General features: G+C 41.7%; 6 protein-coding genes and 1 pseudogene across 12 annotated transcripts; 5 read left to right on the forward strand and 2 right to left on the reverse strand.

Annotated features, from left to right (window-relative positions):
• The first annotated feature begins 980 nt into the window (after positions 1-980).
• On the forward strand, positions 981-47,239 carry LOC139397936 (ubiquitin protein ligase E3 component n-recognin 3). 5 transcript variants are annotated; one of them, XM_071144265.1, is made up of 40 exons: positions 981-1,614; positions 2,609-2,748; positions 2,912-3,064; positions 3,283-3,444; positions 3,611-3,651; positions 3,743-3,809; positions 3,919-4,049; positions 4,191-4,419; positions 4,532-4,711; positions 5,447-5,580; positions 5,710-5,796; positions 5,887-5,952; positions 6,038-6,127; positions 9,897-10,025; positions 10,125-10,177; positions 14,621-14,754; positions 14,882-14,967; positions 15,395-15,536; positions 16,455-16,551; positions 18,003-18,147; positions 18,301-18,405; positions 18,781-18,957; positions 19,230-19,262; positions 22,745-23,190; positions 24,482-24,570; positions 27,105-27,254; positions 28,152-28,285; positions 29,131-29,241; positions 29,376-29,588; positions 29,894-30,030; positions 31,998-32,083; positions 34,735-34,837; positions 39,451-39,551; positions 41,270-41,394; positions 42,403-42,510; positions 42,762-42,887; positions 43,010-43,189; positions 44,299-44,508; positions 44,721-44,860; positions 45,015-47,239. In XM_071144265.1, exons 1-40 carry the CDS (start codon positions 1,184-1,186, stop codon positions 45,130-45,132), a joined length of 5,589 nt encoding a protein of 1,862 aa, XP_071000366.1. In that variant the 5' UTR covers positions 981-1,183; the 3' UTR covers positions 45,133-47,239. The 5 variants fall into 5 exon arrangements, with proteins under 5 accessions (XP_071000366.1, XP_071000367.1, XP_071000369.1 ...); XM_071144266.1 differs by having other exon boundaries at positions 29,376-29,576; XM_071144268.1 differs by lacking the exon at positions 19,230-19,262.
• Positions 47,240-49,006: 1,767 nt separating this feature from the next.
• LOC139397992 (myosin IIIB) lies at positions 49,007-168,125 on the forward strand. 3 transcript variants are annotated; one of them, XM_071144271.1, is made up of 38 exons: positions 49,080-49,101; positions 49,368-49,410; positions 56,500-56,683; positions 56,877-56,897; positions 58,664-58,798; positions 59,405-59,509; positions 59,772-59,871; positions 60,620-60,696; positions 61,392-61,537; positions 70,482-70,547; positions 77,581-77,736; positions 81,278-81,362; positions 81,469-81,585; positions 81,688-81,792; positions 81,965-82,048; positions 82,250-82,452; positions 82,555-82,653; positions 82,773-82,887; positions 84,573-84,699; positions 84,867-85,077; positions 85,910-86,057; positions 88,012-88,165; positions 90,394-90,482; positions 90,640-90,769; positions 107,621-107,700; positions 117,967-117,987; positions 118,912-118,989; positions 119,278-119,483; positions 121,340-121,451; positions 121,581-121,743; positions 121,975-122,055; positions 130,056-130,152; positions 133,391-133,430; positions 134,289-134,409; positions 154,236-154,336; positions 154,707-154,753; positions 155,136-155,290; positions 167,539-167,660. In XM_071144271.1, exons 1-37 carry the CDS (start codon positions 49,095-49,097, stop codon positions 155,266-155,268), a joined length of 3,987 nt encoding a protein of 1,328 aa, XP_071000372.1. In that variant the 5' UTR covers positions 49,080-49,094; the 3' UTR covers positions 155,269-155,290; positions 167,539-167,660. The 3 variants fall into 3 exon arrangements, with proteins under 3 accessions (XP_071000374.1, XP_071000373.1, XP_071000372.1); XM_071144272.1 differs by lacking the exon at positions 56,877-56,897 and having other exon boundaries at positions 49,040-49,101; positions 167,539-168,125; XM_071144273.1 differs by lacking the exons at positions 56,877-56,897; positions 117,967-117,987 and having other exon boundaries at positions 49,007-49,101; positions 167,539-168,125.
• Positions 168,126-172,449: 4,324 nt separating this feature from the next.
• Positions 172,450-174,198, forward strand: LOC139406023 (transcription factor Sp5-like). The gene is made up of 2 exons (XM_071148486.1): positions 172,450-172,593; positions 173,014-174,198. The coding sequence occupies exons 1-2, from the start codon at positions 172,543-172,545 to the stop codon at positions 174,085-174,087; spliced, it is 1,125 nt and encodes a 374-aa protein (XP_071004587.1). The 5' UTR covers positions 172,450-172,542; the 3' UTR covers positions 174,088-174,198.
• An 11,132-nt stretch (positions 174,199-185,330) lies between these two features.
• Positions 185,331-199,146, forward strand: LOC139406024 (glutamate decarboxylase 1-like). Its single transcript, XM_071148488.1, has 16 exons — positions 185,331-185,498; positions 187,278-187,340; positions 189,718-189,858; positions 190,572-190,814; positions 190,986-191,076; positions 193,615-193,727; positions 195,565-195,680; positions 195,941-196,020; positions 196,111-196,165; positions 196,675-196,791; positions 196,957-197,021; positions 197,122-197,200; positions 197,395-197,544; positions 197,868-197,975; positions 198,342-198,431; positions 198,545-199,146. The coding sequence occupies exons 1-16, from the start codon at positions 185,423-185,425 to the stop codon at positions 198,716-198,718; spliced, it is 1,761 nt and encodes a 586-aa protein (XP_071004589.1). The 5' UTR covers positions 185,331-185,422; the 3' UTR covers positions 198,719-199,146.
• Positions 199,147-215,802: 16,656 nt separating this feature from the next.
• LOC139398035 (Golgi reassembly-stacking protein 2-like) lies at positions 215,803-219,983 on the forward strand. The gene is given in 11 exon segments (XM_071144284.1): positions 215,803-215,954; positions 216,446-216,526; positions 216,754-216,957; positions 218,387-218,473; positions 218,579-218,709; positions 218,797-218,929; positions 219,059-219,182; positions 219,288-219,374; positions 219,469-219,588; positions 219,698-219,726; positions 219,729-219,983. Coding segments are annotated over 11 exon segments (1,134 nt in total). The 5' UTR covers positions 215,803-215,891; the 3' UTR covers positions 219,804-219,983.
• A 2,386-nt stretch (positions 219,984-222,369) lies between these two features.
• On the reverse strand, positions 222,370-254,504 carry LOC139398026 (serine/threonine-protein kinase tousled-like 1-B). The gene is made up of 23 exons (XM_071144279.1): positions 254,468-254,504; positions 254,220-254,332; positions 232,478-232,608; positions 232,221-232,292; positions 230,691-230,729; positions 230,348-230,423; positions 230,192-230,235; positions 229,846-229,941; positions 229,567-229,653; positions 229,377-229,469; positions 228,579-228,689; positions 228,301-228,437; positions 227,902-228,090; positions 227,710-227,776; positions 227,235-227,332; positions 226,826-226,907; positions 226,647-226,738; positions 226,259-226,348; positions 225,992-226,161; positions 225,743-225,878; positions 224,620-224,731; positions 224,426-224,533; positions 222,370-224,142 (listed from the first exon to the last, which is right to left on the reverse strand). The coding sequence occupies exons 2-23, from the start codon at positions 254,326-254,328 to the stop codon at positions 223,972-223,974; spliced, it is 2,310 nt and encodes a 769-aa protein (XP_071000380.1). The 5' UTR covers positions 254,329-254,332; positions 254,468-254,504; the 3' UTR covers positions 222,370-223,971.
• An 8,784-nt stretch (positions 254,505-263,288) lies between these two features.
• Positions 263,289-267,617, reverse strand: LOC139385700 (tRNA N(3)-cytidine methyltransferase METTL8, mitochondrial-like; annotated as a pseudogene).
• Between the last annotated feature and the right edge of the window lie 8,744 nt (positions 267,618-276,361).

Genomic DNA, 276,361 nt, shown 5'->3' on the forward strand with positions numbered 1-276,361 from the left:
TAAAATCTCCGCCAACTATAATCTGACTGGATGGATATTTTCTCAGAAGACTTAAGAATTTCCTCTAGAAGTAAAATATTTTGAGGACTAGAACAGTATACATTAAAAAACACAAATAATCTGTCCATGTGGTTGATGACCGCTACTAGCCAATGACCATTGGTGTCCACTTGAGTAAACAAACATTTCCCTTTGAAATTGTGTGCTAAAATTGCAACCCCAGCTCAATGATTAGTCCCGTGGGCCAAAAAAATGTCACTGCCCCACTGATACAAAAAAAAAATGTCCTCTTTGCATGAATGTGTTTCTTGAACGAATACAAGATATGCGTTGCAGTCCTTACAAAACAAAAAAAAGTCTCTCTCTTCAACAGGTTTCGTATCCCCCTTTGCATTGATTGACAAACGTCAAGTCCATATAAACAGAATAGAAAGAAAAATCCTATGCAATTTCGCACATTTTTTTCTATTGTGTTTACTATAAACCACGTTTTGTTACATTTAAGTACATTTGAGCGGGGTTAAGGTTACTCGGAACAAGCTAAAATCTCGTCTGCACTCGGTAGCTGCTGCCTGTAAATGGAATCCCATGAGTTGTATTTTATACCTTCTGTTGATCAAGTTTGAGCTAGACTTTTAGCAACAAAAGCTGCAACTCACAGCACACCCATCGTCAGAGCTACGGGGAGCATGTACAGAGACAGAGTAACACTTCCGCATTAGTGGGGTCTCAATGAAAACAATCCGAAGTGAAACGGACGCTACGAAAAACTACCACTATGAACATCGAGTTTTTGCAATACAAAATATGCATGACATTTTCGTATTCTATACTTAGTCCACTAGTTACTGCCACCATAAAGAGTGTATTGTTATTGGAAGCACTGGAATATTCTCTTGTAGGATTACTGTAATCGTGGGTTCTGACATTGTCATTGTCATCAGCTGCATACGGGACGGCAGTAGCCGAGACTACGACACAGTTAGTCACTTGCCAAACTTGGTGCTGATTGGCAATGAAGTCGCAGGCCAATGTGGTTGATTGACTCCTGTGGAACCAACTGAACACTATAGACGCTGAATACAAATCAACACAATGGTATTATCGAAATGTATCGCGAGAAATCACGAGAACGTACCAACAAGACAACAAAAATAAATTTGTGGAAAACAAGCAGTGAATTATGGCGGCGTCGCTGGTACGCCGGGACAAGAAATCTACTGCTGCCCATTTAAAGGCAGATCTTAATTGGACTGACAACAGCTCTGGTGTCCGACAACTTCAAGAGCTACTTGATTCTGTTCTTAATCCAGAAAAGCCAGCGGCAGACACAGAAGCCCTTGACTGGTGTAAATGTCTAATAGCAGGAGGAGAAGGTTTCGAAGAGTTCTGCAAAACGGTCCGGTCCTATGACAACGCTACTTTATGTGGCTTGGTTTGGACAGCCAATTTTGTGGCATACCGCTGTCGGACCTGTGGCATATCTCCTTGCATGTCACTTTGTGCAGAATGTTTTAATAACGGCGATCACACAGGCCATGATTTCAACATGTTCAGGAGCCAGGCTGGTGGGGCCTGTGACTGTGGAGACAGTAATGTCATGCGAGAGACTGGGTAAGTCTTTAGGAGCGGTAGCTGGCTGATAGCTAGTTGTCTAACTGGATTGTAAGTAACCATTTCTAATTAATTGACGAGGCTTAATACGTGGCATTATTAGCTACGTTGGCTAACTAACTAGGCTGTTAATGATGATGGCTAACTTGCGGGCTAACAGCTAGCTAGCAAAGTTCTACGTGGGAGTGTCAATTTGTAAAATATGTAACAGTGCGGGTTTGAAATGTACCTGTCTTTTTATGATTGTACTGACATGTATGTGGCGGCAGGGTAGCCTAGTGGTTAGAGCGTTGGACTAGTAACAGAAAGGTTGCAAGTTCAAATCCCTGAGCTGACAAGGTACAAATCTGTCGTTCTGCCCCTGAACAGGCAGTTAACCCACTGTTCCTAGGCCGTCATTGAAATTAAGAAGTTGTTCTTAGTTAAGTAAAGGTTAATAAAATAAAAATGTTGTCACTGAGCATGCCATTGTTGCACTCACTATTAGCTTTAGCTACACAACGTAAGAAAAAGTGCTGTCTTTATGGGGCACTAGTTATAGTAATTTGGCTAACTAACAGAACATCAGAGGATCAATCGCTCTGAACCAGACAGCTGTTTTTCCTGTTGTAGATAACTCCCGCAGTGAAATTTTATACTCCTGTAATGTAAATACTGTACTATTGTTCTGATACAAGGGTTCTAGGATAATTACACATTTTCCAAGCAGAATAATTTAATCACTTCATGTGACATGTAATTTCCTCTTTGATCCTTACTCCCCAACAATTCTGAGTTTACTTTTCTGCTGTTATTTTGTTTGATGGCATAACAGTTTGTTCAAGGCAGCCAGATATACTAGTAGCCTATATTAAAATTCAAATTTTGCACTTTCAAAGGAAGATAAAATATACTGCTAGTGTTCATTAGATAGGTTGCTGAGTAATTGTTCCCAAATACTTAAATTTATTTTGGGTACTTCTAAAATCAAGATATGTGTGGTGTTCTTTCTCAGATTTTGCAATCGGCATCGGTTAAGAACCGGGGAGAATGTCCCCTCAGTCCCCAGAGACTTACTACTGATGTCAGAGATGGTCCTACCCCGCTTCATCATCTGTATCATACAGTACCTAAGGGATGGATACACTGAACCAGGTGAGAAAAACAGCACGTCTCTGTCTACAGGATACTCTATTTTTTGTATTTAACTAGGCAAGAAATCGTGTTCTTTTACAACTTTATCTTATGTAGGTAATTCTGCTTGTTTTCATGAGCCTATCTGACACACTTCATAACTTTTATCTTATCTTGCACTCAGACACATCAACTGAGAGGGACCTACAGAAGGTCCTACAGCAGCTGGAACCCCAGATCTCCTTCTTAGAAGAACTTACGAAAATGGGTGGGGCAATGAGAACTGTACTGACAAAGATCCTAACGAATCAGCAAATATTCAAGGACCTGAGCATGGGTAAATATGTCTGTTTCCACTCTCTCATTCAGCCTTTGGTTGAATGTTATTCTGACCATATGTGGGAAAAATTATCAAAAGGATAGTTACTAGTATTGCGGAGCTCTATACTGAAGTTGGGCTACTAATGCTTTAATACTTCACATATGGCATTGGTGTGATGCCAATGAATGTCTAATTAGTTTAATAAATATGCCATGTGTACATTTGCCCTGTAGGTCAAGAGGAGAATGTATATGCAAAAAAGAACTACGAGAAGTACCTGTCAGCGCTGAAGAACTCAGGCCTGGTGTCTGTGGAGGAGAAGGCCCAGTCTGGGGCTGCAGAGCCAACTCGCGGGGCTGAGGCAGGGGCTGGCGCAGGGGCGTTGGGTTTACTGGGTAAGACCTCATCCCCTCTTTAGGAGTTGGAGCTCAAAATAAGTCAAAAATAACATTTTATTTATTTATTATAGAAACCTAATGTAAGTAATGTTTCTCAATAACTCATTAAACAAGGGAATAATCAGCTAATAGCTGCTTTCTGCCTCTGCTCTGTTTTCCTTAGGAGCTGAAGCACCAGCCAGCCCTGATGAGTCCAATAAAGAGGTATGTGAATACAGTATCAGAATAGTTAGTCTCGCTTCTCAGTATTGAAATATAGATGGTTGTTATATTACTTCCTATTGTCTTTTTAAAGGAGGATCAAGATGGGGGGCAATCGGTTGGACAGAGAAAGAGAGTTAAACTTAGTAGCACTGCCAAAGGTAATTCACATAACCTGCATAACATTCTATGTAATGATGAATAATGCACGGGTATTTCATGTGAAAGTCAGCATTACCATGAGACCAGTCAATTGTGTTATTTTCTTAGATCCATCCATTATGGACTCTCTGAAACACAAATGTTTTCTGGAGGAGTTGCTGTTTTGGACAATAAAGTATGAGTTTCCTCAGAAGATGGTTACTTTTCTACTGAACATGCTGCCAGATCAAGACTACAAGGTATGTTTAATTAGGTTAAGTGTAGTGCATAGATTTTCTAATTCCTACGGTTTATGGTGTATTGGCACTGCTGCATTCTTGCCTAGAGAAGCTGTTACAACAGCAAATGCATACGATAACCTGCTTATCATCCTTTTGTAGATCACCTTCACGAAAACATTTGTTCAACATTATGCATTCATTATGAAGACACTGATGAAAAGCCAGGAGTCAGATACCATGTCCAACCGCATCGTACATATCAGTGTACAGCTGTTCAGCAATGAGGAGCTAGCACGTCACGTCACCGAGGAGTGTCAACTCCTAGACATCATGGTCACTGTCCTCCTCTACATGATGGAGAGTTGCCTTATCAAAAGTGAACTTCAAGGTGAGCTATGTTTGAATGGCCATACTGATGATTGGGTTGTTTCATTCATGAATCTAGTGTGCTTCTCACTCTACTGAGCCTAGTGTCCTCTCCCTCTTCTCCTTATTTTCAGATGAAGAGAACAGCCGCCATGTTGTGGTCAACTGCAGCGAGCCTCTGCTGAAGAACAACACTTACTGGCCTTTAGTTAGCGATTTTATTAATATTCTCTCACACCAAAGTGTAGCAAAAAAATTCCTGGAGGACCACTCACTGCTCATGCTGTGGATGAGCTTTGTGTCCTTCTTTCAAGGTAATTCCTTGTGTATTTAAGAATATGAATAGCAGTGGTGATGATTGTGTTTTTCCTCAGTCATTGTCCCAGGTAGAGTAGCTGGTGTGATTTGAAGTGTATTCGTTAGTATGACTCGCATAGATATCACCTGTCTCTGTTAATATCTGCTTAGTCATATGATGCAATGTTATCCCTCTGAGATTCTCTTCCATTGGTTAGTCACTGCTTTTTAGTTGTTCCCTATTTGCTGTAGCTAAGTAAGCATTTTAAGGTGCGCATGTGACAAATAACATCTGATTTTGATTTAAAACGGATGTTATGTCACATCCAACTTAACTTTTCCACTGCCTGACCAAATGAGAATAATGGTGCATGTCTCTATTAGTATTATAGTCTGTGCAGCACTCCTGCCATGTGTCCACCAAAACCCTAAAAATAACCCCTAGCCTCAGATACTGTGGACTGGAGTATCCGCTTACCAAGGAAAGGTGCATAGAGCAGAGTGCCTCTGTTATTTTATGCGTGTAGACTGCTCTGCCCTTAAGTACATTCTTACAGATTTATCTGGGTGTCAACGAAGATGTTTGACAGGTTCACCTGCCTTTTTGTCCTTTGTGTCCCTTAAGCGGCTTTCAGTGAACGAGACCACTAATAATGCTTCATGTTTCGTGATGACTTAGTGAATGAAACCACTGTAATAATGCTTCGTGTTACGTGATGACTAACCATGAAAGCGCTCCTCTGGTCCTGTAGGTATGAACTTGAATAAGCGGGAGTTGAGTGAGCACGTGGAGTTCGAGTCCCAGACGTACTATGCAGCTTTTGCAGCAGAGTTGGAGGCCTGCGCACAACCAATGTGGGGTCTCCTCACACACTGCAAAGTCAAAGTGAGTCCAATAACCCTTGTTTAATTATTATTAAAACATTTTATCAGTGTGGATCAAGTTGACGTTCCAGTATTATGCACAGAAACCGTTAGGAAAATGATTACACTATGAATAATTGTTTATTTGCAGGAGACACAGGAATACACCAAGACGGTGGTGCGTTACTGCTTGGAGACTCTGCAGATCTGGTTTGATGCCATTGGCTTTGTGGATGAGGTAACTCAGCAAATATTCACAACAGTCAGGATGCATTTGTAAATCAACATTTTCCTTTAGTGTTTATATCTGGTCTCTGTTTCTCTGTAGCCTGCTCCAAATCAAGTGACCTTTCACCTGCCACTGCACCGTTACTACGCCATGTTCCTAAGCAAGGTGTGGCAGATCTACAACCCTTTAAGTTCTGTTTCTGGTGCTTTAAGCCCTCTTTGTAGTGAGTTGACTGTCTATTGTCTCCTAGGCAGTGAAGTGCCAGGGGCTTGACCTGGACAGTCTTCTCCCACACCAAGAGATGCTCATGAAGATTATGGTCCATCCACTCCAGATTCAGGTATTGCACCGGTACAGGCCATTACACATTTCTTTGCAATGTCTTGACAATGGCTCAAATATCAGAACTGGTTGTGTGGTGAATAACGTCACACAATGTCTGAAAAGGAAAGGCTGACTCGTACCCGAACAGTTCTTAGTGTCTTATAAATATGATAAGGAGAAGTTGACTGGCTATTTAAGGGGTTCCTGTGTGACTACTCTGGAGATTACCTTAATGTGTTGTCGTGATGTGACTACCATTAATGTGATGACTGCTATTCATCGAATAATTACCTCCTACGTTTAATTATTACTCAAATCAATCATGAAACAATTAATTAGTCATTTGGGGCTCCACGGGCAAAGTTTATTTAATCAGTTACCGTTTCCTGAATTAGCTCAAGAATATATTGATATCATACCAGTCATCAATTAATAATTTCCTCATATCAGTCTCTGAATGTCACATAATCCTTGGACATCTACACAAACCTTAGCCTAAGTGATGAATCAGCGATACACAAATCGTCTTAGTAAATAAATTATTAACTTAACAATCATAGAATTGCATGAACATACATACACGGTATAGGTTATATTGATTACTAACATAATGCATATGAAAAGTTCCTAGTGGACTAACCCGATATGACTGCTTGTTACACAGTGGAAAGGGGGTTGGGAAAGATTATGAGCGGGAGAGACAAAGAGCGTGGATGTATCGTACATACATGTGGTAGCTATGCTAATGGAAATATGAATACTTTGCACATGAACGACCGCTCATTCGAAAATAATTGCAATACATATACAGTTGAAGTTTACATACACTTAGGTTGGAGTCATTTAACTCATTTTTCAACCAATCCACAAATTTCTTGTTAACAGACTATAATTTTGGCAAGTCGTTTAGGACATCTACTTTGTGCATGACACAAGTAATTTTTCCAACAATTGTTTATACATATAATTCATTCTCACAATTCCAGTGGGTCAGAGGTTTACATGCACTAAGTTGACTGTGCCTTAAACAGCTTGGAAAATTCCAGAAAATGTCATGGCTTTAGAAGCTTCTGATAGGCTAATTGACATGATTTGAGTCAATTGGAGGTGCACCTGTGGATGTATTTCAAGACCTACCCCCAAACTCAGTGCATCTTTGCTTGACATCATGGGAAAATCAAAATAAATCAGCCAAGATCTCAGAAAAGTAATTGTAGACCTCCACAAGTCTGGTTCATCCTTGAGAGCAATTTCCAAATGCCTGAAGGAACCACATTCATCTGTACAAACAATAGTATGCAAGTATAAACACCATGGAACCACGCAACCGTCATACCGATCAGGAAGGAGACGCATTCTGTCTCCTAGAGATGAATGTACTTTGGTGCGAAAAGTGCAAATCAATCCCAGAACAACAGCAAAGGACCTTGTGAAGATGCTGGAGGAAATCGGTACAAAAGTATCTATATCCACAGTAAAAACGAGTCCTATATCGACATAACCTGAAAGGCCACTCAGCAAGGAAGAAGCCACTGCTCCAAAACCGCCGTAAAAAAGCCAGACTATGGTTTGCAACTGCACATGGACACAAAGATCATTATTTTTGGAGAAATGTCCTCTGGTCTGATGAAACAAAAATATAACTGTTTGGCCATAATGGCCATCGTTATAAAAAAAGGGGAAGGCTTGCAAGCCGAAGAACACCATCCCAACCGCGAAGCACGTGGGTGACAGCATCATGTTGTGGGGGTGCTTTGGTGCACCAGTCCCTCCTGCAGTTCACGAAATAGCTGACATCATGAGGAGAGGAAAAGTATGTAAATATATTGGACAACATCTCAAGACATCAGTCAGGAAGTTAAAGCTTGGTCGCAAATGGGTCTTCCAGATGGACAATGACCCCAAGCATACTTCCAAAGTTGTGGCAAAATGGCTTAAAGGACAACAAAGTCAAGGTATTGGAGTGGCCATCAATCAAGTCCTGACCTCAATCCTATAGAAAATTTGTGAGCAAAACTAAAAAAGCGTGTGCGAGCAAGGAGGCCTAGAAAGGAGGAATGGGCCAAAATTCACCCAACTTATTGTGGGAAGCTAACCTAAACGTTTGACCCAAGTTAAACAATTTAAAAGGCAATGCTACCAAATACTAATTGAGTGTATGTACATTTCTGACCCACTGGGAATGTGATGAAATAAATAAAAGCTAAAATTATTCTGACATTTCACATTCTTAAAATAAAGTGGTGATCCTAACTGATCTAAGACAGGGAATTTTTACTAGGATTAAATGTTTAAATGTGTTCGGCTAAGGTGTATGTAAACTTCCGACTTTATTTACGTATGGATGTTTCTGTTGAACTCGATCCGTCTATGGGAAGTGGTTAAATGTAAGTCTCTGTCTGTCCACCAAAGGTCACGATGTCCTTTTGTTGTAGGCTTGTTTCTTAGATTGGGTACATCAGGTGTGTACCAAGTGGTGTTCAGAGGGATCTGTATTTCCCAATGTTCATTAGAATAGGTACCTATGATGGTGAGAGGAATTTGTCCTTCTGTCTTCTTGGTCAATTGTCCTAGACTACGTTACATGCAGAGCTGCAGACTGCATGTTTTAATCTAGTCTTCACCTTTGTCACTCGTCGAGAGTTTCAGAGGGTCTTACTATTTTCTGGTATTTATGATTCGGTGAAGTCACACCCCCCCCCCCCCCCCCTCTGGCTATCTTTGATCCTCACCAAGGAGAGAGTGCGCTGTAGAGCTGATCCACTGTAACCTGATTGTTTGGCTCCTCACAGGAGAGTCATGACAGTGTGTTCAATGTACTGTGCACAGCAGGGATGGGAAACTTTGGGAGTGGGGGCCACAATCTGTGGCTCGAGAGTCCACATACCCACACACATTACCATGCATGTAGTCAGTCGGCCCTAGCTTTTTGGGGTCCCTAAGTGAAATTCTGTTGGACACCTACGACCTTGCGAGCAAAACATTTTAGCGGCTCCCCTCTTGACAACGGAGAACACATTTTCACATTTTCTCCAAAACATTTTTTAAATAAGTTTTTGTTCATTTCCTGCAATTTTGCCATGGAGCATAGAGAACATGTAGCATTTATAAAGTAAGTTTGCTGCAATTCTACACATTTTGCCATGGGGCGGATAGAAACATTTGCTGGGCTGTCCACACCACTCTCTGTAGCGCCATGCAATCGAGGGCAGTGCAGTTGCCATACCAAGCAGTGATGCAGCCAGTCAAGATGCTGTCAATGGTGCAGCTGTAGAAATTTGAGGGCCCATTCAAAATCTTTTCATTCTCCTTCTTCACGACATGTGTACACCATGTTAAGTCCTTAGTGATTTGGACACTGAGGAACTTGAAGCTCTCGACCCGCTCCACTGGGAAGGGTTTGAGGGAGAGGTTGTTGTCCTGTCAGCTGTCTCATTGTCGCTGGTGATCAGGCCTAACACTGTCGTCAGCTAACTTGATTGTATTGGAGTCGCGCGTGGTCACGCATTTGTGGATTAACAGGGACTACAGAATGGAACTAAGCACACCCCTGTGTGGCCCCAGTGTCAAGGGTCAGCGTGGCGGAGGTGGTGTTGCCTACCCTCACCACCTAGGGTCGGCCCATCAGGAAGTCCCGGATCCAGTTGCAGAGGGAGGTGTCCAGTCCCGAGGGGACTATGGTGTTGAGCGCTTAGCTGTAGTCACATTCTCAAAAGGCCGCCAGATGCCCATCCCTTGAATGCAGTATGTAATTAGCATTTTATGTTCCTCGTGTTTTCTCGTAGGCGAGCCTGTCAGAGATTCACAGTAACATGTGGGTAAGAAATGGTCTCCAGATCAAAGGACAGGCTATGACCTACGTGCAGTCTCACTTCTGCAACTCCATGATCGATCCAGACATCTTTCTGCTCCAGGTAAAGACTACTTACCTACTCCTGGTGATCACAACATTATGGACTGTTATGAATGCCATATACTCCATTGTATAATTTTTCTTCCCAATCTGTCGACAGGTGTGTGCGTCAAGGCTTGATCCCGACTACTTCATCTCTTCAGTGTTCGAGAGGTATAGTCTGAGCTGTTGAAAAAGTCCTTGCAATTTGTCATTTTTCGCTGAACTTGATTGACCTTGTTTATCATCACCCATTGACAACTCCAGTTTTGAAAGTAACAAAACAGAATTTAATAGCAGTAACTAGGGCTTTGGCGGTCATGACATTTTGTCAGACGGTTATTGTCATGCAAGTTCAAATCAAACTTCATTTGTCACATGCGCCGAACTTGTCTACAACAAGTGTAGACTTTACCGTGAAATGCTTACTTACAAGCCCTTAACCAACAGTGCAGTTCAAGAAGAAAATATTTACCAAGTAGGCTAAAATAAAAATGTATAATAAAAAGTAACACAATAACGAGGCTATATACAGGGGGCACCGGTACCGAGTCAGTGTGCAGGGCCACAGGCTCATCGAGGTAATCTCTACATGTCGGTGGGTGCTAAGTGACTATGCATAGGTAACAAACAAACAGCGAGTAGCAGCAATGTACGGGAGGAGGGAGGGGGTGTATGTAAATTGTCCAGTGGTGATTTTTATGAATCGTTTAGCAGTCTAATGGCTTGGGGGTAGAAGCTGTTGAGGAGCCTTTTGGTCCTAGACTTGGCGTTCCAATACCGCTTGCCGTGCGGTAGCAGAGAAAACGATCTGGGTGACTGGAGTCTCTGGACATTTTTGGGCCTTGTCTCTGACACCGCCTATTATATACAGTTGAAGTCTGAAGTTTACATACAGCGTAGCCAAATACATTTCAACTCAGTTTTTCACAATTCCTGACATTTAATCCTAGTAAAAATTCCCTGTCTTAGGTCAGTTAGGATCACCACTTTATTTTAAGAATGTGAAATGTCAGAATAATAGAGTGATTTATTTCAGCTTTTATTTCTTTCATCACATTCCCAGTGGGTCAGAAGTCTACATACACTCAATTAGTATTTGGTAGCATTGCCTTTAAATTGTTTAACTTGGGTCAAACGTTTAGGGTAGCTTCCCACAATAAGTTGGGTGAATTTTGGCCCATTCCTCCTGAAAGAGCTGGTGTAACTGAGTCAGGTTTCTAGGCCTCCTTATTTGCAGTTCTGCCCACAAATTGTCTGAAGGATTGAGGTCAGGGCTTTGATGGCCACTCCAATACCTTGACTTTGTTGTCCTTAAGCCATTTTGACCCAACTTTGGAAGTATGCCTGGGGTCACTGTCCATTTGGAAGACCCATTTGCGACCAAGCTTTAACTTCCTGACTGATGCCTGGAGATGTTGCTTCAATATATCCAAATAATTTTCCACCCTCATGATGCCATCTACTTTGTGAAGTGCACCAGTTCCTCCTGCAGCAGAGCACCCCCACAACATGATGCTGCCACCCCGTGCTTCGTGGTTGGGATGGTGTTCGGCTTGCAAGCATCCTCCTTTTTCCTCCAACCATAACGATGGTCATTATGGCCAAACAGTTATATTTTTGTTTCACCAGACCAGAGGACATTTCTCCAAAAAGTACGATCTTTGTCCCCATGTGCAGTTGCAAACCGTAGTTTGGCTTTTTTATGGCGGTTTTGGAGCATTGGCTTCTTCCTTGCTGAGTGGCCTTTCAGGTTATATCACTATAGGACTTGTTTTACTGTGGATATAGATACTTTTGTACCTGTTTCCTCCAGGATCTTCACAAGGTCCTTTGCTGTTGTTCTGGGAGTGATTTGCACTTTTCGCACCAAAATATGTTCATCTCTAGGAGACAGAACGAATCTCCTTCCTGATCGGTATGACTGCTGCGTGGTCCCATTGTGTTTATACTTGCGTACTATTGTTTGTACAGATGAGCGTGGAACCTTCAAGCGTTTGGAAATTGCTCCCAAGGATGAACAATTTCTTTTGAGGTCTTGGCTGATTTCCTTTTTGGTTTTCCCATGATGTCAAGCAAAGAAGCACTGAGTTTGAAGGTAGGCCTTGAACTACATCCACAGGTACACCTCCAATTCACTCAAATGTTGTCAATTAGTCTATCAGAAGCTTCTAAAGCCATGACATCATTTCTGGAATGTTCCAACTGTTTAAAGGCACAGTCAACTTAACGTATGTAAACTTCTGACCCACTGGAATTGTAATACAGTGAAATAATCTGTCTAAACAATTGTTGGAAAAATGACTTGTCACGCACAAAGTAGATGTTCTAACTGATTTGTGAAAACTATAGTTTGTTAACAAGACATTTGTGGAGTGGTCGTTTGCACTACCCTCTAGCGCCTTACAGTCAGATGCTGAGCAGTTGCCATACCAGGCGGTGATGCAACTGGTCGGGATGCTCTCAATGGTGCATCATGACCAGTTGAATGGTACTTGACCGTTAATTAGCATCTCCAAGCTGCTGATACACGCCTTCAGAACGTCTAAATCTATTTAATATACACCATCACAATAAATCCATTATTTATTTTAGGCAGGTCTAAAGAAACATTGTGATATGAATAAAATATATTTCAGAATAACCGAATGAGTCGGCCTACTGTATGTTATCTGGCTATGTGCCATGCAATAGGCTGTAAGCTAGTTCCTTTAGCTGACAAGATAATACTTATAAGTCCTGTGCCATTATTTTGTTTATATTGTAAGAATAATATAATTGAATTTAGCTGAATAAAATAGAAAGGATATTTTTTCCATTCAGGAGTGAGTGTTAATTTGAAGTGGCTATGTTGAATGTAAAAGTGATCATTTGAAACATACGCTAGATTTTTGATTTTGGAAAATTTTGTTGTGAATGATACAAACCTTAATGTCTTAAATCAAAACATATATGGGTTGCATGATGCAGAATGGCCCATTTATCAAATGGGTAGGAGCAGGGAGAAGAATAGGTTATCCGTATGTACTCGAATGGAGGCCACTTTCCTGCAGTTTAAATCATACCAGGTAGGCCTAAATATAGTAGCTGCTGGGATCCTTTTTTTTTAGTGGCAACCATCAACTTTCACACGATTGCACATAGACATGACTGGGCTTATAAGAACATGTATTTCGCTTCATGCATCAACCACTGTTTAAGGAGTATGCAGCCTGCATTCTGCTCAAACTCTTGTATGCCATGGGATCTCCAACCATGTTCCTGCAGCTACCCAGTGCTTATTTTGTGAAGCGAAGGGAAATCTGTTTGGGAACAGCAATAGTAACATATTTTCACAACACAGCAATTCAACTGTTGATGGCCCCTATCTATGTATGCTCCAGAAAGGGGAGGAGATGGAAACGCACGGTTTTGAGATTCTGTTGTTTAAGGTGATGTCAGCCAATTACTTGGATATTCAAAATCAAATACAAATTCACTATAATTGTAGGGTAACATGTTGACTGGACCGCTCGCGCGTCTGCCATCGCCTACATGTTGATTTAGTTATTTTACCTGAAAGGCACAAGGTCCTCTACTCTGACGATTAATCCACAGATAAAAGGGTAAAATGATTTTGCTTCTAGTAGTCTCTCCTCCTTCAGGCTTCTTCTTTGGACTTTATATGACGGTTGGTGCATTACCGCCACCAACCGGACTGGAGTATGGACCTCAGTTCATCTTTCAATCACCCACGTGGGTTTATGTTCCAAAATACCAATGAGTTGGGACTTATAGCCCGTCAAGCATCGCAAATAGAACCAAGTTCTATTTTAGCACCTGGCTACGCAGACGCTCACAAGCATTTTGGGTGCTGTGATTTGAATAACATGTATGTGTACATTTTATTTTGCAACACGTGACGCAAGCAGTGTGGTCAGCATGTAACTCTATAAGCTGCCCTGCCCAATCAATGAACCAACGGCATTGCCTAGGCCGATATGTTCTCTCCCAACGTTTGGGGTGTAGCATAAGGTGACCAGTCCATCCAGTGTGTGTATTATAATAAAACAGTCCACACTCAATGGCGATTTACTAGAATTAGTTTAATTTTGGACTATAGGCTAGACCAGACATCTTGGGCTTTGTATTGTATAACGGCACAATTATTTTAATTCAGTTTTAATTTTTTCCAGCTTGGGCTCATAGCTTATGTCTGTGGGTGTTCTACATGAAATGCCTTTTAATGCTTTGAATTAATCATCAGCTGTCCTTTTCGTTGTTTGTCTTTGAAACAACATCCACAATGACCATGTTTTCAACCTGTTGTGAACTTCTTCCTTCAAGTTATCAGTGAGGTACAAAAAAAATGTAGCTTAACGGTGAGATTTAAAAAGCATGATACTGTTTTGATGGTGAATGTTTGCAATTTTCGATTGTATTTGCATAGAGATTTGTTAGAGACAATAGAGCCCTGAACACCAGGTCGTTAGCAAGTTGGGTACTACCAACTCATGTCCAGAGTGTATACGAGGAGATGGTCGTGTCACGGGGAATTTGACTGCGCTCATGACTACCTGTGTGGTGGGAATACGGTCACCGCAACAGCTCTATCAGTAACATGTATTTCATATACAGATTCAAAGTGGTGGACCTCTTGACCATGGCCTCTGTGCACCAGAATGCAGTACTGGACGGTGAGCAGGAGAGGCCAATGCTGGAGGGAGCCTTGACATTTCTCGTAATCTTGTCCAGTCTTCGCATTCACTTGGGTAGGTGCAGATGCATTCAGGGGAGAATAAAATTGTACATGAACAACAATTTGAATATGTTTTATCATCCTGACTATATTGGCGTTATCCGTAGATGCATGAATGAATATTTCTCCCTCATTGATAGGCATGGCAGATGATGAGATTCTCAGAGCCGAGATGGTCTCCCAACTGTGTATGAACGACCGCACCCACAGTTCACTGTTGGACCTCGTATCCTCACTGCCTTATCAGCCTCTAATTCACAGTAGAATTAATTGAATATCCTAACCCGTGGTCAGTATTTTCTCTTTGATACTCATTTGAGTTTGTAGCTGGATTTTTAGTCTCCAGATTTTGTAGTGTCAGTGGTAAAATTTTCTGAAGAACCTTGTTTGTTCCCTTGCTAGAATGTGTAATTACTCACCAAAGGCAATGTGTTGTCCCTGTTCTACAAATTGGAAAAAGCACCAATAACACCTTGTTTTCACCATACCTTCCCCTTGTTATTACATGTGAATCTGATTGTGACTGGTTTAATCGATGTAAAGTTGCATCTTTTAACACACAGCCAACAGTCTTTGCATTTTACATTTTTGGGGTCACATTTATTATGCTGCACATTTGCCTAGGTGCATACTTTCCTTAAGTGAATATTCAGATTCCTGAGAATCCCAACCCCAAGAGTGGAATCGTCCCAGGAAGCTGCAGCTTTGAGGAGATGCTGTCTGCCGTGGCTGACTTCAAAGCCCCTGTGTTTGAACCTGGGGGTTCCATGCAGCAGGGCATGTACACACCTAAAGGTAAGTTGTCCATTTTTATCTCATGGCCTGGTGTGAATTCACTAGCTACAGAATGGAAGCAAATAGGAACTTAACAGGGAGGGACCTCCCGGAGTTTGTCCAATGAACTCGTTGTCCTTTTTTTCTTTTTTTTCTTTTTGCAAAACATTTTACTATGGTGCAAAAGTTTTGCTACGGTGTGTGACTAATGCTGTCCAAATGCTTTGTTGGATCAGCACCAAGCGTATTGCTTTCCATTTGAACATAATCACAGGTGCTTTTTCACCAGTCTGCCTTGAGAGGGCACTCATGCACCACAGTTGACTATAGTTCTACCCGTACAGAACTAGTAACTTGCACAATTCACAAGACTAAATCAAAACGAGGTCAGTCTAAAAGTCTTCGTTATTGTGATGCCCTTCAGGCAGTTACATCTATACGCTTTGTCTCCCCTGTTACCAAATATAGGGCATTGCCTGCAGAGAACGGTGTATTTGTTTAAGTCAATGGCTCTTATAAAGAATTGCGTTTTATGATATCAGGATTTGTCTCATTACGTGTCCTATCTTAATATCAGCCATGTGACTTTGTTGTCTTTTGAGCCATTTTGGCCCAATGTCCAGTTTTAAATGGGTATTTCTAATGGAGACCTCACCTCCTATACGATCTGTTTTATGAGGCCATTTTCTGCTGATATGATTCTTCTGTTGGCTGGTAACAATCAGAACAGCGTTTAGTTTTGTCATTGGAGGCATCAGATTGTCTTTGCAACTCCACAGTCACTGTCATTTCACATTCCACTTGGGTGGCAGCCTAACACCACTTTCTCATAGCTCAGTAGAAAAAAAAAAGAAGAATGAATTGTATGTCGGCGATTTTATAAAAAAATAAAAAATTTTTTTAGCAGGTGTTCCTAAAGGATTTCTTTCTGTTTTCTAGAGGAGGTGTGGGAGAAGGAGTTTGACCCCATCATGGTGGTTCTCAGAACAGTCTACCGTCGTGATGTCCAGTCAGCAATGGACAGATACTCAGCATTGTAAGTTAATGGTCACTAAGCTCATCTCTTCCACCTGGAAGTGAATGGTTTATTTCATTTTTTCAATGCATGTGAGTAGTTAGGGTTTTGACGGGTTATTTATGAATACATATGTATTTTAACAGTACATTTAGTGTCTTTTTATATAGTTCTGGTTCGTTCAGTTCCACAGTTGGGATGGTAATGTTTCAACAGCCATGCCAAACTGAGTGGGTGGATGTCATGCCCTGCTGAATGTTAGAGGGTCGCTGTTCCCATCTGGCCTTGAAGAGAGTGGTTAGGCAAACAGTGAAGAGGGGGTTTAGGTCAACAATGAAGAGTGGTTAGACCAACATAGGGAGGGGGTTTAGGCCAACATAGTGAAGGGAGGACAGATGGTGGTTTAGGCAAACAATGAAGAGTGGTTAGACCAACATGGTGAAGGGAGGAAAGATGGTGGTTAGACCAACATGGTGAAGAGAGGAAAGATGGTGGTTAGACCAACATGGTGAAGGGAGGAAAGATGGTGGTTAGACCAACATGGTGAAGGGAGGAAAGATGGTGGTTAGGCCAACATGGTGAAGGGAGGAAAGATGGTGGTTAGGCCAACATAATGAAAAGTGGGGTTAGGCCAACATGGTGATGGGGTTGGTTCCAATTAGTTCTCTGTCGAGTAAAATCAATATTTCAAGGCAAACTGTAATAGAATTGAGGAAATCCTTCCCCTGTTAGATTTAGGTTGGACGTCTCCGAAGACAAATGTGATGGTTGGGGTGAAGGAGATAGTGTTAGGTTAATTTCCTGAAGATCTCTTTAAGATGTGAACTAACTGAATGTACAGAAGTGTCCTCCTGGCAGCATTTCTTCATTTGAAATAGCAGTTAAAGGGCAAGCAAAGCATACATGGGTAATGGATTTAAGGGCTTTTGTTCCTCTAGGATTTCTTCAAAACCAAATGTAGGCTATAGTGAACAAAGGCAATTTAGATATCCAAGCAATTCTATCAATGTTGAACAAGAAATACCTGTTTTTCATTTCTGTTTTGGTATTTTTCGATTATAATTTCCTCACGTTGAAAGAAACTATTCTGGTATGGAATGTAGTACACCTGATGTCATGACCACACGATAGCTTATTTCCCTTTTCAGGCATATTGCAGTTGCTATTTCCCCAACTCAGTCTGTGACATCAGGCTTATGTTACTGGTTCACACTGTTTGAATATGATGGATTGCCTGTCAGCCAGGCAACGTTTTATATAACCACAATCCTGTCATGGCTAATACTGTGACACTTTCAGCCGATTGGCTGTTCCATTGCGTAGACTGAAAGATTTTGTGTGGTAAATTACTCTAGAGGATTTAGTGTCACATTATTACCTATCCATTCAACATCACAAATGCATATCTATTGAATGTGATTTTCAATTGACTGTATTACTGCATGGAATTGACCTGATTTTGTTGTACCCAGCTTGAAACAGTCTGGGATGCACACGACAGGGAATCCATGGCCACCGTACAAAGAGAGGACTCCTCTGCACCCATGTTACAAAGGCCTGGACAGGCTGTTGCACTGCAAGACTCTTCACATTGTCATCTTCACTCTGCTTTACAAGGTGACCCTTCCAACTGCTCTCTTCATTCATATTACTCATGGCTTATTTTGTCATGCAAAAAAAACACCTGTCATTCAAAATGTAATTGTTTGATATAACTGATGGTGAGATTGCACTATGATATGAATTAGGCAGAACTATGTTTTGTTTTAGATCTGGCTGGATCACTCCAACATGTCTGAGCATGTTCTGTGCATGGTGCTCTACCTGATTGAGCTGGGCTTGGACAACCAGGTTCAAGAGGACAAGGAGGATGAGGTAAGATGTATACTGGCTTGATCACTATCTGAAATTTAGCCACTCGAAGACAACATACAAAAAAAAAGACATTGTTGGTAACATGTTGAGACATAGCCTTATTGACATAGCCTTGTTCTGGGCAATGATCTACCTATATGGTACTCTAAATACCCCAATTCATGTTAAGTTCAAAAGACTACTAGATAAAACATAGTTCACACTGTTTTTAAAACCAATGAAGGTTCAGAACTTTAAAACCAATTATCTCAATAATTTTTTTGCAGATAGTCCCCTTTTATAGTCCCAAGCTCTCAACGTGTTATTTAGTTAAAGTTTTATTAAGGGACCATCAAGGTGTTCTTCACATTAATCTGTCTCATGTACTGTGACTAGGAGCCTTGCATTGAGGAGCACTGCCATGACAGCTGGTTCCCAGGCACCAACCTCCTGTCCAACCTGCACCATGTCATCAACTACGTGAGGGTGAGGGTGCCTGAGACTGCCCCCGAGGTGAAGAGGGAGAAAGATCCCCCTCCCAGCACCAGCGCTGAGGCATCCAACTTCGGTCAGGTCAGATAAACCTCTGTCTCTACCCTGCCTGCACACCGGGTGGTACTGACACTACTTATGTATTCATACTACATTTCATGTTCAGTGGGCTCAGAATTGCTTGCCTCCGGGTAGATAAGGTATAATGTTCATTCAATACGTTTGGTATATTGGTTATTTTTGTATTATGTAGCCTGTCATATCCTCTTCCTGATGCGGAGAGGTTGCTCTTTGGCGGGTCATGTTTGAGAAGCATTTTACGTATGTTGGTTTGCCGTACTTTTGCTCCACAGAATTCCAGGCATCTGACAGGGAATTGGAGAGAGGTAGCTGTTTGCATTGGAGTGTTTGTTTGGTCATATTAAGAAGAGGAAGACCTGGTTGATTTCCTCAGGGCCTTGGAGTGTGTTCTGTTCTGACCGTTGTGTGAAAAACCTCATGTCTACGTTATGCTCTCCTCTGTTATATTTGTGTGTCTTATGATTTTTAGTCATTGAGGTTGCACTCTGCCTTGGTTTGTTTAGTGCTCTGATGGGGTTTCCCTCTTGACTGCTGAAACTACACTGAACAAAAATATAAATGCAACATGTAAAGTGTTGGTCCCATGTTTCATGAGCTGAAATAAAAGATCCTACAAATGTTCAGTCATGTGAAATCCATAGATTGGGGCCTAATGAATTTATTTCAACTGACTGATTTCCTTACATGAACTGTAACTCAGCAAAATCAATTTTTATATTTTTGTTCAGTATCATGTGAGTCTGGGTAAATGCTCTTTAACTGCACGTGACTTTGATTGGTGGCGCTCCGACTGGGCTGTATGATGTAGGTTTATTTAACAGTGCTCCGGTCCTTTGTCTGGGTTAATCACAAGCGTTTAAAAAAATAATAATTTTAAAGTTAGGGGATTACATTTTCTCTAAGCATATGAACTAGCACTCTGAGCTTCTCTTGAAAGGTTGTTGTTGCCCTCCTACGGCCTCCTCCACGTCTCCTGATGTACTGGCCTGTCTCCTGGTAGCGCCTCCATGCTCTGGACACTACGCTGACAGGCACAGCAAACCTTCTTGCCACAGCTCGCATTGATGTGCCATCCTGGATGAGCTGCACTACCTGAGCCACTCGTGTGGGTTGTAGATTCCGTCTCATGCTACCACTAGAGTGAAAGCACCGCCAGCATTCAAAAGTGACCAAAACATTAGCCAGGAAGCATAGGAACTGAGAAGTGGTCTGTGGTCACCACCTGCAGAACCACTCCTTTATTGGGGGTGTCTTGCTATTTGCCTATAATTTCCACCTGTTGTCTATTCCATTTGCACAACAGCATGTGAAATTTATTGTCAATCAGTGTTGCTTCCGAAGTGGACAGTTTGATTTCACAGAAGTGTGATTGACTTGGAGTTACATTGTGTTGTTTAAGTGTTCCCTTTATTTTTTGGAGCAGTGTATATTATTTTAATTTAAAAAATGAATTTTTTATTTTTTAGATTAAGGCTGTAACGTAACAATGTGGAAAATTCAAGGAATCTGAATGCTTTATGTACAGTACCAGTCAAACGTTTTAGAACACCTACTCATTCAAGGGTTTTCTTTATTTGTACTTGTTTCTACATTGTAGAATACTAGTGAAGAAATCAAAACTATGAAATAACACATGGAATCCTCTAGGAACCAAAAAAGTGTTAAACATATCAAAATATATTTTATTGAAGAGTCTCAAAAGTAGCCACCCTTTGCCTTGACAGCTTTGCACACTCTTGGCATTCTCTCAACCAGCTTTACCTGGAATACTTTTCCAACAGTCTTGAAGGACTTCCCACATGCTTAGCACTTGTTGGCTGCTTTTCCTTCACCATCTCAATTGGGTTGAGGTCGGGTGATTATGTAGGCCAGGTCATCTGATGCAGCACTCCATCACTCTCCTTCTTGGTCATGTAGCCCTTTCACAGCCTGGAGGTGTGTTGGGTCATTGTCCTGTTGGAAAACAAATGATAGTCCCGCTATGTGCAAACGAGATGGGATAGCGTATCGCTGCAGAATGCTGTGGTGTCCATGCTGGTTAAGTGTGCATCAGCAAAGCACCATCACACCTCCATGCTTCACGGTGGGAACCACACATGCGGCGATCACCTGTTAACCTACTCTGCGTCTCATAAAGACAGGGGTTGGAACCAAAAATCTCAAATTTGGACAGACCATTGATCAGACCAAAGGACAGATTTCCACCGGTCTGATGTCCATTGCTCGTGTTTCTTGGCCCAAGCAAGTCTCTTCTTATTCGTGTCCTTGGTGACCATGAAGGCATAATTCATGCAGTCTCCTCTGAACAGTTGATGTCTGTTATTTGAAATCTGTGAAGCATTTATTTGGGCTGCCATTTCTGTGGCTGGTAGCCCCAATGAACTTCTCCTCTGTAGCAGAGGTAACTCTTGGTCTTCCTTTCCTGTGGCGGTCCTCATGAGAGCCAGTTTCATCATGGCGCTTGATGGTTTTTGCGACTGCACTTGAAGAAACTTTAAAAGTTCTTGAAATTTTCCACATTTACTGACCTTCACGTCTTAAAATAATGATGGACTGTCGTTTCTCTTCGCTTATTTGAGCTATTCTTGCCATAATATGGACTTGGTCTTTTACCAAATAGGGCTATCTTCTGTATACCAACCCTATCTTGTCACAATACAACTGATTGGCTCAAATGCATTAAGAAGGAAAGAAATTCCACAAATTGACCTTTTTTTTTTAACAAGGCACTCCTGTTATTTGAAATGCAATCCTCATGAAGCTGGTTGGGAGAATGCCAAGAGTGTTTGAAAGCTGTCATCAAGGCAAAGGGTGGCTGCTTTGAAGAATCTCAGATATGAAATAGATTTTGATTTGTGTGACACTTAAAAAAAAAAAAAAAATGTTTAGTTTACTACATGATTCCATATGTGATGTCTTTACTATTATTCTACAATGTAGAAAATAGTAAAGCAATTTACATTAAATGTTTAATTAGTGTCAACTTTTGTGTGTGTAATTAAATAATTATGACCATCTTGTCATCTTAGTACCCCCCTCCCCCAACATCTTATTCAAATAATTTGACAGTGTGTAGCACAATACCAAAGACTTTAGAAGGGAGGAACTACCTTATTCCATAAGCTGGGATCCACATTGCAGCTGTTGCAAGTGCTCATTTTTCACTGGCTGTACGCTGGTCACAAAAATCATGCGTGATAGGCAGCTTAAACTTCAATTCAATCATTATTGGGTTAAAATATGCTCATAAATTTTATATACAGCCATCCACAATCCGTACGGTGCAAAATTAGAAAGCAGCAGTGTGATTCACATAATTACGCCATGTACATGTCAATAATAAGTGATATCTGTATCACCAGTAGGCTACACCACTGCTGTCGTCCTTATCTCCAATCGGTTATTCAACTTGGATGTATAATCTTAGTTGCACCATAGGTCTTCCAATCTTGGACTTTTGCCTTCAAAAGCCTATTCCTGTTCTTTTCCCGTGATCCATCAAAATGCATTTGGTGTGTCATCATAGTGGTCGCTGACTTGTGGTCACTTGCTCAGGCAGGAAACAAACTTAACTTTAAAAAAAATAAACAATTTAAACATCCTTTCTGAATTCAAAAGTAATGCTAGAACTAATCTAGTTCTTCAAAAGTATCTAATCCGATTACAGTATTTCTGCTGGTTATGTAACGGCTTACATCATCTGCATGTATTTAGTGAGTGCCATTTATTTGAACTGCAGGTTTGGGAAAGTGTGTGTCAGAGATCTCGTGTTTTTCTGCTGTTGTAGAACGTCCGGGAGGCGCAGGTGTTCAGCCTGGTGGCGGAGCGCAGGAGGAAGTTCCAGGAGATCATCAACCGCAGCAGCACCGAGGCCAGCCAGGTGGTGAGGCCCAAGAGCAGCTCTACACGCTGGGTCCCGCCCGGCACGCCTCCCCAGCTGGTCACAGAGATCCTGGAGATCCGCGAGAGCATGCTCTCCCTGCTCATCAAGCTGCACCAGAAGCTGTCGGCCAAGCAGAACTCTCTGTCGGCCACTTGGCTGGAGGATATGGAAACCAACAGCCACGCCCACGGGGATGGCATCACCGCCATCGAGCGCATCCTCACCAAGGCGGCCACGCGCAGCCGCCAGAGCAAGCGCAGCATCCAGGAGATCTGTGGGAAGGTCTCTCCTCCCGTCGCTCCCAAGAAGAACAGCCCCACTGACAAGAAGACCATGGACAAGGACGAGAGGTTTGTTACAGGCTCCTGTCCTGTTTGCAAAACCATGAACACCAACTTATCTGTACCACTTTTAAATTAATACAATTTTAAAAGGTTATTAGCCTTTGAAATGAGACCATCTTTTGAAGTTATTCAAAGGGCTTCTGCAGAGGGAATTTGTATTCTGTAAATCCCCCTTCACCCCACTGTGGAGTCTTTTGAAATGAAGATGAAGCCGGATTTGGCAGTTCTGCTCACATTCACCGGCCACAACATCCTTATTCTATTCACACCCCTAAAGATAATGGAATGGGCTATATATTTTTGGGTTGACTAGACCTGCAGACAAAGACAAAGGTAGCATCTCTCGCTCGCGGTGGTGCCAGGGCGACTGTGGGACAGCCAATGGCAGAGGAAAGCGGAATGGGATGCCGCACATTTCTCAGGCGGGCCGTCTGTGCCCCTGAAGCTGTCAGTGGGAATTACTGAGCTGTGGCACTCCTGTCACCATTTGTTTATGTCCTCTTATTAGGGGTCTCTATTTACATTCAACCCTGCTCTCTGGAAGTCTGCACAGACTGCACCCACCCTGCACCCAGTCACATACTGTAACCTCATTCAAATCAGACGCTTACTTTGTATGTATTGTGTCCAAATACTACAAAGTTCATCTTACACTTTATACCACGGGTGTTCAACTTTGACCCTACGAGATCCGGAGCCTGCTTGTTTTCTTTTCTACCTGATAACTAATTACACCCGTCAGGTGTCCCAGGTCTAAATCAGTCCCTGATTTTATCGGGGAACAATGGAAAAAGGTAGTGGAACTGGCTTCGAGGTTCCAGAGTTGAGTTTGAGGGCTTTATAGTATCCCTTTGTGCTAGCGTCTGAGGGGGAAAATGAGCATCTGTGACGGTCAGACAGTCACTCTGGAAATGAGAATGCACTGGTGGGTGAGTAGTGGTGATTTAATGGCTAGTCATTGAGAGAAGGGCTTTCAGTGTTATATAAAACCAAGCGTTTCCACTTACCCACAGAAGCTGTTGCTATAGAGATGGGTTAACCCCTTCAGTGTGTAGAGAATAGGCATTACTCCTGCATCAAAATAATGGAAGTCTGGGCCATATGCCTCGGCACTCTATTTTAAGTACATTTTGATTTGAATAGCGCGATAGGATGTTTATTTGTTTTTGTGTGGTGGTTTCAGACTTTCCACGCTATGCAACACTTTGACAGTTACATAAAATGGTTTGACTGATGTATCATGATGACAATTTTCTATGTAGTCTTCTATGCTAAGTTGAGTTTACTGGTCTTTCAGGCGTCAGAGGGCTCGAGAGAGACAGCAGAAGCTACTGGCTGAGTTTGCCTCCAGACAGAAGAGTTTCATGGAAACGGCCATGGATGTCGGTAAGGAGTGACCCCACAGGATACACAGGAAAGTTGATTATTCAGAACCTTTCCAAGCTTTTAGATGTACTAATATATTGTCAGATTTGTTACATGGTGTGCTATTATATTCTAGCACTTGGATACAGGGCCTGGTTCTCTATAACTTTAAAGTGGACTCTACTATTGTTGAGGACGTACACGTGCACACGTTCCATTATAGTCCTTGAAGGAAAGTTACAAAAAAAAAATATATATATAATATATATATATATATATATATATATATATATATATATATATATATATATATATATATATATATATATATATATATATATATATATATATATATATATATATATATATATATATATATATATACACACAGCTTTGCTTTTATTTATTTTTCAATGTGGCAAGGTGACACTGGCCACAGCCCTCAGGCCTCCCTGGTTTCCCCAGGCCTGTTAGGAGCAATGAGAGTAAAGCACTCCTCTGAGACTGGAGCCGTGCTGGTTGAGGGCACTGCGGATCAAAGCGCTAATAGTGGGATGGACTCACAGGGACCACCCTGACACAGTGTGATTAGTGGATGAATAATGGTCTCTGATCAGAGGGAGCACTTAGGCAGGGCTACGGATGGGCCTCCGGCTGAGCAGGCTAGGACGCCTTGTGTGCAGGGCTACATCCCAAATGGCACCCTTTCCCCAATATAGTGCACTAATTTCTACCAGAGTCCTATGGGTCCCGGTCAAAAGTAGTGCACTATAAACTAAATAGGGTGCCATTTGGGAATTACCTCTAATCTCCCTCAGGCTAACTGTTGGCTGGCTGGCTGGCTACAAGTTTCACATACACAACATCCACCTCACATACCTCTACTGTATTGGCACAACTAGGGGCAGACAGAGAGATGATCATTAACTTCATTGTGTTTTTTCTGATTTTGTCAAAAGATGTAACACAACTAAATGTATTGGCTGTATGGTTTAACAATATACATGGAGAATGTGCACTGCCATTGAAGAAATCTACCACAGCTAAGACTTGTGTTTTGAGTTAGTACTTTCACTATGTTTCTGATTCTTTTTTGTAGGTGTCCCGGCTGACATTAACCCACATGTATTGAAAGGATTTAGCTTGTGTTTGTATCTTATCAGTATAAAGAATGATCTTGACTTCTCATGGGCTACATTTGTTTCACAGATTAAAATCAAAGGTCCCAGATAATATAAATATTTGCACTGGAATTTTTACCAGACAAATTTGTCCAACAGTAAGAGGATCTGTTCAAGCATTAATCTCCCGGTGCTGCTTTTAAATAGAGTTAGCTGTACCGACAATCACGCTACAATATTGACTAGGAGTGTGTGTGTGTGTGTGTGTGTGTGTGTGTGTGTGTGTGTGTGTGTGTGTGTGTGTGTGTGTGTGTGTGTGTGTGTGTGTGTGTGTGTGTGTGTGTGTGTGTGTGTGTGTGTGTGTGTGTGTGTGTGTGAGAAATAGCATAGCAACTTAGCAAGGCAGTAGTCCTGCATAGCATCACGGGTGTCCTTGTCTCCCAGCCCTTCTCCAGCTCTGTGTGTGTGCTGTGTATACTGAGGGCCTGAGGCCTGAGCTGTTCCATTGACATCTAATGCAAACTGTTTATTTCCCCTGGAACACGCTGACCTCTCCTGAGATCATATTGCACCCTGAAGCAATAAATCAATTCCAACACGGGTTGACATTTCTACGCAAACTTTACTGTTCAAATTGAACACGGTCTTTAACATTTTAAAACTAATTTCACATCAGTAATTAATCTCTAGCGCCATGCCAATCCCTTGGACAGAAGAAGCAGAGAGCTGAAGTGTGGTTATTGGAAGCATTGATGCTAGGCACAGTGATGTTTGTATTCCTTTCCAGTACAGTGAGTGGTGCTCTAATGCACACATTAGGTGGAGTGGTAATGTGCGTACTAATGCAGTGACAAGGTTGTCTGAAAGCCTCCTGTTCTTTTGTCAATGCCTACCCTCTTTACCCACCCTCTCTCATCCTGTATTTGGGAAAAATACATGCTTTTTCACCAAAGTGGAAACGTCAAGACCCGTGTTTGCTTCACTCTAATAGAACTAGTCATTGATTTGCTCGGAGTTAGCGAAGAACAAGGTAATTGAGCATGGTATTATTTCTAGGCAGGAATGTGAGCGTATCTGCCGGTGACCACCTCTAATGGAATTTTATTATCACCCGGTTTTAGCCGGCCCCAAAAACTGCAGAGTTTCACACCACATTACCTTCCTAAAGTTTTTAATATTTTTTAAAAATTTTGCAGATTGCTTGCCAATATCTGCCCTGCGCTCCAAACGTTTTATTCCAATGTGTCTTCTCGCTGTTAGTTTAATGTCAATTGATCAGAAAAGCTGTTAAGAATGCAAAATTTCTATCCAGCTCCAACATATTATATATATTAACATATGATACATCTCCAGCATTTCTGATGAAGCTTTTGAATGTGGTATTAATCAAGTGTTTTTATTAAAGACCCAAGAGTAACCCTTTGTGCCTGTCAGAATCCCCGGACGCTGAAGCAGCCATGGACCTGGGTGCCACGGAGGTGATGGAGTCTGAGGTCCTCTATGACTGTGTGATCTGTGGCCAGAGTGGCCCTTCCACTGAGGACCGGCCCACTGGCCTGGTGGTTCTCCTTCAGGCATCGTCAGGTACTACGGCACTGTATCCCCCCCCTCAGTGTGTCACACATCTGAATTAATGGCCAACACCGTTTGCCTTTTGTCTTACCACTGTCCTGATTTTGTTGTTCAATTTCAACCACCTACAAAATGAACTAGCAATACGGAGTCAAATTTAAAGGTAGTGTATTTCATTGATATGAAAATCTACTTCCCCCTTAGCACAGCCCTTGCCTGTTTAAAGATACACCGTTATTCATGGCAGCTTAGCACCAGCATATTGGAAAATCACATTTTAATAGGCAGGTTAGCTGTTGTTTTAATTGGCTCATTTATCATTCATGTTGATCCCTGGCCGAGTTTTCATACTGCCTTTCTATGCCGTGCTGCCGGACAGGATCATTCACTGTCATGAAAATAGACGGCATGATTGATTAGCAATTAGTTGCGGTTTGGGAACGCTCGTTGCCTCAAGATCAAAAGAACACCTTATATGATCTGCCACCTGCTATTTCATATTACGCCTCTCAAAAGACAATGTAAACACTAAGTTAATTATCTGTCAGATCTTTATTGTCCTTTTCATAGATGGGAAGCCTTAATCATTTGCAGCAGAAATATAAAAAAAATCCCAGACTGCCACTGATTTACTGAGTGGATGTTCGGGAGATTAGCTGTCATTATCAACTGACGTATCAGTCACTATCCTCTGTTCCTGATGTGGGAAGAGGAAAACATCTGCGTTTGACTACAGGCACTCCTAAAACGTGACGTGTTCTCCAAGCAATCATTGCCCTTGATTGTTTTATATAAATGTTATGGTGATCTATAAATGGGAATCTGAGAGCTCATTACTCATGCTAATACATTTATAATAAAGCTCATTGTCACTCACTGCGAGCCCCCATGCTCTGATGTTTGTTTCAGTGCTGGGACACCGATGCAAGAGTGACGAGACGAAGAAACTGCCTACCACTGACGATGAGCACATCTACCCAGCGGACACGTGCGGGGCGGCTCACGACGTCAGACTCGCTCTCATGCAACGCTTCTTCAAAGATGTAGGTGTCTTGACTGGGAAAAACCCAGTCACTTAAACACACACTCTCTCTACCTCGCACTCTCTTTCCTTCCTTTAAAAAAAAAAAAAGTCCTCTACTTCTCCCTTGTGTCCTTGGCTTGGATCTAGCTAGTAAAGGCTCAACTGTAACACAGGGAAGCGTTTCAATGTAAGCACTGCCGTTTTTCTGAAGTCTTTCTCTAAGCCTATTTTATGCACATAAAGGGTGGATTCCCATCATGCATGTTGAACCTTTTTCCTCCTGAGCTGGGTTCAGGTGATTCAGCAGCCCAACCCCCAGCCAAGTGTTCCAGCCTGCCAGTCTGTCAGCAGCTCCAGACTCCAGCAGCCAGAAAACCGAGAGAATCAGACATGGAAGATTAAGACCTCCTGACAGAGCTTCTCCTCCCTCACTCCTCCTCTACCCATCTCTGGGAGTGCTGAGGCAGTTAGTCGGCGTGACAAAGAAACACTGCCACGGTCTTCGGGTGTTAGCTGCACTGCTGTTCTGTCATTTCTTGTCTCTTTCTCCAGAAAAGGCTCCTCCTGGCTTTTTCGCACATAAAAATGCTGCTGTAGAAATGTCGTTAAATCAACTTCTTGTATATATTTCTGTCAAAGGAGGCTGCTGAGGGGAGGACGGCTCATAATAATGTCCGGAACGGCGTGTGTGGAAACCATGTGTTTGATATATTTGATACCATTCAACTCATTCCGCTCTAGCAATTACCACGAGCTCGTCCTCCCCAATTAAGGTGCCACCAACCCCCTGTGGTTTCCATTCTACCGTTATGGAACTTAAGAGACTCTTGTTTGTTTTGAGCTGTTCTCTTGTCTGTTTCGCAGAGTTCCTGTCTGCAGTCGGTCTCAATAGGCTGGGAGGGGGGTGTGTATGTGCAGACCTGTGGACACACCCTGCACATAGACTGCCACAAGTCCTACATGGTGTCTCTGCGGGTAAGAGTGTCCTTATGAAAGTATGGATTAACATAAGGGTCATAACAGGACAGTCCAACCTGCCCTGTTTCCTGTAATAATCACGCATAGTTACAGAAACTTTTTAAATTTTTTATTTAATTTGTTTTACCCAGAATGACCAGGTGCTGCAGGGCTTCTCTGTGGATAAGGGCGAGTTCACCTGCCCGCTGTGCAGACAGTTTGCCAACAGTGTGCTGCCTTGCCGCCCGGGCCGGAGCACCGAGGTGGTCAGCTGGCACATGCCCACCAACAAGAAGACCGCTGTGCTGGTGAAGGAGGTGGAGGACCTGCAGGAGCAGCTGGGGCTTTTCCCAGTAAGCACCACTGTAAGGCAGAGAGATATACACCGCTTCACCCAACTCTATCCCATTGACCCCGATCACTCCACCTTAACACTTCCTGACAAATGAGACTGACGCCAACAGTATTGTAGCTGTTTTGGTGTTACTCCAGTTTGGCCTCAATACATATTTCACCTGTCATCTCCTGCCAAACGTTTGCTCTGGTTTGTTTCATGTACTCTCCCAATGATTTGCATACATGTAGGTGGCCATTATGTCAATATTACCATAGTCAACAACATTTCAAAATGGAGATCCTGCTTAGTCACTTTGCAACCTTTCCCTTCCAGACGGAGTCCAACCTGAGTAAAGAGATGGAGTCGGTCATCAAGGACATCAAGAACACCACCCAGAGGAAGTACATGGACTATGGCAAGAACCCTGGTTCCCCTGACAACGACTTCCTCTTCATGTACTCTGTGGCCAGGTGAGGGACACGACACAGTCAAAATGTCACCACAGACTCCTCTGAGATGCTTCAAAATAATGAAACCAAAGAGAAACTCCATTTATCACAGTCATATGGATAATTTTCCATTTCCAGCTCCATGAGACTAAGTGAAAGTGCACCTGGTAACTTATGGTGTGAGTCGTGCAGGCCAGGGAGATGAGCAATGGCCTGTGTTCCCGTTGCTAGTGACCCCTATGCGTGCTCCAATCAGACAGGGAGGTCCTCCTACTGCTCTCTGTTATGCAGCCAACTGACTCTGACTTTAAAACACTGGCTGCCTGGCCTGTCTGCTCCTCTCCTTTTGTGCTCTGGAAGCCAGCTCCCTGCCTTGCATTACAATGACTGGGCACAGAAAGAGAACTGCAACATTTCCTCAGTTTAGCCTAGCTGTATTTCTGTTTTGTTGCTTTTATCCATTGAGCGCACTTCTTCGCTTGAGGAGGGCCGCTTGAAAAGGCTTTTGTATCTGTAGTGTACAGTTGGAGCTTATTGAATTGTAGTCTTTGTAACTGCACCGGATATATAGATTACTTGGTGTTTTTTTTTAAGTTGCTCGGTAGCTGTGAAGGCTTTTTTGATTGGCTTTATTCATACCTCTGATTGTACTGCAGTGTGGTTGCTGGAGGTGTCGCTGGAAATTCCTCTAAGCAACATTGGCAGCTTTGTCAGTTGACGCTGCAGTAAAATGGTATTGACTGTTTGGTTCCACCATCCTTTATTACCTCTGACTGTATGGGTTTATTGCTCTGCCTCTCCGACTGATTTTCGAGCTCTTTTTCTCCAGAGTACTTATTCACAGTTTTGTCCCTTCCTGTGTTGGAGCCCAAATCTTTCTTCTTTGGACACGCTCCTCTAAATGACGTTAAATGACGCATTTATCATGGTCTGAAATTGATAATGCGTTACAGGGACTAGAGAATGGAACCGTCATTTCTATTCTCTCACCATAGGCAAAGGGTTGTGGGATGCCCTTGGCCCCTCCCAGTCTCCTCCCCCTCCCCATGCCCCTCTCCCCCTCACCTGTTTTCTCTCAACCTGTGCCCTGCAGAGAGAAGTCCTTGCTCCCTGTGTCTGGGTGCCTGTTGGCTTTCACAATTTCAGTGAACAGCGCAAATTGCCTGAGCAGTGGAAAATTCCTCTGTCGGAAGGGCGCTCTTATCAGTAGCAGCCAGATGAAGCTCGGCATGGCTGCATTATCTATGTGAAATTGCTTTTTCTCCCAGGAAGCCCGAGGATTTGCCCCCGCCTCCCCAGCCTATGGGAGGAAACGTCCAGTGCCAGGATCAAAACAACCCCTGTTCAGTCTAATTTATGCGACACCTATCTGCTTTCAATATCAATTTTTTTTCTCTTAATGGTCTTCATTTTTTTTCTTTATTTGGTTGCAGAAATTGAAATATTAAATGAAATGCTTTTGGATATGCATGGGAAATTCACAGCTGAGATTATACAAGGGAAACTGGATGGAACAGCTTTTATGCCAATGGACTAGCTATTTAAATTCTTTGTTATTGATATGAAATAGCTGGTACAAACACAACAGCTAATGTCTGCTACGTCTTCTATATCTGATGTTTCTTATAAAACGGGTGAATAGAGGGAAAGCCAGTAGTAAGTAACCTCACCAGATATTGGTGATAATTTCGCTAGTTGAGCCCTCCCGTCTTAGGTCGCTACGAGCCCTCCCGTCTTAGGTCGCTACGAGCCCTCCCGTCTTAGGTCGCTACGAGCCCTCCCGTCTTAGGTCGCTACTGCAATAGCAGGTAGATGACATGAAGGAACGTTAATAGTCCACTGTCCTGTTTCTGAATTGGGGGGAAAACTCCTGTCAGACTGCCTGAGCTAAAAAAATGGCTGTGAAAATGCCCCAAAATCTTCCTCTTGTCCTACTAAGCTCTAGCAGTTGACTGTGTGTGTGTGCTTAGTAATGGTTGCTTCCTCAGGACAAACCTGGAGCTGGAGCTGGTGCACCGTGGCGGTAACCTGTGTTCTGGAGGAGCCAGTGCTGCAGCCAAGCGCTCCTGTCTCAGTGAGTACAATACACCACTCCCCTCGCCTTGCTTCTCACTAGATTAACATGCATGAAGCCTCCTTCCGTCAACTCCGTGCTATATGAAGTGTGTTGCCCTCTACTTGACCACTAAGCTATTGTGTACATCTGAAGTTGACCTTGTGTAAAGCCATTGACCCATGTTTCATACACCAACCGTTTTGAAGTATTTTTTTTTTTAGATTCAAAGAGATGAATTAGTATGAAGCATTTTAGTCTTTGTTCTTTTACGATAAGGACCGTTGGAATTTAGGCTGATTATGGGGACTTGAGGGAATCGGAGGTGGTGGGAAGCCTTGTCCCAACGTCCCTTGTGTAATACAGTGTCTGAGGTGAGATTGAAGCCGCTCGTCCGTGTAACCGTTGGACCATTGGTAAAGATTGTCGATTTAGCAGTGGTAGGGAAGTAGACATGCTATCCCAAGTGAGCTGTTGCCGACGCTTTCTGCCGTCAGGGTAAATGAAGCAGACAAACGTGTCAAGTGCTGTTTTAGTTGATTGTGTGGCAAGGGTGTCCACTCTGGGGTGGACTGGAAATGAAGACCGAGTGATGTTGCCATCTTGAGCGGTGACTCTGCCCGCTGTGACAACAATGCCGAAGACCAAGCCTCCGACATTGGTGGTCGATTGGAGGACGACACACACACTTATGCTCAGAGGTGCAGACGAAGATGCGAGGCTCTGATTTTTGGATGGTCGACTCGAGATGCCCAAGGTGTTTTTCCTTGATTCTACTTAGTCTGTCATTTGAACTTGACCTTTTTTAATGTGTTAAACATTATGTTCTATCAGAGCTGAGCCTGGGGATGAGTGCAGTCCCTTTTCCTTCTCTGTTTAATTAGTCTGTTTAGTGCTGATAAATTCGGGCTGCTCTCTGCTCTAGTGAGACGCCTGTCACCCTTGAGTGGGGCAAAAGAGATTTCACACTAGAGGACTGCCGTTTTCTGAGCTACATTACTTGTGTAGCCACGCCGGCGGCCACATTTACTCAGTTGCAGTACATTAGTGCTGCCTCTTCGTAGGGAATGGGACATGGAAGAGGGTACAGGGGACATGCGCTAACTACTACAACCCAAATGGGTTCCTAAGCCCATATCCCACAAGGCACTTTTATCGTTTAGCTGGTGAGGATGTCATGGGCTGGAGAGTGGAGCCGGCAGTCTCTCGTGTTAAATCAACTGTGGAGAGTCCACCTTCAAATGGCTCGCCTCTGGTATAGCTGCCATTTTTGAATTAGGCCAGTCTCGTGAAGTGGTCTTAACAGTGAAGATGGCCTTCAACGTCCAATACAATACTGTTATGGTAGGTGTCTGCCTATCACGATGAGATGTGTCCAAGATAATTTCTCATTTGAAGTGTTTGTCCGCAGGGGGGTGGGTGTAAAAGTAATCTAATCCCAACATAAGTCACACAGCCATTGCAAATCTATATCGGAGGGATAACAAGTGCGGGGGGTAAAGATCATAGCAAATAGCATGAGCTTTAATAGAAAGCAGAGCCAGATCAATATCTGACGGCAAACTGAATACCTCTCTATTGTTGCTGTCAGACCGTGTGGCTGTGGGGGGGGGTACAGAACATCGCAGCAGACTGGGAGAGGAGAACAGGCACATACCAGGCAGGGGCTGACTGATGGAAGAGGTGTTAGCCATGCGAGCAGCAATTGAAGCCTGGTCCCCTGCCAGCTTGAAGGGCATTGACTGGCGATCCTTCCTACCACAGTGTCACTCTTCACATATCTTCATCCTCTAGTGGAGGGACTCTAACCCCATCTGACAGACGGAGGGACTGAAGCAGAGTCGCTCACCTCCTTCGACCTCTGTGTCGTATCCTGCTGCAGCCATGTGTCAGCTGTGGAGGGCAGTGTTGCTCTAGTTTTTGACAGCCGTGTGAGCCAACTCACCCGAAGGTCCACATTGCAGCACTGGAATTCAATGTTTTGCTGCATTACAGCTCTGTCATAACTATCAGAAGAATAAGAAGGGAAAAAAATATATATATATGTTGGGCTACAGGTCATTTGGATGTAAAGAACTGTATTAGTATTTCAGACCACTTGGTGGTTCTTCGTGAGAGAAAGTAGCCAACATGATCGCAGGTCTCTGTCAGGTGTAATTTGAATGTATTTTTGTTATTTTATTTTTTTCAAATTTCAAATAGACATTTAACTCTGGTTCTAATGAGCACTACCTTAGTGGGCCATTAAGGAGAAGTAGATGTAATGATTTTTTTTGGTGTTAATATTAAAGGAGGACATTGTTCCAGGAAGAGATGACATTTGATTGTGTGTGAGAGCGAGAGAAAGGTGTGTCGCTCTTCATGTTCCATTAGTTCCACAGTGAACAGGTGTGACTCCTGAGCAGAGAGGATAGCTGGGAGCGGAGTAGTGCCGTCTATCCATCTGGCCTGCTTTGTCCCAGCCGCTACCCAGCCAAACCATTACGCTCAGTGCAATCAGTTCAAGTCAACTGCATCTGTCATTTTGATACACTCACAGCTTGGTGTGCCAGTAGGCACTGGCCAGTGGACATGCAGGTGGCCAGCTACAGTTAGCCGTCCCATATCTGCTCCAGTGTTTTGATCTGACTGACCATTTTTAAATCCATGTTTTTTTTCCTTCTGTCTTTCAGATCAGCTTTTCCATGTGCTTGCCATGCACATGCGTCTGTACAGCATTGATTCTGCGTACAATCCCTGGACCAGGTTGACCCAGGTGGCTCAGAGAAGAGACGAGTGAGTGACGGCCATCCTAAAGCTACACTACACAGACATTCGGTACTCTACTCTCCTCGCCCTGCAGGTCCACTACACACACTGAACCCCCCCCCCCGAGTCGTGCAGATCCACCTGACATCCCTACACCCCTCTCCTAAGTCCAGTTTACCCTAACAGTCCATTCAACACATACGCAACACACGCACCCTTCCTGTAATCACAGTGCCACTCTCCCCTCACGCTAAACACCACCATCCCCCCTGGCCCTTGCAGCTTTTACTCTAGACAAAGAGGAGCCAAAAACCGAGAAGGCACCATGCGTGGTTGCCATAGATACCAATAATTGCTGCATCTGGCAAATTACCGGGTGCTCGTTAGAGAGCGAAACGACCCCGTCACGATCACTGCACCGAGAAACAAACCGCACCACACATTTCAGCCCTCCGCTGCCCAGCCTCATCTTTTACAGGTTCAGAGAAACAGAGAAATGTAACAAAGCAAAGTCTCCCCTTTATTCATGCTCTCGCTACAGAGCTTGTTTTTGTTGGTCAGACGTGCTCTGTCTTGAACAGTTTGGCTTCCCAGGTTCAGTCTTGAGAGCTATTAGCATCCCAGTCGCATAACACTTAGCACTATTAGGTGACCTAACGACCTCTCTCCCTCCCTGTTAGCAGTGGAAGACAGCTTTTACACCTGTTACTATTTAAATGCTCCGAGCCAGGCAGGAGTCTCGGAGGAGCAATTTCGTGTTCAAAAATCCCTTAGAGATTCGGAAGGCAACTATGTCATTGACACCCTCCCAGTCGTGTTGCTCTATTTAACTAGGACGGAGAACGTCGATGCCCGTGCCTGCCTAGTCTGACTAAAACACAATCTGTTTTTCATAACCGCTCTCTGATGCCCATTTTATGTGGGATGCCTTACATTTAAATAAGTCTCGTTTTCAAAAAACGACATTGCTCATCTGATTTTATTCGTCATCTGGATTTGACTGAAATGTGCAACATATATTTATGTTCACTGTAGGCAAGTCTTTGTTTGAATTTGACGGAGTGAAAAGCAGATTGCTGTGTCATAAAGGTTTTTTTTCTATTGCACGCTAGAATTAACCGCAGAGTGCCTTCAAAATGGAATGCATTATTGTGTAAGTGCACCTCCCTTCATTCGATGTCCCCGGAGGTCTTGAGTGGAGATGGAGGCTCTCTATGGGCTGCCATTTTTAAATGGAGGTGGCAATCAACAACAATATGTGGCTCGGGTTGCGTTGTGGAAGTGGGTCACGGGGTATAAGGAAAAATGCTTTCCTTTCTCCCGCTGCATTAAAGTGGGGGACTCCTCGAGGGCATTTGGAAGTGTGACGTCATTGCAAGTTAAGTGCACAGCATATTAAGGTCAGCCACGGGAGGTTGGTGGCATCTTAATTGGGGTGGACGGGCTCGTGGTGAAGGCTGGAGCGGAATTTGTGGAATGGTATCAAACGCATGGTTTCTGTGTGTTTGATTTGCGCCATTCCAGCCATCATTATTATTATTATTATTTATTATTATTATTATTATTATTATTATTATTATTATTATTAGCTGTTCTGCCCTCAGCAGCCTCCACTGAGGGCAGCGTATACAGTATATTCAAGGGAGGACTTTGTTCTTGGCCCTGAGAAGATAAAGGCAATGGGCATCTACAGTGGGCTCAAATATTGGGACAGTGACACTTTTTTTTTTTGTTTTGGCTCTATCCTCTTTGAAATGATACAATGACTGAGGTTAAAGTGCAGACTGTCAGCCTTAATTTGAGGGTATTTTCATCCATATCGGGTGAACCGTTTAGAAGTTACAGCATTTTTTGTGTGTATATATATATATAGTCCCCCCATTTGAGGGACAAATTTAAATTAGTAAAAAGTTAACTGTTTGGTCCCATATTCATAGCACACAATGACTACCTCAAGCTTGTGACTCTACAAATTTGTCTTCTCACCATTACAACATGATATTTGTGATTCTAACTTTCTCACTCATCATTATTCAGGATTATCTGTAGTCACGACAACATCCACGTTAATGTAGAAGTGTTATTAAAGATGAGTCTGCACGTTAACCTCAATAGTCGTTTATCATTTCAAATCCAAAGTGCTGGAGTACAGAGCCCCAAAAAACAGCCATAAATGTCACTGTCCCAATTTATTTTGCAGCTCAATGCATTTTAGCGTGCACATTCTCTCTAACATGCACCTACCAGTAGTTATTGGGAATAATCCGGGTGGAAATTTACAGAATTGAATGGGTAAACCCAGCTAGGGGTCCACTTAAACAGCGATGGCTAAAGAATATATTCTGTTGAACTGGCAAACTGATCTGATGTCTCTGCTCTTTCTATTGGTTAGTCCCATCCGGTCTTGTCCATGTCCTCTTTTCTTTCTTTTTTTTTGCCCCTCCTTTCTCTTTTACTTGTTGCTGCTCTTTGGAAGTTTTTCACGTACAGTTTATAATACAGTTCTTTGACAGGTGGTGGGGCGAATAGAAGGAATTTGAGTGATTTTTGCTCTCAGCCATTTAAAATGTATATTATGGTAGATCAATACGTTTTCAATTGTTCTAGGCTAATGGAGAATTCAAGATGAACAAGTTACAGGTGTTCAATATAGTAAACAATCATTCTGATTTACTTTAGTAGGATGGATTAGAGAAGTACCTGATACCAGGAGTGGTCTTCCTGAACGAAGCACACTAATCAGCTTGGGGGCGTCTTGCACATACCGGAACCTGCATGCAGTTACTAAAATAGCTCTTATCTTTTGATTAGAAGCTATTTCTGTTCAGTCACTCAGCATCGCTGTTTCTAGCTTCCTACCTGAGGGACAGACTGAGGTGTATTCCCATTGGTTGGAGATGTCTTTGAGCCAAGGTTTGAGGTGCGTTCAGAAAGAGTAACACAGCACAACGTTTTGAATGGACATTTTAATAACTGTTCAAAGGAGTCTCCCACAATTGTATTCCAATTTAAACTGGAAGGTGCATTCCCCCTCCTAATTCATCCCGTCCCGTTTTCAGACCCCTTCACTTTATCCACATTTTGTTAGGTTACAGCCGTATACTAAAATGGATAAATCATTTTTTTCCCCCTCATCGATCTACAGACAATTTTCCATAAATACAAAGCAAAAGCAGCTTTTTAGAAATGTTTGAAAATGTATATTAAAAAAAAAGGAAATCAGTGAAATAAGTATTCAGACCCTTTAGTTTGTTGAAGCACCTTTGGCAGTGATTACAGCCTCGAGCCTTCTTGGGTATGACACTACAAGCTTGGCACACATGTATTTGGGGAGATTCTCCCATTCTCTGCAGATCCTCTCAAGCTCTGTCAGGTTGGATGGGAAGCGTCGCTTCACAGCTATTTTCAGGTCTCTCCAGAGATGTTAGATCGAGTTCAAGCCACTCAAGGACATTCAGAGACTTGTCCCAAAGCCACTCCTGTATTGTCTTGGCTGTGTGCTTAGGGTCGTTGTCCTGTTGGAAGGTGAACCTTCACCCCAGTCTGAGTTCCTGAGCACTCTGGAGCAGGTTTTCATCAAGGATCTATCTGTACTTTGCTCTGTTCATCTTTCCCTCGATCCTGACTAGTCTCCCAGTCCCTGCCAATGCTGCCACCACCATTATTCACCGTAGTGATGGTGCCAGGTTTCCTCTACGTGACGCTTGGCATTCAAGCCAAAGAGTTCAATCTTGGTTTCATCAGATCAGTGTCTTGTTTCTCATGGTGAGAGTCTTTAGGTGCCTTTTGACAAACTCCAAGTGGGCTGTCATGTGTCTTTTTACTGAGGAGTGACTTCCATCTGGCCACTCTACTATAAAGACCTGATTTGTGGAGTGCTGTGGAGATGGTTCTCCCATCTGAGGAACTTTGGAGCACTGACAGAGTTACCATCGGGTTCTTGGTCACATCCCTTGCCAGTTTGTCCAGGTGGCCAGCTCTAGGAAGAGTCTGGTGGTTCAAAACTTAATCCATTTAAGAATGATGGAAGCCACTGTGTTCTTGGGGACCTTCAATGCTGCAGACATTTTCTGGTTCCCTTCCCCAGACACAATCCTGTCTCGGAGCTCTACGGACAAAGCCTTCGACCTCATCACTTGGTTTTTGCTCTGACGTACACTGTCAACTGTGGGACCTTACATAGACAGATGTATGCCTTTCCATATCATGTAAAATAAATTGAATTTACCACAGGTGGACTCCAATCAAGTTGTAGAAACATCTCAGGGATGATCAATGAAAACAGGATGCATCTGAGCTCAATTTTGAGTCTCACACAAGTATTCAGACCCTTTACTATAAGTAAGGTATTTCTGTTTTTTAAATGTTTTAAATAAATTTGCATACATTTCTAAACCTGTTTTCGCTTTGTATTGTGTGTAGATTGGGGATTTTCTTTCCTTTTTAATCCGTTTTAGAATAAGGCTGTAACGTAACAAAATGTGGAAAGTCAAGGGGTCTGAATGCTTTCCTTATGCACTGTATGTGTACCTACCTGGTATTTCTTGTTTCAATGAATACTTAACTCTTATCTTAATGCGAATGTACTGTATGTTTTTCAATCCGTCTTAGTGTTACCTCAGGTGTGTGTTTCTCTACAGCTGCCTGGATGACGAGAGGCCAGAGGTCCCCATGCTGTTCAGAGACTGCCCATCCCTGCTCATCATCTTTGTGTTGACCATGCCACAGCCACTACGCAAAGGTGCTGTCACCAACTATCCATAATTTTTTTATAAAAAAAAAATATATATATATATTTTAAATCAGACAAGGGATGTGAGGGGAAGGGGAGTTAACAGACGGAGGTTCCTCATCGGCTGGGTCAGAATGACAGACCTAATCATGACTGAATGTAGGGAGGGTTCTTATCTGTTCTTCCGTTCCCTCTATTTTTGGCTGTAAGGAGCAGAGTGACATCGCCCTGTTTATGGAGGCTGTGCACCCTTCACATGCCCTTCATCTCCAGCTGAGTGCTTCCTGTTTGATCTCCTCCAGGCTCAGCCCTGTGCCTGAGGGGAGGGCCACTACATTGGAGCCCTAATTGCAGCAATCATAGAGCCTACTTAATGGGTGCCATACCATACAAAGCTGTGCTGTGCTGAACTGCTTGAATCCATGGACACTGAGGCGGTATGAGGCCTAAAGATCTATCCTAGCATCAAAATGGGGGAGAAATGTAGAATACTCTGAAATATAGGCTATACTCAACTCTGGTAAACAATATACAGTACAATACAATTGTACATGGTGAGTGAAAAAGAGCCTGAGATGGTATTGGTTATTGGTGAGTTGATATAGCTGTGACAGTTTGCTGTTTTTTCTCCAGAGAAAGCCATTTCACAGCTGTTAGACCTCTTCTCCCTATTGACTGATTAACACTCCGTGTCTTATGCACTTTTAGATTGACTTTGTGTCGTCTTCAATTCCACATTGATTAAGCCAAATACGCATCATTACGGCCCTCCTTGTGACATGGAGAATGGAATTTTTAACACATCACTATGCGAGATGGGTGTGGATGAAGTATTTTTATTATATCCGTGGCATGGAGACAGAGGTCAGGACATGTCTGGGTTTTAGTCTCATTTAGAGTGGATAGGAGGGAGAGGCGGGGGGCTTCCTAACAGCCTGTATGTCCTTCATGGCGGTAAAGGTTGTGTTTTTGGGGGGTTTAATATGCTGACAAGCAACACAATGGCCAGCCCAGTGGACCTGTCACCACCACCACTTTCCTAAGGAGGGGGAATTGTTTTTCTGTCGGTTCAAATCCAAGACCTGCTCCAAATCGCAGCTCCCACCTGGCGGGCCCGGTGCCCCCTGCTAATTACAAATCTATTTGACGAGCCTTTATAAACACCGGAGCGTTCCTCTGGAGACCGAACCCAACCTATTGACTTGTCTTCTAGCCCAATAAAAAGGTTTCATCTCCTTTGAAGGCAACCTGATTGTCTGGGCTCTTACAGATCATTCTAGGCCTCCTTTAAGTAATTCCTTGTACCGTTGAACATAGATAAAACTGCTTTCTATTTAACAAGGTGTTCGAAGTAGTCATTGGGAAGAGATACTGTACTGTATGCCTGTATTAATGTATTGTTCCACATAGTAATTTGTCTGTGGAGAACACATCTAGGCTGTTGTGATTTCCTGTTTTTGCTGATTGCTAGGATGCTCTCTCCATGCCCATAATTATTGTAAAAGAAAAATGCAAATGAAGGGCGGTATTTGCATATTCTTCCAAAACGATTAACTTTGTTGCCATCACATTCCTGTTTTTATGATATGCAGAGTTTCATCCATGAGTGGTTCTTCGAATGAGAATGGCAACGACTTTAATTATGAATCCATGATTCTTCTCAAAACAATGAAAGTCGAGTATCCCAACACTAAACATGGGTGTGTCTCCTCTCTCTGTCCCTGCAGAACACTTCATCTGTCTGGTGAGGATGCTGTACAACCTGCAGTACACCCAGGCTCTGGCATCTCTCTCAGCCAAGTTCAGCCCCGAGGAGAGGCAGGCCTGGAGCACGTCTGGAGCTCTCAAGAAGGTAATGGACATATCACCCACCCTCCTCACCTTGTACTCTACCAAGTTCCCTTAGGAAAGTTCCCTTGATTGAGAAGCCAATGCATGCGGTGTCTCTATACTTTCTACCTGTTATTCCCAGGAACTGTTTACAGCTGTAGCAAATGAGTGTGAATGCAAATAAAGATTAAGCCCTGGCCAAGTTAATTTAAGCAGTTTGGGCTGTAGATGTATCGATCATCATTATCAAGGAGAGAGAGATTACCGGAGAGGGCTGACATTAATTGGCTTTTCATCTTCAGTCTATTAAATCTGTATTAGCAAGTGACTGGTTGGAATGTAAATGGGCAAACAGTAAAATGCCCACCCTTTTTAGTGTTTTCTATCTATTGGGGCGCTGCTGAATATCTTCCCCCACTCCGTCACGAACAATGCAGCACTTACTCGCTCACGAGCTGTCATTTAAGACTCCTCGGAAATCCTCATTGTTAACACGGGCCATATTTGGTGGGATGTCGTTGTATTTAAATTGCAGTTGATAAAAAGATGCCAAAGTCTCAACTGAGATCCCGAGCCCAGAGGCAGGAAATCCTGACTCCAAATTCCTCCAGCTATAAATCTAGGACTGAGAACGCCAGGCTAGATAAGACTGGCTGCTGGTTTATATTCTCCCACCGTCAACTTGATAAATGCTAGCAGCTTTACTCCATATAGAATATTAGTCAAACCAGTTTAATTTTATCAGAACACACATTCAGTAATGTCTTGGCGCTTATCAACGGTGAAATAATTTATTGCATGAAAATGTGTCCTCGGCTTATTCTGCATAAGATATTATACAGTGCTGCACATTTTTGAGGGGGGAATATGCACACTGCAGCACATCTCAAATACTTGACAATTGACTGCTTGAATATCATATGAAACGGTTCCAGCGGCACAAGCTGAATTGTTTCAAAGTAGTGTCATTCTATAGTGCTGTGCACTCTGTCACCTCTCCTCCACTACTTTTGGACTTTCTCTCACACAGAATGCTTTCGATGCCGAGAAGTCCTATGACGCTCTTCTCAGCCATGTCATCGGTGAGCTGTCCAAGGTGAAGACTGTGTATGATGTGAACACTGAAGTGCCGTCTATGGTAAGCCATATAGCGTTTGGGGTTTCAAAACAAAGCTGCCGAACTCTGTGCTTGGCTAGCTCCATCTCTCCTGGTAATCATCCCCCCCCCCCAGGTTTTCTCCTCTTTTCTCTTACATGATAAATTGGCCATTACCCAGAACAACAATGCTTTGATATCTGTGCTCTCTGAAGGAGATGTATATCACCCCATTATCAGCCAGCTGTTGAAAGGTTATTGATGAGTCATTACTCCTGTGCTTCCTTCCCCAGCTGAGCTCCAGTGTGTGGTCCCCACACTCCATAGAGTACAGCCTCCAGCAGTTCTGCCTGCCCTACCTCCGCCTCTCCTGTCTCCTGCAGCACCACCTCTATGGGGACAAACTGTTAGGTTGCCCGGTACGGTTACTGTTACTGTTCCACATCTTTGGCTGTCTGTCTGTCTACCTACCTACCTGCCTGCACCGTAGCAGCTCCAACCCCACGGCTTTAACTCACACTGACCATTTGTTCTATTTCAGGAGGTAGAGGAATTCTCAGGCCTCGCCGGCTGTCTAGGGCTCCTGGCCCCAGCCCTTCAACCATCCAACCCCATCTACAGTGCCTCGTGTCTTGACTGGACGGTCAACGCTTTCGACCTGATGACTCAATGGTGCTCTGAGGTCACGGGGCTCTCTGACACTCAGGCAAAGAAATCAATAGTAGGTTTGAGGCTGAGCACTTAACGCCACCAATTGTTGTGCTCCATTATAACGTCTCCAAAGCACCAATGGTGGTGTCATTTTGTTTTTCAGTATTGTGTTACAAGAGTATTGACACCATGTGTGAGCCATGGCATTTCAGACCCTTTATTTTAGCCAGTGCTGTGTGTCTGTCTACTGTATATTCAGTGCTGCGTGTAGCACCTCTACTGTATATTCAGTGCTGCGTGTAGCACCTCTACTGTATATTCAGTGCTGCGTATAGCACCTCTACTGTATATTCAGTGCTGCGTATAGCACCTCTACTGTATATTCAGTGCTGCGTATAGCACCTCTACTGTATATTCAGTGCTGCGTATAGCACCTCTACTGTATATTCAGTGCTGCGTATAGCACCTCTACTGTATATTCAGTGCTGCGTATAGCCCTTGCGAGAGTGATGTTTTTCTCACCCTGCCTTTGTCACTCGGCACTGACCTTTGCTGCCTTACATCACAAGATGAAACCTCACATCGCTTCACACTGCCATTCTGGATTGTTTCCACATACCTTTCAACCCACAACATTACACCCTGGAGTTGAAGTGTGTGGCATTTAGGAACTCTTGACAAGTTATTCAGTAGAAGGCTTAAAACTTACTTTAATTTCCTATATTCTTAAATCCCTTTTAGTAACAAGTGGAGAGAGACAATGCCCTCCCTAACTGAAATGAATGTACAGTAGCCTAAGTGTTTCTTGGGGGTGATGCTTAAAGGAGCAGGATGAAAGGGCTATGTCATATTTTCTTCAATGTCTGAAGGTTGCCGAGGCAAACCTGATGAGTCCGCTGATTAAGACTCTATTGACAGGTTAGAGAGAGCAGAAGAGCACATGGCTAAATGAAAGGGACTTCAGAGTCAGCTCTTGAGGAATTGGTTTTGTTCTGAAGTGTTGAGGCAGCTGAAGGGTAGGCCTACCATGGACAAGGCACAATAGTGAGCACCAGCTCCTATGCCATCCAAGCTGTTACAATGGATTGCCTAGGTCACAAAGTTGCAGTTCAACATTGGAATGTTTTGACAAACATATTTTTTTTATTTTTTTATTTTTTTTATTTTTTCTCCATCCAGACCTTGCTTGTCCAGGATCCACAGTGGGCGTCTCCCCACCTCCTCCACTTACCTGACCACTACAACATCATCTTCCAGTACTACCACAAGAAGGCCTGCACTGCCTGCAAAAAGGTGCCAAAGGACCCAGCACTCTGCCTCGTCTGTGGCACCTTTGTGTGCCTCAAAGGGCTGTGCTGCAAGCAGCAGGGGATCTGTGAATGTGTTTTGGTGAGTGGCCCTGCTTTTTCGAAGGCCATATTAGACTATATCTGGAAAAAACAGCATGATTTTCATACCGTGTTTAAAAAGATGTCTTATTCATTGGGTGGCCCGACTTGCTTAATTTTTAGGTCATTGATGGATATTATTACTTGCTTGCTTGGTTGGTGCTGCTGTGTGTGCAGTGACTAGGTGAAGAGATTGTTCATGTCTGTCTTTAGCACTCTCAACACTGTGGCGCAGCAACAGGCATCTTCCTATTGATCAACGCCTCTGTCATCATCATCATCCGAGGGCATCGCTTCTGCCTGTGGGGCTCTGTTTACCTGGATGCCCATGGAGAGGAGGACCGCGATCTACGGTACGAACACACTCCATAGACACAATGCCACACACTTCTTCAGTTTCATATCTCACACAATGATCTTGTCAGGTTCTCACATGAACGGTTGATGTGGTGGGGACCATGCTGATGATTGAAATGATTTGCTTACATTTTTACAATCTTTTTGCAGTCGTGGCAAGCCCCTGTTTCTGTGTGTGGAGAGGTATAGAGTACTGCAGCAACAGTGGGTTTCGCACACCTTTGATCACATTAACAAGCGCTGGGGACCTCACTACAACGGACTGTAAGGTTACCTGAACCCACACCCTGATGGAAAATAATCTCTTTGGCTTATGTGTCTGCCTCTGTTAAACATATAGGAATCTTATCATGTGATATAAGCAAATATGCAGTGAGTGTGTCACTGCCACAGCCTTGGAATATGTGGAGTTTGGTGTACAATCATGCCTCAAGACTAAGTGTGTCTGTGTGTGTGTCTGTGTGTGTGTCTGTGTGTGTGTGTGTGTTTTATTTAAGTGAATTTTAACAGGGAGAAACCTGAAAGCACAACTTTGCCCAGTTAGTTTGGAAGATGTTTTGAAGGCAGGCAGTTTTTTTTCTCACAAAAACATACTCAGATTCGGCTAAATATTTGTACACTGATTGGCTTACAGGTTGAGTTCGAACTACTCGATATTTGGAGTATATAGGATGACAGATTTGCCCCTGGTAAGGTTAATGATTATCATCTTTGTCACCATGTACAAATTGATGCATATCCCTCGTTTTTTGACTTCGTACTGCTGGCATGAGTTTAAAGCTCTTGATGAGTATACCAATTGCAAATTGTGTGCTCAGTGTGTGTGTTGGGACATTCTGGTAGGTGACACAAGTCCACTCATCAACAAAGAGTTTATTGCAGTTAAGCAAAGGCAATTAAAAAAAAAGAATCATCCTCAGGTATAATTTCTTTGCTGCAGTTTAAAATACCTTTTTAATATTTTTAATAAATGTTGCTGCTCATTGTTCAAATAAGTAATTTTACCTTTGTAAAGATTATTTTTGTTTTCTTTTTCTAAGAAATTAAGGTTTTGTTTTTGGTAGATGGCTGATAACAGGTTGTTGATTCTAGCTCACTGCAAGGTTGAGGGAGACAGTCATCTCTATTGGTCTTTGCAGTCCTGCCTTTCACTACGCCTCCGGCCCGGGTCCCTGAGGAAACTCAATGCCCACTCACCAGTCTGGCCACAGTAGAGTACATAGAAAAGACTGTTGTGGAGTATATCTGTCCAATGTAATTGGCATGCTTTTCCTAAAATCTCCATTGCTCAGAATGTCATGTGCAATGGGATTTTGCTATAGTTAAATGGAAATATTTTTATTTCAAAGTTATTGTACTGATATGGCTTGGGAATCATTTCATCCTTTGTGCTGGTGAAGAATTCTGCAGTTTTAGAGTACAGTTTCATTTATTTTTTTGGGGCCTGATTTTCACATTTCCTTTTAGTCTCTCTGTAAAGTTATGGTACATGTATATGGGCTCATAATGCAAGATCCCATCTTTAAATAACCATAGGTAAAGACAAGTAATTGGGAAATTGTTGATGATAATAGATGTAATTGTAGGTGGTTTTGCAAAGTATAATAGCGTTAACCTTAACAAATTTGTCATTCATGTAATCCACACTTGTGGTCCAATTATATCATTTTCTATACTTTCAAATAACAGTTTATTTGTATGCTTTTGATTGCCAAAAGTTATAATTACAGTATATTTATAAGGACAACTATTTCCCCATGCCTACATTTCTCCAAGTTTAAATGATTATCTTGGGTCATGGATGCATTCCAATGTTAGACATCAGACTTCAACCATAATACACAATGTATGCATGACATTGTTTTTTTCAGTCACACTTTTTGAGTTTTGTGTCTTAAATGCTTTGTAATTTCAACTATGTCGCCAACTGGATGAGTAGATGGCCTACTTATCCACTTGTGCGTGCAAGATCACTTTTAGTGAAAAACAGCACATTCAAATCCTTGGGTGATTTTATTCTGGTGAAAGTATTTTGTGAATTGCTGGTCCACATCGTGCTCGAAGGAGGAATCTTTTAGGAAATATTTATTTCCATCCACGCATGCTGCTTATCTGTCTACTCTGAGTTTCCCTTCCCTCTCTTTTTTTTCCAGTCCCCTACTTTGTAGCCTACATGACTGCAACAAAATATCCAGAAAGTGATGGGTGTACGTTCTAATTGAAAGTTCTTTGTTCTCCTGTATGAATGAAAATCAGAAGGTATACAGTACATTACTGTAGGTGCTGATTCAGGCTTTCTGAGTTGGATCAGAAGGTGTGACTTGGACATTTATTGCAAAATGTAACATATGTTAATAAAATATAAACACACAGAATCGTTTATCTTCATTCTCCATGCTGATGTCATTTAGATTCGATATGGAACAAATGTATATCCTATTTTTTTTTTTATTCTCCGGTGGGTTTGTGTTGTCGTTCCATTCAGATGATTAACATAATTGGCCTGCAGCAAAGCCCCTTGTGCTTCCTTTGTCTACTCAGGCCATTAACTATGATTTCTCAGGACCTCAAGTTGAAATTGAGGTTAGCTCCATGGTAACCCTTAAAGATGGACTATGCAAAAAATCACTCAATTTACTGTTCGAAATTAGGAAAACTAGTTTGTGACAAAACAAGCAAGTACAGTGTAGAGAATCATTGTACCATCGCAACAGCTCTGAAATATATTGTCCCATAACCAAAATGATTGTGTTTTCAGCTGTTTGAAGCTGGTGCACACAATTTAAAGTAAGAAAAGAAGAATCGTTAAGAACGGTAAGCATAGAAAATGGTGCACATAACACATCTACTGCTTCTTAGACTTGCTTTCATTGAGTGACTGATCTAGAACTAGCATTTCTATGTGAATTTGTTCAGGTTGCCCAAAAAACGTTCAATATTGCCTCAGCACTAACATGTACATCCTGCTCTTACAGTCGAGCTGGGAGAATAAACTAAACTGTCCAAAATGGAAAAGAATAATACATAAATATTCAGCCACGATTTGGGGCTGAATATAATTATTTTCCATTTGGACAGTTTAGTTTCTTCTCACAGCTCAACTGCATGGTTGACTGTAAGAGCAGGATGTACATGTTAGTGCTAAGGCAATATTGTAACTTTTTTGATATTCTTTCTCCCAACAAAGTTCTGCTCTGGTCATATGGTGAAAACTAATTTGTATTTCATTTTTGTGAAACGTATTGTTAGTGCTGACAATGTTTCCATGTACATGATCACATACGCCTACTACATCACAAAATGTCAAAGAACATACTGTAATCGAAATTAAACACATTACATCATTGATTCAGATTTTTCTACTTGTCACAGTGAATTTTGTCTCTGGGCATTGCAGAAATGTGCAGATAGAACAGATCATTGTTCTGGGACTGGGAGCACTATGGATCATTTACTCAATGGCTGCTTCGACTGAATATGATTTAATGTACAACTTGAAATAATTAAGAATTTGTTCTTAACTGACTTGCCTAGTTTTAAAAAAAGCAACTTAGCCTATACTTTCAGTCTCCATGGCCTGTGGAACACATCTGTGAGAATTAAAGAGAAACTCAGTTTTAAATTAGAGAAAAACAACTAGACAGAGTCCTATTCACAATGCATCATTGCAAGCCAATGAGGGTATTACATGCCAAATAGAAACTATGAATGACAGCAACAGATTATATTGTGCACTGGATGAAAACTGGGTTGAAGTTTCAAAGACAAAAGGCCTCTCAACGTACTGTACAAAGCCTCTATGTCATGGCATCATCTCTAATTAGTGGAATTTGTCAGACATGCAGATGATGCCAGCAGGGAATCCTAAGAGTTGTTAAATAGTTAGCTAAACCAAGGCCTTTTTCTAAAATGGAGCTTTTCTCGCACGCTCTGACCACACGAGCACTAAAACACCCGCCACAGGCATCCCTACATTTGAGGAACTTGTTGGTTCCGTGCTTTGGTAAGATCTTATTTATACCTCTTTTTTTTTTTGTAAAGCATTTTGTATGTGCTATATTACATTAGCCTAAGTAAGACACACAGAATGAAGCAATAGCATGCAGAGCAAGTAGGTTAGGGTATATTATTTCCTCTCAATTGCTTATCAAGTTCCTGTTAATAATTAAACCCTTGACGGGTGATTGTGGTTAGTGAGAAAACCGAGAAAATCAGTTCGGATATGTCGCTATGGACGGTAAGGTACAGAGAAAGTGTATTAATTGGATGATGCTTGTCTACATTATGTTAAAAACGTTTGTCATAGTGTAGTTACAAACGTCGAGATGTCGTTCATTATCTCCGCATTCCTGAGATGGGGATGCCTGTGTTTGAACTGGCCATGTCATGTGTCGCAAATTTATCAAATTGAAAGGAAAATGTGTTGTTAGTTTTTTTTATGCCTGTCAAGATGTAAGTTCTCATTTGTTTAAGAGTCTTTTCTACCATGTAAAACATTTTCAGGGTTCGGGTTCACAAATGGAAATACAGACGCAGCAAAGACAGGGTAAGGCTTTAATAAAAAATATATTCAAAATACATGACTGCAATATTTTGAAAATAAATGTAAATAGTCTGAAAGGAAATCAAGTTGTTATTTTTTTCTTTAAGCAGCAGTACCAAAAACAAACATATGACTACAGTACCTAGCAAAGAATAAATTGGCTGACATGAAGATTACAGAGGCTTTAAAGGCCCATTGCAGTCAAAAACGCGATTTGCTTACGTGTTAAATACACTGAGTGTACAAAACATTAGGAACACCTGCTCTTTACATGACAGACTCACCAGGTGAATCCAGTTGAAAACTATGATCCTTTATAGATGTAACCTGTTAAATCCACTTCAACCAGCATTGATGAAGGGGAGGAGACAGGTTAAAGAAGGATTTTTAAGCCTTGAGACAATTGAGACATGGATTGTGTATGTGTGCCATTCAGAGGGTGAATGGGCAAGACAAAAGATTGAAGTGCCTTTGAACGGGGTATGGTAGTAGGTGCCAGGCGCACCGGTTTGTGTCAAGAACTGCGACGCTGCTGTGTTTTTCATGCTCAACAGTTACCCACGTGTCTCAACAATGGTCCACCACCCAAAGGGCATCCAACCAACTTGACACACAACTGTGGGAAGCATTGGTGTCAACACGGGCCAGCATTCCTGTGGAAAGCGTTTGACACCTTGTAGAGTCCATGCTCCGATGAATTGAGGCTGTTCGGAGGGCAAAAGGTGGTGTAACTCAATAGTAGGAAGGTGTTCCTAATGTTTTGTACACTCAGTGTTTATTTCCACACTATGAAGTTGGAATAATACTGTGAAAATGATAATGCCCTTTTAGTGTAAGAGCTGTTCGAAAGTGCGCCTGAAATTTCAGCCTATTTAGGTGGGATGGAGTTTTGGCCTGCCTGGTGACATCACCAGGTGGTAAATTAGTCAATAGACCAATAAGAAAGAGAGGTACAAACATCTCTGCCAATAACAGCAACTTTTTGGTTTTCCCTTCCCCACTCAGACCACTCCCAGGCGGTCCTAGCACAATTTTGAGAAATTGCTGTTTGCTAAGAAGCTGTTTTTGTTAGGCTTGGCTACTGCCTTTTACAAACTCATGTCGCATTTTAACCTAAATTATAAAATACAGCACACATGGCATACATGTACAGTATTGACGATAGGGTGTGTCGTTTTTACTCAATGCTCAGGATACATGGAAACACTGAGGAAAATCACCTCAAGGCAAAAGAGTTTTTCCACCTACACGGCAGGATATGGTGAGAGACCAGATCAGATACTCAGTTCTTCCCACTTTGGCTTTCACCACTACATATCATACAGTTAGCCTTAGCCTCCTACTGTACAACCATCCTGAAGTCTCGCCAGTTAACATTCTGTTTCGCTACACGAAACGAGAGTGCAGCGTTCAGGATGGTCATGGATCAGGCTATCATACAGTGAGTGTCCTGTAGTATGATATTAGTGTTACAGCAGTACCTAGTGTGCCTATGGCAGCACAGAAGTACTTACCTGTAAATGATGAGGTTTGAATAGTGGGATGCAACACATTTCATCTCCACCACTGTAATCTCTCCATGACTGTGGTCACTGGTCAGACAGGGTTATTGCAAGGACATGACGATTCAAGTTTGACATGTTGATGAAGGTTTACAGTGCTGTGAAGCCCATTCATATCCCCTTAACAGGGATTAAAGTTGGGAAGAACTGAGTATTTTTGCAACAGACCATGTAAAACTTACCAGTCAGCTTGGGATATAGAGTGTGTGTGAGTTAGATTCTCCTCTTACACCTTGCACTCTGGTTCCAGTCCAGTGTGGAAGGTAATCTGTGTTAGTAACTGGTCACATGACCTGTAACTGCCACCATGTCCACATATCACCTGTTTGGTTGTGCCTATGAAGAATCATAGTGATTTTGTGAACCATGCTAAATATACCTATACGGTATATGTACAGTAGCTGATGAAACACATTGTCGAGCTAGTGGGAAATACATTGCATGTTGTGTTGTCACATCTACTGGCTCCAATATTGAGTGTAGAGGTCGACCGATTAATCGGAATGGCCGATTTAATTAGGGCCGATTTCAAGTTTTCATAACAATCGGAAATCGGTATTTTTGGGCGCCGATGTCCGATTATTGTTTTTATTTTTTGTTTTTTTGCAACCGCACAGTTAACTAGTCCAACGCTCTAACCATTGCACTCCACCAGTAGCCTGCCTGTTACGCGAATGTAGTAGAAGCCATGGTAAATTGCTAGCTAGCATTAAACTTGTCGTATAAAAAACAATCAATCATAATCACTAGTTATGACTACTGATCCAGTTTAGCAGGCAATATTAACCAGTTGAAATTGTGTCATTTCTCTTGCAATATTAACCACGCAGAGTCAGGGTATATGCAACAGTTTGGGCTGCCTGGCTCATTGCTAATTATTAATTATTACGTAATTATGACATACATTGAAGGTTGTGCAATGTAACAAGAATATTTAGACTTAGGGATGCCACCCGTTAGATAAAATACCGAACGGTTCCGTATTTCACTGAAATAATAAACGTTTTGTTTTCGAAATGATAGTTTCCGGATTCGATCATATTAATGACCAAAGGCTCGTATTTCTGTGTGTTATTATGTTATAATTAAGTCTTATTTGATAGAGCAGTCTGACTGAGCAGCAGCAGACCCGTAATCATTCATTCAAACAGCACTTTCATGCGTTTTGCCAGCAGCTCTTCGCAAGCACAGTGCTGTTTATGACTTCAAGCCTATCAGCCTAATGGCTGGTATAACCAATGCGAAATGGCTAGCTAGTTAGCTGGGTGTGCGCTGATACTGTTTCAAACGTCACTCGCTTTTAGATTTGGAGTAGTTATTCCCCTTGCGCTGCAAGGGCCGCGGCTTTTGTGGAGCGATGGGTAACAATGCTTCGAGTGTGGCTGTTGTCTATGTGTTCCTGGTTCGAGCCCAGGTAGGGGCAAGGAGGGGGACGGAAGCTATACTGTTACACTGGCAATACTATAGTGCCTATAAGAACATCCAATAGTCAAAGCTATATGAAATACAAATGGTATAGAGAGAAATAGACATATAAATACTATATTAACTACAACCTAAAACCTCTTACCTTTGAATATTGAAGTCTCATGTTAAAAGGAACCACCAACTTTCATATGTTCTCATGTTCTGAGCAAGGAACTCAACTGTTAGCTTTTTTACATGGCACACATTTTTACATGGCACACATTTTTACATGGCACGTATTACTTTCTTCTCTAACACTTTGTTTTTGCATTATTTAAACCAAGTTGAACATGTTTCATTATTTATTTGAGGCTAAATTGATTTTATTGATGTTTTATATTAAGTTAAAATAAGTGTTAATTCAGTATTGTTGTAATTGTCATTATTACAAATAACAAATAAAATAAAAATTGTCCGATTAATCGGCATCGGCTTTTTTGGTCCTGCAATAATCGGTATCGGTATCGGCGTGGAAAAATCATAATCGGTCGACCTCTAATTGAGTGCATTGTAAACTCCTGGCGAATGCTTTTGGCTTTATCCTTCAATGATGCCGAGTGCACATAAATATGTAATACATTTATAATGTTTTATATACATGAATATGTTGGCTGGGGTATCCAACTGCATTTTATGCATGCATTGAGAGCATTGCATTCTTTACGACTTATTTTTTTTCTCCCACATGATGTTGACACAGTGTCGTAGACAATGAGTAACCAGAGCCTTGCCATCAGGCAGTTCTGGTGTCCTGTTCTGCGAGAGCGCTATTTTGTTGTCTCCCAGACATTGGTTTATCTCACATCCGTTTGGGAAAACGGTTGTAGGAACATTTTCTCTCTCATTGCTGTGGTGATAAGATATACAGTATTTTGCTGTTAATACACAATAGTCTCAGGGGTCGGGAATATATCAATCTCTCGATTTTGGGTTTATATGAAAACAGATCACGTTTGTTGTTAATGTATGAATTGTTTGCATGGGTTAGATTCAACAACGTCAGTTCAATTTCAAATCTGATCTATTCACGGTATACTGACAGTTATCTGTATGAAATGGAAGCTGTTGAGGCAGCGGTTATCTTTTGTGTTCAGTCTGTGTGATCGTCTTTTATCTCTGTGTTCCCCCTGGGCTTTGTACTCATAGCAACATGGCTGCTGGTGTTTGTTGCTCATGTGAAATAAGTCTCGTCCTTGCTGCTAACCATTCAACAAATGAGTACAATGCATTGCAACACACTGCAATGTAGCCTATGCAATTTAAGTACCACTAAGACATTACAGAACTGCACATTAAATCTAGTATTTTAGCCATTTAGAATTTTAATGAAGATCAAGAGTTGTCTGAATCCAAAGTCAAGTATTTTATCAAGAGTATGTCAGTGAGGTAGAGTTAATTTACTGATTGGAGACATGTGTGGGTCACATGACCTCGTAACTATCCAGAACTTCCTGGTTACCTGTGTGCAACCTGAGAGGCTTCATATCTACCTCGTTTATGACTGGATACATCTGGCACCTGAATATTTAAAACTAGATCACATTGCTGATTACTACTGGATGAATTATTGATCGCTGCTGATTAGCATGATTTGGTCAGGGACATGTGGGCTAGGGTAGACACAGAGACAGACTTTTAGCAGAACGTGATAGGGAAACAACTGTCACAAACGAGGTATGCATGGGCTATTGAAGCTTTTTTTTTTACCTGAAAATATTTTTGAGAGTTCAGTTTGAGATTCAGAGTGGTATACCGTACTGTACGTATGTTATGTAATGTTTGAGGTGAAAGGAGATGTGAGATTTCTGATTAAGGATGGATGATGTTCTATTGACATGTTCTCTTTTGTGTTTATCTCAGCGTTCTTGTTATGCTACCAGTGCTTATTGTCAGTGTGATGTTTGACATTCAAAAGGAGACGTTAGAGACGTGTAAAGGGTTATGTGTAGCGTTGTATTTCATTTCATTCATAGTGTGTGTCTTTAGTGATCTGAAGTTTATATGTAAAATCTGATCTAAGTTCATGCTGTTTTCCTTTTAACAAATGATTTTCAAAAATATATATTTCAGCCACCAATTGAGTATTTTCATGAGAACAACACCAGCTGGACTGGCAATAGGTTACTAATGCAGATCCGAGACTTGAGCTTAGTTTTGAAGCACCAGGAGAAAGTTGATATACTAGACTGGGTGTCTGATGCTTCCAGCCACTTTGGTCACACAGCTGCTCTCTAGCAATATGAGCCTACTGTTGTTACAAAAGCCTGGCATAGATGGCTAGGCAACAAGGGAACCACAATGTATTCAATGCACTGAGACTCAAAGATGCTTGGAAACAAAAATGTTTCCATTCGTTTTGAGTAATCAATGGCTCAAAAATAGCTTTTTTGACCCTGTTGATGCACAAGGCATGTGTGATTTACTGTATTTGAACGCGACTGAGCAGGTAGATTAGTTTCTGGATGATCGGTGATGATAGCGTTGTTTTTTTTTACTGAAGTCGGACAGTTGGGGAAATGATTAGGCGGTCTCGCCTAATGTTACACTTTCAAAGAAGCCTATTGTCTCCCGCTTGTCCATGCCATGTTTGGTTTCTTTGAGGATGGACAAATTGAAGGACTTCAGCCACCACTTTGCTCTGCATGTTTATACATCTCCTCAAATGACTGTTATATCCATCTAGTGTCAAGCCATCACTCACCCTGCTCCTATGCCAATTCATAAATCTATCCACGCTGGTGCAGTGACAGAGAGGCCTGGTGGTCCAAATATCGTTATTTTTTTTTCACGTGAACCGCTACTCAAAATAAATGCTCCCTGTCTCCCTCAGGGTCAGTCAACCTCTGTGATACATTGCACTTTATGTGACAAACTGAAGGGATGGGAGAACTGAACTCCCCTCACTGAGAGTATCAATCATTCAGGGAATACGGAATACATACATATGTAAATGCGTTTTCCTGATCGGTCACATCGTACAACTGCTCACTCAGGTGTGTGTTTTGACACCTCTTGCTTTGCACCATTAACCCATTATATCTGTCATGTTGGTTATGCCCCCACTGTATACACCCCAGAGTGATTTATTACAGGCCTAGCCCCTTGGATTTGATAATAGGGATTTATCCTTCATTTATGACGCTATGGGGTGGTTTCCTAGACACAGATTAAGATTAAGAATCTCCATTGAAAATGCTTTTTAGTCCAGGATTAGGCTTAGTCTGTGTCCGGGGAAACTGCCCCTCATTATGCAGTTACTTAGTATGATTTGAGCTTGACCTGTCATCGGATAAAGACACCAAAGTCAGATTGAAAATGATACAACAAAGAAAAAAAAATAGAAATTGTTTTAGAAAACTCTTTCAGTTTGATTATGTGTGGAGCCTTTGGGGGCGGGGTTGGTTCTGTGGTAGACACAAGCACCAGTCAAGTTAATCTCAGGCCAATCCAATTGATTCTGAAGAGATTGTAGTGTTCTTAGTGGCGTGTTCTTCGGCATAGATTGGGTCCCTGTTGTGCGCGTCCCGGTGCAATGCTGCTTGTTACATGTCCTCCCGGGGATAAGCGAGCGTCATCTGTGTGGGTCTTGTTTTACTATGAAACACCTTAGTCGTTTGTGTGCACTGCCCAAGGCTTAATGAGTCAGCAGAAAATAACAGTCCCGATGTAAGTACCGTCGTATGGTTTGTATTTTGCTTTCTCTTCATCAGTTTTAAATCTGTTAAGCGCCTCCCATGGCCAAATAGATGTGTCATTGAGCACAGTCAGTGGTGAAGTAATCTACTGTATGACATAGCAAGCTGTTAGGATCTATGCTGTTGATATATCGCTAGTGAGAAAGTGTGTTTTGGTGGAGCGTTACATGCACATCAGAGTGGTTAAAGCCATATGCGTGATGTTTTGAAGCTAAGCTTAAAGCTATGGTGACACATTGCCTGCCATCTTTCCTTGATTAGCAAAGCTTCCCCTAGAGAGGAGGAAAGTGTTGTCAGGGATGCATATTTAGTTCCAATGTGTGTACATGAATGAAGCATTTCTCTTGGATCTCTATTATTCAATGTAGGAGATCGTTGTATGGACTATACCCTTACAAGGCCAGTATGATCGGTCTGGAGAGCCTGGCGGATCCATCGGGTGACTGGGACATTGCGGAGACCATCGGTAAAGGAACCTATGGTAAAGTCTACAGAGTGAACAACAGGAAGGATGGGAGTCAGGCAGCAGTCAAAGTCCTGGACCCAATCAATGTAAGTAATTGCAAAAGACATACAATCAATGCATGTGCCACCTTGTGCATGGAGCATAATTGCTATGGATCTAACAAGTTTAGGTGCTCTCCCGCCTAGAATTGTCAACCCTGACCTGTGACAACACTAAACCAAACAAATGAATAAAGGAAATCATCTCTGTTTTTCTTTACTATTGTTTGGCTTGTCTCAGTATACCAGGCATACAAACAGAGTAAGTTTCTTTGCTTATTTCCCTGTACCTGCCTACCCCTCCTCCTGTACCTGTCCCTGTGTTTACTGTTCCCTAGTAGATTCCCCAACTATAGTGGCGTGTCAAGGGGGTGGCCCAGGCTGGCCACACCCCTCCACTGAAATTTGATTGGCCACCCCGGTGGCCCCCCAGAAATTCTGAGATCTCATAGGCCGTCTGTGAATACATTGACTGACAGCAAGACTCCTCAATCTCACCAGAGAAAGCATCCGAGCGAGCGAAACAGCCCTATGTCTTAGTATGTGTAGCCCATGTATCTGATGCTGTCTGGACATGCCATACTCTTTTTGGCCAGACAAAATAAGATACATGGCCTACATATACTAAGACAGAGAGGCGATGTTTGCCTCACTCCGATGCTTTCTCTGGTGAAATAGATTCAGCCTCTTGTGAATTATGCCCCTTCCGAATTATGCCGCTTGTGAATTAGCCTCTTGCGAAAATTATGAAACACGGATAGACACGAAGGAGAAATTTCTACCTTTCTTTCTCTTTTTATTGTAAAACATTTTGGGGATGCCGCCACTCTTTTGGCTGAATGTCATTAAACTTATGGTGTTTGTAATAGAGTTTACCTTTCCATTCAAATGGTGGGTGCACAGTGCCCTGTTCAGATGCTGGACCTATTTTGGAGTGGACAAAAGTACGCAAGTAACCTACTTTGAAGTGATTTTGTTTGACAGTCAGATGAAAACTTCATGGCTCTTTGTGTTCATGACAAACGAAAAGGTAATACATTTGTACAGTGAAATTCCATGTCTTTACTATAAAGCACATTAAACATTTTCATAGGAGGTCCTGTAGAAAGAATTGAGACCCCCCCCCCCCCCAAATGACCCTGTATAATTCGCACACACCTTCCATGCAGACACTGTATCAATACTTTTGGAATTGATTTATGATTCATTTTAACAGGGAAATGCACCAAACCTAAGCTGAAGCATTACAGCTGTTGAACCATCATAATTATATTGTAAAAACCAATTTGATCGATTAAGGTTCAAAATGTTATGGCCCCCTGTAAACTGAGTCTGTGGCCCACCTTGGCCACCCCCATTCAGAATGTTCTAGACACGCCACTTCCCACCTGTTTCCTTTTTCACTCCATTTCTACACCCGCTTTCCACGGTCGTCCTAACCAGTCGCTGTGTCCACCTTCCCCATTATGCATGTGCCGCTCGCTACCTTAGTGATGTGCAGTTAGTTGCCAGACCTGTCTGTGGTGCAGATGCCTGGGGCCATGGGCCCTGCAGTTGCGCCATGTTGTGTGTTTGTGAGATTCAGGGCTGAGTGCTTGTTTATGATTGTGTCGGTGCTCCAATCCCTCTTGCGACTCTCTTTGCTAACCCCCTGCTGCAGCTCCCTGCCTGGCCGGTTATGAAGATGCAGCTGCTTCCATGCTCATTCCTCTCCTTGATTAGACCGCTGACAGTATATTTCACACATCCAGGAGGAGGAATTCTGTCTCTGTGACGCTTTCTCTTCCACTGAGATTTAAACTGATTTAGAAGAAGCTCAGCTGGTACTTCTGACCAAGAACTAGTTTCCCCTGTGTTTAATGGTTCCGGGCTCTGATTGAAGGTGTTTTAGCTTCCTTATAATCTCATTTCAACATCCTTTTTTTTTATGTCAGAAGTGTCAATACAGTTTGTTGTGTGACTTATGACAAATATCCTCCTTCAAAATGGTGTGTTGTCGCTGATGTAAATGTGTCCTCTTTGACAAAGGATGTTGATGAGGAGATTGAGGCCGAGTACAACATCCTGAGGACCTTGTCCAACCACCCCAACGTGGTCAAGTTCTACGGCATGTTCTACAAGTCAGATGACCTCTCAGGCGGACAGCTCTGGTTGGTTCTAGAGGTGAGATCCCCTGGGTTATTCTGTCTCGCTTATGAAGTAAGACTTTGCCCAGCTTTATACAGTCCTGTCAAATACTGTATATCTATAACATCTCTGCATCTTCAGCACTACACATATGGAGTTAATCATTAAAGTGCTCATACTGTATGACTTTTCACAGGAGGAAATATAACCCAGTGGTGTTTGCATGTCAAACATTACAGTCTGCTTGTGCTCAATATAAGTAGCTGCACTTTATCTCTCTCCTGTGTTACATCTCCTCCACTATGATCACGTAGTCTTACAGCTGTTGTCTGTTTGAGAAGTAGAAGGATCACAAACAGTAGGTTTGCTTTATATCACGGCAGTGAAATCCATCGCAGAGCTGAGAGGAGGTCACCCTCCTACACTGGGAAAAATCGCATGTTTTAAAAGCTCTGGAAGAAAGAGCCGTGACACCAGTCTAGTTGTGTATGTGTGGGAGGGATGGCTCTTGTGTAATGAATCATAATCTAGAGTAGTGAGTAATGGAGGAGCCACTGTTCTCTCTGTCTCTCTCACTCACTCTGTCTCTCTCACTCACTCTCTGTCTCTCTCTCTCTCTCTCTCTCTCTCTCTCTCACACAGCTGTGCAACGGGGGCTCAGTCACCGATCTCATCAAAGGCCTGCTCATGCGGGGCCAGCGACTGCTGGAGCCCGTTATCGCATACATCTTATACGGCGCCCTCTTGGTGAGATGGCCAACTGCAAAACGCCTAATGACGGAAGGGGGTGGCATCCACACACAGTGGGCAGGGGATTGACTCAGGTGGTGGCGGGGTGTGGGAGTAATAGATTTCCATCCCTTTAAACACCAGGGGGAGCTCTTTGATATGCATGGCAGTAGACAGCTTTATTTGAAACACATTCAAATTGTACTAATCACAAACCGTTGATAATGGGGTTACTGATGCTTATTAAGCCCCCCTTTGCTTTCCTCCTCACGCCTGCCAGGGTCTCCAGCATTTACACAACAACCGGATTATCCATCGTGACGTCAAAGGAAACAACATCCTTCTGACCACCGAGGGAGGGGTCAAACTTGTTGACTTTGGTAATGGCTTTTGTTATCCTGTTGTGGGTGCACTTTGGCTAATTGATGGCTTGTAGAAAGAGATACATGCATATTAAAGGGAGGCTCTGGGAAGTTGTTTGTTGGCTCTGTTTCTTCTGTCTGGGTCTTTGTTTAACAGATGACTTATCATTAATAGTTGGAAGTTAATCCATGTTTTTTTTGTCCACAAAAAAGCCTGTGATATTATTGGTAAAGAGTATAAGATGAATACGAGCATGTGGAGATCAATGCTTCGATGCAGTCCACATCTTGCTTCCCCCCCTACCCTATGTAACATCTTGGTATTTCATGGACCATAGCTTAACCTAAGGCTATTATTGCTAATTTAAATTGCATTATTTGATCCTTTGCATATAAAAAAGAAAGCTGTTCTAGCAAATGACTCTGAGTTGCCCCGGGCATGTTTATGTCCTTGTGTGTTGGGAATGAAGTGGACTCCTGCTGATAAAAATCTGTCCCACTTAATTTGAAATTATTATTGCCAATTTATGTTGGTATGGCAGGTTGCCCCACCAAATGATATGCCATATTGCTATTGATTGATTCACACACACTTTCCCTCTGTAATTCACAATCATGTAATATGCACATTACAGCATATTAAACAACTGTGAATATGTAATTATTACAGGCTGTAATGTGGTATAACACAAACAATCTTATTTTGCACCAAACACCGATGCTCTGAGAATGAGGTGATTTATTAATTAGCTTGTATTCTATCCAGGTGTCTCTGCTCAGCTGACGAGTGCACGTTTGAGGAGAAACACATCCGTTGGCACTCCCTTTTGGATGGCACCTGAGGTTAGCCTTTTTTTTTACATGCCCAACTAAACCACTTTGCTTGCAATTACATGAGAACACTAAGCACCAAAATATCCTACATGATGACACCATTGAGTTGCATTAGATGTGCTATGTGGACTGTAGAGCGAGATAGACGAGTGACTATGTACTCTGCTGAGGCTGTTTAATATGTAACACCCCCTTGTCATTGTGCATTCCCCTCCACGCGCCCTGCTCTTGAGGTCGCCCCAAGGTTAATAGCTGGGAGTCTGCTGCCCCAGCTTACTGTTTGGCAGAAATGAGGCATGATGATTGGGCTGGTAGGAGGGGTCCTCAGGGGCAATTAGAATAAAGGAGGCTGTTCATTTTGGACTCAGTAATGATTTTTGACGGTGAGAGAAGGGAGGCGCGATACTAGTTGCAACGCACATTATCTGATGAATGAATTTAACTGTACCCTTTTTAAATCAACATTACAATGTGTTTTTCAAACACAGGCAATTATAAAATGACTTTATCGTCTCCTGCACTGTTGCCCAAAACTCATCGGATTTCAGCTCCACAAAAATGAAAGTGGCCGTAATGAAGTCCGTACCTCGCTGTTGTAAAGACATTATCGTCATATCATCATGGACAGTAAGAAACATGGCAGCAACTTGCATGAGAAGTGTCCACCTGCTTGTGTCATGCTTGTCCTGCCTGTGTCGTCCCAGGTCATCGCCTGTGAGCAGCAGTATGACTCCACGTATGACGCCCGCTGTGACGTGTGGTCACTGGGCATCACAGCCATAGAGCTGGCTGATGGAGACCCCCCGTTGTCTGAGATGCACCCCGTCAAAGCCCTCTTCAAGATCCCACGGTAAGGCACTAGAGGGCTCCCTCTGCACATGGCTGGCTGGGGCAGACCAGACACGCAGCAGCAGTTGCGCTCTCGTAAGAAGCTTTTGATTTTGGATGGAGGACAATGGTAAACTGAATTTAAGAGGGGATCGTCACAGAGCCCTTTCTCTGAAAAATTATGAAATGCCAAATGTGTCAAGAAATTGAAAAGATTCTTAATGTAATTTTGTGTGGTCATGAAATGCAGGATAGACCTGGTATAAATGAATTAAATCAGGGAAATAATTAGCCTTCTACAATCCGTGTTTCCAAGCTACAAGGCTAGATTGTAAACTCAATTGAAAATTGCAGAATGATAAACTGATCAGAACTGATCAAGAGTTAATGGAACAACATTTGGCCTTACCCTTAAATATGTTATTTAATCTAAAAACTCTCCTCTGATGTGTTCACAATTTCTGATGAATGATTATTTAAAAGCTCTGATGGTACAAGTGGCTGACCTTTTACTATTGGCACAATCATGCAATTATCTCTCAGTTTGGTGAGGATGTGCCCTTCTGATTGCAATTTGCATTAGTGATTAGCTCCATTCACATTGAGATGAGGCTGTCACCAGCCACCCATCACGGTGTTATCTCCACCCCACCAAACCTGATGAGAAACAAGCATGCATCGTGTTGCTGTAGTAGTTATGGGAACCACAGCAGTGGTTTATCACACCAAACTCGAAGTGAAAGGTAAAACAGGTCACAGCAATTACAGGCTCAGAGGAAGCTGTCCTGGTCAAACGAACGCTCCCGAATCACAGAGCCTGGAATAACACTGTACTGGGTCTGTGGGGAAGCATGCATTCAGTCATCTGATTTGATAGGATGGAACCTTTTCAGTGGGATGTACACCTAAATTCTGTATTGTGCTGAGTTGGTGATTGGCCTGTTTTGGTAGAAGGATGAAAACAGCAGACAGCATCTAAAGTAGATGCAGCTATTGATACAGTACCAGAGCAGGTTTTGCATTCTGTGTGAATGACTTGAATTGCCCTTAGATGACATTCCCTAGAGGTCGTGATAAACAATGGAAGGGCATGTACAGTTCTCTTCTGTTATCATTCATCCATTTTTCTTTTATCACCTTTTAATGAAATAATTTGACTTTATGAGAGATTTGGAATATGAATATAGTTAGACACGTGCAGCAATCTACCATTGTTAAGACTGGGGATTCTTTTTCAAAATCAAAATAGATATTTGGCCCTGGCCCATAAATCTTTTGAATTAGGACCTTTGGCTGGGCGGCGCCAGGATAAATCACAGTGCGGGCACACTGAACCGTGAAATGATTCTGTTAACATGTCATCTGTCTCAAATATATTTTCCCATCAATGCAACAAGGCAGTCAAACTAATAAGGGAAGGTTGTCTGACAGTGTCTGTCTGTTGTATGTGCGTTCTATTTGAAACAGAGGACATGTGTTACAAAAAGGTGTACCTGTGTGTTACACTTTTATTCTGCACTTTGAGCACAGAAATGATAGTGATACGCAATATATTGCTTTAATGATTGTATTGAGGTAGATTTAATGATTGTATTGAGGTAGATTTAATGATTGTATTGAGGTAGATTTAATGATTGTAATGAGGCAAAGTTAATGATTGTAATGAGGTAGACTTAATTATTGTAATGAGGTAGATTTAATGATTGTGATGCGGTAGATTTAATTATTGTAAAATTAGGTTGATTTAATGATTGTAATGAGGTATATTTCATTATTGTAAAATTAGGTGGATTTAATTATTGTAATGAGGTTGATTTTAATGATTGTAATGAGGTCGATTTAATGATTGTAATGAGGTCGATTTAATGATTGTAATGAGATCGATTTAATAATTGTAATGAAGTAGATTAAATTGTTGTTTCCTGTGAGTATTACAATCATGCTTTAGTTGATCTTTAAATTGCCATAATCAGTGGCTTCTCCTGATAGAGTATTGTCCTTGGGAATAATAGGTTTTATAAAAAATCCCACGGACACAAAAACATGCTATATTTAAGCAATAATGCTCGAGGGGGTGTGGTGTATATGGCCAATATACCACGGCTAAGGGCTGTTCTCATGCATGACGCAACGCAGAGTGCCTGGATACAGCCCTTAGCTGTGGTATGTTGGCCACATACCACAAACCCCCAAGGTGCCTTATTGCTTTTATAAACTGGTTACCAACGTAATTAGAGCAGTAAAAATAAATGTTTTGTCATACCCGTGGTATAAAATAAAGCCAATCAGCATTCAGGGCTCGAACCACTCAGTTTATAATTCCTTATGACATAAGATTGTATGTCTTTGCACACATTCTTGTATTTCCATCTCACAATCCACTCAATGGCACACTGTATTTATTAATCTGCTGTGTAAATCCAAAAATTATTTCTATGAGTAGGACATTACCATGACAAACATGGTCTATATTGGGTATAAGCATTATGAAAACACAACAGATGTTTTTTGAAATATTGCAATAACTGCATATTCAGTGTCACCATCTAAATCTAGTTGATGCTTCTGTCTGGCTTCACCTACAGTTGAAGTCGGAAGTTTACTTACACTTAGTTTGGAGTCATTAAAACTCATTTTTCAACCAATCAACACATTTCTTGTTAACAAACTATAGTTTTGGCAAGTCGGTTAGGACATCTACTTTGTGCATGACAAAAGTAATTTTTGTTCGCAGACAGATTATTTCACTGTATCAAAATTCCAGTGGGTCAGAAGTTTACATACACTATGTTGACTGTGCCTTTAAACAGCTTGATAAATTCCAGAAAATTATGTCATGGCTTTAGAAGCTTCTGATAGGCAAATGTACATAATTTGAGTCAATTGGAGGTGTACCTGTGGATGTATTTAAAGGCCTACCTTCAAAATCAGTGCCTCTTTGCTTGACATCATGGGAAAATCAAAAGAAATCAGGCAAGACATCAGAAAAAAAATTGTAGACCTCAAGTCTGGTTCATCCTTGGGAGCAATTTCCAAACGCGTGAAGGTACCACGCTCATTTGTACAAACAATAGTACGCAAGTATAAACACCATGGGACCACTCAGCCGTCATACCGCTCAGGAAGGAGACGCATTCTGTCTCCTAGAGATGAACGTGCTTTGGTGTGAAAAGTGAAAATCAATCCCAGAACAACAGCAAAGGACCTTGTGAAGATGCTGGAGGAAACAGGTACAAAAGTATCTATATCCACAGTAAAACAAGTCCTATATCGACATAACCTGAAAGGGCGCTCAGCAAGGAAGAAGCCATTGCTCCAAAACTGCACATGGGGAAAAATATATTTTTGGAGAAGTGTCCACTGGTCTGATGAAGCAAAAATAGAACTGTTTGGCCATAATGACCATCGTTATGTTTGGAGGAAAAAGGGGGAGGCTTGCAACCCGAAGAACACCATCCCAACCGCGAAGCACGGGGGTGGCAGCATCATGTTGTGGGGGTGCTTTGCTGCAGGAGGAACTGGTGCACTTCACAAAATAGATGGCATCATGAGGTAGGAAAATTGTGAATATATTGAAGCAACAGCTCAAGATATCAGTTAAAGTTAAAGCTTGGTCGCAAATGTGTCTTTCAAATGGACAATGACCCCAAGCATACTTCTAAAGTTGTCAAATTGGCTTAAGGACAACAAAGTCAAGGTATTGGAGTGGCCATCACAAAGCCCTGACCTCATTCCAATAGAAAATGTGTGGGCAGAACTGAAAAAGCGTGTACGAGCAAGGAGGCCTAGAAACCTGACTCAGTTACACCAGCTCTTTCAGGAGGAATGGGCAAAAATTCACCCAACTTATTGTGGGAAGCTTGTGGGAGGCTACCCTAAACGTTTGACCCAAGTTAAGCAATTTAAAGGCAATGCTACAGAATACTAATTGAGTGTATGTAAACTTCTGACCCAATGTGATGAAAGAAAAAAAAGCTGAAATAAATCATTCTCTCTACTATTATTCTGACATTTCACATTCTTAAAATAAAGTGGTGATCCTAACTTACCTTAAACAGGGAATTATTACTAGGATTTAATGTCAGGAATTGTGAAAAACTGAGTTTAAATGTAATTGGCTATGGTGTATGTAAACTTCCGACTTCAACTGTATATCCTTTTGTGATGTAGCTGGCAGTATGTGTACCCTGGGTTGAGATCTGAGAGGGTTCTGGTGTTTTTGGCTGGCTCAGGACTATGCCCTTCGCTGTACTACATTATCTCCATGTCATACAGCAGATGGAGTGGCCTTAGGGTGTGGACTCACTGTGTAGATAAAACAACAGCACCATTAACGTAGCCAGGCCTCTGGGGCCATTGACACTGGGGCTGAGCACAGGCAGGACTACTGCAAGCCACGTGATAGAGCTTTAGATTTGTGGTGGGAACTTGCACAGATGGTATCCCTTTCACAGCGAACCAGTGTGAAGTGATGAGATGAGTTCAGATCGCTGTCAGGGAAGCTGCTCTGCTCCTCCACTCCATTCATACCTGCTGCTTGCTCTTTTCCACAGATAGCATCACATAGAAAGAATTGTATTGATTCCAACACCATTGTAAATCACTATTAACAGTAAAGTAAGGCCAGCCCGGGAGCCAATCTGTTGTAGATAGATCTCCAAGAGCCAATCACAGATCCTCCTCTACGGGAAACAGATTATATGGCCTACAGCATATCATGAGGAGAAGATTGGATGTGATTTTGCCTGCTTTATAGTATGTCATATATGTGGGGCCCATGGTTATCATGAATGTGGCTAATGGAGCATGTAAAAGGGTAAAGCTGTAAAACAGTTAACTGCAGAATTAATTACGGAAACTTGAGACGATGCTCTCAGATATTCAATATGTGGAAAGGTTAATTGCTTGAGCCAATATTCTCCATGCTGTATTTGCCAAACCCAGAGTAAAGTCCCATGTAAAGTCATAGGGAGATGTGTACGTAAAACGCCTGTGAAGGTTAAAGGGAATTGGCAAAGAAGTCCAATGCTGTGTTTATTCGCCCAGATCCCAGTGGATATTAGCAAAATACAGTGAACTCCGAAAGTATTGGGACAGTAAAATTGTTTGTTGTTGTTTTGGCTTTGTAATCCAGTACTTTGGATTTGAGATGATACAATGACTATGAGGTTAAAGTGCGGACTGTCAGCTTTAATTTGAAGGTATTTTCATCCGTATCTCACGAACCGTTTAGAGATTACAGCACTTACAGCATACAACAAAAAATCTGTCACTATCCCAATTCTTTTGGAGCTCACTGTATGTAACTGGGCTTGTGTCTGTCTGAAGGGAGATGTGAAGTGAGGAAGATAATGTGTGTAAATGATGGGTTGTCAGAGCCAACAAAGGCTAATGAAATCATAGGGCAACCAGTGTTCTGGCAAGAAGCAACACCCCAGCCAAAAGCCACAGGTAATGTAAAGGTTACAGAGCAGAACAGTCAAGACTGAAAGACATCGCTACCATTTTTACTGTTTTCTTTTACCAATACTGTTCATCCATTTTGGAATGTATTTGATAAGGGTCCGATTTTGAAATTGACACCTGACCATCAGCAGCACAGTATGCAGGCCTTGGTTCAATGTTAAATGTAAACTTAAGTCTTAGGAGAATGTAAACTGTGATTCTTGTATTGTAATCTTGACATTCAGCCCTGGTAACGTTTTGGTGATTTTTATGCACATGAAACGCTGGGGTTAGGGTTGGGGTTAAGATTTATGCTTACTTTTCTATAAACTGTGAGTCTTTGAGATTGAGACACGTTCATTTCAAAGTAAACTCACACAGCTTTTGGTATGTACTTTTCACAACAATTGTTTGGCATTTTGTATGTGGAAGATTACTATTGGCTATATGTCAACTGGTCAATCCATCATAGTCTCTAAAGCCTTGTTCACATTGGCAGTTTGAAGTGAATTATATCCAATTTCTTTGCATATCCGATTCGAATCTGTTCTTTTTCCTGCGGGAAGAGTTCGAACATCTTATCCTTTGAGGCTTTAAAAGTGTTCTTACATTATGATTCTGAACATTCAAAGAAACTGGGAAATGTCCATGGCAGGCATTGTTGTTACGTTAGCTTGCTACATAATCTCTTGAGTGATAGGAAGCACGAGCACCACCACTAATCAGCCTGCACCACTAATCAGCCTGCACCACTGCTCACACCCGTCATTACAACTAGCATAGCTATGTCAACAAATGACTGCTGTCTGAACACTCATAAATCCGTTTTGGTCACGTCACTTGTAACTTGCTGTTTGGACAGTCAATAATCCAAAACGGATTTGAAAAACAAACTTGATTTGAGCATTAAGGCCTGCAGTGTGGACAAAGTTTTAGAATATTGCTGGATACTGTTTGTCTGTGGGACCTTTTTATGACAAACGATCAGTGGTCATTTTTCAAATGTCTTGTAATGATGAGTCACGCTATGGTTTATAAACTAATGTAGTTACTTTGCCACAATTATTTTTCAACATTGTGTGGTCATTTGTTCTGGAAACTCCTCACGGGTTGTTCTGAGAAATGTAACAGTAATAGAACACAGGCTGGAAAGGTTTCTGACCTAGTTATGTTATATATATTTTTCAAATAATATTGGATTGTTTGTGATTATCCAACAGCTATCTTAGAGAAAATGTATTGCACTGACTACTTGTTTTCCCTCGTTCAATATCCTATTGTTTTTAACATAATCTAATACACATCTGCCCGTTTCGACCTCTGAGGTGATAGGACATTGGGGGTGTGACATTGGTTGTGTTTAGAATGCCTCTGTCTGTCTGTTATGCAGTTATTCCATGCAGGCACACTGATGTACCCTCACAGTCTATCCTGTAGAGAAAAAATGTTGCAGCACTTTTCCGTGTTCATTCATGTGTGCTCAACAGAGCTGCCGGTGCTCTCTGATGATAGATGAGCTGCAGTTTGAGCGGTTGGCCCACAGAAGAAGTCTTTCTCGTGTTTCCCGTAGTGCTGCTCTTTAGGCCCTCAAAGTTCAAACACTGCCAGATAGTGTCTTTATTTGATGATGCACTGTGCGTACTCTGGGTTCCCCAACTGGCGGCCATCCTATAAACAAATAAAACCAGGGTGGTTTTATTTGGCCCCCAAATGTATTTATATTTCTTTATGGGGGGGGGGGGGGGAGTTGAATCTACATAAAGTTCTTCATACACAAGTTGTCATGCAGTCAATATGCTGTTCTGATATCAGCTCCAAGTGATTTCAATTTTGTAAATCTGTTGAATCTACATAAAGTTCTTCATACACGAGTTGTCATGCAGTCAATATGCTGTTCTGATATCAGCTCCAAGTGATTTCAATTTTGTAAATCTGTTGAATCTACATAAAGTTCTTCATACACGAGTTGTCATGCAGTCAATATGCTGTTCTGATATCAGCTCCAAGTGATTTCAATTTTGTAAATCTGTTCCCCAGTATGCCCACACGAAATAGTGAGACACGTGATTGTATACAAATATAAGCAATGTTTGAAATGATTATGTTTTAGTCAAATATTATATCTGTTTGGGCTTCTTGCGATCAATTTGTAGTCTACAAATGATTTGTATTCATGTTCCGGCCCCCCGAACATCCGCTCAAGACAAAATCAGCCTGTGGCTGAATCTAGTTGATTATCCCTGCTATGCAGGGAAAAACTATATCTACTGTATGACATTGGCTGTCAGGATTCATGGAAATTATCTGACTGTTTTTTATATCTATTAGGTAAATGGGAAGAATTATGAGCTCTGCATACAAAGTATCATATTCACGAGCATGCTTTTTTGTCTTTTTCCTGAGCTTAGTAGCAGACTTAGGGCTTCAAAAGTGGAGCTGAGAACCACTGATTTTGACTCAATCCACTTTGACACACGTTTGACAGCACAAGGAGTGCCCCGACCTACATTTAAATAAGCCAATTGTGTTTACAAAATGAGTCAGTGCTCCCATATATACTGGAAAGAAAAATGCCTGATTTTTCTAAGCACAATGAGGGTACTTGACAGTGTTATCACCAATGTGCTGGTGTATTGACTTTGTAATATATAAGCAGTGCAGTGGTACAACATCAAGGCAAGAGCATTGCTGCAGGCTCATATTATATTTTGCATTGAAGCAGTCCATTACTAGGCTTTGATCTGCACTTCAGAAAGGACTGTCTGTCTGACTCTGAGTCTCTATCACAGACGTGCGTGACTTAGTGCTGGGAATAATGACACATTTCCTCATTTAATAGGCTCCCATATGTGTGTAGCATAAAGCTTTGTTATTGATAATGTTTTCTTATCATATAAATTAGAACCATTTGTTCTTGGTTGTTTTTTGCATGCCTTAGATGTACAAAGCTGGCTGCATTTTAGAAATGAGTTGATGATACTTTGAAAATTCAGTTTGAAAGCTTAAGTGTACAAAAGCACCCTATCCAAATGGACAGTATGAGCAAAATCCTAACTTTAATCACTATCTTCCCCATTACATTATTTCTTTATTTTCTTTGATGAGCATGTTTTGAACATGAAGAATGGCAACGCCCTGTTGTTGAGCCTTGGTACTGCCATGGCTCCGTCCCGATTTCATCCACTGAACTAGTCTTGAGGTGCTTGCCTCGTTATAGATGGTCTCTTTAAATGCTGCTGACAGAGGTATTACTGGCTCCCATAATTTTGGCTCCTGCTGGCAGATGCTTCCTGTCAGACAGTTGAGGAGCTGTTATCATTTTTCACTGACTATACTCAGCACTCAAATTATACCCAACCATTCTGACGCTCCAGTCTCATGAGAACTATTGTGTTTAGGCCGACAACAACACCATCAGTAACTTAAACATTTCAGTTCAATGTAAAAAATAAAAAAATTAAAATCAATAAAAAACTGCATATCCAGGAATGATGATTTTTTGTGTTGTGTGTTCGTTTCAGAAACCCTTCCCCTACGTTACGCAACCCAGAGGAGTGGTGCAGAAGCTTCAGTCACTTCATTGCCCAGTGAGTAACCTGCTCTTTCTATGACAATGAAGTTGCTTCCTGCTGAAATTAATGTCTTCCTCTACATTTACTTACACAGTAATGAAGTTGTTGGGTCTAATCCAGTGGGAGAATTTATCTATACATGTTTATTTGTGTTTATTTAGTCTTTGAAGGGATTGCAACCAACTGGCTCTAATGCAGTTGGTTAATGGTGATGACAACAAAATATATTCACTGTTACTTTTTAAACAACACAAGCCTATTTGAATGGGTTTCAATGGCGAGAACTTAATCTTTTCCCATTTGGCCAAGGGGGCAGAATGCACTGGTTACGCATTTGGTTCTGGGCATCCTTTGATCACTGGAAATGGAAAGGACTAGAAATTGATCTTTTTTTTTAAGATAGATTGTATCAACCCTTTTCTCTTCCTCGCATTTTCTCGGTTTTCATTTGCGTAAATCTGTCACAGGAAAAAACTCATTCTACTGACTTATCAGTTATATCTTTAGGACAAGATAAGTAATCAGTCCCTCCAGTGTGGAAAACAAATCATGTCAACATTGGCCCATAATAGTCTCGCTGAATATACAACCTTAATATCTAGCATGCAGTGCAAGTAAATGAGAGAGAAAAAATCTATTTCTTCTGGGGTTATTTGTGGGTGGGGGGGGATTGGGTTATTATTAGTGGTGGAATAGATTGAAAGGCAGTGGTTATTAATTCATTATTAATAATGGAAACATCAAACAGTACAGCTGTGAACCCATAACCATTAGGGGTAATAGACTAATTTATTCGTGTTAGTCGTGCATTTATCATAGCACCAGGTCTGTCAGAGATGGATTAGAAGGTGTAGCTGAGTCCAATGTAGAGTTGTATGACCTGTACACTCCTGCGTTGTAATATTGTTAAAGCTTTGCTTGGAATGGATCCCCTGGCATAAGGCCTGTCATGCAGGCCTTTTTGTTTCATAATGCATGTAGGAAAGCCCTGCTTTAAGATGTTGTACCTTTTTGTTTGGCTTGTTATTTAATCATTTGATGAAGCTTGGAGAGCTGAGGAGATGGTTCAAGGCCCACATGAACAGTAACAAATAGCTGGTGTTGTTGTGTTACAGGTACCCTAGAGTAGCTGATTTCTCATTTTACAGTGCATTCAGAAAGTATTCATACCCCTTGACCTATTACACATTTTGTGGTGTTACAGCCTGAATCCAAAATGGATGAAATATATTTTTTCTCTCATCCATAATGACAAAGTGAAAGCGTGTTTTATAAACATTTGCAAATGTATTGAAAATTAAATAGAGATATCTAATTTGCATAAGTGTTCACACCCCTGAGTCAATACTTTGTAGAAACACATTTGGCAGCGATTACAGCTGTGAGTCATTCTGGGTAAGTCTCTAAGAGCTTTCCACCCCGGGATTGTGCAACATTTTCCCATTATTCTTTTCAAAATTCTTCAAGCTCTGTCAAATTGGTTGTTGATCATTGCTAGACAACCATTTTCATGTCTTGCCATAGATTTTCACATACATTTAAGTCAAAACTGTAACTTGGCCACTCAGGAACATTCACTGTCTTCTTGGTAAGCAACTCCAGTGTAGATTTGGCCTGTTGTTTTAAGTTATTGTCCTGCTGAAAGGTGAATTCATCTCCCAGTGTCTAGTAAAAAGCTTTTCCTCTAGGATTTTGCCTGTACTTAGCACTATTCCATTAGCGATTACAAGCATACCGAGAACATGATGCAGCAACCACTATGCTTGCAAATATGGAGAGTGGTACTTAGTAATGTGTTGTATTGGATTTGCCCCAAACATAACACTTTGTATTCAGGACAAACAGTGAATTGCTTAGGCTTTTTTTTATTTTTACAGTATTTATTTAGTGCCTTGTTGCAAACAGTATGCATATATTTTAATATTTTTCTTCTGTACAGGCTAACTTCTTTTCACTCTGTCATTTAGATTAGTATTGTGGATTAACTGCAATGTTGTTGATCCATCCTCTGTTTTCTCCTATCACAGCCATTAAACTCTGTAAGTGTTTTAAAGTCACCATTGGCCTCATGGAGAAATCCCTGAGTTGTTTCCTTCCTCTCCAACAACTGAGTGTAATTAATAACTTCACCATGCTCAAAGGGATTTAAAAAATATTTTTACCCCTCCATAGGTGCCCTTCTTTGCGAGGCATTAGAAAACCTCCCTGGTCTTTGTGGTTGAATCTGTGTTGGAAATTCACTGCTCAACTGAGGGACCTTACAGATAATTGTATGTGTGGGGTATAGAGATGAGATAGTCATTCAAAAATCCATGCAAATATTGTGACTTGTCAAGCATATTTTTACTCCTGAACTTTTTTAGGCTTGCCATAACAAAGGGTTGGAATACTTGTTAACTTAAGACATTTCTGCTTTTCATTTTTAATTAATTTGTAGTTTTGACTTTAATTTGACAAAAGCTGGATCCCTTCTAGCCATGACCTAAGAGAGGGTTGAGGAAGAGGCTTGAAGTGCTGGGCATCTTGTTATGACATGCATTATCTGAATTAGCTATGTCTACATAATTATACCGACGATGAGCGGCTTCTATGGAGGAACTTTGAATGTCCTTTGAGCTAGCTTGCTAACACTCTTGTGTGTGCAGAGCAGCACCAGAATTGAAAACACCTCTTACCTTTTTGTAGTTAATAAATTGGGACTCTTAATAACTAGACCGATAGTATTCTTAAGGGATAGCCACCTTTTTAAAAATGTTCACCTAAAATTACATACCAAATCTAACTGCCTGTAGCTCAGGCCCTGATGCAAGGATATGGTACCATTTGAAAGGAAACACTTAGAAGGTTGTGGAAATGGGAATATAATGTAGGAGAATATAATACAATAGATCTGGTAGAAGAAAATACAAATAAAAAAACAACCGTTTCTTTTCTACCACCATCTTTGAAATGCAAGAGAAAGGTCCCAGTTCTAGCCATCACTCTGCTTGTAATTCCGATGGTGTCCACAAGATGGCAGCAGTATATGTGCAAAGTTTCAGATGGATAACTTGAAGTATAAGCGAACTACATGACATTTAGTGTGAAGTCACCCAGGTACATTTGGGCAAATCGTGAAGGAGACAATTGAATTCATATTACATTTTTCTGAAAGAATATCGTCAAATCTGTATACTTGAACTTTGATTTAGCTTTCCAGTATTAGTAGCCATATTATAAGTTCAAGATTTGCAAAACAACCAGTTTTCATAAATTCATAACTGAATATTCGTTTAAAAAAAAATTAGTAGCTACATTTTGCGACTGATACATGGTTTCCGGATACTTCCGTGAAGCCCAACTCATTGGCTATCTAGCTAGCTTCGTTTGACTCCGATTGGTGCTTATTTGACAAAGTTAGAGTTGTCCACGTCATCGGTGTGCCATGAAGGCATCGCTCTCTGACCAAATATGGCGTCCTATAGGATATACTACACCCTTAATGATATAGTGAAGTCTGGTTACATTCTAGGATCTCTGGGGAATACATACGGACGTGATTTGTCTGGTTGAAACAACATTTAGGGTTAGATTTTCAGAGATTCCTTTCTTTGCAAATTGAACGAGTGGAAATACAAAATCGATTGTGCATGCTACATAGACCTTTCTTGGATATGAAAAAGGATTTTATCTAACAAAACGGCACTTCATGTCATCTCTGGGACCCTTAGGTTGATAAATCAGAGGAAAATTTCAGAATATAAGTACACATTTCACCTTCAGAGGTGAATTTATCAAACCTATCGCGGTAAAAAAAAAAAGTGTTTTGTTAGGAGCTCTACACAAACAATAGCATGGCATTTCTTGCAGTAAAAGCTACTGTAAATTGGACAGTGCAGTTATGTTAACAAGAATTTAAGCTTTCAGCCGATAAAAGACACTTATCTGTACCGACATTTGTTGTTTCTCTAAAATCTGCGATGGTGACACAAGGCGCTGCATGATTTACAACTGTCCCGTTGAGGGGACGCCGATCCCTAATATTCTTAACTAGCATTGAAAAAGTTAACCCATTCTTCTCTAGCTAATTTGAAATATATTTTCCTATCTTCTGAATTGCGCTTGTAATGTCAGTACAGAGGCCTATGCTTCTGAGGGGGAGGGGCAGGTAGCCTAAACACACACACACACACTGGCAAAGATTTTCAGCTTGCAGGCAGACACTGGAATACGTTTCTGAGTGACAGAGTGAGTGAGGGCTTTGTTGCCTGGAATGTAAAATAATATTATTAACCGGTTCCCATGCTTTTAAAATAATGTTTCTGTTCCGGAACAGTATGGATCACTTTCTTTATAGATATTTTGGTACTTTTTACCCCTTCATCATATCCAATTGGTAGTTACAGTCTTGTCCCATCACTGCAACTCCCGTACCGACTCGGGAGAGGCGAAGGTCGAGAGCCATGCGTCATCTGAAACACAACCCCGCCAAGCCGCACTGCTTCTTGACACACTGCTCGCTTAACCCGGAAGCCAGCCACACCAATGTGTCGGAGGAAACCCCGACCGAAGTCAGCATGCATGAGCTCGGCCGCCACAAGGAGTCGCTAGTGCATGACATCCCAGCCGGCCAAACCCTCCCCTAACCCGAACGATGTTGGGCCAATTGTGCGCCGCCTCATCTGTCTCCCAGTCGCGGCAGGCTGCGACACAGCCCGGGATCGAACCTGGATCTGTAGTGAGGCCTTTAGACCACTGCGCCACTCGGGAGGCTAAGTACGAATTACTTTCATTCCCGTTTCTGTTTCCGTTTCTGTTTCTTGTAAAATTACATAGGTTTTTGGTTCTGTTCCCTGAACAGGTTCCCTTCCCTGAACACAATTTTTTTTGAAAAAGTCAAGAGGTGTGAATACTTTTTGTTTATTGTAAAGATCCTCATTGTTTTCCTTTTTGCCTTCTTTATTGAGAATGCTGACGTCTTTATTGCTTCTCTTAAAAAACTCAGAGAACATTCTTGGAGAACACAGCTCATACAACCTTTACTTGATTCGTCCCAAAAAATGATGGCGATTTTATTTGTCCTCGCCATGTTTTCTGAGCAAAAAAATTAAGAAAGGGGGATGGGGGACATAAAACACTGTAAAAACACCAGCAAATCAGCTCCAAGTGATTTACATTTTGGAAACCTGTTCCAGATTGTAAGCAAGGTTTGATGTTATTATGTTTTAGTGAAATATTATATCTGTTTGGGCTTTCCGTCAATTTACGGTCTACAAATTATTTGTAATGATTTTCCGGCCCACTGACCATCCGCTCAAGAAAACATCGGCCCGCTGCTGTAAATAGTCGATGATCCCTGTCTTATAGTAATGCATCCTCTTCTATTTGACCATTTTCCATATTCAGATACAGATTTTATTGGGTGCTTTTTTAAATATTTTGCTCTCTCTCATGAGTATAAGGTAATGGATTGTATGATATCAGAAATAATCTCCTCAAAAAAAGCCCACCAGGCTACAATGTGTGGAACATGGACAATGTTATCAGGCCTGGCAGGCTGTTTGTGAGAACTCTCCAGCTCTCAGCCAGACCAGTGTGTGTGCGGGTGGGGTAGGTAACTACTGTCATTGCTCTCGATAATAAATGCATCACCAGTGTCTGTCCCTGTGCAGCCAAAAGAGCTGCCTTTTATAACAAAGTGGCCTGATGTTTAGCATCCTGGCTGCACAGCTCAGCTAATGGCTGCAGTCTCTGCTTAATGTCCTGACACTAATTAATTCTATGAATGAATTTCCAGAGCATAAAAACTGATAGAAAGAGCAAGCAGAATTTCAGCCTAGATTAGGTAGAAGGAGTCAGATTGGTATTATTCTCTTATCTCTCGCCTGCCTGCATTGTTGTGTTGCAGTACACCAAAACATATTCAGGCATTTAAGTGTTTAGATTAGGTACGGAATGATGGATATTCTGAATGGAAGGGATAGATACAGTGTGATGACTAATGGTAACGTCTTTTCAGAATAACTTTGTTTTAAAAAAAACATACATTTCAAATTGAGTGCTAGGCAGCTGGTTTAAATACCCTCACCATTTGAAACGGTATCACACCATGTCCATGGACTACACATTTTACAAAATATCTTACTTATGATATAAAGTTATTTGAACAACAATGTATTGCCTCTGGTTTGAAAATATTTCATATTGATTATATCATAATGTGAAGGCAGTAGAATTAGTGACATCCCAGCTAACCAAAATTGGTTCTGTGAAAGTTCCCAGAACATTCGTTATGTTGCTGCAAATGTTATTTTCACAACACAAAAACTGTCCAGTTGTGCTGATGATTATACAATGTTTGTATAAAACATACGCCTGATGTTCCCAGAATGTTGCTCTCACATTTTGTTGCAGCAGTATGTTCTAAAACATTACTCGTACATTGTGTTATTACATTACCTGGAACCCTAATGAGAACGTTTGGGAAATGTTCTGTGGCAGTTGTTACAGATGTTGTGCACAACATTTTAGTGAATGTTAAGAGAACATTCCAAGGATATTTTATTTAAAAAAAATTGAGAATGATTTTTTAAAATTTGTATCAAAAACAATGTTTTGGGGATGTTATCATCCTAATGTTAGATAAAACCCTAACTAGAACTTAATGGGAATATTAGCTAATGTTCTGGGAATGTTCCCGATTTGCTGGGATATGAACACTATGACAAAAAGTGGGCTCTGAGTAAACACTGCAAGGAGCAGATAGGAGCGATCCAGAAACAGACCTGTTTGCACTGGGGGCCATGGTGATGACCAGACCATGTGGTGCTCACAGAGGGGACACATTGGTCAGTCACCCAGACACAGAAGCACTGATGAGAAGCTCCATAGAAGCACCCTACTGAACACACTTGTGTCAGAGATAATCCAGAAAAATCCGCTTTGTAAAATGTTCAGGTATTAGTGAACAGTAAATTAGTGAACAGAGGGTTTAAACCCCAAAAAAGGTTGTACTTTGACTTTTTTGAAATATATTATGATGTTGTAATTGTGTTATTTCGCTACACAGGTGTCTGATAAAGGATTTTGAGACTCGTCCGTCTGTGACCCACCTCTTGGAACACCCCTTCATTAAGCAGGCCCATGGCAAAGAAATGGCTCTCGGTCAACAGCTGTCCACACTAATCTGCGAGCAACAAGACCTGGGCTGCAAACTCAAGACCAAGTAAGTGTATCGTCTACTCAGAGAAATGCTAACATTCTCACTTAAATAATTCTGAAACAATCCCCTCTGCAGATCTCATTGATGTATCTCTCTGAGATGACATCTGTTAAATCTATCAATCAAATGATGTTATATATATTGCTGATTAATTACACAGGTGTCTGATGAAGGACAATGCTATGGAGCAAGACAGAGTGACCTGGATGAAATGCTGAGATGAGATGTGTTTTCTCACCAGTGGGTGGCAGGGTTTCATTTCCTTCAACTGTTGTGTCCAAACTAGTGTAACAGATATACTACGTGACCAAAAGTATGTGGACACCTGCGTCGAACATCTCGTTTCAAAATCATGGGCATTAATATGGAGTTGGTCCCCCCTTTGCTGCTATAACAGCCTCTACTCTTCTGAGAAGGCTTTCCACTAGATGTTGGAACATTGCTGCGGGGACTTGCTTCCATTCAGCCACAAGAGTATTAGTGAGGTCGGGCACTGATGTTGGGCGGTTAAGCATGGCTCGCAGTCGGCGTTCCAATTCATCCCATAGGTGTTCGATGGGTTTGAGTTCAGGGCTCTGTGCAGGCCAGTCAAGTTCTTCCACACCGATCTTGACATACCAGTTCTGTATGAACCTTGCTGGGTGCATGGGGGCATTGTCATGCTGAAACAGGAAAATGACTTCCCCAAACTGTTTCCTCATAGTTGAAAGCACAGAATCGTCTAGAATGTCATTGTATGCTGTAGCGTTAAGATTTCCCTTCACTGGAACTAAGGGGCCTAGCCTGAACCATGAAAAACAACCCCAGACCATTATTCCTCCACCACCAAACTTGACAGTTGGCACTATGCATTCAGGCAGATAGCATTCTCCTGGCATCCGCCAAATCCAGATTCGTCCGTCAGATTGCTAGATGGTGAAGTGTGATTCATCACGCCAGAGAACGCATTTCCACTGCTCCAGAGTCCAATGGCGGCGAGCTTTACACCACTGCAGCCAACTCTTGGCATTGCACATGGTGATCTTAGGCTTGTGTGCGGCTGCTTGACCATGGAAGCCCATTTTCTGAAGCACCCGACGAACAGTTATTGCCCTGACATTGCTTCCAGAGGCAGTTTGTAACTTGGTAGTGAGTGTTGCGCTGTGTGCTTCAGCACCCTGCAGTTCTGGGAGCTTGTGTGACCTACCACTTCGCGCCTGATCCGTTGTTGCTCCTAGACGTTTCCACTTCACAATAGCAGCACTTACAGTCGACCAGGGCAGCTCTATCAGGGCAGAAATTTTATGAACTGACGTTGAAAGTCACTGAATTCTTCAGTAAGGCCATTATACTGCCAATATTTGTCTATGGAGATTGCATGGCTGTGTGCTCAATTTTATACACCTGTCCTCAATGGGTGTGGCTGAAATATCCGAGTCCACTAGTTTGAAAGGGTGTCCACATACTTTTGTATATATAGTGTATGATGTGTAGCCGAAGTTATGAAAATGATGTGATTAAAGAGAAGTTAGTGGAGTGGAACTAATTTGATATGAGTGATTGTGCTGACTCAAAGTTAGATTAAGAAAAGCTTTTTATCCCAATGGATCTTTTAACAGTGTGACAACGAGGAGCATTTAGAACAGAGCAGCCCTCCACCCATATGATTAAACCAATGAGGGAATAAAACACTTTAGTCTCCGATTGATTTACTTGTGGAAAATGCTAACTGTTCAACCTTGCAGGTCGCATTATCACTGAATTAAGAATTTTGAATGATTTATAACTGGTATGCCATGAGCTTTTATTCAAAATCTGTTGTTTGTGATTGCAAAACTAATCTGTTTACCTTGTTATTTCCCCAATGATCTGTTTGTGGAATATTTTTCCATGTCCCTAAAGAAAAGAGCTAAGTGCACATGCCATTGAATGAGAGAGAGTCTTGATTCCATGTCAGGTGTGTGTGTTTACTCCAGTGTGTGTGTGTGGTGAGATGGGGATCTTATGTCCCTGTCCACAGTGAAAGTGCATAATGAGATTAGAGGCTTGAAGGAAAATGAACTGTGCTTTCCCAGTTTTAGTCACTGGTGCCAAAGATCAGCCAAAGATCAGCACAGTGCACAGACAGGAGACAGGCAGATTTAAGTAGGTGGAATGGTTTTACAACATGCATCATGCTCCGAAGTAAGAGAAGGTACAAGCTGAGGGCCTTTAATATTTTTCAGAAGGGATGTCTCTGGAGAAGAACGTGTTGAGGATTCCATACTACACAGTGCTCCATTGGCAGTTGTGACATTATGTTTCCCTGTTGAACTTCTGTAGGATTTCTACTCAGAATATTTGTGTTTATTATGGATCCAAGGCAGCAGCTACTCTTCCTGGGGTCCAGCAACATTAAGGCAGTCCTACAATTTAAAAAGCATTACAATACATTCATAACAGATCTCACAACACACTAAGTGTGTGCCCTCAGACCCCTACTCCACTACCACATATCTACAACACAAAATCCATGTGTATGTGTGTGTATGTTATCGTGTGTGTGTATGCATGTGTCTGTGCCTATGCTGTGATATGTAATCTTCCAAAATGGGAAATCATTGTTCACTCGTAGGATGGATTTACTATTATGTTATTCACTTCATATACACTGAGTGTACAAAACATTATGAACACCTTCCTAATATTGAGTTGCATCCCTTTTACCCTCAGAACAGCCTGATTCTTGATACACACGGGAAACTGTTGAGCGTGATAAACCCAGCAGCGTTGCAGTTCTTGAAACACTCAAACTGATGTGCCTGGCACCTACTACCATACCCCGTTCAAAGGCACTTAAATCTTTTGTCTTGTCATCCTCTGAATGACACACATACACAATCCATGTCTCAACTGTCTCAAAGCTTAAAAATACTTATTTAACCCGTCTCCTCCCCTTCATCTACACTGATTGAAGTGGATTTAACAAGTGACATCAATAAGGGATCATAGCTTTCACCTGGATTCACCTGGTCAGTCTATGTCATGGAAATGTTTTGTACACTCAGTGTATCTATTATTTATTATCATAGAATAGATACACTCTGTGACTCAGATGTTGGTCCATTTCATTGTTCATGTTAGGTTTGGTATCTGAACTTGACTGGAATTTCTGGGTGCAATATTTAAGTGGTGATAACTGTTATTTTAGAGCTTGATGTTCTTGACAAAAGTGCTGATTAATCTATTCGCTTACATGTGCACACACACACACACACACACACACCAACAAACAAACATCACCGCAATAGGCCCTTGGGGGTTTGCATAATCCCAATGAGGCAGTTGCCTCCATGCTGACCTCTGACCGGTAGGCCCCATTGTAGAGTGATGGGTCAAACGGAGATGAAGAGCAATCACAGCCTGTGATAATGGTGGAGATCTCCCTGGGGAACACCCTTATGGGCCAACTGGCAACCCATCTAGATGAATTGATTTTATATCCAGATTAGTATTAGTAATGTATCTGTATTCTTTCGTCACTGTAATGCTTTCTAACCCAGTATTATCTCCTTTACTCCAACAGGCATGAAAGAATCAATACTCGTAAAACACTCATAATAGAGACAAGTCCCGATGATGATCTGGTGAACCTGGAGTTTTTAGATGAGGTAAGATTTCATACTTTGACTTCGTTGTTGTTGGACTAGAGGATGGTATGTGAATAATGTAGGTATTGTACACAGTACCCACTGTATGTGTTCTTCTTCTCCGCAGGAGACCATCATCAAACACCTCTCGAAGAGATATGACGAGCTGCAGATATACACATACGTTGGAGACATCCTCATCGCTCTCAATCCTTTTCAAACTCTAAGCATCTACTCGCCACAGGTTTGTTTGCTACGGCAGTGCCATTGTGTGCCATAATTCCTCTTCACACCTCTGTAAAGACAGAACGGTATTGATATTCTAATGTGGGGTGTCTGTTCACAGTTCTCTAAGCTCTACCATGGGGTGAAGCGAGCAGACAATCCTCCCCACATCTTTGCTACTGCTGATGCAGCATACCAGGGCATGGTGACCTTCTGCAAAGACCAGGTACTTGAGGGGGGGTACACTTTGTGTGAGGAAGTCCTATTTAGTGATATGCCGGTTCATATGGATAATGTTATCATTGGCATTAAACAAAAACATTTTCTTGTTTAGAGATCTAGTGATGTGCTTGTTAAAAACATCCCGATGACAAAGTTGTTGTGTCCCTATATTTCAGTGCATCATCATCAGTGGAGAGAGTGGAGCTGGGAAGACAGAGAGTGCCCATCTGATTGTCCAGCATCTCACCTTTCTGGGAAAGGTACTGCTTGTTTACTAAAAAATCTGGTGCTGTCAGTCCATCATCATGTTCATAAATATTGAACCTCAGTGGAATTCATTATTGAATGGACAGACTGGACACTGATTGATTCAGTCCTACACATCTAGTTTGTGTTGTCTCTGGAGGGAGTTATGCCCCCACCCCCCCAAAATGTTTTTTTTTTTTTGACTGTGATCCCAGGCAAACAATCGGACGCTGCGGGAGAAGATCCTTCAGGTGAATCCCCTGGTGGAGGCGTTTGGCAACGCGTGCACGGCCATTAACGACAACTCCAGTCGCTTTGGGAAGTACCTGGAGATGAAGTTTACCCCCACCGGGGCTGTCATGGGGGCCAAGATCTCAGAGTACCTGCTGGAGAAGTCCAGGGTCATCAAACAGGCCACGTAAGAATGGAAAGATGTGCTAGGGATATTATTCATCACAACTGTTATCCTCAATTGAAGTTAACTGGCTAGATGGCTAACTGTTTCTCTTTATGCTCTTAGGGGAGAGAAAAACTTCCACATATTCTACTACATCTATGCCGGTCTGTATCACCAAGAGAAGCTGAAGAAGTACAGATTACCTGACAAGAAACCCCCCAGGTTAGCATTTCATCACTTTACTTGGCTTTGATTACTTAGCACCTCAAGCCAGACTGAATATAGTGAGTTATCACTTGACTAATGCAGAAACTGGCACTGAAAACTGTGTTTCTGTCTAGATATATTGAAAATCAACATGGCAAAGTGATGCAGGACATTGTCTCCAGTAAACTGTACAAGGAGCAGTTTGATGCCATTCAGGACTGTTTCCGCATCATTGGCTTCACTGACGAGGTAGGTACAGTTTCTCTGTTCGTTTAAAAGCAAATGTGTGAACATTATTTTTATTTGCCTTGTCTGAGAACATACAGTACCAGTCAAAAGTTTGGACACACCTACTCATTCAAGGGTCTTTATTTATTTTTTATATTTTCTACATTGTAGAATAATAGTGAAGACATCAAAACTATGAAATAACACAAATGGAATCATGTAGTAACCCAAAAAGTGTTAAACGCATCAAAATATATTTTAGATTTTTCAAAGGAGCCACCCTTTGCCTTGATGACAGCTTTGCACAATCTTGGCATTTTCTCAACCAGCTTCACCTGGAATGCTTCTCCAACATTCTTGAAGTAGTTCCTACATATGTTGAGCACTGCTTTTCCTTCACTCTGCGGTCCAACTCATCCCAAACCATCTCAATTGGGTTGAGGTCAGGTGATTGTGGAGGCCAGGTCATCTGATGCAGCACTCCATCACTCTCCTTTCTGGTCAAATAGGCCTTACACAGCCTGGAGGTGTGTTGGGACATTGTCCTGTTGAAAAACAAATGTTAGTCCCACTAAGCGCAAACCAGATGGGATGGTGTATCGCTGCAGAATGCTGTGGTTGCCATGCTTTTTAAGTGTGCCTTGAATTCTAAATAAATCACAGACAGTGTCACCAGCAAAGCACACCCACACCATCACACCTCCTCCTCCATGCATCACGGTGGGAACCACACATGTGGAGATCATCTGTTCACCTACTCTACGTCTCACAAAGACACAGCAGTTGGAACCAAACATCTCTAATTTGGACTCATCAGACCAAAGGACAGATTTCCACCGGTCTAATGTCCATTGCTTATGTTTCTTGGCCCAAGCTAGTCTCTTCTTATGGGTGTCCTTTAGTAGTGGTTTCTTTGAAGCAATTTGACAATGAAGGCCTGATTCATGCAGTCTCCTCTGAACAGTTGATGTGTCTGTTACTTGAACTCTGTGAATAATTTATTTGGGCTGCAATTTCTGAGGCTGGTAACTCTAATGAACTTATCGTCTATAGCAGAGGTAACTCTGGGTCTTCCTTTCCTGTGGCATCCTCATGAGAGCCAGTTTCATCATAGCGCTTGATGGTTTTTGCGACTGCAGAAACTAAGTTCTTGAAATGTTTCTGATTGACTGACCTTCATGTCTTAAAGTAATGATGGACTGTCGTTTCTCTTTGCTTATTTGAGCTGTTCTTGCCTTAATATGGACTTGGTCTTTTACCAAAAGAGGGCTATCTTCTGTATACCAACCCTACCTTGTCACAACACAACTGGCTCAAACACATTAAGAAGGAAAGAAATTCCTCAAATGAACTTTTAACAAGGCACACCTGTTAATTGAAATGCATTCCAGGTTACCTCATGAAACTGGTTGAGAGAATGCCAAGAGTGTGCAAAGCTGTCATCAAGGCAAAGGATGGCTACTTTGAAGAATCTAAAATATGAAATGTGTTTTGTTTAACACTTTTTTGGTTACTACATGATTCCATTTGTGTTATTTCATAGTTCTGATGTCTCCACTATTATTCTACAATGTAGAAAATATTAAAAATAAATAAAAACCCTTGAATGAGTAGGTGTGTCCAAACTTTTGACTGGTACTGTGTCTAAATATCCATAGCATTTCTTCACTCACTGTACACTGATTACTGTGCTTCTTTTTTAACAGGAGGTCAATTCTGTATACAGAATTCTCTGCGCCATTTTGAATACAGGAAATATTGAATTCACTGCCATTACTTCCCAACACCAGACTGATAAAAGTGAAGTGCCTAATGTTGAGGCCTTGGAAAATGGTAAGACAACTGTACTTCAGTATTATTAGCAAACACTATTTTTTCTTGTTCAGGAAAAAGAATTGATAGTAACATTCCCACCTCTTTTTGTATTTACACAATATGGCTGAATGGTTGTTTCCTTGCTACTCTGTGTGACTGTGACATGAACCTGCCCTGTCCCTCAGCTGCGGCCTTGCTCTGCATCGGCCCCGAGGAGCTCACGGAGGCCCTGACGTCCCACTGTGTGGTGACCCGTGGAGAGACAATCATCCGCACCAATACTGTAGACAAAGCCACCGATGTCCGGGACGCCATGTCCAAGGCTCTGTACGGACGCCTCTTCAGCTGGATAGTCAACCGAATAAATGCCCTCCTGCAGCCTGATATGAATATCTGGTAAGTGTAAGGTCTCTTTGTCTTTTGGTTGTTGCACTGTGCTTCACACTACCGTGTGTGTGGATGCTGCTGCATATTATCAAGCTCTAGTGACCTTTACGTCTGAGTAGAGAACCAAACACGTGGAGTAGAATAGCAATGGACATCACAAGACAAGAAAGGGAGAAAAATAAGTTGAGTAAATGTTTTATGCAGAGTTACGTGCTGAGGAAATAATATTCTGATGATTAAAGAGACTTCAGAGAGACTGTAAAGGTTTGCTCATTGATCCAAAAGAATTCCCTCATAAATGTGAGCGTGGACTGTCAGGGAGTCATCTTCTCTCTCTGAGCTGTATAGAACGCCCACAGGGTCTGTTTCCACTTCAGTCATCTGTACACTCTGTTATTGCCATTAATAACCTGTTAACCAAGACAAAAGGTGACCTCGAATGTCTTGTTAATGAAAGGGATTATGGGAAATGATGTCACTCGATCATAGCAATAAAAGTGAAATCACTCTGTGCGCATGTGTTGTAAGCTCTGTATCTAGTGTAGGCCTAAATGAAGTATTGTGTCGATCACAGTTAAATATCAATCTGTTTGTACAACCCTTGCCCAGCAATTAACAGTTTATGATTAACTGATCATAGTCAAGGATCTCTGAACTTTCAGCACTTTTGTTTAAAAGTTCATTAGGACTCCCCCGTAACAGTAGAATTAGCCATTCAGATCAAAATATTCTGTATTTGGGTTGGACTTGCTTCATCATTAAAGTTTCATAAGTCAATGTGGTTCACACAGTTCCACACAAGATGAACTTTGTTTGTCTGTCCTGGTTTTCCCCTTTGAAGTGTGGCAGAAAGTGGCATGAATGTGGGAATACTGGACATCTTTGGATTCGAGAACTTCAAGAAGAACTCCTTTGAGCAACTCTGCATCAACATTGCAAATGAACAGATTCAGTTTTACTTCAACCAACACATTTTTGCCCTGGAACAGGTGAGCCTGCAGATGGGGTGGCTCATGTTTTAGAGAATCTAGATGAATTGTTTCTGTAACTCCAGTAAGTCCATTAACAGTGACAATTGAAGGTGCTGAAAATGTCCTTTTGTTGTGTGTAGTACACGTTGACCATTTTTGTTGAGCATCATTTTGTATATTTAAAGTCGTGATATAGCATGCCGGCTTGTTCATCAATCACGGAGGAAGTGTCTCTTTATGAAACATTGTAATCCAGCGTTATCTTCTTTATAGCGTTTATATTATGTTTTTTTTATTTTAATTTTACCCCGTTTTCTCCCCAATTTCGTGGTATCCAATTGTTTAGTAGCTACTATCTTGTCTCATCGCTACAACTCCCGTACGGGCTCGGGAGAGACTGAAGGTTGAAAGTCATGCGTCCTCCGATACACAACCCAACCAAGCCGCACTGCTTCTTAACACAGCGCACATCCAACCCGGAAGCCATCCGCACCAATGTATCAGAGGAAACACCGTGCACCTGGCAACCTTGGTTAGCGCGCACTGCGCCCGGCCCGCCACAGGAGTCGCTGGTGCGCGATGAGACAAGGATATCCCTACTGGCCAACCCCTCCCTAACCCGGACGACGCTAGGCCAATTGTGCGTCGCCCCATGGCGACGCAGAGCCTGGGTGCGAACCCAGAGTCTCTGGTGGCACAGATGGCGCTGCAGTACAGCGCCCTTAACCACTGCGCCACCCGGGAGGCCCGTTTATATGATGTTAACATGAATGTTTTTCACCCTTACATACTAGAGATTATAACTTTTTGGGCAACCTGAGCAAATTCACATAGAAATCTGTGTTATAAATCTGTCATTCTCATTGAAAGCAAGTCTAAGAAGCGGTAGATCTGTTCTATGTGCGCTATTTGAATGCTTCCCATGCTTAAGTTTCATTTTTGCTTCTTTTGCTTTCGGTTTTGTTCACCAGCTTCAAACAGCTGAAAATACAATATTTTTGGATATGGAAAATATATTTAATAGCGGTTTAGATGGTACAATGATACTCTCTGTACGCTATACTTGCTTGTTTTGTCACATAAACTTAAATTAGGCGAGCTATTAGAATTTTAACAACCAGGAAATGGCAGAGCGATTTCTGCATAGTGCATCTTTAATTGATTTAATTAAGCTTTTTACCCTGGAGTGTGGGAGCTTTTCGTTTTCACTGACAACACTGTATAGACATTAATCAAGAGCACTTTTTGCTCTTGTGTCCTTTTGTCTTAATGTTGGCTCTTTAGCAATTCCTCTCAAGGGAATCAGAGAGAGTTGGTATTTATAAAGTGATCACTTTATTCAGTCTAATGAATAGAGAAGAACTGAACTATATTGGGGGCTGTGTTCTGAAACTGTCCTGTATATTTACTTTACCAAGGCTTAACTAGGCATACTTAATTCCTGGTTCTTAGCTAGGCAACTTTCCTGCATGATTTGTTACGTAGAAGTATTAGTTGCTTTCGATGTAGCGCTAGTGCTTAGCGGAAAAGGGATTTTTATAATGTGGAAATGGCTTCAATCCAGTGGTACACAGAAGCTGATTATTCCAAGTTAATGATTTAAACATGAGGACGGTTTAGATCCATTGGTTCCACTTTATTAGTAAAATATATATTTAAAATAACTTTTTGATCTAAATTAAGCAGATGCAATAATGTGATATGACTCTGGGTTATTTGCAAATGGAACTAAATTATGAATTAGTACGTGGCTCTATCTGTTATTTCAGAACAGTTCTGTATAATTTCAGCGACTGACTTCAGAAATCTTAACTGGAGTGTGTCTGCATCACAGTGGTGCTGTTGCTTTAAGGACTGTATTTAAATTAAATAAAAAACATGCACAAGTCCTATTTAGCCTAGATTGTTTAATTGGGTTATTTAGTGAAATCATTAACTGTGCAATGTTCTAAATTCTGTGTGTTTTAATTAGATGGAGTACCAGAGCGAGGGGGTGGATGCCAGCCTGGTGGAGTATGAGGACAACCGTCCTATCCTGGACATGTTCCTCCAGAAGCCCATGGGCCTGCTCTCTCTGCTGGATGAGGAGAGCCGCTTCCCTCAGGCCACCGACCAGACCCTAGTGGGTAAGACAAATCAAATCCATTTTTATTTGTCACATACACTGTTTACAATGGCTGTAGTCTAACTGTGAAATGCTTGTTTATGAGCCCTTCCCAGAAATGCAGTTAAAAAATTATTAAAAAATAATCATAAAAAGAAAAATAGTAACACATGAGGAATAAATTACACAAGAATGGATCTATATACAGTACCAGCACCAGATCAATGTGCCGAAAGAGGTATTTGAGGTAGATATGTACATGAAGGCAGGGTAAAGTGGCTAGCCATCAGGAGAGATAATAATAATAATAATAATAATAATAATAATAATAATAAGAGTTAAATTAAGAACAGAGTAGCAGCAGCAAATTATGAGTGTAAATGTGTGTGTTTTGTCAGTATGTGTGTGTCTGTTATGTGTGTGCATATGTAGTGTATGCAAATGTGTGTAGGTTTTATGTGAGTGTCAATGTAGTGTGAGTGTGTTTACAGGGTATATATACAGTTGAAGTCGGAAGTTTACATACACTTAAGTTGGAGTCATTAAAACTCGTTTTTCAACCACTCCATAAATTTCTTGTTAACAAACTATAGTTTTGGCGAGTCGGTTAGGACATCTACTTTGTGCATGACACAAGTAATTTTTCCAATAATTGTTTACAGACAGATTATTTCACTTATAATTCACTGTATCACATTTTCAGTGGGTCAGAAGTTTACATACACTAAGTTGACTGTGCCTTTAAACAGCTTGGAAAATTCTGATAGGCTAATTGACATCATTTGAGTCAATTGGAGGTGTACCTGTGGATGTATTTCAAGGCATACCTTCAAACTCAGTGCCTCTTTGCTTGGCATCATAGGAAAATCAAAAGAAATCAGCCAAGACCTCAGGAAAAAAATGGTAGACCTCGACAAGTCTGGTTCATCCTTGGGAGCAATTTCCAAACGCCTGAAGGTACCACGTACATCTGTACAAACAATAGTACGCAAGTATAAACACCATGGCACCACGCAGCCGTCATACCGCTCAGGAAGGAGACGCGTTCTGTCTCCTAGAGATGAACGTATTTTGGTGCAAAAAGTGCAAATCAATCCCAGAACAATAGCAAAGGACCTTGTGAAGATGCTGGAGGAAACAGGTACCTATATCCACAGTAAAACAAGTCCTATATCGACATAACCTGAAAGGCCACTCAGCAAGGAAGAAGCCACTGCTCCAAAACCGCCATAAAAAAAGCCAAACTATGGTTTGCAACTGCACATGGGGACAAAGATCGTACTTTTTGGAGAAATGTCCTCTGCTCTGATGAAACAAAAATATAAGTGTTTGGCCATAATGACCATCGTTATGTTTGGAGGAAAAAGGGGGAGGCTTGCAAGCCGAAGAACACCATCCCAACCGTGAAGCACGGGGGTGGCAGCATCATTTTGTCATGTCACATCATGTCACAAAATAGCTGGCATCATGAGGAAGGAAAATGATGTGGATAAATTGAAGCAACATCTCATCAGTCAGGAAGTTAAAGCTTGGTCGCAAATGGTTCTTTCAAATGGTCAGTGACCCCAAGCATACTTCCAAGTGGCTTAAGGACAACAAAGTCAAGGTATTGGAGTGGCCATCACAAAGCCCTGACCTCAATCTTATAGAAAATTTGTGGGCAGAACTGAAAAAGCATGTGAGAGCAAGGAGGCCTACAATCGTGACGCAGTTACACCAGCTCTGTCAGGAGGAATGGGCTAAAATTCACACAACGTATTGTGGGAAGCTTGTAGAAGGCGACCCGAAACATTTGACCCAAGTTAAACCATTTAAAGGCAATGCTACCAAATACTAATTGAGTGTATGTACACGTCTGACCCACTGGGATTGTGATGAAAGAAAGAAATGCTGAAATAAATAATTCTCTGTACTATTATTCTGACATTTCACATTCTTAAAATAAAGTGGTGATCCCAACTGACCTAAGACAGGTAATTTTTACTATGATTAAATGTCAGGAATTGTGAAAAACTGAGTTTAAATGTATTTGGCTAAGGTGTATGTAAACTTCCGACTTCAACTGTATATAGCCTTGTGAGACTATATATACACATGGCCTCACAAGCAGACCGATTCAAGTCCATGTGTGCTAAAACAACCAAAGTCTTAGAAAGAAGCCTTACATAGAATGATCTGCAAGTATCTATGTTGGATCAAGCAGTTTACATATATTTTTTATATTATCCACAAAATATGTTTTCTCTTCAGATAAATTTGAGGACAATCTCCGCTACAAGTACTTCTGGAGACCAAAACGTTTTGAGCTCTGCTTTGGAATTCAGCATTATGCTGGCAAGGTATAGATCACCGCAGTATGTATGGATCACCGCAGTATGGATCACCGCAGTATGTATGGATCAGTATGTTTCATTGCTGTTTGCCCACTGATACAGTTGGTTAGGACATATTTTGTCAGGTGTGGTTTGAGTTGACTGTCCCTGTGCTCTCACACAGGTGTTGTACAATGTGAACGGGTTTCTTGAGAAGAACCGAGACACACTCCCTGCAGACATTGTTGTGGTTCTGAGAACATCAGAGAACAAACTTCTGCAGCAGCTGTTTTCAAGTCCATTGACAAAAACAGGTAGGTGTCAAAGACTTGTGATAAAAGTGTTGTAGAATTCATTATCATCAGCAGTTTACTCCTTTGGACTGTTATTACACTACTGCCCCATATTCCACACAGGAACTTAGAAACTTCCCTTTTTTGTACAAACAACTAAGTCATCTTCACTCTGTTAACACTGTGGTAGAAAGTTATTGGGGAGCCGGTGTTGTGTGAGTGTGTGTTTGTTCCTAGGGTTCATGTCTCCATAAACATTCAGGTAAAAAAACATTTTTTTTAAAGACTCTCCGGACGCGACAGCGTCCTGGTCCTCCACTCAAATCCCCTCTCTCTCTCTGCGATCCGATACTGTGTGTGAATAAATCTCCAGTCTCCATTATCTCCTGAGAGGCTCAGCTCTCCATGGAGGGCTCTGTTTTTATTTTCACTAAGCTGTCCCGTTTGGTTTCCTGCTGCTTGCTGCTATCTACAGATTGTGCAGCAGAGGGATATTTTTGTGATAAGGTTTCCAAATACCCAGGAGATGAAGAAACGGTATTTAGAGAGCATAAAAGCAACTCTTCTTTCCAGTCTTTTCTGTGCAGTTAACTGAAGATGGTAATATCTTCGTCATTAGCCGTGGCTGGTGCCTGTGGTCACTTGGCTGAGCCGGCATGCTAATGGATGTGTTCAATTACCAGATGCAGCACTTCATACTTTTCTTAAGTTAAGCCATATTATGACTGCTTTCAGTTATAGTCGAATTAAGAGCAGCTCCAATTTACGATGTGTACCTTGGTTTAGCCTCCATTAGAAATCCATGTGTTTTATCTCTAGGTTTTAATAATGGGAGGTAGTGCAAAAGGTGAGCCCACGGCCATCCTACTCTTTACTTGATTGCAGAAAAATACACTACCATTTGAAAGTTAATTCAGTAGAATGAAAACGGGGGGAGAATTCTCTGCGCTTTGGTACTCCAAAGTAATGAGTGACAGCAGAGATGTGGTCCACCATTCATGGGTACAGACATAGTGTCAATTAGGCCTAAAAGCCTCTAATTTGGTTCAGCTCATCCGAAGGCTTTCTTGTCTACAGCACAACATACAAGGGACATATTCACAGCAATGTCTTTGGGTCAAGTGCATAGTAGGTAATAGGTATCAAGTTGAGATTTTCATGATTGACTGCAGTAAAAGTGTTATATTGCTGTGTAGTTGTAATCTAGCCACTGTTGTTGTCTGTTTTTGTTATTTTATTAGTATTTTTTATTTAACCTTTATTTAACTAGGCAAGATAGTTAAGAACAAATTCTTATTTACAATTCCCCGGGCAACGCTGGGCCAATTGTGCGCCGCCCTTTGGGACTCCCAATCACAGCCGGATGTAAAACACCCTCGAACCAGGGACTGTAGTGACGCCTCTTGCACTGAGATGCAGTGCCTTAGACCGCTGCGCCACTCGGGAATTATTGGTGTCTAGTACGTCAGTTATGGAATCTTCCTCCGTAACTCATCTCTTTAAAAAAATGTCTACAGGGTGCCCTCACTCAATCTTCACCATCCCTCTGATAAAGAGGTCCCGTCTTCTTGACACTTCGTGAGGGTAGAGATGATCACGTAAGATAACAGCTATGAGACAATCTACTTCTGCTTATCATGTGGGAAAAGCTTGAGTTCCCTTTTAAGTGAAAAATAGCAGAGGAAGAGGATAATTCGATTCTTCAGGGTAAAATCTGGGGAATTTAATTTGCATTTTAGTTCATATTATAGAGTCAGTGTTATCTGTTAAATTACTGCTATCTGTGAGATCAGATGAAAATCTATTTAACCCGGGTGGTTTAGTTCTATGCTGTCAAGTTGTGAATACTGTACCAACCGGATGGCTCTTTTTATGACCACTAGGTGTCAGCCTCGTTGATCCTCATGTTAACTTTTGAGATTAAAGGACATTGATGGGTCTGGAACGAGGCACCACACATACAGGCATAGAGATTACTTGACTATATTTTATCTGTCTTATCAAATGTGAATATCAAATTATAATTCAGAGGCAAGATAACCAAAGAAAGTGACCCTTACTGTTATCAAATGATATCTCGGATACAAAATGATTGAAGATACTGGGAACACTTTACTGCCTGGAAAATGACAGTAAATATTACTAATTGGGAATGGGACTGGTCTAGAAATGTTGAAATAAATTGAAATGTTGCATATTGATAAGTAAGAAGTGATTACACGCAGAGTTTCTTGAGAGTTGTGTGGAATCAAAAAAGTGAAAAGCTTTCCTTGCCAGAATAGTTGGACCACTTGTGCCTAGAATAATCTCATCAGGCAGGGTCCTTGAGGTTTGGGCATGTGGTGGGGTTTTGCCAGAGGAAATGGGATGTATTTGCATGGACAAATTCCTCTAAGCCAAGGTCTTTCCCAGATCCCTCAGATCAGAGTGCTTGAAATGGCTGAGCTGTGTATGGTCCGGTGAGGCCTGGGAGGCCTGCGGTCAGAGGATTTGTATGTATCCTTAGGGTTAGTGTCAGCAGAGCACAGTGCACACAACCATGGCACCTTATGACAGCCCTCACTCTGCCAGACCAGACTGCAGGGCATAGTGGTCTAATTCTATTCCTATGGTGCATGGTTCTTCATATTCATCTACTGTACCTCAGAAGTCACTATATTTCTGCTTTCTCACACCATATTAATATGCATGATGTATTCCACAGGTCTTTTAGTATGTGCATACATAAACCATGTTGTATGTACAGTAATAACCCAGTAATATGAACATGACTGGGGTCAGGATCATCTGTGTGCGTTTTGAATTATTAGGTAGGTATCCTTGGCTTATTGGTGAAAATGTGACAAGTAAAGTGGTGTGTAATTTATAATTGCCTAACTTGCATATTTTTATTGGATGGGAGAGTAGTCTCTAGTGTATAGATGGGCACGGATACTAAAACACTATTAACATAATGTATATTTATCTATATTTCTGTGATGTTAGCCATGTATCATTGTAGTCAACTCTTTTTAGTGGCAACCTTAATTTACTGCAGAGAAAATGCTCATCTGTATGTAGGCCTATGTAACTTTCATTGTATACACACAAGCTTACATTTCAAATTTCCTAGAAGAAAGTGATCACAGAGACTGATTTTAATTTATTGCAAATTATTTTTATTCATGTACCAGACAAGTCTGTATGTTCCAATGTTGTGCATACTGTACATCAACAGTAATGTAATGGCTCGAATTTACTCCACTTAATTCCACTGTGATGTTTGAAATGTACGAAATGAAAGCTACATATTGGTTCAACATTTTCACAACTCCAAGACAGTACAATGTTCCTCTCTCCGTGTTAAGAGTTTCTCTTGTGAAGATCTGACATGTTCCTTCAGCCGTGCAGCATGATGACACATTGTGCTCTTTGTTCTCTGCTAGTAGTCTGGCTTTCATCCCACTGGGTTACATTTATAGGGATACTTTCTGTCGTTATCAATAAAACGTCAATACGGTGCAGTGTTCGATTTGGCTGCTGAGGGGAAAGGAGACCTCCAGCTCTGCTAAAGCCATTGACGACTACGTGCCGTTTTCAATGGGTTGTTAAATAAATGTATAACTATTTGGTTTTAATATCATCACTTCTTGAAGAGCATTGTCAGGACTACACATTTCAGATTATTCCACATGTATCTCTATCATCAGAGTCAGTGGCGTTCTGTACCGTTTAAGATTAGGGAGGACGTTTTTTTATTTTTATAAACATGGCCTTATTTCTATTACAGCATATTGGATGACTGTCATTCATATTCCATTCACCCAGCTCAATGTAACATCAATAGGTTTAGGCTACTATATGATACTCTGAATTTTCCCTATCATGAGGTTATTACAACCTAGCCTACGAATGAATGTTTATCACTTATCACAGGTCGAGAGACAAATAGTAATCAAGGTGACAGGCAGTGACTCATTCAATACAGCCTTGCACACTCTTGCCTGTATCTAGCTGATCTAGGGTGAAATCATTAGTCCAAACAGTTGGAAACGAGAGTTTCTATTGGACAAGTTCAGATAGATTTATCCCCGTTTCATTCCGTTTGCTTCTGTTTAAGAAATGTTTTTCTACAGAATCAGCGGAATGAATATACCCCAAATCCCCTCACACACAGTTCACTTTCATAGCATCCCTCGTTGTATAATTCCTTCTAGCATCTACGCGCTCTCCTCCTCTTACCTATTCCCTTCGCTTGTGGACTTGTGCACAACACAACAGCTGTCTGTGACCAGGTATAAAAAAAAAATCCAAGCCAAACCTTCATATCATAACCGCTAACCGCTACAAACAACCTACATTGTTGTCACCATATTAGCTAGCATCATAGTCAACATAGCTACTAGAACTAACGACTAAACCCGCTACAATCACACAGTACAGTGTACAGCAAACAGTTTAGCAGTTACAATGGCAGGCCTCTGTGGCAATAAATTAATAAAACCGAAAGCTTACCTTGACTTGGACGAGTTCCAATGTTGGATCGCCTTAGCCAGCTAGCTGTTTGAGCCAGGCGCTTGAGTAAGCTAAATTAGCCAGCTGCATTAGCTAGCTAGGTAAGTGAAAGTGAAAAAATTACAATGAAATATAGCTCTCTCTCTCTAGCTAGCTGTAGCTTATGCTTTCAGTACTAGATACATTCCCTTTGATTGGGTGGACAACATGTCAGTTCATGCTGCAAGAGCTCTGTAGGTTGAAGGACGTCCTCCGGAAGTCGTCATAATTACTGTGGGATTCTATGGAACGGTGTGAAAACCATGAACCTCCTAGGTTTTTAATTGAATTCAATGTACCCAGAGGAGGACGGAAAATAGCTGTCCTCCGGCTACACCATGGTGCTACCCCAAAGAGTGCTGTTGAGGCTAATGTGGACCTTCATTGCAAAACAGTGTGTTTTAATCAGTTATTTGTTAATGTGAATACATATTTAGTATAGTTTTATCTAAAGAAAGTTGTATTTTTTAATGTTTCACCATTTAAATAAAAATGTAAATTCACTGAATAGGATGCAGTAGCGGTGCGTGTTGTAAATCACTGGGGAAGCCAAGCCCCCCCCCCCTTGCCTTGCTGCCGTGATATATAGGCCTAAAGGCAGAGGCAATAAGAAGACACAGTGGCAGAATAAATTCAACCACACCTTTGTTTCATCACAAAACCGGATAGCAACCTCTGTCCATTGAAGTCCACAAAACATAGTGCATGTACAGTAACAGTTACATGATCTACAGCATAGTCAAGCCAGATAATGTTTCTGACATTTTCGGACCACTAAACAACTATTGATTTAGAACCACAGAGATTTACTGTAAGTCGCAATGAAAACAGGAGCTGCCTCCACTATTCCTGCACCATTTCAACTTCAACAGGTCTACATTATCAAATCACCTCTGCTTAGTCTAATACAGTGACAATTAAACGATACCAAGAACAATTCAGTTCAATCAACATAAGCTAAATATGATGTGGCTGTCCATGGTTCTGATTTCTGTGTGCGTGCATCCGTGTGTGTGTATGTGTGTGCGCGTTCATGCAAGTAGAAAAACATGTTAACTCACCCTACTTGTAGAGAAACACCATCCTCCTCTCTTTCATGTTGACGAATGTAATGGCGCCGAAAGAGATGGCCGCCGTTTTACGATCCCGTAACCAATTGTGCTATTGTGTATGTTTTTTCACGTTATTTGTAACTTATTTTGTACATAATGTTTCTTTATGACCGAAAATGACTGAGCTTCTTGATGTCAAGGCAGCGATTACTCACCCCGTACTGGAGGAGTTCTTCTTTGGACGGGAAGGATTTACTCCAGACACCCGACAAGGCCCTCATCCCCTTCATTCGCAGGAGGAAAAGACGAAGGTATTGTGGACGACGGTCCGGGTGCCTTGTAAGGATTTGTTGCCGAGAGGGTACTCTACCGTTTCCATCGGTCCTATTAGCAAACGTGCAATCAATCGATGATAAAATAGATGAACTATAAGCACGTACAGTGCCTTGCGAAAGTATTCGGCCCCCTTGAACTTTGCGACCTTTTGCCACATTTCAGGCTTCAAACATAAAGATATAAAACTGTATTTTTTTGTGAAGAATCAACAACAAGTGGGACACAATCATGAAGTGGAACGACATTTATTGGATATTTCAAACTTTTTTAACAAATCAAAAAATGAAAAATTGGCCGTGCAAAATTATTCAGCCCCTTTACTTTCAGTGCAGCAAACTCTCTCCAGAAGTTCAGTGAGGATCTCTGAATGATCCAATGTTGACCTAAATGACTAATGATGATAAATACAATCCACCTGTGTGTAATCAAGTCTCCGTATAAATGCATCTGCACTGTGATAGTCTCAGAGGTCAGTTAAAAGCGCAGAGAGCATCATGAAGAACAAGGAACACACCAGGCAGGTCCGAGATACTGTTGTGAAGAAGTTTAAAGCCGGATTTGGATACAAAAAGATTTCCCAAGCTTTAAACATCCCAAGGAGCACTGTGCAAGCGATAATATTGAAATGGAAGGAGTATCAGACCACTGCAAATCTACCAAGACCTGGCCGTCCCTCTAAACTTTCAGCTCATACAAGGAGAAGACTGATCAGAGATGCAGCCAAGAGGCCCATGATCACTCTGGATGAACTGCAGAGATCTACAGCTGAGGTGGGAGACTCTGTCCATAGGACAACAATCAGTCGTATATTGCACAAATCTGGCCTTTATGGAAGAATGGCAAGAAGAAAGCCATTTCTTAAAGATATCCATAAAAAGTGTCGTTTAAAGTTTGCCACAAGCCACCTGGGAGACACACCAAACATGTGGAAGAAGGTGCTCTGGTCAGATGAAACCAAAATTGAACTTTTTGGCAACAATGCAAAACGTTATGTTTGGCATAAAAGCAACACAGCTCATCACCCTGAACACACCATCCCCACTGTCAAACATGGTGGTGGCAGCATCATGGTTTGGGCCTGCTTTTCTTCAGCAGGGACAGGGAAGATGGTTAAAATTGATGGGAAGATGGATGGAGCCAAATACAGGACCATTCTGGAAGAAAACCTGATGGAGTCTGCAAAAGACCTGAGACTGGGACGGAGATTTGTCTTCCAACAAGACAATGATCCAAAACATAAAGCAAAATCTACAATGGAATGGTTCAAAAATAAACATATCCAGGTGTTAGAATGGCCAAGTCAAAGTCCAGACCTGAATCCAATCGAGAATCTGTGGAAAGAACTGAAAACTGCTGTTCACAAATGCTCTCCATCCAACCTCACTGAGCTCGAGCTGTTTTGCAAGGAGGAATGGGAAAAAATGTCAGTCTCTCGATGTGCAAAACTGATAGAGACATACCCCAAGCGACTTACAGCTGTAATCGCAGCAAAAGGTGGCGCTACAAAGTATTAACTTAAGGGGGCTGAATAATTTTGCACGCCCAATTTTTCAGTTTTTGATTTGTTAAAAAAGTTTGAAATATCCAATAAATGTCGTTCCACTTCATGATTGTGTCCCACTTGTTGTTGATTCTTCACAAAAAAATACAGTTTTATATCTTTATGTTTGAAGCCTGAAATGTGGCAAAAGGTCGCAAAGTTCAAGGGGGCCGAATACTTTCGCAAGGCACTGTATATCCTACCAACTGGACATTTAAAACTGTAATATCTTATATTTCACAGAGCCTTGGCGGAACGACGACATGATTAACATACAGCTGGCGGGTTTTAAGCTTTTTCTGAAGGATAAAACAGTGACCTCTGGTAAGACAAGGGGTGGCGGCCTATGCATATTTGTAAACAATAGCTGGGCACGAAATCTAAGGAAGTCTCTAGGTTTTGTTCGCCTCAGGTAGATTATCTCATGATAAGCAGTAGATCACACTATTTACTATATCTATATTTTTCGTAGCTGTCTATATACCACCACGGACCGATGCTGACATTAAGACCGCACTCAATGAGCTGTATACGGTCATAAGAATACAGGAAAACGCTCATCCAGAGGTGGCGCTCATAGTTGTCGAGGACTTTAATGCAGGGAAACTCAAATCAGTTTTACTTAATTTCTATCAGCATGTTAAATGTGCAACCAAAGGGGGAAAAAACTCTAGACCACCTTTACACCACACACAGAGACGCGTACAAAGCTCTCCCTCGCCCTCCATTTGGCAAATCTGACCATAATTCTATCCTCCTGATCCCTAAGCAAAAACAAAAGTAGGAAGCACCAGTGACTAGGTCAATAAGAAAGTGGTCAGATGAAGCAGATGCTAAGCTACAGGACTGTTTTGCTAGCACAGACTGGAATATGTTCCGGGATTCTTCCGATGGCATTGAGGAGTACACCACATCAGTCACTGGCTTCATCAATAAGTGCATCGATGACGTTGTCCCCACCGTGCATCTATATTTTTCATAGTTGTCTATATACCACCGTAGACGGATGCTGGCACTAAGAACGCAGTGAATGAGCTGTACATACCCCAACCAGAAGCCATGGATTACAGGCAACATCCACACTGAGCTAAAGAGTGGAGCTGCCACTTTCAAGGAGTGGGACTCTAACCTGGAAGCTTATAAGAAATCCCACTATGCCCTCCGACGAACCATCAAACAGGCAAAGCATCAATACAGGACTATGATTGAATCATACTACACAGGCTCTGATGCTCGTCGGATGTGGCAGGGCTTGCAAACTATTACAGACTACAAGCACACCCCGTGTCACGAGCTGCCTAGTGACACGAACCTACCCGACGAGCTAAATTCTTCTATGCTTGCTTCGAGGCAAGTAACACTGAACCATGCATGAGATCACCAGCTGTTCCAGCTGTTCCGGACGGCTGTGTGATCACGCTTTCCTTATAAGATGTGAATAAGACCTTTAAACAGGTCAACATTCACGAGGCCGCAGGGCCAGAAGGATTACCAGGACGTGTACTCCGAGCATGCGCTGACCAACTGGCAAGTGTGTTCACTGACATTTTCAACCTGTCCCTGACCAAGTCTGTAATACTCATATGTTTCAAGCATTCCACCATAGTCCCTGTGCACAAAAACACTAAGGTAACCTGCCTAAATGACGATTGAACCGTAGCACTCACGTCTGTAGCCATGAAGTGCTTTGAAAGGCTGGTCATGGCTGACATCAACACCATCATCCCAGAAACCCTAGACCCACTGCAATTTGCATACTGCCCCAACAGATCCACAGCAATCTCTATTCCACTCAACACTGCCCTTGTCCCACCTGGACAAAAGGAATACCTATGTGAGAATGCTATTCATTGACTACAGCTCAGCATTCAACACCATAATGCCCTGAAAGCTCATCACTAAGCTAAGGACCCTAGACGAAACACCTCCCTCTGCAACTGGATCCTGAATTTCCTGACAGGCCGCCCCCAGGTGGTAAGGGTAGGGAACAACACATCTGTCACGCTGATCCTCAACACGGGGCCCCTCAGGGGTGCGTGCTCAGTCCCCTCCTGTACGCCCTGTTTACTCATGACTGCATGGCCAAGCACGACTCCAATACCATTATCAAGTTTGCCGATGACATAACAGTGGTAGGCCTGATCACTGACAATGATGAGACATCCTATAGGGGGGAGGTCAGAGACCTGGTCAAGTGGTGCCAGGACAACAACGTGATCAAGACAAAGGAGATGATTGTGGACTACATGAAAATGAGGACCAAGCACTCCCCCATTCTCATCGACGGGGCTGTAGTAGAACAGGTTGAGAGCTTCAAGTTCCTTGGTGTCCACATCACCAACAAACTATAATGGTCCAAACACACTAAAACAGTTGTGAAAAGGGCACGACAAAGCTTATTCCCCCTCAGGAGACTGAAAAGATTTGGCATGGGTCCTCAGATACTCAAAGATTTCTACAACTGCAACATCGAGAGCATCCTGACTGGTTGCATCACTGCCTGGTATGGCAACTGCTCGGCCTCCGACCGCAAGGCAGTACAGAGGGTTGTGTGTATGGTCCGGTACATCACTGGGGCCAAGCTTCCTGCCATCCAGGACCTCCTATTTCAGGCAGAGGAGGGCCCTAAAAATTGTCAAAGACTCCAGTCACCCTAGTCATAGACTGTTCTCTCTGCTACCGCACGGCAAGTGGTACCGAAGTGCCAAGTCGAGGTCCAAAAGGCTTCTTAACAGCTTCTACCCCCAAGCCATAAGACTCCTGACCAGCTAATCAAAGGGCTACTCAGACCCCGCTTTTACGCTGCTGCTACTCTTTGTTTATAATCAATGCATAGTCACTTTAATAAATCTACATACATTTACATATTACCTCATTGACTCTGTACCAGTACCCCCTGTATATAGCCTTGCTTGTTATTTTACTGCTGCTGTTTATTTTAACTTTTTATTTTCAGTTTTTTACTTATCTATTTTTTACTTTACACTTTTTTTTATGTTTAAAATATTGTTGGTTAAGGGCTTGTAAGTAAGCATTTCACTGTAAGGTCTACAACTTGGTAGTCGCATGTGACAAATAAAATGTGATTTGATTTGAAACTGTCTATCACCTGGCAAAAATGTTGGCTCTCTAGCCTAACTTCCATTCATGGGCAACGTTAGCTAGTTAACATTTGCCTTCTATAACTAGTTACATACTAAACTTCCATCCTCTCAGGCCAGGGGCACAATGTATGAATTTATTGTTGGATCAGAATCGCCCTAATAATCATTGACCAGAACGGAGAATTAAGTAAAACCACAAGTCCAAATCTCCACCCTTGGCTAATTTAGGAAAGGGCCAATTTTAGATAGCTGGTAGTATTCAGACCTCTTGACTTTTTCCACATTTTGTTACGTTACAGCCTTATTCTACAATTGATTACATTTTTTAAAAGTCCTCATCAATCTATGCACAATACCCCATAATGACAAAGCGAAAACAGGTTTTTAGAAACTTTTTCAAATTTATTTAAAGATAAAAACAGATACCTTATTTACGTAAGTATACGTGAGACTTGAAATTGAGCTCAGGTGCATCCTGTTTCCATTGATCATCCTTGAAATGTTTCTACAACTGGATTGGAGTCCATCTGTGGTAAATTACATTTTTGGACATGATTTGGAAAGGCACACACCTGTCTATATAACGTCCCATAGTTGATGTCAGAGCAAAAACCAAGCCATGAGGTCGAAGTAATTATCCGTAGAGCTCTGAGACAAGATTGTGTCACTGCACAGATCTGGAGAAGGTCCCCAAGAACACAGTGGCCTCCATAATTCTTGAATGGAAGAAGTTTGGAACCACCAAGACTCTTCCTAGAACTGGCCGCCTGGCCAAACTGAGCAATTGGGGGAGAAGGGCCTTGGTCAGGGAGGTAACCAAGAACCTGATGGTCACTCTGACAGAGCTCCAGAGTTTCTCTGTGGAGATGGGAGAGCCTTCCAGAAGGACAACCATCTATGGCAGCACTCCACCAATCAGGCCTGTTGTGGTAGAGTGGCCAGACGGAAGCCACTCCTCAGTAAAAGGCACATGACAGCCCACTTGGAGTTTGCCAAAAGGCTCCTAAAGGATTCTCAGACTATGGGAAGCAAGATTCTCTGGTCTGATGAAGCCAAGATTGAACTCTTTGGCCTGAATGCCCAGCATCATGTTTGGAAGAAACCTGGCACCATCCCTATAATGAAGCATGGTGGTGACAGCATCATGCTGTGGGGATGTTGTTCAGCGGCAGGGACTGGTAGACTAGTCAGGATAGACGGAAAGGTGAACGGAGCAAAGTACGGAGAGCTCCTTGATCAAAACCTATTCCAGAGCGCTCAGGACCTCAGACTGGGGCGAAGATTTACCATCCAACAGGACAACGACCCTAAGCACACAGCTAAGACAAAGCCGGATTGGCTCTGGGACAAGTCTCTGAATGTCCTTGAGTGGCCCAGCCAGAGACTGGACTTAAACCCGATCTAACATCTTAGGAGAGAGCCTTGAAAATAGCTGTGCAGCTACGCACCCCTTCCAACCAGAAAGAGCATGAGAGGATCTGCAGAGAAAAATAGGAGAAACTCCACAAGTACTGGTGTGCCAAGCTTGTTGCGTCATACCTAAGAAGACTCATGGCAGTAATCGCTGCCAAAGGTGCTTCAACAGAGTACTGAGTAAAGAGTCTTAAGTACTTAAGTAAAAGTAATATTTCTGTATTTTTATTTTTTTTATCAATTAGCAAGCATTTATACAAACCTATTTTTGCTTTGTCATTATGGAGTATTGTGTGTAGATTGATAAGGAAACAAAACAATTTTATCAATTTTACAATAAGGCTGTAACGTAACAAAATGTGGAAAAAGTCAATCAGTCTGAATACTTCCCGAATACACTGTATATACTGTGTCTCAACTTGATTGCGGACATATCAACAATCCACCCAAAATATAGTTTTTGGGTGTAATTTTCCTTTTTAAGTTAAACTTTTTAAAATATTTTCTCTAATCACAGGAATGTTTTTAGTCAGCAGTCAGATTCTGATGACCCTTTTCTGCATTAAAATCAACTAACTCTGGGCGTAAAGGTTGCTGGTTATGCGGGGGTGGTACGGCTGCCATAATCTCATTTGCTTGGTTGCTGAGTTGAGTTTCCAGATCACATTTATTCAAAAAAGAGAGCGGGAGAGAAGGGAGATATATCCACGGAGCTTCTGCAAACTCAGCTCTAAGAGGCTGCTCTCTTACAACTTTGATTGTCCCCTGTGTCGACAGCTCGATCCATAGCTTCTGAACTACAAGGCGCGCACTGGCACTCATAAAAGAATGTAGGGAGGTGTCATATTGAACGTGGGATTGCTTTTTAATCCCAGGCACATTGACTATTCTTGTCAATAGAAACCCAATACAACTGCCAGCTTGAGCTTTTTTTTCTATAGGATTCTTGCTGGGCTTAATTTTCAAAGTGTACGCACAGATGCCAGGGATGGCTTTTTCTCTTTTCTCCTTCTCTCACTCTGTGTATCTGTGGCGGCAGCCCATGCCAAGAGCAACACACATGAAGCAGAAGCGATCAGTGTGATCCTCCACCACCGCCTGCTCCCTAAGACAGGATGACCTGTTGGGCGATGGACCCCCTTACTTCCTCCTCTGTTCTCACAACACCCCTACAGCCTCTAGTGATTAACCCCTTTGCGAATATATACCGTTTTGTACGGTTGTGATGATGACTCCGAACATTGAGAATAGGCACGGTGGGTTTTTAGTAGGAGGATGTTATCTGGTTTTCAAAAAGGAAAGGTGCAGGCTTAGTCAGTGAGGTGAATTACCTAAGCGATTGAAAAAAATGTTTTGCTGATGGCCCATGCACATTAAAAGGCATAAGCTTACATGCTAGACGTAAAACCACATTCCACTGCCTTTAAAGTGCAGCAGTGACTCCTTCCCACTCCGTATGTGCTCAGTATGAATACTATGCTAGAATTACAACGGACAGAAACGCGCTGTTTCTCAATCGGCCATTGACTTCATTACAGTTTTATGATATAAGGATGTTTTTTTTATGCTGGACATCTCCGGTGTTAACATGTTTCAAGAAATCTTTGAGCGGAGAGACAGTTAACCCATGTACTAATCATGTCGATAAGGAACCACAAAATAATGAATTAATAAGAGCCGCCTAGGAATATATGTAGAAAGCAGTAGAAGAGTGTCTGTTTTGAGGCTTAGGTACAACTGTCATAGCTTCCCTCATCATAACACAGCCCCTTCATCTCCCCTTGATGGTGTCATGCAAGTGAGAGGCGTGAAAGCACCGTGACACTCCACGGGCCCGTTCGACACTCAGCCACTAATTCATCATGACAAATGTGCTCAGATGATCTGGCCCAGCAGCACTAATGGGGAGAGGAGAGAGGGCTCTTCATTTGCACAAGACCGACTCCAATTAATCCATCCAGCTTTACTTTTGGCTAATTGCAGCGCGTCCCTGCTTGAGCACTAGGCTACCTGACACCATTTGTCTGTGGGCACCATTCTGAGAGATCCGTCTTTGTGTGTTTTGGCCTGTAAGATGTTTGTTTTCGTCAGACATAAGATGATGATTCCTGACATTTCTTTTCCTAGCCCTGTTTTAGGTTGTTTACAGTGATTGGGTTGTTTACATGATTGAATAATTTCTGCAATTCTGTGCAATTTTTATTTTATTTTTGTTTTATCAAACAAATATTATTTTTGAAATTTCCAAATGTAGACTTAAAGGTGCACTATGCAGAAATCGCTCTGCCATTTCCTGGTTGCTAAAATTCTAATAGTTAGCCTAATTTCAGTTTAGGTGACAAAACAAGCTGACATTGTGTAGAGAATCAATGTACCATCTAAACCGCTGTAAAATATATTTTCCATAACCAATAATATTGTATTTTCAGCTGTTTGAAGCTGGTGTACAAAACCAAAAGTAATTGATTCCAAAACTAAACTTAATAGTGCATATAGAACAGATCTACCTACCACTTGTTAGACTTGCTTTCAATGAGATTTAAAGATCTATAACTCGCCTTTCTATGTGAATTTGGTCATGTCGCCCCAAAATGTTACATATTGTAGCATTAAGTAATAAGGTAGAGGTAGACTTAAAGGGATAGTTCAGAATTTTGGCATTTAGACCCATTATCTACTTCCCTAGCTAGCATGCTGTACCTGAAGACTTCTAGTCTTTGTGCTAAGCTAGTTAGTTTCGTGAGCCAATGCTATCTCTAACTTCCTTCAAACTGGACACTGGTACATAAATGGTATCCACTTTGGGGAAGTAGATAAATGGCTTTTTTTTTGCCTTTGAGCAATAAGGCCCGAGGGGTTGTGGTATATTTAAGCAATAAGGCACGAGGTGGTGTGGTATATGGCCAATATACCACGGCTAAGGGCTATTCTTAGACACGACGCATTGCAGAGTCATCGCAGTGCTATTATAAACTGGTTACCAACGTAATTAGAGCAGTAAAAATACATGTTTTGTCATACCCGTGGTATACAGTCTGATATACCACGGCTGTCAGCCAATCAGCATTCAGGGCTCAAACCACCCAGTTTATAATGGCCAATATACCACCACTAAGGGCTGTTATTAGACACGACGTGAAGCAAAGTGCCTGAATACAGCCCTTAGCTGTGGTATATTAGCTATAGACAACTAAGCCCAGGGGTACCTTATTGCTATTATAAACTAGTTACCAACATAAATAGAACATTAAACAAGTATTTTTGCATAATACCCATGGTATATTGTCTGGTATACACAGGGCTGAAATACTTTTTCAGCCAATCAGCATCCAGTACCCAAACTACCCAGTTTATAATTTGAATTAGACAAGGGAGAGTTCCTAAATACCATATCGTGAATATTGTTGCTGGATCTTACAGACATATGAACAGTAAAGTGTTTGACTGTCAGACCCTAAACACAATGTCATTGTTATTACCATTAATGTAATTACTATATATGCTTTTTGACATCAAATGTTGTGGACTGTCCTGACTACAGCTGTGTGAGTGTGATGTGACAAAACATTCATTTGGCCTGAAACAAAGCCTTTGGCGAGAGCAGGACATTCATGTTCTAGAGTTAGACGTGATCTGACTTTTAATTAACCCATCAAAAATGGATTTCTATCTCTCCAGAGATGCAAAACTGTATGAGTCATACTTGTTGAATATAAACTGACTGTTCGTCTTTTGGAACAACAGAATTGTGATCTAACACCATAGTTGTTTTAGGTTAATCGTTCTCAGCCATTAACCCTTGAGAATTGACCTAAAGTGTTATATTATAGTGAAAGGAATGACCTTATCTTTGTCTATTGATGTACGGGTCTATCTGAAATCGAGGACGATTGTTTGTCTGTCAATTCAGCTTTAGCTTCATCGAAAACAAAGGTTTTCTTCGGAGTGTACACTGCAGCCTGGTTAATACTGCCTCCTGTTTCTGGTGCCGTATTTTTCTAAGGTGTGTGTGGCACATCTGTGCAGCTATTGTTTATTCATGGAGTAAACCCTTTGAAATGTGTTAAGATACTTCCCACTCATTATAAAAATCCTGCCACCCATGGATTAGGACTTTGATGTCACCAATCCTGCTTCAAAGGCTTCTTTCACTGCTATTAATCACAGATTAGCCTCTGAAGATATAGCCAGAGAAAACATTTGGACATCTTGTGCAGAAACTTTGAAATGTTTCAGACTGTCTTGCATATGCTCGGGTCATATCCTCTCGTCTGTCCGGGAGTGACTGTAGCACTGCAGTGAGATCCAGCTCAGACTGGTGAGGTCCTAAACTGCCCTTTCTGTCTACCTAAAGGGTTACCCAACACACTGGTCCACAATGGAACTGGCCTGCTCTCAAGAGACATGCTTGTTGAAAGCAGCAGTTAACTTGATTTGCTGGGCATGGACTCTACAAGGTGTCGAAAGCGTTCCTCAGGGATGCTGGCCCATGTTGACTCCAATGCTTCCCACAGTTGTGTCAAGTTGGCCCGATGTCCTATGGTGTGGTGGAACATTCTTGATACAAATGGGAAACTGGTGAGTGTGAAAAACCCAGTTCTTGACACAAACTGGTACGCCAGGCACCTACAGTACCATACCCCGTTCAAAGGCACCTAAATCTTTTGTCTTGCCCATTCACCCTCTGAATGGCACACATACACAATCCATGTCTCAATTGTCTCAAGGCTTAAAAATCCTTCTTTAACCTGTCTCCTCCCCTTCATCTACACTGATTTGGGATCATAGTTTTCACCTGGATTCACCTGGTCAGTCTATGTCATAGAAAGAGCAGGTGTTCATAAAGTATGTGGGATTGTATTGACTTGTTGCTTTGCTGTGTTGGTTTGAATAGGTAATCTGGCCACTTCCAGGGCGAGAGTCACTGCTGCTTCAAGGTCACTGCCACCCCAGCTCAGCTCAGGACGCAACAAGGTGGGCTCTCTCTCCCTTATGGATACTTCAGGATTTTGTAAATGAAGCCCTTTATCTACTTCCCCAGAGTCAGATGAACTCGTGGATACAATTTTTTGTCTTTGTGTGCATTTTTTAAAGGAAGTTGAGCATTGGCTCTCGAAATTAACTTTCTTCGTAATGGATGCAGAGACCTAAAAATGCTGTCCATGAGTTCATCTGTCTCTGGGGAAGTATCCAGAAGGATCCTTTAAACCCTTTTAAGGGCTATTATTTTATCCAAGTTGAGACCATGTCACTCTTTAGGCTCTATATTTGGCTGGTGTTAAATTTACGTTAAGTTTGCAATTTCATCATGTAAAAACTGGCTCTAACGCCAGATTCGGCAATTTACCTGTCTACATCAGCTCGCTTGCTCTCAGATGGGAGGGGTGGAAATATTGGAGGTGTGTCCTTAAAAACATGAGTCCAAAAAGACCAACCAAAAGCTGGTTTTAGCGGAAACACAGTTGGTTATGGCATGAATTTTGACAGCGGAAATGCAGCTTATCCAGCCGTGACAAACACAGCCCATCTGCACATGGGACAAGATGTGATTTTGGTGCCTGGATACTTCATATTTAGAAACATAAAACAGTTATGTTTTTTCCCCATTTCGATGTATTTGATTAAACACCACGCATAGCCCCCCCTCCTCTCAATGAAGGCTGTTTTCTTTTTGTCCTTGCCAATTTAATCAAGTAGGCTAGTCAAGACCATACATAAAGTGTTTGGCTCACGAGACCGCTCGGAGATAAATCTTAATCAGCAAAGCTTTATTAAAAGATAATGTTTGAGAGGAGCAAAACAGCTAGTTGACATTCCCTTTTTAACAGTGAGCTGACATTCCCCAACTGTTTGTTTTTCGTTTAATTGTATTAAAAACAAATCTATTAGAATGATTCACTGTACTGGTTTTATGGTGAGAACGTCTGTGGCACGCATGCAATGCAACTTCTGGAGAAGTGTAAATGCGATCTGTACGATGGTTTCAATAAAACATTATACACTACATGACCAAAAGTATGTGGACACCTGCTCGTCGAATGTCGCATTCCAAAATCAAATCAAATTGTACTGGTCACATACACATGGATAGCAGATGTTATTGTGAGTGTAGCGAAATGCTTGTGCTTCTAGTTCCGACAGTGCAGCAATATCTAAAAAGTAATCTAACAATTCCACAACAACTACCTAATACACACAAATCTAAGTAAAGGAATGGAATAAGAATATTTCCACTCCTGTCACGGATCCCTCCGGAACTTTCATCGCGCACACCTGTCCCCTATTTCCACTGATTAGTACTTGTATAAGTGTGCCCTTTGGTTTCCGTTGTCGAACCATTATTGTTACAATGTCCGTTTGTGCGTGTGAGTACCTGTGCTGTGTGTTTTGGCTTTCGTGCCATTGTGCATTGGGCAGATGATTACGGGTCTCGTCCCGTGTGTTAATCATTGTGCGCGTGTGTTATTTATTCGAGGTACACCTCGCTCTTTTGTTTTTGGTTTCTACCCTGTGTTTTGTTACATGTTTCCTTGGTCTTCGTCCCCGTGCCTTTACACGGCACGCCATAATTTGGGCTTAATAAAAAAAACTATTACGCATTCCTGCGCCTGTCTCCCGACTCATTTATGCTCACGTGATAACTACTGTTTAAAAGTTTTAGAACACCTACTCATTGAAGAGTTTTTCTTTATTTTTACTATTTTCTACATTGTAGAATAATAGTGAAGACATCAAAACTATAAAATAACACATATGGAATCATGTAGTAAACAAACATGTTAAACAAATGAAAATATACACTGCTCAAAAAATCTGAATGAATGAATTATTCTTATTAAATACTTGTTTCTTTACATAGTTGAATGTGCTGACAACAAAATCACACAAATTATCAATGGAAATCAAATGTATCAACCCATGGAGGTCTGGATTTGGAGTCACACTCAAAATTAAAGTGGAAAACCACACTACAGGCTGATCCAACTTTGATGTAATGTCCTTAAAACAAGTCAAAATGAGGCTCAGTAGTGTGTGTGGACTCCACGTGCCTGTATGACCTCCCTACAACGCCTGGGCATGCTCCTGATGAGGTGGCGGATGGTCTCCTGAGGGATCTCCTCCCAGACCTGGAATAAAGGACTAAAGGATCCGCCAACTCCTGGACAGTCTGTGGTGGATGGAGTGAGACATGACGTCCCAGATGTGCTCAATTGGATTCAGGTCTGGGGAACGGGCGGGCCAGTTCATAGCATCAATGCCTTCCTCTTGCAGGAACTGCTGACACACTCCAGCCACATGAGGTCTAGCATTGTCTTGCATTAGGAGGAACCCAAGGCCAACCGCACCAGCATATGGTCTCACAAGGGGTCTGAGGATCTCATCTCGGTACCTAATGGCAGTCAGGCTACCTCTGGCGAGCACATGGAGGGCTGTGCGGCCCCCCAAAGAAATGCCACCCCACACCATGACTGACCCACTGCCAAACCGGTCATGCTGGAGGATGTTGCAGGCAGCAGAACGTTCTCCACGGCGTCTCCAGACTCTGTAACGTCTGTCACATGTGCTCAGTGTGAACCTGCTTTCATATGTGAAGAGCACAGGGAACCAGTGGCGAATTTGCCAATCTTGGTGTTCTCTGGCAAATGCCAAACATCCTGCACGGTGTTGGGCTGTAAGCACAACCCCCACCTGTGGACGTCGGGCCCTCATACCACCCTCATGGAGTCTGTTTCTGACCGTTTGAGCAGACACATGCACATTTGTGGCCTGCTGGAGGTCATTTTCAGGGCTCTGGCAGTGCTCTTCCTGCTCCTCCTTGCACAAAGGCGGAGGTAGCGGTCCTGCTGCTGGATTGTTGCCCTCCTACGGCCTCCTCCACGTCTCCTGATGTACTGGCCTGTCTCCTGGTAGCGCCTCCATGCTCTGGACACTACGCTGACAGACACAGCAAACCTTCTTGCCACAGCTCACATTGATGTGCCATCCTGGATGAGCTGCACTACCTGAGCCACTTGTGTGGGTTGTAGACTCTGTCTCATGCTACTACTAGAGTGAAAGCACCGCCAGCATTCAAAAGTGACCAAAACATCAGCCATGAAGCATAGGAACTGAGAAGTGGTCTGTGGTCACCACCTGCAGAACCACTCCTTTATTGGGGGTGTCTTGCTAATTGCCTATAATTTCCACCTGTTGTCTATTCCATTTGCACAACAGCATGTGAAATTTATTGTCAATCAGTGTTGCTTCCTAAGTGGACAGTTTGATTTCACAGAAGTGTAATTGACTTGGAGTTACATTGTGTTGTTTAAGTGTTCCCTTTATTTTTTTGAGCAGTGTATAAAATATATTTGGATTTGTCTAACACTTTTTTGTTACTACATGATTACATATGTGTTATTTCATAGTTTTGATGTCTTCACTATTATTCCACAATGTAGAAAATAGTTTTAAAAAAACCCTGAATGAGTAGGTGTTCTAAAACTTTTGACCAGTAGTGTACATATAACTATGTGGATGAGCAATGACAGAGTGGCATAGGCAAGATGCAATAGATGGTATGAAAGACAGTATACACATAAACTCAGTAAAAATGTCCCTTTTTCAGGACCCTGTCTTTCAAAGATAATTTGTAAAAATCCCATGCTTGTTCAATAAACCATAAACAATTAATGAACATGCTAAGTAACAGTCAGTATCTAGTATGGCCACCCGCTGCATTAAGTACTGCAGTGTATCTCCTCCTCATGGACTGCACCAGATTGAACCATAAACAATTAAACAATTAATGAACATGCACCTGTGGAACGGTCGTTAAGACACTAACAGCTTACAGACGGTAGGCAATTAATGTCACAGTTATGAAAACTTTGGACACTAAAGAGGCCTTTCTACTGACTATGAAAACACCAAAAGAAAGCTGCCCAGGGTCCCTGCTCATCTGCGTGAACGTGCCTTAGGCATGCTGCAAGGAGGCATGAGGACTGCAGATGTGGCCAGGGCAATAATTTACAATGTCCCTACAGTGCGACGCCTAAGAGCTCTACAGAGAGACAGGACAGACAGCTGATTGTCCTCACAGTGGCAGAGCACGTGTAACAACACCTGCACAGCATCAGTACATCTGAACATCACACCTGCGGGACAGGTACAGGATGGCAACAACAACTGCCAGAGTTACACCAGGAACGCACAATCCCTCCATCAGTGCTCAGACTGTCCACAATAGGCTGAGAGAGGCCTATGTTGAGGGCTTGTAGGCCTGTTGTAAGGCAGGTCCTCACCAGACATCACTGGCAACTATGTCGCCTATGGGCACAAACCCACCATCGCTGGACCAGACAGGACTGGCATAAAGTGCTCTTCACTGACGAGTCACAGTTTTGTCTCACCAGGGGTGATGGTCGGATTCGCGTTTATCATCGAAGGAATGAGCGTTACACCGAGCCATGTACTCTGGAGCGGAATCGATTTGGAGGTGGAGGGTCCGTCATAGTCTGGGGCGGTGTGTCACAGCATCATCAGACTGAGCTTGTTGTCATTGCAGGCTATCTCAACGCTGTGAGTTACAGTGAAGACATTTTCTTCCCTCATGTGGTACCCTTCCTGCAGGCTCATCCTGACATGACCCTCCAGCAGGACAATGCCACCAGCCATACTGCTTGTTCTGTGCGTGATTTCCTGCAAGACAGGAATGTCAGTGTTCTGACAAGGCCAGAGAAGAGCCCGGATCTCAATCCCAATGAGCACGTCTGGGACCTTTTGGATCGGAGGGTGAGGGCTAGGGCCATTCCCCCCAGAAATGTCCGGGAACTTGCAGGTGCCTTGCTAGAAGAGTGGGGTAACATCCCAAATCTGGTGCAGTCCATGAGGAGGAGATGCACTGCAGTACTTAAAGCAGCTGGTGGCCACACCAGATACTGACGGTTACTTTTGATTTTAACCCCGCCTTTGTTCAGAGACACATTATTCAATTTCTGTTAGTTACATGTCTGTGTTCAGTTTATGTCTCAGTTGTTGAATCTTGTTATGTTGATACAAATATTTATCAATGTTAAGTTTGCTGAAAATAAACGCAGCTGACAGTGAGAGGACAATGTGGACTGCAAACAGGTTCAAGTTAACAAATTTAGCAAAGATGGTATAGGTCTACTGTACATTTTGTTATTTCAAATCAAATTTTATTTGTCACATACACATGGTTAGCAGATGTTTATGCGAGTGTAGCGAGATGCTTGTTTTTCTAGTTACGACAATGCAGTAATAACCAAGTAATCTAACCTAACAATTTCACAACAACTACCTTATACACACAAGTGTAAAGGGATGAAGAATATGTACAGTGGAGCAAAAAAGTATTTAGTCAGCCACCAATTGTGCAAGTTTTCCCACTTAAAAAGATGAGAGAGGCCTGTAATTTTCATCATAGGTACACTTCAACTATGACAGACAAAATGAGAAAAAAAATCCAGAAAATCACATTGTAGGATTTTTTATGAATTTATTTGCAAATTATGGTGGAAAATAAGTATTTTGTCACCTACAAACAAGCAAGATTGCTGGCTGTCACAGACCTGTAACTTCTTCTTTAAGAGGCTCCTCTGTCCTCCACTCGTTACCTGTATTAATGGCACCTGTTTGAACTTGTTATCAGTATTAAAGACACCTGTCCACAACCTCAAACAGTCACACTCCAAACTCCACTATGGCCAAGACCAAAGAGCTGTCAAAGGACACCAGAAACAAAATTGTAGACCTGCACCAGGCTGGGAAGACTGAATCTGCAATAGGTAAGCAGCTTGGTTTGAAGAAATCAACTGTGGGAGCAATTATTAGGAAATGGAAGACATACAAGACCACTGATAATCTCACTCGATCTGGGGCTCCATGCAAGATCTCATCCAGTGGGGTCAAAATGATCACAAGAACGGTGAGCAAATATCCCAGAACCACACGGGGGGACCTAGTGAATGACCTGCAGAGAGCTGGGACCAAAGTAACAAAGCCTACCATCAGTAACACACTACGCCGCCAGGGACTCAAATCCTGCAGTGTCAGACGTGTCCCCCTGCTTAAGCCAGTACATGTCCAGGCCCGTCTGAAGTTTTCTAGAGAGCATTTGGATGATCCAGAAGAAGATTGGGAGAATGCCATATGGTCAGATGAAACCAAAATATAACTTTTTGTTAAAAACTTGTCGTGTTTGGAGGACAAAGAATGCTGAGTTGCATCCAAAGAACACCATACCTACTGTGAAGCATGGGGGTGGAAACATCATGCTTTGGGGCTGTTTTTCTGCAAAGGGACCAGGACGACTGATCCATGTAAAGGAAAGAATGAATGGGGCCATGTATCGTGAGATTTTGAGTGAAAACCTCCTTCCATCAGCAAGGGCATTGAAGATGAAACGTGGCTGGGTCTTTCAGCATGACAATGATCCCAAACACACCGCCCGGGCAACGAAGGAGTGGCTTCGTAAGAAGCATTTCAAGGTCCTGGAGTGGCCTAGCCAGTCTCCAGATCTCAACCCCATAGAAAATCTTTGGAGGGAGTTGAAAGTCTGTGTTGCCCAGCAACAGCCCCAAAACATCACTGCTCTAGAGGAGATCTGCATGGAGGAATGGGCCAAAATATCAGCAACAGTGTGTGAAAACCTTGTGAAGACTTACAGAAAACGTTTGACCTCTGTCATTGCCAACAAAGGGTATATAACAAAGTATTGAGATAAACTTTTGTTATTGACCAAATACTTATTTTCCACCATAATTTGCAAATAAATTCATAAAAAATCCTACAATGTGATTTTCTGGATTTTTTTTCTCATTTTGTCTGTCATAGTTGAAGTGTACCTATGATGAAAATTACAGGCCTCTCTCATCTTTTTAAGTGGGAGAACTTGCACAATTGGTGGCTGACTAAATACTTTTTTGCCCCACTGTACAAAAAGATATATGAATGAGTGATGGAACGGCACAGAACGGCATAGGCAAGATGCAGTAGATGGTATCGAGTACAGTATATACATATGAGATGAGTAATGTAGGGTATGTAAACATATAAAAGTGGCAGTGTTTAAAGTGGCTAGTGATACATGTATTATGTATTTTGTTTCTGTAAGCTGTTTAACAAACTTTAATGGACTAACATTGGAATTGGAGTTGATTCCAAGGCAATACATAAAATAACTTAAATGCATCACTCAAAGCAAGCACATACAGTGCCTTGCGAAAGTATTCGGCCCCCTTGAACTTTGCAACCTTTTGCCACATTTCAGGCTTCAAACATAAAGATATAAAACTGTATTTTTTTGTGAAGAATCAACAACAAGTGGGACACAATCATGAAGTGGAACGACATTTATTGGATATTTCAAACTTTTTTAACAAATCAAAAACTGAAAAATTGGGCGTGCAAAATTATTCAGCCCCTTTACTTTCAGTGCAGCAAACTCTCTCCAGAAGTTCAGTGAGGATCTCTGAATGATCCAATGTTGACCTAAATGACTAATGATGATAAATACAATCCACCTGTGTGTAATCAAGTCTCCGTATAAATGCACCTGCACTGTGATAGTCTCAGAGGTCCGTTAAAAGCGCATAGAGCATCATGAAGAACAAGGAACACACCAGGCAGGTCCGAGATACTGTTGTGAAGAAGTTTAAAGCCGGATTTGGATACAAAAAGATTTCCCAAGCTTTAAACATCCCAAGGAGCACTGTGCAAGCGATAATATTGAAATGGAAGGAGTATCAGACCACTGCAAATCTACCAAGACCTGGCCGTCCCTCTAAACTTTCAGCTCATACAAGGAGAAGACTGATCAGAGATGCAGCCAAGAGGCCCATGATCACTCTGGATGAACTGCAGAGATCTACAGCTGAGGTGGGAGACTCTGTCCATAGGACAACAATCAGTCGTATATTGCACAAATCTGGTCTTTATGGAAGAGTGGCAAGAAGAAAGCCATTTCTTAAAGATATCCATAAAAAGTGTTGTTTAAAGTTTGCCACAAGCCACCTGGGAGACACACCAAACATGTGGAAGAAGGTGCTCTGGTCAGATTAAACCAAAATTGAACTTTTTGGCAACAATGCAAAACGTTATGTTTGGCGTAAAAGCAACACAGCTGAACACACCATCCCCACTGTCAAACATGGTGGTGGCAGCATCATGGTTTGGGCCTGCTTTTCTTCAGCAGGGACAGGGAAGATGGTTAAAATTGATGGGAAGATGGATGGAGCCAAATACAGGACCATTCTGGAAGAAAACCTGATGGAGTCTGCAAAAGACCTGAGACTGGGACGGAGATTTGTCTTCCAACAAGACAATGATCCAAAACATAAAGCAAAATCTACAATGGAATGGTTCGAAAATAAACATATCCAGGTGTTAGAATGGCCAAGTCAAAGTCCAGACCTGAATCCAATCGAGAATCTGTGGAAAGAACTGAAAACTGCTGTTCACAAATGCTCTCCATCCAACCTCACTGAGCTCGAGCTGTTTTGCAAGGAGGAATGGGAAAAAATGTCAGTCTCTCGATGTGCAAAACTGATAGAGACATACCCCAAGCGACTTACAGCTGTAATCGCAGCAAAAGGTGGCGCTACAAAGTATTAACTTAAGGGGGCTGAATAATGTTGCACGCCCAATTTTTCAGTTTTTGATTTGTTAAAAAAGTTTGAAATATCCAATAAATGTCGTTCCACTTCATGATTGTGTCCCACTTGTTGTTGGTTCTTCACAAAAAAATACAGTTTTATATCTTTATGTTTGAAGCCTGAAATGTGGCAAAAGGTCGCAAAGTTCAAAGGGGCCGAATACTTTCGCAAGGCACTGTACCTGTATTTAGCTATGGAGCACGTTCTGATTGGCCAGTGAGGGGCCAAGCCTCGACACACCCACAACTTGTTTATTCATCCAAATCCATCCCTTTTGCGCCAACGCCAGCAACTGCGCCGATAATTGTGTTTGTGAAAATAGCTCAAATATTTCTGACACATCCCCCCGAACCTATAGCAAGACCGCCCAACGCTAAGATTGACGATTGCGTTAGGTTTGTTCAAATAGAGCCCTGTGTATGAGTTCACAGGGAGTACTTCAAAAACTAACTGTTAGAAATCAAACACAACATATCATTCCCTTGTGACTGGCTATCCTCTCTGTCTTGCTCGTGGTGCTGTCTATCTCCACGCTGTCTGGTAGTATTGTTCAGATTCAGGCAGTTGTGACTGACATTGTATTTACTTGAGCTGTTAGTCCATTGTAGCAGCTTGCGAGATCATTGAAAACAGTTTGAATCATTTGAACGTTGAGAACGATTTGGGTCCAAGTGCACCATGCTCTACCCTTAACTGGGATCCCCCTGACACTATAAAGATGCATCGTTAAAAGGGGGCAAATCTCAGTGTTTTACCCCATCGACAGCTTTTAGGAAGGAGGCTTTAAATGATGACTGCTGGTAAGGCTTTCTCGTACAATTCCTATTGTAAAGAGCAACATGTTGAATGGTAGACGTTTGTTGGAACATCATGTTACAGGCCTCTAGCCAAAATGAGGCCACAGTTTGGCCATAAACAATTACATCCTGCTCCAGCCCTCTGGTTATCTGGTTGTATATCTTCCCTATTAACTAGTGTAGTGAACCTAATATATAATAATACTATATGCCATTTAGCAGACACTTTTATCCAAAGCCACTTAGTCATGTGTGCAGACAAACCTACACACATGACTAAGGCTCTGGGCTCCCGAGTGGCGCAGCGGTCTAAGACACTGCATCTCAGTGCTAGAGGCGTCACTACAGACCCTGGTTTGATTCCAGGCTGTATCACAACCGGCCGTGATTGGGAATCCCATAGGGTGGCGCACAATTGGCCCAGTGGGGTCCGGGTTAGGGTTTGGCTGGGGTAGGCCGTCATTGTACATAAGGATTTGTTCTTAACAGACTTTACTGACTTAGTGTACCATAAAAGCAATTTTAAGAAAAATACTCTGTTGCTCTATTCATCTCTCACTGTCTGAACTAACCTCTTTTAAAGGGAAGCATGCAGTAAAATCATAATGTCCTGTTAAGATTTTGTCAATTGTCAATATTGTATATTAAGAAATGACTCACATTATGATTTTTGGTGCTATACCCCTTAAGTTTGATTTCAGATTCTTCACTTCTTGTCTATCCTCTTGTCTATCCTCTTATCGTTTCCTTTCATTCCATGTTTCTCAACAACACCTTCCTGTATTCAGTCTCCCAAATACCTATTGAAGGTAAGAACAGCCTATGGTTGTTGTTTTATTTGACCTTCTACCTTATCTTGCATGACTTTCTTATTTTTCTCAGTTAACATTTTTAAACAACATTTCTACTGTTTCCAATGGCTGGCTACTGGTATCACGTGGAGGGGTTCCATTTCTCTGTGGTTTGACATTGTGACATTTTCATACACTCTTTGTAAAGCATCAAACCACCTTATGATCTACACTACTATACTTACTCTGTGTAAAGAAAGTACATGGTAACAATGAGTCAAACTCTGAAATATGATTGATGTAAAATGCATGTTCTCCTTTGCCCAATCAAAATCTGTGGAAAGTTCTAAAGAGTTAATAGATGAGAAGCTGGTAAAAGTTATCATTGCAAACAAATGATTGAACTAGTGCAGACGTATGGACGGCCCTTGTTAAAATACATGAACAGAAGTAGTCGAACAGACAGGGGATGATTGCTGGTACTTCTGTCTGAACAGCGTTCAACATAGACGCTGTCAAGACATCCAATTACTGCATGAAGTTGTTCAGAAAATGTTTGACATACCTTTCCCCCTGTGCTAAGATGAAATAAGTATTAAGATATGCACTTTGCTGTGTAGACTTACTATAAAATATTGATTGCGTCATTCATTTTTATGAAGCCATGAAGTGTTGCGGGCCATTAGAATGCTTATATTGTGTCCTCGTTAATCCGTTGTTAGAAGGACTATCTGGTTTGAGATGGCAAGCCTCATTATACAGTGCAGCGCTAGCTGCAATTCTCCCATGCCCCTCAGCTGTACACATCCATTCTCTACACTGTTGGTCTTAAGTGTTTATGGTGCTGCTACCCTTCCCAGACAACACAGTACAAGCAACAATGTACTGTATTCATGTCCATCCCATTGTGAGGAAGGAGTTAATGGGACAGCTTGTGTTTAGGTGGACACCATGGAGATGATGCGACACCCTGAGGAAACCACCAACATGAGGAGACAGACAGTGGCCTCCTACTTCCGGGTATGTATCACCATCACCACACCAAACCATTCTGTTTCGGCAATGTTTTTAATTGACCTCTAATACAGTACAAAAATAGAAAAGGGTTTTAATTTCTGGGTCGATTTTTATCAAGGAGTGTGTCAGTAAAAATATTGTTTTGCTGACACAATAACAAAACAGCATCAGCACAGAATCTGTGAATTCCGCGATGACATTAGGAAGTAATGCATAATGCAAAGAATAATCCCTGTCACCTTCTTTGCTCTGCCCCCGTCGCCTTGCTTTGTCTCCTCACTGCGTTGGCAGTACTCCCTGATGGATCTGCTGTCTAAGATGGTGGTGGGTCAACCCCACTTTGTGCGCTGCATAAAGCCCAACGATGACAGACAGGCGCTGCGCTTCTTTAAGGAGAGGGTGATGGTGCAGCTGCGCTACACCGGGATCCTGGAGACAGTGAACATCCGCCGCCAGGGCTACTCCCACCGCATCCTGTTCGAAGAGTTTGTTAACAGGTAACAACTGCAGTGAGTCCGGGCGCCGCGGCGCTAGATGTGCACTCTGAGTGCCGACACAACCCCAGTGGTAGAGCGGAACACGCGCACTGTGTGTGCTACATCACACAAAACACGGCTTCCTTAATTAGATGGGAGTTCAAACTTGAGCACAGCAATAGGCTCACTAATTGGCTACATCCTGTACAACTCACTTAACTGGGTGGGTTCAACTCTCTTAACTGTGTGTGTTCAACTCTCTTAACTGGGTGGGTTCACTTCACGGGACTTGGAAATAAGGGCACAATTCAAACAGAGAGGAACTCTGAGGCTGACCATAGACATTTTAATTCCTCTTTCTTTACTATTCATTAAGGGTTTGTTTTTATGCTCAGTGTCTTGGACACAGTCCATATCTGAGATAGAACCCCATTATTCCCCAGGTGGGTAATGAAGTACTGGCGAAATTGGGTTAGATACGGGTTAGATAAGATAAGGTTTATATTTGTTTTTCAAATGTCTGGCAACATCTGCCAGTGTGAACATAATAAGAACTCCATCTATTGAAAAAAACAAGGATTTAAACCTTCCTCGACCCATCAAGAATAAAATACATACTCAAACTAGGTCCTTGGGAAAACGTAGGAAACCTACGTTTGATCAATTATCCTTTGAAAAATATTCCAGGCACCTCCAATGGGGCGCTTTAATATGATGTACAATTTAATTAGCTTGGGCTTGTGCTTGTGGCCTGTGTAAAAAGCAGTGGGACGGCTGGTTAGTTTCGCTGCTCTAGGGGAGCTTTTAAAAGATTGTGTGTTTAATTTAGCCGGATTTCAAGCAGGAAACCTTGAATGACCACATGTCGTTCTTCTGCCTGTCCCAATTCTCCGACATTGTTGGTGAGGCTATTTTAGTTGAGGGTTCACTTGATTTGGTGTTAAAAGTGATAGTGCATCACCTGACAATCACCTTTTAACCCTCAGATAGAATGAATGTGTACATGCAGGTGTGTGTGAGGAGGGGGGAGGGACTAGATTCTCATTTAGCAGTGTTTAAAGCTACTGTCCTGTTGTGTTACTAGATTGATTTGACCTATCTATTGTTTGGAGTATAGGAGACCATATCCTGACATGTCCCTGGCTTTCAACCTTGCCATTGAATCTATCCCATCCAAGCCAGGCAGAAATAATTCTGACAGACTCAATAGTTAAACTGCACCTTTAGTGCAAAACTGATTTAAATTTGTGCTCTCATATCAAAGACTCGTCTGATGTTGCGAAGGAGTGTGCTTTGTATTTACCATCAAAGAAAGAACAGGTATCAACAGGAATTAGAATGAAAGGCTGTAGGATGAGGTGGGGGGGGGGGGGGGGGGGGGGGGGTGTTCAAAGACGATTTTCTTCAATCTCCATTGTTGTTTTTCTTTTCTTTGACCAACACCAGAACACAAGGATTGAACCAGCAGTTTGGGAGCCTTGATGTCCCTGAACAAACAGTTATATCAGCTCTGTCCTATGCGGGAGTTTTATAAACTGTGACAGGCGGGACAGTCAAGGGCCTTAGACAATGAAGTAGAGACATGCACTGGAGCTGATTAACACATGGGCGTCATCTGTGTAGTGATTGAAATAAGAGCATAGTCCATTCAGAAAAGCTCAGACAATAGGCCTCTGTTAGTGACTCATGCCTCAGTGAGCCTCGTTTTCTTTGTGCACTGATCCACGGATGGCGATTGAATTCATTTAGATATAAATATATTTGGAAGTTGTATGAAAGGCACGTTTCTGAACTGTTTGAAAACACGGAATCACAGCAAAAAAATATGATTACCTATGATAAAAGTCAGATATCTTTCCCTCTCCCCCCTTTTATAGGTATTATTACCTTGCTTTCCGGGCTCACCAGATGCCTGACTCCAGCAAAGAAAATGCCGTTGCCATACTGGAGCGGGCCAAACTAGAGAACTGGGTCTTAGGGAAGACAAAGGTAAAGTGATGATGATTAGCCAGGGAAAATTATAGTGATTCTTGTTTCAAAACATACGGATGGCATCGCAACTTTGTCCATGGATTGAGGTGCTTCGATGTTAAGCTCCCTGGGTGTACTGTATGTCAGGTGTTCCTGAAGTACTACCATGTGGAGCAGCTGAACCTCCTGCTGAGAGAGCTGATAGCACGGGTGATGGTGATGCAGGCCTACACCAAGGGCTGGCTGGGGGCGAGGCGCTACCGCAGAGAGAAGGAGAAGAGGAACCGTGGGGCCGTCGTCATCCAGTCAGGTAGCCATCCACCTGGCCTCATCTGGAGGACTATACTTCGTAAAAGAGATTAGTTTGATAACCACAGTGTGACCCATATAGGCCAAAAGAGCAATGCTTCAGAGTAGATAATAAGACCTCTGAGAGTTCATTGCCACCTGGTTGTGCTCTGTTTTGAAGTGGGGTCTCATGTTGTATGTGCCGTCTATATTGTTTGACTGAGGTTGATCAGTAGCTTATTTCTCTCTGTAGCCTGGAGGGGCCACACTACCCGGCAGAATTTCAAGCGAACCAGAAAGGAGAGGGAAGACGCGGCTGTTTGCATACAATCAGGTAAAGCATGGCAGATGTGGTTGTATTGTTCTCAGAAGTACTCAACACACTAAATAGGGCACGTCTGAAAATTTCATGTACTTCTATATCCAGATTATGTGCTTTGGAGTTTTTTTCAATATATTTTTAAGAGAAATGAATAAGGGTCTGAAAACCTTATGGTTTGATGAAATACCTTTTTGATCTCAATAAGCAGCCCATGAAACCGTAATAATTAATTAATAATGTATAAGGAAAGGCTTTTGAAAGTTTGGGCAGCATTTGGTCCCCATGTTTCAGAAGAACAGTGCATATTGAGATCCTTTTTTTCCTTTCATCTCTTTCCCAGTAAAGGCAAGAGAGGGGGGTTATCCCTTCTGTTTCCTCACAACTTCCTCTGTCAAATTCCCAGTCTATTACACTGCTCTCACATACCAGAAACAAGATGCCTTTTTATACTGTCAACCTTTTCATCTGAAATGTAAATTAATTCGTACTCAGTGTGCCTTGACGAAGATCAAAGTGGGCACATTAACCTTTGCGGGCCTCCCCCACTCCTTTGAGCCTCTCATTGGAGGACAAGGGACGGTGCCAAGAGGGGCAGGGGAGAGGAGGGCTGGGGGGGAGGAGACTTGGCATTGTTTTATGTGGCTCTCCTAAGGGCTGCCCTCATCTGGCACATGGAGCATATCAGTCGCCTGCACACCTTGTGTAAATGTCCTCCATTAAAACCCTTGTAAATAACGCTGTGGAATAGGTAAACAGGTTTTTTGGTGTGAGAAAAGCCCCGCTGTCGGCCCTCGCTCTTTATCTCTTTGTAGACCTCTACATTGACGTGTTTGTGTGTGGGCGGACGGGCTGAGGAGAAGGCCAAACCTGACATAAGTGGGGCCTCAGCCCCCCGACGGAACACTCCAACACGCTCACATTGTGTGTTCACTGCAGCTTATAGCCTTTGAGGTGGGCTGCATTTGCATTTTTTAAATAAACAGATGCCTTTCAAATGTATGAGTCTGGTGGCTCCTCAGATCTCAGCAGGGCCTGGGGGGCATGCTAACCATCGATCAGATTAGACCATGGAAAATAGAGCTGCTCAACAATGTACTCCAACATTCTTTTTCACTGTGTGTAATTTTACAACTAAAACACAAAGCCCTTTGACTGAATAGAGTGGCACGCTCTGTTTAGTGCCATCCATTAGGGTCCCCTTTTGTCATCACATATTGTTTTGAAAATGAATCCCTCCTTTTTTGGATTGATGGAAAGTGGATGCAACTTTTGTACCACTAACTTGTAGAATTTTTTACACTTGGATAACATCTTTGTTTACTAAATTGTAAGTTACAAGGCTTTGTTAGTTGCCAGTCAGTAATTGCCCAAGCCACACTAATGAGTGTTCTTTAAACTATTCCAAATAGGGGATGGTAGGGGACGCCATGTGTGACTGACGTGTTCTCCGTTTGCTCCCGTGGTATTCTTAAAGTTTATGTGAATTCTGCAGCAGAACCGTATTTATTTTCAAATATTAATTTGGTGATCCCTTTCCGTAAAAACCAAGACTACTTTGCTTCCGAATGTCAGCATGTCGACCAAACATAAGGCCAAGAGCATGACTTTGAGAAAACCCGGCCTACAAGACCCGCTCTCATCACCGCCCTCTCCTGAGTCTGAGGGCCCGGGGACGCACACTTTACCCGGGGGCGCGGCTTGGCCTGGCTGCGCTGAAATGAACATTCTCGAGGCCATCAAACTACTACGCTCTGAGATAGTTGAAATGAAAACACAGGTGGTTGCTACGATTGAGGCCAGAATACAGGAGGTTTCTGATACTTTAAAAGCAGATTTAACCATCCTGCGTAACGAGACTGTTCCGGCAATTACATTACTCAAAACAACAACTGCGTCACACACTATAACGATTACAGCACTGGAGGCCTCCGCTACTAATGTCTCCGATTTAACTACATCCCTGGAGACTGAAGTTAAACGCCTAGCTGCGGATTTGAAAAAGGTGAGGGAGAGCTGTGTGAGTTTAGAGGGATTCTCTCGCCGTAATAATCTGAGACTTGTATCAGTCCCAGAGTCCGCGGAAATGCATCGCGCCACGGATTTCGTTTCAGGGCTGCTGAAGTTGTTGTTCTTGCCTTAGATGAAAAGCCCCTGATTGATCGAGCCCACCGGTCGCTGCGCCCAAAGCCCCGGGATGGGGAGAGGCCCCGTGACATAATTCTTCGAGTGCACTTTTTTCATGAGAAGATGGAGATCCTCCGAAGAGCCCGCAATACCACTCTGAGCTTTCAAGGACAGAGCTTTTCCATTTACCAGGACTACTCCCCCACTGTTTCCAGGCAGCGCGCAGCTTTCGGACAGGCCAAACGAGTACTTCGCGACCATCCAAGTGTGAAGTATGGACTGCGATTCCCGGCCCGTTTATGGATATCTCATGAGGGTAAAGACCACACATTTGAATCTCCGGATGAGGCTATGGCTCACATTCAACGTCACGTCAAGAAGTCTTGAATATGCTCACAGTGTGGATTGTAAGTACCCCACTTGTGGTACAATTATGTTTAGATATAACAGGCTAGTCTTGTATAGTTGGTGAAACTATTCAGGCTTATTTGATGTGATCTAATGTTTTGATTATCTAGTGTGCGTGCCTTATCTCGCTCACCTATTTAGTTTGTTTACACATTGTCTCAGTGACTCAAAATAGTTTTGGTTATTTGTTTACTGCATCCGTTTGCATTGACCCAGTAAACAGTAAATGTCTCCCGAGGCTACACGGTTTCTGGGGCCTCACTTTAATTTTAAAAGTTTTGAGCGTCATTTATGCCCAGCAAACGTTCAACGTTGCGCACACTTAGTTTTTTGGTATTGGTTGTAAGCTGTCTCAGCTTCAACTAGACTACTATTATAATTACTATTATTTTTGATTGTCTAACTACGATTTCCTTACTTCAAATTAGATTTTTGGCTGAGAGCCTTTATACATTTTATTTATTTTCTCTCTCAATACCTGTTATAAGACGGGGAATACAATTATATACATCTACAAGTGGTGCTTTTGTCATTCCGTTTGCACAAGGGATTCGCCTTTTTTTTTTTGTTGTTGTTTTTTTTTTGTTGAAAAAATACATACAAATCTTTCTTTTTGCTGCTTGATCCACTAACAAAACGCGACTTTAAAGAGCGGGACTGTGGGTTTAGGTTTAAGACCGCACTCTCACAGACATACTGTGCGAAGAGAACATGTTCTATTTAGGCTTGTACCTCATTTGGGGAGGTATTGTCTAGGATGGGGGGAGGGGGTGGGGGGGCAGGTTGAATTGTTCAGTTCTAATGTTGTCATTCTGTCTTTTTAGTTTTTTTTTCTGTTTTTTTTTCTGTACTTTTTCCAAACATTTACCACCGTACATTATTACTCTGAGACAAGTTATTCTGGGGGTTTTGGGCGCTCATTGCTTTTCCATTCTATGCTCTAATGACAGGGTTGAATAACGGGAATGCCCCGAGGGGCCGAAATAATACGATCAAGTACATTTCTTGGAATACCAAAGGGGTTAACATCCCGGTGAAACGTAAGAGGGTTTTGACACACTTAAAGGGTTTGAATGCAAATATTGCATTTCTACAAGAGACTCACTTGAGGACTGGTGAGCATTTTAGGATGCGTAAGGACTGGGTTGGTCAAGTGTTCCACTCAAACTTTCATAGTAAATCAAGAGGTGCTGCTATTCTGGTTGATAAAGCTACTCCCTTTGTAGCTTCTGAGGTTATTGCTGATCCTAAGGGACGATACGTCATAGTAACTGGTGAACTGTTTTCTACCCCTCTTGTTTTGGCTAGTGTTTATGCTCCCAATTGGGATGACACAAGTTTAATTTCTTCCTTTCTGTCTGCTATTCCCAATTTAGATTCTCATTTGTTGATTTTAGGGGGGGATTTCAACTGTAAAATGTCCCCAGTTCTGGACAAGTCCTCACAAACAAATACAGGCCCATCTAAATGTGCCCTACTTATTCAATCCTTTCTTCAGAAATATGCTATGTTTGAGGCCTGGCGTTTCCTACACCCTACAGATAGACAGTATTCCTTTTATTCTCATGTTCATCAAACATACTCCCGGATTGATTACTTCTTTTTGGACAAAAGACTTCTGCCTAACCTTCGGCAGTGTACTTACGAGAGTATTGTTATCTCTGACCATTCACCATTAGTGCTTGAACTAGAGTTTCCCCAGCGACCTCCTAGGTTTTATCAATGGCGTCTCAACCCCATTTTACTCTCAGATAAGGAGTTTGTCAATTTCATTTCTTCTGAAATTGCCTTATTCCTAGAAACGAATTCAACACCAGGTATGTCCTGCTCTACCATATGGGAGTCTCTCAAAGCATACCTACGTGGCCAAATTATTTATTATACAGCCAACCAAAACAGAGTTCGCTCCCAGCGACTTCGGGACCTGAGCGAGTCCATAGCCACATTGGATGAGAAGTATGCTACGGATCCTTCCTCTGATCTGCATAAAGAGCGCCAACTACTCCAATCTGAATTTGATGAGCTTTCTACCAGGCAAGCTGAACAGTTACTCTTGCGAGCTCGATACAAAGTCTATGAACAAGGCGACAAGGCCAGTAAACTCCTTGCACATCAGATCCGTAAATCTGAGGCCTCACGGCTAATCCCACAAATAAGGACCCCGTCTGGTGCCACCACAGTTATACATAAAGAGATCAATGATCAATTTAAACAATTTTACTCTGCACTATACACCTCTGAATCCCCTCAAGACCCTTTGCTGATTGACTCCTTCTTTAATGGCTTGAATATGCCTTCAATTGATACAGACTCCCATGACTGTCTAGAAGAAGAATTTACGCTTGAGGAGATTGCAACAGCAGTGTCCGCAATGAAAAGTGGTAAATCACCGGGTCCGGACGGTTTTCCAACCGAATTTTACAGGACGTTTTCTGGTCTGCTTTGCCCATTCTTGTCCCGACTATTTGCAGAGTGCCTCAATACTTCAAAGCTGCCGCCTAGTCTTTATCAGGCTTCAATTTCATTACTACTAAAGAAAAACAAAGACCCCCTGGATTGTGGATCCTATCGCCCAATCTCGCTTTTAAACTGTGATTACAAAATCCTAGCTAAGCTTTTAGCCATCCGTATGGAAGGCTCGCTACACCAAGTAATACACTCTGACCAGACTGGCTTTGTGAGAAATAGGCATTTATTTTTCAATATTAGGCGCCTTATGAATATACTGTACTCCCCAGCGTCGGGGGACCCGGAGGTGGTGGTCTCACTTGATGCCGAAAAAGCGTTTGACCGCGTTGAGTGGGATTACCTAACAGCTGCCCTTTATAGATTTGGCTTTGGCCCCAAATTCATTGCGTGGATAAAGATTCTTTATTTTTCCCCCATGGCTTCGGTACGGACTAATAACTTGTCCTCTGACTATTTTCCCTTGCACCGCGGATCCAGACAGGGTTGCCCACTCTCCCCCTTGTTGTTTGCTTTGGCAATCGAGCCTCTCGCCATTGCACTACGCTCTGATGATGCCATTCAAGGCATAATCAGGGCGGGCTGGGAACAGAAAGTCTTGCTATATGCTGACGACCTCCTTTTGTTTATCTCCAATCCCGATACCTCATTGCCACGTGCCCTATCTGTTCTTAAAAAGTTTGGATCAATCTCAGGGTACAAGCTGAATCTAGGCAAGAGTGAGCTTTTTCCGGTAAACAAGGCTGCTTTAAAGTGCTCTTTCACAAGTTCTCAGTTTAGGATTGTCCAGGATCAATTCACTTACTTGGGAGTAAAAGTGACAAGGAAATATTCAAATTTGTTTCAGGAAAACTTTGTTGCTCTAGCAGACAGATTGAAACAATCTTTTACTTTTTGGAATTCGCTACCCCTTTCTCTTATCGGAAGGATTAATGTCATTAAAATGAATGTGTTGCCCAAATTTTTATATTTATTTCAATGTTTACCCATTTTTATTCCAAAATCTTTTTATATTTCACTGGATCAAACGTTCATGCATTTTATTTGGGATGGCAAGGTACCACGGATTGGTAGAAAACATCTACAGAAGCCTAGGTCATTGGGGGGTTTAGCTCTACCAAATTTTCAGACATACTACTGGGCTGCAAATTTCAGAGCCGTTCTGTACTGGCTGCAGACTGATCCTACTGGCCCTAGACCACTCTGGGCCCAGATGGAGTCTGAATCGTGTAAACCTGCAGCACTTTCCTCTGTGCTGTGCTCGTCTCTCCCAGTGTCCCTAGGCAAAAGGTGTGCCAACCCAATTGTAAAGCAGTCTCTTAAAATTTGGAATCAGTTCCGTTTAGCCTTTAGCCTCCGAGGCTTTTCTCTATCAGGCCCAATCAATCAGAATATTTTATTTCCTCCATCTTTGAATGATGGGGCTTTTGGCATTTGGCACTCACTAGGCCTTTCCTCGCTAGCCCAATTATTCTTTGATGGTACATTTGCCTCTTTTTCTCAGCTGCAGGAAAAGTTCAATCTCCCCCGATCCCACTGTTTCCGCTATCTCCAGACTAGAAACTTTGTCAGGGCTAACACACCTGGATTTCCCAATAGGCCTGCGAATACAGCTATAGAGAGCATCTTGGAGCTGAACAAGCTTCCTAGGGGCGCAATTTCAGATGTATATGCAATCATTCATGACTTACAGAACCCTTCTTTGGTGCCTTTAAAGACTCGATGGGAAAAGGATTTGGGGGGGGAACTTGGGGAAGACGTCTGGGAATCTGTACTGCACAGGGTGCACTCGTCCTCTTTTAGCACTAGACACAGCCTCATTCAATTCAAGGTGGTTCACCGTATCCACTGGTCGGGGGCCAAACTTGGAAGAATATTCTCTGATTTTGATCCTACCTGTGTCAGATGTAAGGTGGAACCAGCCACACTGTTGCATATGTTTTGGGGCTGTCATAAACTGTCAGGTTTCTGGGAATTAATATTTAAATGTTTCTCTGATATATATGACACTGTTATAGAGCCGTCTCCCCTTACAGCCCTTTTTGGAGTACTGCCCATGGGTACCCCCCTATCAAGAATCCAGTCGGACACTGTTGCTTATACAACTCTTTTAGCTAGACGGCTAATACTACAGAACTGGAAGATGGCAGCTCCCCATCTTATAAATATTGGGTGAGGGATGTGTTGTGCTCTCTGAAACTAGAAAAAATTAAATTCAATTCACGTGGGAACCCCAAACTGTTTGATGAGGCTTGGGCTCCATTCCGGTCTTACTTTAAACAGTCCATCCTCTGATGGCATTCCAATTAATACTAAAATAAGTCTGTGACTTAAGGGTTGGAGTTTCTCTCTGTGTTTTTTGCTGGGGGGGGGGGGGGGGGGGGCATTAAGATCCATGTGCTTATTGATTGTGGTCCGCAGATGCCTTGTTCATCTTGCCCAGGCAGAGACTGAAGTGTGAGCTTGTTTTTCCCAGTTATTTTTACATTTTGTTCACGCCTACATGAATAATCATTTTTTATTTTAAAGCATTGTAAACTTTTTTTTTGTCCAGTGGATGGTCGGTCTGTGGCCATGACTCTCTGTGAGTGGTTGCATTTCTCCACCCTTATCCCTTGAACAATGGTGAGATGTTTGCCCTGTCCCTGTACTATAGATTGCCCCTTTAACCTCTGTAGCCTTCTGCCCGGTGTGTTTAACTTGTCTAAAGTATGGTATCTTTAAAGCTATTTTTTTTTCTTTGTATTTTTCTTTGTATTTTTTATTTTATTTTTATTATTTTTTCTAGTTGAGTATATTATTTATATTGCTTTGTCTTGTCTGTGTGTGTGTATGTTCAAAACTTAATAAACAGAGTTAAAAAAAAAAAAAAACTATTCCAAATAACATCTAGTGTCCTTTTTCTTTGTCTCATCTAGTTTAAGTTGTGCAGTTAAGCATAGCTTAATACTCTGAAATGAATTTAAATCCCAGATAATAAAGCATTGATGGTAGTCATTTTACTGTATCCACAGCATACAGGGGCCACCGAGTGCGTAAAGACCATGGAATCCAGAGGCACAGATCTCACCCAGGGGCAGGAGGCCACACTGACAGGAACGAGTATTTTGGGTCAGTTTCTTCATCCACTTACCAGTGGTATATTCAGTGTGTGATTGTGTTGATGTATCCATTAGGCCCTAATGATTAGGGTGCTCCAAAGTCTGGCCACAGACAGCAGGGTTCAGTTATCTCCATTAGAGGTCGACCGATTAATCGTAATGGCCGATTAATTGGGGCCGACTTCAAGTTTTCATAACAATCAGAAATCTGTATTTTTTTCTTTTTTTTACCGATTTGGCCAATTTTTATGTTTTATTTATTTATTTATTTGGTTTAATCTTTATTTAATCTTTATTTAACTAGGAAAGTCAGTTAAGAACACATTCTTATTTTCAATGACGGCCTAGAAACGGTGGGTTAACTGCCTCGTTCAGGAGCAGAACGACAGATTTTTACCTTGTCAGCTCGGGGGATTCGATCTTGCAACCTTACAGTTAACTAGTCCAACGCTCTAACCACCTGCCTCTCATTCCACTCCACGAAGAGACTGCCTGTTACGCAAATGCAGTAAGCCAAGGTAAGTTGCTAGCTAGCATTAAACGTATCTTATAAAAAACAATCAATCAATCAATCATAATCACTAGTTAACTACACATGGTTGATGATATTACTAGTTTATCTAGCGTGTCCTGCGTTGCATATAATCGATGCGGTGTGTATCGTTGCTCCAATAACCATAAACATCAATGCCTTTCTTAAAATCAATACAAGAAGTATATATTTTTAAACCTGCATATTTAGCTAAAAGAAATCAAACATCAATGCCTTTCTTAAAATCAATACACAGAAGTATATATTTTTATACCTGCATATTTAGCTAAAAGAAATCCAGGTTAGCAGGCAATATTAACCAGGTGAAATTGTGTCACTTCTCTTGCGTTCATTGCACGCAGAGTCAGTGTATATGCAACAGTTTGGGCCGCCTAATTTGACAGAATTTTACGTAATTATGACATAACATTTACATTTGTGCAATGTAACAGGAATATTTAGACATATGGATGACATCCGTTAGATAAAATACGCAACGGTTCCGTATTTCACTGAAATAATAAACGTCTTGTTTTCGAGTTGATAGTTTCCGGATTCGACCATATTAATGACCTAAGGCTCGTATTTCTGTGTGTTATCGTGTTATAACCAAGTTTTTGATTTGATAGAGCAGTCTGACTGAGCGATGGTAGGCACCAGCAGGCTCGTAAGCATTCATTCAAAAAGCACTCTCGTGCGTTTGCCAGCAGCTGTTTATGACTTCAAGCCTATCAACTCCAGAGATTAGGCTGGTGTAACCGATGCGAAATGGCTAGCTAGTTAGCGGGGTGTGCGCTAATAGCGTTTCAAACGTCACTCGCTCTGAGACTTGGAGTAGTTGTTCCCCCTGCTCTGCATGGGTAACGCTGCTTCGAGGGTGGCTGTTGTCGTTGTGTTCCTGGTTCAAGCCCAGGTAGGAGCGAGGAGAGTGACGGAAGCTATACTGTTACACTGGCAATACTAAAGTGCCTATAAGAACATCCAATAGTCAAAGGTTAATGAAATACAAATGGTATAGAGAGAAATAGTCCTATAATTCCTATAATAACTACAACCTAAAACTTCTTACCTGGGAATATTGAAGTCTCATGTTAAAAGGAACCACCAGCTTTCATATGTTCTCATGTTCTGAGCAAGGAACTTAAACGTTAGCTTTCTTACATGGCACATATTGCACTTACTTTCTTCTCCAACACTTTGTTTTTGCATTATTTAAACCAAATTGAACATGTTTCATTATTTATTTGAGGCTAAATTGATTTTATTGATGTATTAAGTTAAAATAAGTGTTCATTCAGTATTGTTGTAATTGTAATTATTACAAATAAATGTGTAAAAATCGGCCAATTAATCGGTATTGGCTCTTTTTGGTCCTCCAATAATCGGTATCGGTACCGGCATTTAAAAATCATAAATGTTCGACCTCTAATCTCCATAGGGATGATATTCTGTGTTTTTGTATGTTTGTTTGTGGTTTACTGTAGTTTTTTAGTGTTAAGTGTATCTGAAGGCCATTAGATCTGAGCCTGGTGTGCACCCCTGCCAAGCTCGTTCTCAAGTTGTTACAGAAAGACCTCCGGTAGAGACCACAGTCATGGGGCAAAGGGGTTTGCATACCAGTCACTCAACTTGAGCTCTACTACGCAGACCTCTTTCCTCCCCTCGTTAATGTACTGTTGTTTCAACCACTAGAGGAAGCTCCTCCTATTGCACCACCTCTCCTTTTTATAAATGTAATAAATAACTTTCCACCAAGATAGTGCACTTGTCTGACCGCAAACGGGGCTGGGCTCTGAACTGGTCTCCAGATGTAAGAGCTGAATGCAGTTTGTGTTTACTCAGCGTATGGGCAGGCCAGTCATTAAGGAAGTATGTGTGAAGTCCAACCCAGCTGACTGTCGCACCGCTCTCCTTCAACACTTGTTCTTTCATTCAAGACCACTGTTGATTCTCTCTTGCCTTATTATTTGGAATAGTATTGGTTTATTCCATCATCTTCAAATGTTAAGGGTATTATATATATATTTTTAAAGAAAGTAAATACATAGGCAGTACTTGGGTTTGGAAGTATATTGCCAACTGATGCACAGATCCCCCGTTTTGTTGGAGAAGCTGAAATCTTTATTCATTTCTGCTTTTATTGAATTTGTCGGTCAAGGGCGGCAATGCATCTCTCCAGACTCAAAGACTAGATTTCCACATCTGAAAATGTTATGCTTGTTGTATACCCGGGCTGAGAAGTTTTTCTTCTGGGAATTTTTTCTCCATGTTTACAATCATATTCCTTGGTGAGAGAACTTCAAACCTCAACTTAACAATTCTGTTTAATCAGTGTTGGAATCACTCCATATAGATTTATTTTGACGAGATCTGGCCCATTTTCCCCTTTTTAAGATCTGTGGGCTCTTACCTACACACTGTTACGTTCCCCTTTTATATCACTCTGTGCCTTGCACACTGTCTACGTTTGTGTCTATCTCCAAAGGTTTCTATTGCATCACACTGCCCATCCTGAATAATATTCCCCAGCTTTGTTCTGTTGCTCTACTGTGTGTTTAGTCGTGTGTCTATATGTCATATGAAAAGAGAGACAAGATGAAGGATGGTAAATCTTGCATAATAGTTTGTATATCATTATCTATGTTGTACCAGGTGAAATCTATTGTGATAGGTGGTTTAGGATCCGTCGTCTAAACTCTCTTTTTCACCTTTGTAGGTATGATGGCAGACACACTTCCAATGATCACAGAGAGAAGGTAAGTTTTGATCAGAGAAATGAATATTTTAGCATAATACTGTACTTCTACAAAGCCCCTTGAACATCGATTATTCATTAGTTTTTTGAGTCCTTGAGACAAAAGACGTCTCTTGCTCCAAACTCCATCTCAATAGAGAGACAGGGTGGTACAGGAATGGGAGAATCAAAAGGCTGGAAATTCGCGGCTGAGAATAAATGCTTGCTGTTCCCGGAGGTGATTTTGTCTTTGCGCTTCTCTTTCTACAGATGTTAGACCCCTTTTTGGTAAAGACCTGAGGTTCTTTGGTAGCACTTTGATATCCTGCTCGAATTCAATATGTGAAATAGAAGAGCCACTCCGTGACTCGGAGCACATCACAGTCTTTGAAGTCTGATCCAATTTTTGCTGCTCACCATTTGATGTTGAAAGGATGAAATGAGGAAAACGCAGTAACTCTGCTGAGCATATGTAAGATTTAAAAAGCAAAATCCTTTGGAGGATGTACTTAGAAATGTTAAGCAGATTAATACTTTCCTATGGCTCTTTTATTCAAAGGTAATTTCTTTATATGAGAGGTCTGTCTGTGTTGTTATTTTCAACCTCACAATTAAGTCAGTGTGCTGCTATTTGCAGGGAGGTAGGGGTAATAGCGGGGCCTATGCGATTGCATTAGCATGTGATTAACATTGCAAAACACATTCATGGGTTGTGTCTGCCAAAACAGTGAATTAAAAATAAATGAATTTGAATCCAGTATGACTAAGAAACAATAATAAATAGGCGGCCTGCTTTTACTTGTGTCTTTCTGTCTGTCTGTGTATTTTGTGTTTCCATTGACAGTACTCTTCTGGCTGTGTTTATGCTTCTTCTTTAAAGGTTGCTCCCGACCGCCATGATAAACAACTGAGAAATGACAGCAGAGACAAAGTCAGAGAAGGCACAGCAGTGAAGCCTTGCAGGGAGACAGGCAGCCTGCGAGACACACAGTGTAAACAAGGTAAGCCTGAGCACAGAGCTGAAGGGTGCAGGTAATTACGTAAGGAGACAGGAGAAATCCAGCTTTAATTGATAAAGTGCCATTTTTAATTCAGGAACCCTTTCATCCCTACCAATCCTTCCTGCCTTTTTTTGTTGACAACAAAGTATTATGAGTGATATTTATATGTTATTTTAACCTGGGTCAACTGGTCATAAACAACGTCTCATCGCAGGGGTTTTAGAAGTGGAGCTATAGCACTTCAAAGCCTCATTCCCCCACACGCCAAGCCTTTGCTAAAGATCTCATCAATGGCTCTAATAGACACCCATAGTAACGGTGACAAGAAAATACACAAACCCTGATTTGTTGAACATATGTTTGGTTTGCTTTTTGCCCAAGGCGCTGAATTCCATTAATTCATGCTGCCTGGGAGGCTGAGTGGGTGGTTGAGCAGGGGGCTGCTGATTACGGACGTCACCCAGCCCACCACTAGCCTGCCTGGGTAATGGGGGCCCGGCCCTTCATTAATGTTATTATGAGACTGAGGTAAGAGACGGAGGTGGAATACCGTTTAGCTACACGACCGGGAGATTACGAGGATTAGACATGATAATATAACACAGACAGGGCTCTCCAGCGGGCGCGGGATTAGTGTCAGCATGCCACAGCAGGTCTGGGTTAGATAGCAGCTAATTCGGTAATGCTGGATACAGGTGACCCCCGCTCTGAAGCATCACTGCCGCTGACAAGGGACTGCTTTTAAGAATTTATGATGTGTGAATATGAAAGGAAATGCTGGAAGGAATAGCAGTTTGAGTTTAATTTCATTCATTGAAATATGCATTTAAAGTGTTTCCCCCGCTGTAGTTCCCTGGTTTATACTAGCAAAAATAATTAAGCAGTTATGCCATTATAAATTGGGAAAATATTCATTATAACTAGCTAGGTCCATTAATAATGAGGTTTGAAATTCCCTTCTCCTGAGAGCAGGGTAGCTGGTTTCGGGGCAAAATGCTAAATGCTGTGATAAAAACATTTTCATTTTCCATAAGCCATGGGCTTTCATAATGCTTCACTTGTGTTGTGTGTAGAGGTCACATAGACTTTCAGGTATTCATCATCTCTTTCCTACACGTTTATATTCTGAGGTCTGCTTATGGCTCAAGTTGCTTTCAGGAAACCATATTTGAATACGTTGAGGGAGGCCACGGTAGCTCAGGCACCCAGGGTACACTTTGATCCCTGCAGATCTGAGGCCTTTTTTATCCTGAGGTTGAGCGAGTCATGGAAGCCTGGCCCTGCCAGATGTTTGGAGACCAGGCTTCTTCCTGTGTCTCATCCTGCCGACGCCCCTGGTGAATGCTTATATTCTGGGGCTGTGGTGGACCTAGCGTGTTTCAGGACACCAACAGAGAAAGTTGAAAATTAGCCCAGGAAATTCAAATCCGCTTTGCATTTGGCCAAAAGAGCTGTGGCACGACCCGGAACCTCTCTGCGTTTGATGGACGCTAAGTCCCTTCTAAGTAATTTGACTGAGCTCAGCTGTGCTGTGTGGTCCAGGACAGCCCCATTTGTGAAAGCAAGACAGGAGGAGATTACCCTTAGTTTCAAAGATGTCTGTTTCAGTGTATGTTTAACACAGGGCTAAGGGACTATCCTCCAGCTTTAGCCAGATACCTGCAGTGCTGTCTTTTGTGGAAGCAAGAAGGAAAGAGAGAATTAAAGCACTCCACAGACGCAGCCCTTCTTTACATCCCACTGGGCACAAACTGGTTGAATCAACATTGTTTCAATGTAATATGTCAACGTATTGTAATATGGAGTCAATGTGAAAAATACATTGGTTTGCTGAAAGTCATCAACGTAAACTGTTGTTTTCAACAACAGAATTATGTCATTATGGTAAAAATAAAATTCTACATAGACAAAACTAGTGTAAAATATGTTGAATTTGTACCTTTGAAACAGCGTCAGATCTTCACCGTTATATCCACTATCAGAAGAAAAAAACAGTAGACTGGGCAGCACATCCTACTGGAGAGTTGATTATCTATAGCAGGGATAGGCAACTTTGATGGGGTGGGGGCCACTAAAAATCTGAACTCATCATGAGGGGCCGCAGTGACTTACGGGTCTGTGTACCCACATCCATACCCACACATGCTGCCAGAACCCGTCCTAGTCTTTTGGGTGAAATTTTGTTGGGGAAACCCCTTGCCAGCAAAACATTTTAGCAGCCCCCCCTCTTGACAGTGGAGACATTCCTGCAATTCTACACATTTTACCATGCGGTGTAGAGAATAATAATAATTTCATGCAATTCTACTAATTTTGCCATGGCACGGAGAAAATATTGTGCCGTTTTACAGTGTATTTCCTGCAATTTTACAGATTTTTCCATAGGCTGGAAAAAAATGTTTGAAGTTTTTAATATAATATCTAAGAGTGACTGACAAAATCATTGTGACTGGTAATTTGACCATGATTACTACAAGTTTAGATAGCTGGCTAGATTAACTTTCCAATCTAAAAATTGTTAGCTGACATGGGCTAGTTGAGTGACTGCCAGTAGCTAGGTTTCCATCCAATTGGCGACAGATTTTAATGCAAATTTTCCTAAATCAGTGCGTGATGATGTAGCGCATACAAAATGTACTTTTAAGCTTACATTTTCATGTACTGAATAAGAATCTAAAGTTTATTGTGCTTCCATCACATTTTCAACCTTTTTCTGGCACCACTCCGCCAGGGCCCTCTCACCTCCTCCCTGGAGGCTGTCTTGTCATCGTTGGTAATCAGACCTACCACTGTTGTGCTAGCTTGATGATTGAGTTGAAGACGTGTGTGGCCAACCAGTCACGGGTGAACAGGGAGTACTGGAGGGGGCTGAGCACGCACCCTTGTGGGGCCGCCTGTGTTGAGGATCAGCGCAGTAGAGGTGTTATCTACCTTCACCACCTAGGGGCGGCCTGTCAGGAAGTCCAGGACCAAGTTGCACAGGTTGGGGTTCAGACCCTGGGCCCCAAACTTAATGATGAGCTTAGACGGTACTATCGTGTTAAAGACTGAGATGTAGTTAAAGAACAGCATTTTTACATATCTATTCCTCTTGTCCAGATGGGATAGGGCAGTGGGCAGTGCGATGGCGATTGTGTCATCCGTGGATCTATTGAGGCAGAATGCAAATTGCAGTGGGTCTAGGGTGTCGGGTAAGGGGGAGGTGATATGATCCTTAAGTAGTTTCTCAAAGCACTTCATGATGACAGACATGAGTGCTACGGGGCGACAGTCATTTAGTTCAGTTACTTTTGCTTTCTTGGGTACAGGAACAATGGTGGACATCTTGAAGCAAGTGGCGTCAACAGACTGGGATAGGGAGAGATTGAATACTCCAGCCAGCTGGTCTACGCATGCTCTGAGGACGCAGCTAGTGATGCCATCTGTGCCTGCAGCTTTGCGAGGGTTAAAAAGCTTAAATGTCTTACTCACGTCAGCCACGGAGAACAAGAGCTCACAGTCTAGGGGAGTGGTGGTGGCCCGCATCGGCGGCACTGTGTTTTCCTCTAAGTGGGTGAAGAAGGTGTTTAGCTTGTCCAGGAGCAAGACGTTGATGTCCGCATCGTGGCTTCTTTTCCCTTTATAATCCGTGATTGTCTGGAGTCCCTGCCACATACGTCTTGTGTCTGAGCCTTTGAATTGCCGCTCCACTTTGTCTCTGTGCTAACATTTTGCCTGTTTGATTGCCTATGAAGGGTATAACTGGACTGTTTCTACTCCGTATTCCCAGTCATCTTGCCGTGGTTAAATGCGGTGGTTTGTGCTTTCAGTTTTGCGCGAATGCTGCCATCTATCCACAATTTTTTCGTTTGGATAGGTTTTAATCGTCACAGTGGGAACAACATCCCCTATACACTTCATGATGAACTCAGTCACTGTGTCAGTGTATACGTCAATGTTATTCTCAGAGGTAACCCGGAACATATCCCAGTCCACGTGATCAAAACAATCTTGAAGCATGGATTCTGATTGGTCAGACCAGCATTGAACAGTCCTTATCATGGGTACTTCCTGTATGAGTTTCTGCCAATAGAAAGGGAGGAGCGGGATAGAGGCGTGATCTGATTTGCTGAAGGGAGGGCAAGGGAGGGCCTTGTAGCCGTCCCGGAAGGGAGAGTAGCAATAGTCGAGAGTTTTTGAAGCGTGCGTGGCACAGGCACAAGCGCATGTGGCACAGGCAGCTTGTTGTCTCAGGATATGTGGTTTCCAGTTTGCACAAAGTCCAGTGTAGTTCCTTTGGAGTTGTCGTGGTATTAGCTTGAGGGGGAATTTACATGGCTGTGACGATGATCGAAGAGAATTCTCTTGGGAGGTAATGCGGTCGGCATTTGATTGTGAGATATTCTAGCTTGAGTTCCTGTTACCACAATCGCACCATGAGTAGTTAATCATCAAACATACACCTCCGCATTTCTTTTCCTGGAAAGTTCTTTATTCCTGTCTGTGCGATGTACTGAGAACCCAGCTGGCATACTGTACGGGTACAGTATATCCGGAGAGAGGCAAGTTTACTTCCTTATGATGTCAATATTTGCACAAAGGGGTTTCCACTACCATTTCTCTCATTATTAATTTTAACGACACAAAAGATCCCACCATGTCAAACGAACAAATTATCTGTCAGCATTTATACCATTATTTAACTAGGCAGGTCAGTTAAGAACAAATTCTTATTTTCAATGGCGGCCTAGGAATACTGGGTTAACTGCCTTGTTCAGGGGCAGATTGACAGATTTTGACCTTGTCAGCTCGGGGATTCGATCTTGCAACCTTTCAGTTACTAGTCCAACGCTCTAACCACTAGGCTACCTGCCGCCCGAAAAAGTATACAATTTTACCCCATCTTCCTGTTTCCTGTATAATTTGTTTTTATACATTATAACTTTGCTCACATAGAAACTGGATGGAAAGGTGACATAACAAGAAAAACCTCTGATGCACAAGCAAATTTTGAAATTGCACCTTGTGTATTCTACTATTCTAACTCTCAGCATTAAGTAGAGACCACTAACTGAGTTAACCCCCCCCCTCTGTTGTCAACCTAACACACATCGAAATGACTTTTGTAATGAGGCTATTTTACAAACTAATGTAACAGTTTTTAATTCAACCTTAAAATTAGTAACTCATCCATGGCCATATTATGAGGTTACTGTAACTAGAAAAGTATGTAATATGTAATCATAGCAAGTGTGCATGTTCAGCATAGCATGCAAAGGTTGCAGGTCTGTGGAAATCTTCACAGAACTTCAAACATTACTTTTAATGTAATCTCAACTACAATCCTGGTAATATGGTTGTGCTATTAGATGAAATACACTGATAACACATTAAGTTGTTGTATAAATACAAAATATCTGACATTGTATTCCCATTTGAACTGTGTTGTGCTTTTAAATTTAACACATTGGGAATTCAACAAACTTCTGCATGTCTTTCTGAGTGGGTGAAGAAAGGTTGAAATCTCATCGATCAACGTCTCAACCAAAAATTACCCACATTTCCATGATGAAATTATGTGGTTTGTGTCAAAGCTTGACACACAAACGTGTCAACCTTTGATTTGCAGCATTTTGTTACCCAAGAAAGTTCAGCAAGGTGCATCCACCAAACATTCATGTAAACAGAACACTTACAGTATGTAACTTTTCTCCCTGTCTCACCAGCCTGAATATTAATACAATATGAATAATAATTCAAAATGAGTCAAGCAGACGAAAGGCTCTGCGAGCAACGCGGTGATATGATCAGAGTGCTGTTTACGCTCCTCAGTGTGGTAAACAGGCTGGTGCCGAGGATCAGTCAGAGGCTGACTTTATGGGTTATGAAAGCTGAGCTACTTATGTTAACAGGCTTTTTGAAGATTATAGTCCTGGTAAACATACATGTCAGAAGTGAGACAGTGATAAAGAGGAGTCACAACACAGAGACCAATTACCACTGCTTCTAGAAAGACACTTAACATGGTCTTTTGATGAGTAGGGAAGGAAAAGGAAAGGAAAAGAGGAAGGCTCAGTACCTTCAAGGTTATTGTTCTGTACCTCGACTCTACAGATGTAACATCTTAATTTGAGCCAGTTTGCAACAGCAGGAAAATAATCCTGCAACAACAGAAAATGTTAATTATTAATGGACATTTTTTTGTAGGGGTTGATACATTTTTTGTTGGGGCAAACCAAGTCCTGCATTTTAAAGTGGAAATTACAAACTTTAGAAGCCTTTTTAAACCTTGAATATACTACAAGTTTGCATTTCCTGCAGTGCAGGAAAATTCTCAGCAACAAAATAATGAAGATCCTACATCTGTATAGTCTAGTCATTGTGCCTTGATTTGGTTGGCACCCTGAGCTGTGCTGCAGCTGTGAGTGGTCAATGGGAACACAGCATTAGGACATGGATTTACCCAGTTGTAATGTTCTAAAACCCGGGTTTACTGATCCATCCCACTTTCCTACCGTCCAACTTGCTCATTACCAGCAACTCTGACACCACTTACCACATGTCCTCCCACTAACTGTGCAACCACGATGCCATACTCCCCCAGTCCAGCCCCTACCCTCACCAACACCACCATATCAACATACATCTGCAAGACAAATGATCCACCCTCTCCGTGTTCCTCAGACAAATACTCTCCCTCTCTCACTGTCTCTCAACCTTTTGATTTATCTGTCTGTCTCCACCCATCATAAAGGCTGAAATTACAGGTGGGTCGCAGAGGTAGCGGTAAATTTGGAGTGGATAGGAAGACTCAATTTAACGGAAGGAAGGAGGACTCCTGTCTGCCACTACCTACCATAATCCTCTTAATGTCAGTGAGAGTAGTTAACAGGATGTACTTCCAAACTACTCATCATCACAATTTCTACAGAATAATCTTTTCAAACGTACCTGTAGTATATGCAGGTATAAGATTATATTGTAACTTTTCTTTTAGTATCGTACAAGTGGCTTGGGTTATTTGGAACATTTTGTCATGCTAGAACTTTTAAAGGCCCAGTGCAGTCAAAAATTTGATTTTCCTGTGTTTTATGTATATTTCCACACTATGCGGTTGGATTAATACTGTATAATAATACTAATGCCCTTTTAGTGTAAAAGCTGTTTGAAAAGACCGCCTGAAATGTCAGCCTATTTTGGTGGGATGGAGTTTTGGCCTGCCTGGTGACATCAGGCGGTAAATTCAACAATAGACCAAACCTCTTCCATTAACAGCTAGTTTTCAGTTTTCTTCTCCCAACTCAGACCTTGTCCCAGATAGTCCTAGCAAAATTCTTGCTTGAGAAATTGCTCTTTGCTAAGAAGCTATTTTTGTTTATATTTTACGATTTTGATTTGAAAACAGTCACAGTAAGGTACATAATTGTTACCCAGAAATGATTTGATATTGAGATACCTTTAAGATATCCCGTTTTTTTTTAAGTTGTTGTCCTTTAGTTGTTGATCTTTAGAAGTGATTATACGAATGTATATTATCCATCACAGTACATTTTAGTTGCTTGGTTCACTCGTAGGATGTTTTCTCAATGACTGTCCGACTTCCCCTGTGCAACATACCAACATGTACTCACTGCTCAATCTGGAGGGCTGTAATGATACATTATACAGAGGTCTGACAAATGATTGACTTCCAGAAAACTGTGGGATTTTCCCAGCACATGAAGATTTGTTCAGAAGTCAAGCCCCAAATCTGCCGTCAGTGGAAATGATTGATTTCAGTGTGAAAAATTGAAAATTGGTTGTAAGTAATAACATCCTCTGCCTGCATTAGTTAAAAACAGATGCAGGAAATGCCCTTTGGACCATTATCTGGAAAACCTTGTGATTTTTCTAGTGTGCCTTATAATTCAAAGCACATGGTTTACCAAATTAAGACATTGGTAATAAATCACAGTAGTCCTGAAAAGCTCTCAAACTCCTATTGAAGTTTGACTAGAGTTAGCTATCTATTCAGGGACTTTCTGTTAGCAATAAACCGTGTGTGTGTGTGTGTGTGTGTGTGTGTGTGTGTGTGTGTGTGTGTGTGTGTGTGTGTGTGTGTGTGTGTGTGTGTGTGTGTGTGTGTGTGTGTGTGTGTGTGTGTGTGTGTGCATGTGAGGGTTTGTGAGGGAAAAAGAGGGGTATGGGCTGCACATGTCTTATTTAGGCATCAAAGGACTCAACTGATGATTTTTCATTATAATCCATGCCTTTTGGTGATTTGGCTCCCTCCATCTGAATAAACAAAGCCCAAGTGGATAACTGGGGTCTATGATAATTCAGGTGATCACAGCACATGATTCAGGAAGTAAATCAATACATCTCTTTCATTTATTTGGCTAAAATCCCATTTAGCAGCTCTTCGATGTTGTTTCTGAGGAGCGTTCTGATTTTCAAGGGATTTAAAACGGGTATTTAGAGATGTTTTACGAATCATCTGGACCTCTTTGAAAATGAAAGAAAGTACCTATCTAAAAAAATATTATCATCCTTTTTATCTGGAGATGCAAGCATGTACAAAATGTGAGTATGTTGCAAACTCTGCTGGAATTTTTTTCTTCTTCTGTATTCTCTGATCGTTATTCCTCACTGCAGACGCTGCCCACTATTATCATATAGCAAGCCTTGTGTGAGCCACTGTCTGACCTCTTCCCAGACCTACCTGGGTCCAAAATGCTCTCGTGCCAGAAGCCCGTTTGGCAGCCTCAGTGTCTGTAAGATATCTGCGGCAACAACATTCCTCTGGGGCTGGCCTGGATCAAATGGCAGTGATTTCCCAAACAGGCGGAGATGGGAAGCCTGACCCTTTCTCTGATCTGCTACACGCTTTAATCGCTGCGGGTCATGCCTTGATAAATGGGGATGTTGGAACTGAGAGTTGTGTTTCTGACTCCTAGACTGCACAGACACACAGGGATCCAGCTGTATATCAGAGCAGCCAAGTTACAATCATTCACTCAGGATGGAGGGTCTCATGTGAATATAGAAAACATCTCACCTCAGACCCCAAACAACATAAATCTCCTCCATTCAGTCGTGTAGTGCTGTGATGAAACGTTGCTTTGCCATGAACATCTGATGTCCTTAGTTTTTGTTTTAAAGGAAAGAGCAACTGAACAGAACTTGTTAAATAACAAGATTGCACATCAGCTAACTAGCTATCTCTAGCATAACTACTCTTAGTTTTTTTTAAATTTAATTTTCATAACATATTTTGTTCCAGTGAAAAACAGTTTGTGTTGCTATATAGTTACATTATTCTGCAGTGTGATTACATTATGAAACTTTGTTCAAGGACGTCATTATTCTTGATTGAGTGCTTTGATGCGGTTTCAGGGGAATTAGAAATTTGCTTATCAAACCCATTTCAGACATCATTAAAATAACATATTTTTTGTAAAAACCTAAGGTGCATAATACACACAACCGCGATCCCCACACCAACAGTGCCATGCTCCAACCAGCTGAGCTAATGGTTGTTTAGATACAGTTCAGAATGGTTTTTGCACAGGAGGTTGACTAGTACGCCTACTACACATTCAGAATCAAACCATGAAGGGAACTTTGTCCTAAGGGCATTCTGTCAATTCCCAGCTGCCAATTGCTAATCTAAATGTATTAGACACCTCACGTTAGAATTATATGACAAACAGTATAAGTCAAAAGTAGCATCATTTCGAGAGCTCAGAGGTGAGGGTTCGTTAGGACGGCCTACTCTCTTGGAAGTACCTTTCAAGAGCATCTGTTGGAGACAGACAGGTAGAGTGGCGAATGAGGTGAGACCCTCACTTCTATAAAATGAGCCACTCTCCCTCCCTCTGGTTATTCTCGCTTCTCTTCCTCATATCGACTGAATACCAGTTTGGCTGCTTATCTGCTCACAAGTAAACCGTGAAGGATATCGCTGCTGAGCGTAGGTCTTCAGACCCTGTTGAGAGGTTGAGTACTAACGGGAAGGTTTTTGTTTTCGAGTAGAAATTCCTTTTCTACTTTTCAGTCTTCATTGGTAGTTGGCGTCATTGCTAGCTATTGGAACTGGGTTAGCCCACGCTGCAAGGCTTAGGTTAACTTGGCTAGTATCTAGTGTTAATGGCGTACCAAGCTAGCTAGTTTGGAGCCTTGCAGCTAACAGCTAGCAATATTGAGCAACGAATAATGCTATAGCCGCGAGGCTAGTGGGGCATTAGCTAGCTAGCAGCTACCTCGTGGTGAAGGTGTGCGGTGGCTAGCTCAGTGCTGGCTGAAAGAAACCGTGTGACCGAGCTTTCAGCCGTGAAAGCTGAGAGAATCGTTCTAGTTAACACAACCTTGACCTTTTTTCCACATGTTGTTGTATTACAGCCTGAATTTCAAATTGATTGAATTTAGTTTTTTTGTCGCCGGCCATATGACATAATACCCCATAATATCAAAATGGAATTATGTTTTTAGATATTTTTACAATAAAAAATTAAAAGCTGTAATGTCTTGAGTCAATAAGTATCCAAACCCGTTTGTTATGCGTCCTAAATAAGTTCAGCAGTAAAAATGTGCTTAACAAGTTGCATAATACGTTGCATGGACTCACTCTGTGTGCAGAGTAGTGTTTAACATGATTTTTTCATGACTACGTCATCTCTGTTTTCCAATGCCTCGCAAAGGAGAGCGAGCACCTATTGGTAGATGGGAAAAAATAAAATATCAAGCAGACACTGAATATCCCTTTGAGCATGGGGAAGTTATTAATTACACTTTGGATTGTGTATCAACACACCCAGTCACTACAAAATACAGGGTTCTTCCCAATTCAGTTGTCGGAAAAGAAGGAAACTGCTCAGGGATTTCACCATGAGGCCATTGGTGACTAAAACAGTTACGGAGTTTAATGGCTGTGATAGGAGAGAACTGAGGATAGATCAACAACATTGTATTTACTCCACAATACTAACCTATTTGACAGAGTGAAAAGAAGGAAGCCTGTACAGAATAGACGTACAGTTGTAATCGCTGCCAAAGGTGATTCTAACAAGTATTCAGGGGTGTGAATACTTATGTAAATTAGAATTTCTGTAGTTATTTTTCAATAAATTTGCAAAAATGTCTAAAAACATGTTTTCATTTTGTCGCTCTGGGATATTGTGTGAAGATTGGTGAGAGGGGAAAAAAAACGTTTTATCAATTTAGAATTCAGGCTGTAACACAACAGAACCTGCAAAAAGTCAAGGAGTATGAATACTTTCTGAAGGCACTGTAGGTTAAACTAGACGAGAGAACAGAGCTAGCAGTGCTATCGTGTTGCTGGTAGGGTATGCTAGTGAGGTTGGCTTGCTTAGAGGCAAGGCTCATAACTAGCTAGCTTGGTAAGCCATTTATATAAGATACTATTTGCTAGCCATAAGCCGCAGGACTTCAAACTTGCTAGCCTACGTCGTCTACACGTTGTTCTTGCAACAGGCATTGCTTGGTCCCCCTAACAAGCCTTTTCCCTCGCAATGGTGACTGCTATCCCGCCCCGGGACAATCCTAGCACTTGAACCCCCATGGTCTTGTGCTTGCGGCTCCATAATTGCTGGGAAAGATTCCCACCCTCTATGCATCAATTGTTTGGCTAAGGAACATGCCCAGAAGGCTCTCGAGTCCTGTGATCACTGACTGCTATTCCTCCTAGGTCGGCCAACCTAGGGCGCAGCCCTGGCAGCTAAGGATGGTGTACTTAAGTAAAAAAGTAATTTAAAGTACTACTTAAGTAGTTTTTTGTGGTATCTGTATTTTACTTTACTATATATGCCCTTCGGACATATTTCTTCCACTATTCATATTTTACCAATTGGCCTGGTTTACCACACAGAGCTCTGCTGATCCGTCCGCTGATGTAACTGCACGAGGGGGCCACAACAGACTTTCCTCCGTCGCATCATCCCTCTAAGGCCTTTCTGTTAGCCTGCTAGCCCCGTGCCGCTAGCTGCCTGAAGCCACGCACTGGACTTGTATGATCATGCCTTTCCCTAACGTCACCATGCCGTGTCGATTGCTGTTCTGGTTTGTAACTATTGTTTTATTTCACTGTAGAGTCTCTAGCACTGCTCAACACGCCTCGGCTAACAATTTAGTTCCACCACCCACACACGCAGTGACATCACCTGGTTTAAATGCTATTTCTAGAGACAATATCTCTTTCCGGACCTCTGACAGTCTCTATTGGGGTGCCACAGGGTTCAATTCTCGGGCCGACTCTCTTCTCTGTATACATCAATGATGTCGCTCTTGCTGCTGGTGATTCTCTGATCCACCTCTACGCAGACGAAACTGACTATCCTACTGATCCTTGACTTCGACGATGTCATCTATAAAATAGCCTCCAACACTCTACTCAGCAAACTGGATGTAGTCTATCACAGTGCCATCCGTTTTGCCACCAAAGCCCCATACACTACTCACCACTGCGACCTATATGCTCTCGTTGGCTGGCCCTCGCTTCATACTCATCGCCAAACCCACTGGCTACAGGTTATCTACAAGTCTCTGCTAGGTAAAGCCCCGCCCTATCTCAGCTCGCTGGTCACCATAGCAGCACCCGCGCTCCAGCAGGTATATCTCACTGGTCACCCCCAAAGCCAATTCCTCCTTTGGTCGCCTTTTCTTCTAGTTCTCTGCTGCCACTGACTGGAACAAACTGCAAAAATCACTGAAGCTGGAGATTCCCATCTCCCTCACTAGCTTTAAGAACCAGCTGTCAGAGCAGCTCACAGATAGCCCATCTGCACCTGTTCATAGCCCATCTGTATACAGCCCATCTATCTACCTCATCCCCATACTGTATTTATTTATTTTGCTCCTTTTGCACCACAGTATCTCTACTTGCACATCCATATTTTGCACATCTACCATTCCAGTGTTTAATTGCCATATTGTAATTACTTCGCCACCATGGCCTATTTATTGCCTTAACTCCCTTGTTTGACCTAATTTGCACTCACTGTATATAGACTTTGTATTATTTTTTCTACTCTATTATTGACTGTATGTTTTGTTCATTATATGTGTAACTCTGTGTTGTTGTATGTGTCGAACTGCTATGCTTTATCTTGGCCAGGTCGCAGTTGCAAATGAGAACTTGTTCTCAACTAGCTTACCTGGTTAAATAAAGGTGAAATAAAAAATAATTTAAAAAAATAATTTTGGACAACTTTTACGTTTACTTCACTGCATTCCTAAAGAAATAAAGTACTTTTTACTCCATACATTTTCCTTGACACCCAAAAGTACTCGTTACATTTTGAATGCTTAGCAGGAAAGGAAAATAGTCAATTTTGCACACTTATCAATTGAACATTTGGGCGGCAGGTACCCTAGTGGTTAGAGCGTTGGACTTGTAACCGAAAGGTTGCAAGTTCAAATCCCTAAGCTGACGAGGTACAAATCTGCTGTTGCCACGCCCTGGCCTTAGGTATTCTTTGTTTTCTTTATTATTTTGGTTAGGTCGGGGTGTGACATGGGGGATTTATGTGTTTTCCTGGTCTAGGGGTTTTTGTATGTTTATGGGGCTGTTACCTTTCTAGGTAGTTTGTAAGTATATGGTTGCCTAGATTGGTTCTCAATTAGAGGCAGCTGTCTATCGTTGTCTCTGATTGGGAACCATATTTAGGCAGCCATATTCTGTGGGTACTTTGTGGGTGGTTGTCTTCTGTCTTCGTGTCATTGCACCAGAAAGGACTGTTTCGGTTTTCACATTTGTTGTTTTGTATTTTGTAGTGTTCTCGTGTATGGTCTTTATTAAACATGTTGAACTCTAACCACGCTGCATTTTGGTCCTCCTCTCCTTCAATGGAAGAAAACCGTTACAGTCCTTCTGCCCCTGAACAGGCAGTTAACCCACTGTTCCTAGGCTGTCATTGAAAATAAGAATTTGTTCTTAACTGACTTGCCGAGTTAAAGAAAAAAACATCCCTGGTCATCTCTACTGCCTCTGATCTGGCGGACTCACTACCCACAAAAAATGTCAAATAATAATAATCGTGCAGTCTGGTTTGCTTAATATAAGGAATTTGAAATGATTTATACTTTTACTTTTGATACTTAATGTAATTGCTAAAATATACTTTACTTTTGATACCTACAGTATATTTAAAGCCAAATACATTTAGACTTTTACTCAAGTAGTATTTTACTGGGTGACTTTCACTTTTACTTGATACATTTTCTATTAAGCTATATTTCTTTTTACTCAAGTATGACAATTGGGTACTTTTTCCACCAGGAATACTGAGGGGCGTTTTTTTTTTCTCTGCTTGGCAAAGACGACTTGGCTCTGTTATGAAGAACACTCTCCATTGAGCTAGAGAACAGTCAGTTTAGTAATTCCTTACTTTACTCTCTGGATGAAAAGGGTACTCCCGAGTCCACAAAAATTCTGCTTTCCTCGTCCTTTTTTATTTCACTGCGATTGGTTCATGCAACCGGGCCACTGCTTGCTCTGCCTCCCCATCTTAGGGGAGTGAGTAGCTGGTTAACAACTCTTGACCACCCATGGAGCAGGGCCAAGATATACCAGTTATGTAGCTGTCCTACTGCCAAGTATAAGGAATACTGCGCTGCAGGTGCTTCCTTCTTCCTCTGGCTATATTACCTGACATCTTCTTTCATGGCGCTGGCTGCTCTATTCTGAGAGAGCTCGCTTCCCGCATCTATCCAGACTAGCGTTACAAAGGTTCAGAAACTTTCCTGGAAATTTCCGGAAATTTTCCATTGGAAGTTAAGCCCTGGAGTTTTAGGAATTTTGCTTAAATTCATCAAAAAAGTTAGCTTATAAGAGTGAACCTTTTTTGTGGGATACACATAAGGCAATTCTCGGTCTTGTGGCATATTTTGGTTAAACTATCCCCAATTCAATGGATTTGCAACCCTCTGCAAGCACAGTGCATTCTTCCATCACATGTGCAGTGCACTTTTCCATCACATGTACAGCTGATTCTCAAGATGTTGCACTATTGAGCCCACACAACTACACTGTCTGAGCCAAGGACTACATGCTTTCTGGTAAGTTTTGATTACAGTACTGGTTGGGGTGACATACATGATTTTTTGTTTACTAATAAATAGCAGCCTACAGCAAAGTGTGTTTAAATAATTTGAACTTGTTAACAATTTCTGCTAGTTAGTTTTTGCTACCATATGGGTTTTAGCTTGCTTGAGCCTGCTAACTGAGTGTTAATTCACCTGTTTCCATACATGTTTCATTTGAAAACATTTATCTTACAAAGGAGTTGTTTAATCTAACTGCTTAACTATTTATCTGTACGAATTGAATTTTTATTTATTTTTTCATTTTGTTCTAGTCTTTACAGGAAAATGCCACGGGCGCTATCTGATGTGTGGAGACATTTCACGGCAGCTAATGTAGAAGGGAAAGCTGTGTACATGTGAAGAATGCAACAAAGATGCAGAATCGTCCGGGTTATGGAGGGTTTGGCCGCCAGGGATATCCTTGTCTTGGCTGGCTTCCGGGTTGGATTGGCATTGTGTCAAGAAGCAGTGCAGCTTGGTTGGGTTGTGTTTCGGAGGACGCATGTGTCATGACTTCCATTGAAGTCGGCTCCTCTCCTTGTTCGGGCGGTGTTCGGCGATCGACGTCACTGGCTTTCTAGCCATCGCCGCTCCATTTTTCATATATCTATTTGTTTTGTCTAGTTTCAGTATCTAATCACACTGCATGTATTTAGTCCTCTGTTCCATGTCTTTGTGTGTAATTGTTTATTGTTATGTGGTATGTTCACATGCTAGACTTTTGTTCATGTTCTGTGTTTTGGGCACTTTGATGTCATTTTGTGCTTATTTATTGACCGGAATAAAAGTGCGCCTGTTAACTCTACTCTGCTCTCCTGCACCTGACTTCGCGTACACACCCGTAATAGAATGGCTCTCGACCTTCGCCTCTCCCGATTCCATACGGGAGTTGCAGCGATGAGACAAGACTGTAACTACTACCAATTGGATACCACAAAATTGGGGAGAAAAAAATGGGTGGAAAAAATGTATAATAATAAAATGTAAACAAAAAATATACAGTGCCTTGCGAAAGTATTCGACCCCCTTGAACTTTGCGACCTTTTGCCACATTTCAGGCTTCAAACATAAAGATATAAAACTGTATTTTTTTGTGAAGAATCAACAACAAGTGGGACACAATCATGAAGTGGAACGACATTTATTGGATATTTCAAACTTTTTTAACAAATCAAAAACTGAAAAATTGGGCGTGCAAAATTATTCAGCCCCCTTAAGTTAATACTTTGTAGCGCCACCTTTTGCTGTGATTACAGCTGTAAGTCGCTTGGGGTATGTCTCTATCAGTTTTGCACATCGAGAGACTGAACATTTTTCCCATTCCTCCTTGCAAAACAGCTCGAGCTCAGTGAGGTTGGATGGAGAGCATTTGTGAACAGCAGTTTTCAGTTCTTTCCACAGATTCTCGATTGGATTCTATTCTGGACTTTGACTTGGCCATTCTAACACCTGGATATGTTTATTTTTGAACCATTCCATTGTAGATTTTGCTTTATGTTTTGGATCATTGTCTTGTTGGAAGACAAATCTCCGTCCCAGTCTCAGGTCTTTTGCAGACTCCATCAGGTTTTCTTCCAGAATTATCCTGTATTTGGCTCCATCCATCTTCCCATCAATTTTAACCATCTTCCCTGTCCCTGCTGAAGAAAAGCAAGCCCAAACCATGATGCTGCCACCACCATGTTTGACAGTGGGGATGGTGTGTTCAGCTGTGTTGCTTTTACGCCAAACATAACGTTTTGCATTGTTGCCAAAAAGTTCAATTTTGGTTTCATCTGACCAGAGCACCTTCTTCCACATGTTTGGTGTGTCTCCCAGGTGGCTTGTGGCAAACTTTAAACAACACTTTTTATGGATATCTTTAAGAAATGGCTTTCTTCTTGCCACTCTTCCATAAAGGCCAGATTTGTGCAATATACGACTGATTGTTGTCCTATGGACAGAGTCTCCCACCTCAGCTGTAGATCTCTGCAGTTCATCCAGAGTGATCATGGGCCTCTTGGCTGCATCTCTGATCAGTCTTCTCCTTGTATGAGCTGAAAGTTTAGAGGGACGGCCAGGTCTTGGTAGATTTGCAGTGGTCTGATACTCCTTCCATTTCAATATTATCGCTTGCACAGTGCTCCTTGGGATGTTTAAAGCTTGGGAAATCTTTTTGTATCCAAATCCGGCTTTAAACTTCTTCACAACAGTATCTCGGACCTGCCTGGTGTGTTCCTTCATGATGCTCTCTGCGCTTTTAACGGACCTCTGAGACTATCACAGTGCAGGTGCATTTATACGGAGACTTGATTACACACAGGTGGATTGTATTTATCATCATTAGTCATTTAGGTCAACATTGGATCATTCAGAAATCCTCACTGAACTTCTGGAGAGAGTTTGCTGCACTGAAAGTAAAGGGGCTGAATAATTTTGCACGCCCAATTTTTCAGTTTTTTATTTGTTAAAAAAGTTTGAAATATCCAATAAATGTTGTTCCACTTCATGATTGTGTCCCACTTGTTGTTGATTCTTCACAAAAAAATACAGTTTTATATCTTTATGTTTGAAGCCTGAAATGTGGCAAAAGGTCGCAAAGTTCAAGGGAGCCGAATACTTTCGCAAGGCACTGTATATAAGAAATAGACGTTGCGCGTGATGTTCCCCAATGCTGGAAGGGGGCCCCGAGTGAAAAGGTTTGGGAACCCCTTCCCTAGTGAACTCAGATGCTTTAGTCTTCGGGGCATAGCCAATGAGAGAGAACGAAAAAAGGAAAGAGACAGGCCCGCAACTCTTGGAAAAGAGTGCCAGCCCATTTTGTACGCTCTCTGTTTTACAGTTGGTGCGTTTTTGTCATGGAGAAGTTGTGACAAGGCAGATTGTTCCTCCCTACACTCCGTTTTCCATGGTCCTATGCGCTTTGCAGGACTTTTTTTTCCCATTGTTGCACCTTGGAGCCTATGGCTTTTTACGTATTGCCTTCCCTAGAAGGGCGCCCTAGTCGTCGTCCAGTACGTGCAGTTCGCATTAACTTGGATCGTAGGAGTGCTCGGGCAAGGGTGTCATGCTCTTCGCTCATTGGGCAACGCTGTTCCCTTTTCAATGATATCCTGCCGGATCATGGGGACAATAATATTTATTTACAAAGCGAGGGTGAAAGCCTTCGAAGGGGCCTGGAAAGGCTCGCTAGTAAAGAGGGCATCCTCTGTTTTTTGGGGCATTTCTCATTCAACTGAGATTGTATGCATCTTATATTGGGCTTCCCCTTACTTTGTTATTAGTTTTTCCCCCATTGGGTTGTCTCTGCACCTTTTCGGCACCACCGGGAGATGCTGATGTTGTGACTACCCTGGCATCGGCGAGCATGTTTTGTGATACGGGAATTGGCCATATACCCACATGTGAGATATCCAAACTAATAATTGAAAGAGAACTTAAGGTTACTTGCTTAACCCCAGTTCTCTGATATTATGAGTGAGATATCTCACCACATTCCCCTGCTCGCATGAGCGTGAGGAAGAGAAACATGCTTGAGAAGAACCAGAGGGCGGGAAAGTGGCTCCTTTAATGGAAGTGAGGGTCTCCCCTCATCCTCCACTCTACCTGTCTGTCTCCAACAGACGCTTTTGATAGGTACTTCCAAGAGAGTAGGCGGTCCTAGCGAACCTCCATGTGCGATATCTCGCTCATAATATCAGAGAACCGGGGTTACGCAAGGAACCTTACGTTTTGTTTTTAATGAAGAAGGTTGATTCTCTCCACCCTGTTTATATATCTATAAACAACAGCATTGGAGAGAAGTTGTGCCCTGACTCTTTGGGACAAGAGATCTTTCTGACTGCTCCCTGATAAACCAAATATCTACATTAGAAGTGCAGACATAGAAATGACAGCATCTCCATGGGCATTTTCAAGGTTGTGTGAATTTAGTAAATCTACGCTGGTTTGAATAACATCAGGAAAGCAGAAGGAGTGGAGGAAAAAACTCTTGAGCTTTGATGTATAGGATTGAGATGTGATGAGGTCTGTTCAAAGTGAGTACAAAGTAGTGTTAAGCTGCAAAAAGTAAATGCAGCTTTAGTCAAGGTTGGGAAGCTGAAGTAACAGGAGATGATGAAGGAATGTCCTGTCTCACCCAAAACGAAGGGTAGAAGATGAAACGCTGTCTGGCATTAAAAATAGATGCTTCGTTGTAAAGGTGTCTGAGTTTTAAAACACTTTTTTTTTTTTTTCAACTCTGAAATCTTGAAACTTGGTCATAGAGTTGTAGAAAATATTTAAATTGTCTCATGCTTGATTGATCAGGTGATTGTGTAAGCTGGGTCATTATCTATTGCAAAAGCCTACCATGTTATATCACCATTATGAATAATAAATAGTAACAATCATGCGGCTTTGAACATGAAAAGAAAACAACATGAAATTGGCAAGGCTACAGTCTTCTGCTTCAAGAAGTGGATCTGAATTTGAGTCATTGATCTGCTCATGCCATATTGGCATAGTTAGCTCTGAGAGCTTGGTTTTCCTCGAGTCCCATAGAGGGGAATAAACCCCATTGACATGACTGTGGGAATATTTGCTTTTCACCTCGTCTTTTACAGCTTTTATGGTTTTTATGCCTTTATCATTTGTTGTGAGGTTTGTTACCTCATTGTGTTTTGTTCCAGTGCAATCTGAATGCATCTCAGTGTGTAGTGGTTATCCATTGGGGCTGTTACCACACTGTGTATCAGTGCTGGAGTGTTGTTACTGTGCTGTTTCTCAGTGATTTGTCTCTGTTGCAGGTCCAGTGCTCAAGCTGCAGCAGCGAACCCCTCGCCGGCGGGGCCAGCAGCCCAAACTGCTGAACAGCCCTGAAGACAGTCTCTATTACAACCAGCTAAATGTGAGTTCAAAGTGGCGATAAAGTCCTTTGTCTGACTTTGGTTCCAGATGATAATACAATTAAATCTACCTGTGCCAGACCCTCGAGCCCCACCCCCACGCATCTCTGCCTCTTGTCTTGAACATGTGCTTATGTTCTTTATCTGTTGCTTTCATGTCAGGATGTCTGCCTTCACGGTGAATAATTGATGTGGTTTATCAAAGCTGAGCAAGATGCATGCTTCATCAGGCTCACTTGAGCCCTTTGATCCCCAAAAATTATGCTTCTGATATTATCAGCATCTGCTCGCATTCAACACAAAATCACTTTGAATTAAAAATGAATGACTCTCTGCTCATCTTTTTGACTGTGCTCTTGGCCCTTTCCACAGAGAACTCTGGATTACCAGGGGAGCAAGAGGAAGCCGAGAAAACTTGGGTAAATAACTGCTTTCCTACTTACAGCAACTCTAAACAGAGCAGGCCCTTTGTGGAATAGAAGAATCCAGAAATGGATTTTGTTTTCCTATCATGTAAATGGAGTGCTGAAAATAACAGAGCTTTTTACAAGCTCATTTGTGTCAGTAGAGAGGGCTACATATTAAGGCTTTGTCAGCATGCTAATTTTAATTGTTGATGGTCTGACTTGTATTTGTAAATGAAAGCCTGGTTTATAGTCTACCAGGTTAACTCCTCACTGCCTTATCTTTGTTAGATATCATTGCTCTTATTTAAGTGAAATGTTCTGCTTTTTCTGGTCAGAGGCATTTTAGAAGAGCAGTCTATTTTCCCTCATACCCTCCCTGTCTTGAACATCACAGCCAAATCAAAGTACTGGATGGAGAGGATGAGTACTACAAATTATTGTCAAAGGTGGAATCAATCCCTGAGGAAGACTATTTGACCGGGCCCCCTCCCACCCTGTCAAGAGGGCCACTCGTCAGTCAGAGCTGAGTCTTACAACCCCTGTCAACCGGTACGAGTCAAAGAGCACTAGCCAGACACATACTGAAATAACATTTCCTCCATATGCACCATGTATAACAAGGGCCAGTGATGTACAAGAGACCAGAGTAAATGTCTGTTCGTTTAAAATAATTACTAATGATGCTCCCCTTGTGGGATAGGCTGTGTGTGTATTTGGATGAAGACAAAAGCCACAGTTAAGATTGTTGAATATAGTTCTGCTACCATGTTTTCATTAGCAGTTCCTTGTACATTGCCACCTCCCCCACACACCTCTCAATTTAAGCAGATAGGCTCCAGTAATGTAGGGATTAGTTATGGTGTCGTTCAATCGTCTTCAGGCTTGTTTTTCTATCTGGTTCACACAAGAGACTCATCTTAGGAAAAATATTTGTCTTTCAAAATCCTGACAAATGGTACATGAAAATGACACTGCTGTTTTGTGGCAGAGAAATATATATATTGAATCATGTTTTTTTTTCTATAAAGTTTCATTGTCACTGAACATTTCACAATAGACCAAGACTCCATTAACAGCAAGCTCGGGCCAAATTAGAGCTCAGATGGAAATCTGGCATGGAACCAGACTCTGAGAACAAGACAGGTGCCCATCATCCTCAGTCAGTGCAGTGTTCATAAAGTTGTAAACATTTAATGGTCACTGAATCAATTCTCTGTTCACTGTGGTATAATAAAGTTACAGTTCAAGTCTCCTCGCTGAAAAGCTGCATTGAGAGCATAGAGATATCACGTGAAAAGTCAATGTTATACTTTGACAATTTTGCAGTGAATTTTTCAATGATGGTTGCAATATGTGATTATCATTATACCAAGGAGTGAGTGGTATATGCTGTGTACTAGAACCTCTAAAACATTTCCTGTCTAAAAGCAAACAGAGAGCTAGTCGTAACTCTGAATTTCACCCAAAGTATAGAAATTTCCTTTTAAGATGTGTCGGAAATGCAGGGCTGGCAAGTTGATCTGTAGTGCTTTTTTTTCCCCTGATTTGCATATCATTTACTGCATCTTCTTTTGTTGACACCCCAGGGCCCAAGCTGAGATTCTGATCTTAATAGGAAGAGTAGGGTGGTATGACTGAAGATCCCTTGTACTCAGCGGGGAAAACATTAGAGCTCTGTCTAGATAGCAGGACCATCCACAGACAGTACAGGGTTTACTCTGGTTTCAGAAGCTTTAGGTGGCCATCGGTGAGGAAGACTACATACCGTGAGGGTCAGAACTAAGTCGAGTTGCATTCAGGTTTTGTGGGATTATCTAACGTTTAACAGTTAGCTGTGTCTTTCTTTCACATTGTGAGACATACTATACTTATATACACTAATAATGTTATTCATGCCTGCTTAAATAATGAATTGAAAGATTATTGGCTATTAATAAGTCAGAATCCAGTCTTGATGAGTGGCAGCTAAAGAAAAGAGTTTACTCTTGTCGGACCAAATTTCAAGTACCAATAAGATCTGCTTAGTTCCTCTAATGTCAAAGAAAGAAACATACTTTTTGATTCAATTTGTAAATCTCTTCTACCAGAGAAGTTACAAATGAGATGCCCTTTGAGATTGAAACTTTGGCTGAATGAAGTATGTCAAAGCAAGGGAATGTACAACAGTGAACTAAGTCTGAGACTCAATCTCTGATATAATTTGACCACAAATACTGACATTAAAATTAATAGTTGATATTATTTATTACATTTTTTATTTTATTATTTAAGAAATATTGGTACATTGTATTACAGTATTTTTGTCACGCCCTGATCTGTTTCACCTGTTCCTGTGATTGTCTCCACCCCCTCCAGGTGTCACTTATTTCCCCCAGTGTATTTATCCCTGTGTTTCCTGTCTCTCTGTGCCAGTTCGTCTTGTATGTTTAGTCAAGTCAACCAGTGTGTACTTCCCATACTCCTTTTGCTATTCTCCTTTTTCTAGTCCTCCCGGTTTTCACCCTTGCCTGTTTCTGGAGTCTGTACCCGCCTGCTAAACAATTCTGCCTGCCTTGACCACGAGCCTGTCTGCCACTCTGTACCTCCTGGACTCTGATCTGGTTTTGACCTTTTTGCCTGTCCACGACCGGATTATTAAACATTGTAAGACTCCAACCATCTGCCTCCTGTGTCTGCATTTGAGTCTCGCCTTGTGCCTTGATAGTACGAACTGGCCATGACAGACCCAGCAGACTTGGACCAGCTCCGCCACGTTATCTCCCTGCAGGGACCCACCATTAGGAGACATGAGGAGTTGGTACAGGGCCTTTTGGAAGGGCTCAGGTCCTTGACGGAACGCCACAACCATGGGTTAAAGGCTATTATGGAGCAATTTAGGGAGTTAGCTCAGAGGCTGCCTGCCTCCTCTGAAAAACTTAAATCACCCAGTAATTTTTACCCTATCTGTGGTGAGTTTGTACAGCCTATCCCGGGTCCCCGAGAACCCCTCTTACCTCCTCCGGAGCGATATTTGGGGAATCCTGGTACCTGCCAGGGCTTTCTTTCTCAGTGCTCGCTTATTTTTGAGCTACAGCCATCTTCGTTTCCTTCAGACAGATTGAATATAGCGTATATTATTACGCTAATATCGGGAAGGGCGCTCTCCTGGTCTACGGCAGTTTGGGAGCAACAATCTGCCATTTGTGGTCATCTGGAGGAATTCATGGCAGAAGTGAGAAAGGTATTTGAGTCTCTGGTTTCCGGGAGAATGGTGGCCAGTAAACTGCTTGACTTATGTCAAAACTCCCATAGTGTGGCAGACTACGCGTTTGATTTTTGCACGTTGGCCGCCGAGAGTGCCTGGAGTCTCTTTTCAATACTTTTTTGCGCGGATTATCTGAGGAGGTAAAGGATGAGCTAGCTGCTCGGGAATTGCCGATGGATCTCGACTCCCTTATCGCCCTTACCATTAAAATTGATGGACGTCTAAGGGAACGTAAGAGTGAAAGGAGGTCTAGTCTCGGGCACACTTGTGCACCCGCTATGGCGCATTCACCTCCAAGGAAATTCTCAAGTTTCCGAAGGCAGCTCTTCCGAGAAGATTCGAAGCCACCTGAGCCCCCTCGGGAATCTACGACGGGTGAGTTGGATACTCCTGAGCCTATGCAATTGGGAAGAGCTAGGTTGTCAGTTGGGGAACGCTCACGAAGGATGAATAATAACTGTTGTCTGTACTGTGGAGGGGCAGGACATTTTATAGCTACCTGCCCTATTAGGAAACTCTTGTCTCTAGTGGGTACCAGTACTATGGTGAGTCAGACTGGGAGTTCCCTAATTCCCATCACCCGCACACCCCTCTTTTTGTTCTTGTGCTGTGGGGAGACCAATCTAAGTCTCTCTGAGTGCTCATTGACTCTGGGGCTGATGAAAGTTTTATGGATGCCACGATAGCTTCGGAGCTTGGTATTCCCACTCAGCCTCTCTCTGTGCCAATGGACGCTAGGGCACTGTACGGCCGCTCTATAGGGGAAGTCACTCATAGTACTGTGCCCATTCAATTATGGGTTTCTGGTAGCCACAGTGAGACAATACAGTTCCTCCTCATTGCATCTCCCCATTTTCCGGTTGTATTGGGATTTTCCTGGCTTCAAAAGCACAATCCGATGATTGATTGGACCACAAGCTCCATCCTGGGTTGGAGCCCATTTTGCCATTCCCACTACCTTCAAGCAGCACAGCCATCCTCAAGTCGTCTTCCTCAGGATGTTAGCAAGACTGTGGATGTCTCTGCTATCCCCACAGAATACCATGACCTCCTGGAAGTGTTCAGTAAGGCACGTGCTACTTCCCTTCCCCCGCACTGTCCTTTATGATTGTGCCATTGATTTTCTCCCAGGCACTACACCACCTCTGGGTCGATTGTATTCTCTGTCTGGACCAGACACCAAAGATATGGAGGAGTTCATAGAGGACTCTCTGGCCACTGGGGCCGTCCATCCATCTGCATCTCCTGCTAGCGCAGGGTTTTTCTTTGTGGAGAAGAAGGACAAGACCCTGCGTCCGTGCATTGACTACCGTGGACTTAATGACATTACTATCAAGAGTCGTTACCCCCGACCTCTCCTCGGCGTTTGAACCTCTCCAGGGGGCCACCATATTTTCCAAGTTGGACCTTCGAAATGCCTACCACCTGGTTCGGAAACGCAGGGGGGATGAGTGGAAGACTGCCGTCAACACAGCCAGTGGACATTATGAGTACCAGGTCTTGCCATTTGGACTCACCAGCTCCCCCGCTGTTTTCCAGGCTTTGGTCATTGATGGGCTTCAGGACATGCTAAACCGGTTTGTGTACCTTGACGACATCCAGTTTTTTCCCCGATCTGCAACAAGAACATGTTCTTCATGTCAGACAGTTCCTTCAGCTCCTCCTGGAGAACCAACTGTTCGTGAAAGCCGAGAAGTGTGAGTTCCACCGCTCTGCAATCACCTTACTGGGATATGTCATTGCTGAGTGCAATGTTCAGATGGATCCTGGAAAGGTGAAAGCAGTGGTGGATTGGCCTCAACCAACGTCCAGGGTGCAGTTGCAATGGTTTCTTGGGTTTGCAACTACAGCACACTGGTGGCCCCCCTCTCGGCACTCACCTCGCCCAATATACCTTTCAACGTCTTTCAACAATGCCTTTGTGGACCTGAAGCATCGGTTCACAACTGCACCCATCCTCATCCATCCGGACCCCTCGCGGAATTTGTGGTGGAAGTGGATGCTTCGGATGTTGGAGTGGGGGCCATCCTGTCCCAGCAATCTGCCCAGGATCAGAAGCTTCATCCCTGTGCCTTCCTATCCCATCGTCTCAACCCTGCTGAAACGAACTACGATGTTGGCAACCGAGAACTGCTGGTGGTGAGGTGGATGGCGTTGGAAGAGTGGAGGCACTGGCTGGAAGGAGCAGAACAGCCATTCCTGGTCCTGCCGACCATAAAAACTTGGAATATCAGCAAGCGCCAAGCGCCTCAACTCCATGCAGGCTCCTGTTCACCAGATTTAACTTCACCATCTCCTACCGCCCAGGGTCAAAGAATGTGAAGCCTGATGCCCTCTCCCGCCTATACAGTTCCTCTGCCACACCCTCGACCTCTAAAACCATTCTCCCTACCTCATGCCTTGCTGCCACTGCGGATTGGGGTATTGAGAACCTGGTCCGCGAGGCACAACTCTCCCAGCCTGGACCTGAAGGGGACCCGGCTAATCGGCTGTGTGTCCCGGTCCCAGGTCCTGTAATGGGCTCATTCCTCCAGGCTGACCTGTCATCCAGGGTCCCGTCGTACACTAGCCTTCCTCCGACAACGTTTCTGGTGGCCCACAATGGTTCCTGATGTCTCTGCATTTGTCGCAGCATGCACAGTGTGTGCTCAGAATGTGTATTGTCATGCCCTGATCTGTTACACCTGTTCCTGTGATTGTCTCCACCCCTTCTAGGCGTCGCTTATTTTCCACAGTATATTTATCCCTGTGTTTCCTGTCTCTCTCTACCAGTCTTGTATGTTTAGTCAAGTCAACCAGCGTGTTTTTCCCGTACTCCTTTTGCTATTCTCCTTTTTCTAGTCCTCCCGGTTTTGACCCTTGCCTGTTTCTGGAGTCTGTACCTGCCTGCCTGACCATTCTGCCTGCCTTGACCACGATCCTATCTGCCACTCTGTACCTCCTGGACTCTAATCTGGTTTTGACCTTTTTGACTGTCTACGACCATTTTCTTGCCTAACCCTTTGGATTACGTTGTAAGACTCCAACCATCTGCCTCCTGTGTCTGCATCTAGGTCTCGCCTTGTGCCTTAGTAATTTTACATTTCAACACTGCGCTGAGAGTATTTCATATGGAAATTGCAAGAAAAATACCCCAAGAATCATTGGCCTCATAATGTTGCTTTGGCGATTGTGCAGTTAGTTCAAAAGCACTTCACCTCCGGTTGTGCAGCAACGGATCCAGCAGTAATTATAATACTAGTTGTGCATTACCCCCTTACTTGGGATATTTTGTTCCTCTGAAGACCGGATGAAATAGGTCACCACAGCACCCAATAGATCGTCTTAAAAGTACACTGAATCAATTAAGTGTGATCGTGCTCCCTTGATTATTTTGGCCCTGTTTAACCATGGAGAGGAATTTCAAATAGGCTTACTAGTTTTAATAACAAGGTTGGATTGTGGTAACATATGGTGCTGTAAGTGGGTGTTACTTTCTCTCTTTCTCTCTGCCAAATCAAGTCCCTGGCTGATTGTCTGCCTGAGCATATGAGAGGAGGTGAGCTGTGGATGTAACAAGCTTGGGTACTTGATTATGTGTCGTATGGTAAACGATGTTACACCGTTTGTTCTTAGCTTAGAATATGCCTGCCAAAGTAGCCGTGGTGGTGTTGGACGGAGAGGTGGACACCAACCAGACTCTGTGTGTGTGTGTGTGTGTGTGTGTGTGTGTGTGTGTGTGTGTGTGTGTGTGTGTGTGTGTGTGTGTGTGTGTGTGTGTGTGTGTGTGTGTGTGTGTGTGTGTGTGTGTGTGTGTGTGTGTGTGTGTGTGCGCGTGTGACAGGTAAAGGCTTGAGGTCTGCCACCTGTTTTGTTTATTACCTCTTCATAAAACCCAGCTCCCTTTTGTTTTTCCATCGTTAAATCTGCCTGCATCTGGTGGAACAGAGGATTCCTTTAATGTGGTTAACATTACCACTGATGTTATTCTTGCCATTTTAACTATTTGCTCCAAACACAGGGCTCCTGAGTGGCGCGGTGATCTAAGACACTGCATCTCAGTACTAGATGCGTCACTACAGACCCTGTTTCGATTCCAGGCTGTATCAAAACAGGCCGTGATTGGGAGTCCCATAGGGTGGCGCACAATTGTCCCAGCGTCGTCCAGGTTAGGGTTTGGCTGTAAATAACAATTTGTTCTTAACTGACTTGCCTAATTAAATAACGTTTTTTTTAAAACCTACAGCCAGCCTAGAAACATTCATATCAGCTAAGTATCATACTACCACCACCTATCTGATATCTCAAGCTACAGCCTTTACAAATTATGAAAAGCTTTTATTTTCCACAGCAGGCACGTTTACCTTTTCTCCTAATAGTGATGTCTTACTAATAGTGATGTCTTACTTCAAAGAGCAAACACGATTAAGCCAACATTGTCCTGTTTCTATATCCTTTGAGTTCAAAGGGAGAGTTTTTGAATATCAATGTTTCTTCAGAAGTCTTTGCAGACACACTCTGTTTTAATTAAGTTTATGTGCTTTTGATATACAGATGTTTAGCTTTGCATTAAAGAATTTCAACAGGGACCCAAGTAGACATATGGTAATAATTTGAATATGATCATGCATTTCTATCTTAAGTTACGGCTTATGTCAGGGCTTTTAATTCGTCATTTTTTGTGTGTTTTTTGGTGATATTGTTTTCTTCTACTTTGGTGGGGTGGGAGTGCATTGTGGGCTGAACAGGTGCGTTAAAGTCTTACCTTACTCTATGATGCTCTTAGCAAGCTAATGATTGAAGAAATGGGCAGGCATGAATGTCAAACAGATGTCAGATGTGTTGAGGGTTCTGTGCAAAAGAACATTCCCTGAAGAGTGCATTAATAAAGAAACTGGTTGAGCCAGGGAGAGAGAATACAGAGTAAAGAGGGATAGAGGGAAGAAGGAGATAAAAGAGTCTGTTGAGTACGCACATCAAAGGCATCTTAATGACAAGGGATGCCATTAGGGTTACAGTGGCTTTTGTTTCAGCTTCCTCACACCTGCAATTTGTTGAGGGCATTCTATGCACAGTTGAGATGCTCACATTTGCATGAATAGAAAATGCATGAATAGAAAATGTATGCATGATGGGATAGAGAGGACCTTTCCTGGAAAGTTTCCCCCTGTAATTTGGGTAGCTAATGACCGGTTCTCCTCAGAAGACTTTTATTTGAGAAACGTGCCCTCCTACATTTGTACCTGTATACAGGTTGAAAATGGCAGATTCTAGCACTGATAAGCGCCTAAATTGGAAAGCAGTGGCTACACAGTAACATGCTATACATGATGTCAGAGCTCAGGGTCTCCGCTTCACAGCCCTGTATGGGTTTTGACTGACAGCCGTCGTTAACTTGAGAGCCATCCTCCGGCTAATTGGGCAACATTTGCAAATGTTTTGTTGTCTTAGTTGGGGAAATGCTGTACATTTTGAGGACTATATGTATTTTAAAACATGAGACGTTGAGGATTATAATAAATACCGCTTTGAAGTCATATAAGCGATCCAAACACGTCCAAACGTTCACTTCCCATTTCCATATCATAAAACTCATGTAATACGGTGTCAACATTTATGATCATTATGTTTGATGTACAAGATGACATGGCGTTATACCCTGGGCTGTCCTTAACAGAATGAGCCTATGTTTGTTGTAATGTGAAGAAAATTTGCCGCGGCCCACGCATCTGAATGCACTCATGACGTCATTCTATGCGCACCAAAATCTGCTTCTCTGAATTGCCTTGTGAAAGCCTAACAATGTAAAATCATATTTTATCATTTAGCTAGTCATGTTGGCAAAAGGAACAAGCTTTGAAATTATGCCCACCTGACCCAGATTGCGGGTTATAATGGACTGTTTTTGGATTGCTTAAAACAACAACAGTAATTGTGTGTAGGCGGGGATGCAGGGCTGTTCCAAACAAAACAACTACAAGTGTGCTTGCTCAAGTTCCTCAACGGCACAGCTAGGAGAGCCCCCCCCCCCCCCCCCCCAAAAAAAGCACCTCATAGTTGAAGACTCTCTTCTTTGAGTCATAAGAATGTATTGAAATAACTTTGGAGATGTGTACACTTTGGAGAGTTGTGTGGCCACTTGGAAACCCCAGTTTGACGTCTCACTCAAACCCTTATCATTTTTTTCTCTTATGTTGCACCTACCCCAAATTATCCAATAATATTCTTATCATGTTACTGGATGTATCTAGAGTATTTTCAGTTTTCGTTATTAACAAATGCAGCAAAAAGTACAGTACATGTGAAATGCACATAAAATCAACAATGTAATGTTTGGAATCAGTCTTGTCTCGGGTGAGCTGTTGTGTCCTCACCTTTAGTCTAATAATTTTCCCATAATCTCCAAACTGTTCCCATTTAATTGCAACCATGGTTATGCATATGATTTTTATATTTCTTCTGTAATTAACATTTCAATTTAGCCCTATCCATATAGGCCAATTCTCACGAGTGTAAGGGGTTTTAAGCTAGCAATGGAATATACAAAACAGCGTGAGGAAACCACATTCATCCTGTATCCTACAAAATGTGTTTACCTAAAAAGTTGTTGTGTTGGAATGGGGCTTGACAAATCAGAGCATGAAATTCTGATTAGCCTCTCTCAGTTTGTGGACTGAACGGGGGCACAAGCAGACTTGGCATGGCCAAAGGTGTAACCTGTTTTGTTTTGCCTCGGCACTGCTCGGCCCAGATGGTGTGACCAGCTGCCATAGAATAAACGCTTGGCGGGAAACAGTGTGAGAATCACTGTGGCCTTGTTGTAGTTTGGGAGGCAAAATGGGGAAATGTGTCTTTCTGCCACCGCCAAGAGAAATAGGATCCTATCACCTGGTGCTTCATGAAACAACCTGATTTTACTGTAGATCACATTCTCATCCGATGCATCCGTGACTTGACTGGTTGAAATGTAGGCTTTTATAAGAAAAAATGTCCACTTCTTATGACACAAGATATAGTATAACACATATACAGTACCAGTCAAAGGTTTGGAGAAACCTACTCATGCCAGGGTTTTTCTTTATTATTTTTTTTATTTTCTACATTGTAGAATTATTTTGAAGACAACAAAACGGAGAAATTACACGTATGTAATCATGTAGTAACCAAAAAAAGTGTTAAACAAATCAAAATATATTTTATATTTGAGATTCTTCGAAGTAGCCACCATTTGCCTTGATGCACACTCTTGGCATTCTCTCAACCAGCTTCACCTGGAATGCTTTTCCAACAGTCTTGAAGGAGTTCCTACATACCCTGAGCACTTGTTGGCTGCTTTTCCTTCACTCCACGGTCCAACTCATCCCAAACCATCTCAATTGGATTGAGGTCGGGTGATTGTGGAGGCCAGGTTATCTGATGCAGCACTCCATCACTCTCGGTCAAGTAGCCCTTACACAGCCTTACACAGGAGGTGTGTTGTGTCATTGTCTTGTTGAAAAACAAATGATAGTCTTGCTAAGCACAAATTAGATGGGATGGTGTATCGCTGCAGAACGCTGTGGTAGCCATGCTGGTTAAGTGTGCCTTGAATTCTAAATAAATCACAGACCGTGTCACCAGCAAAGCACCCCCACACCATAACACCTCCTCCTCCATGCTTCACGGTGGGAACTACACAAGCGGAGATCATCTGTTCACCTACTCTGCATCTCACAAAGACATGGTGGTTGGATCCAGAAATCTCAAATTTGGACTCATCAGACTAAAGGACATATTTCCACTGGTCTAATGTCCATTGTTCATGTTTCTTGGCCCAAGCAAGTCTCTTCTTCTTACTGGTGTCCTTTAGTAGTGGCTTCTTTACAGCAATTTGACCATGAGAGCCAGTTTCATCATAGCGCTTGATGATTTTTGCGACTGCACTTGAAGAAACTTTAAAAGTTCTTGAAATGTTCCGTTTTGGCTGACCTTCATGTCTTAAAATGATGATTCACTGTCATTTCTCTTTGCTTATTTGAGCTGTTCTTGCCTTAATATGGACTTGGTCTTTTACCAAATAGGGGTTTCTTTTGTATACCACCCCTACTGTGTCACAACACAACTGGCTCAAACGTATTAAGAAGGAAAGAAATTCCACAAACTTTTAACAAGGCACACTTGTTAATTGAAATGCATTCCAGGTGACTACCTCATGAAGCTGGTTGATAGAATGCCAAGAGTGTGCAAAGCTGTCATCAAGGCAAAGGGTGGCTACTTTGAAGAATCTCAAATATAAAATGTATTTTGATTTGTTTAGCACTTTTTTGGTTACTACATGATTCCATATGTGTTATTTCATAGTTTTGATGTCTTCACTATTATTCTACAACATAGAAAATAGTAACAATAAAGAAATAACCTTGAATGAGTAGGTGTGTCCAAACTTTTGAATGGTACTGTATATAAGTAAGAACATTACACAATGTTTCTACATTATGAAGTTAGACAAGCTAGTCTTTCTACATGTTGTATTGGCTTGACCACATGTCAATCTGCTCATATCTGAGTAGTGAGAACTTTCACATGCAGTAAGTTCGTCAGCAAGATGTGCTCTTGTCCCTGGCTGGCATATCACTCAGCCTAATTGCCTCCTGATATGATATCTCTGTTCCTCATCTTTCCTGGCAGATCAGGCTGTGACCCTGAGAATTATTATGTGAGGGCTGGATTACCACACGCAGGGTGGGCTGAGTAGGTGAAATGACCTGTCCCTCCTTCCTTGACCTCGGGCCAGCCTGCACATTGCCATGGCTTTGCTTTTGAAAATGCAGAGATCCTCTGCTTCATAGGTTGGGGGAGAAACGAGAGTTGTATCGCATTGCAGGGAAAATCTTGAATATTAGTGAGACCAAAGTTGGAGCTCTTCTATGTTGGGGGCTGTGAACAATGGCAGCTTTCTGTCAGAGAGCAACTTCAAAGGTCTGCTGAGTGACTGCTCTGAGTTACACTTTGTTGTAGATCACTGAGGAAACTCACAGATGTTTTCTCATAGGAGACGCCATTATAGCGGCTCAAGTATCCAGTAGCCTCAAGCGCCTCTCTTGCTTTCTCCCTCTCAGCCCCCCTCTCTCTGCCTCTCATGTCTCTCGTGTGAGACAGATGTGGAACCTGTTTTCTCTCCCAACTGTCCAGAGAATATGAATAGTTAAAAAGGGGTTCATGTTGTGGCATTACCCCCCAACTCCTTCACAGCTGCAGTTCTAACTGTCAATGTGTTCAATGCTATAAGACCGGATGCAACTACACTTTCACTTACACCACATATTTGCAATTTTGGAGGGAATACTTGTTCCTGAAATGTGAAACATGCCCTTTGAATAAAAGTGAATAGTCAAAAATGTTGTATATAGATGAAATAAGCCATTGTGTCTATAAGCCATTGTGCCTGGAAATGACCGCTCTGTCCTCTGAAAAAGCATTTCAGTGTTTAATTTCCATGTCTTAATTCTCTGGACTTGAAGTCAACTATGTTCAAGTAATACAAAAGGAATTTATGACATATTGTAAACTGGCTTGGTCTCTCTTTCTTTTACAGATTGCTTTCTTTAAACCTGACGTCAACCAAAAAGAACTGTATATTTTGTCCGCCTTGAATTGTACTGTATATTGTAATGACCATGGATGATTTCTTTTCCTGTAAGTGAATGTGAAAGCTGTGTTTTTCTTAAGTGATTGTGTGTTTACGTGTCTGCATTCTGATTAGCAATATGAATTGCCCCAAAAAAGTGATTGTGAAGGCCATGATCAATAGTCTTCGTTGATGTCACTTATCCAAAAACATGAACTTGATATGAAATTGTAAATAGCATGGTTTATCATACAACTCGTGCTAAATCATTTACCTTAAGTCACCTTTAGTGTAATGGCTGGCTTTAATTGCTATTATTTTTTCAACGTATTCCACTCTATACAGTGTAATGTCAAATCGCAGCTTATTGTAAACTTGTAATTCACCCCCATGTGGAGTCAGTTGTAGCCAGTAGTACTTGCAGATAGGCATTTTTTGGTGAACTCGCTGCATACTGATTTTACATGTACATGTTCTCACTATCTTTCTTTGTATCAACATTGTTTTGTACCATTCTAATAAAGTGATTAAAACAAATCAAAGATACAACATTACTCAAATCTTTGCCTTTTGTTTGAACTGTCAGTAGGCCTACCACACAGGCATCTGTCACATGTACAGTACAATATGCATTCATAGTTATAGACCGTTTTTATGCCACAAATGTATGTTTTTAGACTATATAGAATATCAAACTATATGAATATTTGAATTTGAGTTACTTATTGTTGGTTGTAAATGTAGTACACTAATAGAATTCATGTAAAAACAATAAGGCACTTGCTCTTCCTCAAGCCATGTTTAAACTTTATATGAGCAAACACCAGTTCTATGGAAGTCTCTTTTGTAGTTCAATATAGTTTAGTGGATTAGTGGTGAGATTATTTTTGGAAAATGAAGATTGCTGTGCACTATATTATGCAGCAATAATGTGCGTAGGAAATGACATCCTTATTGACATGTGTAACTTGGTCTTCATTGACCATAGTTGTAAATACGATTAATTTAGGCATCAGGCCTAAACTAATTTCATATATTCAGTGTAGCTTCCCCACTCTTGCAAGCAAGCAGCCTATGGCTTTGCAGAGAAACAGGGTTTCTGCGTGGCCCAACAGGACTCCCCCTTTCCCCCATGACTGTGTAGAGCCGTGGGAGAGGACCGGAACATTAATCCCTTCAAAGGAACAGATCTCATTCTAAATCAGCCGCTCCAAAGTATTTGAGAGGACAGTGATTGTTTCTGCAGGGAAGCTTGATAATGATCACTGCGTTGATATAAAAGAAAACTTCCATTGCTCTACAGTTGAAGTTGACTAGACTACAACAGTTTTACCAAAGTTTTTGAAATTATTTTCAGTGATGTATTTTGCTGTTACTTAATGAGATGGTTTATAATTCCTATTAGAAAATATATTCCTTTATAACAACAAAAACCTTAGTTTGTTTCTTTGTTTTATTTCATCTATTTCCAAATACTTTCTGTCATTCTGAAGGCACTAAGGTCTTATATGCTCATGTTGTTGCAACCTGGTCTCAGAGCATTTTGTGTTATTATATACGTACATTCGAGACACTCCCAATAAGGTCTTATATAGTGATGTTGTTGCAACCTGCTCTCAGAGCATTTTGTATTATTCTGTACATAAATCCGAGACACTCCATTTAGTATGATATGTTACGGTTTGTATGTTTACATAAGACAGATGATTATAAGGCAAAGGTCTAGCAACCCAAATGTCGCAAGTTAGAATATCATCACGGACAACTTTTACATTTAGCTAATTAGCAACTAGGGGAAAGTTGTGAGTTCGAATCACCTCACAGACAATTTTAGCTAATTAGCAACTTTTAAACGACTTACTATTTTTAACTACTGAGCATGTTAACTAACCCAAACCCTAACCTTAACCCTTCACCTAACCCTAACCTTAACCCTTTTAACTAACCCTAACCTCAACCCTTTAACCTAACTCCTAAACTTAACCCTAACGCCTAAAACCTAGCCTAGTTAAAATATCGTAATATATCACACGTTTGCAAATTCATAACATATCACACGTTGTGTAAATTCGTTACATATTGTATGTTTTTCAAATTCGTAACTTATAACGCAGTTTGCAAATTCGTAACATATAATTAGTTTTATAAATTCGTAACATATAATGCGAATTGTAATTCGTAACATGTCATACGGAATGGCATATGGACATCCACAAATGAATACATACCATAAGAAATGTAACATATCAAACTACACTGAACAAAAATATAAAACGCTACATGCAACAATTTCAATTTTTTACTGAGTTACAGTTCATTTAAGGTAATCAGTCAATTTAAATAAATTCAGTAGGCCCTAATCTATGGATTTCACATAACTGGGAATACAGATATGCATCTGTTGGTCACAGAACTTTTTTTAAAGGTAGAAGCGTGGATCAGAAAACCAGTCAGTATTTAGTGTGACCACCATTTGCCCCATGCAGCGGGACACATCTCCTTCGCATAGAGTTGATCAGGCTGTTGTAGTAGCCTGTGGAATGTTGTACTACTCCTCTTCAATGGCTGTATGAAGTTGCTAGATATTAGCGGGAACTGGAGCACACTGTAGTACACGTCAATCCAGAGCATCCTACACATGCTCAATGGGTGTCATGTCTTGTGAGAATACAGGCCATGGAAGAACTCGGGCATTTTCAGCTTCCAGGAATTTGTACATATCCTTGTGACAGGGGGCTGTGCATTATCATGCTGAAACAGAAGGTGATGACGGCGGATGAATGGCACGACAATGGGCCTCAGGATCTCATCATGGTATCTCTGTGCATTCAAATTGCCATTGATAAAATGCAATTGTCTTCATTGTCCTTAGCTTATGCCTGCCCATACCATAACCCCACTGCCACCATGGGGCACTCTGTTAACAATGTTGACATCTGCCTGGTACAGGTGAGCATTTTCCTACTGAAGTCGGTTGCGATGTCAAACTGCAATCAGGACAAGACCCTGGTGAGGACGACGAGCATGCAGATGAGCTTCCCTGAGACCGTTTCTGACAGTTTGTGCAGAGATTATTTGGTTGTGCAAACTCAGTTTCTCCAGGTGTCTGGTCTCAGATGATCCCGCAGGTGAAGAAGCCGAATGTGGAGGTCCTGAGCTGGCGTGGTTACACGTGGTCTGCGGTTGTGAGACCAGTTGTACTGACAAATTCTCTAAAACGACGTTGGAGGAGGCTTATGGTATAGAAATGAACATTCAATTCTCTGGCAACAGCTCCGGTGGACATTCCTGCAGTCAGCATGCCAATTGCACGCTCGCTCCTAACTTGAGACAACTGTAGCATTGTGTTAAGTAACAAAACTGCACAATTTAGAGTGGCATTTTTCTTGTCCCCAGCACAATGCACATGTGTAATGATCACGCTGTTTAATCAGCTTCTTGATATGCCACACCTGTCAGGTGGATGCATTATCTTGGCGAAGGGGAAATGCTCACTAACGGGGATGTAAATAAATTTGTGCACAGAATTTGAGGGAAATATGCTTTATGTGCCTTTCTGGTATCTTTAATTTCAGCTCATGAAATAAGGGACCAACACTTTACATGTTGCATTTCTTTGTACAGTTTCTCAGATTTACGTACAGAATAATACGAAATTATGTGAGACCAGGTTGGTCCTTGGCCATGAAAGACCAACAAGCTCAAGGCAGAGATGCAGGCAGGGGGTTTGAAAATTGTTTCCACTTTCTTGCGGATGGGAACTCCTTCTTCCTTCCCAGGTCTCTAACACTGGCACAACTTTTTAGAAAACACACATAGAGAGGGTGATGTCTCCATCTGCCACGTTTGACACCTGGATCAATTGAGGGCTATCTAAATAGGGTATGGTTAATACTCTGGTAGTTACATAAATGAATTGCTACAACAGTTGCATTTCGTTACTGAAAGTAGCCTATGGGATATAGTTGTCAGGCTACTGCTTCTGTCACTTTCAACTTATCCGATAGCCAATTTTGCCATTAGTGCGTAAAAGTCACTTTACACACTAGGACGCAAATGACACCACTATGAGCTTTTGAGGTTAACTATCAAAGAATGAAAGAAGTGAAGTGATATTGACATTGACATGTCTGTAAGCAGGCCAGGGTATAAACTGTAATCTTCTTCCAAGACATGTTGTAGTCTGCCAGTTGACATGTGTTGATTAATAAACTATCAGGAGCATTTTAGTTCCATGGAAACACGTTATCAACATCATAATTGTTTGTTATAATAAAAAAGTATTTAATTTATATTTAGGAAAAAAGGTAAATGCTTCCCCAGCGACATTAACTTTGTGTTGAGACTTGATTTGCTCTCATTAGCTACTCCTCTTGAAGTTATCAAACAGCTATGCGCCAGGAGATCTCCAGAGATTGCAATGTTACATTGTCACATCGGGTTGTGCTACAAATCCTTAATTACAAAAAGAGGATCAGATGACTACAGCATCCAATACCAGGGTCTCCAGGCGGCATGGGGGTCTTTGATCAAGAAAATCCAATTATTTGTGTATATACATTTCCCACATAGTGATTACTTCATTAATTGTCCCGCCTTTATCTCCTCCCTTCCCATCCCCCCTAATAATCAGCTCTTTTATCCAGACCAACAAACACACCATAGGAGCTTTGTGGATTCAAAGGATTTGCTTTCCCCTCTCATAGAGCCGCTATTCTTTGATGATTGGGCAGCGGCAAACTTCAAAGTAATAAATCTTATTTCTGACTGGCTGGCGGCCCACCAAAGTCCTTATCAAATTCTAAGAAGTGATCCCTCACTCTCCAGATAGTCCAAGGATATCTCGAGGAGAGGAAGTATTGAGAGTGAAGACTTTACCACGTCAAGACATTTTTCTACGCTTTTACATTTATCTCAATTAGTTTTGATATTGTGATCTGTTTTTAACCAAAAAGAAAGAGGACGTTTACCATGGCAGCAGTGGCTGTACTGCGGAATGAAACACTCCAGGCTTTTCTTCAGGTTTGTTAAAAACTTTTGGCTCTCGTTGTGGTGTTATTTGTCCTTCTCAAAATATTACTGTATGTATACGGTAGTTTAAAACTAAATATTTAGTCCGCGCGTATTGTTAGTTATTACGCGTGGCGCATAATGTGAATTTGAACCTGGTTCATCTATAAAAACGTATTGTATAATAACGGAAATGTGGCTGTTTGATTTACTGTATGTTGTATCGAATAATAACGGATTCAATGATTATGTTGCAACTATATGTTTGTATTGTAGTCATTTTGCTGGAGTGAGAGTGCATTAAAACTAATATTAGGCAAATCAATGTCGTTTTAATTGCCGGAGTGCCCATTTCTTTTCAATACAGTTACAACTCTAGTTTAGAGCCAAGTCAACACATAATTAATCATTATTTGTTTTACTTATATGCAGGACCGCACTCCTAACTCTTCTCCTGAAAACTGTAAGCACTCTCCACTGGCGCTCTTAGCTGCCACTTGTAACCGGATCGGACACCACCACGGATCAAGTCCGGCGGATTTCCTCCAGGTTCCTTATGACACTACTTTAGGCTCGCCGTCGCGAATTTTTCATCCTTGGAGTAACGAGGGGAATCCTCAAAGCACTCTCTCTAGCAATTCTACTTTTGGACTATCATCTAAATCCCAGCTCCACATTCAAAGTTCATTTACTTCCCACCACGAGCTCCCTCTCACCCCTCCAGCGGACCCTTCATATCCATATGACTTTTCTCCAGTGAATATGTTACCGTGCTCAATGCAGTCGTTACAGTCCTCTTGCCCACCCACCTACGTCCCTGCTGTATCTTACGCAGCGCCAACTGCCATGCCAGGTTTCGTTACGGGACATTCTGGCCTTGTGCACCAGCAACAGAGGCAGTTGTCCCCTAGCCCAGGGGAGGATATTCCGTGGTGGAGTCTCCAACAGGGAAATCACGTCAGTCATCACCACTCAATCACCACTCAATCCCTTGGCCACCACCGTTTCCAACTGCAGAGGGGCTTGGTGATGGGGCATACAGACTTCGCGCAGTATCAGACTCAAATCGCTGCCCTCCTTCACACAAAGTCCCCCCTCGCAACAGCCCGAAGATGTCGGAGATGCAGGTGTCCAAACTGTCAGTCCTCCACCTCAAACGATGAGCCCGGCAAGAAAAAACAACACATCTGTCACATACCAGGGTGCGGGAAAGTTTATGGCAAAACTTCCCATCTCAAAGCGCACTTGAGGTGGCACTCGGGAGAGCGTCCATTCGTTTGTAACTGGCTTTTCTGTGGCAAGAGTTTCACCAGGTCGGATGAGCTGCAGAGACACCTGAGGACTCATACTGGGGAGAAGCGCTTTGTTTGTCCAGACTGTTGCAAGAGGTTCATGAGGAGTGACCATTTGGCAAAACATGTCAAAACTCACCAAAACAAAAAAAACAAGTGTCATGAGAAGACGTTTGATCATCACGTGAAAAGGGAAGATATGAGGAACGTGTAGTAGCCTACGTTAGAGTCCATTTGATATCATAATCAAGATAGTGCAATATAAGTCCTTTACTTAGTTGAAATACAAACTGACATTTCCATTATTTTTGGTTACTTCGTTTTTTCTTACTTTGCAGGTCTGTTTAGGATGATTTTTGTTGTTGTATATATGACATCTGTCTCAAAAGTTATCATGGGATCCTGGAGAACTTACTTTAATACCCCAATGGGCTAGTATTCAATGTCTATAAACCATATCAAGAAAGACAAGTTTCAACTTGTGTTTGGATCATTGTCTTCGGTGGAAGATTTCACTTTCTTGTAAATAATATTTAATAGCTTTTGTTGAATGAAAGTGTCCGTTTTCGCTCCATGTGGGGTGTTTTAGCATGCTCTTGAAAAGATATGCTATTGTTGATATGACCCAAATACTGTGTGAGAATAAACAAATATACAAATGTCCCATATCAGAATTAGTCTCATTTAATTTTTCCTAACATATTACCTGAACAAAAATATATATATCCTACAACTTCCACGCTGTTTCAATATGTTTTGTGCTGTGGTCACACTATACAGTTAGTTACCTGTGTGAGGACTTGCGCTTTTGATCAACCTCTGTTTACCATAGTCCGGACCATTCACCCATTGCTGCTGCTTAGACTGAGAATGTATGTTAATAACAGGACAAGTTGTGTGCCATAATTGTAACTGAGAAGTTGGCCAAACCGATGATAAAATAGTGAATGGTGGAATTTTTACCTTCGACATCCACTAGTAACACGACATTCATCATTTTGTAGGCATATAACATGGTCCACTTAAGGTAGCATGGAAAACCACACGAATTAAATGTGGAAGATTCATTTAGGCAAATATGGTTTTCAAACTCAAGAAAAAAATGAAGTTGCACCTGCCTAAGGATTTTATCCTGACCTTGATCAGTGATGTTGGCACATAGATCTTGTAAAACCATAGGTTCTCTTAAGTTATTATTTGTGATAATGAAACTGGTCATTAACATCACATACAGCAGTGTGCATCAGCCTACATGATCATGTCAGCACTAATCAGAATCAGCTAGAATCATACTATCTCCGCAGATAAGGTGTCCAACTACCACTAAAATGAAAAGTTAAGTGTATGTATGTTCAATTGTTATGACATAATAAACATAATTGTATTCCACGACATAGATGGTTTTCAGAACATACCAGCTAGCTAGCTTGTTCTTGTGACAGTTATGTCAAGAAGAAAATGGTTTAAAAAAGTCACCTAAAGCTTTACATTTTCTGTGACCCTCCAGATGAACAGAATACTTATTGCCCAAGACCAGTGCTTTTCCTGAGACCCAGTAGGAATTTATATCCACCAGTTGTTCCCAACGCAGTACTTGAGAAATACTCTGTGAAATAACCAGTCAGTATATCGTCCATAAATTATTGGGCTACAATAGAGATGATATTGAAATGGTACCATTTTACAGTGAAAAAAGTTGATCTGAAGAGGAATTTTATATTTCAATTGGAGGTGTTATGAGCTCCATATTGTTCTTTAAGGCTTTTCTTCTGCTGTAGATTTCTTTCGAGAAATACATTTAGTTTACTTGGAAGTCTCACACATATTTCAGTTCAAAATCAAAACTAAAGTAAGGCATTGATTAGACTGTAGGTACTGTATCACCAAACAATCATAAATATTGTTGCAAAAAAAAAAAAAAGAAAGCCATTGCAGGGCTCCTCTGAGAACAGTGAAGGATAGCTCCAAGCCCATAAACCTTGACATATCAGGGGAAAAAAACTCTCAGAGCCATGACGGACCAAGCCCGGAGTACCTGTCATATGTACTCCGGGCTTGAGGTCCTACTGAAACCAATGCAGTGACCAGGTTTTGGGATCAGTTGAAACGGCCGGCCTTTTCCCCCTGCAGCTGCAGAGCATGTTTGAAATAATATGCAGTCTAAACAAGTTTCCACTTAAATCATCCTTGTAAACATGGAAATGTTGGACACATGAATGCAAATGGGTATTCTTGAGCCATAGGCATATTGAGGTTTTTCAACTTGGCCTATGCCTGAGATCCAGTAACCCAGTGTTTGATTGAATTGAGGGACCTTAACAATCAGTACTTGAGACAATTCATATCTAAACACTTAATGAGATTGAGTGCTTCATCCAGCTTCCCCACGGGACATCTCCACATTCCACGGACAAACAATAGTCATCTACAGTACAGTCATCACACAAAAGACGGGAGGGAAGAGGAGGAGGGGGGGGGTATTGTAAACCAAATACATCGGTGGTGATCATTGAAAGGAGTCTTCACCATTTGAACTTTTAAGTCTTGATCCAAATTTCATTATCCTGTTATGAAGCGAAGACTTCTAAGGATGCGTTGAACACATCCATGAAGACTCCTAATGGCAGACAAAGGCTTTGTTGGCCACTGATTGGCTTTAAACGTCCAAGATAGCCATGATTATAATAACTGTGGAACTGGGGGGGGCATGCACGCACTGTAAAAATAAAGATCTAGTTGTTTCAACTAAATGTTATAAAGTAACTGGTTTTCGGCTGGGTTTCTGTATAAGCACTTTGTGACACCTGCTGATGTTAAAGGGGCTTTCTAAATTCATTTGATTTGACATCCTTTTTTTGTTTACTGAACCTTTTGGTCAAAGTGTTACCTGAACTTAACATTTTTAGTTGGCCCAAACTTAGCTCCAACGTGAGAAAACGCAGGCAAAATTTCAGCCGACTTAAAAGGATGTTTGCACAAATGGCTCGTGTTCGTTCAACTACAAATTATTATTTGGCCTAAAAAAAAGGTTGTGGAACTAGTTACGTACACACAGTGCTTTTGACATACATTATTTTTAAACTTACATATTGACATACATGATTACATTGTGCTTGTTTATTTACACAGGAATTCATATTCAGCATGATTTGAACTCACAGCCTCTTGGTTCACAACATTCCAATCTTCCTGCTACAGTAGGTTTGTGGGTGTTTTTTGTTTTTACTGTATGGCTGTAAATACAAAGCCTACTCACTCCAGTAAGTTTAGTTGTATTGTTAGAATAGACTATTAGAGTCTGTCTGGTTATCCAGAGTTATTAACTTCCAATACAGTTATTAACTTCCAATCCAGATGATTGTTTGTACAATTATAACACATCCTTAGATTTGATCAAATAGTTAATCATATTGTTTTGATGTTCTGTTTCTCTTGACTTCACCTGACATATAGAGGTAAACATTTACATCAGTGCAGTTGCTTGTAAAATGTAATTTGGGGAGTGCTAATCTAGGCCTTATTGCAGAGAGATTCAACTCTACGATCCGCTGAGATCCTGGAGCCTGCTGGTTTTCTGTTCTACCTGATAATGAATTGCACACACTTGGTGTCCCCGCTTTAAATCAGTCCCTGATTAGAGGGGAACAATGAACATATGCAGTGGAACTGGCTTGGAGGTCTAGAGGTGAGTTTGAGGTCCCTATTGGTTTGGTAAAGAGGCTGGTAATCTTGTTTTGTTAAGGGATCTTGGGGATCTGACCATGGGCATCATATCAGCTGGAGGTGGAATGGATCAGTTGTGCCAGACCCCTGGTGATAGGATGGGAAGTAGGAAGTACTGGTCTCCATAACACCCTAAACAAATGTTCTTCACCTTATGTAACTATACATGTGTCTGATATCCTGGTAGTAGTAGTAGCTTTGGTCTTGGTGGGATAGCTCGTGTGGTGGAGACTGGTGGAGTCTCCTCATTATGGTGACGCGATATACCTCCTGAGGGCCTGTAAAACAGAGAGATGATGTGAGGTGGGGTGCAGGAACCAGGAAGACATGAGTGACAGGTAGATGTCGATGTATATAAGCAGTGATTGGTTAGGAGGAGGAGTTGGGTGTGGTACTTGCTTCTGAACTTGAGCTATATTGAACTTATGACTGATTAATTAGGACAGCAGCAGAATCCGGAAGAGGACAAGTTCTGTACCACAGGGACCCACCACGAGTCTACTATGACAGGAAGCTGAGCCAAGGCTGAGGTTGAAATAAGTGACAAGACACAACACTTAACTTCCAACTGTTTTAACAAGTGGCTATGAACATGTACACATGACCTGTTAGCTCGTTTTCAGGAATCACCACCACACCACAGCAGTTAGCCTGTATTACTGTGTAATGTATTGGAAGTGATTTAAACACATAAGGCTTCATTTTCAGGGTTACACCGTGACCACCTGGATCTCTGTCATAACCCAACAGAGGGACCGACTGTAAAGCCATGGGGGCATTGGAAAGATAGAGACTACTTTCTCCCTTATCTCTAATTAGCACGTTATTGAACAAGTTATCTTGATAACTGTTGACTTATCATTGATTAGGCTGTGCTTGCAAAGATTAAATGTAGTCCTTATTGAGGTGTAATGTAGCAATGTCTTATACTGTAAAACGCCAACCATAGTAAAGCCACGTGAGGTTGACTTAATTCCACTAATTTAATCATTTCAACACTCTTTCCCTCCAAAACATCTAGCCCAGACATTTACCAATATCAAAAATGCTGAAACTCTTCAATAATCCATAGTATCCCCCAAGTTCAATAGTGCACATTGGATATCAACGCTGCAGGTGGATGAGTGAATTACTAATAGGCCATGTGCAATACACTGATACAATATAATGGTGCATTAGACCAATCCATTTACTAAACAACATTTCAATGACAGTGTCTTCAGTCGTGGTACTTTTTAGTTCTAACACATGGATGGCACCATAATGCCTTATTTATTCCCCTAAGGATCTTCTTTCAATCTTTACTCCCTTATCCAATTGCTTTTAACTCAATAAAGAAATAAAGGTTTCTTTTTCATTGTTTGATCATAATTCCTCAGATTTTAACTGGCTTTTTTGAGTCATTTACATTTTTATAAGAAAATTAAAGGATATAAGAAAATTAAAGGATTGTGTTTTTGCATATTTTAATTGGCTTTTAAGGAAAGAGGGTGCAGGGTATTTAACCGTGCAAAATTCTTAAATTGGATTCTAACTTTGACTTATTCTAGTAGGATAGAAAAAAAATGTATGATAGAGAGAGAATTTCATGCCATTTTGATGAAAAGGGATCTAAAAAAGTCAGTACGTGACATTGTCTCACATCAAAACATATCAATTGCATGGTACATACAATGCCTTCAGAAAGTATTCATACCCCTTGACTTATTCAACATTTTGTTGTTGAAGCCTGAATTAAAAATGGATTACATAGCTTTATCTCACCCATCTGCACACAATACCCCATAATGACAAAGTGAAAATATGTAGAAATGTTTGCTAATTTATTGAAAAAGAAATACAGAAATATCTAATTTACACAAGTATTCACACCCCTGAGTCAATACATGTTAGAATCACCTTTGGCAGCGATTACAGCTGTGAGTCTTTCTGGGTAAGTCTCTAAGAGCTTTGCATTCCTGGATTGTACAATATTTGCACACTACTCTTTTTACAATTCTTCAAGCTCTGTCAAGTTGGTTGTTGATCATTGCTAGATAGCCATTTTCAAGTCTAGCAATAGACTTTCAAGCCGATTTAAGTCAAAACTGTAACTAGGCCACTCAGGAACATTCAATGTCGTTGTAAGCAACTCCAGTGTAAGCAACTCCAGTGTACATTTAGCCTTGGGTCTCAGGTTATTGTCCTGCTGAAATGTGAATTTGTCTCTCAGTGTCTGATGGAAAACAGACTGAACCAGGTTTTCCTCTAGGATTTTTCCTGTCCTTAGCTCTATTCTGTTTCTTTTTATCAACAAAAAAGCTCCCTAGTCCTTTCCAATGACAAGCATGCCATAACATGATGCAGCCACCAAAATATAAAGAGTGGTACTCAGTGATGTGTTGTCTTGGATTTGACCCAATCATTTTTTACAGTTTTACTTTAGTGACTTGTTCCAAACAGGATCCATGTTATGGAATATTTTTTATTCTGTACCGACTTCTTTCTTTTCACTCTGTCATTTAGGTTAGTATTGTTGAGTAACTAAAATGCCGTTGACCCATCCTCAGTTTTCTCCTACCACAGCCATTAAACTCTGTAACTGTTTTAAAGTCACCATTGGCCTCATAGTGAAATCCCTGAGCGGTTTCCTTCCTCTCCGGCAACTGAGTTAGGAAGGACACCTGTATCTTTGTAGTGACTGGGTGTATTGATACACCATCCAAAGTGTAATTAATGACTTCATCGTGCATAAAGGGATATTCAATGCTTCATTTTGTTTTTACCCATCTGCCAATAGGTGGCCTTCTTTGTGAGACATTGGAAAACCTCCCTGGTCTTTGTGGTTGAATCTGTGTTTGAAATTCACTGCTCGACTGGTGGACATTACAGATAATTATTGTATCTGTGGAGTACAGAAGTGAAGTAGTCATTCAAAAATCATGTTAAACAGGATTATTGCACACAGAGGGAGTCAATGCAACTTATTATGTGACTTATTAAACACATTTGTACTCCTGAACGTATCTAGACTTGACATTAAAAAAAGGGTTTGAATACTTATTTTAATTCATAACATTTACATTATGGGGTATTGTGTGTAGGCCAGTGACACAAAATCTCAACTGAATCCATTTTAAATTCAGGCTGTAACAGCAAAATGTGCACAAAGTCAAGGGGTGAATACTTTATGAAGGCACTGTATATCAATAAAAGTATATAACCTAGAATAACCTTTTTTCCCCCAGATGGATGTATTGGTTTTATTCTTCACAAAGACCTACACATTCAGAGTCCTATGAATAAAACATAACCTTGAGAATCACGGTTATATCAAAACAACATATTTTGTGACACTGGTTTGAAAAGTCGTGTAAAGGCTTGGATGTACCATTATGCCCACATCAGCGTGTACATCCAAATTGTTTATGGCTTCTTCTCTATCCAAAGGATGCCACATTAGCAGAGCGAAGACATGAATGATTGCTGTGGCAAAGACGTTGATGCAGATGACTGTTGTGACACCATTGACACCCTCTGACAGCTAAGGGGGATCCTCTGACAGCTGCTCCTTCAGAGGAAGAAGGAAGAGAGAGAAGGATCCTACTTCCACATTCAGAAACAGTGAGGCACTCAAGTAAAGATGGCAGCAGTGTCATGGTGCCACTGGCTCTGTGACTGGGCTAGAGGTGAAAAGTGCATCATCAATTATAAACCAGGGGATAGATGACCATGATAGTACGAGGTTCAAGTAGGAAAAATAATTTGAAATGTGTCTTGCATCTCATCACAAACAAGGCACAGCATCACATAAGCGTTAGCCAGATGGGTTAACACAAACCTGCTACTTTTAGCTTGAGTGACCATACCGAGTCTGGACGTCTCAACTGAAAGACAGCACACTTTACAGGGAAGTGTCCCTATCACTACCCAAGGGCATTGGGGTCTCCTTCAGATGGAAGAGTGTCCCCTAGGCCCTCTGACACTTCCAGAACCATCTGGTCTTTCATCCAGGTAATAGTAGATTTATCAACCCAGGCTAGGGCAATTCTGCTTTGCAGATGAAAGACATCATGGTCGTTTGACTGTATGACCATGGGGGCTCTAACCTGATGTCCAAACCTCTCCACTGCAACTGTTTTTTAACTGAAATGGAACATACATTTTTGTTATCAACATTGAGCCTTTTCTCTAATAGGCCTAGTCTAGCTTTTGATGAGTGACGACATCATCAATAATAGAGACTCATTTATGAACGGTACTGCCTAGATGTGTTTTTAATGATCACATTCCCCTTAAATGGTTTACTATAGTGTTTCCCTTGGCATTCTGTGGGCAATCTCTCCGTGGTTATCATAGTTTCAAGGTGGTTTCAACACTAGGGTTTGAGGTTTATCTGCTTTCAATGGTAGGACGAAGCGCCATCTCCTGGAGACTGCTGTTAATAAGATCTATGTAACGCGATAAAGAGGACTGCATCCTTCACTTTCCTTTGGATGTCAATGAAGATCTAACGTCTGATTTTTAACGACTGCCACTTGATTAATTATGATAAATGTATCAAAACAGATTAATCACAAACATGATACATTGGGATATTCAGGATCACATTGGCAGCATGTTGCCTATCACAATGACTTGAAAATTAGCCCAATAGAGTTTGCCATAACAGGTCTGACAGCGTCAACTGGAAACCGTTGGAGGAGCTGTCCAGGTGCTGAAAACTCCATAGAAGCACAGCCAAGGTCCGCTGAGGTCACATGGGCTCAAGTGGGCTAAAAGGCGCTGCGTGGTCTGACGTCTGCATTGGCAGTGGAGCATTTTACGTTGCTAGGCTTCTGCAGAAGTCAGGGCATTCATACTTCTTGCGCTTCGCGGAGCAGCGCAGAGCTGTTCTGAAGGAAGTTGTCAAGGAAGTGTGTTTTGTATTTATACGGGACCTCCCGCCCCCACCTACGGCCAACCAACCATGTCATTGTGGAGCTATATGGCGCTATAAGGAGCAAAAATGTGCGAGGTGCACGCCAATGTGTAATGGACCTCAATTTTGCCTCTGCATGCCTCCTGTCAAATAACTTGCATACATGGAGGGACCAGAACATCTGGTAACAATGTGGACACAGTGGATGGATAAGAGACACATTTTAATAACATGTGTAGCACTGGAGGCTGCTGAGGGGAGGACGGCTCATAATAATGTCCTGAACAGAGGGAATAGAATGACACATGGTTTATTTGATACCATGAGCCCATCCTCCCCAATTAAGGTGCCACCAACCTCCTGTGATGTGTAGACAAATGTCTGAAAATCTGAGCACAATCAGAATATGGCCTAGATCAGGACATAGGACACATATTAGAACCAGGTATAAACGAGACTTCAGAGTCAGACATTTTGCAGACATTTTGAATGGCTTTACTTATTGACCTTACAGCCAAACATAATACTTTGACCTTACGTATTGATTATGCAAGATACTAGATGAAGATTAAAATTCCATGTGCCCAGTATTTATATGAATGATAGTTTATGATGAAGAATTTATATTTTAATTGATTGAAGGATTAAACCTGTAGTCTATAGCCTAGTCTATGAATAGCTTGTTCCTTCGAATCTTATTCTTGCGCACTGGGCCTATTCTTATTCCGTTCCATTGTACCCATGAAGCTTTGGTATGTAGCAAATCTGATAAATGTGTTGGTTTATTATTAGATTCGTGAAGTATTTGCGGAGTGGCCCACTTCATTTCGGTGGAGTTCTTGGAGGAATCATTGATGATTCATTACTGCCACCTTGTGGATTTTGTTTTCACCTTTATGCACTGACTTTGAATTTCACGGTTTCTTTACCAAAAAACGCAAGATAAATGTTGCGTTGTCATCTTAAAATTCGGACGAAAATAAGACATTATAACTTTGGCCAAAATAGCCTACTTGTCTATAAATATCGTTATTGATAATATATTTATTGTAGCCTTAATCGAAAAACAGATGAAGCCATACACGCTGAGATTTCAACAAAACATGTTAATCCCACAGAAGAAGACCAACAATAACCTAAAAGGAGATGGCTCTTCTGATTATGGTTCCCTACTATTCCGATTTCACAAGAACAAGCCAAGGACCTCTCTCCTCCCCCCTCCTTCATCCCATATGAGCGTAATGTGTTGCATAGGATCAAACTTCCCAAATCCAAGTTCGTGACCGGGATTCCAAATCAGTTTCCAAATCGAGGTATATAGCCTCAAAGGCTATCAAACACTTACCAAAAGTCACGTTATAGATGAAAGCGCCACTATTCTATGTACATTTTGCAGACAAAGCGGATCTGTTCGATATTGGGGGGGGGGGGGGGAAATGTTCAGCACCAGAGGAGGTATTGGTGTGACTCATGCGTGCGTAGTAACGAATAAATAAATAGTCAATGCACGCGGCTCTAAATATCAGCAAATCAAACGTAGGCTACTTCTCTAAAAAGGTCACTGTGGATGGGATTTTGTAGACTGATATTGAACTGATGTTCAAAACCCTGTTTTTCTTGAAGTGTCAAAAGCGCACCAGACGTTGCGTTGCGTTGCCAACGGACTTTATTTCATCATCGTCCCATAGTTTCTTTCTGGGGCTCTACTTGGTCACCTGTACCCACCCTCACTCAGCACGGTAAGATGTTTTTTTAACAGGGATTATTATTTTACAAGAGCTGGATACGTGTGCTTTGTTCATTAAAGCTTTATGATAAATTGACGTTTGAGAGGCTCAAACAGGTGTTTTAACATCGTTCATAAACGATTTGTACGATAGACACAGATAACAATACAGGCTATGCATAATATTTGTTTGCTGATATTAAAGTTATTGCTTGATAAAATTGTGGTATCATTCAACTACAGTTCTTTGAGCTTTGACGGAGGGTTTTTCATTGCATGGGCATGCTTTTCCCTTGAAGTGACATTGACCTGGATAAGGGTCATCACTATTTACAAATCATCCTCTTAATTGAGGAGTCACTATCCTGTTTGTCAATCAATTGTGTAAACGTAGCATATTTTATGTCATGATTATAAAATGAATACGTCATTTATCTGAGGTTTGACAGTTCACCTAACTTGCCAATGTAATAAATCACCAGATTAGCTGTTAATGGCATAGTTGATCATTTATCAAGGCTAATTCAGTATTTTCACTTTCAATACATAATGTTAGGGTTAAACTATTTGTTGCCCAACTCCCCGGGTTACCTTCCTATCATCAAAGGCATATACATATATAACTCTCTGAAAACAAAGAAATGCACTTGCAGTGATGGCTCATTATCCACATTGACAGCAGAGATCAGGTTGTGGAACGGATTGGCGAGGATTAATGAGTATCATTGTCGATGATGATTTGATAAAGCCTAATGAAATGTATTGTATTTGTAGCCAATAAGTTATTTAGCCTTTTTTTTTTACTCTCATATCTGTCGCCTATGGATTCAGGAAAAAATAATGTGCACTGCAGCCTCAGCCAACCTGTTAATTGATGTTTGAGAATAATTGTAGGCTACTCTGGCTGCCAGACGATGTCGTAGACATGTCTGTCGTGTCCTGTCTCCTTGCTTATTCGTAGTTGTGGATATTTCTGTCAGCGTTTGAATGAGGGATCGATCTTAAAATATCATATTCATACATTTAAAATAGCCTAGATAGGCATGTCATTATTTATATATTTTAAGGCTCAGAGACAGCTATTCTTTCTACTCTCCTTGCAGTGAATGTGACTTTTCATCTTGAATAAAATAAGAAAGGTTTCGCAGAAAGTGACAGCGAGCTTTGGAGTGAGGACATTTGTACTGTATCTTAGGAGTGATGGCGGCGTCTGCACCTTCCTCGTCTGGCAACGAACCGGATCCCAACTCGACAAATTTACGACCACCAGGCTCAAGTAGGTCCATCACAGATAAAACGCTATTTCACTTGTGCTATTTACTTTGTGGGCAATGCCATTAATCATTTCCATGGAGGAAAAAAAACTGTACCATTCTAAATGCCTCCCACGCAACAAATCACCGCATCATTGCATGCGCAGCAGACCTCCCGGAATCTGCTTGATAGACGGATCTTGCTGTCAAAATCGGTTGATGTCCTCTAAAAACATGAACTGAAGCAATTAGAAAATACTAATGGCTAGGCTAGTACCATCCTGTCGGTATTGATAAATGCAAAAATCCCAAAAGAATTTAACATGATCTTCCCCCAAAAATATACAGCCTTCTTGAATTATTATTCTGCTGTTATAAGCCTATTATTATTATTATTATTATTATTATTATTATTATTATTATTATTATTATTATTATTGCCTTCCATAAAGAGACTATAGTAGGCTATATTTGTCAGTGTATTTATACTGTCGTGGTTGAATAAAAAGTGAGAGTGAATTTAATGCTAATTTATTATGTGCAAAGTGGCGTTAATTGTAGCCACACTAAATTGGCCCTAATGGCATGTGTTCAAGCACCTTATTGTACCTTCAGCTGAGGGGGGATGTGGAGATGTAAGCGGCCAACAGCGCTGCCTCAATACTTTTTATTATCCAAGAGCTATTGAAGACAAACATAACTAACCTAGAGCCTCGACTACATTCCAATTAGTTGCCCAAGCACATTCATATTTTGATACAATGCTCGCCATAAATGTCCTATTTTTCCTCACATACAACTATAAATCTCTGATTTGATATAGACTACACTCCAATGTAAATTATGCATTTGCAAAGGTAAAAGATGAAACCACGAATTTGTATTTGACGTCAGATCAGAGTTAAATGTAGAAAAACTGCACCTCCGTTTTTCTCACCAGAAAAGGGATTCAGTCAGTGCTGAATTTGCTTGCAAAACTGTGCTTGCTTTGGGCTTGATGGTGTGCCAAAGCAATGAAACTGTTGCCGTGCCAGTATTAGGCTACAACTATTAATGTGCAACTTCAATTGTGTCTGTATCTCATTTGACATCAATGCATAATACGCGAGAATCCGAAATATGCTCGTGGATATCAAGCTTATTCCACCCATAATTGGCATAATTATTTGGCATTATACACGTCTTATTTCAGATATTTCTGTTGCCTTTGCATTTGTCTTCATGGGTGTAACATTGGCGTAGATTTGGTCCAGATATATGTGATTTGTGATCCTAAGCAGCGGTTAAACGTCATTCTGTGTGGAGCTGTCTGTCCCTTCCACTGGCCGCTTTTCCAGGGTCAATTTCAACAGAATTCTTCAATTCCTAGACCCCCCCTCCTCACACACAGACACACAACAACTCCCCACCTCCCCAATTTAATCCATGGAAGCCCTTGATAGCGACGTAATGCTCAGCCCTTTTTGTCACTGGCCATTGTCTGGTGATGCATGTCTGATCTTTTCAGCATCTTCTCACCCAATTAGTTCATTTGCACAGTCAGAAATGGCTAAATCGTGGAATGTTCAGCTGAAATGCCACGTTATAGGCCTATGGCCATAGTGGTATCATTGGGATATAGCAGATGAATTAAAACACACATACAGATACATGTTAATTGATAGTCGTATGCATTGTTTTATCCAACATGCTTCAATATTTTCCCATCCATCACTTTGAGTTTGGGAGTATTTTTGCAGAAATAATATGCACTTGAGGCCTAATGTAAGGGCCTTCTCAATAGTTTTCCAAAATTATTTTAGGCTATGACGCTTGGTGTGGAGTTGCTCACGGATGTTCTAGAAAATTGGGAATGAAGATATGTGGTAAGTTTACTATTTTCATGTCATTTATTTTCGTGGACCTCATAATACATGTTCATGTAGGCTTTTGTTCTTAAGTGTCTTTTAGAATGCAATTAGTCCTACGTCAAATAATTAACTGAAGAAATATCATAGCCTACATTATGTAACCTATGTTTCATATTTTATGTGTTTCTCAACGTCGAGCAAGCAGACCATTCTGATATCTGATGAATAGGCTATTAGCCATACTGTTTTGGGCTAATACACAAAGACTGTGAAGCCTAGGCGGCTGTGATTACCTTCTGCCCCTTTCTTCTTTCTCTGGTCGAATGAGTGGGTTTTCATGCAGAAAGAATCAAAATGGCCATATTGATTATTACCACTGAATTTATAGTAACAAACCTGTTTTTTAATCAATATTAAAATCAGTTTGAAAAACAGCAGAGACTAGCTATTGGTCCAAAAATAACTATAGGTCTACTTTGGCACTTCCCAAAATGGAATATGAGCTCTCTTTAATCTTGGATATGTTTTCAATGTGTGTGTTTTCTTACCTTGCTTTAAAAAATATAGAATTCTTAATCAAATCGTACTATTGCGCCCTCTTATGGCCTACCTGTAAAAACATATACGTTTGCCAATGCTTAATGACCTTGGAATAAACAAATAGCCGGCTAAATTATGCAACCCCCTTTTCATTATTTTTAGGTAATTTCGACTGAAACATGAACATGTACAGTTGATATTACTACATTCATTGTAGTTATCCACAAGTGAGATAGCCTATCTTTGTATTTGCTGAGCCAAATCTTAATATCTTATTATACGCACCTGCCTTTGTCTTTTTCTCAAAATATATCGGTAGCCTCTGAGCGGGTGTCATTTATTAAAGAGCTATATTTGGTGGAATGATTGGAATCGGTCCTTATCATGATGCGAGTCCATCAGAAGAGAACAGATTACTCTCATCGCGATAGTCATCTTTTCTGCTCCAGGGAACTCAAATCGCAATTCGTCAAGGTTCTGTTTTGCAGAGATAGTAGGACTACTGTCTGTCTTCTCCACTATACGCACCGATTAAGTGGAAGCAAAATGCATTAGCCCTATCTGATATGGCCAAGCGTTGAGTCTATTGTTATTGAGCCATCAGGGCCAATCAAGGACCAACAGTATAGGCCTATTTTCATTTTACCAGGCAAGTCAGTTAAGAATAAATTATTATTTACAATGACGGCCCTCTGGGCCTCCCATTCACGGCCGGATATGATACAGCCTAGATTCGAACCAGGGTGTATGATGCCTCTTGCACTGAGATGCAGTGCCTTAGACGTCTGCGCCACTTGGGAGCCCAATTCAAAGGATAAATCAAGTTTGATGTTTCAATGCGATATTTATGCCATTTTTACGTTTTGGTTTGATCTGATTCACTATATAGGCCTATAGGCCCGTTTTCCACTTTTCATCTCTGTTTATTAAGTGCAATGATATTGGTTTAAAAACAACATCAAATGCTTGACCTAGTGAAATATTGGATTTATGCTTATTCGGGGTATAATCTAACATATCCTTTCTGAATGTGAAATAATACAATTATCTACAATTAGTCTATATTGAAAACGAAATAAAAATAAATTAACAGTAAAAATACTTCCAACTATCATCTCCTGATACACTTTTATGTGGTTTTATTTATTACTCTAAAAGGGTGTGGGATATGGCATATCGTTTCACATCTTGTATGCCTAGCTAGTTTATCTGAAATATTGCGTTGTTGATTGTATAATAAGATCATAAATAAGATCACATTGCAGGACTTTGTATTACTAATAATCGTAGCAGAACATTTGGAATAGGTGTTCTATTTTTCGAAGGCCAACCTAGAAATACATTTTTGAAAAACCAAAAAAAATCGGTATAGGTTAATAAATAAGATTTGAGTTAATGTGGTGTCCTCCACAGGTCTATGAACAGATAGCCTATAAAATGTCCCATATATCATCACAGCCCAGTCCAACTATTAGGTCTGACTTCAGGCTTTAATGACATCGGTTCACTTCATTGTGTGCTCTTCCCTGCTTACTGAAGTGGAATCTGTCGGAGGGAATTAATACGAATTTACAGCTACACGAAATGACGGCTATTTGTTTTTGCTTGACTGGCTTTTGGTGCTGCTGTCACTGGGCTCAACCTCCCACTGACTCTTCCTCCCATAAAAAGGCTTCCCTGGACAGGATGGGAATTTTCTCAAAACCAACCCACACCACGTCATTGTCAGCTCAATCAGTGAGAGACATTTAGGCATGTGTTTTGTGTAAAAAGGGTGTCATCAAAATGTTTGGGATTGGGAGTGATGATAGTAATCACTCATTTCAATCCTCTGCCCCTTGCAACAATTTAGGATTTTTGCAGAAGAACAACAACCTCGAGGAGAAGATTAGTTCCTTCAAGGAAAGATCGTCTAAGGACCTGCTGGATAACAGCGACAGGGATTCCCGTTTCAGACGCACCGAGACGGACTTTTCCAATCTATTTGCTAGAGGTAGATGTCCGGATTATTTTCATTATGGGAAACGTAGGCCTATGAATAAAAAGGATGTAGGGAACTTGTTGATGTTCGCTTTGTTCAGTTGTTTTACATGGAACATGAGTCAATTTAAAATCTTAAATGTTGTTACTGATGCAAAGATTAGCCTGATTTGATCTGGTTTGAAAATACCACATCTTTATAATCAGTCTAAATCTCTGGGATTTCTTTCAATTTAGTCATGTTTGATGATAAAAGGTCTTTTTTTCATTTTAAATTTTTTTAAACTTTTTTGTGGAAAATAAGAAAACCCTAAATCATTAGGTTGTTAGTAATTTAAATTGAATTGATTGCTATGCCTATTTGAAATATTCATCATTTGGTTTACCATAATGACGGGCTAGATCAAGTTGTAATAGCTGTAAAATAGCATAGGCTACTCAGGGATACTCACTGGAGAAATACCAAAAAGGCTCATTCGTTTGCTGCTGGAAATGACATTCTAATTTATATAATTTATACCAGCTTTAGAGAGGAAAACCAAATAAATAGTTTACAAGATGTGAAGTAGAATGAAGTCATGACACATTCTACAGAAGATTGTGAAAGTAAGCTCTTAAAAACATCCTCAAGTGAGGAAGGATGCAAACAAAAGTGATGGACTAAATTTTTTTTCGAAAATGTGAAAAACACAAATACTGTTGACATGCTTCAATTTCTCACCCTAGATTTATTACCAGCTAAAAATGGAGAGGAGCCAACTATGCAGTTTTTGTTGGAGGTGGTGGATATTCTCACAAACTACGTCCGGAAGACCTTCGACAGATCCACCAAGGTCCTGGACTTCCACCACCCCCACCAGCTGCTGGAAGGCATGGAGGGCTTCAACCTGGAGCTATCTGACCAACCTGAATCTCTGGAGCAGATCCTGGTGGACTGTAGGGATACCCTGAAATATGGAGTGAGAACAGGTGAGGACCGAGGAGACAGAGGCATAAAGCATGGCTAACCCCCTCAGCACAATCAATATCTCTCATTTGTCTACAATGTGGTTTAATGATTACAGATGATCCCATAGTTGAATGATGAAGCTTTCATGAGAAATGTATTAAAAGACAAATGGTGTTGTCTCTCCCTTCTAGGTCACCCCAGGTTTTTCAATCAGCTCTCTACTGGCTTAGACATCATTGGCTTGTCAGGAGAATGGCTCACCTCCACTGCAAACACTAACATGTGAGTGGTCTTTATCTCCCCACAGTTATTACACATTTGTTATGATACATTTATACGTGTTTATTGGTGAAAGTCACAGGAACTTTACAATTTTGGAAATATGTGTATAGTATTAAAGTAGTCCTGTTAGTTTTGTAAACAATGTGCCTAAACAAAGGATCTTAGTAAGAGTTGCGTAACATAGTTTTCGTTTAAGGCTGGGGATTGTGATAAGAGGTTGAAGGATCTGATTAGGCAGAGAGTGGATTTCGTTTGGTTTACGGTATGTCTGGCGTTGAAGAAAAATGGCAATTCCTACCATTTCAAATGGCCTCTGAAGATTTCGTTTGAAGATGAAGATCAGTGGAAGTGACATATTTAGGGCCTTTCATAAGCTTCTAAGTGAAAGATCCCAAGAATGCTCTTACAGACTGCCTTTTAAGCAAGCAAAAAGGGAGAGTTGTGTGAGTTCACTATCTGTTTGCTTTATTGTTGTTGTTGACCAACACTGTGGCTGTAGTCAGATAATACAGCCCTGCAGGCAAACTAAATTGCATATTGATTAGCATTCAAAGTTATATTGGGTGGTTGTTTTATGGAATGCTCTTTGCCTCAGAGATTTTATGGAATGCTCTTTGCCACAACAGAATGAGATATGCCCCTGAGATCTTCTGCGCAAATGTGAACAATAGACAATTGTGATTCAATATAGCTTTTTCTGTGGCAAAGGAAATCTGTAAGAGACAGCATGGTGATACACCAGGTGCCCAGGGTCTTGTCCAAGAGAAACATTGATGCTTCGTTGGCCATGGACTATTGTTGACCAGTACACACAGATTACCAGCTGAGGCTTCCAAGTCAGTTAAGGCACTGGTCAGAGTGTATCAGCTGCTGTAAAATGCTGATCTTGTCTATGATGTCAGCCTGGGAACCCATCACAGCATTGTAAAATCATCATTACAACAACAAAAAACACACGATATGAAACATATTGTGTTGTGAACATTGATAAAACATTGCATTTCTGAGTGGTAATAACCAGAGTAATCTGTGTGGTCATGGTCAATTTCCATACATTTTTTGGGCCTAAACACAGCACAGAAATATAAGCTCACCACCAAGGCTTGTCTTCTTCATGTCAGGGATTCAATTATTCATTTTGCCTGGCCCCTGACTTAATTAAAGGGTTAAAACATGGCCTGGCTGACTTGACCTTCTATGTATTGTAATCCTCAAAGGATGTATCCCTCTTTGCTCCCAGTGTTTTGAAGAGTGTTTAGTTGGTCCAGCTCATGGGATTGATATGGTGCTGAAGATCTCCTGGTGAGAGTGTTGCCACCCTGTGTATGCTATATAGCAACACTACTGTAGATGAGTTGAATCAGAGGGTTGGCTCTGACTACATCCATATTTGTTATTTGCATGAGCTAATTACTCCATCATCATTAATTACCCCTGACACGTATTGATTCCCACTACTAGGTTGACCATCACGTCCCAGGGTTATCATCAGGATTACTCTACATAAGTGAGCGAGTGCAAATTCATTTGGGACAATAGCTCCGGACTCATTTGAAACATTTCTGCTGGATATGATGAGCTAGAGAACAAAACAAAATAAGTGCTGTTTATATGGCACAGTGTGATACACTGCATTGCCCCACTAATGCATTGACTCATTGCATGAATAGACAGGCAGTGTAATGAGAAGAGCATTGGGCAGGACATAGTGACGATAGATGAGTTAGATGGGGATCCATTTCATTCTACATTGATCTTGCACTACCCTGGAGGAAGTTTCTAATGATATGGAAACAATCATTTATGTTGTAATTGTGATTGCATTGAATAAACATGATCGCAATGATATAATTCCTATTCTAAAAGGAGAAACAACCATTCTTCCATCATTACTCTCTGTGAGACGGGCCATGAGGGTAATATACTGTTTTAATTCAAAACACATTGAAAACAAGCTCCGTGGAAGCTGGCCTCAAGACTAACCTCAGACGCAAAGGCAATGACGCTCTCATTGTGTTGCCTCACGTTTCTAGCCTCTTCTTCTTGCTAACTCAGAGACAGGCGCTCCCTCTTGGTGGGATATTCTTAATGGACTTCAGACTATGTGACATTGATGTTCTTTCTCATTCCACTGCAACAAATGGTATCCGTAATACAGTGTAACAGAGCTATCACTGAATCGCGACGGCGTTGAAGGTAGTAAGCGTGTTCCATTCTTTTCTCTGGCTTCAACGTGGCATTGCTCAATATACACATTAAGAAACATATGTAATGATAATTCAACAAAACAACACAATTTAAATCTATTTTGCACAAAAGAATAGAAAAAATAAGCTACAATTATTGGCCTTCATCACAATGGTGATGCATGGTGATGCCTTATCCTGGGATTTTGCCACCTGCCTTCATTGATTCTGTTGTTGTCAATATAGACAATGTAGATATGAGAAACGCATGACAATAGGAGAGTTCAAGGCCAGTGATAGAATGAATTTCTATTGGTAGTGGGTAACTGGAGACAGGTGCTCTGTATTTCAGGTTCACCTATGAGATTGCCCCAGTCTTTGTGCTCATGGAACAGCTGACGCTGAAGAAGATGAGGGAGATCATTGGCTGGCCTGATGGAGAGGGCGATGGGATCTTCTCACCAGGTGAGTGCGAAGCCAATTCTGATGAACAGTTATGAATTCAGCCATGCCTTGAGAAACTGAGGTGGGAATAAATAAAATCAAATTTATTTTTCAAATCAAATGTATTTATATCAAATCAAATTTATTTATATAGCCCTTCGTACATCAGCTGATATCTCAAAGTGCTGTACAGAAACCCAGCCTAAAACCCCAAACAGCAAGCAATGCAGGTGTAAAAGCACGGTGGCTAGGAAAAACTCCCTAGAAAGGCCAAAACCTAGGAAGAAACCTAGAGAGGAACCAGGCTATGTGGGGTGGCCAGTCTTCTTCTGGCTGTGCCGGGTGGAGATTATAACAGAACATGGCCAAGATGTTCAAATGTTCATAAATGACCAGCATGGTCGAATAATAATAAGGCAGAACAGTTGAAACTGGAGCAGCAGCACGGTCAGGTGGACTGGGGACAGCAAGGAGTCATCATGTCAGGTAGTCCTGGGGCATGGTCCTAGGGCTCAGGTCCTCCGAGAGAGAGAAAGAAAGAGAGAATTAGAGAGAGCATATGTGGGGTGGCCAGTCCTCTTCTGGCTGTGCCGGGTGGAGATTATAACAGAACATGGCCAAGATGTTCAAATGTTCATAAATGACCAACATGGTCGAATAATAATAAGGCAGAACAGTTGAAACTGGAGCAGCAGCACGGCCAGGTGGACTGGGGAGAGCAAGGAGTCATCATGTCAGGTAGTCCTGGGGCATGGTCCTAGGGCTCAGGTCCTCCGAGAGAGAGAAAGAAAGAGAGAAGGAGAGAATTAGAGAACGCACACTTAGATTCACACAAGACACCGAATAGGACAGGAGAAGTACTCCAGATATAACAAACTGACCCTAGCCCCCCGACACATAAACTACTGCAGCATAAATACTGGAGGCTGAGACAGGAGGGGTCAGGAGACACTGTGGCCCCATCCGAGGACATCCCCGGACAGGGCCAAACAGGAAGGATATAACCCCACCCACTTTGCCAAAGCACAGCCCCCACACCACTAGAGGAATATCTTCAACCACCAACTTACCATCCTGAGACAAGGCTGAGTATAGCCCACAAAGATCTCCGCCATGGCACAACCCAAGGGGGGGCGCCAACCCAGACAGGATGACCACATCAGTGAATCAACCCACTCAGGTGACGCACCCCTTCCAGGGACGGCATGAGAGAGCCCCAGTAAGCCAGTGACTCAGCCCCTGTAATAGGGTTAGAGGCAGAGAATCCCAGTGGAAAGAGAGGAACCGGCCAGGCAGAGACAGCAAGGGTGGTTCGTTGCTCCAGAGCCTTTCCGTTCACCTTCCCACTCCTGGGCCAGACTACACTCAATCATATGACCCACTGAAGAGATGAGTCTTCAGTAAAGACTTAAAGGTTGAGACCGAGTTTGCGTCTCTGACATGGGTAGGCAGACCGTTCCATAAAAATGGAGCTCTATAGGAAAAAGCCCTGCCTCCAGCTGTTTGCTTAGAAATTCTAGGGACAATTAGGAGGCCTGCGTCTTGTGACCGTAGCGTACGTGTAGGTATGTACGGCAGGACCAAATCAGAGAGATAGGTAGGAGCAAGCCCATGTAATGCTTTGTAGGTTAGGAGTAAAACCTTGAAATCAGCCCTTGCTTTGACAGGAAGCCAGTGTAGGGAGGCTAGCACTGGAGTAATATGATCAAATGATTTGGTTCTAGTCAGGATTCTAGCAGCCGTATTTAGCACTAACTGAAGTTTATTTAAACCTACCGTTACAGATGAAGATTCCTTACACAAGCATTCAGATAATCGAATGCAGTTTAGTGAAAGATTGTATGCAACGTTTGTGCAGGTGGAGCGATATCCAACATGTACAGTGTGATGATCGCCCGCTACAAGTTCTTCCCTGAAGTCAAGACCAAAGGCATGACTGCTGCCCCCAGACTGGTGCTCTTCACCTCCGAGCATGTAAGTCTCATCCAACATTAATTTCCACAGCAGAACAGGTCTCCTGTCTCAAAAGCAGTATTGTATTACCAAGACAACGTCTTATTGTTATTTATTGTCACTGCTTGATTGACCCTGTCTATTCTGTATAAAGGGTTCGTGGCATGCCTGATTCAAAGTAACACAACAAATACAACCATTGGACAGTACATCAGCTGACTATATGCCAGAGCTCAGCTGATAGGTTCGTAGTCTAATGTCATGCTCATGTGTTTTGTCAGAGCCACTACTCTATAAAAAAAGCCAGTGCTGCTCTGGGCTTTGGAACAGAAAACCTGATCCTGTTGAGCACAGATGAGAGGTTTGTGGAGCCATGTCCAATTTACTGCACTGAATGAACCAACCAACCCAGTGAGAACATCCCTTTGACGTGTCTTGTTTGCTTCACTAGAGGGAGAGTCATTCCCGCTGATTTGGAAGCCAAGGTCATCGATGCCAAGGCGAGGGTGAGTTTTCAAACTGTCAGCCAATCAACTTCAAACTGTGGATTCGTATCCCCTGAAGACATGAAATACCTTCCGTTTGTTTCTGCACAATGATGCGATGCACTGACACAGAATTCAAATGAGAACAGCTGCCTAATATGAATCTAGTCATCTGAATGCTCCAGTAGTCAGGTAATCTTTCATGTTTACAAAATAAAAAACAGGTCTACTTTAATTTTAGGGTTAGTACTTATGCCTCCTTAAGTATTACCTTACCCACTGCCACTAGCTCCAAAGCACAGTCTCCTGAAGCTAGTTCCGTGACAGGAGAGAGGTGATAGCAGGCTGTCTGCAATGGACGTGCAGTTCTGGGGTTACAAAGGCTCGCACAAGAGAAATAGTCCAATGTCATTTAAATCTGCTCTAACCTGTTCATAGTATGTCAACGATTACAGAAACAGAATGCAACCATTTCAATTCACTCCAATAACACAAGGCTCCATATTCATTCTCATGGTGTATGCTTGCAGGGTTGTGTCCCAATGTTTGTGAACGCTACAGCTGGTTCCACAGTGTATGGAGCATTCGATCCCATCCACGAGATTGCAGACATCTGCGAGAAATACAACATGTGGTTACATGTGGATGTAAGTGCGTCTTCCTACTACGGATACAGTAAGGTTGTGGTGACATCGCTCATTTCAGGGTTAATTGCAACACATTTCAATGGTCGGCAGAGCTTTAGTTGGAACATATAAGCCACCTGCCGTGTCCAATCCTTATCCTCAAAACAAACTGTTGTCTTTGTTCAGGGTGCGTGGGGAGGAGGCCTACTGATGTCCAGGAAGCACAGGCACAAGCTGTGTGGCGTAGAGAGGTAGGATACAGCCCCGAGAAGATAACCTTTTTAAACCAATCACACACACTCATTGATGGGGACCGTGGCCTGCCTTACAGTCCGTGTTACATGTTTGCAGGGCCAACTCGGTCACCTGGAACCCTCACAAGATGATGGGTGTGCCACTGCAGTGTTCTGCCATTCTGGTCAGAGAGAGGGTAAGAGCAATACGGATAGATGGGTCATCATCCCTTATGGTGTGAATGCCACAAAACCACACTTAAAGTTAAGTCGGAGGTCACAGAGAGTTGGCTGCTATTCTTATGAGTGTAGCCCAGTTTGAAGGCACCGTTTGAACGTAACGTCTCTGCCTTTCGCCCGTGTCCGTTAACCACACCATTAATCTTTACAGGGAGTTTTATCAGGCTGCAACTCCATGTGCGCTGGCTACCTCTTCCAACCAGACAAACAGTATGATGTATCGTACGACACGGGGGACAAGGCCATCCAGTGTGGACGACATGTAGACATCTTCAAATTCTGGCTCATGTGGAAAGCGAAGGTAATGTGCACATATCTGTCCAAGCTCTTATTGCAATACTTAGTCAGGCTTTAAAGCGTTAGCATGGAACAGGGATTGATCTTGGATGCTGATCTTGGCTCATGGAACAGGGATTGATCTTGGATGCTGATCTTGGCTCATGGAACAGGGATTGATCTTGGATGCTGATCTTGGCTCATGGAACAGGGATTGATCTTGGATGCTGATCTTGGCTCATGGAACAGGGATTGATCTTGGATGCTGATCTTGGCTCATGGAACAGAAAAAGGGTAGTTCTTGATATGAATGATCTGTCTATGTTTTGTGTATTTCCACTCCAACAGGGAACAATAGGGTTTGAACAGCACATCGACAAGTGTTTGGACCTCTCGCATTATCTCTACACTAAAATAAAGGGTCGCGAGGGCTATCAGATGGTGTTCGATGGAGAGGTGAGATTTTTCTCCCTTCATTTTCTACTTGGTTCTGTTCCCCAAAACAGCAATATCTTCGAATGGATTACCCTAATAAAGCGTCCGAGGAATTACATATCTGATTAATATGAACTCATTAACTGAGATGCCCAATAGTATTCTGAGCAACACAATGTAGTGAGGCAAGCCAACTCTCCTCCCTTTCTGCCTATAGAGGTGGTGCTAGGCTTTAGAATCCCCAGTTGAACTCCTTGTGGATTTATGAACTTGCCTTGCAGAGCCTCAGATCTCAATTTGGTCTCTTAGTGAGGTTGGCTACTTCTTCTTTAGACACTCCATTGAGTAAAGACACGGACAAACAATGTTGCTGTTTTCTTTCCACAGCCCCAGCACACGAATGTCTGCTTCTGGTACCTTCCGCCAGGCATTCGTGACATGCCCGATGGTCAGGAGAAGAGGGAGAAGTTGCATAAGGTAAGGAGTAAAGGACTCGTCAGCTTTGGCCCATGAAGACTATATTCTGTATTCAGATGAGACAGCACTGACCTACTGTACATTTCTCTGAATTGTCCTTGCCTCTAAACCAGGTGGCCCCCAAGATCAAGGCGTTGATGATGGAGTCTGGAACTACCATGGTGGGCTACCAGCCTCAGGGAGACAAGGTCAACTTTTTCCGAATGGTCATCTCCAATCCTGCCGCCACCAGGTCAGATATCGACTTCTTGACCGATGAGATTGAGAGACTGGGGCAGGACTTGTAATGGCCACACCCATTAGGAGGATGTTGCCCTTTGACCTTTCATTCTCAGCTTTGTCATGTCCAGCTCTAAAAAGACCCTGAGTTTCATATTCCTGTTGTCTCTTGACCAATCATGTAGGACTTTGAATCTTCAGCTGCTTATAGGTCTTTTTAGACCACAGGTAACCTTCAGAATAATAAATGTGGGTCTCATCTGTTTCCTGTCTGTTCTGTCTTTTAGCAGTGACTATGCCATTGTTAGATTTAACTATTGTACAGTATAGCCTATGTAAGAGAATACATATTCACATACTGAGTGAACCTTGAGCGACCTTTTCAGTAGAGACAGAGGACAATGCAAGGCACCTCATGGCATAGATATGTACAGTATTGTAATATACAGTACTAGTCGAAAGTTTGAAGACACCTACTCATTTCAGGAGTTTTCTTTATTATTACGATTTTCTATGTTGTAGAATAGTAGTGAAGACATCAAAAGTATGAAATAATACATATGGAATCATGTAGGAACCAAAAAAGTGTTGAGATTCTTCAAAGTAGCCACCCTTTGCCTTGATGACAGCTTTGCACACTCTTGGCATTCTCTCAACCAGCTTCATGAGGAATGCTTTTCCAACAGTCTTGAAGGAGTTCCCACATATGCTGAGCACTTGTTGGCTGCTTTTCCTTCACTCTGCGGTCCAACTCATCCCATACCATCTCAATTGGGTTGAGGTTGGGTGATTGTGGAGGCCAGGTCATCTGATGCAGCACTCCATCACTCTCCTTCTTGGTCAAATAGCCCTTTCACAGCCTGGAGGTGTGTTGGGTCATTGTCCTGTTGAAAACAAATGATTGTCCCACTATGCGCAAACCAGATGGGATGACGTATCGCTATAAAATGCTGTGGTAGCCATGCTGGTTAAGTGTGCCTTGAATTCTAAATAAATCGCAGACAGTCGGTATCGCTATAAAATGCTGTGGTAGCCATGCTGGTTAAGTGTGCCTTGAATTCTAAATAAATCGCAGACAGTGTCACTAGCAAAGCACCCCCAGACCATCACTCCTCCTCCTCCATGCTTCACGGTGGGAACCACACATGCGGAGATCATCCATTCACCTACTCTGCGTCTCACAAAGAACCAAAAATCTCAAATTTGGACTCATCAGACCAAAGGACAGATTTCAGATTTTAGGCCTTCAATTTCCATTGCTCGTGTTTCTTGGCCCAAGCAAGTCTCTTTTTCTTATTGGTGTCCTTTAGTAGTGGTTTCCTTGCAGCAATTCGACCATGAAGGCCTGATTCATGCAGTCTCCTCTAAACAGTTAATGTTGAGATGTGTCTGTTACTTGAACTCTGCATTTATTTGGGCTGCAATCTGAGGTGCAGTTAACTCTAATGAACTTATCCTCTGCAGCAGAGGTCTCCTTTCCTGTGCAGATCCTCATGAGAGCCAGTTTCATCATAGAGCTTGATGGTTTCTGTGACTGCACTTGAAGAAATGTTCAAAGTTCTTGACATTTTCCGTACTGACTGACCGTCATGTCTTAAGGCAGGGGTGTCAAAGTCAAATGGACGGAGGGCCAAATAAAAAAATCAGCTACAAGACGAGGGCCGGACTGTTCGAATGTTCATTGAAAAATTTTTAAATGACGCATATAGTCTAGTGAACCTAATTGAACCTACTGAAAACCTAACAAATATATTACAATATGATCAGATAAATAAAGCAATATTTTCTTATGGCTCTGTCAGTAATCTTTAATTTTCAACAGACACAAAAGACAAATTTCCTTTATATAAATATCCCCATAACATGAACATTAAATGAAAGAAACCGGTATTCAAGGCACCATCAGTAGACTATATTTTCTATTTTAGCAAAAGTGGGCTAAATTTACTTCAAAGAAAAAACAATAATAGCAATTTTCTATCATCCACTCAACTGAAATATTTTTAAAATATAATTGGATTGAAATACAAAAAAATAAAGTGCAAAAATCTATTAATCAAAAACAACACTTTGTTTAAGGAGAAGTAACATGCAGTGAAAACAAATATTAAATTTTAACTTTTAAACTTGAACTGAGTAAAAACTCTAAATATGTGATTGCACAGTAATGTTCACTTGTTTGAGGTTGAGGGTGATACTTGGTGGTGTCCCATCTTTTCCACAAGTTCATCAATGTTCGGGGTAAGGCTCTGAGCTGAAGAAATCCTCAGAATTGAGTGGAGGTGTTCAGCAGTAAGTCGACTTCTGTGTGATGTTTTGTTCAGGTTCATCAAAGAAAACAGTTGTTCACACAGGTATGTGCTGCCAAACATAGACAACGTTTGAGCAGCCTGGATGCGCAGCTGGGGCATTGTGCCGGGGAGGAAACGGGCGAACTCCGCAGCACCCACTGCCGCATATTTTGCCCTCAGTGCATCATTGCATTGGAGGTCAATCAACTCCATTTGGAGGTTTGGTGGTGAGCTTTCCACGTCAACAGCAAATGGGTTACCGAGCAGTTCCAACCTGCTTTTTTGTGCTTCAAAGTCAGCAAATCGGCGTCGAAAGTCAGCGGCAAGCATACCTATTTTATCAGCCAACTGTGTGCTCGGGAACGCACTGGTAGAGAGCTTCTCTTTCATGGTCTGGCAGCTGGGAAAGTGGCTCAAATTTTCTTTCCGCATCTGCGTCTCCCACAGAGTCAGTTTGGTTTTAAATGCCTTCACTGTACTGTACATATCAGAGATGACACGATCCCGACCCTGCAGCTGCAAGTTTATTGCATTCAGATGACTCGTAATGTCACACAGAAAAGCCATTTCACACAGAAACATTTCGTCTCGGAGTTGTGTTGTGTCTTTCCCTTTGCTGTCCAAGAACAGACAAATCTCCTCACGAAGCTCGAAACATCTTTGAAGCACCTTTCCCTGGCTTAGCCATCGCACCTCTGTGTGATAAGGCAAATCACCATGCTCCGTTTCTAACTCCGTCAGAAATGCCTTGAACTGGCGGTGATTCAAACCTTTGGCTCTGATAAAGTTAACTGTGCGCGTGATGATGCTCATTACATGCTCCATTTTCAAGGCTTTACCGCACAACGCTTCCTGGTGTATGATACAATGATAAGCTGTCAGCTCACCTGTCGCGTTTTCCTCTTGCATCTTTTCCCGTATCTTCGCCACCAGTCCGCTCCTGTGTCCACACATCGCAGGTGCTCCGTCGGTTGTCAAACCCACGAGTTTTTCCCAAGGCAGCTCCATCTCATTTACACATCTTGACACCTCTTCATACAAATCATGCCCCGTAGTTGTGCCATGCATAGGACATAAGCCAAAAACTCCTCTGTCACGCTTAGGTTGGAGTCCACTCCGCGGATGAAAATTGACAACTGGGCAATGTCAGAAATGTCGGTGCTCTCATCCACAGCCAAGGAATATGCAATAAAATCTTTTCCCTTTTTCACAAGCTGCTCTTTTAGATTGATGGACAACTGGTCTACTCTCTCGGCAATGGTGTTTCTGCTCAGACTCACATTTAAAAAGAGTTGCCTTTTTTCTGGGCAAACTTCGTCACAAACTTTAATCATGCAGTTTTTGATGAAATCCCCCTCCGTAAATGGCCGGGCTGATTTAGCGATCTCTTCTGCCAAAATAAAACTGGCCTTGACAGCAGCCTGGCCTTGTGATTTGGCTTTTTTGAACAGAGCCTGTCGAGATTTGAGGCCTCGTTTTAATTCCTCTGCCTTTTGTAGCCTTTGTTCCATGTCCATATTCTTGTTTTTGTCCGCGTGTTTCGTTTCATAATGTCGTCTCAGATTATACTCTTTCAGTACCGCCACACTTTCTCCACACAGAAGACACACAGGTTTTCCAGCTACCTTCGTGAACATATACTCCGACTCCCACCTTGTTTGAAACCCCCGGTTCTCAGTATCCACCTTCCGTTTTGCCATTTTTGATGGGTATCTGAAAGTTAATTTTACTGTGATGCTGACGACTGCTGTGCCAATAAATATTGAAATGAAGCAGCCTACTGCTCGGTGCGTCACCTTTGCATTGTGGGAAATGTAGTATTGGTGCGTGTAAAAGATCTGCGGGCTGCCGGCTTGCTGCGGGCCGGTTCTAATAATAAATCAAGATCATCCCAGGGGCCGTAAAAAACCTTCTTGCGGGCCGGATGTGGCCCGCGGGCCTTGACTCTGACATATGTGTCTTAAGGTAATGATGGCCTGTTGTTTCTCTTTGCTTATTTGAGCTGTTCTTGCCATAATATGGACTTGGTCTTTTACCAAGTAAGGCTATCTTCTGTATACCACCCCTACCTTGTCACAACACAACTGATTTGCTCAAACGCATTAAGGAAAGAAATTCCACAAGGTACACCTGATAATTGAAATGCATTCCAGTTGACTACCTCATGAAGCTGGTTGAGAGAATGCAAAGAGTGTGCAAAGCTGTCATCAAGGCAAAGGGTGGCCATTTTGAAGAATCTCAAATATAAAATATATTTTGATTTGTTTAACACTTTTTCTGGTTACTACATGATTACATATGTGTTATTTCATCGTTTTGATGTCTTTACTATTATTCTACAATTTAGAAAACGGTAAAAATACATTTTTTTTAAAAGAAGAAAAACCCTTGAATGAGTAGCTGCGTCCAAACTTTTGAATGGTACTGTATATATATTATAATGTACTGAATATTGGTGCTGTGTGTTGTCTATGTAGTTATTAAGCCAGGGGCACTGTATGCAACACCACATTGTATCTAGTTTTCCCCTTTCATATTAAGTAGAGGGAATATAACACAGTCATTGTAACAGGTACTGTATTCTATTGCTGCGTTTTTAGAGCTAATGAATTTTGTGGAGATTGTGTATAGTATTGTTACATTGCTTTTGTGGCAAATATATGTCCTAGTTTTTCAGTAACACATGTTCCAATGATTATACAAACCACTAAATATAAGTATTTAATAGATTAATCACTTGATTTATATTGTTATCTATTCCATTTGTAATGTGTCCTTACTTGTATTTTGAAACGCTACTGTGTTTTGTATAAGCATATCAAAAGGTATTTTAGTGTATTTGTGAACCAAAGAAGGGTATACTTACAAATATATATAAATAAGTCCCTTAATATAACCAATAGATGGATTAAGATATTTATATACGAATATGTAAGTCAGTCACACTTAACCTTAGTGCAATCTGTGTTGTGTAACTGTGATATGTCATTGTGAATCACATTGACTGAATGTTATAGTGTAACATGACTAGCTGTGGGAGGGAAGCTGAGCGCTGAAGCGCTGAAGCGGTACAGATTGCGCGATAGAAATTGAAAGGTCCCGTTGAGCCGACATGTGTAGAGTTTGCCGTGAATACAGTCGCCACTATAATGCGGAAACGTTGCCTTTAAATTGAAATCGCGCTGCAATGCTGCACTTCCACGATACGGATTCAATAAAGCCCTTATTTAGTGGGAAGCACAGTGATAAACCATCTGGGGAAATGTTTTATCGTAGGGACAAAGGATTGTTTGTATTTTAACAGTGATGCATTGACTGTTTTGAAGCATTTCACTTAACGAAGGGGGCCATTTAATTAAATATATAATCTTTCAAATCTATAAACTATGTCGTGGATTTTCTGGCCTTAATATGACCCATGTGAGGACAATATTATCCCATGAGAATCGACATGTTGCAAGAGACCAATTGTTTGTCATTGAGATGTTGACTAAACAAACGCACAGTCATGATGATGATTTTGTTTCTGTGATCAGATTGATTGAATTACATTCCTCGGTGAGTCGGATGGAGATCCCCTGTCAAGGTAGCCACTTGAACCTCATACTAAGTGCAGAACATTACCGTCTTATTGACAGCACCAATAAAAATCTCAGCTTTAATAATTTTTGGGGGGGAATTTTTTTTTTGCAGTTATTGTTAATGAGGTCCAATGATGATCTGTAATGAATAAATCTGTGGCTTTGAGTCCGGTCGACCAGTGTAATGGCTTGCTGTTTTTAATTCCGTACAGTGTGCAGTAATATTCCCTCTGGGGTCCTGTGTTTGCTGGCTGAATAATAAAAAGGCCTTTGGGGACAGACCTGCCTTTATGGACTCGGGTCAGCCATGGGGAACAGCAATGATGTGAGAGACATTTTGAGATGATTTACCTCAGAAGACACTCGGCCTTTGCCACCCGCCTTCCATTCATCGTCAGAGGCAAAACTGAATTGCAATCATCTCAACGGTACACTGGCATGTTCAAATACTCCGCATTTACAACATATTAACATTTCTGATAGAAGGTGCAGTATCAAAGTCCAGTTTGGGCAATAGAAATTAGCAATTAACGTATTGTTTTTTTTTCCAACCATGGCCTGTGAACTGATTAGCCCCTCACTCCCCCAGGCCAAAGATCTAGTATGAGCAAATGTCTATGTATTTCCAGTGCCTTGTCCAAATTCTCCAAAGAGCCTATGTGATTATCATTCCCCATCCCTCAAATGAATCCCCCTGGAGGGGAGGTTTATTGGCTGATCATCTCACAGCTGAGCTTTCACGAGACCCCGCTGTGTACTCCACTCCTCTCATTACTCACACTTTGAAGATATTTATCATAAAACGCATCACACTGTGCTTCCTTTACATTTTTTTTTATCTCTCAGAGAAGCCCATTTCAAGGCTCTGCCTGGGTGCATTTTATCTGAATCCAGTCGCACAGGAGCGGAGTGTTTGAGTGGTGCTAGGCCAGCAACTACCTACCCCCCCCCCCACACACACACCCTTCACTGTCGTGATCATTATGGACTTGATGTCATTGGATGTTTCGTAGAGTTACACAAAATACAGGATTGGATAAATCACAGGCTTAAGGGGGTAACAGAAATCAAAAACCTTTCTTTCTTTGAGTCGAAGTGCGTTAAACAAAGTGGTTAGTTGTTTGCATCAGCAATGGTGATAGGATTGTCTGGGTTTAATTGAACTGATGCATAATTACAGAGCTAATTTGGAAGCAGGTGTCTGAGGCTCTTGAAATAATTGAACGTAAATGAAAATGAAGGAGCCAGATTGAACTGCAGTACCTGAACCAGCTTTTGTATCTCCCAATAATTGGCTCTTTTGGCTGTCACAGTCCAGTGACTAAGCATAGACGAATGGCCTCCCACTGTAAGTTATATTCTCAACCTACACTGGAACATAAATATCAGTGCTTGGCCTTCCACACAATGCAAAATGTGTCATCTCCAGAGCTATTTTAGCATTCCCAAGATTGTTTGAACCAAATGTCTGTCCATTTTGACTGAAACATCTACAAGAAATATGTTCTAATTTGCATTGTCTTGTCTTCACACCCTTTATAATGTACACTTTGGAATAGCTCTCTGATATATATGGAACATAAAATTAATAATTCATTGAATTTCACATTGCTCCATCACCTTAACCAACCATCAGTAAGCCCATCAATCGCAATTACAAGCATTATTACACTTTGAACAAGTCCAAAGCAGGCGTTTGAAAATAACAAGCATGGCTGATTTCCTCTCCATTTTCTCAGTCTCTGGGGGTAGACTGTCTATGAACACCAGACTGTGAAATGCCTGCTGTCTGAGTCGCTGACCACCCTCCATTTCACACCATCCACAACTTATGATTCTCTGTGTCCAATACACTGCCTATGAGGAGATGGATGGTGGGCCTAAAGAGGCTTAGTTTTCATGTCCAACAGAAAATGAACCAACACCAAGGTACAATCAAACTTAAAGGCCCAGTGCAGTCAAAATGAAGTTTTCACTATTTTTTGTAATCATATTGTACAACAGCTGATTAAATGAACACTGTAAAAGTGTGAAGAAATTCGATCAGTGTTATATTTCCTGATAGTTACCCGTTGAAAATACAATCTACACAGGACCTTCTAATCAGCAGGTTTGGCATGGGTAGGGTTTTGGATTGCATGGTGACAAGTTAATATAGACCAATTACAAAGAGAGTTCCAAACCTCTCTGCAGCTAGTTTTCAGATTATATATCCCTCCCCCTCCCCCTCCCCACTCAGGCCACTCTGAGACAGTCCTAGCAGAATTCTTGCTTGAGAAATATTTTTTTGCTAAATAGCTATTTTTGTTTCTTTTTTAAAATGTTAATGGAAACTATTACAGTAAGGTACGTAATTCTTACCCAGAAATGATATTGAGATAAAAATGGTTGCATTGGGCTTTTAATGTAGCTGAACCTCTGGTCTCCAAGTGGTTTTTATTCATTAAATAAATAATTTCCTGATAGTTATGGTATTGGTTGCATGTGCTTGTTATACAATCTTTCCATTGATTTTGTGAGATATTGATTTGTGCTTCAGGTCTGAGATGCAGTATCTTTCCTCCTAACCATAGCAGTGAGTTTCATCTCATCTGGTATCTCTTTGCACCTCCAGTGTCCTCATATGATCACTCAGGTCCTAGACGTTCTCCCCACAACGGGGTTCTCCCCCCATCCCCTCTCAGCTGTAAAGCTCTCCTCTCATATATATCCATGAGTCTAGTCATTGGGTTCCTGATGTGCCAGATCTATCTTCCACCTCCGGGAATCACTGCCACATTAGGTTCCTGATAGATACTGACATTCCCATTGTGCGCGGCTAGTCTAATGAAATGGTGATGATGATGATGATATTGATGGAGGCTCATTGCCACACAACCCCCTTTTGTCTGTCTGTCTGTCTGCACACGCACACACACACACACACACACACACACACACACACACACACACACACACACACACACACACACACACACACATATCTTGGCCAAGTGGAGAGGAGTGTATTATTTAAATCAACATAGTTTATTAATTTAATCTTTAGCAGATATACAAACATGGCAGTAACTCTCTAAAGGGTTTTTAGCAGTGATGGTAACGCTGAGATTAATTATCAAACCGGTGGCCTGGGCCTTTCACTCCTAAAGCAATGATAATAGTTCACAATTATCTAAATAGCATCCTCTTATTGACCTCGTGGTTCACTCCCAGTGCAAGCGTTGATCTGTCTTGGGAGAAAGCAAATGTATAAATAGAAGAATGAACAATGCATCAACAGCAACTTGCTCATCTCTCCGGCTATAACGTCTGAACTCCTAATGGGGTTCTTGTTAAAGTTGAAAGACTGCTAGTAAATGTCTGTCTTGGACAGTTTCTAAAGGCAATTAGTGTTTGCCAAGAGCAATTACACTGCAACCAGGCCTTGCATGCTGATTACTATCGTGTGCTTTAAAGAAACAAGACGACCCACGGAATGTGACAGTAATGCAGTGCTCAGCCTCACTCTAATTGTTAAATGTTAATTGTTAATTGTTTCTAACATGAGGAGGGCTGACACTTCCAGGGTACTGCACGTATACTGACTACGAGCCATGAACTGGCCTGGCAGGGAACACGGTGTCAGTGGTTGAAATGAAAATAATAAACAGTCTGTGTGATAAACATTTCACCAGCAGGTACCTGTACTGAACTGTCAGCTAAACACCCCCCCCACCCCCCCCCCCCTCCCCCTCTCTCTGAGGAGCACTTTATCTCTGCCTCCCAGCACAGTATGTCGGTGAGATTATACAGCTTGTCTAACCACAGGCTCCCTTTATTTTGACAGTTTTCTCTTCCCCGGGATAATGACCTGTCACAGAGGATTCATTAAGTTTATGTCATTAAAATACAAACCCGCTGCAGTGCACAATTCTATTCATTTTTGCACTCGGCCTGATTATGTCTGCAATCACTAAGCTTTGTCAGAATGCATTTGGAAGGCTCTCATTAGCTTCACAACTGGACTACAAGCAGAGAGCCAAAGACAGACAGGAAAGAGATCATGGTTGGCGAGCACAGCTCTGGAAGGTCCATCCGCCATCATGACAGGCCGGAGCCAGGCCAGGCCAGGCAGTTGGTGTGGTCAGCATGGCAATCCAGAGAAGACACAGCTGTTTGCCATGTGGTGCACGCTGAAGGATCCAGCACGTTGACTGCCAAGTTTAACCCAGACGAGTAATGTTTTTGCTCTGTTCTAAAGTGTATTTTAAACATTGCCATAATGTTAGATATTGGTAATCTTCTCTATGTACATAGTAATTTTATTGCCCAGATTATTGCCAGTTCATAATTAAAATATACTCATTTATTTTACAGGCTTCAATGTTTAGCATTAGCTAGTATTGACATTCCCAAACTTATTTGGTCCTTCTTCAGTAATATACACCATAAAATGTTGACTCTTACAAAACGTCCAAGTCCGTGTCCTAAAAACTCCCCAGAGTATATTTTATAGTGCTGTAAGAATGTATTTTCATGTATACTAAGAATAGTAGATTCCCTAGTCCAGACTTGCATTGTAAATTACTTGGAGGACTGAATGGATATAAATCTGTGACAGCCACATAGAGCGGCCCTGAGAGGAGTGATGATTGCAGGGACTTAAGGTGTCAGCAAGCTGCGAGTGAAATACTGAGTTTATTTATTTACTTCTAGTAGGATAGCGTCACTGTAGACAGAGAATTCTTCAGTGATTAAAAGTGAAAAGGACAACAATTTTAATGTCACAAATGTAATACTGTAGCAAAATATATGAATCATATGTATAAATCAAATATTATTACCATAGTACTGAGTTAAATTGTAAATTCAGTATGCACATACAGGCACACATATTGTATACATTTCTGACCAGGAATGCAGATTAAGCATTCTTTAATTCTTACAGTTTGTTATCAGAGTCATTGCTACATAAGTAATGGTGGTGATATTTCAACAAAATACTACTCATAGTACGCTAGTATGATTCTTGCCCTCCCAGCCTTGAAAGCATTATCGACAGAGACCATTTTCAACATAATGTTTAAGGACGAGGGCAGATAATGACTATTTCTTTCTAGTCTATGATGGGTGTAATCCTTTGAAGTGGGGGTAATTTGGCCTCAAAACCAGAGCATAAAGATATCCTTCCGCTGAGGAGATTTTTATCCCAGTATGATGCATTTTCCCCCTTACAATGGCGAAAGGCCAGTAAGATGGAACTTTTACAACCACAGTTTGTAGAGGCCTAGCCTAACATACAGTACAGAAAGCAACATACTTGAATCCTTTCATATATCTCCTTCTTTGTAAGAGAAATAAAAGGTTAAGCTTAATTTTAAAGTTAATATATTTGCTTAATCAATACCGGTATATGAATATATGTTTTAAAGAACAAATAAAGGTCATTGATCTATAAGTAATAGAATGTTAATTATTGATTAGTAGACCCAATCTCTGATATTGAGAGATTCACTTCACTGTCCAAGCAACCCTCTACATTTGGGGTATGGTTATACGGCCCTCCACATTGGTTGATTCATCTTAGCTGTTTTATTGTATCACCACAAAAACGTTATTTTGATTATTCATACTATTTCATCCTTACACAAAATATTCTTCTGACACAAACGTAAGGTTAATACCCAAGGTGTCTGGTCATTCGTTCTATCGGTACGGTTACCAGAGATGCAACCCAGTCGTTCGTTCTAAATGTTCCATTGCCATACTGGCTGGCAATGTTCTTATCGCTTGCTAACTAGCAAGTTACGGCTAAGTTACAGTCACGTCAAGCAGTGTAGCGAGAATAACAACAAAGTAGCTGCATTTGTTTAAGCTGACTTATAGTGACATTTATGGTGCATTCAGAAAGTTTTCAGAACCCTTGACTTTTTCCACATTTTGTTACGTTACAGCCTTATTCTAAAATGTATTATTTAGTTTTTTCCCCCTCATCAATCTACACATAATACCCCATAATGACAATGCAAAAACAGGTTTTTAGAAATGTTTGCTAATTTATTAAAAATAAAAAACAGAAATATGACATTTACATAAGTATTCAGCCCCTTTACTCAGTACTTTGTCGAAGCACCTTCGGCAGCAATTACAGCCTCAAGTCTTCGGACGCTACAAGCTTGGCACACCTGTATTTGGTGAGTTTATCCCATTCTTCTCTGCAGATCCTCTCAAGCTCTGTCAGGTTGGATGGGGAGCGTTGCTGCACAGCTATTTTCAGGTCTCTCCAGAGATGTTCAATCGGGTTCAAGTCCGGGCTCTGGCTGGGCCACTCAAGGACATTCAGAAACTTGTCCCGAAGCCACTCCTGCATTGTCTTGGCTGTGTGCTTAGGGTCGTTTTCCGGTAGAAGGTGAACCTTTGCTCCAGTCTGAGGTCCTGAGCACTCTGGAGCAGGTTTTCATCAAGGATCTCTCTGTAGGCCTCCCGAGTGGGGCAGCAGTCTAAGACACTGATCAGTGCTAGAGGCATCACTACAGATCCGTGTTCGATCCCGGGCTGTGTTACAGCCGGCTGCGACCGGGAGACTCATGAGGTGGCACACAACTGGCCCAGCGTCATCTGGTTTAGGGGAGGGTTTGGCTGGCTGGGATGTCCTTGTCCCATCACGCTCTAGTGACACCTTGTGAAGGCCGGGCGCATGGACGCTGACTCCGGTCGCCAGCTGTATGGTGTTTCCTCCGACACATTGGTGTGGCTGGCTTCCGTGTTAAGAGAGCAGTGTGTCAAGAAGCAGTGCGGCTTGGCAGGGTTGTGTTTCAGAGGACACATGGCTCTCGACCTTCACCTCTCAGTCCGCAAGACTGTAACTAACAATTCGATATCACGAAATTGGGGAGAAAAAGGTGTAAAAACAATTTAAGAAAAATAAAGGATCTCTCTGTACTTTGCTCCGTTCATCTTTGTCTCGATCCTGACTAGTCTCACAGTCCCTGCCGCTGAAAAATGTTTCAGGTTTCCTCCAGATGTGACACTTGGCATTCAGGCCAAAGAGTTCAATCTTTGTTTCATCAGACCAGAGAATCTTGTTTCTCATTGTCTGAGAGTCTTTAGGTGCCTTTTGGCTAACTCCAAGCGGGATGTCATGTGCCTTTTACTGAGGAGTGGCTTCTGTCTGGCCACTCTACCATAAAGGCCTGATTGGTGGAGTGTGGCAGAGATAGTTGTCCTTCTGGAAGGTTCTCCCATCTGAACGGAGGAACTCTGGAGCTCTGTCAAAGTGACCATCGGGTTCTTGGTCACCTCCCTGACCAAGGCCTTTCTCCCCCGATTGCTCAGTTTGGCCGGGCGGCCCGCTCTAGGAAGAGTCTCGGTGGTTCCAAACTTCATCCATTTAAGAATACATATTTTTTTATTTGATTAATTTAACCCTTATTTAACTAGCAAGTCAGTTAAGAACAAATTCTTATTTACAATGACGGCCTACACCGGGTAAACCCAGATGACGCTGGGCCAATTGTGCTCCGCCCTATGGGACTCCCAATCACAGCCAGGTTGTGATACAGCCTGGATTTGAACAAGGGTGACGCCTCAAGGGTGACGCCTCTAGCACTGAGATGCAGTGCCTTGGGCTCCCAAGTGGCGCAGTAGTCTAAGAATAATGGAGAACACTGTGTTCTTGGGTACCTTCAATGCTGCAGACATTTTTTTGGTACCCTTCCCCAGATCTGTGCCTTGACAGAATCCTGTCTTGTAGCTCTACGGACAATTCATTTGACCTCATGGCTTGGTTTTTGCTCTGATATGCACTGTCAACTGTGGGACCTTATATAGACAAGTGTGTGCCTTTCCAAATCATGTCCAATCAATTGTCCAATCAAGTTGTAGAAACATCTTACAGAAGATCAATGGAAACAGGATGTACCTGAACAGTCTGCTGTTCCCACATGCTTCAAGAGGGCCACCATTGTTCCTGTTCCCAAGAAAGCTAAGGTAACTGAGCTAAACGACTATCGCCCCGTAGCGCTCACTTCCATCATTATGAAGTGCTTTGAGAGACTAGTCAAGCATCATATCACCTCCACCCTACCTGACAACCTAGACCCACTCCAATTTGCTTACTGCCCCAATAGGTCCACAGACGACGCAATCAAAACCACACTGCACGCTGCCCTAACCCATCTGGACAAGAGGAATACCTATGTAAGAATGCTGTTCATCGATTACAGCTCAGCATTTAAACCATAGTACCCTCCAAACTCGTCATTAAGCTCGAGACCCTGGGTCTCAACCCCGCCTTGTGCAACTGGGTCCTGGACTTTCTGACGGGCCGCCCCCAGGTGGTGAGGGTAGGAAACAACATCTCCACCCCGCTGATCCTCAACACTGGGGCCCCACAAGGGTGAGTTCTCAGCCCTCTCCTGTACTCCCTATTCACCCATGACTGCGTGGCCATGCACGCCTCCAAACTCAATCATCAAGTTTGCAGACGACATTACAGTGGTAGGCTTGATTATCAACAACGACGAGACAGCCTACAGGGAGGAGGTGAGGGCACTCGGAGTGTGGTGTCAGGAAAATAACCTCACACTCAACGTCAACAAAACAAAGGAGATGATCGTGGACTTCAGGAAACAGCAGAGGGAGCACCCCCCCTATCCACATCGACGGGACAGTGGAAGGTTTTAAGTTCCTCGGTGTACACATCATGGACAAACTGAAATGGTCCACCCACACAGACAGCATGGTGAAGAAGGCGCAGCAGCGCCTCTTCAACTCGAGGCTGAAGAAATTTGGCTTGTCACCAAAAACACTCACAAACTTTTACAGATGCATAATCGAGAGCATCCTGTTGTGCTGTATCACCGCCTGGTACGGCAACTGCTCCGCCCACAACCGTAAGGTTCTCCATAGGGTAGTTAGGTCTGCACATGCATCACCAGGGGCAAACTACCTGCCCTCCAGGACACCTACACCACCCGATGTCACAGGAAGGCCAAAAAGATCATCAAGGGCAACAACCACCCGAGCCACTGCCTGTTCACCCCGCTATCATCCAAAAGTCGAGGTCAGTACAGGTGCATCAAAGCTAGGACCGAGAGACTGAAAAACATTTTCTATCTCAAGGCCATCAGACTGTTAAACAGCCATCACTAACATTGAGTGGCTTCTGCCAACATACAGACTCAATCTCTAGCCACTTTTATAATTAACATTTGGATGTAATAAATGTATCAATGTAAACAATGCCACTTTATATAATGTTTACATACCCTACATTACTCATCTCATATGTATATACTGTACTCTATAACATCTACTGCATCTTGTCTATGCTGTTTGGCCATCACTCATCCATAAATGTATATGTACATATTCTTTACACTTGTATGTACTTATTCCTTTACACTTGTGTGTATAAGGTAGTTGTTGTGAAATTGTTAGATTACTTGTTAGATATTACTGCATGGTCGGAACTAGAAGCACAAGCATTTCACTACACTCGCATTAAAATCTGCAAACCATGTGTATGTGACCAATAAAATTTGATTTGATTGGATAATGAGGTGCGATTTCGCCTGGCATAGAAAATGTGCTCTCTCCTAAGGATACTGCTGCTCAGAGGAGCTAGCCAACAATACAGCTAACACAATCACATTAAACTGAAACTGGAAAGACTGCAAACTAGCTGCACTTTGTTTCTTTTGACCTTTTTTCAATTGACATGTTTTTTGTATATATATTCATAAAAATTATGCCAGCTGATTCATGATTTAGACTGGCTGAGAAACACGGTCTGTCTGTCTCGTTCCGACTCCCGACACCTTCATTATTACTCTGGGACAGCTGGAGATCTAATTTGAATATTGAAACAATGTTGCAAATGTCTGAGAGACAGACAGCACGGTTCAAATCTCCGCTGTTGAAAACTAAATGTTAGTCTAAAAGAAATGTGAGATTATGTCTAGATGCTTTTTATAGTGGATAAGTTTATAAATTGTCTGGCTGGGCGTATGAGGTAGTGGATTGTGCAGTCAGATGGAAAAGAGAAAATTGGCATTTTAATGGCTGGAATGTGGTTTTAACCAATCAGCATTCAGGATTAGACCCACCCATTGTATAATACTGTAATGAACTCACATAATTTCTGTCACAAACTCCACACAGTTGTCAGTAGTCGGATATTCATTTCCCACTGAGAAAATAATTACTGTACTTACAGCGTTCATATAAATGCATTTTTATCCAATTCTGCAGCTTCGAAGGAGCCAATGAGAATGTGTGGCATGTTCTGGTGAGTGAATTTTTATCAGGTTTTTGCTTTGGTGGACCTTATTTATTTAATTGACATTTGTCAATAAAACTCATGAATGTCAAATTATTTTGTGTTCTACTTATAGCCCTGGCTTTCCTGAAAATAAAATGGTAAAACAATTAATTGTGAGGCTAAATATGAGGGCTTGATGATAAATGAAAGTCAGATAAACGAAAAGCTGTTTTTTGCTGGGGTCTCAGGACTGATATGGTTAATCTGTTTGTGCAAGCCATGTTCCTTACAGTTTACCTCAGCCTCCTCCACTCCTGTTCTAAAATGATAGCAGTATGCCATACTCATTCCAGTGATTGTATTAGACAGCACCATCCAGCACCTATGGCATCAACAACGATGTTGTTGTTTTCATTTACAATGTGTGGTTGCTGCCCCAATGGACAAAGGCACTGATAAAGTTTGTTGAGGAAAACACATTGCATTTATGTTGTCTATCATCCAATTGTTCAACATGAAATTCCTTTCTCATAATACGTAAAGCCTGGAACACGATGGAATACGTGAGACAGATTAATAAGGCTCCTGTTTGTGATGATTCCCCAATCATGAGCTAGACACCATAGCATACACTGCTTTCATCAGCTCCACTCTCATTCCAAAACATATCAAATAGCCAATTCAGGGTGATTTAACCTTCTATTACCCTTAACATTAACCGTTTTTTCTTTAAAGTGACCTTAAGTAACCTTAAAATAAGAGCATATAAAATTGCATAAATGCATAGCACAGATTCTAAACACCGAGGCACAATATCGCGAGACTTCCGGGAACGGTTGCGAAACAGACCAAGACCAGGCTGGGGTTTGGGAAGTCAAGTAGAGAAAAAATATATATATAAAAAACACACTGAACACAAATGGTAAAGGAAAGATACAAGGTTTTAGTATTTTTTTAGTATTTTAGATGATGCCAAACTCTCTCTTACAATGTACCGGAAGTGTTTCTATGTAGGCAAAAATCTTGATTTTATCATCATCCCGGAACCGGGGGAAAGTGTTAGCTACTGTGTCTAACCAGCTACACTGATTTATTCACCAGAATAATATCCAGGGTTTGATGAGACATGGGGGGTGCACAGAGCATCGAAATACCTGGAGGAGGATCCGAAGGTTATCACGTCCTCAGGGTATGGATCTTTAGTAGCATGCTAAACCACGAGCTGTAACTGGGCTAATTGATGATGGGAACGTAACACATAAATGCTTGTCATGAGTGTGAATAACGATAATGTTGTTGCTGTCATCAGGTTGCTGTAGAATGTCAGTGTGTATTTTATGTGCTCCATGTGAGTAATTCACCACGTTTTGTCGTTCAGGGAAAAAAACGGTGTAGTCTAACCAATTAAACAGAGCAATGCCTGACGAGTAAAATTGTGCAAGCTGATTTGGATAACTAGTTAATTAGTTTGTTAACTAGTGCCAGGTCGTCGCTTGACTCGAGCAACCGGTCTGTCAATGTGTATGACGGGGGTGGGATGTCGTTTCAATTCAGAACACACTTGCAAAGGGCATTGCACCTGTGTGTTAGCTGTAAAAGTGTGGTGATTTAAATGTTTTAAGGGCAATATGAATATCATGTTATATATGTCATGCACAAAAATCCTGTCTCAATTTGCAGGTGCAAGAGAATTCCCCTGGGCATCGTGCAGGATTGGAACCATTCTTTGACTTTATTATTTCCGTCAGTGACACAAGATTGGTAAACTCATTTCTCAAATTATCTACACAAGATTGGTAAACTGTCATTTCTCAAATTATCTACACAAGATTGGTAAACTGTCATTTCTCAAATTATCTACATCCTGAAGCTGTCAGATCCCATTGCAGCTCAACTATTTTCAAAGTCAGGGTTACAAGACAACCTATAGGTGGACTAACTTTGTTTACAGGTGATGATACACTTTAACATCTGCACATTTTTGTCAGAACAAAGATGATGACACATTTAAAGACTTGCTGAAGGTGAATGTGGAGAAACCCATCAAGATTCTGGTATACAGCAGCAAGACGATTGAGCTGAGGGAGGCAACAGTCACACCCAACAACATGTGGGGAGGTCAGGGGCTTCTGGGTGTCAGCATCCGATTCTGCAGCTTCGAAGGAGCCAATGAGAATGTGTGGCATGTTCTGGTGAGTGAATCGCCTTGGCGTTTAGAGCTGCACATATGAAGAAATGTAAAACTGGAAATGTGTTGATGTGAAGACTTGCAGTGACCCGATATACAGTGCTGTGAAAATGTATTTGCCTTAATAATTTCTCTATTTTTGCAAACATTTTTATACTGAATGTTATCAGATCTTCAATCAAAACCTAATATTAGATAAAGGGAACCTGAGTTTACAAATAACAAAAAATATACTTATTTTACAGATTTTAATTAACAAAGTTATGCGACACCCAATTCCCATATGTGAAAAAGTAATTGCCCCATTACACTCAGTAACTGGTTGCGCCACCTTTAGCTGCATTGACTACAACCAAATGCTTCCTGTAGTCGTTGATCAGTCTCTCACATCGCTGTGGAGGAATCTTGACCCACTCTTGTATGCAGAACTGCTTTAACTCGGTGACATTTGAGGGTTTTCAAGCATGAAATGTTCGTTTTTAAGTTCTGCCACAACATCTCAATTGGGATTAGGTCTGGACTTTAACTAGGCCATTTCAAATGTGTTGCATTTGATTCATTTTCATGTAGACTTGAGTGTGTTTTGGATCATTGTCTTGCTGATGACCCAGCTGCGCTTCAGCTCACAGACAGATTGCCTGACATTCTCCTGTAGAATTCTCTGATACAGAGCAGAATTCATAGTTCCATCTATTAAGGCAAGTCGTCCAGGTCCTGAGGCAGCAAAGCATCCCCAAACCATCACACTACCACCACCATGCTTGACTGTTGGTATAAGGTTCTTATTGTGGAATGCAGTGTCTTGTTTTCGGCAGACATAAATGGACCCATGTCGTCCAAAAAGTTGACAAAAGTTTTCAAAGAAGCACAAGGAAGCACCAGGATGGTTCAAGACTCTTGGAAGAATGTTCTATGAACAGATGATTCAAAAGTATACCTTTTTGGACAACAAATTTGAAGTTTTGGTATGGCCTAGTCAAAATCCAGACCTAATCCCAATTGAGATGTGGCAGAACTTGAAATGATCCGTTCATGCTTGAAAACCCACAAATGTCACTAAGTTAAAGCTGTTCTGCATACAAGAGTGGGCCAAAATTCCTCCACAGTGATGTGAGAGACTGATCAACAACTACAGGAAGCATTTGGTTGTAGTCATTGCAGTTTAAGGTGGCACAACCAGTTTTTGAGTGTAAGGGTGCAATTACTTTTTCACAGAGGCATTGGGTGTTTATGAAATAAATTGAGGAAGTATGTCATTGTTGTGTTATTTGTGTACTCGGGTTCCCTTTATCTAATATTAGGTTTTGGTTGGAGATCTGATAACATGCAGTATCAAAAATATGCAAAAGTAGAGCATTAGAAAGAGGGAAAACACTTTTTTCACGGCACACTGTGTTTATAATTTTGGTCTGTATTCTATTTCTTGTCCCTAGGAAGTGGAGCCAAACTCTCCTGCAGCCATGGCTGGTTTGAGACCACATACTGACTATGTCATAGGTGCAGACACTGTCATGAACGAGGTGTGTGGGATGCCTTTCTTTAGTGTCATTTCAATGATGTTTTCCCTACACTAAGCTGTTGATGTAGTGTTGGACTATGGTTTTTGTCTGAACTTTTCCCCACAGTCTGAGGATCTCTTCTCCCTCATTGAGACGCATGAAGGGAAAGGGCTTAAGTTGTATGTGTATAACACTGACACGGACAACTGTCGCGATGTGGTTATCATTCCAAACTTTGAATGGGGTGGAGAGGGCAGGTATGGCATTGACGTTTTGTTAATTCATTTAGCAGAAATTCCTATAGGTTGCCCCATAGAACACATACTCACTGTGCCCTTCTTCAGCCTAGGCTGTGGGATTGGCTATGGCTACCTGCACAGGATACCCACACATACATTTGAAGAGGGTAAGAACATCAGTTTCCCTGGACATATTCCAAGTGAACCAGTTTCCCCACTTAAGGATGGCTTCACGGAGGTAAGACATTTTTGTAAATGACCTACTTCTTTTCACTTCCAATATCTGCCAGTCACGTGAAGGAATTTGTGTGCAATGAGAATATTTTACAGCACTGGGTGTTGATCCCAGTTTTCATTTGTTCCTCAGGTTCAGCTCTCTGCTGTCAGTTCTCAATCTGCAGTGCCTTCTGCTCCAACTGGGTTAGAACAAAATCTCTTTGACCTGTCAGTCAGCTCAGCTCCTCTCACTGTCCCGAGCGCTCTTCCAACAGGTATGCTAGGTATCACTACTTTTCATTGAGACGCATATTGCTTACAGACTTGATATCACCAAGTAAGAGATTAGTTATTAATAATGGATTCTATCTTTGTCCAAGGAGTACCTACTGTGCCAATGTTGCCTAGCCAAGTCAGCCACCTGCTAAGCACTATACCTCCAGTCATCCCTGCTACCACATTATCAGGTCATTGTTGGACACGGTTCTAGTTTGGGAACAATATGATGCATGTATTATGTTTGTGGCTTGGTGTATTTCATTGTTCATATGTCCTGCACAGGTCTAATGTCGTTACCCGGAGGCCTACCTCCCCTTCACAAACTGGCAAATTTAAATGTCACTTTACCAGACTTGGGCACTGTGTCATCATTACCAGTTATTGGAGGGATGCCACCAGCAGGTAATGTCAATGTTTTCAAGATTCTTTGATGGTTTTTAAGATGTAGGTTTATGGATATTTGTATACTGTTGTTAGTAATATTGCTGTAACTTTCCACCTGTCTCCTCAGGTTTCCCTCCATTGGCCCCTCTTCCTCCCCTAAACCTATCCATGCTCAACTCCCAGCTGCCTCTGGTCCCAGGTGTAACTCCATCAGAGTTCACTCTCCCACCTAGCTCCGCAAGCGGCAATTCCCAATGAGCAGACACCCTCATCCTGGACGCAACATCCCCCTCCAGAGCCCCAGTGGTCAGTGACACATTGACAGAAACACTCCTCCCTACACCAGTGGCTTCCTCTGAACCTAGAGAAGCACCAGCGACTTGACTCCTAGCAGAGAACCATTTACCGACAAGATCTACTGCATTTAAAACTCAACAAGGAAAGAATCTGGAAACGCTCTGTTGTACTCCTGAATCTATGGCGGCATCCCCAATTATCCACCCTTTTCCAGAAGTGTGTGTATATTTGTACATTTCTTTGGCTGGAGAAGTTTCCACCATTGTTAAATCCACGATGGGGAGTGTACACTCTGGGAAAAGGGTGGAGAATCGGGATGCAGCCTTGGTGGCTGAAACAACAGCAAGGGTCTTTGGAAGAACGATGGACGGTCAGAAATGTGAGAATTATTGTGAGAGATCTGCATTACAACAGGCTAAAGCGGATGTATTTTTATTTTTGTTGTACAAAAAAATAATATGAATGAAAGTGTGTAATTGAGACATCCCTTTCTTGAATAATTTGATTTATTTTTCTTGTCTGCAGCATTGACTTCTCATACTTCCATTTGTAGTTCTTTGGTTGGTGTAAAAATGAAGGTACTTTACTGCTGAAAACCACAGGGTGTCAGTGTAGGACCACAATGAAACGTGACTATGGGAGAATCTCTATTGCATACTCATCCCGTCTTCTCTCAACCCATCATGAGTATGCCAGAGGTCCTGCCCCGCTGACCTTCTCCAGTGGGTTTTGAGAAGGAAGCAGTTGAGATTTTCCCACAATGTACCTTGAGCAGATTCCTTTTGCACTCACTATTACCAAGTTGGTGAATCTTGGCTACAAAAAAAAGTTAATTGCTGCAAATTTAACATATTTGCTGTCGGATGTATCTTTTTTTGTATAAACCAAGTAGCTTCAAACAATTATTTCCATTCAGTGTTGGAATTTGGTATGATTCACTCTGTTGGCCTGCTGCGTGTTAATTGTATTGAGTCTTTGAACATTTTCTATAAGTTTTTAGATGGTCAGTGGAAAATAATATTGGTGCAACAGCTGATCAAGAATGCTGCTGCTCATGTTAACATTGCCCTTCTTCAATTCCATCCCATCACTGGCTCCCAGTTACTGCTAGCATTAGATAATAGACTCAATCATACATGCAAATAATCAGACTGGGTCACAGTGCCAGAAGAGCCTGCTGACCAGTCTCATCGGTCCTGTCTGACCCCAACGACAAGGAACACATGTACATTGAGGTGTTCACTCTGGGCTAGGGCAGAATCCTCAAGTTCTTTACAAGCACAGGTTTGGGAGTATAGCTTTCTTCCTTTGCCACAATTGAGAAAAGGTAGCCAGACAAGATACAGTGCATTTGGAAATTATTCGGACCCTTTGACTTTTCTACACACAATACCCCATAATGGCAACCCGATTTTCTTTGCAAATAGAAAAATAACAGAAATACTTTATTTACATAAGTATTCAGACCCTTTGCAATGAGACTCAATTGAGCTCAGGTGCATCCTTTTTCCACAACTTGAATTGAGTCCACTTGTGATAAATTCAACTGATTGGACATGATTTGGAAAGAAACATCTGTCTAGGTAAAGTCCCACAGTTGACAGTGCAAGTCAAAGCAAAAACCAAGCCATGAGGTCAAAGGAATTGTCCGTAGAACTCAGACAGGATTGTGTCGAGGCACAGATCTGCACCAAAACATTTCTGCAGCATTGAAGGTCCCCAAGAACACAGTGGCCTCCATCATTCCGAAATGGAAGACGTTTGGAACCACAAACTCTTCCTAGAGCTGGCCGCCCAGCCAAACTGAGCAATTGGTGAAGGTCACTGACGGAGCTCCTTTGTGGTGGGAGAACCTTCCAGAAGGACAACCATCTTTGCAGTACTCCACCTATCAGCCCTTTATGGTAATGGCCAGACTGAAGCCGCTCCTCAGTCAAAAAGTACATGACAGCCCGCTTGGAGTTTTCCAAAAGGCACCTAAAGGACTCAGACCATGAGAAACAAGATTCTCTGGTCAGATGAAAGAACTCTTTGGCATTCATTGGAAGAAACTTGGCACCATCATGCTGTGGGGATGTTTTCAGCAGCAGGGACTGGGAGAAGTGAGGAGAGGGAAAGATGAACAGAGCAAAATACAGGTATCCTTGATGAAAACCTGCTCCAGAGCACTCAGGACCTCAGGCTGGGGTCAAGGTTTGCCTTCTAAACAAAGCAACAACAACCCTAAGCACACAGCCAAGACAATGCAGGAGTGGCTTCTGAATGTCCTTGAGCAGCCCAGCCAGAACCCGGACTTGAATCCGATCGAACATCTCTAGAGACCTGAAAATAGCTGTGCAGTGACGCTCCCCATCAAACCTGACAGAACTTAAGAGTATCTGCAGACATGAATGTGAGAAACTCGAAGTAGAGGTGCCAAGCTTGTTGCATCATAACAAAGACTTGAGGCTGTAATCGCTGCCAAAGGTGCTTCAACAAAGTACTGAGTAAAGGGTCTGAATACTTATGCAAATGTCATAGTTTATTTTTAATACATTTGCAAACATTTCTAAAAACCTGTTCTTGCTTTGTCAATATGGGGTTGTGTAGATTGAGGGGGGGGGGGGGGGGGGGTGATTAATCCATTTTAGATTAAGGCTGTAACGTAAAAGTCAAGGGGTCTGAATACTTTCAGAATGCACTGTATGTAATTTAAGATGGGACTGGAATGCTTTGTAACTTGTCAGGACTACACTGACTGGAAAGGCCCAACTTCATCCATCCATCAGAACATACAAGTCACAGAACACTGGAGAGCTCCTCCCATCGTAGTCTCCAAAATAAATATGTTGTATAGCATGCTGCGATTCCCTGTTATTTATCATCATTTATTGTTTTTACAGAACTGTACATTGTGTACCCAGAGTGGAACATACAGCCCTAAAAATTAAGAGCAACATCAAAAGCAGCAAAAATTTAAAACAAATCGGAAAAAAATAAGAAATTGTTAAAGGTCCAATGCAGCCATTTTTATCTCAATATCAAGTCATTTCTGGGTAACAATCACCTTACTGTGATTTTTAATAGAAAACGTGGTCATAAACAAAACATAGCAATTTCTGAACCAAAGAATTGATAGTGGTCTGTGTGGGGAGGGGAAAACTGAAAACGAGCTATTATTAGCAGTGAGGTTTGGAACTCTTTCTTATTGATCTATAAACTAATTTACCGCCTGGAGATGTCAGCAGGCAGGCCAAAACTCCATCCCACCACACAGGCAAACATTTCAGGTGGTCTTGTCAAACAGCTCTTACACTAAAGGGCATCATCATAATTATCACAATTTCACAGTATTGTTCCAACCTCAGTGTGGTAATGTGTATACAAAACAAAGGGGAAAACACTGCACTGGGCCTTTAAACATTTGTACAGAATGGTACAGCTGCAGTTCGAAATCTGAAAATCGTCTTCTGTACAGCAAATATACATGTACTCTCAAAGAAATTCATTAAAATCTTCCTGCATAGGATTCTGTACATTGACATTTGGTTATTTTGTGCATTCAACATTAGTATGCTGCCTGGGCCTAAATGACAGCTCCCACATATGCTAAAACATTACATTCTCATGGCTAATTGTACAACCCAACACTTTCTGAAAATAAAAAACATACAGCCGAATTGGTGAAATCATTGCATACCTACAAAAAAAACAAAACACGAATGTCCACTCCTAGAAGGCAAATCACCCCGGCAGGACCATGTTCATTCTTCTAAATGGCGGGCTGCCAGGTATTCCTTAGGCCCTGTAAGGCTTCCACCAGCAAGTGTCTAGTCACATTTATTCAAGGTACTGTCTGTAGCAGTGCTCTATTCAACCTTCACAAGGTAATTTACTCATGTTCTTTTAAACATCCATTCATTAATGTCTTTAGTAAACACCCATTTGAAACCCAGAACAGTCCAGGCGAAGGCCAAATTCCACACCATTCAGTCTACAGGGTCCAAATGCCTTCCATACACCGCTGGTTGGCAGGCAGCTCCTCTCCCACACACCTGGTCCTGTGGGGGAGAGGGCTCTGCAGGCGTGGTGCAGCCAGTCAGTCAGTCAGTGCACAGCCAGCCCTCAGTACGAGATGATGCTGGAGGAGGCAGGTCCTGAGCCACCAGCGCCCAGCTGCAGATTCCCTGAAGAGCTGGACCTCCTCATGTGAGGGAGCAGGTAGGAATCCCTTCCCAGCTGGTGAACATCAAACCGGTCCTCCTTCCTGTATGCCAAGCATCGCCTTATAAAGGCCTTGGGGAATAAAGGAGACATCATTCAAAGGACAGCACTCAGAACCAATTAAATGAAACATTGGAGCAAGACGCTGAGTATGATGGCTATCATGACTTATGGCTGGACAGAAATGCATCTCAAAAGGGGCTGAAATGTCGATCTATCTTATATGAACACTAGAGGTCTCAACAAAAGCAATGTTTATACAGGAATTGCTAAATCATAAAACAATCCCAAAATATTAAATAGGAGTGACAATTGCAGTCAGATGATAATATTCAGAACAACTTCTCCCACAGACCTTAGCTTCATTACTGGCAACAGGCTTGACAGGAAACTGAACTTCGGTTGCTTTAAGAATTGTGTTCTCCTGCAGGATATCCTGCTGAGACTGATTGTGACCAAATGGCTGAAAGATAAAAATAAGTCGACAAGTTAACTTATCTTTAAAAAAAACTTATTTTACAAGTCGATAAAGCCAGTTCTAACACTTACTTTTCTTCCATATAAACACTGGAAAAAGATGATGCCAACAGACCACACGTCCACCTTGTTGGAGATCTTTGGAGGTTCTTTGCCAACAACAAAACACTCAGGAGGCAAGTACCTTTGAGAGAACACAAAACAAAAATCTGTCCATATGTCATCATAGCATCAAAATCATGTGCTGGTCCTGATAGGGCCTTCAGAAAGTATTCGTACACCTTGACTTATTCCAAAGTTGTGTTACAGCCTGAATTCAAAATAGATCTCTCACCCATCTACACACAATACCCCATAATGACAAAGTGAAAGCATGTCTTTCACATACTATTTTGCAAACCCCAGGCATGCGGTCATGTGCTTTTTCCCCCCAGGAGTAGCTTCCGTCTGGCCACTATCCCATAAAGACCAGAATGGTGAAGTGCTGTAGAGACTGTCGTCCCTCAGGTACTCCCATCTCAGCCAAGGAACTCGGTAGTTCTGTCAGAGTGGTCATTGGGTTCTTGGTCACCTCCCCGACAAAGGTCCTCCTTGTCCGGTTTCTGAGTTTGGTTGGCCAGCCAGCTCTAGGCCGAGATTGGGTAGTTCCATATTTGTTGTCTTTTCCAAAATGATGGTGACCACTGTGGTGAAAAGAAACTTTCTAACCTCTAGAAATGGTTTTATACCCTTCCCCAGATAGAATTGTGATGAGGCATATTTCTCAGAGAACTACTGACAGTTCCATGGGCTTCATGGTAGAATTTCTGCTCTGACATGCACTGTCAGCTGCAGGACCTTATATAGACAGGTGTTTCTTTCTAAATCATGTCCAAACAATTTGGCCACCGGTGGACTCCAATCAAGTTGGAATGACATGTCAAGGATGATCCAATTGGACCGTCAAAGCAAAGGGGTGCGAATACTTACGCAAATTACATATTTCTGTATTTAAATTTGCTAAATAAATCCCTTTGTTTTACCTTCATCATTATAGGGTATCATGTGCAGATGGGTGAGAAAATAAAAGGGGGGAAAAAGACTTCATCCATTTTGATTTCTGGCTGTACCAAAGCAAAATGTGGAATAAGTCAAGGGGTGTGAATACTTTGAAAGCACACTGCATATTTATCCATATATGGTGGCAGTTTGCTACCAGTAGGTCCCTGCTCCTTGTGAGGTCAAGTCCATGCCATCTGCACCGTAGCTGTCGTCATCCATGATTTTGGACAAACCGAAGTCTGTGATTTTGATTTCCCCACAAGCTGTGCCATCAACAAGCAGGATGTTACCTTGAAATTGGAAAAGAACAAGTGAGCACATAGCCTCAGAGAACACAGGGATCTCTTTACAGATGGAAAGGTAACCATAATATCCCTGCGGTGTGTGAAGTGTGTCTGTTCACCTGGCTTGAGGTCATAGTGGATGATGGGGGGCTTGATTTCGTTCAGGTATCGGAGAGCATTCACAATCTGCATGACGATGGAGCGGGCCTCCTTTTCTGACATTAGCTTGTGCTGCTTCAAGTAGAAGTCCAGGTCATTTCCTTCACAGTACTCCAAAACTGTGCAAAACCTGTGAGGGACAATCATAAAGGAACAATGTGTAAAAGGCAGTGATGAGAGGATGTCACGAGAACATATCGTCAGTATAATGAGGAAGGGTCACTTACGTGTCTGTGTCCAGTGAGAAGTAGTCATACAGCTTGACGATTCTGGGGTGGTCCAGCTGCTTGTGTATTCTGTACTCTCGACAGGCGTGTCTGCAACAAGGTGAGCAGTGTTACCATGGGCAACCAAAGGAATGACTCAAGACAGTAGGAGCACAGAGAGGTGGAGGTATGACTGATTGGCTAACCCAGACACTAAGCGGACTAGAACAACCAAAGGCTTAAAGCCAGCGAATTACAAATAAAACTGTGCCATTGCTACAGTAATTCATAAAACTGACTCTGCTTTTCTAAAATTATCTAAAGCAGAGCAATGCTTTTTAAAAACGTACTTTTCAGTGTTGATGAACAGAACCTGGCAAAAGTGGCAATTATTTAATGTTGAACATACTTGTGATAGTTCTCTTTTTTCTCCTCCCGCCAGTTCTTGTTGAGCTGGTGAATTTTCACAGCAGCATACCGTTGCTCAATCAAGTCAAACGCCTGTAATAAACAGAAAAAATCTGACTGGTCTATTCAAACAAAGACTTGCAGATGCAACTGATGACACATGAACTCCGATAGACTCACCTTGTAAACTTCACTAAAGCCTCCTCTTCCCAGAAGATGCAGGAGTAGATACCTATCGTTCAAAGTCGGATGGTCTTTGAATCTTTAGCGGGAGAGAGAAAAAAAAGGGTAAGCAACTCATTACGAACGAAGTCAAATGGCAGGACTTCCACCAACACAAAAACGAATAATCCCTATAAAGACATTAAGTTGGACCTTGTTACTGAAATGCCAGTCGGTGAAAAAAAACTGGCTCATTTTACCTCAAGTTGCAGAATAGAAAACTGACATCCAGAATGATTTGTAACGTACTGTGAAAAACACCACGACATGGCCATTACTGCCTCACTGAACAATCTATGGTTGTCAGCAGGAGCCCTTGTGCATATGCCCTGACGTCACAGAGATTCATTCCAGTGATCAGACTCACTGTGAACTGTCCTCATTATTTATTCTCTTAAGTTCCCGAATGTGAAGGTTCCGCACTCTCTCCAGGCGCTCCAACTCCGCCTGGATTTCAGCTTCTTCCTGTAATGATTCACACAAACAGACATAAAGAAGAACATCAGAGGACTGACTACAAGGAGAGGGGAGAGCATCAAAACCCACTTCTACACCGAGGCTGACAAGTCATTTTAAAAACTAACGGTTGACGTGGTAGAAAGTCTGTCTAGGGAAATCAGTCTGATGCTTAATTCCCTATGAAAGCTAATAATTCAATATACTATAAGGTTTGGAGAAGAAAAAAAAGCCACAGAATCTCTAGGCAGTCAAACTAATAGTGGTTATATATCAGGATGTCTTATCCCCATTTCATTGTCTTGATGAACAATGGTGACATATGAAACAATGAAAGGTCAGCTCGTGTTGCCTGGCCCTGCCAGGTTGGGCATCTACACACTGACCTTTTTTAGATGGCCGAGTCGCAGTTTGTAAATCTCCTCCTGCTCATGGTACTCTGCTAGAGTCAACCTTCGGAATGAACCAACAAAATAAATGACTAATGAGAGCTACAGGATCAGGCATATATGCTCATAGATATCTATCGTCTGGTGTGTTTAGGCTTAGCCACAAGTAAGGAGGACAAGTGCACTCACAGCTGAGGTAGGCTGGGCTTGAGAAAGGGATCGTTCTCCGCGCCGTTCACTGCCTTGGTTTTGCGTTGCTTTGGCTCAGAGTTTGTGGTTGGTGCTTGGGAGTTGCTGGAGGATGGGGGTTTCCTCTTTGCTAGGAGTTTTCTCTGCTTCTCGATTTCCTCCCTCTGTTGGTTTATCCACTCTTGCTGTCTGCAGATAAAGATGATATATGCAATCAATACCATTTCCCGCTACGCTTGCGCTTAACCCTGGCTAAGGCTTTAGAATAAAAAGGAAAATGGTACATTTCAGTACTAATTCTACAGATGTCTTTGATCCCTGGTTGAAAGATAAATACATGTAGCTTGCCAACCATATCATAGTTGAAAGTTATATTCCAGGTCAACTTAAGGTACTCACTTGACTAGGTTTTGGAAGGCAAAGCCATCTGTCCACTGCTCTGTGAAGGAGGCTCCATGTCGTACAGTGGTAAAATGGCCTAACCGTAGTCTGTCTTGCATACTCTTCTCCCGGCACGCCTGCTTTTCCTGAGTGCTCTAAGCAACACATACACAATGTCAGGCATCACGGACTGATACGCAATACCAGATTACTCATACGGAAATGCAAAAGACTTGGCACAACGTCAAAAGCCAGACATGCCGGGCTTTAGACATTCCACTTTGAAATGAAAGTACCTTTTCTATGAGCAACTTCTTGCTCATGGTGATGCATTTATTTAAGCGTTCTTTGTACTTTTCAAGTAATTTCTGTTGTTCATCTATCTGTCTCCTGAGATCACAGTTTGCCTATGGAGAAACACACATTAGGTTAATCATTACAATTCTAACACCCAGGACCTCTAAAACAGAATTAATACAGTCAGTCTAGCATGGATAACATGCATTTTTGTATGTACTTTTGAGTCCACTGGCAGCACACTGAACTGTGTTCAGTTGTGCCAGAGTAATATATCACTGACACTTAAAGTTCTTAACTTCTTTGGGATAGGGGGCAGCATTTTCACTTTTGGATGAAAAGCATGCCCAGAGTAAACTGCCTCCTACTCAGTCCCAGATGCTAATATATGCATATTATTATTAGATAGAAAACACTGAAGTTTCTAAAACTGTTTGAATGATGTCTGAGTATAACAGAACTCATATGGCAGGCAAAAACCTGAGAAAAAATCCAAACAGGAAGTGGGAAGTCCGGTTGGAACATTATTGAACATTTATGATAAAAACATCCTAAAGATTGATTCTATACTTAGTTTGACAAGTTTCTACGACCTGTAATATAACTTTGAACTTTTCGTCCGCCGTTCGGCTGGACCTGAACGCGCGTTTGGATTTGTTTACCAAACGCCCAAACAAAAGAAGCTATTTGGACATAAATGATGATGATGAACGGGGTTTCGCAGTCCTAGACAGGTTAAGTCCCTCATTGTGTTTATGCTGAGGTTTTCTTTGTGCTCATCAGATAGCTTTTCTTACCCTAAGCAAATCATCTATTCTGCCTTCTTTTTTCTCAAGGTCCAGGTTCTTGTTACTTTCAAGGGCAGCCAATTTGAGCCCCGTCAGATCAGTCTGCAAAGAAAACAAATAGAACAAATTCTTAAAATGTGCCAACACAATGTCAGTTCAAAAAGTGCTGAACGCACATACTAATGGTTGTCATCCTCACCTGCACACATTTGACTGCTAGCTGCTTAGGATGCATCACATGGTCCCCAAAAGACAGACTCGTAGGAGATGAGCTGTTTTGCCTAATCTGAAACACAAGGGACAACAATTGTTTGCATATCGATCTAATTATACCATCAATATTACTTATAAACATTGACGGTTTAAAATAGGCCGGTCTGGCTCTGGGCTGTTCTGGCCTGGACAAGGATACTTACCGCTTGTTGCCATTCGAAACAGAAGACGGCAAATTAATTAAGTGGATATGGGTGTAACTTACACTGGAAACCTGCGCGGTGTGGGAATGTGAGTTCTGGGGTGAGCGGATCACTGGGGGGAGACCTCTCACAGGACTGGACCCATTCCCTCCTTGGAACTGGAGAAAAAGAGGCCACCAGTGTGAGTGCCATCATTGCCTGCCACTTGGCAAAAACAGAGGCACAGAAAGCCTCCTTTATGTTTCGTTCTGTTTACTGCCTCTGAGTGAAATGGAACTTCATTGATATTCTCCAAAACAGAACACCTCTCAGATGAACACCAAACGTGGTGCTCCAGCACACAGGGACATTAAGAGTAGAACTTTCACTTAAAAAACATTTAGCATGCTCCCAACTCATGTAACTTACATCAAAATAATCACTAATTTTGGGTCCTCGCACGATAGACTTCCCTGTGAGAGAGAAAATACATTTACCATCGACAATCATTTATAAATTATGGCCATCATACAGTAGTGACTATTTGTACCCGGAGGATAACAGAAACGGCTTAAGGGACGTTACCTTGGCTGCTCTCTGATTGGGTATCAGGTTTCCTTTTTCTTCCCCTGGATGATTCAGAGTGTTTCTTTTCAGGAGTCTGTCCAAGAAAAACTCAGTTTAACCAATAACCACCATCATCTGGTAGGTTGTACAAGTAGAGTTACTTTGATTCCTTGAAATGTCAAGATGAGGATGTAATGACTGTTGTGAATATACTGTAGCAGCAGCAAAATGCCTAACCTACAGCCTGCTAAGTGAGTTCCTGAACGTAGGTGAACTGACCGACCACTGCTGCCTACCGGCCCAGCAGCTGAAAAATGAAGGGGAACATAGCCTAGTATTCCAAATACAATGGAGTACCTACCGAATATGCAGGAGAGCTCCCCCTTTTCACATCGGAGCTCTGCAAACAAGAGGGGTACAGAGAATGAGTTCAATGTAATGAAATACATGACTAATATCGTTTATAATTTACACAGTTGAGAGAGGATGTTTATCTATGGCCAATGCAGCCCGTTGGCAGTTTTGGGCCACAGGCTGAGAGAAATAAAGACAAAAAGCAACTACAGCAGGTAACAGGTAACTGTGGAACAAAGATTAACTAGCCTTTTCTAATGTCTGATTCAAATCTCAAATGACAGAGTATACACACACTGCCCAATTCTGATCTTTTGACCAATCACATCAGATCTTTTTCAGAACCGATTTGATTGGTCAAAAGACCAATTAGTTAAAAATAGACTGCCTGTGTAAACGCAGCCTTCAGGAGCTATACTTATGGAGGGGGGAAAAAAATAAGATTGCCAAACAAGGAATAATCATGATCAACCAATTTAATTAATTACCAACCACCAAGATAACATATGAGGATTCTTTCTGCCCTACAAAAGAAAAGCATTAAAATGCTTAAACTGAGAAAACCCAAACTAAATCAAAAAGGAGTAGCCTATTTCAACCAAGCAGAGGAATCCTCGTGACATTTATGCAAGACCCCAGGACCAAGACAGAGCCTTGTGCAGAGAATCTGCTGACAGGTGCTAGTCTGATTGAGTGTGTCAACAGTGCATCATTAGGGAGTTTATGACGTATGGTAGCATCTGTGTGGGTGACATCTGTGCAGATTCAGCAGCAGAGGAGGCCAGAGAGGATTTATTCTGCCTCCTCCTCTCCCCCCTCGATCATGCTCACACACAGGCCTCCATCCGTGACTTATTAAACCAGTCAAACTGTACAGAAGGGAGGGGAGCAGACAGGCACCTGCAGTCAGGTTGCTAGTATACTCGCACACTCCACTGCAGTGGTTCAGGCTTCTTTATTCCAGACAATGTTGGAGCCCACCATCCCACACAAACAGGCTGCGACACTGCAGCCCCACCCAAGTTGGAAGCCATTTGTGTTTTGCCTTCATTAGCATAGAGCTGTGCTGCCAAACACAGGAAAACAGTGTGGAGGGAGGCGCAGACGCAGCATGATGCCTGTGATCAGGCTGCCCTGGCACAGACCGTGTTTGTACAGAGAGGTGAGAGCTTGTGGTATGATGCGTCACAAGGCAGTTTAATTACAACAAGATTCCGCACATTTTTATTCTCTCTAGAGCTAGCTCCATCTTAGGTTGCGTCTGACATTTTCACCAGTGACAGAGGATCATATGAGGGTCCAGCTCCTCTCCCTCTGTGGGATCTCCTTGCTCACGCCAACCAGCCCACATCTGACATCCAATCAAAACATAGGTCTAATCCAAACAAAGGATGGAATGTCAGATAAAAAAAAAACACAGAAAAGCCATGAAAACCAGTTATATTGTCTGACAAGAGCCTGTTCAAACAAACATGCACATTGATTCATTATATAATGTTTCACTAAAACTGTAACACCACCATGTTAAGAAACATACCTCTGACTCTTTGTCACTGGAAGACCCCAGGCTTCCAAAACTTTGATTTGAACAGTCATTGTTCGTCATTCCCTGAAAATAAAAACAGAGGTACGTCATGACGTTCTTCTGAAAAGAAACCATGACAACTATTTACTTTATTTTTGTTACACAAAATAAGCCTAACAGACAATTAGACTAGCTAAAAACATGCAGCCACGTGTTACTGTAGTAATGGGAGTGTATGGGGATCAGGGGTTTGAGGCAAGCGCACACACTTTGGTTCCCCCGCTGGTGCTGCCTGTGCTGCCCCCGGTACTGCCCCCAGTGCCAGTGACCGCACCCATGAAGCGAGCCTCCAGCAGCTCCTGTCTCCGGGGGTCCAGACTGTGCAGCTCCTCCATGGTTCCTGGAAGAGAGGAGAAACACCACCTTAACATTAAAAGGTAAACCACTTATTGCCTACTCCTCCTTACATCCCCACATTCCTCTCAGTCATCCAACGCTGCAGAGTAGACCTGACTGCATCATGATCACCACTTCTATGTCAGGCCTTACTTGAAACGTTTAAGTAGGACATTTTATGAATGGTGACCATTACAGAGTAGGATGCCAAGCCTAAAAAAAAAGTATTCTCAGTCAATCATATTTCACGGCTTTTACAAACGGCTCACAAAGCTGGTTTGTGAGCCTTTTCCCACTCACAGCTGTCCCATTGTGTTCATTCTGAAGGTGAGATGTTAATGAGGCAATGCAGTCCAAATGGAAGTGTCTTGAGTTTTGTTTGTGTGTCCTACAGTCTTGTACCGAGGGGGGGGGGGGGGGGGGGGGGTCACTGGGACAGGCAATGTAACGTCACAATTTTTATGTTGCACCTTACTGAACTCAATCTTAAAGTATAGCCTACTCAGCAGCCTTACATCTACTTATTCTTTTAGGACTATACAAGGAAAACCAGAAAGTCTGTCTCTTTTTACAATTTCTTCATGACAAAATTGAGACAAACTACAGAAAGCACACTGAGGTGCACCACTATCTGAAAACTGTTGCATTTCATTGACTTGATCTGAAGCGTCGACCATAACTGAGACCAGGTGTACAGCTAATTCAGTTTCAGGCTGACACAGGGATACTTCAGGATTTTGGCAATGAAGCCCTTTATCTACTTCCCCAGAGTCCAATGAACTCTTGGATACCATGTTTAGGTCTCTGCATGCAGTTTGAAGAAAGTTGCCAACTAGCGTTAGTGCAATTGCTAAATTGCGTTAGCAAAATTAAGCCGTCTACGGTAACTGCTAGCATGCTAGTAGATACAGTACCATAGACTTCCAGTCATTGCGGCAACGCTAGTTAGCACTGGCTCGCAAAATTTCCTTCAAGGGATGCAAATTCGGTCAATTTCATTGCTGACTAACCAACCGGTTAACAAACAGTTAAATTTGTTCCAAACAGTAAAATGAAGTGACCAACAGAAAATACTATGCATGGAAGACATTTTTCATTAAAACCTTGAAGAAAAAAAAAGAATAAACACGCGACAATAGCAAGCCTATCTTCTAATATTATCAAACATGAAACTACAGTAATGAAGCAGAGACTGAACACATTTTCAAACATTTGCCAAAATGCAATTTGCCGGAAGACACCGTTCTAAAAAGATGCATCTGATGCGAGCCGTTTCATGTGACAGAGATGAACATCTCCATTCGAAACTTTGAGGGAAAATGTAAACATGCAACAACGAGGATGGGTTGTTAATACGATTAGGATTGTGCCTTTGGCTTCTGGATAACTAAATAGTTGATATGAAATCCAGTACTGAGAGAAAGTCTGAATCTCAGCTGTTTCATGCTGCTCCTCCCTCTCCCACTGCTCCCTGCGCCTGTCAGTTTTTTTTTTGCATGGGCTGCATCTCAATCCACCGAAGGGCAGCCTTCCGAATCTGCGGTGGAAGTTGGCCGAGGTACAGCTGTGCTTGTCAGACCGCGAGACGCCTCGAAAAAGTCTGTATCATCAGAACAGTTTGGCATACTAACTAATATGACCACTCAATGGAAAGATGAGCCCCTCACTAACGGTGATGTTCTCGGTTGTACTCTAGTAGTCTAGTTTGGGCTACACACTAATATGACCCGTCTATGGAAAGGTGAGAATCTCAAACATGTCTGTTGTTTTACTCTAGGAAGCCCACGAGTGTCACACGGCTCGCCTGTAGGTAGGCCAGTATCAGTAAAAAAAAAAAGATTAAAAAAAAGAATGGAAGTAAACCAAACATTAGGAGTGCATCTGGCACCTACTACGATACCCCGTTCAAAACGCAATTAAATATTGTCTTCCCCATTCACCTTCTGAATGGCACACATACACAATTAATGTCTCAAGGATTCAAAAATCCTTCTTTTGACCAGTCTCCTCCCCCTCATCTACACTGGTTGAAGTGGATTTACCAAGACATCAATAAGGGATCACAGCTTTCAGGGCCTAAAATTAACACCAGCCATGTTGGCGGGTGGTCAGGGCTCCACAGAGTGAGCATTTCACTTCATTTGTAAATAAAACTAGTAAAGTATGATCACATTTACAGTTCCAGTCAAAAGTTGACACCTACTCATTCCAGGGTTTTTCTATATTTATTTTACTATTTCCTACATTGTAGAATAATAGTGAAGACATCAGAACTATGAAATAACACTTGGAATCAGAGAACAGACTAGCAGCTGTCCACACAAACATACTTTTGGGTCATGTAGTATCAATATTTAAAGTTTCAACTGCTAGGGAAGAGAAAAAAAAAAAAAAAGAAGCTGCTACTGGTCATACTCAATTTCACAGGCACATATATGACTTGTCACGTTACTACGGTAACGTCCCGCACTTAAAGGGGCAGGTGAATCTCTCTCATCTGTAATATTTTTGTGAAGACTTCCGTCACAAAATGTATGAAATTAAATTTACCACATTACTTCTTACTAGTAGTACATTTATGGTTTTAGGAATATTACAAAGCACACTCATCTGCTTTTGTGTTTTGTTGGTATAATTGCAACAAAAAAACAATATTTTGGTTGTTAAAATCTGAGTGGGTGGTAGATTAAATATATAATTATAGGCCCTGATAGCTTTCACCCGGTCAGTCTCATGCAAAGAGCAGGTGTTCTTAATGTTTTGTATACTCCAAAAGTAGTTTAGTGCCCCAAAATGTAGTATTTCTTATATATAGGACAGACACTAAAGTAGAACTGAGTTTAACTATTTTGCAGATGTAAAATCATTCTAAAAATCAGTAAAAAACATCAAATTCCCAGTTAATGCTACAAAACCAACTTCAAGGTTTTAAAAATAGGTTATATTTGACTCAATTCCATGATGTACAGTAAGGCATTGTTGGCAGAATAGATGGATGCAGTTGCAGTGCATGATGAATATAATTCACCAATACATTTCCTGGGAGTCCCAAAAATATTGCTATCAGGTTGTAACTCACAGCTGGCCTAGTACATTGTTTGCAACCTCCACCCATTCAGGATTAGGGCTGGGCGATATGGACAAAATATCATATACCGATTTGTCATGTTTGACAGTATTCGATTTTTTGAATAAATACTCAATATACTTTGAGTAGTTCATGACCCTAGGGTGGCAATACAAATAAGTTATTTCAAAATGGGGCTTCAATACAACTCTAAACAAACATACATTTCTGTACTTCTATCATCATTTCCACAAAGCATGATACGAGCCAAAATAAATCTAGACCTAGTTAACTGGTGGAATCATGGAAATTATGATTAATCTAATTCTATAGTTGGAAACAGTGGGAAGCACCTAGAATAAATTGTCTGACGTGAATAAGTCAGTGAAGAATTATTGACAGAGTAAGAACCAGTGTTGGTCAGTGTTTCCAGGTGACCCTAATTAGATGTTACATGTTCTCTCACTTCATGTAGCTAGTTAGGTGAATGAATATGTTGGTTATTACTCTCTGATAAGCAGGTTTGTGCAGTGGTATCTTATCAAGGCCTACATCAGAATCGGTACCAGGCCGTATTAGCCAACTAGCTGTGTTTGCTCTGACTCTTAGTACATTTAGCAAGCTTGCGATTAGCATTAGCAGCTAAAAAAAAATATTATAGCAAAACCTTGCTAATAAGACAACTAGCAAAGAGTAAGATGCACAAACGAATAGTGTAATTATAGAAACGCTTGTGGAAAGCAGCATGTCACCAACATTGTTGCATCCATCGACCCATGCAGAGTGAACAGCAAGAAAGTGCTTGGTCCAACAACTGCTCTCTCCTTGAGTGACAGGGGGCAGGGCTTGGTGTGGTTAGTGGCATTCAGCAGCAGGGAGAGATGAGTCAAATATAAAACAGAGTAAACTATCACATAGACCCCTTTCTGTGTTTACAAACGAGGGAGATATGCGCAAGTTGGTGGCAGAACACCAGTTCTTATTGAACGCCAGCAACAACAGAAAATCTGTGCGTGACGTCAGTGTGTGGTGTACTGGAAAAGGGTCTATTTAACAAACCAAACATTGAAACACTAATAGAAGATAAAGTAAAAACTCAAACTGGTCTGTGCATCAATACCGGTATACAGTAAAATATGGCATACCACCCAGCCCTGTTCAGGTTACACCAGTTTAGTTTATGACTCAATATTCTGGACAAAAATGGATGAAACTAAGGCTGGGAATGTCAATACAATCATCTGTGGATCTATTGGGGCGGTATGCAAATTGAAGTGGGTCTAGAGTGTCAGGTAAAGTGGAGGTGATATAATCCTTAACTAGTGTCTCAAAGCACTTCATGATGACAGAAGTGAGTGCGATGGGGCGACAGTCATTTAGTTCAGTTACCTTTTCTTTCTTGGGTACAGGAATAATGGTGGACATCTTGAAGCAAGTGGGGACAGCAGACGGCTGTTCGTAAACACTTCAGCCAGCTGGTCTGCGCATGCTCAGAGAACACAGCTAGGGATGACGTCTGGGCCGGCAGCCTTGTGAGGGTTAACACGCTTAAATGTCTTAATATTAATAATAATAATAATAATAATAATAATAATAATAATAATAATAATATCGGCCACGGAGAATGAGAGCCCACTGAGAGTCCTCCGGAGCGGGCGTGTCGATGACACAGTGTTATCCTCAAAGTGGGCGAAGGTGTTTAAGCCTGTCCTGGAGCAAGACTGTCCGCGACGTGGCTGGTTTTCGCTTTGTAATCTGACTGCCTGGAGTCCCTGCCACATACGTCTCATGTCTGAGCCGGTAAATTGCAACTCCACTGTCTCTGTAATGACATTTTGCCTGTGATTGTCTACGAAGGGCATATGTGCACTGTTTGTATTCTACCATATTCCCAGTCACCTTGCCGTGGTTAAATGCAGTGGTTGGCGCTTTCAGTTTTGCATGAATGCTGCCATCTATCCACAGTTTTTGATTTGGGTAGGTTTTAATAGCCAGTGGGAACAACCCGCCCTATACACTTCCTGATGAACTCAGTCACCGCGCACGTCAATGTTATTCTCGAAGGCAACCCGGAACATATCCCAGTCTGCGTGATCAAATCTTTAAACAATTCAATTGGTCAGACGAGTATAGCATAGACCTTAGCACAGGTAATTCCTGTTTGGGTTTCTGCCTATAGGAAGGGAGGAGCAGAATGGAGTCATGATCTGATTGCCAAAGGGAGGGCGTTGTAGCCATCCCGGAAGGGAAAGTAACATGTTTTTGAAGCGCTACAGTACTACAGGCAATGTCTTGATAAAACTTTGGGAGTGTTTTCCTCAAATTTGCTTTGTTAAAGGCCCGAGCTACAATAAATTGCGGCCTCAGGATGTGTGGTTTCCAGTTGACACAAAGTCCAGTGTAGTTCCTTGAAGGCCGTGGTGGTATTGGCTTGAGGGGGAATATACACGGCTGTGATTATAACATAAGAGAATTGTCTTGGGAGGTAATATGGTCGTCACTTGATTGTGAGGTATTCTAGGTCGGGTAAACAAAAGGACGTGAGGTCCCTGTACGTTATCACAATCACACCATGAGTAGTTAATCATACACCTCCACCTTTCTTCTTCCCATCTGTTCGATGTACTGAGAACCCAGCTGGCTGTATGGACGGGCACAGTATATAAGGAGTCATGATTCCGTAAACCAGTATGTTACAGTCCCCAGATACACATCGGGGAGCTGAGCTCATCTACTTTACTGTCCAGGGACTGAACATTAGCAAGTAATATACACACGGAAGCGCTGGATGAAGTCCACGCCGAATACCTCTTCCCGCCGGCAGCGTCTTGGAGCAGCCTCTGGGATAAGTTTGATTACCAGTTGTGCATTTGGTTTGCTAATTTAGTAGCTAGTTAGCCATCTAGCGGAATAGTTTGCTTCATCCAAAATGAAGCATTTGCTTGGCAACAGCAGAGACTACCCTGCTGACTACCCTTCAAATCCAGGCTCTATCACACCAAACATGCACAGCATGACAGTATACCCAGAGAATTATTTTAGAACAGAAAGCTTCAGGAAAAAGTGCTTCGACAGTGGAAAAGTCAGTCAGAAGGCATTGATGTCATTTTATAAAAGGTGATAAGCAGAAATAAGGGAGTACTCACATAGTAGTATATGTGAGTTTCTCTTTCAAATAATCCCCTGGCCTTGTACACAGCTAATAGCTAACATTATCCAAAGCAAGCAGCCCTATCAGTAGCTAGCTAAGTAACAGCACAGATTAAAAATGATCAGGCCTACTGGACATCTTACTGTAGAAATGATTGTTGAAAACAAGTCTAGGTTGGAACTAGAGGTCGACCGATTATGATTTTTCAACACCGATACAGATTATTGGAGGACCAAAAAAAAAGCCGATACCGATTAGTCGGACTATTTAAATTTTTAAAACGTATTTGTAATAATGACAATTACAACAATACTGAATGAACACTTATTTTAACTTAATAGAATACATCAATCAAATCAATTTAGCCTCAAATAAATGAACATGTTCAATTTGGTTTAAATAATGCAAAAACAAAGTGTTGGAAAGTAAAAGTGCAATATGTGCCATGTAAAAAAAGCTAACGTTTCAGTTCCTTGCTCAGAACATATGAAAGCTGGTGGTTCCTTTTAACATGAGTCTTCAATATTCCCAAGAAAGAAGTTTTAGGTTATTACAGGAATTATAGGACTCTCTCTCTATACCATTTGCATTTCATATACCTTTGACTATTGGATGTTCTTATAGGCACTGCACTATACTATTGCCAGTGTAACAGGATAGCTTCAGTCCCTCTCCTCGCCCCTACCTGGGCTCGAACCAGGAACACATCGACAACAGCCACCCTCGAAGCATCGTTACCCATCGCTCCACAAAAGCCGCGGCCCTTGCAGAGCAAGGGGAACAACTACTCCAAGTCTCAGAGCGAGTGACGTTTGAAACGCTATTAGCGCGCACCCCGCTAACTAGCCAGCCATTTCACATCGGTTACACCAGCCTAATCTCGGGAGTTGATAGGCTTGAAGTCATAAACAGCGCAATGCTTGAAGCATTGCGAAGAGCTGCAGGCTAACGCACAAAAGTGCTGTTTGAATGAATGCTTACGAGCCTGTTGCTGCCTACCACCGCTCAGTCAGACTGCTATATCAAATCATAGACTTAATTATAACATAACACACAGAAATACGCACCTTAGGTCATTAATATGGTCAAATCCGGAAACGATAATTTCTAAAATAAAACGTTTATTCTTTCAGTGAAATATAGAACCGTTCCGTATTTTATCTAACGGGTGGCATCCATAAGTCTAAATATTCCTGTTACATTTCACAACCTTCAATGTTATGTCATAATTACGTAAAATTCTGGCAAATTAGTTCGCAACGAGCCAGGCAGCCCAAACTGTTGCATATACCCTGACTCTGCATGCAATGAACGCAAGAGAAGTGACACAATTTCCCTAGTTTAATATTGCCTGCTAACATGAATTTATTTTTACTAAATATGCAGGTTTAAAAATCTATACTTCTATGTATTGATTTTAAGAACGGCATTGATGTTCATGGTTAGGTACATTCGTGCAACGATTATGCTTTTCGCAAATGCGCCTTTGTTAAAATCATCCCCCATTTGGCGAAGTTGGCTGCTTTTGTTAGGAAGAAATAGTCTTCACAACGAGCCAGGCGGCTTAAACTGCTGCATATACCACGATTCTGTTGCACAGAATGCAAGAGAAGTGACACATTTTCCCTAGTTAAAAGAAATTCATGTTAGCAGGCAATATTAACTAAATATGCAGGTTTAAAAATATATTCTGTGTATTAATTTTAAGAAAGGCGTTGACGTTTATGGTTAGGTGCACATTGGTGCAACGACGGTGCTTTTTTTGCGAAAGTGCTTGTTAAATCACCAGTTTGCAAAGTAGGCTGATTCAATGCTAAATTAACAGGCACCACATCGATTATATGCAACGCAGGACAAGCTAGATCAACTAGTAATATCATCAACCATGAGTAGTTAACTAGTGATTATGTTAAGATTTATTGTTTTTTTATAAGATACATTTAACTTCTCTAGAGATACCCTAGGGTAGGGTGCACTATTTTCACCTCCGGATGAAAAGTGTGCCAAAAGTAAACTGCCTGCTACTCAGGCCCAGAAGCTAAGATATGCATAGATTTGGTAGATTTGGATAGAAAACACTAAAGTTTCCAAAACTGTTCAAATAATTTCTGAGTATAACAGAACTGATTTGGCAGGCGGAAACCTGAGAAATATCCATCCAGGATGTAGGATTTTTTGTGTGTTTGTAGTTTTCTATTCAATGCCATTACAGTATCCATTGACGTAGGACTCCAGTTGCAGTTCCTATGCCTTCCACTAGCTGTCAACCGTCTTTAGAAATGGTTTCAGGCTTGTATTCTGAAAAATGAGGGAGTAAGACCAGTCAATGACTGGACCCTAAAGTGTCAAAGAGCTTTTTCATGCGCAATCCCGAGAGCGCAACTTTCTTGCTCAGACACAAGAGGTATGTGGCAGGGTCTACAGTCAATCACGGACTACAAGAAGAAAACCAGCCCAGTCACGGACCAGGATGTCTTGCTCCCAGGCAGACTAAATAACTTTTTTTTGCCCGCTTTGAGGACAATACAGTGCCACTGACACGGCCTGCAACGAAAACATGCGGACTCTCCTTCACTGCAGCCGAGGTGAGTAAAACATTTAAACGTGTTAACCCTCGCAAGGCTGCAGGCCCAGACGGCATCCCCAGCCGCACCCTCAGAGCATGCGCAGACCAGCTGGCCGGTGTGTTTACGGACATATTCAATCAATCCCTATACCAGTCTGCTGTTCCCACATGCTTCAAGAGGGCCACCATTGTTCCTGTTCCCAAGAAAGCTAAGGTAACTGAGCTAAACGACTACCGCCCCGTAGCACTCACTTCCGTCATCATGAAGTGCTTTGAGAGACTAGTCAAGGACCATATCACCTCCACCCTACCTGACACCCTAGACCCACTCCAATTTGCTTACCGCCCAAATAGGTCCACAGACGATGCAATCTCAACCACACTACCCTAACCCATCTGGACAAGAGGAATACCTATGTGAGAATGCTGTTCATCGACTACAGCTCGGCCTTCAACACCATAGTACCCTCCAAGCTCGTCATCAAGCTCGAGACCCTGGGTCTCGACCCCGCCCTGTGCAACTGGGTACTGGACTTCCTGACGGGCCGTCCCCAGGTGGTGAGGGTAGGCAACAACATCTCCACCCCACTGATCCTCAACACTGGGGCCCCACAAGGGTGCATTCTGAGCCCTCTCCTGTACTCCCTGTTCACCCACGACTGCGTGGCCACGCACGCCTCCAACTCAATCATCAAGTTTGCGGACGACACAACAGTGGTAGGCTTGATTACCAAGAACGACGAGACGGCCTACAGGGAGGAGGTGAGGGCCCTCGGAGTGTGGTGTCAGGAAAATAACCCCACACTCAACGTCAACAAAACTAAGGAGATGATTGTGGACTTCAGGAAACAGCAGAGGGAACACCCCCCTATCCACACCGATGGAACAGTAGTGGAGAGGGTAGTAAGTTAAGTTCCTCGGCATACACATCACAGACAAACTGAATTGGTCCACTCACACAGACAGCATCGTGAAGAAGGCGCAGCAGCGCCTCTTCAACCTCAGGAGGCTGAAGAAATTTGGCTTGTCACCAAAAGCACTCAAACTTCTACAGATGCACAATCGAGAGCATCCTGGCGGGCTGTATCACCGCCTGGTACGGCAACTGCTCCGCCCACAACCGTAAGGATCTCCAGAGGGTAGTGAGGTCTGCACAACGCATCACCGGGGGCAAACTACCTGCCCTCCAGGACACCTACACCACCCGATGTTACAGGAAGGCCATAAAGATCATCAAGGACAACAACCACCCGAGCCACTGCCTGTTCACCCCGCTATCATCCAGAAGGCGAGGTCAGTACAGGTGCATCAAAGCTGGGACCGAGAGACTGAAAAACAGCTTCTATCTCAAGGCCATCAGACTGTTAAACAGCCACCACTAACATTGAGTGGCTGCTGCCAACACACTGACTCAACTCCAGCCACTTTAATAATGGGAATTGAAGGGAAATGTAAAATATATCACTAGCCACTTTAAACAATGCTACCTAATGTTTACATACCCTACATTATTCATCTCATATGTATACGTATATACTGTACTCTATATCATCTACTGCATCCTTATGTAATACATGTATCACTAGCCACTTTAACTATGCCACTTTGTTTACATACTCATCTCATATGTATATACTGTACTCGATACCATCTACTGTATCTTGCCTATGCTGCTCTGTACCATCACTCATCCATATATCTTTATGTACATATTCTTTATCCCCTTACACTGTGTATAAGACAGTAGTTTTGGAATTGTTAGTTAGATTACTTGTTGGTTATTACTGCATTGTCGGAACTAGAAGCACAAGCATTTCGCTACACTCGCATTAACATCTGCTAACCATGTGTATGTGACAAATAAAATGTGATTTTATTTGATTTTGTTTACCTTTTATATTGACAACGTTATTGTCCGGTTGAATTATTGATTATTTAGGCTAAAAACCTGAGGATTGAATATAAACATCGTTTGACATGTTTCTATGAACTTTACGGATACAATTTCGATTTTTTTGTCTGCCTGTTGTGACTGCGTTTGAGCCTGTGGATTACTGAAGAAAACGTGTGAACAAAACGGAGGTGTTTGAGTATAAAGAGAGTCTATCGAACAAAACTAACATTTATTGAGTAAATTAATGTCTGAGTGCAACCATATGAAGATCAAAGGTAAGTGATTAATTCTCTATTTCTGACTTGTGTAACTCTTCTACTTGGCTGGTTACCGTTTAATGATTTGTCTGCTAGGCGATGTTCTCAAATAATCGCATGGTATGCTTTTGCCGTAAAGCCTTTTTGAAATCTGACACCGTGGTTGGATTCACAAGAAGTTAATCTTTAAACCTATGCATAACACGTATGTTTTCTGAATTTTTATAATCAGTATCTGTTTTTGAATTTGGCGCTCTGCAATTTCACTGGAAGTTGGTCAGGTGGGACGCTACCGTCGCACGTACCCTAGAAAGGTTAATGCTAGCTAGCAACTTACCGTGGCTCCTTGCTGCACTCGCATAACAGGTCGTCAGCCTGCCACGCAGTCTCCTCGTGGAGTGCAATGTAATCGGCAATAATCGGTGTCCAAAAATGCTGATTACCGATTGTTATGAAAACTTCAAATAGGCCCTAATTAAATTGGCCATTCCGATTAATCGGTCGACCTCTAGTTGGAACCGTTGCTGTTAAAATACAAGTAATCATTTTTATTCTGAACTGGAATAAACTGATTGCTTCAAAAAGTATCCCGTTTCAAACACAGTTCTGGGTTGCTCATCTACAGCAGGAAGCAGTCTCCTGCATAACTGAGAAAGCAGTAAATGTTCTGGTCCTGTTTGGCACCAAATACCTATGTCAGTCAGGGTTCTCAACTCTGGATTACTTAAACAAGTACAGAAACAGTCTCAATGCTGAGTGTTACACTGTCAGAAACTGAGCCCAGAATAGACCTACTTGTTGAAACACCTCTAATTAGGACTGTGTGTGTGTGTGTTAACGGTCTACATCCGTGTGATTGAAATTAAAAAATATATTTTAAAGCTATTTAACTAGGCAAGTCAGTTAAAAACAAATCCTTATTTACAAGGACGCCCTACCCTGGACGACGCTGGGATAATTGTGCACATCCCTATTAGACTTCCAAACACGGCCGGAGGTGATACAGCCTGGATCAGTTTATTCCAATTCAGAATAAATAAAAAAAGGGACTATTTTAACAGCAACAGCTCCAACCTTGACTTTCGACAATAATTTCTACAGTAAGATGTACATTAGGCCCGATCATTTCTCATCTGTACTGTTACTTAGTGCAACCCTATCAAAAAGCCTGCGTGTCTGTTCTGTTATCAATCAGTTTGTTCCTTCAGAATGAAAATGATTTATTTAATTTTAAACCGCAACAGTTCCAACAGACAGATATGTAAGAGTTTTTAAAATGGAGGAAAATAAACATTACTAGCTATTTATATGGCCATTTCATTTCATTGTTATTTGTTTGTCTATATGCATTAAACAAATGCAATAAGGGCAATGAAATGTACCAATATTTACATATAGTTGCATATGTTCTTAAGCTTGTGTCCCAGGAAAAACACAGAATTTCTAATTCAGGTCCCAGGCTAAAAAAGTTTAAGAACCCCTGATCTAAAGTCACACTGTTGCTACCACCTGTAAAAACTCAGTCCAGTTCAAAGTGAATGATGGCGGGCCCTTGTGGCAAATGGCTTATTTGCATAAAGGCCTACTGTAGCTCTGGTTGGCTATGGCACACCGGTCTGTGTAGACTCCCATCCTGGACGAGGCCAATGTTTAGGTTTTATTTACTCCATTGTCTATTCATTGTCCAAACGCACGGTCTGCTTTTCCACTAGATCGCTATAGAATTTTCACATTTACAGACTGTTTGGGAATGACAGTATGAAAACAACCAAATATGTACTCGCTTGTCAGGTAACGTAAAACAGTTGTCATTCTTCCTGGGGGTTAAAAGGGGTCCTAAAATTTCAAATCAAACAACAAAATTATGTTCTTAGTAACAGCTTAGACTCTTAAGGATTAACTGCAAGGTAACGTCGGGATTGACTAGGAATCCTGAAGACCTTCAGAATACGCTTGAAGATCAGTCCAGAGGAATACCCCAACCATATAAGGTTGCATAGAATCTGTTAAAAGGCATTATCAAAGAGCTATCCACTTGGTTAAAACTAAAGGATGTGATAAAGCAAAACTAATGAGGATTGTTCCCTTGTCACGCACAAAACAGCTGAAAGCAATTTCCTGAAGTCTGAAATGTTTAATAGGCAAAATGTCTGGTTACATCATGTCTGAACAGAGAAAGGGAGATGCAATGTCCTAAATTTATACTCACGATAACATTTTATAAAACACTAAAATAGCTTAATCCCAGTACATGGGATTACATGACCACATTCTGCATGGTGAGTGTTCAAGGCAAACATGACACTAGGTGCTCTATATCAAGACACTTGTGTAATATATAAGTATGTGGACAACCCTTCAAAATTAGTGGATTAGGCCATTTCAGCCACACCCATGGCGGACAGGTGTATAAAATCAAGCACACAGCCATACAATCTCCATAGACAAACATTGGCAGTAGAATGGCATTACTGAACAGCTCAGTGACTTTCAACGTAGCAGTCATACGATGCCACCTTTCCAACAAGTTAGTTCGTCAAATTTCTACTCTGCTAGAGCTGCCCTGGTCAACTGTAAGTGCTGTTATTGTTAAGTCAAAACGTCTAGGAGCAACAACGGCTCATTCGCAAAGTGATAAGCCACAAGCTCACAGAACGAAACTAGAGGTCGACCGATTATGATTTTTCAACACATATACCGATTATTGGAGGACCAAAAAAGCCGATTATTATTATTATTTTTTTTTTAAACGTCTGATTCTTTATTTATTTGTAATAATGACAATTACAACAATACTGAATAAAAACATAATATAATACATCAATAAAATCAATTAAGCCTCAAGTAAATAATGAAACATGTTCAATTTGGTTTAAATAATGCGAAAGTAAAAGTGCAATATGTGCCATGTAAGAAAGCTAACGTTTCAGTTCCTTGCTCAGAACATGAGAACATATGAAAGCTGGTGGTTCCTTTTAACATGAGTCTTCAATATTCCCAGGTAAGAAGTTTTAGGTATTATAGGACTATTTCCCTCTATACCATTTGTATTTCATTAACCTTTGACTATTGGATGTTCTTATAGCCAGTTTAGTATTGCCAGTGTAACAGTATAGCTTCCGTCCCGTCCCTCTCCTCGCTCCTCCCTGGGCTCGAACCAGCAACACAACGACAACAGCCACCATCGAAGCAGCGTTACCCATTCAGAGCAAGGGGATCAACTACTAGAAGGCTCAGAATGAGTGACGTTTGAAACACTATTAGCGCGCGTTAACTAGCTAGCCATTTCACTTTGGTTACACCAGCCTCATCTCAGGAGTTAAACAGTGCAGGACGCACAACGAAGAGCTGCTGGCAAAACGCAAAGAAAGTGCTGTTTGAATGAATGTTTACGCGCCTGCTTCTGCCTACCACCGCTCAGTCAGATACTTAGATACTTGTATTCTCAGTCAGGTTATATGCAACGCAGGACACGCTAGATAATATCTAGTAATATTATCAACCATGTGTAGTTAACTAGTGATTATGATTGATTGTTTTTTATAAGATAAGTTTAATGCTAGCTAGCAACTTACCATGGCTTACTGCATTCGCATGTAAATGAAAGAGAGCCGCACACTCTAAGAGCTCAGATGCAAAAATGTAATACCAAAGTGTCTTCATCAGGGTATAATCACAAACACTGCGGGATGACTCGTTTATATAGTGTCAAAAGACACAGGTGTCTGTAATCATGGCCAGGAGTGGCCTAATATCATTGGTTAATAATCAAATATTAAAATGTCATACAAAGAACAGCATACAAACAAATGGATAGCATACGATCATAGATTAATTTGACTATACAAGTTTACAAACAATTACAAATGGCAAAGTCACAATAATCACAAGAATGGCTTCAGATCAAAGTCTAAGTTGAGACCGAAGGGCACAAGGGTCTTTAAATCAAAGATCCAGGCAGCCTCTCGTTTTAACAATAAATTATCAAGGTCACCCCCTCTCCTAGGGAGGGTGACATGTTCGATGCCAATATAACGCAGAGACGAAATCGAGTGGCCTGCCTCCAAGAAGTGGGTCGCAACTGGATAAGTAAAGTTTTTACACCTAATGGTGCTACGATGCTCTGAGATACGTACTTTTAATTCACGCTTTGTTTTACCCACATAATTTTTACCACAAGGACAAGTTATAAGATAAATAACTGCCTTAGTGGAGCACGTAATAACACCTTTTATTGGGATCGATTTCCCTGTTTGTGGGTGTTTGAAGGATCTACATTTATAAGTGCCATTGCATTGAGCACAGCCATTACATTTGTAATTTCCATGTAGTAGGGGCGCAAATAGATGTTGTTCAGGAATATCTTGGGGTGGTAAATCAGAGTTTACCAATTGGTCTCTGAGATTTCTGCCCCGCGAGAATGCATTCGCGTAACAGGTAGTCAGTCTCCTTGTGGAGTGCAACGAGAGAGAGACAGGTCGTTATTGCGTTGGATTAGTTAACTTCTTGCTCCTACTTGAGACGCAGATGTCTCAAGTAGACACCTGGAAATGCAAATGCGCTACGCTAAATGCTAAATGTACTCATTAAAACTCAAACGTTCATCAAAATTCACATGCAGGGTATTGAATTAAAGCTACACTCGTTGTGAACCTAGCCAACAAGTCAGATTTTTAAAATGCTTTTCGGCGAAAGCATGAGAAGCTATTATCTGATAGCATGCAACACCCCAAAATGCCCGAATGTGATGTAAACAAAGATATAGCTTAGCCGGCGCTACACAAAACGCAGAAATAAAATATAAAACATTCATTACCTTTGAAGAGCTTCTTTCTTGGCACTCCTATATGCCCCATAAACATCACTATTGGGTCTTTTTTTCGTTTAAAATCGGTCCATATATACCCAAAATAGCTTTCTCTATATATATATATATATATATATATATATATATATTTGGCAAATCGGTGCCCAAAAATACCGATTTCCGATTGTTATGAAAACTTAAAATCTAAACAAAACCACCTAAAAGTAATCTTTCCTCAGTTGCAACACTCACTACAGAGTTCCAAACTGCCCATGGATGCAACGTCAGCACAAGAACTGTTTGGGAGGGAGCTTCATGAAATGGGTTTCCATGGTCGAGCAGCCGCACACAAGCCTATGCTCACCATGCGCAATGCCAAGCGTCAGCTGGAGTGATGTAAAGCTCGCCGTCATTGGACTCTGGAGCAGTGGAAACACATTCTCTGGAGTGATGAGCCACGCGTCACCATCTGACAGGCCAATGGACAAATCTGGGTTTGGCGGATACCAGGAGAACGCTACCTGCCCCAATGCATAGTGCCAACTGTAAAGTTTGGTGGAGAAGGAATAATGGTCTGGAGCTGTTGTTCATAGTTCGGGCTAGGCCCCTTAATCTTAAAGCTACAGCATACAATGACATTCTAGACGATTCTGTGCTTCCTACTTTGTGACAACAGTTTGGGGAAGGCCCTTCAGCATGACAATGCCCCGGTGTACAAAGCGAGGTCCATACAGAAATGGTTTGAGATAGTCATGAATGAACTTGACTGGCCTGCACAGATTCCTGACCTCAACCCTGTCGAACACCTTAGGGATGAATTGGAACTCCGACTGGGAGCCAGGCCTAATCGACCAACATCAGTGCCCGACCTCAGTAATGCTCGTGGCTGAATGGAAGCAAGTCCCCGCAGCAATGTTCCAACATCTAGTGGAAAGCCTTCCCAGAAGAGTGGAGACTTAAAGCAGCAAAATGTAGGGACCAACATCATATTAATGCCCATGATTTTGGAACGAGACGGTCAACAAGCAGCTATCCACATACTTTTGGGTCATGTAGTGTATGAGTTTCGATAATAGCCTTTGCTAGATCTTTATCATTTCACATGTAAACAAGGATTTAAACTAGTAGACTACATCCTAGACAGAGAATAGGATTGGACTGTCTCCCTAAAGCCTAAAGGCCTCTGGGAGACAGCTGACATAGCCTTGCTCTAACAAGCACTCCATTTTGTATCAACAAAGGGCTATGAGGTCTCTTAACACCTGTTCAGTCAGTGCATCATGTCTGCTGCAACACTTCCTCTGTCAGAGCACAGATAGGACTAATGCCAGAGAGACACTGATTATTTACATATATCTTACCAAATGCAATGACGGTCAAAAGTGAATCTACATCTCAGGTACTGCCATAAATCTTCTGAATTCTGCCCAACTATCCAGTAAAGTTAAAGACAGGGTGGAGGAAACGCCTAAATAAAAGCCAAAGCTCTAGATGTATATCCTTTACAGACATCAGGTTTCCTCAGAGCAGTCAGTGTGTCCAGTACAAGCCCCTTTACTCTGGCCAGTACAGTTCATGGTGGTTTCCCACCAGCTTGTGGTTTACAGCACCCACAGACAAGACGACACAGTTCCTCCACCTTGTCTAATATGAGCCTGGAGAACAATGCAGGCCTGTCTCCAAGACAATTCCCACAAGTGTAGTAGGCCCAAGGGACCTGGGCCTGGCTGTTTCACTTGGCTTTGACAGAGTGCACCAACGTATCAGAGCTGGAACAGAGAAAAAAAAACATGTACATCAAATTCTTCTCTGGCAGTTCTCTTAAAATCAAAACACCCTTACATCAACCTATCAACTAAACTACAAAATACGTTGTTCTGAAGAAAAAAATGTCTGCGAGAGCTAGACTGTCTAAAACTAGGCCAGATAATGTTTCCCTACATTGATCGCTCATTAGTGCTACTGTTTTTAAAAGTGCTGCCACCAGTGACATGACAATTGTAATTTGTTCCCTGTACTGGCTTCAGACCAAAATCCAAAAGAACCATCTGGCTACCCATCGTTTCAATTCACTTTCCTCACCTACAATTTCAAATTCCCCTGAGAAACGGAACACTCCTGTTCATCTTACAAAAATGTCCACTGCAAGAAAAATAATTAATTGCCAGGGCATAGCCTAATTGTATAGCTCATATCATATACGTGCTACCATTCTATGACGTCAACTACCCTGTAATCTATATTAGAGTTTGCTTTTCATCTGCAGTCTGTAAATGCTGCAATACCAGATGCAGGCAGTCTCTCTAAAGTGAAATACGCAAAAGAAAGAAAAAGACAACACCCTGGGGACAAAGGATCAGATACCACAGCAGGTTCCAAGACACCCAAGATGGATGCCCCTTAAGCTCATTTGTGGAGTAGAGGTGAAATAAATGTGGTGCACTTGGGCTCTGGGGAATCAATGTACAAACCCAGGACAGTGCAACAATGTTATGCAGCTCCTTTTGGAAAGATGAATTTGATTTAATATAATTGTATGTAACAGCTGCCCAAGTGGAACTTGTGGAATAAGGTATTTTGTATGTTTCACCAATACTGTAATAAGCAGCAGATATGCACAACAATAACATTATAGTTAATCAAAAGTAGAAAAGTTGAAAGAATGTGACAAAATGAAAAGACAGCCATCATTTACAATACAGCCTAACAAAAACAAGAGAAGTTAAGGTGATGGGGAGTACGGTAATGTTATGGCTTGCCAGTAGATATTTCAGTGCAACATGAAGTAACTTGAGAAATGTCATGTAAGGATGATGTAACACAGTAAATAATACTCGACTTAAATGCCAAATATCTACTTCAGATCTAGGTTGTCATGTCACTTTCATTTCCTTATGATGGTCTGAAGAACCAGGCTACTAGACACGGCTCTCACTTTACAGCAGCATCTCAGTGCATACTCTCATACGCACCACCATTAACTTGGTAGTAAACACAAAACAAAAACTATGGTTCTCTTAAAATAAAAGCATAATCTTGCGTTGAGCGCACTTGGATCTACATGTAGCGTTTTCATATTTAAAAAAGCCAGGAAAGCATGGAGTGTAAGCTCTCTCTCTTTGGCAAGGAGGGATGATTTCCTAGACATTCTGCATAAATAAGTAGCCAATATATTCCAAGCAACCAAACTCAAGCCCCTGCACAAGCCAGTGGTTGAACCCTTAGAATGCTGTGGATGTCATTTGAGCTCCATGCTGTGCAACATAGTGTCCACCTGTTGACAGACAGACACTTGGACAGTCATTCAAAAATTCCTTTGGCATAAGACTAGGCCTATAGCTTAGATTCAGATCAAAATAAGTGGCACAATTTGTATAAAGCCACCAGAAAATGTATTCTGGGTTACAATACTTTGACAACTCTCAACTATAGGCTAACTAGAGGATGCAGTTAATCTACTCATATTTCAACACTAAATGTTTTCCCATGCATGTAGGTCTTAATGTCTAATTAGGTAGTGAACAGAGTAAGTTTAGTACGCATTAGACAATTGTACTACTTTGATGCAGTTTAGTTTACTTTCTTCACATCAGTGGCCTTCTATACTAAGGGGTACAGTGCTCAGTATTTTTTGGGTTACAAGCTAAAAAAAAATATAGCCATCTAAAGAATGTTACCAACTAGCACAATGTCTAGAAATCAGTTAATCACTGCTGACAGAACATTTGCTCTAAATCTCTAAATACATTACATCTCATTCCAAAATTCTGGGCATTAATATGGAGTTGGTCCCCCCTTTGCTGCTATATAACAGCCTCCACTCTTCTGGAAGGCTTTCCACTAGATGTTGGAAGATTACTGCGGGAACATGCTTCCATTCAGGCACAAGCATTAGTGAGGTCGGGCACTGATGTTGGGCAATTAGGCCACGCTCGCAGTCGGCGTTCCAATTCATCCCAAAGATGTTTGATGGGGTTGAGGTCAGGGCAGCCCAGTCCTTCCACACTGATCTCGACAAACCATTTCTGCATGTACCTCGCTTTGTGCACGGGGGCATTGTCATGCTGAAACAAGAAAAGGCCTTCCCCAAACTGTTGCCACAAAGTTGGACGCACAGAATCGTCTGGAATGTAATAGCGTAGCCCTAACCATGAAAAACATCCCCAGACCATTATTCCTCCTCCACCAAACTTTACCATTGGCACAATGGTTGGCACAATTGGGGCAGTTAGCGTTCTCCTGGCAACCGCCAAACCCAGATTGGTCCGTTGGCTGCCAGATGGTAAAGCATGCTTTTTCACTCCAGAGAACACGTTTCCACTGCTCCAGAGTCTAATTGCAGGGGGGGGGGGGGGGGGTTGAATTTAGAAGACACCCAGTTAAAATGTTATAATTTTTCTCCACGAAGGTATCCAAGCATGTACACTGCCATCTTGTCCATTTCATATCTTCTCTCATTGAGACAGGTGGGTGTACACCCCAAAGTGCTACATATCATCGCACTCACCTGTCTGGATCAATGAGAGAAGATTTGAAAATAGACATTATTGTGGCATACACATTGGCAGGCCAGTCTACTTTCCACATCATTTAACACCTGATTTACTTAACAAAACACACATCAATAGGTAGTCCAGGTAAGTCATGACATGGCACAAGTGGGGCTTTCTTTGTTCTCTATTGCATCTTAAGCAAAGGGGAGGCCAATGACATAACGTCCCATAAAACCAACTCCATGAATGCCCTATTCCTTGAAGTTGGCAGTCGTGCCTAAAAAATAAACATTGTTTTTACCCTTTCGTGTGTGTAGTTTCCTGTATTTATCCTTGGGATATCGCTCTTCAACAGGAAATGTTCAAAAACGCACTGGAGGATGTCTTTAAGGCCGTCAAATGATCCGTGGTAGGCCAAACAGTACCTAACATGTAATGGCTAATGAGCATCACATTAGCCCGCTACATCTAGACTTGTGTCGGAAGTAATACACTGCCCAATTACAAACTATTGCCACCGTCCTGTCCACGCAAGCCATTGAAAATACCACGGTGTGCCCTCATTAGCATTGTAATAGTTGGATACCTAATATAACCCCCAGTTTCTGAATTTGATATGGTCAATTGTACATTGGGTTTCCACAGCACAGTGTACCTAGCTGGTTACTGCAATAAAAAGGTGTCATCCCGACTTCGTGTCAAAGGAAAGGAGGGTCGCCAGACATGCATTAGCTAGCTATCGATATGTTGTTGAGATATACATTTGAAAATCATTTCATACAGTCCACAGAATTCCGTTTAGATCTGGCAATACTGAATCCATAGGTCCATGTCATCTCTCGACCCTGATTTAAATCTGACATATTAGCTTGCTGTCTAGCAAATACAACATTCAACAACCGATAATAGCTAGCTAGCTAACGCTGTCAACGTAGCTAGCCGGTGGAGACAGCTAGCTAGCAGTATGTAGTTATTAAACTACCTAGCTATATTAGCTGGATAGCAAATTCTCTAGTGTTGATAACTTAGGCTACATCAGTTCTGTAGTCAGTTAGCCAACTAGCTAACTACTCCACTTCAGCATGTAAACATCTACAATCTTCACTTATATTGCAAACAAAGAACAAATGTATCAGTAGTTTAGGTACTGTGGCTAACGTTAACTAGCTAACGTTCCTCATGTGTTATTTCTCATGGACATTTGCAGACACCACCAGCAAACACTCGTCTGTAGTGGCTAGCTAGCAGGCTGCTGCACACCATGGCTTCGGTGTTACTCAGTTGCAATTCATTTCAAGATGGCTCTTAACACGTACCACAAAACGACACACAAAACATGTAACTAGCAAATACTTTTGTTTCAATAATATTATTTTTTACCTCCCTTGGCCTTCACCACTGCCGTGATATGTTGCTGAGAAAGGGACGTGGAGATCTGGGACCAAGATGGCGTCCCCTCCAAACTTCCACTGTTACTTTGGACACTCATCAAGCTACTTTTTGAAACGACAAAGCAAACAAACACTGCTGTCAGTGGCAGTGAAATCTTGTGATTTAAAAAAAATCCTGGCAATATTTAGACATTTGTCCAGCTTCATCGGTAACCTCACAAAATGTTGGAATGTAACATTTTTGCGGTGGATCTTTAAGTTTCCTTTGTAAAATGAACTTAATAAACTACCTTACATCAAACGTCACGCATCGTGTGCAAACATTATCGCGAGGTTCATGCTCCTAGGCAAAAATGTCACTAGTGAAAAAGCCATCCAAATGTTGTGGAATAGAATATAGTAATTTATATACTGTATTATCAGTGTACATTTCATTTAGAAATGGATACAGCAGTATATAGACATGCACACACATGATACAATATGTAATAGAAACATTGCCGCGGGAAGTAGGGGTGTTGCAGCACCCCTTGAAAAATCTTGAAGCAAAGAATATATATATATATATAGCTCGTCTGTATATGCACTGGGCCTTTACTAGTCCTGTATTAGTCGGACTGATATATAACCATCTATAACAGGAATCATCTACTAGATTCAGCTATTTTTTCTTGAGCGGATGGTCAGGGGGCTGGAACATAATTACAAATAATTTCTAGACTGCAAATTGACCGCAATCATTTTGTTATATATTTTTTTATTTAACCTTTATTTAACTACGCAATAAGCCCTAACATATATAATATTTTGCTAAAACAATAATTTTGCACCTTGCTAACATTGCTATGATATCACATATATCGCTCTATTATGCGTGGGAATACTTTGGAACATTTTTCCAAAATTAAATCACTTGGGGCCTCCTGGGTGGCGCAGCACTGCATCACAATGCTAGCTGTGCCACCAGAGACTCTGGGTTCGCGGCCAGGCTCTGTCGCAGCCGGCCGCACGTGGGCGACGCACAATTGGCCTAGTGTCATCCGGGTTAGGGAGGGCTTGGCCGGGAGGGATATCCTTGTCTCATCGTGCACTAGCGACTCCTGTGGCAGGCCAGGCGCAGTGCACGCTAACCAGGTCACCAGGTGCACGGTGTGCGGCTTGGTTGGGTTGTGTTTCGTCTCTCCCGAGCCCGTACGGGAGTTGTAGCGATGAGACAAGATAATAACTACTAACAATTGGATACCACGAAAAGGGAGTAAAATACACCAATAAATAAATAAATCAAAAAACTTGGGGGTTCAAATAAGATCCCCCACAGTCCGAATTTGAGTATCTGTTATAAAAGTATAAATGAGGTCCCGAGAACTTTTAGCACTATGAAATACCTAAAAGTATTTTTTTTGACCTAGAGTTAGAAAATAAGCAAACATAAAAGCACACAATAAAGCTACTGAATAATTTTTATTCAAACAGTTTACTGCTAAACAAACAGGAAACCTCTCATCCAGAGGCGGCACAGTGGCCGGGGACATTAATGCAGGGAAACTGTTTCACCTCATTTCTACCAGCATGTTAAATGTGCAACCAGAAGAAAAAAACCTCTAGACCACCTTTACTCCACACACAGAGATGCGTGCAAAGCTCTCCCTCACCCTCCATTAGGCAAATCTGACCATAATTATATCCTCCTGATTCCTGCTTACAAGCCAATACTAAAGGAGGAAGCACAAACCGGGATATGTTCTGGGATTCTTCCGATGGCATTGAGGAGGACATCAGTCACTGGCTTCATCAATAAGTGCATCGATGACATCATCTCCACAGTGACCATACGTACATACCCAAACCAGAAGCCATGGATTACAGGCAACATCCGCACTGAGCTAAAGGGTAAAACTGCCACTTTCAAGGAGCGGGACTCTAACACGGACGCTTATAAGAAATCCCGCTATGCCCTCCGACAAACCATCGAACAGGCAAAGCGTCAAAACAGGACTAAGACTGAATAATACCACACCGACTCCGAACCTTGTCGGTTGTGGCAGGGCTTGCAAACTAACACAGACAACAAAAGGGAAGCACAGCTGCGAGCTGCACAGTGACACAAGCCACCAGACGAGCTAAATTACTTCTATGCTTGCCTCGAGGTAAGCAACACTGAAGCATGCATGAGAGCATCAGCTGTTCCAAATGACTGTGTGATCACGCTCTCCATAGCCGATGTGAGCAAGACCTTTAAACAGGTCAACATTCACAAGGCCGTGGGGCCAGACGGATTACCAGGATGTGTACTCCAAGCATGCGCTGACCATCTGGCAAGTGTCTTCACTGATATTTTCAACCTGTCCCTGACTGAGTCTGTAATACCAACATGTTTCAAGCAGACCACCATAGTCCCTGTGCCCAAGAAAGCCCCCCCAGCACTCGCGTCGGTAGCCATGAATTGCTTTGAAAGGCTGGTTATGGCTCACATCAACACCAACATCCTGGAAACCTTAGACCCACTCCAATTCGCATACAGCCCCAACAGATCCACAGATGACGCAATCTCAATTACACTCTACACTGCCCTTTCCCACCTGGACAAAAGGAACACCTACAGTTTAAGTCGGAAGTTAACATACACCTTAGCCAAATACAATTAAACTCAGTTTTTCACAATTACTGACATTTAATCCTAGTAAAAAATGCCCTGTCTTAGGTCAGTTAGGATCACCACTTTATTTTAAGAATGTGAAATGTCAGAATAATAGTAGAGAGAATGATTTATTTCAGCTTTTATTTATTTAATCACTTTCCCAGTGGGTCAGAAGTTTACATACACTCAATTAGTATTTGGTAGCATTGCCTTTAAATTGTTTAACATGTGTCAAACATTTTGGGTAGCCTTCCACAAGCTTCCCACAATAAGTTGGGTAAATTTTGGCCCATTCCTCCTGACAGAGCTGGTGTAACTGAGTCAGGTTTGTAGGCTTCCTTGCTCGTACACGCTTTTTCAGTTCTGCCCATAAATGTTCTATATGATTGAGTTCAGGGCTTTGTGATGGCCACTCCAATACCTTTACTTTGTTGTCACTAAGCCATTTTGCCACAGCTTTGGAAGTCTGCTTGGGGTCATTGTCCATTTGGAAGACCCATTTGCGACCAAGCTTTAACTTCATGACTGATGTCTTGAGATGTTGCTTCAATATATCCACATAATTTTCCATCCTCATGATTCCTTCAATTTTGTGAAGTACACCAGGCCCTCCTGCAGCAAAGCACCCCCACAACATGATGCTGCCACCCCCATGCTTCACAGTTGGGATGGTGTTCTTTGGGCTTGCAAGCTCCCCCCCTTTTTCCTCCAAACATCACAATGGTCATTATGGCCAAACAGTTCTATTTTTGTTTCATCAGAGCAGAGGACATTTCTCAAAAAAGTACGATCTATGTCCCCATGTGCAGTTGCAAACCGTAGTCTGGCTTTTTTATGGCTGTTTTGGAGCAGTGGCTTCTTCCTTGCTGAGTGGCCTTTCAGGTTATGTCGATATCAAATCAAGTTAAATGTATTTATATAGGCCTTTTTACATCAGCTGATATATCAATGTATCAAAGGAGCATATGCATAACCTTCACCTCAGATCAAAACTCCAAACGTAAAACCTAATTTTGGACAAAATTACCTGGAAGGATTACTACTACCAAGGCTTGATTTTTCCAAGCGTTACAGAGGGTGCTCTGGCAAACAAACAGCAGAGACCTGAGAACACCATCCAACCTGGAACTGAGACAGAACAGATACAACTTCAATTAGCATGGAGGTGTGACGTGAGAGCAGTCAAAGCCTTTGAGCCCAACAAATAACAGGAGTCTCACAGGCTACCCAACCCAAACCCAGAGGCATTTGAAGCCCTTTTCCACTGTTCAGAAACCATCCACTGACATTTTCGACAAGAAATCTGCCTCCAGAAATAAAAGCTTCTCCCAAGTGGGTTTGACACCTACTCCCATTGCCAGCTACACTGCTGCTTGGATTCCATCTGGGAATCCGTTCACCGTCTGCCCTGGCTTGTCTCCCGCTGTCTGGTACAGGTACCCCCACCACACTCCCCCCTCTCTCCCGAGCTTTCACTCGCCTCCAGCACACAGGCACTGTTGGGGCAAGTGACTCTCGACTTACAATGGCTAGCCCCAAGTCGTTATACTTTTTTTCTTGTGCATTTTGCTATTTTGCTATTTGCCTCATGACTCCTGCATGCTTTGTTGACTATGGCATTTCTTGTTTACCCAACCGTGGGACAGACTGTGTTTGCTCCCACACGTGGGACTGACTCTCTACTGGTTACACATACTTTTGGCCTCCCATCCTATTCTAATCACATCTCGCTGGCTTTGTATTCATGTTACCTGATGAAATTGCTGTACAATATGATCTTGTTGCCATCTAATGCACATTCAAATGTCATAAATCAACACTGCAGAGCTTTCCCTGTCCTCTGCCTTGATTGTATTACTGTTGATGATATCTGGAAATGTGCATGTACACCCTGGGCAATCTACTGTTGCTAGCCCCAATTCTGACTTGTGCTCTGATATCCGCTTCACTGATTTCTGCTCTCGTAAAAGCCTGAGTTTTCTGCATGTTAACACTTGGAGCTTTATTACCCAGAATGGCTGAATTGAAAGTGTGGGTTCACAGCTCCAATGCAGATGTGTTGGTCATTACTGAGACTTAGTTAAGGAAGAGTGTTTTGAATACTGATGTTAACCTTTTTTCTGGGGCGGCAGGTACCCTAGTGGTTAGACCATTGGGCCAGTAACCGAAAGGTTGCTAGATCGAATCCCTGATCTGACAAGGTAAAAAATATGTCATTCTGCCCCTGAACAAGGCAGTTAACCCACTGTTCCTAGGCCGTCATTGTAAATAAGAATTTCTTCTTAACTGACTTGCCTAGTTAAATAAAGGTTAAATAAATAAATTCAAATTAAATCATTCTGGTTAGAACCTTTTCTGGCAAGACAGATCGTCCAAAGTTGGGGGAGTGGCAATCTTTACCAAGGATCACCTTCAGTGCTCAGTTGTCTCCACCAAGTCTGTCCCCAAACAATTTGATTTGGCATTAAACTTTCAAATAGCTCTTTGTTGACTGTTACTGGGTGTTATCGTCCTCCATCAGCACCTGCCTGTACCCTAACTGCCCAAAGCTCTCTCCTGGCCCTTTACAGTAAGACTGAATTTGTCCTGCCAAGTGACCTAAACTGGGACATGCTTAAACCACTTGACCAAGTCTTAAAGCAATGGGACTCCTTAAATCTTTCTCAAATTATTACCAATCCCACAAGGTGTGACTCCAAATACACAGAAAAGGCTACTCTCCTCGATGTTATCCTCACAAATAATCAGTCTGGTGTTTTCTGTAATGACCTTAGTGATCACTGTTTTACAGCCTGTGTTCGTAATGGCTGCTCAGTGAAACGACCTGTCCTAATTTGTCATAGACGCTTGCTAAAAAACTTTAATGAGCAAGCCTTCCTTCATGACCTGGCCTCTGTAAATTGGTATAGAATCAGATTGATCCCCTCTGTCGAAGACGCTTAGACCTTCTTTTTTAATATTTTCAGTAGTATTGTTAACAAACACTCCCCCCATAAAGAAAATTTGAATTAAAAACAGGTTCAGCCTGTCTCGATCGTGATCTTGCAGAGTTACTCCACCTCAAGAAGTGCACACGCATACTCAGGCTGACTGGCTCTCGTTCAGGCAATTGAGAAATAAGTGCACTCGGGCTATCCGGAAGGCCAAAGTTAGTTACTATAATGAGCAGGGTTTAACCCCAAGAAGTTATGGAAAACGGTTTAAGACCTGGAGAATAAACCCTCCTCCTCACAGCTGCCCATGTCCCTTAAAGTTGATGATGTGGTTGTTACTGACAAGAAGCACATGGCTGAGCTTTTTAAATCACCACTTCATTATGTCAGAATTCATATTTGACTAAGCCATGCCTCCTTGCCCATCCAACATTTCCTCATCTCCCACCCCTTCTAATGCAACTAGCCCCAATTCTCCTCCCTCTTTTCCCCCTGCCACGCTACAAAGTTTCTCCCTGCAGGCGGTCACTGAGTCTGAGGTGCTAAAGGAGCTCCTTAAACTTGACCCCCAAAAAACATCAGATGGGCAGATGGTTTAGACCCTTTCTTCTTTAAGGTTGCTGCCCCTATCATTGCCAAGCCTATCTCTGACCTTTTTTAACCGGTCTCTCCTCTCTGGGGAGATTCCCATTGCTTGGAAGGCAGCCACTGTGCATCCTTTATTTTAAGGGGGAGATCAACCTGATCCTAACTGTTATAAGCCTATTTCTATTTCGCCCTGTTTATAAAAAGTGTTAAAAAAACTCAATAATCAACTGACTGGCTTTCTTGATGTCTATGTTATGCTCTCTGGTATGCAATCTAGTTTCCGCTCAGGTTATGGATGTGTAACTGCAACCTTCAAAGTCCTCAATGATGCCACCACTGTCCTTGATTCAAAGCAATGTTGTGCTGATATTTTTATTGACTTGGCCAAAGCTTTTGATATGGCAAACCATTCCATTCTTGTGGGCCGGATAACGAGTATTGGTGTCTCTGAGGGGTCTTTGACCTGGTTTGCTAACTACTTCTCTCAAAGAGTGCAGTGTATAAAGTCAGAACATCTGTTATCTCAGCCACTGCTGTACCCCAAGGCTCGATCCTAGGCCCCACACTCTTCTCAATTTACATCAACAACATAGCTTAGGCAGTAAAAAAGCTCTATCAACCATTTATATGCAGATGTTACAGTCTTATACTTATGGCCCTTCCCCGGATTGTGTGTTAAATGCTCTACAACAAAAGCTTCTCTGCCCTTAACCTTGTTCTGAACACCTCTAAAACAAAGGTCATGTGGTTTGGTAAGAAGAATGCCCCTCTCCCCACAGGTGTGATTACTACGTCTGAGGGTTTAGAGCTTGAGGTAGTCACCTCATACAAGTACTTGGGATTATGGATAGACGGTACAGTGTCCTTCTCTCAGCACATATCAAAGCTGCATGCTAAAGTTAAATCTAGACTTTGTTTCCTCTATTGTAGTCGCTCCTCTTTCACCCCAGCTGCCAAACTAACCCAAACTAACCATCCTACCCATGTTAGATTACGGTGACGTAATTTATAGATTGGCAGGTAAGGGTGCTCTCGAGCGGCTAGATGTTTTTTATCATTCGGCCATCAGATTTGCCATCACTGCACTCTATACTCCTCTGTAAACTGCATGGTTCTTCAAAAGACCCCTTTTAATAGATCCTCTAAGAACCTTCTGAAGAACCTTTTTGGGTACATTTTTTAACTCCCCCCTCACCTATTATTAATAATAATAATATGCATAACTATAACGACAATAACACAATATTTCAGCTGTCAGTGTTTATTATGATTTTAGTGGCAAAGCAGAATTAAAACATCTAAATATGAGGTATACTCCCAGTCGAGTCACAAGTCCAATTGGTATATCCTCTGGCATGTTGATGTTAATGTGTTGATGTTCTCTGTATCCATAGCCAGAATGATTTTGCAGTGCATGGTGATCGAACAGATTTCTTGTTATATTCATCAGAGGTGTAGGGAGGGTGAAGTGTGTGAATCCAAAAAATTGCAAATATACAGATAATTAACAAAACGTGCACATGGCAATACTCATTCCTTGTTTTTTTGTGGTAAATGTGCATTTTTAAAAACTGTTCACTTTAGATAATGTTTTTTATACAAATAACTTGTCCATATGTTATTTTTGATTGAACCTTTATTTAACTAGACAAGTCAGTTATGAACTAATTGTTACTTACAATGGACGACGCTGGGCCAGTTGTGCTCCTCCCTATGGGACTCCCAATCACATCCGGATGTGATACAGCATGGGCCTCTTGTACACCTGTGTAGATATATCAAAAATATGTTTCCAGCTACAATAGTCATTTACAACGTCAATAATGTCTACACTGTAATTCTGATCAATTTTATGTTATTTTAATGGACAAAAAATGTCCTTTTCTCTCAAAATCAAGGACATTTCTAAGTGACCCCAAACTTCTAAATGGTAGTCTATGTATAATGTATCATGCAGAGGCCTCTTTGATTTTCATTTAATTGAAGAGGTAAGGGAGGCTGCTGTGACTGAGTCCGAGAAGGTTTTAAAGAGAAACTATAATTAACTGTAGATGATAGATAGCATCTGCACAACATACCAATACCAATTGTACATGCCTTTGTGTGCCTCCTGGTCAGTATACCTGCAGTATACCTGCAGACTAACATATTCTTACACATACTAACACATACTGCAGACTAACATATTCTTACACATACTAACACATACTGCAGACTAACATATTCTTACACATACTAACACATACTGCAGACTAACATATTCTTACACATACTAACACATACTGCAGACTAACATATTCTTACACATACTAACACATACTGCAGACTAACATATTCTTACACATACTAACACATACTGCAGACTAACATATTCTTACACATACTAACACATACTGCAGACTAACATATTCTTACACATATTCTTAGACCTCTTTGTTGGTTGATATCCATTAAATTGTGTCCATTTTCTGTTTTAGAAATCATTTTCAAAGGGAGAAAGTGTCAAAAACACTGCCATTTGTGCAAATATGAAAATATATATGGTATGATCATAAAACAATATCAATTTAGATCATACAAGGGAGATACCTTACCTTACATTGAAGAGATCTTTACATTTTTCAGTTAAGTCTCTGCACCTGCTGTCATTTCAAATCAAAATGTTTCAGTTGGGCAGTTAGGTTCCTTCAAGAACCCCCAGGAGGTTCCTCGATGAACCCCACCTCCTTTGGGGTTCTTGGAAGAACCTTTTTTTGGGCATTTTTCAGAGCCAAGAATCCTAAGGTTCTTCAAGGAACTTTTAGGATCTTGGAAGAACCCTTGTTGGAACCCCCAATTTTTTGAGTGTACTCCAGAACTTTGGAAAATAATGTTTCGTCTGGGAAGCATGCGGACGCCTTTAGAGGGCCTGTTTTTGGAGGGTGGAGGGGGTTGGGTTAGTAAGGACATTCAGACAAAGTATGGGGAAACGGGGAGGGATGGGGGGTTTGGGTGGGGGGCTGGCAGGCGATGGGAGTGAATGGGAATGATGGGAGTGAGCGCTCCTGCCTTTGTCTCCTAACCTTCACCTACCACTCAGGTGAATGGAGAAGAGCACGAAGACCAGCAGAATAACATCCAGGCTCAGTGAAAGGAAGGGAAAGGAGTCCACCTCATCACATCGACATTCAACTCATTCATTGGATAACTTAATAACCTACTGTTGAGCTCTTATGATGGCAATTTGGATAAGCAAAAAGTCTTGCTTAATTCAAACCTAATTGAAATGCAGAAAAATATGCCCCTGAATGTACTGACAAGCTCCTCAAAGACCTACAGTCCTACAGTATAGTTACATAAACCCACAGATTAGGCATTATGTGAAAATTCATTATTTTCATCCTTAGAAGAAAAACAGCCATGTTTAATGTAAGCAATTTTGAATAAAAAACTATTATTCACTTATTTATTACAGTAGCTGAAAAAGGCATTACCATTCCCAGGTTAAAAGTGCTCTTCAAAACCTGCAGACAGATCATTTTACTGCAAGTCTCAAGAGGAGTTGCTATGGAAACTGAAGTACTCCCCCCCCAAAAAAATGACTCTGTAGTGGCAAGACCTTAGACTAAATCACCACTAAAAGGTGCATATAACTGAAGGCACCCATAAACACACCAGTACATTACAGTGTAGTCTGAAAGATTGAGATAATTTAGCTATTATGAGGTAGTTACTCAACCGGCAATAGAATTAGCAATGTGAACAAACTAGCTGTTTCCTAGTGTTTCATGAGTAGATTGCATTAATTGAGCAACATCATGTTAAGCTCTTAAATAGTCCTGGAAAGAATTGCACCCATAAATTGCAAAGCAACTGGCAACAGATAAGGATAAATGTAACAACCTCTAATGAGGGCGCACAGTCTGTTCCTGGTAGATTGCTCTGTTCTGCATCTCTCAGTGCCGTTTTGCACTGAAGGATTCTGTACAATAATGCCTGGACTGCTGATCATGGCCATTTGATAAAAGACAGTCCATTGCAAGAGCATCAAATGTCCACCAGGCATCAAAGCAAGAAAGGTGTGAAAGGATAATCACAATATGTGAAAAATGCCTGTTTGTCGTGATGTAATTTCAAGCAGATTTGAACGTTTTTGTAACAATGTAACTTCAACCATATTTCAATCTGTTTGTAATGACGTAATTTCCAATGTTTGATTGTATGAATCTCACTTGTTTGGAAAATTGTATCTTACCTTGACCAGCTGGACAGTGTAAGGTTCTGTATTTATTTTCTTAGTCAACCTTGTGTTCTGTTTCTTTGTGTTCTTGAACGCAGCCCTGTCTTTCATTTTTGTTTATTGATTTCACCTGTGTTAGTTACTCAACTGGTCTCATCAGCTCCTTATTTAGTTCAGTTCATTCTCTTTGTGCATTTTTAGGTATTGTTCGTTTTGACTCTACTAAGCCGTTTCCTAGCTCGTTTGTAAGAACCAGTTATAGCCTTCAGTCCTAGTTTTGATTCGCCTGCTTGTTTGCCTACCTGTGTATGACCATTGCCTGCCTGTGACCACGATTCCTGCCTTCTGCAAAGGCGAAATAAACCCCTGCCGGCCTCTGCCCGTGAATCTACACCTTTTTTCTCCCTGAGTATTCATTACAGATAGAGTGAGGCTAAAGTACCAGCAGTATAAGAATGCCCCTGTCTCTGCAAGACAGCAACAACAGAGGGAACTTGTCAGGTTAATTTCATATCATTTTCACAACAAACACCAAAACAAAATGGAGTAGCGATACAATATTTAATTGTATAATGACACGTAGATTTAATCGATTGGCATTCAGTGACTTAACTGTAGTAGTCAGTAAATATTTACGGATCAAATTGCTCTTAATCACACACCAGGCAGGTAGACTGAGGGACTAATATATTTGCTATCAGATAACATCCACTCCATATAATTCAAGAGTCATTCATAGGATTATGCATGCAGATCAAGGTTAAACACTTCCTCCTCATTATTTTCCTCCCCTAGGCTTGCCAAGCACTCTGGACAAAATATTCTATGTAAGATGACATTGTGCTTTAGCACAGGTGGTCTGCATAACAAAGTAAATATCAAAACATTTGCCAACAAAGACAACCTTATTCTTAAATGAGTAAGAAAAGAAAACCATTTAACCCCACAGACTCAGTTTGACGTCATGCATCAATACATGTTTCTGATCAGAGTGTATAAAATACGTAATTTAGGCTGGATAAAATATGTATAATGTTGTACTTAATAGAGCTGACAATAGGAAACACACTGTTACCAGCCCCACATACAACATACGACAAATAACATTCTGTCAAAATAGAAACTTGACTCCTACTGAGCCAGTGAAATCAACACAGGTTACAAGAGTTCATGCATCTTACCATTTATTCTAACTACATAATATTTGAACTGTGTAGTGGATGAGGGATTAAAGCTAGAGGAAAATGTCTATAAGATCCTGAAAGTTGCATGTTCGCCTGGGAAAGAGCTGGTCTGCCTTGCAGCCACTGCAGTGTCTCTCCCATCTTGGTTACAGGACTGTTGGCAATCACTTGTCTGTGGATCTATGTGCTGGTGAGTGGGTGCATGCTGCCCCATATCTGTGTCCCTGCAGGACACACCAGGCTCTGGGCATGGGGCCCGCAGCCCACACCGTCTTTGCTCTCTGGCCCTAAAGAAAGAAGCTCTCGGAACTCCAAGAACAGCCACTTGCGATCTTTAAAGAACTAAACTAATCTCATAAAACCTGTCTCAGTATTTACAGGCGTCTATGTCATATTTGCCTGAGTGGGTAGGAAGAACAAATACTATATAATTATTAATTTTCATACAATCAAAATTAAGAACAGAATTTGCTAGGAACGTTTAGAAAAGGGTTACCTTGCTCTTCTAATAGAATGTGTATTCTCGTCTGGCTTTTTCTTTTTCTTCCTCAGACCATTTCACAACCTCTTAAGGATACGCCCCTTTTTTTCAATTTTCGCCTATAACGACATACCCAAATCTAACTGCCCATAGCTCAGGCCCTGAAGCAAGGATATGCATTTTCTTGGTACCATTTGAAAGAAAACACTTTGAACGTTGTGGAAATGTGAAAGGAATGTAGGAGAATATAACAGAATAGATCTGGTAAAAGATTACACAAAGAAGAAAAAAAACGTTATTTTGTATTGTTTTTGTACCATCATCTTTGAAATGCAAGATAAAGGCTATAATGAATTATTCCAGCCCAGGTGCAATTTAGATTTTGTCCACTAGATGGCAGCAGTGCATGTGCAAAGTTTTAGACTGATCAAATGAACCATTGCATTTCTGTTAAAAATGTTGTATCAAGACTGCCCGAATGTGCCTGATATGTTTATTAATAACTTTTCATGTTCAAAATGATGCACTCTCCTCAAACAATAGAATGGTATTCTTTCACTGTAATAGCTACTGTAAATTGGACAACGCAGTTAGATTAACAAGAATTTAAGCTTTCTGCCAATATCAGATATATCTATGTCCTGGGAAATGTTCTTGTTACTTACAACCTCATGCTAATCGCATTAGCCTACGTTAGCTCAACAGTCCCGTGGAAGGGACACCCATCTCGAATAAGTTTTTAAAATTTTAACATGAATGTATGCTTGATCCAAAATACACTGCTGTGCCATTTGACACAGTATATTATCAACTTCAGACTTCACATTGAAAATGGCACTGATTGAAAATAATGCAAACACATACCACATGTTATGCTGAAAGAAGTCCCAAAGGAGCATCCCCCTCTGCTGTTTAGTCTCCATGGAACCCTGTCCCAACCCATAGCCACTGAGGCTAGGGAGGGGGTCGTGATCCTCTCATTTAGCCTATGGATTGGGAAAACCATGCAAGAAACAACCTACATTTTAATGATTGTCTAAATGCAAATACACAATGACATACAGTTTGGGGAAATGTTTTGCGTGCCAGCAGTCAAGTTTTCAAGATATTGGACTTTCGAGAAGTAAAGTGTCACCAGCCACATCATCATGATGTGAAACTTTGGGTTTGTTCGACATTGCAGCCGAAAGTGAAGGCGACCTCTGACTTATTGATCTACAAAGAACCTTGCATCATAAATAACTACTTGTTATTATTTGTGGATCAGTCAGTCAGTCACAATTTACCCATGATACTGTTGTAGGTGTTGTAGGAATTCCCATTGTTAGAGCCTATTCTGCCCATGATATACTAGACAACCTACACATGGCCACATTCGTAAAAAGTGCCATCCATTGTTGCGATGTCCACAGTTTTCCTGAAAAATTGGTCTACATTGAAAATTACGTTGCGGGTGAAAATGTATCTGCTGTAATTGTTGCAACCACTATTACTAGCCTGTTCAACCTCTCTTTTGTATCGTCTGAGAACCCTAAAGATAGGAAAGCTGCCGCAGTCATCCCGCTCTTCAAAGGGGGAGACACTCTAGACCTAAACTGTTACAGACCTATATCTATCCTGCCCTGCCTTTCTAAAGTCTTCGAAAGCCAAGTTAACAAACAGATCACCGACCATTTCAAATCCCACCGTACCTTCTCCGCTATGCAATCTGGTTTCCGAGCTGGTCATAGGTGCACCTCAGCCACGCTCAAGGTCCTAAACAATATCATAACTGCCATCGATAAAAAACAGTACTGTGCAGCCATCTTCATTGACCTGGCCAAGGCTTTTCTACTCTGTCAATCACCACATTCTTATCGGCAGACTCAATAGCCTTGGTTTCTCAAATGACTGCCGCGCCTGGTTCACCAACTACTTCTCAGATAGAGTTCAGTGTGACAAATCGGAGGGCCTGTTGTCCGGGCCTCTGGCAGTCTCTATGGGGGTGCCACAGGGTTCAATTCTTGGACCGACTCTCTTCTCTGTATACATCAATGATGTCGCTCTTGCTGCTGGTGAGTCTTTGATCCACCTCTACGCAGACGACACCATTCTGTATACTTCTGGCCCTTCTTTGGACACTGTGTTAACAACCCTCCAGACGAGCTTCAATGCCATACAACTCTCCTTCCGTGGCCTGCAACTGCTCTTAAATACAAGCAAAACTAAATGCATGCTTTTCAACTGAGCTCTGCCTGCAGCTGCCCGCACGTCCAGCATCACTACTCTGGACGGTTCTGACTTAGAATATGTGGACAACTACAAATACCTAGGTGTCTGGTTAGACTGTAAACTCTCCTTCCAGACTCACATCAAACATATCCAATCCAAAGTTAAATCTAGAATTGGCTTTCTATTTCGCAATAAAGCATCCTTCACTCATGCTGACAAACATATCCTCGTAAAACTGACCATCCTACCGATCCTTGACTTTGGCGATGTCATTTACAAAATAGCCTCCAATACCCTACTCAATAAATTGGATGCAGTCTATCACAGTGCCATCCGCTTTGTCACCAATGCCCCATATACTACCCACCACTGCGACCTGTATGCTCTCGTTGGCTGGCCCTTGCTTCATACTCGTCACCAAACCCACTGGCTCCAGGTCATCTACAAGACCCTGCTAGGTAAAGTCCCCCCTTATCTCAGCTCGCTGGTCACCATAGCAGCATCCACCTGTAGCACGTGCTCCAGCAGGTATATATCTCTCTGGTCACCCCCAAAGCCAATTCTTCTTTTGGACACCTGTCTTTCCAGTTCTCTGCTGCCAATGACTGGAACGAACTACACACATCTCTGAAACTGGAAACACTTATCTCCCTCACTAGCTTTATGCACCAGCTGTCAGAGCAGCTCACAGATTACTGCACCTGTACATAGCCCATCTATAATTTAGCCCAAACAACTACCTCTTCCCCTACTGTATTTATTTATTAAGCTCCTTTGCACCCCATTATTTCTACTTTACACATTCTTCCACTGCAAATCTACCATTGCAGTGTTTTACTTGCTATATTGTATTTACTTCGCCACCATGGCCTTTTTTTTTTGCCTTTACCTCCCTTATCGCACCTCATTTGCTCACATTGTATATAGACAAATTTTTCTATTGTATTATTGACTGTATGTTTATTTTGCTCCATGTGTAACTCTGTGTTGTTGTATGTGTTGAACAGCTTTGATTTATCTTGGCCAGGTCGCAATTGTAAATGAGAACTTGTTCTCAACTTGCCTACCTGGTTAAACAAAGGTTAAATAAAAATGTAATTAAAAATAAATGACCTTGACTAACCTGTACCCCCGCACATTGACTCGGTACCGGTACCCCCTGTATATAGCCTCGTTATTGTTATGTAATTTTATTTTGTTACTTTCAGATTTTATCGTATTTTTTTCAACTTCAGTTTATTTAGAAATATTTTCTTAACTCTATTTCTTGAACTGCATTGTTGGTTAAGGGCTTGTAAGTAAGTATTTCACGGTAAGTTCTACAGCTGTTGTATGTGACAAATACATTTTGATTTGATTTGAAAGACATCAAAAAGCTTTGCTCCTACTTCCCTATTTAACCTTTTTTTAATTGTGTGCCGCCCTATGTTACTCCCAGCACATTTTTACTGGTATATTCTTGATTTTTGAGTTTGTTACAATGTGTTGGAAGATTTTTGGTCCCTCTGAAAGCCTAGGTCCTATAGTCACGGTTCTACACTGGTCATGAATGGTGACCACAGCTCTTCTGAAAATACATTTAAATCGTGTTTTAATGCAATTTTTTTCACCTTGCTCCATGTATTTAATGTATGCCATTTAAAGTTTGGCTCCCATTACTTTACTTCCAGGCTATTATGACGCATCTGGCAGTATTGCCGCATTCACGTGCTAGTCAGGCTACGAAAGTTGGACATTTCAGACTTGCTAACTAACTGGTTGAAGTTATACACATGCAGCGTTCAACCAGTTAGCAAGTCGGAAATTTTAGAGTTTCCTAGTTCCGACTAGCAAATGAACGCTGCATATGTTCCTAGGCAAGTGTGGAAAAGCCTTCTTAGCAACCATTTTTGTTTGCCATAGCAACCTGCGAAGGCTTCGCCTGATAAAAATCTCATAATAACTCATGGCTTCTCATGCATATTTCTTAACTGATCCTCTCGACACGGCCTTTGTTTCTTGAATGTGCAATATCTTGAAAACTTGATTTACCACTGGTCATGTGTATTCAGGATGCTTTGAACATTAACATTCAAAATTCGACGACTTTGTTACTTTTGTGGGGCTGAAATTTTATGTATGCTAATATTTGTATAAACATATTTTTTAGGTGGTTTGACACTACATTCAGAAAGTCATGAAATTAAATAGGCATACAGGTAAATACTAGAAACAGTGGAAAGGTTGGAAGCAGGGATTGATCCCTGTTCTCAGGTGGAAAGTTGTGTGCAACACATGCCGGGGAGTGTTACCATTACAACACGGCTCGACACAGGATTTTTAAATGTATATTAATGGTTGATGGCAGAGGGTAACCAAATCATAGATTGCAGTCTCCTTGTCCATATACTGCTTTTAAGGTAAGATCACAAAAATGTTGTAATTTGGGTGAACTATCTCTTTAAAATAGGACCGGAATAAAATCCTACTAGTTCCCCAGGAGGGTTGGCCACCCCTGATCTATGTTTCCGATGTTCTGGGTGTTTGAAAATGTTCTCCTTACAACATTTAATTTCTCTAAATCACCTAACCTTCAAGAAAAATCGAATGAATATTAGTATTCGGGTGGTTTATGTACACGAGTTGAATATGCTTGTCATCATGTTACTCTACATAGAAAAAATTATGCGTTATGATGGAAATCATTTTTGACATAGTAGTGTTGGGCACATGCTACCATCTCTGCCTAGCATATGCACAATACTACAATGTCCAAAATGATATTTGATACATGGAGCATTTAATATCCAATGCTTATTTATACGACTTTTTCAAAACTGTCCATGAATGGCTGCAAAGATACAGAGCCTCATATCATTAATTTTCAAAGACACAAGTTGGCATATCATATTTCAAATATGTGATTATACTGGAAAAATTGGGAAGAAGGGGAATAATAAAGTACGTTTGGGGAATAACAGTATTGTTCTTGCTGACAAGCACAGTAATTACCATATATTTTAGCCCGTTGTTAAGAATGAGAATTGTTCCACTGATCAGACTAAATAAAGTAAATAGCTAATCAAATCTATTTAATAACATAAATCTGCCCCTACACCCTAACCAAATAATTATTATATTTTATTCCAACTCTAGAATCAAAAATACACTTTTGGGTTCACAATCTGTTTGACAAAATAATTGTCATAGTTACAAATCAGGTCACTACCAAATGTCCCTGCTAAAACCATATGAGGGGACTAGTGCAAGTGTGGATTAAATCGATTTTAGTACATGCTGTCAAAAGGCTGCATTCTGCAATATATTTATGACTGTATTATGAGAACATAATTTTGTTGACAACATTTGAGCGCATAAAAGAGCGCTACTCTGCTGCTCTTTTTTTTTTACAGCTCTATAAAATCAGCAGAGAACGTTCTGTCTCTCCATTCACTTCCACTCTAATCTTGATGGGCGTTTCTTTAAAACATGCATCCAATAGCCTTGATCCTTCACATAACTAGACCAATCATATACTTCAATGTGCCACAGTTCACAGTGCTGTGTGGTAAGACAGGACAATGATAGATGTTCTGCTCGTGATGTTAAATTGCAGGCGCAGATGCTCTGATTTCAAAACGAGTTTGCGCAATAATGTCCTAATTATAAAAATAAAATCAGTAGTTTTCTATGCGTGAGATATAAGAAGTGTGCCATCTGAGCGTGAGAATGGTCAAATGCTTCTGTCTCACGGGGAATGTGTGAGAGTTTTCTATTTATTTAACCTTATTTAACTAGGCAAGTCAGTCAAGAACAAATTCTTATTTACAATGACGGCCTACCAAAAGGCAAAAGCCTCCTACAGGGAAGGAGGAGAGGATTCAAAATGTCAAAATGTAAAATGTATAAATATAGGACAAAACACATTGAGACAACACAACACTATATAGAGACCCAAGACAACAACATAGCAAGGCAGCAACACATGACAACACAGCATGGTAGCAACACAACATGGTAGCAGCACAAAACATGGTACAAACATTATTGGGCACAGACAACAGCACAAAGGGTAAGAAGGTAGAGACAACAATACATCACGCAAAGCAGCCACAACTGTCAATAAGATTGTCTGTGATTGAGTCTTTAAATGAAGAGATGGAGATTAAACTGTCCAGTTTGAGTGTTTGTTGCAGCTCGTTTCAGTCGCTAGATGCAGCGAACTGAAAAGACGAGCGACCCAGGGATGTGTGTGCTATGGGGACCTTTAACAGAATGTGACTGGCAGAACGGGTGTTGTATGTGGAGGATGAGGGCTGCAGTAGATATCTCAGATCGGGGGGAGTGAGGCCTAAGAGGGTTTTATAAATAAGCATCAACCAGTGGGTCTTGTGACGGGTATACAGAGATGACCAGTTTACAGAGGAGTATAGAGTGCAGTGATGCGTCCTATAAGGAGTATTGGTGGCCAATCTGATGGCTGAATGGTAAAGAACATCGAGCCGCCCGAGAGCCCCCTTACCCTACCGATCTATAAATTATGTCTCTGTTATCTAGCATGGGTAGGATGGTCATCTGAGTCATGGTTAGTTTGGCAGTTGGGGTGAAAGAGGAGCAATTACGATAGAGGAAACAAAGTCTAGATTTAACTTTAGCCTGCAGATTTGATATGTGCTGAGAGAAGGACACTGTACCGTCTAGCCATACTCCCAAGTACTTGAATGAGGTTTCTACCTCAAGCTCTAAACCCTCAGAGGTAGTAATCACACCTGCGGGGAGAGGGGCATTCTTCTTACCAAACCACATGACCTTTGTTTTGGAGGTGTTCAGAACAAGGTTAAGGGTAGAGAAAGTTTGTTGGGCACTAAGAAATCTTTGCTGTAGAGCATTTAACACAAAATCCTGGGAGGGGCCAGAGTTGGCGGCTCTGCTGACATGCAACACATTTTGGGACTGTATCAACGGTGGACTAATACAATAAAATACCGTTTTTGAGGGATTGTTTTCCTTTAAATTCCAAAGGTTCCCCAAAACTGTATCGCCTATGTGCGTTTAGACAACGTTGGGATTATACAGAGCGTCCGGGTTGTAGTTCAGGAAGGAGCCAGCTGTTATCAGTACTGTCAGCTTAGAACCCAAGGAGGCCAATGTAAGCTGGGTATGACCCACTTGGGCTCTTGAGAGATATTGTATACCCAAATTGTACCATCAAGTTCCGATTAATCATAATGACGAGTCTCTAAAATTGCATCCTCTGTTCATTGAAAAAGGACACTCAGTGTAGTAGTGCACTTTCGGAGAGAGCAAATGCATGTGAAGAGACATAGAGCTATCAAAGAACGTTGAAAAGCAAAGATGGAACATGACAAATGATTCCACTTCCTCTTTGGATGAACCATGAACTCGGAAATAATAAACTGAAGTAGCTTGGAAGGAAATGGATGAAACAAAAAAATTGGGGAAAGTGATCAAAGCAAGTATTAAAATGCAAATTAAACAATACAATTACACTCAACTGTTTTCATCAGATATGAAAGGATTTACATATTTATACATTATTATTCCATTCCTTTACTTAGATTTGTGTGTATTGGGTAGTTGTTGTGGAATTGTTAGATTACTTGTTAGATATTGCTGCACTGTCGGAACTAGAAGCACAAGCATTTCCCTACACTTGCATTAACATCTGCTAACCATGTGTATATGACAAATAACATTTGATTTGATTTGACATTGCCATAGGTTACTTTTGAGTTTCAGTGGCATGTCACTCTATCACAACTTTGAAGTGTGCCCTCAAGAACTACACGTACAAGAATGCCTGCATTAGGGTATAATGACTATGACTTCATGCCTCCAGACAGGCATTGTGCTGTGGTGCTGCATGGAGATCACAAGCTCTTCAACTGGGCAGCAGTGTTGCGATGGAGGGAATAGCCTATATGGAGACTACCTAAAACTACTGCAACAGAGTTATTGTAAAGTGTGGGATTACGCTTATACCAGATTTAGCCTACGTTTAACCTCTCCCTTGTTCAAATCAAAGTCCATATGTTCATGACCCGATTCATATAAATCATGTCAAATTATTTTAAATTCATATTAACCCCTCCTACAGAATATGCGTAGGTCAGATTGAGTGATGAAATACATTTGTAAATATTCTAGAACAAATTATTTTGAGTGGCAAAGACTCCAGTGGTCATACATAACTCATAAATTCACCAAATATCTTATAATTCTATGATTCATGGGAATGTCCATGTCACCCAGAGATATGCCCATGCTGTAGAGAAACAACTAGCCGACTGAAACTTCACTGTTGTAGGTATGATACAGCTAGTGCTATCTAGACTGGCACTGGCAAACAAATCCATTAAATTCGCTTCCTAAATGTGAAGTAAATTCAACTGAGAAGTAATAGAGAATGGAGACTTAACTTGAAAATGGGCAGGATACCTCTTTCCGTTTTCCCTGACTTCTGTTTTTTTATCATGTGTTATGCTTGTTCGCGTAGCACTCCTCAAAGGCCGTTTGGTGTACGTTTTTTGTTGGTTGGTGAGATGAAACTGCCAAAACTCTGAAAGGTATTATTTTATGTCAGAATTGCAACACAAGATTTGTTCAAGCCTAACATGTTAGTCCGTAATCGTAACATGGTGTTTGTATGTTCCCAGATGAACTTTCACATTTATGTTTCATGCATTAATTTTCTTAAGATCCTAACAATTTAGGTATGGATTTTCTTACGATCCTAACGATACGTACGTTCAACCTTTTGGCAGCTATCTGGCTCCATACAGTGTTGCCACATTCACGGTTTTCCTTTGGGCTACTTTGAAAATGATGTCACGGGTGAAAATGCATTGTTCACGGGTTTTTGGGCTATTTCTAAGTTGCACCATGGCTGCCAAGGCATTTCTCTTTAAAATATGTATATTTCACAGTGACCTGCTCTGACTATCAGGCAATGAGACGGGTTGTTGCTGAGTGAGTGAGTTGTAGGGAGGTTCGGAGGGGTGTGTGTGTTGGGAGAGCACTACAATCATTGGCTGAGTCACATGAGCGAGAGAGCAATACACGCATACGTTGTGACAATTTTTTTTATGCCAGTTGTAGTTCGGCTATTTAGATTGTCATTATGGAGACACCTATTTCCATATAACAACATACTCTAGAACTGATGCACTTTCCATAAAACAACATACTCTAGAACTGATGCACATCAATACATAATGGAGACAAAGCACTGTAAAATGACTTTGGGCGCACTACAGCGCCCCAGCTAGCAATGAGGCATAGGCCCAGAAGCGGCCCTCTTCTGGGGGGCCAGAATTGATTGAATCGGCCGGAATCGGGTGTCGGACTCGGCCAGGAATCAAAATGAAGGACTGGACAGAATCGGCCCAAGTACATCTGGCCGTTTCCATCTCCCGGAATTCAGCCGACTTTGTCGCATCTTACCAGAATCCTTCCAGAAGCGGCCTGATGCAATTTTAAATAAACTTATACAAAATTACCTAATTTAGTCATTTTAAATATTGCTATTATACATTTTATACATACAAATTATACCCATCCACAATTTGTGAAAAAAAACCCCTTTTGGTCATATCCAATTGTCTTGTCCCATCGCTGCAACTCCCGTACGGCCTCGGGAGAGGTAAAGGTCAAGAGCAGTGCGTCCCCCCAAAACACAACCCAACCAAGCCGCACTGCTTCTTGACACAATGCACGATCAACCCGGGAGCCAGCTGCACCAATGTGTCGGAGGAAACACTGTACACCTGGTGACCGTGTCAGCGTGCATGCACCTGGCCCGCCACAGGAGTTGCTACAGCGAGATGGGACAAGGACATCCCGACACTACACCTCGAGGTTTCACTCAGACTATCTCG

This window comes from Oncorhynchus clarkii, chromosome 3, assembly GCF_045791955.1.
Source record: "Oncorhynchus clarkii lewisi isolate Uvic-CL-2024 chromosome 3, UVic_Ocla_1.0, whole genome shotgun sequence".
Lineage (NCBI taxonomy): Eukaryota > Metazoa > Chordata > Actinopteri > Salmoniformes > Salmonidae > Oncorhynchus > Oncorhynchus clarkii.

What these genes read in the sequence shown, in the direction of transcription:
- LOC139397936 (XM_071144265.1), top strand. Translation starts at nt 1,184, where the DNA reads ATGGCGGCGTCGCTGGTACGCCGGGACAAGAAATCTACTGCTGCCCAT. An exon ending in CTGATGAGTCCAATAAAGAG is followed by an intron (nt 3,652 to 3,742) that starts GTATGTGAATAC and finishes GTCTTTTTAAAG; the next exon opens with GAGGATCAAGATGGGGGGCA. An exon ending in GCCACAGCCACTACGCAAAG is followed by an intron (nt 39,552 to 41,269) that starts GTGCTGTCACCA and finishes CTGTCCCTGCAG; the next exon opens with AACACTTCATCTGTCTGGTG.
- LOC139397992 (XM_071144271.1), top strand. An exon ending in GGCTGCAAACTCAAGACCAA is followed by an intron (nt 77,737 to 81,277) that starts GTAAGTGTATCG and finishes TTACTCCAACAG; the next exon opens with GCATGAAAGAATCAATACTC. An exon ending in TTCGAAGAGTTTGTTAACAG is followed by an intron (nt 119,484 to 121,339) that starts GTAACAACTGCA and finishes CCCCTTTTATAG; the next exon opens with GTATTATTACCTTGCTTTCC.
- LOC139406023 (XM_071148486.1), top strand. Translation starts at nt 172,543, where the DNA reads ATGGCAGCAGTGGCTGTACTGCGGAATGAAACACTCCAGGCTTTTCTT. An exon ending in CACTCCAGGCTTTTCTTCAG is followed by an intron (nt 172,594 to 173,013) that starts GTTTGTTAAAAA and finishes ACTTATATGCAG; the next exon opens with GACCGCACTCCTAACTCTTC.
- LOC139406024 (XM_071148488.1), top strand. Translation starts at nt 185,423, where the DNA reads ATGGCGGCGTCTGCACCTTCCTCGTCTGGCAACGAACCGGATCCCAAC. An exon ending in ATTGGGAATGAAGATATGTG is followed by an intron (nt 187,341 to 189,717) that starts GTAAGTTTACTA and finishes GCAACAATTTAG; the next exon opens with GATTTTTGCAGAAGAACAAC. An exon ending in GAAATATGGAGTGAGAACAG is followed by an intron (nt 190,815 to 190,985) that starts GTGAGGACCGAG and finishes TCTCCCTTCTAG; the next exon opens with GTCACCCCAGGTTTTTCAAT.
- LOC139398026 (XM_071144279.1), bottom strand. Translation starts at nt 254,328, where the DNA reads ATGAGTGTCCAAAGTAACAGTGGAAGTTTGGAGGGGACGCCATCTTGG. An exon ending in ACACCGCGCAGGTTTCCAGT is followed by an intron (nt 229,654 to 229,845) that starts GTAAGTTACACC and finishes CTTGTGTTTCAG; the next exon opens with ATTAGGCAAAACAGCTCATC. An exon ending in AATAATGAGGACAGTTCACA is followed by an intron (nt 226,908 to 227,234) that starts GTGAGTCTGATC and finishes CTCCCGCTAAAG; the next exon opens with ATTCAAAGACCATCCGACTT.